This window comes from Accipiter gentilis, chromosome 6 (assembly GCF_929443795.1).
Source record: "Accipiter gentilis chromosome 6, bAccGen1.1, whole genome shotgun sequence".
NCBI classification, from domain to species: Eukaryota; Metazoa; Chordata; class Aves; order Accipitriformes; family Accipitridae; genus Astur; species Astur gentilis.
Genome location: NC_064885.1, coordinates 24995052 through 25283409, shown reverse-complemented (window position 1 = coordinate 25283409; position 288358 = coordinate 24995052). Strand labels below are relative to the sequence as shown.

The window sequence follows — 288358 nt, the reverse complement described above, 5'->3', positions numbered from 1 at the left end:
TAAACAATGTGTCTAAGCAAAATACACTTCTGCAGCAATAACATATTCTACCTATTAAACTGTATTTATCACCTACTTTTAGATCGTCCTAGTGATATTAGAGAAACTCCAGTGACATGAAGAGTAGGAATAAATATTTTTAACTTGGTCACATGTTCTCATTATTTCTATAGGACTGGGTTCTGCCACAAAGACATCATCTGTGCTTGAAGATTTGCTTATTTTTCTCTCTTTGTAATCCAGAGTGGAACATAGGACAAAGGTAAATACCCTCTTGAAATATACCACAGAACAAAGCCATTTCTTGTAATGAGGAGTCACAGATGTTGTCTTCTTTTTTGTCTCTCATCAGATAGTTCAGTGCCATCTTCCCCCCCCCCAGTGAATGCATAATAAATTCTTCATCTGTTGCACTTTTTAGGTAATTTAGACCAACTTCTTACTGACACTGTGTAGGAATAACCCAATGATGAATAAGAAAGATGTCAGATATTTATGTTGATGCACTAACCATATGAGAGGCTTCCTGCAGCTTTCATACGTTAGCTTCTTCTCAAGGTAGGGTCTGCAGTTACAGACCTGTATACCACAGGTACATTTGCCTAATCCTTTGTCTTGCTTGCAGGGCAGTGTGTTTTAGGCAACAGGGTCTGGTGGGAAGACTAGCATTCACAGCTGAAACCAAGACACATTTGCTGTGTCTGAAGACCCTGCACTAGAGAAGAACTAGGCTTCTGGTTGCATTATTCTCTGTGCAGCAGAGGAGAGCTTTGCATTTGTTTATGAGGTTTGTGAATTTGCACAATTAATATCAGTCAATAAATCTGCCATCCAGGATCTCTCAGGAAACCATCGGAGTTGCATTAACTGCATTCTTTGAAATCAGTGACCTTAGCAAAGACCTGATGAAACACTCCCACTGTTGGTGAACATCATTCACACAAGCAGGGAGAAAGCTGTGTGGTCAGGCCCTGGGCTGAACCCCATATGTGCTACAAACTTCAACACAACAGCCCTCAGGCTTTGCCTCTCTTTAGAAACCTCTGTGCCATTGCCTTTTAGTCCCCTTATGTAATTTACAGTGGGTAGCGTCTCTCTTTGTGCTGTCTTTGCAACACAGCTTTCTTTAGAGATGCAAAAGCCTGCTTTGCTGAAGACACAGACACAAACCCCTCATTTAGAGCTATATAAAAAGGCTGTGAAAATCTTCTTTTGGTGAAATTAATGAAGGTTTACCACTGACATCAATGAGTCCAAGTTCCCACCCCTTTTTCAAGCAAGACTGAAACACTGAGGTCAGGTGACTGGCAGACCTTCTGCAAGAATTACAACCACCAGGACAGAAACACGGTAGGCTGCCATGTGAAACTTTGGTGTAACAGGATCAATGAGTGTCAATGCAGTTTTATGAGTGTCTGTTTATTTATGCATGTCACCATTTTGAGGCAGAGCTTATGTGTCCTAGGAAGTGCTGCAAAGGTCCCACACCTCGTTGTGTGGATGTATGTGAATTTGCCATGCATAGTAAATACACTTAGAAGGATTTACTTTAGAAGTTGCCTTTCCAACCTCTTCTAATATTAGCTCTAAGCAAACATGCAAACAAAAGCCTTACAACCACACGTGGAGAAATAAGTTGTGAGTAGCATTTAGACCACCTGTCCAGAGAGCTACTTTGGGCTCGTGAGATGTGCCAGCAATGGAAAGGTCAGAATGAAGATGCTGGCAAATGAAAAAGCACGGTCATATCTTAGCACAGAGTACAACTGTGCTAATATGTTGACCCTTTGGCTCCCCTGTCAGTCTGAGTCCTGGGACTGCTGCTTGGGTTGAGATCGACAGACAGCAGCAGTAAAGGTCCCTTCTGCAAGCTGACTTGTGCATGAGGGCCTGATGAGCCATTTGTGCTGCTGCGAGGTGATTGGGGGTGTCTGATGAAGTGGAAGGAGCAAGGTGTGTCCAGCTTTTGGAATGGAAAACATGGGGGCTGAAACAGCTGGAGGAGGACACCTGCTCCAACAGCTCTGGTGGTATTGCAAAGCCAGCAGCACTCGGATGCCCTTGGGGAGTGCACAGACCCCACACAGAGCCAGGAGTCTGCACAAGCAAGACAACCAAGTACATGGCCTGGAGAGCCCACGTTCAGGGAGAGAAGGAGAGAAGTCACAGAATACTGTGAGTTCTGAGAAAGTTCTAATCTAATCTCATTTCTCATTTTAATCTGGTGAGGAGTGGCACGTGCTAGCATACACCGGGACGAATGAAAAGACTAACACTTTCCTAATTAACTTCTAGGGAAAGGCTCTTCCTGAAGAGTCCTGAACTACTTTAAGTGGCAGGATGATATAATCATCCATGGCATGATGACTTTGCAGTAAAAATTGATGAATAAATCAGAGAGAGATCACACTTGGCAGATGCATCAGCAAATATCAGAAGTCCTTCCCTATAACCAGACCTTCCCCAATGTTGAAACAAAATAAATGGCCAGAAATTTCTGACTAAATATATTTCCATGGATTAGTCTGCATTGTCAAAGCATTAAAAATTCTGAAGAAGAACAGATTCAAAAAGCTTTAAATGTGAGTATCCCTGTGGTGCAGATCACTTCCAACCAGAGAGAGAAAAGGAAAAAACAGTGACTTAAAAAATGTGGGTCGTGTCCCCCCCAATTTAAAATAGTCAAATGCATCAGTTCTGTTTTGTGATATTTTCCAAAGACCATATTTTATGTGTTCCAGGGTGGAACAAAAAGAATTTTGAGACTTTTTAAGTTATCATAGAATGGAACTGTTGTTCTCTGGCCAATTATATTATGCAGGCTTGAAGTTACATGAAATGCCCTCAGAAATGAGATGTAAAGAAAAAGAGGTGCGTAGGGATCTGAGAAACGTTAATGTATGTTTAATTCAGGAAAACAATGGTCTGCTGTCAACTCTCTGATTCCAAGGACAGTAGTATCTGAAGGACAACACATAAGATCTTTGGAATGGAATAACCTTAGACAAGCAAGAACCCAACCATAGATCATCTAATAATATCATAGCAGAGAGATAGGGGCTTTTTTTTTTTTTTTTTTTTTTAAAGTTGCCTTTATCTCTCTCCAAATAGCTGTGCAGATGCATAGCCCAACCTAGCAACTTTGCAAACATTACCACTTGTGAATAGTTGATAAATTCTACAAAAGCCAATGCCTCTTCTAGCTCTGCAATAAATAGAGACCTGGAATTTATCAGATTGATAGTTACAGTTTGGCTGTCTAATGCTGAAAGCTAGAGACTTTTTTAAACGGAAAAAATTGTAAGATGGTCCCTTTTAAACATTTTCGTATTTCTGAAAAGAACTTCCACACTGTTTCTGCAGCTCATGAAATCATTATTTCTGGAGGAGTTATCATCACCTAGTTCACCAGCTGGCCAGCCCTTCAGTATTGGCTTGTCTTTAAAAGAAGGCATCAAAATCAGTGAAGAAAGTGACAATGACTGTTAGTAGAATTTCCCAATTTAAACACAAGGAATGAATCAGAATACAGAGTTCGACAAAATAGAGTCGTGGTCAGGATAGATGACAGGCTGGATGCCTTTCTTTTAGTGTTTATCCTGAAGCTGCTATATTGGCTAGTGACGCTGAAAGCCCTTTGGAAGCCAGGATGCATCTTGCTAATGTCTGTAAAGTCCTTGTCACATTTTCAGCTCTGTGTTACTATTAAAGCCAAGTTGCAGATTCCAGTGCTGTACAGAAAATTAAAAGCTTATTAAAAGGAACAGCACTGTGAAGCTCAAACACAGTGCCTATCTGCTTCAGCCCATTTAGGCAGCATGTCCTTGTGCCTTGTTTGTACAGCATAGAGAATCCCTGATTTGCAGCTGAACAGTCATTGCAATTGCCCACACTGCAAATGAAAGCATTTCACTGCATATTCTTTGAACCAAACAAGCAGAAAGGCCCTATAAATGTGTTACACTCTACTGAGAGATAGACAAAGATGTGCAGTATGAATTTATTTTTGTTAACAGTCAGACAAATAATGCTAGTTATTTTAACTCGCCCTTGGAGCTACTGCTCTGAAGGAATGTGCTAAATGCTATGCATTTCTCATGTGTCTATTTGAATATGAAGATTCAACAGCGTGAGGCTACATCTGTTCTAAAAAAACGGATCAGTGGTTGGCATCTTGGTGTGTGTCATGCTACAATTCATCAGATTCCTTGCAATGTAGCTAAGATCTACATTTTTAATATTAGCTAGCAGTGCCTCCATTTTTGGGTTGTTAGTCTAAATTGCCTTACAGATGCTGGATGTTCTGGGAGTGAGTACTCTGTGCTGCTTTGAAAAGCCTTAAATGAAAAATCCAATATTATTTTGGGAGGCACTCCAGAATTATCAATTGCCTAAATACATGAATATTTCAAGTGCTTGAAAACCTCATACAACAATTTTCTGAGATGTTGTAGAGCTTACTTCCCATTATATCTCTTTCAGTACTGATTAAATATTACTTGTTTCTCCTTCCAGAGTTCATGAGAGGCTCTACGAGATTTTAACATATCTTGAATTTGGAGTTGCTTAGTCAAGTCAGAAGCCCTGTTGCTTAGTTTGAATATATAGCAAGTTCAGATTTTTTTCAAAGGCAAAAAAACCAGCACACTATTTTTTCTGTAGGTTCAAATTTTGGAAGTCATTCCAATAGTTTTAGATAATGAGGCTGGAATAGCCTGAACAAGTGCAATAAGCAGTGTTTAGTACCACACAGAATTAAATTAGAGAGTGCACAGAAATGGCTTCATTTGAATTTGAAAACCTCAGCTAATAAATAAACAAACTCCCTAAGACCTCCAATTTAACACAAAAACCAGAGAAGCAGGTGCTGGTAATTGTGTCAAGCAGTACTCTTCATAACTGTCTTCACTTTTGCAACAACCAACCAGTGCAACATCTGAGACTTGCACTGTTCCACTACATTCATTTCACCCAGCATTAGCTACCTAAGAATGGCCTAAGATGCTTGTCTGTGCTGCCTTACTACTCACTGCGAAGAGACTGATATATCCAGAGATGTCTAAGAGACGGTGCAATGAATAGTCCTTTGAAGGTGCTACAGTTATTTGAGATAAATCTCTCCCTAGATTTGCTAAAAACCAGAACATAATTCTACTTTTAAACACAAGCAGCCACTTGGGAAGACAGGCATTTCTATTACTGTCTTATTGGGTCAGTCCTGCACGTGGACGTTTACATCTGATAGAACCTGTGTTGCTTGAGTTCACCCCCAAATGCACAATTCCCATGAGTTTTAGAAAGCATTTGTGTTCAACAGTTTTTAAAACAGAAGTTTCAAAGCTGCATTGCAGGGAACTTGTGGAAACAAAATTTCAAACTGGCACATGTGAGGATCTGCTTCATAAATGCTTGAATATGTAAAAAGTACTGTGTGACTTCTCTGATGGATAACAACTGAGCAGCACAGCTTGACTTTCAAATATTCATAATCAATTCATTAAATAAGGAATGAATGGAAGAAAATTATGATCACAGATATTCCACAAACAGAAGGGAAAGCTAAATGACAATTCTGATGTGTCCTCTGAATATTTTCATGAGAAAACTATATTAATATTTAATGCATGTATTACCTTTTTCAGTCAGCTCTAATTTAAGTGAATTTCGTTCTGTGTGAAATGTCTGCTAATAGAATACTAATGCTACTAATAGTTCCTTGCCATACTTGGGAGGCAGGAGTTAATGTTACTAACATCTGTGTCTAAAGATGTTATTCTTAACACTGAATTAGAGAATGTTGTAACCATGTAAATTTATACACTAGCACAATAGAAATGGAAGTAGTGTGTCAGAGTGAGCTATTTAATCTATCTACATAAATACGTAATCTCACAGATGGCAAACAACCCCAGATTTGAGAAACAGACTGTGAGCAATACTGATACTAGAGAAAAGCATGTCCCTAAAATGGCAAAAGCTGGGGTGTCTAACAGCAAAGTCAATACACCATGTTTCTAATTAGCCTGAGTTGCCAAAGACCTGACTTGAACTGCTAGCTAGTTTTCCCAGGTCTGTGACCCACTCTGTGATGGAAGGCGCTCTTCCCTCCCTCTGTGCACACCAGGGGCTACTGAGCAATCCCTGCCAAGGGTCTGCAGCCTGGTGAGCAGTGAACCTTCCACAACGTCGGCAGTTCCTGAAGACACCCAGCCCTTCTCCTTTCAGGGCTGGCACTCTTGAGCCTTTCTGACTTGCAGGCCTTCCAGGACTGATAGTAGAATTGGCCCTCAAGGAGCTTCATTGCCTTCAGCTGTATGTTTCAAGACCAGATACTTGCCACCTTGAACTGTTGTAGCTCAATCCTGTTCAACACTACCTAATACTTAGGGAACACCCTAGTAGCTACACCTTTGGAAAATGAAAACCAAACTGCATGCAGGATTTGATGTAATCCCTTGATGTGAGGAGGCATTTTATTCTATTTCATACCACTTCTTTGCAGCTTACTATTTTCCTTCCAAGAGGAATAAGGAAATATAAAACATTTACAGAGTTAACCAAAAAGTTCATGAAGAAATGAAAGGCACAGCCACACATTCATGTGCTAATATATACGATTAAAAGAACTAAAAGAATTAAAAGAATTAAAAGAAAGCTTAATGAGTGCACTGAAGAAAGGTTATTTTAAGTGCCTGATGCTAATGATTTCTCAGTGAGCTTTCTGATACCTATGGAAATGACTGACTTTAAAAAACAATGCTTCTATGCAAGTTTGTTTAAAGAAGTTTAAAAACAAACTTCTATACAATGCTATAAGCGATGGTCCTAGGACAATAAGTCTGTGAAGATTTATCTAACTGGAGGAAGAAACACCATCCAAAAGGAAAAAAGAAAGATCTTGAGATGTTTGAGCATAAAGAAACATACAACCAGGCTTGCTGCACCAGTGTACTCAAGACTTCATTGAACTGAAAGTGTCACTTTTTAGCCAAGTCCTTGCTAACTTGCTTTGCTAAGTCTGGTTTACCAAACAGGATAAACTGAACCAATTTAATGTAGATCAAAAAAAAAGAAAAAAAGAATGGGATCTACTTTCTATTGGGGTTGAGATGAACCACCTCAATTAATTCCTTACCCATGGCACCTCTGTCTGATGCCAGCCAAGCCTTAGAGGGAGACAGGCCAATGCTTTTGCAGACAACAAAACCTCTTCTTAAGACATTTATTCTCACACTAGAAAAAATGCTGCTAGTTTTTGTTTCGTTGTACATTTAAAATAAACCTTCTCTGCTTCCTGGGGCAACTCCTGCTTCCAAAGCTGTCTCCCTGGGAGTGAGATCAGGTGTTACTGCTGTGCGAGGCAAAGGAGGAGAGGCAGGCACCCTAGGAGCCAGGCAGGGCTCTGGCACAGGGATCAGCAACGCCTGTCACAGGTGCCATGTGGCAAGGCTGGGAGCTGGGCATCCCCAGATGGGCACCCCGAGCTGGTGTGGGTGGGCAGCTCCCTCCTTGTGGCACAGTGAGTGCCCACGAACCCACTGAGGAGCAGCATCTCCTAGCTCCCACTGGCTTTCTACTGGTAGGTTCAGTCTCTGAACTGGGAAGGGAAATCACAGTCTGGCCAACCAGCACTGAAAAGTTGCCAGAATCTGCTCTACAGCACAGAAAGCGGGTTTTATGCTTTCTGTAATCTACCATTCTCCCATCCTTGTGCATTTCAGGGGATATATGGATGCAGGATGGTGCTAAATCCAGACTCCTTCCTATGGGACAATGTACTGGGAAAGCAATAACACCATCTCAGAGGCAAGCAAAAATGTTGCCTACTACCTGAATACTGGAGCATTTGGGCATTTTCTTACTTTTTACCTCACTCTAATGCTATTCAGGCATGGGAGTATAATAAGTCAATGCAGTGAGAGTTAATCCTGGTATCTGAGTATCTGACGGGCTGACAGTGCCAAGTCTTCTTTTTAGTTGCTGTGTGCAACTGATCTTAAACCTGAAGAACTACCAAGTTACGAACTGAGCCGCTTTTGTTTACATCAGGCTAGATTTACAGAAGGCACATGTACAAATCCTAGAAAATTTTAGGAGATCCTCGAGATGTTCTCTCTCTTCCTCAGTCTAAATGCCAGCAAGTTCCTCTAGAATTGAGAGGTGTTTTCGTAATGTTGCCCTGTTTAAGTACACCCACTTTACCTAGATTAAGTCATATCCAGATACAAATAACGTACTGAGAAAGTATGTTGCTAAACAGGTATTCTGTTGTACCATGCTTCCTTATGGAACCATAATCTTTCCGCAAATCATATTGCTTGTGAGGGATTAATGGTAGTGGCTGCAGTGAGATCTGAGGGCTTCTTGTATTCATAGCTGTAGAAAATGGTTTGGTGGATGACACGGAGCACTTCATTCATAGTGCTAGGACATTGCCCGTAAGAGCTGAACCTTTTTCTCCCCTCTTTCTGGAGCACATGAAGTGCTCTGCTGAAAGGAGGAAAACAAATTAGGTCATTGACCTTTCCCATGACCTTGACACAAATTCCAGCTTGCATTGACCAGTAGAGCACCTACCTGAATGGGACCTGTCCTGTCCTCTTTCTCACCGTGCCTCACCCATTTCAAGGCGGCAGAAACAGAATAGAAAATCAAAGTTCAGATAAAAAGAAGGATTTTTTTAATAATAAAACCTTCTTGGGGCCTCCCTGCCTTCATAATTTAAGGAAACTAAGTTATTTCATTCTAATTCTGATATTTAGCAATGTTGACAGCTCTAGTACATTGTAGATCCTTCAGATCATATTGTTAAGCCAACTCGCTTTTACAAATTAAGCTGAAAAAAGACAGATGCCGTAACCTGTGAGGCTGATAGTTAATGACAATTGTGCTTGCATTTAAACACAAAATATATTTAATTCCTTCTTGTGCTGCATTCTCTAGTCAGGGAGCAACCAAACATTTTCACAGTAAGAACTGTATCTTAACAGTTTGTTTTATGGGCCATCTCTTGTGTCATGCGAGACCAACACAGATCACTTCTCCCTGGTGGTTAACTACTGGTAGTACAGCAACTACAGTTTATACCAACTTCCTTACAATCAAAAAAGTATTTAGCTGTATGTTTTCTAAAGTATATAGCTATGTGTGTAAGCAAGTGTTCAATTATAGTCAGAGCCTTGTAATCATTTAGACTGGGGCCTGCAAGATCCAGTGCACAGGCAGCTACGCAGGCAGCAGGATTTGCTTTCTGCGGCTCTTTACAAACCGTGTGTAAGATTTCTGCAACTGGGAAATGTCCAGCACACTCCCTGACTAGCTCTAGTTCTAGGCTATGAGTAAATAAATGTGTAGATGGGTTTTCCCAGGAGTAGGTATTACACCAGTGCTAATGAGAGGGTAAAACCCATTTCGCTCCACTCCTCCCCTAATGAATCCATGCTTTTGTAGGTTTGCCCAGACTTCATACCAGTGATTGCTCCTTCACCAGGAAGGAAGGCTGAAAGGAACTGGGAGTGTGGTGTAGGGTCATTAACTGATGAGAAGAAAAATTTTGTAGCTACTTGTAATGCAGTTTAATCAACAGAAGTAAAGAGGGGGGTCCAGACCTATGTGTATAGCCACATCTTTCAACACACTTTAGGCTACTAGTTGGTTTTGGATCACAATTTGAACGTGTGTGATGACCAAGAAAAAAAGTGATTTCCAAAGCATTCATCACAAGCCTAATTTGGTCTCCTGTAAGTCAATAATGAATTCTTGGATTTCTGTCAACTGAAGCAAAGTTAAACAGTTTTGAAAAACTCACCCAAAAGTCTTATCCAGCCATTCAATTCCCATTAAGGATCTGCCTGTATAAATTCGCAAGCAATGCAGACACACAGTTCCAACATGCAATTGCTCTCTCTGCACAAACAGGACAGAGTGGTTTACATGCAGTTAGCAAAATGGACACTTCCCTGATCCTCTCACAAACAGGCATTTGATTTCTTTGCATGAGGAATTCAAGCGTATTCTCAGCTCATATATAAGCCATTACCCACATATTTTTGCAGAGGGGAAGAGGACTAGAATAAAACATTTTTTGTTGTTAGGTGACTTTTCTTGTTTATGCAGACATCTTTCTTCTTCAGCTTGAAGACGAAAGAAGGCTCTAGTTCACAGAAAATCTTTGTGCTATAAGATTATCTTGAAAGTTACTCAGTATTTTGTTGCTCTAAATAATTATGCCAGCTGCAAACCATAAAGATTAAATATATGATCCTAGCCTGAGCAGAAGGCTAATCTCCCACAAAGGGAGATGAGCCAAAGACTACATCAACTGAAACAGAGATTTCAGTATTGCTACTCAATTTTATAAGGAAGGTGTTCATATGCAATCCTGTGTCATGGGAATTTTAGATGAACTGCACGATTTATCTAATTTTTTTTTAAGTAACAGGAAAGGAAAACTTGATTAGGAGGATGTTGGAAATCAGACAAGCAACTTTTTACAGAAGGGTTGATGACTTTTTCAAATTACTTCAATAGAAATCATCACAGCTATTAATATTCAATAGCTAAGTAAGAGCTCGTTAGAAATAAGTAGAGAAAACAGAAGGCAGCAATTGTGTAAAGTAGACATTATTTATCTGTCTGTAAGGTGTCCCTGGGGACCTGTGTACTTCTCCCTGGTGACCAACATTCAATTTCTCATCTGTGAATTTACCCTAACATTTTCACACCAGAGGGGAATTGCATTTCTTGCTCAGTGTTTGAGCAACTGGTTCCTCCTCAGCCCCAAGCTGGGGCTGCTTGTCAGGAAAGTTCTGAGCTGGCTGTGTCTCAGTGGCTCTCCAGACACACCAGGAGGAGAGCTCTGGTTTTCAGCTCCCAACCCATTTTTCAATATGCAGCAGAAGTTTGCTGCCATTCAACTAAAGCACTTTCCTCTGCCTTCTTCCTCTGCCACCACTGTACCATGCATGCTTTGTAAGCATTTTCAATCATCATAGCTATAAAAAAGTGAAACTTTATAGTAACAAAATACTTATTTGTCTCCTTAAGTGCTTGTCTGTAATTCAGTTTAATGATGCTGCACTTTCTTGTGGTCTCGCATTGCCTAGAGGGTACTTTGTATTGATTAAGTCATTGTGTAGGTCTCAGTAACAAACAACCACATAAAAAGTAGACTGGAAGAGGAAAAACCTTCCTCAGGTGGAAAAACACATTTATCAGAGTAATGAAACTTTTGATTCAGAGAATCATTTAGAAGAAATACAGAAAGGAAGAAATGTAGAGCTTAAATAGAAGCCTTCATGGAGAGGATAGGGAAAGACCCACACTGTTGTTCTCTGTCCTTTCCTAAACTGACCAGTCCCATCATAGAATATGAAATATTGCTCTACATGCACTGTGTCAAGGCTCAGTGAGTATGTATAACATACACAACACTTACCTAAAATCCGAAATAATGTTTTTATCCCAGTTGTAGTTATTAACAAATATTAGCTCAATTCATTTAATTTCAGTGAAAATAAGTTATAGGTAATTACCGAATGTTATGTGATAAATGGCAAAAAGTGATCCAATCAAACTATTATGCTTATATATTTAATCAGTGATCTAAGAAATAGAACGTATCATTTGTATTGCTATGACTGAAAGTAAAATATTCAGAGAGACCTTTGAATACTTTAAACGGGCAAGAGTTAAGAAATTTCTTCCATTCCAGCTCCAATATAAAGAAAACTCTTTCAATCCTCTAGAATTTTTTTTCCCAGACAACAAGTTTTCTAATGTGCTTAGGGCACTCATGTAAGAAGTAGGTAATGAAAAATATATGTAGGGGCTCTCAGCAAAATATGTGGACACCATCACCAAAGAGCCGATCAGATTCGCTCCTCCCCACAGGGACCAAACCCCATGCCTCACTGCTGGGCTGCCCAGAGTGAGCGTGGAAGCGCAGGCATCTCTGATGGGATGCAGAACACCAGGCAGGGAGCTGCCTTGCACAACCAGAAGGAAGCAATATAGACAAAAAGCCTGGGGAAAAGTCTTATCTTAGTGCCTTTCAAGTACAGGTTTACAGGCTGGTGCTCTCCGCTAAGAAGCAGTGGCAATTTCAGCTTTCCCTTCTTTGACGGTGATTTCTTGAAGCAAGCTGTGAGTGACAAAAATACTCCTTAGGTCACGTTGGTGTCCTCTTCTAGTATCACTGTAACCCTGTAACTTTCCAGCTTTTGCAACTTAGTATAAAAGGTAAGCCAACAGATGATACTGTGAGTTCCTCTCACCCAGGAGGGAAGATTACGACTGGCTTTTACTTCACAACATTAGCTTCTAGGTATCTTTACTTTTTGCCCTTCAAAAGCAGAAATTGTGCTGGAAGACACTACACACTATGTAGAAATTCAGGATCTGTGGAAATGCTCTGCTAAGAACTTCATCATGCATGATGGCACCGTGTGGGTCTTAAACCTAAGCTTTGGGGTCTCTTGATTGGAACCCCAATATAAAGCAACTCCCAAACTAAGTGCTGGCTCTCAAGTGAGAAGTAAAGCCTCCCTTTTTAATTCAGTCTCTTTTTAATTTGGCAGTGTCTGCACTCACTAGTGAGTAGCCTCAAAACAGTCATAATGGAGAGGCTTCCTAAGTATTTCTCACTGGAAATAACATTTTGTGCTGATTTATAGTTCTGACGCTATTAACCACCGGATTGGCACAAACTGAAAAATGGTATTTAGAATTGCTTTTGGACGATGTCTAAGTTGCCAATTTCTTACACACTAATGAGATGGATGTGCTTTTTGCGCAGCACAGAGCTACAGACAAGCAAAACTAATTTTTATCGCCACGCCATTTTCTTACTGACATTCATGTGCAACACTTATCATATGGTAATATTCGTGAAGGACCACAGAACAAGCAAAATAAGACCTACAATTTGAATGATGTTGGAAATAATTCTATAGATGTTTTCCCCAGAACAGCAATCTAGCACTAATTGCTTCAGCCATACAAGAGGAGATATAGTCTGATTTAAGGCCTGGAATTCTCTTTTTCAGAAGATGAACAGGTCTGGAAATATATTTGTGTTCCTAACTGTAAGCATGTGAATAATCCCATTAGAGAGATTTTGTGACTGGTTTTATGCTTGAAGTTATAATCACAGTAAGTGTTTAGAGGATCTGTGCCTAAGGCAGGTGTCAATATTGAAAGAAAAAAGCTGGTTAATATGTATCAGCTTTTTTTTTTTTTTTCTTTTTCCTAAGAATGATACTATTTGCTATCTTATCTTTTGCTGGAAATTGCAGGAACTGAAAATTCAATTTTGTTTTTAATAAATAATTCATTGCTCTTCTGATATTTTACACTTTTTCTGTGAAATCACTAGAACAGAATTTTTCCCCATGCATTTTGTGTCTTTTTTCACAGAGGTCTGGTGAAGAGCAATAAGTGCTGTAAAAAAATTTTTACTGGCCACTGCATTTAAAAATTTAATTTCAGTAGCAGACTTTGCTTCTTTGTTATCCATTTACAGACATCTAAGTCATACTTAAATATATCTATACCAAACACTTTAAATGAATCAATTAAATGGAGTCCTGAAATAAAAGCTACCTTTGTAAGAGTTCCAGAATTTTTTAATGCATTGCTTCCATTCAAGTTACTAGCAATAAATACAATATTTATATAAAAAATATTACATAGAACATTAATACTACAGCACTAGTAAAAGTGCTTGAAATAATTTATGGCAGATAAACAGCACTTCAGGCATTTTCTTTGGCAATCTTTAATAAACCATGAACTCCAGGATCACTACAAGTCCTCACAGCTGATATACAATACTACGTAGTGTTGTAGCTCATCTGCAAGAGAATAAGAAGCTTTCCCCATTCCATGTCTCTTGGGCTGAATATTTTTACCACAGATGAGAGAGGAACAGTTTAAGTAAACAACTTTCAACTTATAGCTATTCAGCAGTGCGATCCAGGGCTTGTGGGTATGAATCATTGATACTGACCCACAGGGGTGCTATCTGGTGTAGATTTAGTGTGGGACCAACAACCAGCAGCTTGCCTGTGACCATACATTCAATGTGTTTTCCAGATTTTACAAATATAAGCTCTACAATTTGAGGCTAAGAATCATAACCAAGATTAACACTCCACTCCAAAAGAGGTAGCATGAGTGCATAAATTCAAGAAAGAACCAAAAATAATCTCATGTAATCTACATGGATAGCTGAGACACTAGACACACAGCTTCGCTGGTGACATCTTCTGTTTGTACTTAAAGTTCGGATACTGTGCAGTATAAGAAACGCCAGTGTCTTCACAGTGTTTGACTCCTATGCAGGATTCACAGACTAAGTAATTACATTTTGCTAGGTGCACAGTGTGGTGGTGGTGGTGGCTGCTGAAAACAGCATGTGATACTAAAAATATATCAGTCTCAGAGAGGAGCTGCAGGATGTTTCCTAAAACGCAGTGCAAAAAGTATCTACATGTAATGTTTTTTGGAAGATTTTCTTCATTCAAATCTTTCAAAAGAGATAATCACAGTGTAGCTGGTGTAAAGGGAGGGTAATAACTTTGGTAACTTTGTAGTTTCAACAACCCTAGGAAAAGAAGCAACAGTCCTATTGTAAACAAATGCCAAGAGAAGCTGCAAATTTGCATCTTTATCATGCAATTCCACAACCTTCCTGGGTTCTAGTCCTAAGCAATCAAGCTTTCATCGCAAACAACCATTTCTCTCACCTCCACATAAAGTAAGTCCAGCCTCTAGAACAAAATGATAAAGGAACAATGAGAATAACGTGAGCAAATGTCTCAGAGTGATTATGTTAGAAGGTATGGTCTATCTACATTACAAACCCTTACTTTGTCATGAGTAAAATGCTACTGAGATCTGTTAAATACTCAGACCCGTCCCTTATGTTCACAGGCACGGATGAAAACTAGAAGTCAAGCTACTCAGAGAAATTAGTCTCTTTAGCCCTCACAAAAGGATTTTGAAAGCTTACATCAACTGCTGTATTGCCATCTGGGAATGACACAGCCCTGGATCCTCAGCCTATATCCTACAGTCTCTGTACTCATTTTTAAAGGAGGTTCTCCTGAACTGGCTGTAACTTGTGCAGGGGTGGGGGTGTAGTAGGTTACAGTAGCACCATGATCACAGCCCGTTAATGATGTTTCCACTATAAGATGGCTTCTTACTTTTAATCAATGGGAATAGCTGTGCTTTTTTCCTGCCAAGAGTAAGTCACATGGGGTCTTCTGTCACCGAGGAGCTTTGGGTATTGGGGATGGTATCCCTGACCTTAGGCTGCTGCTCTGAGGCATCTTTTGGAGGTGTCTCCTTTTCTCTACTGTGTGCATAGAAGGCCTCAAAGGATGATCAATGCTTCATTCGAGGTGTTGCAAATCTACCCGCACCAGTCACGCTGGATGGTTCCAGCTTGCCTTTGACTGAAGGGAAAGCTGTCAAGAAAAGAAGGCCTAAAGGAGACAACAGCTGATGGCACAGGACTGGGAGATGCCATCCCTCCATCACCTGGGAGCAACACTACTTAACTTTTACCAAGGCCCATTCATTAGTTTTATTGACATCGACTAATTTTCATAGAGATGTGCTCAGCCCCGGGCAGTGTGCCTGCCCCAGTACAACCATCCCAGCCCATTTCAGGATGCTGTTTCCATGCTGTGAACCATGACAGCTTGCTGTCACCGGTCCCCAAGGGAATGGGAAAAAGGGCAGCTCTTCTACAGGAGCACAGGAAGTTCCTCCTGGCCTTTGTGGGATCCAGGCAAGATTTGCACCTAGAACAAGCATAGCAGAGAATGCCATTTGAGGATGCTTCCCTTAGAGACTAAAACTGCTCAGAAATGGAAGTTCTTAAGAATAAAGTGTGTCCTGGCACTTAATTTTGTAATCACCTGTCTTTTATATATTTTCATGTCTTGGTAGAGTTGGATGAATATGGCCAAAAAGCTGGACTTATGGTGGATATTAACAAGAAATCCTGCTGAAGAGACTCATCAGAGGCTGTAAGGCTGGGAAACAATATTCAAACATCTCTAGGGAGAGGTAGCTTCTGCTTATCTCCAATTTCTTTGAGTTTTTCTAATTTGTGAAACAGATGACCACACCAACAACTTACTCTTTCATAAGTAAGAAGTGCCCTAGTTTTACTTTAAGGCATCTGTCTCCAGAATTTCTGGGGTGAATAAGTCCAAGAAAGAATTGCATCTGGTTGTCTCTTACAGATTTTGCTAGGTAATTCTTTTCTTTCTTGGTACATACTGTGCTTGCATCTGGTAAGCATTTCTAGAGCCAATATAGTAGAGGGCAGACATGTGGGAAGGAAGATGAGCGTGATACAGATGTGATTTTAAAAAACATGTGGAAAATGTCACAACTCTAATCATCCTCTGGTCCAAAGGGAATCCAATCCATATGTGAAAAATTAGCATCTGCTTAAACGATCTTCACCACATAGCTCCAGGAGAGTTAGCAAAGGAACCTGTGAATCTTGCCATGCCTTCTGTGATAGAGACAGGTCATGTTTTGCCTACTCAGAACACCAAATTGGGTTCTTCACACAATGCGTAATACAAGATACTTAAAGTTTACAAGGATTCTGGTATAAAAACAGTCCATTGGGGGCTGTAAAATGCATTGGTGATGCTTGTGGCTCAGAATGTTTCTGATCTGCTTGTTTCTGAAGGCTGGAAGAGTGCATCACTGAAATATGCCTGCCCTGCTCTGTCTCAGTGAGGTTATTGACTGCTGTCAGAAATAGAAAATGGGCTAGAGAAACTTTTGGTCTGGTTCAGTACAGTTGTTCTGATGTCCTTATTAAAAAAAAAAGTTGGTCTAAGTGTGATTTTTAGAGCCACCAACAATCAAAACCCTGACTGAAGTCAATGGCAACTGTGGATGTTCAAATCTTCCAAAAAATCAGACTTTAAGTATTTTAATTTATTGATACTATCAACCAATTTTGAAATTACCAGCCAGTCTGAATATTGCCATTGTAAATGGCACAGTGTTCTCCTGGCACAGCTCTCCATTCCAGGAAAACCTTAGGAACATCCTGTAATTTGTGTTCATAGGAACGCAGAGAAAATGCAGTCTTAAGCAGCACTGCCAGCTCTTGTGATTTTATCATAAACCTGACAATATTTCATGTTTTCTTTAAGGTCTAAAATCCTGGACTTATGATGAGAATCTCAGATTACACATTTGAAAAGGTAAGCTTCTGGTTCTCATAGTTGCAGAGAAAGCTTGACAATCTGAATTGTAGACTCCATAATTAGAAGACAACAACATCAACAATCTTTATGTTAATAAGAAAAAGGAAAAAAAGACAGTAAGCCAATCTCATACTTTTTGGGAACCTGACTCAGAATTTGAATGCTTTGATTTGGCATTAATACTTAACTTCAGCTTTGCAAAACAGCCTTCATTTTAATGTCTAAGTCTTCATATTTTCCATATGAAATTGGCAGGCTTACAAATTTTTTTAGGGGCTGTAGTTTTATGACTGGTTAATACAAGTTTGTGAAGACCATAAACACAAGTCCTTTCTAACTATCATGAACAATTCCTTTTTCTCACACTATTTCTAGATCATGACCCACTTGTTGAATTTCCATGACTAAAGTGAAGGAGGCAAATATTTATATTTAGAGCACATTCATATTTAAAGCATGTTGAAGTTGATGGGTGTTTATCAGCACTGCTGGACTTTGGTATCAGCACTGTGCTGAGACCAAAGGTTGGGTTCAGAGCAACCTGCACCTTCAGCTTCTTTGACTCCCACCCAAGAGCAAACATTTAGTTTCTTCCAGATTTAAACATGAACTGTGGTTGATTCTTGCTGCTGGCAGAAATGAGAAAAACAGATTTAGAAAGGAAAGCACAGAGGTTTAAACTTTGCTGGGTAATAGCCATCTCCAGTCTTATTGCAGCTTCCCTGACTTTTGCTTTCAGCTCTCACTACATGGCTCACTTCTCAGCTGCCTGTGGACAAATGGCAATGCCCTCTCAGCGCACCCACTTTCCTGACAGGTCTCTGCCCTGGCTGGGAGGGCAGGGAGAGCTGGGCGTTGAATGCATGTCACAAGCCCCTGTCCCAGACCAGGCTTGCCTAGTCCTCTGCGTTGGATTCACTCGCAGCCCTCCCCAAGTCTGCCTTCCTTGGCAGGATTGGCAAGTGTAAAGGGCTAAGTACTACGGTATCTGTCAGATACCCACAACGTGAGTTCAGAGTGCAATTGTTAGGGCTGCAGCTAATAGATAGTTTGTTGGATCCTTTTGTGATCCTCTGCAAAGGGTTTCTCCTGCCTCCCCATCTGCAGAAGCTTGCTTTCCCCAGAGCTCCCCAAATATGCCCTGCTTTCCAGAGGCTTTCTGCAATGTTTGATATTCATATTGCTGGGAGAGAAAGAGAGAAAGTCTCTGTACTACTCTCTGCTCTCTTGAGAGAGGCAATAAGTATAACCAAGCACTTTTTTTTCCTGGCATTTGCTTAAGGCTACAGCAGAAGGGATGACATGAACACAGTCCTCTGAGGGCAGGAGTGGAGAGTGGAGCCTGGTGACCCTCAGGTACTTCATTTACCTGAAGAATTTCCCTGGTAAAGACTCTGCTTGTTACTACCTCTGTCTGCTGAAAGCAGATGACTTAGCAAGGTTGTATCACAAAGTGAGTTGGTCTTAAAGAGAGGTCAACCGGCTACACCCATGCCCTTTGCAACTAACAGAAAGCCTCCAAAGGAGAACGAAAACAGAGGACTGAAAATAAGCCTGAGGGTTGCTTTGTGTTTCATAGCTTGCTCTGTGACCAGAAAGAGTTACCGATGCTTGGTGCTTCTCTGGGAAGCTCAGTAACAAGAGGCAGTTCCTGATCATTGAGAGCTGCCACCCCCCTCCAGCTCTGAGTCAGGACAAGCCCCCCTGGGAGCCGGCCAGGCAGAGCTGGGACCTTGCTGCCCTTCCCCATGTGCCTGTGGGAGCACCACCACGGCCACCACTCAAGAGCCTGGATATTCTTCACCCCAAATACAGATTCATTAAATAAACACCATGCAAAATTATTCTGTCACCAACATGCAATTTTCTTCTGCCTTCCACCTCCATACAGAAAGATTTCAATAGATACTGATGACATTTTATGTCAGATTAAAAAAAGAGAAAAAAATGACAGAATAATATTGAAAGTCATCTCCAGCATGACTGAATTATAGACTATTTAGCCTTTGATAACTGCTTATTGGTACATAAAGAGTGGCTTTCATCTAAAACATAGCCCAGTGTTATCCCCAGCAGAAAATTAGTATCTCCTTTAATATTTGCTTTTTTTTTTTCACAGACCAAATGAATACTCTGTACTAAACTGTCCTGTTTTAGGGAGACTGTAAGGCAGGAGAGTACAGTCCACACAAATATTTTTGGTGTTTTGTCACCAAAAATTTGAGGGGGTGGAAGAGAAGGAAAAGGGTGGAGGGACCTCCTGATCCCTGAACACTCCTAGATATCAGTAGTTCCTGACAAAGCCTAAATGGAACTTAGTAGAGAAGAACACAAATAAGCCTTTGTAAATAGATTATTTTAAATGAAATTCATATTTTTTAGAGAAAATCTAGTAACTTCAGTGTCGTGTGTTCTGAAGTGCATAACACATAGTAACCAAAAGGTTGTATCTTTACTTGTACCTAAAGTAGCTGTAGCTAGAACTGAAATGAAGTGGGTCTGAAAAGAAAGATGAGAAATACCATTATAAACACCATGTGGTACTTGCATGTGTTCAAGAACCTTTGATTTATCAGTCCCAGCTGTTAATAGTAAAGTAGGAATTTGCTCTGTCCTTCATCAATCTAAAGTTAATAAGGCCGCACTATCACTTCGTGTCTGCCCATTCTTGAATCTACATGGGGTTTACTCATCTTTGGGGCGAGGGGAGACATTGCACAGCCTAATGTGCAACTCTGCCAAAACCCTGCGATGAGCCCATTGCTATGAACCAGTTAATAAGGTAATCCTAGAAGCCCAAGTTTGTTTCCGTAGCTACATAACATTACACAAACATTTTGGTTGCAATTTTGTGGCAATGGTTTCACAGTTATTTGATTAAAATGCAGTGCTGTGCTGCTTGGAGCCTGGGAGTGTCTGATATCAGCGAAAGCTCTTTAGAAGTGCTACAATTTAAAATTACAGCTTACCCTGTTTGAAGGGATATTTTTAGTCTATTTATTCAGAGTATAAATATAGTTCTATACATCACTGGTTTAATGTCTCTCTCTTGAGCTGGTCAGAAAGAGACTTTACCCAGCACCAGACAAAGGTCAACAAATGGGCATCTTTTCTTTCTTTTTTTTCCCCCTTCCTTCCTTTTTTTGTAAAGCAGCATTAAGTGCTTCAGAAAGCAAAGTATCTTGTCAGCAAAGGCTGCACGTCTAACCCCTTTACTGCAGTGACCTACTTATAGGAAATACTCCTATTGAAAAGGGCTTTTTCCAAGACCTAGCATTTCAAACAAAAACGTATCTAAAATTAGGTGGAAAGTGTTTAAGGGATCCCTGAGCAAAGATAATTGTAAGAATAAAAGGTGAGAGAAGGGAAATGGTGATGAATCACCATGCAGCCAGGAGGAGTGATGTAGTGCATATTTCTATGAATGGCCATTCTCTAGGTTTATTATCAACAGCTTCATAAGTTATTTATTTCTGATTATTTGTTTGGGTGTCAGGGGGATGTTTGTGCCTGCAAACCCCTGGAAACCAAAGGTTTATGTACATACAAAAGGCACAGTAGCGACAGTGCAGGCAGCCACATCTCTGCTCAGCTGTTGCCCTTGACCTAAAGGGACCCTCCCTTCCACACAAAAACCCAAGAGCACATATTTAGTTTCCGTGTTAATGTAGCTCTGCGCTTTTCTTGAGCTGGGTTTACTAGTTGTGTGAACTGTGATGAATTCTTCAAGGAGCAGTAGGGTTGGGTTGATTTCAGGTTTGATGTGTGCTGGGGAAAGAGGTAGAATTTCTTCTAATAATGGCCTCTCCTAAACACGTCAGTCGTCCAGTTGTAGCCTACCTCAGTCTTACTGTAACTTACAGACCTGAGCAAGTAGAAAACACCACAAAGATTAAATGGGCTCCGCAGTTCACATCTCAGTGGAGTCCCTACCAAAAGGAAAACAAAAACAAAAACAAACACAGCAGAGCCACTTCTGGGTGGTGTTTCTTAGCATCTCATTTGGGAGGCACAAAAATCTAGCATCTTTCATATTGTGGACTGTGGGTGGAAACGTGTGCATGGGGGGAAATGTGTGTAATGTCCCTTTGTTGAGGCAGAGTTGACAGTTAAGTTTTTTGAAGTGAATGCCAAAGGGTAGAGAGGAGCTTGGCAGTCCGGAATATGAGGAAAGAAGGTGAGATTTCTGCATATGCAGAAAAAGACTTGTGACCAGGAGGTCAACACAGGCACACAGACATACATTGTGGGACCGCCCTGAGAAATTCATGTTGTTTCTAAGGACACACATTTATCAAAACTCATAACAGCTATTCAGGCACAGCCTCTTTTTAACATGATTTAAAGACTTAATTTTGGAGATGATCTTTTTATTACTAGCTTACAACAAAGAAGTAATTTGTCTCAGATAGAGCCAGGTTTCAGTAAGCAATATTGTTCTGTTGGGGTTTTTTTCTTCACTTTTGACTGTATATTAACAAATTCTCCTCAAAAATCATGCAGAAAGGCATGAGAGACTTTGCAAAACATTGCAGTCCTGTTTGCAGTTCGCTATAAGTCTGGGCATGTGTCATGATCTTTGTATGTCCCTGTTCTTTGCTCAAAGTGTCTGGTGAATCTCTCTGTCTCATCTATGCAATCTGAGGCTACATTCTTAACATTTAATGTATCACTCAGATGCTGGTGTGACTAAATAGTAGAATTTTTTTAAAAATAAAATCAAATTAGTTTAATCCTTATTTCATTACCTGACCCTTCTTTTTTTCCTTTATTTACTCTCTCCATTTCAGAAAATGGAGATCTCTACTTTCTCGGGACTATTAAAATGCAAGGAACAATCTGGAGAAATATTCTTCTCCCCACGCTGCAGCATAGAGGCTGTCAATTGCCGGCTCTGCACTCGCCTGGTGTGTGGAATACATATCGACGTCAAGGGGAGTTCCTCCTGCAGAACAAAGGTGGAATGCGCAAGCAGGAATGGTGCGGGGCACCGCTGGAAAAAAAAAAAAAAAAAAGGGGGCTGCTCCTGTTCAGCAGATGAAGGATAAATACAGCCTCCATTGCAGTCGAAGGAATGGTGTGACGTAAATAGTTTTCCTGTCGATTTTTATCTCACCCTAAAGAAACCATTGAAAAAAAACCCCAAATGCATAGCATATAAAATAAAAATATTGGGAAGCTGTTTCACACTCTAGTGAGGTACACAGGAACCTCAAGAACAGGACACGCATTTCTGTGTTGCTTGTATGATTTTGTGTCCCTTGAGCACTCTAAATCAAATTCACAGTATCTGCAGGCTGTGATGGGACTCCCCTAAACACTGCAGTTCTCACGACACAAAACCTGTGAGCTTCAGTGCACAGACAGCCCTTTCTGAATTCCGCTCATGGAAGCTGGGTGGGTTTTACTGTGTTCTCAGCCACCAGCTGTCCTTTTTCATTTCTTTGTCAATTATTATGGACATAATGAGAAATATATACTTCAACCTGGACTTGTGCAAATCTGTATGAACCATATTGCTTTGTAAGAGAAGTAGAACTTGTTAGCTCTTTCCCCAAGTGCTTTTGTATTTTTTAATTGCTAGGTTAAACACAGATTATTTATGATTATTTCTATATAATTTGAAGTCTTATGACTACATACAGTAGTCTGCATCCTACTCCCCCAAGAAAAATGCCATTTCTTATTTACAGGGCAGAAATACAATAGACAGATGACAATGTGATCACTGCCTAACATATCACCTACCCCACAACAAGGATTGCACCTGGAAAGTTTTTATTATAGCCAGGCAGACAGTCCTCCCTAAGATATTTTAGGATGTGACTCATAATAATGACTAATAGAAAGTTACTTTACTCATAAATCTGCTCTGTCCCTAATCCATCTGTTGTTCTTGTTCTTACAAAAGGCAAAACAATTTGGCAGAATGTTTTTACACAGATATACTACATTTACATGATTGACTCTCAATTGCTGCTGTAAAAGCAAGCCATTGTAGCATGAGAATACACTGTAGGATTTCCTTTTTGGATAACATTTTTGCAATGCCAGTTCCAGGTGAGCCATCTAGAGGCAAAAGCAAGATTTTCTTAAGAATACTCCACACTAGTAGTGTAATGAATTCCTCTCAAATAAATAACCTAAAAAACTTGTAGCATCATATGTACCAAGAGCTGAGAGATTGCCATCTGGTTAAATTCATAAACCTCTTACATGCTTTAATTTCCTGTATGCTCATGCTATGAGTTTAAGAGTTTCCTCTGCTTTTAAAAATTATTTCTGCAAGTGGTTTGGATTGCTTTATGCTAATGTAGTATCAAGAAAAGCCTATATTGATTACAATAAATAATATACTAATTAAAGGAGAGAGTGTAGAGTTAAAAAACTTGGAATCTCTTCCTGCTCTTGACTGTGTGACACTGGGAAATTCTCTTAACCAGAGTCAGTTTTACCACCCATAGAGCATGGCTCATAATTTTACCAGCACTTTATGATCTCTGGATGAAATACTAAAACACTACAATAAAGATACACACACAGTAAATACAACAAATGACCACATTTTGCCTTTACTTCCCTCTTGCTTAATCCTATTAAAATCAGAACTACACGGTGCATAAATCAGAGATGAGCAAGCAGCCTTCTTTGCACTTAGCAGTAGCAGCATCAGAACACAGCTTATAAAGGAGGATAAAAGTCACCAATCTAAAAACACAGCTGGGGGGATCTTAGAATAGGGGTGCAGCTGGTGCACCCTGTAGGAGAGTTTAGAGTGGGTAGTCATCAAAGGCTTATTTACTATTAAAATTGCTAAATTCCTTTGAAAACATTTCTATTAACACAAAATTTCCCTGTGCCATCTGACTGAACCTTACCAAAATACAAGTTTTTTCTTCTCAACATGCTGGCTGAAGTAATGCAGCCAAAAGCCTGACCTCTACTGCAGGCCCAGTGCTTGCAGCTGATTACAGGGTGCAATGTCAGCAGGACTGCCTAGGCTGTGAAGTGGGAGGTGTAGCTTCAGCCCCAGGGACTCAGAGTCCCAAATCCAGCTGAGACTACCCTGATTTAGAAATTGCTGGTGTCCAGTCCAGCCACAGCTACACCAACTACTAAAAGTAGACACAGATGCTCTGCCTTCATACCAATTACAGCAATTGCAATGGGAAACAGAAGTGAAAAACCTCACATAGCGTTATTGTTCCAAGCCCACACGTGGGCATCTCTGCTACACTCACAGTCACCCTTGGGAGCTGGAAGAGCCCTTCCTGGACTACCAACAATGCCTGAATGACCATTTAAAAAAAAATCTGCAAGAAGCATGGGCTGTAATCTATCCACCATTTAACTTTTCCCAGTAGTATAAAACATGAAACCTACATCAGGGTATGTCAGGCTGGACACAGTGCTGGTGTGCGATGCTGGTTCACCAAAGGTGGAGGTTGTCCACGTGGAGGTCATCGTGGTTGGGAGCTTTGGGAAAGCAAGGAAGGATGGGGATAAGGAATAAGCTGGTGACCTTCTCTCCCTTCCCCAAGTTCACAGGGCATGTTGGGATAGCCACTCTGGGAAAACACTGCGTTCTTGTCAAAAAAACAAATTAAATGGATGAGGGCAAGGACCCAACAAGAGTGATGGTTCCCACTGGGATCTGGAATGAATCAGAAAATATCTTCTGGCTTGGAAACACAGGCATGGAAGGGGGTGATGAGGATGCACGGACAAAGGTGAAAGATGGGGGGCTGCCTGTACATCAGCCCATGAGTGGGTCACTACCCTGTGCTGTACAGTAACAGCTAACAAAGTCAGGATATGAGAGCACATGGACTTCTGCCTGATCCTCTCCTGTAAGAACTGGTGTTTTACTGGGGCTCCAAGGGACAGGGCTGACCGAGTTCACAAACTCACTATCTTGGCTACTCGGGTGTGATTTGGACAAGGAGATCTGACCCCATGTCTGTTCCTTTCCATACCTCCTGCTTTGGTGAGCCATGGGCAGCCGTCCGCCTGGCTCACAGCATGCTCCAGATGCACGCTGCTATCTTCCGTGGAAGGGGCCAGTTGGACTCTGATCCCCACTTGCTTCAGACAGCTGTGGTCTCCTGTGGCTTCCCTCTCTGACCCAACATCATAAATGCTTGATAATATATTTGAATCATTCTTCTTTCACCCTTCTCTTTTGGGAATTGCAGAGGATTTTTGTTAACCATTTAAATAGTGCCAATAATTGCCCTCATGTAGTTGGAGATACCTGGTATCAGCCTAGTAGTAATAAAAACATTCCCTGATTTTTTACAGACACAAGAAGGATAAGCCTCTTGTATACATCACAGACACTTATTCAGACAGAATAAATAAATTCCATCCTACAGCTGTTTCCTAGGTAACTGAACCAGGACCACAGAAACAGACTCTGTGCAGCTTAAAGAGTCGAAACAACAAAACTGAAAAATTTCTTTCCATCTCCAAACTTTTGATTTTGTGGGGCTACAAATACGATAGAAACTTTTCAAGAATGAAATATGCAAGTGGAAAATATGCACCTATTGTCATGTAGCCAAAACATGTGATCCAAAGAATCCTGTGATATATCACTTCTATAAGCCACTCAGAACAACCTTGGCTATGCTTGGATTTCTGTCAGTGCCCGAACCCCTGAAAAGCTGCAGAGCGCAGTCACCAAAAATTGTGTAAGCATTTCTCATATGTGAAATCCAGCCACCTTAGGCAAATAGGCTTAATGTGTGTAAGCTGAGAGGAAATCAGCCCTGTACAAGGGACTGATGAAATTTCTGGTCTCTTCAAGCAACGCAAGGGCTCCCTATCATTAACAAGCTGGAAGGTCCCAGCAGATGGTACCACCTTGCATCCCCAACGTGCAAACAAAATTTTTCCTTAGTGAAACTGTCTGCAACAACAATGCAGGAAAATGCAGTCAGAGCCTTTGAAGGCCTCCTCTGCCTTATTTTGTCCGTGACATAAACTGCCATATTTGCTTGTCTATTCTTTTCAATCGTATTCTTCTTATCAGTGGATGTGACTATCCATGCTTTCAGCAACCTTCAGGGTCTGTTTTTGTGGGACATAACACCTTTTTACATATTTGCATCTCCGTTGGATTAACTACACTTGCTGATTTTAGTGCAAAGGGCTTTGCTGTCACACTGGTGAGTTAGAGTTAAAAAAAAAACAACAAACCCCTGCACTCTTTGGCAGCGAAATAGGCGGGTGCAACTTTGCACCTGCAACAACAACAAAGGGAGAGCAGTTGTGAAAAATCTATATAGCTAGACAAAGGTAAAATTATTTGGCTTCCCACAGGGCAAAGGTCTGAATTACTTTCTGTTAGGACCTTGATTTCAGCTAGGAAAATTAGAGAAAATAAAATAGTTTATGCTGGGTATACCCTCATTTAGTCTATGGAAAGAGTAATACGCAAGTAATCAGCTACTAAGTGATGTTTGTTTGTGACATTGTAATAATTGCTTCCAAATATATATTGTGCTGGTTGAAATAAATTTATTTGATTTGTTGTACAGAGCTAAGGAACAGTATTTCTGCCTTATGAAGTAGCACCTTTTGTGGATTAGAATCACTATAAACATGTTACTTTAATGACAGAAGCCTGATAAATAAATACTGAACTGTTTTGTTAGTTGTAGGGCAATGGAAGCACAAATATATTTGATCATCATTAGAACAGAGGTAATCTAGTTTTCATCTCCTAAGAGAGTATCAAACACTCTGAAGAATCAACAAACTTAGTAATTTTAGTAAAAAACAATAAAAAGAATGCATTCTTCCGTTGTGCTAATACATCTAGCTTTTTTTTTTTTTTTTAAAGACACAAAATGTGCATACCAGTGTAGGGAAGGAAAGTTTTTAAGTAGTGACACCAAAGCAAACTCATATTCCTGTATAAAAGGGTCAGAGGATCATAAATACCAGTGGGGAAAAGAGAGGTCTTCTGTTTTCATGATGAATTACATGCAATTTTTAGAAAAGGAATTAGAATATGTGCCTATCCACCCAGAAACTCAAGTCCACAGACTGGGTTTCAGGAAACGTAGTGCCAGCTTTTCATTGAATTACATTTGTGTGGTCCTAGTGAAGGTAATGGGGTTATATGAGGTGAAAGTCCATGCAAAAATGGGCTCAGCCAGACTCTGTAGAGGTATGTAGAAACCATAGGACCTGAGTCTGATCTCTTTGGCAGCGATTTGAATTTAAATGATATTAAAGTCTTGATTTCAGTGGATGAACTGTGAATGTATGCCTATGTAAATGTAGCTAGAGTCAGATCACCCACAGCTATATCCAGCCCTGCAGCTGTAAAACAAAGTCAAATTCTGATAATACAGGTTCAGTGTTTCTGGTCCGTTTCACTTCCATATGCAAATGCTCAGTCTGCAGAGAAACAAGCTCCCATCTTGTCTGCTTCCTGTTTCAACTCAACAACTCTTCAAAATTGCTTATTCTGCCCTCTTGACATTCTTCAGCTAATGGGACATGCAATAATAACTTTTCATGTACAGCTTCCAGTAAATCAAGGAAAACAAGTCTTCATCTGAACTTCATCCAGAACATCCATAGATAACTGGAAAAAAGCTTAGTTCTCCCATTAGTTGGCTGGTCAGAAGCAACAATTAAAACCAAACAGCAGGCACCCTTTGTCACTGAAATTCAGAGATCTCATTTCAAAGCCACAAACGTTTGTCAAGCAAGAAAGTATTTAGTTGCTGTAGTCACTTGCCTGAATGTACCTATTTTAAAATTTGATCATCTACATAAAAGTAAGAATAGGATCACATCATTTCATTGGCTGCAAGTCATAACCTTTCTTTAAAACTGTGCACTACCTTAAGGTCCCATGAATACAGCAGGCAGTAAAATTCTGATGTTATTCATATATCACCTAGCTAGGAACAACAGACAGTGTCCTGGGGTGAAGCTCTTTAGTAAGCATGGCAGGTCCAGGATTTTGCAGCCCAGCCAGTTCAACTTTCCCCTGGGTAACAGGGAAGTGCTTGAGGGCCAGGCTGGGCACCCAAATCACAGAAGTACACTGCTTTCTCTTTCGACATAGCTGGCGAGCACCAGGACATAACTCACGGACACCTGTGGCTCTGGCATTTCAGATGCAAGGGTGCCTAAGTTTCTCTGACTTGTTAAAATGCTAGGGATGTCTCTGTCCTGAAGACAATGTCCTTTATCACAGAGAACATCTAACATGAACAGAAAGCTGCAGTCTGCCAGGAGAGTGCACCTGATCTGCAGGTTGAGTGTCTCACATGGAAAGCTGCCTCCCACTGCAGTTTTTCTGTTCGCTTCTTCGTGCTGGATAGTCTTATTCCTTACAAACACAATTCAAAAGCAACCTGCAGAATTTCTAAACTGATGAATCACTACCACTAGATGGTCTGAATGTGAAAATACAGAAGGGAATTTAAAAACAGGCAAGAAAGTCCTGAGGCATCAGACTGAATGCCATGCTGATGATGGACTCCAGAAAAAGAATCTATTAATACTGCCTAATGAGCTTGCTCATCCAATTTATTGTAACATACAGGTAAACATACCACAGCTAAGCTTTAGAACAGAGATAAGGCTGCAGTCATGAGTAACCTATGCACACCCACTTAATTCTGTAATACAAGCTGTGTACAGCTTAGGGTATAAAATGAAACATATCCATGACTTGGCTTATATTTTCCATTCAAACTTATTTCTCCCACACCTGTAATTAATATTATACTAAAGCACAACCAACAGCCTCCAACTTCTACCAGACTGCTTCTAGCTCAGGATTCATACTGGGAGTTCCCCTTGTTTGAAATAATGTCCCAAACCAAAGAAGTTCACTGCTGTCCCAAAGAGCTGATGGAAAGATCATAAGGCAGCTTGAACAAAACTCTCCCTTTAACAAATAGACCCCTGGCAGAACAAGATTTTTCCCATATTGTAGATACTACTGTGTTCAGTACGTCAGGACGTATTACCATATTAGCCTCAGCGTAGAGTCTAAAGAACAGCATATAAGCTATTCTCATCCATCCTTTCTCTCCATCAGCTCTGTGAACCTGGCAGGATTTCTGTTCTCTTACTTTTTGTTGCCTGTTAATTTGTTTTAGTCATTCTCTTTTGGCTGTCCTCTAGCCTAGCAGCCTTTATTTTAAATGAGTCTGAGAATGAATTGAAAATATAAATCAGAAGGAAGGAGCTTAACTTTGTTAAGTTCACGAGCTGCACCATTTATGTACATACTTAGAGAGTACAAAATGTATACCATTTGAAAAGAAGCAAGCCCCAAGTAATTAACCTCAAATGCTGTATTTATCAGTGGTGGTTTTTTTTCGTCCAGATTCTTAAGAAATCACTTCAAAGACTGTTTTGTTATTATGGGAACCACTTAATATGAAACACCTCAGGTTAGAAATGTTAATAGCAGATGAGCTTATGTGACCACAGAAGGTCTTCTAGTGATGGATCAATGGAAGTAGAGTAACTGGCAGGCAGCCATCAGCTTAGATTTTTTTTTTGTTTATTTTAGACTATTTCTTGCAGAATCTGGCAGTTTTAAATTTAATTTTCATATAAAATTAAATCGAAAAATAGTGGTATGTTTTCCTTGGGTTTACTCAGTGCAGTATTTCCTGACTGAAGCAACAGTTGGTCTTGGTCACAAATACAGAAAGGCTCATAATTTCCCACTGCACAGCTGAAAAAATGTTCCCTCATTTCTCACTCCAGTATACACTTTAACTTTGTAGGAATGACAGGCAGTTTGTACACACCACTTAGTTTAGGTGTCTGTGGTTCTCCTCTGCTCTCTTCCTCGTTTTCCTTGACCCACTTCAAATCTCACTTTTAAGAAAACAAAGTTAAATTTAGTTTAAATGACCAGTGGTATTACCCAAATTGCCCTTACTTTGTTGAAAGGTCAGTGAACCATTCTGCTGGACTAGGCTTTCAAGTCTCTAAACAAAACTAGTGGAATTTAGATGCTACGAGCCCAATGCCAACATTTTGCATATCTGTAAGTGTGAGAGCCTGTTCTCCAGCTCCATTTCCACAGAGGGTGCATTAGACATCAAGCCTTTTTGGCTGGGATAGCTCAACGCACTGAGCTAGATCAATGCTTCAGGGACCACTTCAGAGCAGGTACTCTGCTTGACTTGCTGGTGTGTAGGCTTTCAAAGATAAGTGAACTAGATGAAATGAAAAATTATAAATAAATGTTGGAGTCTGCTAGAAATAGTTAGCTGATAACATGGAAGATTATACAGGCAGGGCATGGTTGTTACATTCATGTAAAAGTATAAACTGTGCTATCCTCATTTTAACTTTAAAGTGCAAAAATAAGAGACAAAAGGCACTCAGTGTTTGCCTCACAATGATAAATCACAAGTTTGTAAGACGTGTTATTTTTCCTAGGCCAAATTCTTTATTTTTCATTATATTCACAAGTATCGGGAGGTTCTCAGTGAGGACAGCAAATGTCCTGTACATGCTGTGAGGTTACCAAAACCTAATGATCCCCCTTACTCTTTGAAGATGGACTAGAGGAGAATGTATTGTCTCCATCTTGGCAAAACAAGGAGTCTTCAGCTACAACACCAAAACCATCTACTTCCCTACTTCTCTGTGCCCTGGGCTAAGAAATGCCTTTTCTCCTTGCATTATATAATAATTAATAGCAATCATTTAATTGATTTATTGTAATGACAAGCAACCCTGACATCAAACCCATCAAGGAACTGCACAAGCGATTAAAAATACAATCCTGCAGAAGGTGTCATGAAACTGATAACGTAAAATTAAATAAGTTATTGAAGTTCCACTTAGAAGTCTTATGAACCTTTATAGTGCTGAAATATATGAAGTCCTTTCTCCCAAATGTAGATAGCTAGTGCTGAAAAACATTGAAAAATAAGGTATACAGTGAGAAACAAGGGACACAGGTCTTCACCCCATAGGTCTGAACAACCCTTTGCAAAATGGATTATGCAAAATGTCTCACATGCTAACAATAAGAAATTCTTTGCTCTCAGGGATGACGTATTCCTGGGATTGAGGCCACGTGCCCATACTTTGATTTTTCCGGAACAAGACAATTGTATTGTAATTGCTGATTCTGCAATAAAAATGCTAGCAATGTTGTTAACTGACTTCCCCTCCCAATTTCTGTTGGTAATACAGTAATTTTTCCACCTCCAGGATTATATTACCTGCCAACACAACCACAAATGGCCTGGAAAAGAAGGGAATTTTATTGCACTGCTTTAGGCCATGTCTACATTGGGTTGTTGAACCACTTTAACTGTGGTTAGCTTGTGTTAAAGTGGCTGGTGCGCACATCAGACTGGTTTTCAAAGTGATTTAGTACCTCAGGCTACACTAAGCATCCCTCCTTAGAGCAGACATTAATCCATTTTGCAGGGAGCCTGTTCCCTGTGGAGTTCATGTGGCCCTAGCTGGTCTGCTGCCACAAGTCCTTTACTTAATAACGCACTCTGTGCTAAGCTGCCTTGATATTTCTATGTCTCCAGTGCATTGAGGTTGCCTTGGCTAGATGTACTTTCTGTTTAATTATCAGTAGCCCTACAGACATCAACATACCATGTTTATATATGTGCTCTAGGACACATGTATCTCTCTGGGTTTCTTCATGGATCCATGCATAGTTCTTAGACTTGACCGCACTTGCCAAAGACACATACTCAGCCTCACCACAGTAAGATATCCCACAATGTAGATGCTTTCAGGGAATTACTAGAGCAGAAAGGCAAAAGGCTGACCAAAGCTTGACTCAAGGCTGAGTCAAAGCAAAGGACTCTGGCAAAAGTGCCGTAATACAAAAGGCCACAATGGAAACACAAGCGGAGCTCCTAGACATGAGATGATGACTGTATTTTTGTACCCAAGACACAGACGAAGCCAAAACTAACATGGTGCATATTGTCTGCAGCAGCACTGTGATAAGTACCCACAATGGAACTGGCAGGCTCTGGGAAACCACTGACAGCAGCCAGTACCCCATGCATACATGAGGTCTGACCTGGAGGTGAATTACAGGGTGGTTGAGACTCAACAGATGTGGTGGAGACACAGAGAGCCCCAGAAGGACAACCACACTGAAACACGAACTCAACAGCCAGCTAAAAACCGCTGCTGGGACTTGCCAACAAATACCATGTAGTATATTGTTACACAAGCGCTCATGGGGATTTCAAAGGGTTGGGTTTTTTGTTACAAGCTACATTGCAGGAGATAGCCTCCTTCCACCTGCCTTTTAAGCCTGCTCAGACAGACACCACCTTTGTCCTTTTGTACATGATATTCACAGCTTTCCTCCCACTGTCTCTCCCCTACTCCAAAGACTGGGTCCTTCCTCCTCCCAAATCCTATCCCCACATTAAAAACATTGATGCTTTTAATTTCTGAATTAGGGCACATTTTTGTATTTGTATTTAGGGCTTCATCCTCCCCACGCAACTCAATACAATGTCTCCAGGAGGAGTGTGGCTGGGTGGAAGCAAAAGAAATAGGCAGGACTCAGTGCTTGCATCACAGCACCCTCACTCTGAGTTACTGGTGGTGAAGCCCATGCTCTGCACAGCATCTGGAGGGGTAAGCAGCCACTGAGAGATGCTGCTGGATTGGAAGCAGCAAAGTATCCTACCATGGAGGATATTGGTTTGGGACAGGAGGAGGAAAAAAGGAGAACAAAGCCAGAATCCTCCCTGCCCTCCTCCATGCAGCAGGTTGAGGGGACACGGAGCACCCCAAATCCTGTCCCAAGCCCAACCACCTCACCACAGCCTCTGGCCACCAGGTGAGGAATGCAGTCCCCAAGAGATGCTGTCCTCAACTACCATAAAGCTCTTCAGAAGTGGAAGAGTTTTTCAAGCTCTAAGGATTTGCTTCGTCTTTGGCACAGTACGTGTTCACTGTGTTAATACTTCACCTATGTGTCATTCATTCTCTCTTACTCTCCATTTGGAACAAACTGGTCAAGCATAACAAGGGAGTTTTTGCACTCATAACTGGAGTAAAACATTGTCAAAGTTTCTGCAGATGCTAAGTTTGCTGACAGTCAACAGCTACATCCAGAAGGAAGTGGTTCTACTTTCATTAAATTCAACTATAGGACTTCTTCTGCAAGTCCCTATTTAAAGCCAGTGAGTGTGAGGGGTGTTCATTGCTGCCACGCAGTGACCCTGCAAGCTTGCCACAGTGAAGTCTTTGGGAAGTCACTTTTACTGAAGTCAATGGAGGACCATGACCCCTCATTTGTGTTTCTATGGCAGAGAAACAGATCAAAGCTAGAGTTTCAGACAGGGAAATGGCCTGCAAAGCCAGGTAAGCTGTCAATAGTCTTTGATTAAAACTCTTGAATTCAGACTGCCTCAACATTCAAATTTCAGATAGAGAGAGCTGTTGAGTCTCACTCCAATTCTGTTTCAAGAGAGAAGACTCTTTTCCTTTCCAAATACAACAAAAGACAGTGCATTTTGTTTGTTCCAACCTTTTGTACAAATAAAGGAGGGCTATAATTCCTGGGCAAATGAAAATAATATATCACAATGTTGCCTTTGTATTTCTTTTATGCTGGAAGTTCTTTCCTTTACTCTTGAATTGGCCATGAACAAAGGGAGTGAAGAGAGCTGCTAATATAATCTTCAGATGTCTGTATGCAAAAGTATGAATCATTAGCGGTTACTGATTTATTTGCCAGACAGAAAGCATCTAGTGCCAGCTAGGTACCCAAAGTAGCCTGCCTGGCCTTCACGCTGCTGTTCAGAAAGCTGCAGGTCTGCCTGAGGTCCTCCATTGCATCTCCTGTCCAACGCCCATTCTCGATACCCAAATGTCTCAAACTGCACTGGGTGTTTCTTCCTTTGTTCAAGGTACCTAAAATCAATCCCACTGCTGCTTCCACTATTTTTAATTTCTAAGCCACAGTATATGTCAGTATTCAACACAGTTTCATATTTAGCATTACACAATTGAAAAACTTGTCCTGAATAGAGCCACCAGGTACATCTAAACACAGGTCCCTCTTACTCCTAGAGACTTCCTCTTCTGCTATACACCGTGGTCCATGCTGTGAGGTAGCAGTGAACAATTCAGGGTCTGCCTGCCTATCTCTAATACTGTCTTTGTGGACCTAAGCAAGCTTTGAGGTAGCAAGTGTCATGGTATTAAAAGTCTTACACCTCCATCAATACCAAAGCACAGAACCACTACAACAAAGTATAAAGTTCTGCAACCAAATCTGGATCCCACTGAAACCAAATGCTAAGACTCCCACCAGACTTCAGTGGGCCTGGGGCTTGCTCTATATGGATCATTAGGAATGCAGGTTTTTAGTTTGGTTTTCTAGGGGAATGGGATTTATGCAATCATGCTGTGTGTATAATAAGCATGTCAGTCTACACCAGCAACTTTGTACCCACCGGACAATTTAAAAAGAGAGCCCAAAGACATTGAGTTTCTAAAACTCAATGAAAATGAGATGGGTGACAGAGACCCTATCAGTGCCCAGTGCATGCTATGTGGCAAACTGAGCTCACTCCTTATTAAACATCAGATAATGCATGGGGGAGACAGATATAGGACACCAGATTTCTTCAGTCCTGCAACCCATGGAGCTGCTTGATTGTGTTGCTTTTTTTGCCATTCTATGCTTAAGATTAAAATCACTCAGGGTTTCAGGGGTTTTGTGGTTTGTTTGTTGTTTTTTTTAAATAGAAGACAGAGCATGCCAATGGCTGCACAAGAGTGCAGAGGAGTTGCCTCAACAAATGCGAGCAGTGATCAAACACCAGTCCTCCTGTGACACTATCAGGCTCTCAAAAATCCTACCTGCAGAAATAACTGGAAAGTGATTTGAAAGAACACCTTGACTGGTAAGGTGTTGCAAAAGCTGAATGTTCCTCCCATTTTCTCATCTCTGATTCTTGGGCAGTCACTGATGCACTAAATTAAATTATTCTCACGTTTGCGTCTCCATGACTTTCCTTGGTAAATTGAGAAGAATTTCATTCCTAAATATTATTTTTTGGATTTTTTTTAATATAAACACAGTAGCCAGTTTCAGCTGTGATCCAGTGATAGACAAAGACATATTCCTAGAGGAAGATTTGCAATTTATAGCCATGTGTCCTGGTTTCAGCTGGGATAGTTAATTGGCTTCCTAGTAGCTGGTATGTTTTTGAGTTAGGTATGAGAAGAATGTTGATAACACTGATGTTTTCAGTTGTTGCTAAGTAATGCTTAGTCTAAAGTCAAGGATTTTTCAGCTTCTGATGCCCAGCCAGCAAGAAAGCTGGAGGGACGCAAGAAGTTGGGAGGGGACACAACCAGGACAGCGGACCCAAACTGGGGGGAGTGGGGGTGGGGCAGATCGCTGCTCAGGGACTAACTGGGCATCGATCGGCAGGTAGCAAACAATTGCACTGTGCATCACTTGTATATTCTAATCCTTTTAATACTATTGTCATTTTATTAGTGTTATCATTATTAGTTTCCTCTTTTCTGTTCTATTAAAACCATTCTTATCTCAAGCCACGAGTTTTACTTTTCCTGATTTTCTCCCCCATCCCACTGGGTCGGGCGGAAGGGAGTGAGTGGCTGCGTGGTGCTTAGTTGCTGGCTAGGGTTAAACCATGACACCATGATTTTACATCTTCTGTAGCTTCTTTATTGGGCTAACACTAAGGTAAGTATGGGGCTTGTCTTGGTCTCCTTGGGCCAAATTCACTGTGGCTAGAAATCTCACATAATTTATGAATTCAGAGCCCAGGAAAATTTCAGCCCGTTAGGTTTTAGGTAGACTAGAACAGTATAAGACCCCCATGAAGTAGGACTACTCTAGAGCAGAAATGTCTGTCACTTTTATTTTATTTTATTTTCTGCCATGCATCCCTCACACTTGAAGAGCCAATAATCTGTGTTCAGGCAAATAGCCTCTTTTGGGCTATACTTATAATTTTATTAGAAAAAAAAATTATAAAAGTGTCCATTTAAATTCATAGATACTAACAGGTCACTAAAAAGCCTATTTTACACAGGCAAATTACACCGCACACATTTTTTCTGAATAAAGCAAATGATATTATACAGAAAAATTAATAACTCTGAATTGTACCCCTGATAATAGTACTATCACAGTAATTTCTTTCTGTGTCAAAAGTGTTGGCTATTTTTTTTTAGAACATACTATAGTTACAGGACACCTGCATTCTCATAACCATCCTTTCTTACTGTGCACCATCCAATAAATATGAGAAATATTCCTGAATGAGAGATAGCTCAGTGACAATTAAAGAATGATAATCTTTAGTAATACTAACCTATTTTATGGAATTTTTTTGTATTTGCTATGACACACAGTTTCTTGAAGACACTACCTAGTGTCGACAACTTCCACTGACTTTAGATGAACTTCTGCATAAATTAACATATAAGCACATGCACGTTGTGTGTGCACACATGTACCCACACCACCTTGAAGTCTTTACTGCATTGCAGTCTGTGGACTTTTTTGCATTATCTCCAGTCGCATCAAGATTTCATGTCTTCTTTTTGTTTCAGGTTTTTTTGTTGGTTTTTTTTTTGTTGGTTGGTTTTTGGTTTTTTTCCTTTTTTTTTTTTTTTTTTTTTTTTTTTTTTTTTTAAGGATTCACTTTTAAACCTAAAGGCATTTTCTCCATAGTGATTTCTTGTAGGTTCCAGTGCTCTACTTCTGACAAACATAATGCAGTTGCCAGTTTCAACAAGAGCAATATACTTAATAACTATGAAGGTGTCTTTTCTGTATTATAAAAGGCTAACTGTTATTGTGAAACAATCAGTTTTCTTAGTGGATTATATACAGTAATCTGGTATTTGGAAATAATATTGCTTTATAAAGTATAACAGCTATTTCCTGACAGATGCCAGGAAAAGCAAGAGGAAAAGTATTTAAAAAAAAAGATTTATAAACAGAGTTTATCATAAAAAGATTTAAAATTAGTTTACCTTCCCCTGGGGATAACAATTGTGATTACAGCAATTATACAGTAACTGCAAACCATGTTATTTTAATAATGTTGTTGTCCGCCTTCAAGTGAGACGTTTCTGACACCATGACATGATCAACCAGGCTTGTTAGGGAAAATTCTATATAACAAATCAGAATTTTACTAACAGAGCATCAATGCTTCTCAGTCTTCCAGAGACAATTTATACCAGTTGCAACTACCAGTCCTCAAACACTTTCCAAATTCACTGTGGGGAATAGTAACCTTGAAACAGAAAAGATCTGGGTGATTTGGCAGCTGCAGCAAGACACAACGTGATGAAGATTCCCCAACAGTGAAGTTAAAATATTTTAATGGAACTACAATAGTTGATCAAGGAGACATGCAGTACTCATGGGTAAAGAGAGAGTATATTCACGGTCCTTATATCTGTCATAACACACTAATGAGGACCCACGAGTACACTATAGCCAATTTACTTTAGTTTAAGTGAATTCCAGAACCTTAAATTATTAGAGACAACAAAGTTTCTTACATTACAACTTCTTGTTTGCCTTATACCCTGATGGTTCTTCACTCCCACTTGTTTTATGAATTATGCAACTACTTGTTTTGGGCTGTACCTAGGGCCTGGTGTCATACAGAGCAGAAATGATAGAGAAACTTTCTTAGGAAAGCATGAGAAAAGTTGCAGCTGTCTTGCATAATGCCTTAGCACAATGATTTCTGAGAGAATGACCCAAGCATAGTAAGGCAGCATGGTCGATGCTTCCAAGGCCTTATACTCTGTGAAAGCATCTGACAGTTGAGGGCTCCAACACCAGCTTATAAAAATACAAAATGCATCTTGCTGTTTTTTTTCTATTGGAAAATAAGGTAATTTTTCTACAGGGAGGTTATTATAGGAACCATTACATAAATGACATAATCATGTATATGCCACATGTGAGACTGGAAGATTAAACTTTCAAAGAGCCAGGAGCCTTCGATGTCTAACTTTTATTGAGTTCCCTAAGCCTCTCTGAAAAAGGCTGTAATGTTATCTCTAAAGACTTCAGCAGGGTCAGGATTGCACACCAGCTATTACCCTAAAATAAACATGCGGTCTCAACCACAGGCAAGAGGAGTTGCAGTGATTTCTGTGAAGTTGTGTCACGCCTTATGTAAGAGGCTGGCCTAGATAGTCAGAGTGGACCCTTGTGGCCTTATGAAACAATCAAACTTCACATGCCAAAAATATTATCATCTGAAGAAAACAAAACTTCTGCAAAATCAAATCTTTTGGATTTATGTACATACCTAAATGCTCCGCCAAATCCAGCTTTTTTGTGTTATTATTTTAAAATCGCATCTTTGTTGGCTGAAGCGCTTAGTAATTGTGGCTGTTTGCTTTATTATGGAAGTATGGCAGCTAGCAATCAGGCATGTCACTTGAAGAATTAATTGTGACAATTATAAGAAGCATCCAAATAGTGGGGCATCCCAGGGCTGCAGATTGGGAGGAGGGTCTCTCCTATCAATGGCTCGCTGTCATTATTTTTTTTTTTTGCCTGATTTGATCTCACTACAAGCCAGGTCCTGTCCCAGGGGAGCGTGACAAGCTGACAGGATCTGTGGCACAAAAGGGAGCTGGATTCTGCTTGTGGAGGATTCTTGTATAGGAAAAAGAGACTTATAATAGAAATTGACTCAAGATTAGCTTTTAGCTGTTCACATTCATTGGCCAACAACGATTTTTTCCACCCCTTAATCAGCCAGCCATGAAGCAGGTTATTTTGCAGGAAGGAGGCGACAGTACATTTCTGAAACTGCTCTAGCTGCCTCCCCATTTCCCACCCTCAGATGCCAGGTATCTAATGGGTCTTCAGCTCTGCCATGCTTCTTGTATTAGCCATAGGTTTTGTCTGCTGTAAACACAGCTCCTTGCTTAGAACAAATGGAACTCTGTCTTTGGTAGGATCGAGAGCTATGGTCTCACACACATAAATGCTATGATGAATGCTAATATGTTAAAAATTCAAGGGCAAAGTTTGCCACAGAATTGTATTGCACAAAGTTAACTACTTATGAACACAGAATTCTTTAAGCTCCCCCCAACAGATTCACATACAATTTTTGCATTCTATGCCCAGGGACAATTTGGCAACGTACAAATCATGGTTGCAAGATGACTTTTTTATTTTATTCTCTTAAGTCAATTTTTTATTAGTTTTCAGACCTTTGCCATTATTGCATGGTGAAAACATTTTACATAGGAATACATGGCGATACTCTACGGCTTTGAACTTGCATTACTCCAATTAAAAAAAAAAAACAAACAAAAAAAAACAAACAAAAACCCAAAACCCCCCAAAAACCAAAACCCCCACCAAAAAAAAACCAAAAACCCCAAACCAAAAACTCTTGCTTTGGGCTTCACTCATGGTAGGTTTGGACTCTATCTTCACTGAAGAACACAAAACCAAGTTCTGCTTTTCCTGTTGAAACACATGGGAATTGTACTTGCACAGCTAAAACACTGTTTAACTGGGGGCTTGATGACTGACTTGTGCAAGTGGGGACAAGATCTTCTGCATCACTCCAGACTATGTTTTGTTTCAAAGTTTTCTTGGCACACAGTGGTGTAGGTAAAGTGAGTGTGAATTCAAGGTAGAATATCAGTTAATTTACTTATGAAATTATACTTCCCGTCATAATATTTGGGGGGGGGGGGGAGGGGAGGGTGTCCCAGAAAAGTTAGGATTTTTTTAGTATAAAATTAGCCTTCAATCATGCAACTATTTGTAAGTAGAAAAGACCTAAGTATCATCCAGGTAGCACAGGATATTGTACGTAGGAGTGTGATTCAGACTGAAGTCAAATCTTTCACTTATCAGAAGGAGAGAAAACTAAACAATCCTAATACAGCCGCCATAAAGAACAGTAATATTGTGCCACAGTATAGTTTCTGCCCAAATACTCTAGGGTAGCTTGTCCACTCTTAGCCTTCTAGTGTTTCCTGTGGATGCTGCCCTGAGAGCTTGTAACATTCAAGAGCACACCTAGCATACAGTTTTCATATGCCAAGTGCTACTTTCAAAGCAATTGTTGCTGCTCTGAACTTGTAGCTGAAATCTACAAAGAGCCAGGGACTTCATTCTGAAGAGCAGGGGGATAATGTTATGTATGTATGAACAGTATGCAAGTATCTTACATCTGTGTGTACATACAAAATTTCTATTTGAATGACATTGCACATCTTCAGCATGGCCATTTAACTCTCAGTACATTTCCTAATTAATTGGTTCTATTAAATATTAGAAATTAGAGCTTTAGCTTAAGAAACAGAATAGAATAGATCTTTAAAAATCTATGTTGTAGGTACTTCATGCATGTCTTGATGACTTAGTTCATGAGCTGCAAGTTAAAATAATTGGACCTCAGCAAAAATCCCACTGAATCAAGTTGTACCTTCAGCTGCATGCAATTAATTCAAAAGAAGAGAGTGTGTTTGTAGATTCCAGGTGGTCCAAGCAGCCTCTTATGTTGACAGCAATAAGAAAACAGTATTTAGCCCAAATAATTATTACACAAAGTATGTATTAAGTGGTACAAATAAGCACTGATTTATAAGACTGAAGAAGACAATGCTCCAAAATATTTCTTTTTTTCAAAATAGAACAGATTTATAAAGTAATGACCTAGGTGACAGAGGTTAATTCTATTTACAGGCAGCATTTTCATCTTAGCATCTAAACTTAATTTGAACTTGCATAAGTTACAACCAACTGCTGACTGAGAATTGCACATATGCAAACATGGGCTGAACTGGAACAAATTTTTAAACATAGATTGTTTGATAGCCAAATGGCAGTAATATGGCCAAAACCAAAATAGGCTATGCAACTGAAAATATTGCTGCTGACTAGCTATAGGGTTTTTTCTGAAATAATGTTCTCATCAGTTATTTGTAAAAGATGCTTGCTTAAAAAAAAAAAGTTACTTTGTTTATAATGTAGTTATTTAACAATCTGCATAGTAAAGAGCACTTTGGTTTTCCCAGCATCCCAGGGAGGAATTTTCACTTAACATCTGCTTGAACTTTTACAGCTTATGTAAAACAAAATTTTAAAAAGTAAAATGCACAATTCTCTCAGTTGCAAAAGTATAAAGCAAGAGTAGTGAGGCTGACTACGCTACATGACAGTAGGTGTTTCCAAGTACATTAAAGGAAACATTATGCCTGATAAACTTTGATTTTACCTTTGAATTCATTATGGAACCACGTATGGCTCATAGGAGCTTAAGTGTTCAGGAGAGAGGCTGGAGGGGAACTGCCAGAACTGAAGTGCCTTATTTCTGTAAGGAACATGCTTTCCCCTGGGGCCTTAAAGAAGGGGGAATAGGGAAATTACCAACAGCTTCATGTTCTCTACACTCGCCACCATAGTGGAGATTACTTTAATCCTTTAGAGCTTGAGGATGGAAGGGGAAGAGAAGGGCTCTGTGTATCTTCTCTCCAGTTGAATGCTCAACTATGGACTTCAACTGAGACAAAGCTGGCTCAAACCTTTTTATTGAAAATAATTTAGTTCCCAAGTATCAACATATCAACCTTACAAGGCAGGTTTCAGCTAGTACTTTATATATTGGAACTATCATACTACCTTTTATTATTAACTATCAAAACTGATCACATTGTCTTCTGAAGAATTCTCTTTCCAGAAAGAGAGGCTCATTTTTTGTATGCCTTATATTTACAGATCCTCAAGCAGTTTGTCAACAAAACCCATCTGTTAGCTATACCTCTGTTTATTTGGCTAAGTGTGCTGTGTACATACCATGGCATTGTTTCTGCTTCTGCTTTGGATTACTGAAAACTTCTGAAGTGAGCAGCATCACTAGTACCAGTCAACAAGAGCTGCTGCAAACAGTTTTCTATTATTTGCATAGCTGTACAGATAAAACAGTAAATCTAGTTATGGTTACTACGTTAAGTATCTTGCTGAGGGACCTGGTGCAATACCATAGACATCCACAGAGGTTGCAGCAAAACAGACTTTACAGGTAACTAAACTACAGACAGTGCCAGTCTTAACACCTTTAAAGCTAGACAATTGGGAAGTTAAAGTTAACAGAATGTAACCAGTGTTTTCCAGCTTTTCTGAAAGGTTGGATCCACCATGTCTATGTGTTTAAGCAAGTCAGGATCACTTCTCCAGAAGCAGCTGCATGCATGTCACAGCTCTGCTCTTTGTTAAACATTTTTCTTTCCCCCCTAAATCTAAAGTCACGTGCAGCCATTTTCATGACCAAATTCAAGTTGAACAAATTCCTCTCTTAAAGCAAAAAGTCTCCTAGCCCATAGACTTTCCTTCCAACAGGGCTACACTAGTAGGGAGAGGAAAAAAAAAAAAAAAAAAAAAAGCAAAGCAGGGGAAGGTATTTCGCCCTTCATTTCTCAACTATGTATGTTTTTAATTACAGAATCAGATTTAATAAAACAAGAAAGAATTAAAGTCTATTAAAAAAAAAAACTTCCTTACTTTCCTTTTCTTTTTTTCTCCTAAGACAGATTTCTTTCCACATTTTCCACATCCTTAGGTGATTTTTCCACAGAAACCCAATAACCAAATTTCCACTCTATACCATGGACTCTAACTAGGCATTCAGTGCCACAGCCTTTTGATTTTTACAGTGCACAGTTCTTAACCTGAGAGGTGAGAATTTAACTGGGTGCTGGTGACATCCCGAAGGCACCAAGAGCTAGGTTCTTTCACAAGCAACATTTCATGTTGCTCTGCATAAAAGTTTCCTTACAAGGAGGCCAGCATGTGCCCAGGGCACTGTTGTGGCTCAGTTCTTTGGAGAGGCTTGCTGCTGCGTTGCTCCGTGCTGCAACAGAGGGGACTGCATGCCATCAGCCTTCAACCTCCTGCCAAGTGCTAGTGGCTGAGAAAGCAGCGAGCAGCAAAGAAGGGAGGCTGTCTTAGGACCACACGTGTCAGGAGTTACCATCTGCAACCAGTCCTGCAGCACTCCCATGCCACCTGACAGCAAGAGCCATTGCCTAATCTGGATTTGCAAATGCAACTATTTTCCTCCTGAGTTTAATCAGATTGAGTTACATCTGTATTAGGGAGGCATCCTCCCCTGCCAAAAGCCATGGCTCAAAGCAAGTTTCTCCCACTGCAAAATCTAGGATTAAAAACAGATGCTGCTGAGTTCCTACCTTCACAAGTCATATTAAGATGATTAGTCGTTAATTTTTTTTTTTACTACCAAATGAGATAAGATAGTTACAAGAAAACACTAACATGGATAAAACTTTTATTACTTGCCAAGTTTAACTTGTTAAGTTGTATGTAAAAAACATGGAAAATTGATATTTATTAATACAATGCAAGTATATACGCTGATAGACAAATTAAAAAAACATACCTTTATAAAGGTGACGAGTTTCTAATTTCAGTTTGCATGAAGGTAACAAATGTAAATGGAGCTCCATCTGATGAAAATTCACTTACTTCCTAAAAGGAACAAATCCAATTCCAGGTGCTCACAGGAGAAGTGTTATTCTGCTACTGGACATTTAACAGAGTAATAAAATGCAGTGATCATTTTGCTGGTCCTTTTTACAGTGCTTCAGAGTGACATCTGAGTTTGTAAGACTTCCACATTTGAAAATTGTGTCAAGAAAGAAATAAAGCAGAGATATTTCTTACCAAACCAGAGGAAGGGTAACTTAAAGGGTGAGTGTGAGCATCTTTGAATGTGAAAATGCTAAAAAAAATAATCCAAGGACAAGATAAATCATGTTCCTGGGGTTTAAAAAAAAAATTATGCATGTGACCTATGCTTTCAGTTCTTTAAGCAAGAATCTATAAAATACATGTGCTCTCTGAAAGCATGAAAAATTCATATTCAGGTGACTTATAGAAATAACCATTCCCACACAAATAAAGTCATCACTAGACTCCATGTGTCCATCCTTCCAGTTTGTTCCTACTCTGAACATCAAGGCCTGCTGATGCACTGCTTGCCTCTATTGTCTGCACAGTATATTGGTTCTCAGACAGCCAATGTCCTCCTGCATGTATTTGAGGGGGTTCTTTAATGTATTGCAAAGCTCACCAGCGAATGAAAAGGGATAACAGAAGTAAGGTAAGAAGGCTGGAAATCCCAAAAACTCTTAGTTTCTCTCCATCACATTCTATCTTGCAAAAGAAGCTTAAGTGCCGATTCCTTTATGCTGAATTACTGAGGCAAGATTTAATACTTAACTAGTGTTGACGGTACAGCATCAACACCCTGTTGTTCCTCACCTGCCACTTAAATCCACACTACAGCCAGAAGCAGTAGTGAAACACCACTTTTCAGGAAGGCTTCAGGCATGACCCAGAAATATCCATCCAGAACAGGAAATCTAATCTTTGGCATGTGTCCAAGTGGTCGAAACAATAATAGAGAATAAAATTAGTTAACACACTAATGTAATGGGCAAGAGCTGAGAATGTTTTTTACAAAAAGATATCACACTGCCCAAATGTACAAGTTACCTGAAGATGGTATTGAGCAAGTGACATATCAAATCATCATCTCACAGTACTTTTGAAACTGCAAGAAGCATTAAGGGCTCTAAAGGAAACTAGGAAACTGAACGGCCAGAGGAGTTACGCAAAATCCTCTCGGGGAAAAAAAATTAAAAATTGTTCAACAGTGAGAAAAGATACTCTAAAAAATAATTGAGCAGGTATCAAAATGACTGAAAAATTGCAGAGGGATTTTGTGATAACAAACAAGTAATTAAGTCACAAGTGAAATTCAAAGTAAATTGCATGTGCAAGGAAAATTACCCTAAATATATTAGAATTCATCATTGCTTAATTATCTATAACATGAAAATTACATTGGATTCTATGTAGACAGTTGTGTGGAAAACGTACCTTGATGCTCAGCAGCACTCAAGAAGGCAAAAGGATGTGAAAGCACAATTAGAAGTGTAATGAGCGTAAACAGAAAATGCTATTGCATTGCTATGCTAATCTATGGTGCAGCCACTCCTTGATATTTTGTGTAGTTATGGTCACCTCACCTCAGAAGAGGGAAAAAGACTAGAAAAAAGTGATGAGGCTAATATAAGAAATCCATAACAGCTTCCATGTGAAGAGAGATTAAAAAACTTAGGACTCTGGTGAAACAGCTAGAAGAGAATTCCATGGATGTAATGGAACTTTCAAATAATAAGGGATAGATAATAAGGGATGGATAAAGTTAACAACTGACTACCAGGAGCTAGCCACGAAAACAGTAAGTGGTAAGCTCAGAAATAAAACCAAAGGAAGCACCTTTTCCATGCAATGCAGCTGAAGTTGCAAAACACCCCTATCAGAAGCACTGAATGTCAAGAGAAAAACAAATGAGCATTACCTTCTACATCATTTATGTAAGTTCATAGGAAAAAGACCCTCAAAGGGCTATTGAAAACATTGGTGCAAATGAAGTCTTATTCTTAAGAAGACTACATATTGCCAAAAACTAGTAGTCTACAGCAAGGTTCATTATACGTTTGCCCTATTTTTATATTCCTTGCCTCAGCATGTGCAGCTGGCTGGCTGCTGCCAAAGGCAAGATATTAGTTCAGAGGGACCATTAACCTAAACCAGTAGGGCTGTTCTGGATTCAGCCAGGTCAAAAGGACATATGAAGTAGGTGCTATAAGTTTTGAACATTCACACTTTAAAATTATTCAAATGGCAATAAACCAGATTCATGGAATATTTCTCTTGTTTTTAACCTTTCGTAATTTGAATTTCCTTCTCATTCAGGCAAATCCCTTAACCTCTTCAATTACACCCTCACATTATGCAAAAGTTTCAAGAGTCTGTGTCCCATAATGAAAAGATTATCATAGTGTTTAAAAACCAACCAAACACCACCACAAATACATCACTACCGCATATTAATTTCTCCCTTCTTCCTTGATCCAGTCATTTTAATGGTTATGCACCTTTCCACCATGAAATTTTCCAACTGTTGCATATCAAAAAGAAAAACCAGCACCATCTCAGCTTCAAATAATAATTTTAGAAAATACATAACTTAATAGCTTTGAGAAGATTATAAGAAAATAGTATGCAAAAGAGGCTTTGTGAGTACTATTGAGTTTCTCCCAAGAGGGTGTGGGACCCAGGTTCTTTGGGGGGAAGCACAGAAATCTCAGAAGTTCTGTTAAGTGATTCCCTGTGGAAAGAGGAATCCAAGTTCAGGCCTTTGACTTGGAGTGTTCCTAAGGCACAAGCATGTTCTTTTCCCCTAAAGGATACATGCAACATTTGTCCCCTTTGCTTACCAACACCAAGGAGTTCAATGAAAGCCACACGTCCTTCATGATACAGAAACAAGTCTCCTGGTTAAGCAGCAAGGTAGTGGAATGCCTCAGAAAGAAATACTAGTGCTCCATTTTCCCAAGGAATTGACTGTGAAGATAGTGAAGGGCTAAACGCCACTAAGACAAGGAATGGCTTTAACAGGTATCAGGCACTAGTCTTGTAGCGGACAAATTACAAATACAGGACCTGTTCTATACATAAAGACAACAGAGTGTTTTATTCCTGAGTAGTCAATGACTGTCAGCGGAAGGCAGGAGTCTGATACATGATTAGATGTTATCTAGACTTTCTTGGGACATGCATAAGCCATGTGGACACCAGCACAAGTTATCTGTGAGGGTGTATCTCTAGCACTCAGTGTGCCAAACCAGGAAAATAAAGTAGGAAAAAGCGGCATATCCTTTCACTTACAAAGTTGTTGCTAGGCTTTAGGACAGATTTATTGTGATATGTCCAAGTTGACTGGATGCAAGTGCAGGAGACCGACAGAATAACCTCACTTTGCAAATTGCTCAGAATAGAACATCCCTGTATACTGAATAAGTTGGTCTAATAAGAGATGCTACTGCTCTGCACAAACCTTGCTTTGTACAGAATCAATGATAGTCAAATCTTTGTATTTCCTTGGGGCTATTTTGCCTTCTTGGTTAAAAGCACAGAAAGAACAATCAAAGCATAGATCTACTCTGATTTTCAGAAGGTTTTGAACACAAGGAGGCCAATCAAGAGTAACAATCTTCCATTTTGTCCTAAAGCACTGACTACTAAATTCTCTATGAAAGTGACCAAAAATAAATTATTTATGTAGCCTCATTGGCTGACAAAAATGGGGCATCTTTGCACTAATCCTTTTCACTCCTGGGTTCTTCCCTTTTTAGTATTGTCAGGATAATTGACCTCTCCTAAAACCATTGTTCAAACCATTTTATATACCACTGTCAGCTGACTTATCTTCCTTTTCATCCTATAACATCTATAACAATTTGTAACAATACTACTGTATTTTATTGCTGTTAAGCAATGAATGCGTGCTTTTATAATAAGTAGTCTGTGCAAGCCGTTTACATATCTGATTTTTGGTTTCCATTTCCAATTTCTTCTTGACTTCTTCCTCTCCTGTAAGCCTATTCTCACAGTGCACTTTAGATCCTGGAAGCTTGCTATTTGAATCAGCTATACTGATATAGCTGAATGGCAATAATGACATCACCCTCCCCCTGAAAGTGTTTAAAGGTATATTATTTTTCCACTGTGCTCAAATTTCCTTTAAAAACAGACTCAAGGAATGAATGCAAGAACTCAGGGGTTTTTTGTTCAAGTGCCTTGTCTTCAACTTCATTCTCAATTTGTTTTACAGATGTGTTTGCCAGATGTTCTTTTGTTATTTTCATACCTTTCTATACCCTATTTTCTAGTTCAATACTTACTATTTGGCCCAGATTCTGCTCCCTAATGTTCGTGATCAGAAGTCAAAAACACATCCAAGGATTGGAACTGGCTCTAGCTATTCACCTGCAGCCTGTCATATCTTTTGTTTTTTTGGACTACATCTGTTTCATTTTCCTTAAATGATTTAAGCCATTTTAGAGGCAGATTTTAACAGACACGTGTACATACCTAGCAGCACCTTTACTGAATTTAACATTACTCAGATTCAATGTTTTTAAACTTAGTGTGAAGCAGGTTATTTGATACAATATTCTTGGTAGCTGAACAGAATCCAGTTCTCACACATCAGTGCAATTTTTAAAATCCCTTCAATTAGGAAGCCAAATTACATGAGTTATGTAAGCTTTCTAGCAATTTTAATCTATAATACAATACCAGTTTGCCAAGCGTAGGAACATTTAGGTGGTGTTATTAGATTCCCCTCCTCTTATAGCTTGGTAATATATTTCCAGGAACTTCTATCATCTCACTCTACATAAACACATGGAAATCTTTTAGACAAGTATACACAATCAGCCTGTCTGTGTATAACATAAGCTACAGCTGTTAGTTTGTGGAATTGAATATTTTGAGTCTAAGAACAAAGTATTTTTACTTTAACATGGGAGACAACATTTACACTCTGACTTCAATTCTTACTATGGTTTTGCCCTTTATTTTAGAAACTCACAGCAACTCATTCAGAAATGGGTAGCCTTTGAAATTGTGTTTAGCATACTGGACTATTTGACTTACTAAACTAAAAGTTAGGGGAGAAGGAAGCCCTAAAGAAACACTCTTAGATGAGATGATTTATTTGTGCAATTAAAAATTTGCAGTAGGCAGTAGCAAAACCTACCATGTTGTAAATGGCTTTTACTGACTCACATTAAAGTATTGCTTAGGCTTTGCTTCACACCTCCTAGTTGTAAGCTAGCACCTGCTGCTTTAGAGGAAGGTTAAACTCTCCTCTTGGTTCCAGAAAGTTTAGGCCCTTGCATAAAGTTGTACACAGGAAGTGGCTGTAAGGACTGCTTTGTCCTTACAGTAAGGACTTACAGTAAGTCAGTCACAGTAAGTGAATACTGCTGTCAAAACCATCCATCACTGTGTCTAAAGATTCATATCATTAGCTGTAAAATTCTAGATACTTTCTAACATGAATGCTATTGCAAGTGTACTCAGTTATACCAACAGATGTTTTAACAGAGTCAGGATGCTGAAAGAAAACATACCAGCTTGCTTAACATCAATATCCAGCAAAATACTTGGACCTTTTAGAAATACTTAGAAGATAACATGGCAATTGACACATCCACATTGTACATTACCCTGTAACAGAAGGGAACTGGGTTGATTTGACATGATTTGTTTTAGATAACAGGTGCTATGGACAGAAGAGAAGCAGTAGATGACTGTCATGGTTTAACCCCAGCCAGCAACTAGGCACCACGCAGCCGTTCACTCACTCCCCCCATCCAGTGGGATGGGGGAGAAAATCGGGAAAAGAAGTAAAACTCGTGGGTTGAGATAAGAACGGTTTAATAGAACAGAAAAGAAGAAACTAATAATGATAATGATAACACTAATAAAATGACAACAGTAGTAATAAAAGGATTGGAATGTACAAATGATGCGCAGGGCAATTGCTCACCACCCGCCAACCCACACCCAGCCAGTCCCCGAGCGGCGATTCCCCGCACCCACTTCCCAGTTCCTAAACTAGATGGGACGTCTCATAGTATGGAATACACCGTTGGCCAGTTTGGGTCAGGTGCCCTGGCTGTGTCCTGTGCCAACTTCTTGTGCCCCTCCAGCTTTCTCGCTGGCTGGGCATGAGAAGCTGAAAAATCCTTGACTTGAGACTAAACACTACTGAGCAACAACTGAAAACATCAGTGTTATCAACATTCTTCGCATACTGAGCTCAAAACATAGCACTGTACCAGCTACTAGGAAGACAGTTAACTCTATCCCAGCTGAAACCAGGACAATGTCATACCCTGAATTTAGTAAGGATTTTGAAGGTGGTTGGAAAATCATATCCAGAGAGCAGCTGTCAGTTGCTCACTCTCAGGAAAGAACGGGATATCAAAGCAGAGATCTGCAAGAGTCCATACTAGTTCTGGTACTACTCACTGTATTGGAAGTTGGATGGTCAAAATTAATTTGAATTCTAAACAAAAAAAACCTCCAAAAGTAAAACCATAGATACAAGCCAATAGGTGAACAGACTGATTATTCTTCTTAAGCAAAAAAAAATGTTAACAACATAGGATTGTAAGTAGCTGATCTATAGAAAAGAACCAGGGAGTTATAGCAGATTGCAAGCACAAATTACACAAAATAATCCCTTTGCTCTATTGATCGTGCAGGTGCCACAGGGGCAGGACTAGCTCCACTGTGGCCACCAGACTATAAGAATTATCTAGGCCAATTAGAAGGAGTAGGGGAAAGCAATGAGAAATAATCAAGGCCTAGAAAATACAGCATATGAGGAAAGAATGAGTGAACTTGAATTGTTACTTTAAAAAAAAAAAAAAAAAAAAAAAGAGCTGAAGGACAAACATGGTGAACTGTGACAAGAAAAGAAATCTTTCCTTTCCCATAGTAGAGAGATTTAGGGGCTAAAAGGCTTCAGCTGATGGAAATGACACCAAAAAACCACAAGGAAAATCTGTCCAAAGGCAGAGTTCAGAAGTGCAGGACTGGGCAGCCAGCAGGGACTGAAGTGGCCCTTCACTGAAAGGTTTTACAGCAAAGAAACACAGCCGGAAACAGAGGAACCCACCTTGGGAAAGGAGGGTGGATCTTGCAGATCTTTAAACACATGTCCTATGGAGAAGGTGAGTTTTTAATACTACTTCTCTTGTGTTCCTGCTGCTGTTCTGAAAATTAGATCTCAGGTAGGTACTTATTGATACTTCCTCACCAAATCTTTTGAAGACTTTCATTCCTCTACTGCTTGAACACCAACTCCTTATGCTTTCTACTTCACCTTACAGAATACAGTGTGCAGTTTCTCATTACTGGCCTGAAAACAACAGCATGTTTAGCTACAAAGTATCGATCTGCAAGATTACAAACAGTGAGGAACCATGAGAGAGATTCCTCCCTCCCCATGCTGATTTCTGGTTGGTCTAATTATACAAAACATTTCAGCTGTTGCCTTGTGAGCTACTTCAGAAGGAAAGAACATAAGAACTTTCCATAGCAATTGTTCTTCAATTCATAGTGTATATTCATGCAAGCCTCAAATTCATCTAATGAATAATTAGGAGACTAAGAGACTGCCAGGAGGTGTTCTGGTAGATCTTATCTGTATACAAAAATTACTATTAAGTAGAGGGATATCAGAGCTGGAAGACATGATTTATGGGACATATCCACAGATATGCACACACAATGTCCTGTCTGGACAAAGAAAGAAACCAACACTCCCCAGCTGTTACAAAATTTAGTTTTAAAAACAATGATCATGCAAAGAATAATAAAACCCCTATTTTCTTTTAAGTGTCACAAGTAGAATTTGCAGATAATTCCTACATCATACCTATGTCCTATTTTCAAACAGGACTTTAGCATTTAGGAGACAAAAAAACAAGGAACCCAAATCATCCAAGCAAGACTTCAGTATTTTGAAGTGTTAAGATGCACGTGCCTAGATGAAACAGCTTTTGAAAGTGCCTAATCAGATTACACAGCTAAATGAGTTTAAAAAAGAAACAAAATTCTCACTTGTGTATTTCTTTAAATGTGCTTTTTTTTCATTTATATTTAAAGAAAAAGATCATGTTCCTTGGTCTTATCATCCCTTTCTGAAAGTGCTAACCGGCAGTCTGGTGGAGTCCTTTAAAGACAGGCCTTCTTTGCCCTTACCACCTCTCTGAAAGCTGTATAAACAATTATCTTCTGCCCCAGTAACAGCCATACAGTGTTCTGATTGCACAATGCAGCCAAATTACTCAGGCTGTATAGGAATGCCACAAGTTTCACTCCTGATGAAAAAAAAGTTTGAGGTGAAATAAAAGTAGATGTGGGTAATACTTTTGTTCTTCCTACTGCCCAGTTATGCAACACCATGTAAAACATTTGCTAAATAGGAAACGTTTTTAATCATTACTTTTAGCTTAATTTACATTGAAGCTTTCAAATGAGAAGATTTATTCCTCTCAACATTAAACCAAAGAGAAATTGTACACACGGGCATGGATGCTAAGTGGGAACATTCCTTCTCAGTCATCAAGCAAAGCATTGAACTATTTTAAAAAGGTAGTAAATAACTTAAAGTAACAATGACATCTTTTGGACGTCTGCTCTGTTTAAATTGGCAGCCCAAATCTTTATCTTATTCTCAAATTTCTACATAACCACAGTAATGCTAAATTAACCTTTTGCATCTAAAGGCTTGCTGCCTGATCTTTCTGCAGAGATAAAACTGATATGCTGCCCTTGGCTTCAGTGGCTGTAAGTCTGTTTCTACAGATTGTTTCTTAAACTAGATTTTATTACATTTCATTTCAGTCCTTATTTTGTTAGGAGCTTTATCTTTCAAGCTGCTAAACTAACCCATGCATTTGGTTTGTTTCTTTAAAGTGGGCACTGAGCCCCATTATGGCAGAAGTTTGACAGTGACAAGAGGTAATATGATTACCTGCTTGACAACCATTTTGGAAGAGAAAATGTAATTGTTCCTCCCCACATCATCTCCATAAAACAGGTAAAGGAAGCGATCATGAACATAAGTAAGTGTGGTACCAAGGATCACATACTCACTGATCAAGTAATTTTTTCTTTAATTATGTCTTTCACCTTCGCTCACTTTAACATTGCAAATCTGCCCTGTCTTGCTGCACTAGATGTTGTGGAAACTCATTACAAAGGACCATTTGTCCTCCAAATGCGTAATGCAACAATAAGCATTATTAAATATGCTTGTGATATAATCTCTTCTGAGAATGTTTATGTACTATGCAAAGATTATTTCCATGTATAAGAATGAGTTTAATAAAAAGTTATTAGAAAAAGAGAAGCTGAATAATTGCTTTTTCTAGAAATAGCTCATTTATGCCAAATGTCATTCTATTTACCTCAAATTCCACAATGATGCTTTATTTGCCTCAATCTGGTTTGCATTTCTGAACACTTGTCACTATCTGCAGGTAACTATTTTAGCTACAAGAAAAGACATCAAATCCCCATTAGCCAGCTTTTGAAATACAATTTCAATCCTTTAACTTGTTACAATTCTTGCAATGCTTAACCAGGATTTTAAAAGAAAATAGGAAAGAGACCGTACATTATTTAAAAAGTTTTCATTGCAAACTTCAAGAGTGCCCTGAGAGAACATAAAACCACCTGTAAGTTCTTCTTATTGACTTGAGACTTACAGATCATTTCCTTCCTACAGCAAAAGGGCTCATCCAGAGTAAAACTACTTTTCTGACTGTTCCCGTAGACAAATTTAGCATGCCAAAACCACACATTAGAGTGCTGCCACAAGCCGTGACTAGGATCCTACTGTAGGGTTTAGAGATGAGGGTTAATTAGGAAACCTGTCTTTTGCAGCACTGGTCTCCATTCTCAAATGCCACGTTCCATCATGAAATAAATGAGCATGCCACAGTCCAGTCCAAGAATACACTGTGTTTTTCAATAAAAAGCCCTGGCCAGTGTTCTAACATTGCAGCAGGAATTGGTCTCTGTTCCCAAGCTTTTCAAGAACATTTGAACACCATGTAGCAATGCAGTTATTGCGTTTAAATTAGTTACAGAAAATTTCACAGTGGTTCTTAAAGGAAGTGAAAGAAAATTGTGCTAGGAATGCACTTAGAATTAGCCTTAAATAGATATAAATTGGTCTCAGCTTTGATTGAGATTAGCTCCAGATTACAGACCAGCCTGAGAACTAGGATTTATTTAGGACTGAATAATTTTACCCTTGTTTATAAAACCAAGCCAAGTAACAGTGGGAACCATGTTAGAAGCTACTCACACCTGCAACAGTCAGGACAAGAACAGCTCAAATGCACCCTTGAGTACCCACAGGCATGATGCAGTTGTCAAGCACTATCATACCTCATCGCACCTGTGGTGTTACTGCTGCTGCCCATCTGGATTTCTCCAGGTTTCTCTCTCCTGTCGAGAAACATTATCTGAGCACAATGCAAGCATTGGCAGGGACTCATGCAGGCTGTGCAGATGTCCAGCAGCCAAGGCACTCCTAGACCCAAAAAGCAGGCCCTACCCACCTCTGAACCTTGTTTGTCCCCAGCCATGCCCTGAGGTATCAAGGACTGTACGTGCTATACACATGGTGCAGCAGAAAGGCTCACAGCACGTACTTGGGGATGGCAACTGCTGCTGTCTCTGCTTTCGCAACACTGGGTTCCATCTTGCAGGCACCACAAAGAAAAGGGAGCAAACCCTGCCAGGGTCCACAGAGCTTGTATCACCCTGCTGAGGGGGGACAGCTGGGGCCACACTAGCTTTCTTGGTGAGTTTGTTTAAATCCACCCTTAGAGAAACATACTAAACTAAGACTGTTCTGTAGCCTGTATGACCATCCTACATGTAGATACCAAATACAGAGTTAAGGTAGTCACAGATTAAACCAGAACATACTACTCCTGCTGGATAGACTATAATGATTTTAGAGAAATAAATACCTATTTTAAGTGTAATTTGACTATCAGGATATGTTGGATATGCTAGGATTTATTAGGTTTTTTAGTGGTATCTAATAAGTTTTGAAATATGCTCTCGGATTTTGCTACAGAGACAGTTCAACCTGACAGATCCCAAGATAATGATCTTTTAAGGGCATTATGTACTTAGCTGACACAAATAACATTTTAATTACAGTTAATAAGAGTCAGATTTTGTTTTCAATTCCATGATGTCAAACCTGGCGTGCTCCTTTAAGGAGTCTGTACAGAAAGCACAATAGGTTTTTTTCTGTAACTCATCTAAACTTTTTTTGTTCATGTCAGTTTGACCTTGGAAGAGAACACAATGTCCTCCGAGATCCTTTTTTAAAAAGTCACACTGAAGGCCAACAATTCTTTCACTAAAGAGACCTCTTTATCTTTAGCTGGTGAAATCTGTTGCTCTATTGTGCATTAAGAGGCAGTATTCCTTGTACTCCTTGTTTACAATAGATTACAGATACAGCTGAGCCCTGATTTCAGAAGCATCACCACTAGTACTGGAATTTTTTGTACTAGTGATAGAAGTCTGATGACATAGGCTGTTAAACATATGGCAAGGGGATGCAAATCTGTACAAGCTTATATAAGGTCTGATCTTTAAGTTCTTTAGATAGGATAAGAAACAAGGCTCCTGGAAGTTCCTAGACAATGCAAATAGCCCAACTGATTTCAGTAAGGATATTTATGCATTACCCATTTTTAAAGTATCTTCAAATTGGGGCTATTACACCAACAATCAGTTGTAACCGATGTCAATTAATTCATTACATTTGCCTGCATATAACATCTGGTGTTTTTACAGATACAGTAAGCTGTCCGTCAGATTCCATCATCCTGCAATAGTTTCACAGATAGCTGTAAATATGCCAGCAGCCTCACTAGGATTTCACTATGTAGTTCAGTGGAATTAAACAAACAAGACTGACAACAGAGATATTTTCCTACCATTACTGTTCTGAGGAATTGGGATTGACTACAGGAGGGGTTTAGAAAATCCACAAGACTAAGTTTTTCCTACATGCAGTGCTGGTCAAGTGCTCATGGACACCATTTTGTTTGCCTGATCCATAAAACATATATACAAAATTCAGCAAGCTCAATAGGGATAGTCATCTAAGACAGATTTATACTTCCACGTAATCATGCTGGCAGCTACTTAGTCAAAGATAGTAAGGCCAAAAGGGACCTTTATGATAGTATAGTCTGACCTCTTGCATAACACAGGCCAATGAACCTCCCCCAATAATTTATGCTTCAAGACCATAATTTGTGTTTGAGTTATGGCATCTCTTTCAGAAAGATCTTCAGTCATACCTTAAGTACTGTAAGTGGAGGTGAAACCATTACATGTCTAGTTAAGTTGTTCCAGTGATGAATAACCTTTACTGATAAGAGACTGCCTTATCTATAGTCTGAATTTACATAGCTTCACATTTTGCTATTGGATTTCTCTATACCTTTTCCAGCTGAATATAAGAGCTATCTATTATTTTTCCCTACAGACACTTGACTATCATAAGTCACATCGTAACCTTCACTTGGAAAAGTTAATAGACCAAGCAGACATCTTTCAATATACAGTATGTACTTGTACTCTAATTAATTTTGTAGTTCTCTGCACTTGTTCTTATATTTAAGAAACCTTTCTGAAATTTCATACCAAAAGGGGCCACATCAATTCTACACCTCCAGGAAGACTGTTTCTTTCTTACTACATAGATGCTTATGCTTAGTGAACAAACCATCACAACCCTGTGTCCTCATGAAACTAGGACAAATTACTTAAATAGAATAGCTTTATAACATTAGAGTAATTAAAAACATGTAAGCAATTAAAGATGCATATGGACATCTTGGTATGTAATTCCCACTGACAGGATGAAAAATACCTGGTCCTGGATTTAAAAACATTCAGCATTAATAGTTGCTGCGTAACCTACTGCCTTCATCTATGGTGAAGCCTGATTTTTTTTTCAGTATCATTATAATTTTCTTTGTTTCTTTCACAACTCAGTACAGAAAAAGTTTGTTGCATTTTTACTTTATCAGGATTAAGTGATATTGCCCCCAAGCCTAATACTGGACACAACTGAAGTCAGGATTCAGTTTGTTATCAAACACAAGAGCTTCTTGTAACTACCTTTTACTTAACAGAAGTGAGTCCAACTTCAAGTATTTTTAGAATGTCTGATTTTATCTAAGCTTCATATTTGGGCGTTTCATTTTTAGCTTTAGACTGCATTTCAGTTCCCAGAACCCTAAAGAAATCCCCCTAACAACCAAACCACAAACTTTTGACATTTTCTATCCACACTTACAAAGTCAGTATTCAGAAGAAATTGTTTGCCAGTAAGGTCTGTATTGTTTATATTTATTTATTTTCCAACAAGTAATTAGGTCTACTTGATGCTGTTTAGAAGTGGTGGACGGTTAAATAAGCCCCAAAACTTCTGAAAGTTTGTGCATGGGAACAAGCACTCCAAACAGCACCCACTAACCCATTCCTTAGCTTGAGCCAGGATCTCTTCTGTTTCTATGTCAAGATGTCTCCCAGGAAACTGAAGCAAGCAGTCACTTCTCTCAAATAGACACAGATTTGTGTAGCCTACTTTCCACTTTTTCTTCTCCCTGGCTCTATTGTGGAGCTCACTGCTTTCTCTTGAACCGATTATGCATCATGTGTGCATATACATGCATTTATTTATGTACACATATATGTCTGTGTGTATCTATTCCAGCCGAACTGGCTTTAAAAAAAAAAAAGGGGGTGGGGGGGGTGTGAATATTGAACATATAGAAAGCCTTCCTTTGGCCTTCCTTTCTCTGCCTAGGCCAAGCCCATTACTGTGCCCAACTACAGTGTGTGAGGCTCAGTGACTACTTCTGAAAAATTAGTTGTACCTATACCTCATGGACACAGGAGGCTTTCATCTCATACAAGCACAGAGAAAAGTTGAACTAAAAATTTATAAAACATTTATGCTGTCTGATTAACAGCAACTGTTTGATACTGAGCTGCTCCTTACTTTTTGTAACAGAGACTTCAGGATGCAAGATGACTGTATTGCATTTGGGGAAAAAAAAAAAAAATCCAAACACCCAGCACTAGAGAATCACTTAGGACAATCCAAAGTTATTTGACAGAGATGTGACATACTTTTTCTGCATGCTTTGGCTATCCAAACTCCTAATATGCATTGAGTCATGTTGTTTTATTGCCTACTTTACAGTCTTAACATAGTATCACATTTCAGATTCATGGCCACCCAAGATGGTTGCTTCTTTTATTGATAAGGTGAACAGTAAAGCAAACGGTGTTAGGGGATGTCTGTTCTGACTGAAGCAATACTAGATCAAGATCCAGGGCAACCAAGTTCAAGGCTCTCATTAAAAATCTGAGTGACTTAATTACTAGCATTAACAATTAGAAGCTAGGCACACTGTGAAGATGATACATTTGATGAAACCCATGCCTCAGGCACCAGACTTGGCAAGGCATTTCTTCGTATTTAATGCATTGCACAACTATCACAGATTTTGGCTTTCCGCTAAAGAATATCCCTATGTACAGGGGACTGGGAAATATATAGGGCAAAGACTTGCTCCAGCAAGTGCCTCTGCCTTTCTGAAATACAGTTTCAGCAGTGCTTCTGGCAGTCCATTAGACATCTAAGTGAACCTGTAAAAGATCAGTACAAAAGACCTAGTCTTCCTCCATTGTTCTGGCCCTCTCTGCTCCAGGTGAAGAAACATAAGCATAAAGTTACTGCGGAGCAGTATAGCACTAGGAACTGTGTTTACCAGCCAATGCTTTAGGTGTTGGAGATCTCATTTGTATTATCTTTCTGCTATATGGTTCATTTCTCTGCTGTAGTTTTGAACTTGGCTTAACATTCACATTTCCTATTCTATTATTCATTCATGCACCAAAAAAAAAGTATGTGGTCACATCAAGCCCAACATTTGGCAGTCTCCACACATGTTTTAAAATAAAAGGGCCAAACACATCAGTACAATCTTGTCCTGGTGACTGGAAGTGGCCTGCACTCATTAGAAAGAGCAAATCTGTTATTTGAGTACTTCCTTCAAAATGACCTAATATTAGAGTTCTCAATCCTACCTATTGGTTCTATTAATCTCTTTTGAGTCAATTATTTTGTGCTGATAATGCCTGTACATTTGTCACTTCTGCGGTTTCAGGCTTCCTTTGCTGTGGGGATCTCAATGAACTTGTGTCTTCTCTGGAATTACTGAGGAGTTTTGAAATGGAAGTTCAGTCATCACTTCTTCAGATTTGTGTGGAAGTTTTACCAGGTGACAGTAAAACATAAGAGCGCGACTCTTGAGTTTCCATGTGTTACATCCTACGGAATTCAGCTATTTTTACTACCAGTGGCTGGTTCTTATGCCTATACACATCGAGCACTAGAAACTACTTTCAGCTCTTATGGAAGACTTACAGTCAGATATCTGAGATATTTTACAAAGCAGGGCAAAGTGTCATTCTTACCATTTAGTTTCATTCATATGGGAAATTAAAAAGCAGAGGCAGCAGAGTGAGTCACTGGCAGAGACAGGAAGTAGGTTCATTTTTCCTGCCTGTTAGACTGATATGCAGCCCAGAAACATAAGCAGACTGAACCATGTCTTTATCTAGAGGTCTTTCAGTGCAAGTTGCACTGATACTTACAGCATGAAAACTACTAGACACTCTGATTTTGCAATGAGGACTTCTGTAAAGTTTGATTACTTTAATCCAAAGCTTAAAAACAAGACCCATAAAAATTACACCAAGTGGTGAAAAAAACCACCCAACCCTTAAATTACATAACATTTTATTTTTTTTTTTTTAGAAAAATTGCAAAAATTTATAGAAACTTATAAGAAAATCAAGTCCTCCTATAAAGCTAGAATGAACAAAACAAAGCAATGTAAAGCTTGACATAAAAAAAAAAATCTTTCAAATTTCTGTAAAATTTCTTTTTAACAAGAGAGTTTGCCTCTTAGTAATGTGTACTATGAGAAGCTACTTGGAAGCAACTAGATAGTCCCAGTCCTAGGCTGAACTGGATAAAATTATTAAGTTACTTTTAGGATTTACTAATGCTGTAAATAACTAAGGTTTTAGCTCACAAAGTAATACTTCCTCCAGATGCAATGTGGAAACCACCAAATTTCTGACTCATTACTATGAGTTATAAATCACAGATTAAGTCTTGATGAAAGGAGCCATGGAAAAACCCACACAGCTGAGAGATCACTGATGGTATAAACAGCTGTAACGTTAGTCATTCACTTCAACTACATCAAATGAATAAGAACACCAGTTTTCTGAATTACCGCGTCATACTCACATGGTTAGGTAATGAAGGTTCAGTTAGAGGCCTTACTTTTCAGAGCTTATTTCTGTTAATGACACATAAGCTTAAGGTTTTAGAGATGCTCTTATTTTTGAAGGACTTGCAGAACACTCCACAGAATAAGTTTGTTTTTCACCACTACTCCCCCTCCCCCCCTTCTTTCAAGCACAGGAATTTCCTGCATTGTCTCTTAAATTTGTGATATGTATTGTTAAAAGGACACACCTTAGCTGAAAACATACAGCTTCAGAGTCCTTTGCATTCTGAATTTAGTATGGAAGGCCCTAAATAAACAAGAAGCAACCAGAAAAGTGCAAGAAAAATAAAAATAGGCTGGGTCCTTCCAAGAAGTGCAGGCAATAGTAATAAAAACTGTTTCCCTAGGAGACTTCAATATATCACTGATATTCTGAGAAAAAGACATCAAGAAGATGATTGCAAATGGCCCCCAATGAACACCAAATCCAAAGTACATTGAGATACAATACTGCTTTTTGGATAGGAATCTCAAGTGCCTAAAGTGAGCCACTTCAAATAATCTCTAACTTACCTTCACTCTCAGTTTTGCAGGTACTGTGGCATCTCTCCCTCATTCTGGTAAAAGTGACTTGGTTCTCAGTCCACATCTGCTGTCCTCCCTAAAAGAGGAAGGAAGACTTTCTTCGCAATGCAGTAGGAGATTTTTAACGTATCACATTAGGGAGAAGCACCTCTGTAATATCACCCTTCTAAGTTAAACCGCAACCCTTTCCCAGGCTTCTTTCATAGACCTCCTCACCTCCAAGGCACCTGTATTGACTACACTCTTACACCAAGCCAAAAGCAACTTCATACATTCCCATAGCTTCTTCTGTGCACGACTGGGCAAAAGCAACGCTCCCAGAACAGCTGAGCCTCATTGCCCTTAACAGGACTAGCTCCAAGTTTCCAAGGGAGACGCAGGTGCTGAGATTGGCACTTTTATCACACCTGGGTGCAGTTAATTTATTGACAAGCTGTGGCTGCACTTAAATAAATGTTGCACATGATGTAAATTTTTTCACCCCATCACAGACAATGCTGACTTTGACACGGATACATTCAGTTATACTTGAGAGAATCTGTTTTATCTAGCAGAATGTTTTACAGGTGCACAACTAATTCAACAGGATTGCATGACTCTTGATAATTAGTGAGAGGCCTTTTAAGAAGCACAAACAAGAACCCCGGAAACTAATACCTTCCAGGCAACTTCCTTCTCGTCTCCTAAGGGTTATATACCAGAGTGAGGAGCAGCTGACCAGGCTGACCATGAGCAGAAACACCTGGCAACTGCCACTACAAGGTTGCTGCAAAGCCAAATTAGAGGCATTAGCAATATAAGTTAATTTCATTATATTTTGTTGTTCAGAAAAAAAATCATATGGAAAAAAAATAGAGTAAGAATAGGCAATAAAATTGATACTGTCTGCACTTGTCAAGTGGTTTTGATATTCATATATTTATACGCAGAAGTTAAGTAGTCACAGCAATATGCATATTGTTTCTAGTAGGCGTTGATTAAACTGTTAGGAGCTTTAAAAGAAGGATGCTCAAGTCATTACTCCTGTAACACTCTTCATCATTGTTCAGCTACAGTATAATTGAGCAAGGAATTGACTAAGGGACCTAAAGGACCTGCTGTAGAACAATGTCCAGTGTCTAGGAAGGGGGGTGGGGGAATGCATAAAAAGTATGCAGGCAGCTAAGGATTGTGTTAGCAAACCTCTCTAGGTTCATATTGCCTAATGACATCTTTGAATTTCATTTTCTGTTGCCCTGCAGGGTCATTGTCATAGGCAGAGCATACAGTGAGAAATAGATCCTGGACTTACTCAGGTGAATAGAAATACACACTCACATCCATTTCAGTATGGGCAACCTCTGACTTGTTCCACCTCAGGTTTGTGATGAAGTAGTCCAGACTAGTTTAGCTTCTGCCACCTGCTGAAGGCTCAACATTATCTGATAGTGGAGTCAGCATTTGTAGGAAGAGGTAACAGCCTTGACCAGAAGAACAGAAAAAAAGCTTGGAAAAGACCAAAGTAGCTTGCAGGCACTCAGCCCATCAGCCCATGGCACGCTGTGCAGAACACAATTTCAGACATGAAGACAGGCTGAGTGCCTGAAAGCCTGTTTTTTTTCCAAGACTATCAATCTAATAAAAACTATTAACTCTGCCCTCAGATCTTGCCTCCCTTATAATCTTAGACTATCATGGCTTCAGAAATGACTTTTTAAACAACTGGGAGCCACTGCTGGCAGGAATGGGTGAGTTCCAGCAATGCTGCTCACTGCCAGGCCATCCCTCTCATTTCCCAGCCAGAAATAAAAAGATGTGTGCCCTGTAAAAGTACTTTGAAGGGAAGGTGACCATCATGTTCACCACAATTAGAGAGAAGACTTGTAAAAAGTATGCTCTGGGATTACAAAAGAAAAACCTTGCTACTTTTTATGTCTCTAGTTCAAAGATGCCAGTTATGCCTCTATGTTGGGGTAAGGCTGATTTAGATACAGATTGTTACAAATAAATTGCCAACTTCAGGCCAAAGTAGCAATAAAATACAGCTTTTAAAGAGGCAGGTAGAGATGAGAGAAATGAATCAACCATTCCCATTCACCCTGACCTTTTACAGTATGTGAAAACGCAGTCAATTAAAGAAAACAAAAGCTAAAAAAAACAACACCCCACCCCACCCCCCCCCCGCCCAAACCACTTTTTTTACTATACACCACAGCTGATTTACTAAAATTATAGTTGAGACCAGTGGAAAATTGCTAGGGTGATAAAACAGCTTGTATCATAACCACCACTTTCATTCTGCTATGTGGTTTAAAAACTCATCTGAGTTACTCTCTAGCATTTTTCTTCTCTGAAAAAAATGTTGCTACATGATCCTTAGTGGTTAAAACTATGGCTGAGTCATTCTACTTTGCCACAGTTGACTTTTCCTTCAGAAAGCTTGCTCCCACCACACTGTTTGGAGAGTGATTGGACATGCTTTGGCCTCTGCAGAGCCATCCCATGGAAGAAGACCATGTCTATCCCCACAGCTTGAAACCATACAGGAAGTTCTTTGGAAACTAGGGACTAGCCAAGAAAATGCATGTGAGAAGAAAGAGTGTCTAAACACAGTAAAAGCAAATGCAGCAATGTATATTTCAGCAGTTATTAGCCTCTCTCACATCTTGATCAGAGGCTATTCTGGACAGTAGGTTGCTTCCTACACACCTCAGCTTCCCAATTCTAGGCTCTCATTAAGAAATTATTACCTGTCTACAGCAGATTATCCATTTGACTGACTGACTATTCATATAGGAAGAAAGAATGGATACAAGAGATCAAAGACTGGGAGGAATGAGAGATTAAGACAAGGTCGAGGGAGAGTGTGAAATGGGTTGGAGAAAGGTGGAGAAGGAGAAAGTCTGCCAAATAAACTCACTATAACAAGATCATATTTCATTGTCTTCTGCTCACCAATACTGCACAGATATTGCATGCTGGCTTGCAAATCCAGTAGACCCTGTTACTCCCCCTGCTTCTGTCATCACATACTATAAACATGCCAGCTTTGAACACCAGGGATGTGGCAAGTATGGCCCTGTAGACTTGCCAGGTTTTCATTGCATGTACCACCCATGAATTAAGAGCCTGATTTTCTTTCATGAATAGCAATTTCTCTCTTCCCAGCAATAAAATCTTTAGCAGTCACTGAATGCATTCTGTCCCAAAACTCAGCATCCCCCTCGTTTACTATTTGGCACCAATTGGTTTATCATGGGAGAAGATGTTATACAGTTGGTGAGATTAGTCAGGCAAAAGAAAACAGGCACATCAAACCAAATATTTATTTTAAAGAAAGAACCCTATGATAAAAGCAGTTCTTTGGCTCTCACCTCTCTGGAGTAATAATAACGGATCTTATCAAAAGTGGAAGTTCAGTTATGATACAGTCTTAAATGATCAGAGACAAAAAATCCAGCAGACTGTGCTCTAAGCTCATAAAAACACCACATAAATTTAACATATTTACTGCAGCCCCCAAGGGTGCATAGTAAAAAGGTGTATTTTGTACTGTGTAAGGCCTATTCCAAGCCTATTTTATTTTACTTCATAGTCTTGTTTTCACGGGTTTTAGGTGACTTCCTTCTGATCTGTGCTCAGCAAAAGAGGGAGTTATGTACAGCCTGTGTAAATGAACAAGCTGGGTTTATTTATTTAGTAGCTTATTCTCACTGCATAGTGAAATCTTACTGTGAATATAGGTAGATTTTTTGTGGTTAAGTAAAGCTGCTCTAAGCAGGTGGATGTAGGTGCTTTCCAAGGGACTCCTGGCAGCTAACACGCATGTAGCCACAAGAAAGGAAAGAAGCCCATGACGCCCTGCTGGAACAGCAATGTAGCAGTATTAATGGCCAGAGTTTAAAGGCAATTTAAACACAGCATCTTTCCCTGGACCAACATGGTGAAGTGACTTAAAGAAATTTCTTCACTCCATGACTGCCCCTTGAGCTATACAAGAGACAGAAAACATAACTACGAAGATCTGGCCCAGAATACCCATAATGCCTTAAACAGCTGTCATCTCTGAACACACAAAGCTCAAGCCTTATCACAACATAACTCTACAGATCCTTTGATAGCATAAGAAACAGAAGATGAAGTAAAATTAATCATATGTAAACTGTTACCAACCATTTATCACAGGCATCTTCATTTCCAAGTGCAGGCAGAAACCGTGGTTATGTTGGACATTTTGTGGCTAACTTTGGAAAATGCTGGAGTTATAATGGCAGGTACCATATACAACTGACAATTCTGAAAGATCATTCCTGAATATTTTTCTAACAGCACCTATTTTTTTATCCTGAAGTGCACGGGTGATTGCAACAATACTTGACGATTTTTTAGGTCCATGACGTAAGTGCCGATCAACAGCTGAGAGGTAAGCTGCCAGGGGATGCCTTTACTGCCAGAAAACCAACCTTGCCAAGGAAGGGCTACTTTGTCATGCTCAAGTTTTTCCCCAGGATTTTGAAAATTTTCAAACTATTCAAGATGAAACATGAAAATGCCAGATTATTAAAAAAAGACAAAAACAAAACCAAAAACCTCTTACTTTCTAGTTTGGATGTGTGTTTTATGCTGTCAGATATAAGGTCATAAGGTATAACAGCAGTACTAAATGCAGTCTGTTATTACAATCTAAAGATGTATTGTCATGACATAACAAAGGGAGCACATTTAAAGTTACACACAAAACAATGCTATCATTTCCTGATTTTTGAGCATGTAACAATGTAGTGAAGTTCTCTTAATGCAGCATTTTTAGTTAGAGTATTTTTAATCCTAGTATTCTGTGAATGTAAAATCATTCAAAACCTAAAATTGCCAATACTTTATATTCTATAAATTCAGAAATATTTAGGCTTACATAGGGAAAAAAATGACACTAGGTCCTTGCCTTTTTCTCTTCCCTCCAGTACCCCTCAAAACAATTTATTAACAGCAATATAAGAATAGTAGTTTATAATAGAAAAAAACCAAGCTTGATAAAAGATGAGTATAGCACAAGAACAAACATTCACTTAGTCCCTGAGGAACTGAATAGTTTCATCTATAATAAAGGTTTGTCATGGAAAAACCTAACTATATTTTCTTTGTTGTGGTTCATATTGAGTTTCATTCCTGTGAGCCAGGCGGTACATAAAGAGACAAAAATCAGATTTTTCAGATAAGTCACAAAGCAATAGAAATTAAGGCTATGGAATATTGATTACCTCAAACCCAGGAAAAAGACTACTAAGAAATAAACATAAAGAACTAAAGTGTTGATTATTTTCCTGATGTGATGCCAGGATAATGTTGGTATGCAACTAACCTCTAGAGCTCAGGAATCCATCTGTACTCCGGGATCAATCAGTTCTAATACAATGAAAAGCAAACTGTGGAAGGCATCCAAGGCAGATCTCAGTTGCTACAGTTTGCTTTGACTATATTTCAGTAGTGTATCCATTGTCTTTACCCAGCTTCTACAAAAATTTGACTGCGAGATCAAATCTGTCCTAATATTTAATCTACGTGAAATGAGTTCATCCAAAAGCTGAAGCAAACGGGTACAATGCCACTGTTTCCCAGAAATGGAGATATTGGCTTCATAGCTCCACTTTTGTAGAGCATGTTTAGCAAAACTACTAAGAGGAAGGGTAAACAAAGGCAGTTCTTCACCATCTTCACACAAACACATACTTATCACAATTATATATATGTACAACTTTACATCTGAGTCTGGGATCAGTTAAGAGCACTACAGTCTCTGAAGAAAGGAATTTTACTGGTGGTGGTGGTAGTTGTGCCCTAGCCATCCATAAATAGCAATGCAAAGTGTAGCATGGAAGTGAACACACTGGTTTTAGCCTGCCTGGAAAAGGTTCTGGATCAGGGAACCTTTCCCCACCCTCCTAAGGCAGTTTTTCAGTCATTCTTGGATTGTGGGTGTCAAGGCACTTGTTCTGTTTCATCAACTAAGTCAAATTCCGTTGGTCAGTCTACCTATTGCAGAAGACTGTGAAATTAAAATAAGAAAATGTCCCCTAGTTTTTGTTAACCACAACAAATTAGTTATCTAAAAGAAATTAACTTGACACATATCTCACTTTCATCACTTCCATTTGTATTTTTGATATTCCTGGTTATATCCCATTTTAATGGCTATTAGACTTACAATGGTCTGGAAGACTTTGAGGAAGCAAATTCTCCTATCAGCCATCAAGCACCTTGCATGATCAGGCCTGAGCAAAACCAAAAACGGAATGTAAAATTTAGTTTTACACTCTACAAACCTAGTCCCAATAGCAACATGACTTGCCTTTTCCTTCACTGGTCAGTACTAAACTTCAGTATTAAATAATGGCATGGTGCCAAATTCTGCATATGACCACTAAAAATATAATCTTGTTATTGGTATAGGATCTAGAAAAGCAGAGCTCTAAGTCAAATTAAGCTAAACCCCTTTCACTTAGGCCAGATCTAGAATAGGCACTTAACTCCCATTTGTTTCAATTTCCCTCAGAGAATTGGGCAAGTATGAGTTATGTCTTTAAATACCCTTGTGAACCTGGGACTTAATTTACCAAGTGCTTAACGGAGGTTAAGGGTAATTTATTTATAAATATTCTCCTGTGTTTCCATTCCAGAAACTGGCATTAAGTTAACTAGTGGAAATTGCGTTGGCAAAACACGGTCTCGTCAACTAGCAACAGTTAGGTGCTTGCAAAAAGAGTTGTTGAGCACATTTGGACTAGCTGTGGTTTGATTTTAATATTGAGGCTTCTGGAAGTTATTTTTTTAATCAAGAAGTAAATGGACTCCAAAATTGACTGTTTGATTATAAGTTCAATAACCTACAGAAGACTGGAATACGTAGCAACTGGACAGAAAACAATAAATCCCTTCAATTGCTAATAATGGCTCCTTTACTATAAATCACCCAATACACATGTTTGCCACTGACAAACAAGCTGAGATCTCCTGAAATGCTACAATTAAATCTTTGGAGTGAGGCTTATTCCCTCTGGCCGTTCTCGTCTTTGAGCTTCTGCTCCCTGATACAAGAGGCTCCTTAGTCATATCTAACTGTGCACACAGCCAGCATACTTCCTACTTCCTCATTAAAAAAAGAAAATCAAAACACAACAGCGATTGCCAAAACAAGATATGTGCACAAATGAGAGCAAATCTGCCAAAACCTGTTGTAATCCATGTTTATTTACAAACGTTCTTAACACATCAACAGCCTTCATCCATGAAACCTGGGACAGTCTGGAATGACATAACCACAAAAACAAGCAAAGACCATGCTCTAGTGGTCTGATATGTATTGTTCCACTAAGGTTGGAGGAGAAAAAAAAGGTGCAATCACACCTTTTCAGTCATAGATTAGGAGCTGCAGAGGTGGTGGGACCTTGATGGGACTGTACACATGAGCAAGAACTTGCTTTTGGAAACAAAGGTGATATAGGCTGTCTTCTGATATTGTCACAGCCTGCTCAATGCAGGAGATTATTTCTTGCTAATTGTCAAGGTATCCTGTGCCTCTCTAAGGTGTTTTGCTGCCTGTGATCAAGGCCAACTCTGATATGGGATAGTTGTAAGCCATCTCAGATAGGTGGGAAAAGATCTGTGTGAGACAGCTGAGAGATGCTTCACTCGGGGCCTTTCCCTCTTTGCTCAAGCAGCTGCTTTTAATCTCAAACTGCTTTTAATCTCAAGCCCTCTGCCTTGTCCCCACCTGGGCTGCTTTGCATCTGTGCCTGGCCATGTGCCTCTCTGATCTGGGCCTCAACTTGCTGACTTGACTTACTGGGCCTGGTAGTAGCAAAAAAGCTGTTAAAATGTTTTGAATCCTTTTTTTTTTTTTTTTTTTTTTTTTTTTTTTTAAGCTAATATTGCTCAGCCAGTACCAGTAGGTGCAACAAGTCACACTGCAGTACATTGGGGCAGTTTAGATTCATGCTTGCTCTACTTTCCTCTGAAATAAGTTTTATGACACCCACACTCACAGTATAAGTCACTGTATATAATTTTTCTCTTTTTTTAAGCACTATGTACCTCATTAAAAGACAAATAATTAAACTCAAAGACTACCTATCCATTTTGAGAAGGCAGACAAAACTGATTACTACCTTTAAAATCATTATGTGGCTATGTATTTTTCTTAAAAAGATTCTTCATTGAGTAATAATATCTATCTTGTAACCTTAAAATTTTTTGTTGCTGATATGTAACACGTTTGGTATAAAAGCATTGTTATAACTACAGCTTTATGTGGCTTCTGTAAAACTCAATAACCTTAAGGAAAGGGATTAACAGATTAATTTTTGCATTGATTTTTTTTTTAATGCTGTTAAACTTTTTTCTTTTTTCTGAGGATACACATAGTTCATCCAGCTTGCCTTAGTTTATGTTCACGCATGTCCTGGCATTCGCTCTGTTGCATAGAAAAAAGAATATACATATTTGTGCTGCTTAAAGCCTACAGAGAGAACACATTCATTTTGACTGATTCTTGAATTGGTCAGAGTAATGTAATACTTTATTGCCTGTTTGTATAGTAGATGCTAAGAATCCATTATAAGATACAGAAAGAGTTATTATGCAATAGTGAATGAAGTTTCCTCACCTTTTCCCTAAGTAACTAGCAGCTTTTAAAAAGAAGCAGAAAATTCTATGAGCCATGCCTTAGTTTGCAATTAATTTTTTTAGTTATATTTCTTATGATTTTAAACTTGAGCATCTCTAAGACTCAGTTTCTAGTCATTCAGAGGATAATTTCCATTAGATCCAGTGCTGTATGAAAATTTTAAAACACAGTAGCATAGGTAAAATTAAATAATTTGGTGACTGAACTTCTGTTTAAAACAGATTCATTCATTATTCCTTTCAATTGGAGATGAAAGTACTCTGCATTATAGGAATCAAATACACTCTTGGAATTTCTGCTGTCAGGAATTCAGCTACTACCCCTCCCTTTTTAATCCCCCGGTACGTGGGAAAGAAAGAGAGAGGGGAGATGAAATAACAATTCTTAAATTAAGATAAAAAGGAAAAAATACCCATATGCTGAGGGAAGTATGGGGGAAAAAAAAGGGGGGGGGGGGGGGGGGGGACACGACACACTTCTAGTCGTGGATATTTCTTACTGCAGGGACTTAAAAACCCCTAACTGAATGAGAGAAGAACATCAAGGGAGGTTAATGTTCAGGAGGAAAAGGTAGTGGTACTGTATGACATATTTTGTCTTTCCTGAAATACTGCCTTCAACAGATATTTTCAGAGAAGATGTTGATTGGTCATAGACTTAATTCAAGGTGAAGTTTTCTAGTTTCTGCAGGAACACTTGGAAATCTTTCCCAATAAATATATAACCATGATTTATAGAAATTTGCTTCAGGCAGATTTTACTGTTTTCAGAGAAAATAGATGCAAAATGCGCTGTAAAATAACTGCTTGGCAGGAAACCCCAATCCAACTTCCATTCAACAAAAAAATCAAAATGAAATCAAGAAGGTCATTTTCTCATAAGCCCCTACAAAGTAAATAAATAAGAGCTAGCTTTTGAGAACATTAATCATGACAGCTAATCCTTGCCTCTACAAAGAGGCTCACCAGCTTCAGCATGGCTTCTTACGTGCTTGCAGGGTGAAGACCTCAGTGGTTTCGTCCACAACCTAGAAATAAGAGATGGGGAGAAGAACAGTATCTAGTCACATCTTAGTCTCCATGAAATCAGAGAAGTCTGTGTTCCTATTGTATTTTCTGTTTTGAAGCATCAGCCCAAATACTGCTAGTGAGACAGAGGTTCAGAAGTGTTTTATCAGCACACACTTCCCATTACTCAAGCACAGGCTGTCCAGTAACCAGGCATGGACAAAGTGGTAACCAACAGGATAGCAGAACTGTGTTGTCACATGTTTGTCTGCATTGTGAAACATTTCAGGAAGAATGACAAATTATATATTTTGGCAGGTTTAAATGAAAGTTTTCCAGGTGCTGAATGAAAAAGTAGAATGTCATCTTGTTACATCTTTGTGACTAATGGAATTGGACAAAACATTCTTCTAAATATTGTGATTTGACAGCAAGTGTAAAGGAAGTGGAAGAGTTTTGATTTCAAACAATAGAAAGAATTGGCTGGACGAGCCCAGAAGGTTGTGGTGAATGGAGTTAAATCTGCTTGGCAGCGGGTCGCAAGTGGTGTTCCCCAGGGCTCGGTTTTGGGGCCAGTTCTATTTAATATCTTTATTAATAATTTGGATAAGGGGATCGAGTGCACCATCAGTAAGTTAGCAGATGACACAAAGCTGGGAGGCAGGGTTGATCTGCTTGAGGGTAGGAAGGCTCTACAGAGGGATCTGGACAGGCTGGATCGATGGGCTGAGGCCAATTGTATGAAGTTCAATGAGGCCAAGTGCTGGGTCCTTCACTTGGGTCACAACAACCCCATGCAGCGCTACAGGCTTGGGGAAGAGTGGCTGGAAAGCTGCCTGGCAGAGAATGACCTGGGGGTGCTGGTTGACAGCCGGCTGAATATGAGCCAGCAGTGTGCCCAGGTGGCCAAGAAGGCCAACGGCATCCTGGCCTGTATCAGAAATAGTGTAGCCAGCAGGAGCAGGGAGGTGGTTGTTCTGTACTCAGCACTGATGAGGCAGCACTTCGAGTACTGCGTTCAGTTTTGGGCCCCTCACTACAGGAAAGACATGGAGGTGCTGGAGCGCGTCCAGAGAAGGGCAACCAAGTTGGTGAGGGGCCTGGAGCACAAGTCTTATGAGGAGCAGCTGAGGGAATTGGGGTTGTTTAGTCTGGAGAAGAGGAGGCTGAGGGGAGACCTTATCGCTCTCTACAACTACCTGAAAGGGGATTGTGGTGAAGTGGGTGCTGGTCTCTTCTACCAAGAAACTAGTGATAGGATGAGAGCAAATGGTCTCAAGTTGCGGCAAGGGAGATTTAGGTTAGATATTAGGACAAATTTCTTGCTGAAAGGGTTGTCGGGCATTGGAACAGGCTGCCCAGGGAAGTGGTGGAGTCACCATCCTGGGAGGTATTCAAAAAGCATGTAGACAAGGCACTTCAGGACATGGTTTAGTGGGCATGGTTGACAGTTGGACTCAATGATCTTGAAGGTCTTTTCCAACCAAAATGATTCTATGATTCTATGAATTCAAGCAAGTCCAAGCTTAAATGCCTTGCTGTTAATATTTGAAATTACTGAACCTAAAGTAATTTTAAATTTAGCAGATGGAACTCTTTCTTTAATGGCAAACCCTAACATGATTAATCTTGGATTTATATACTATTTAACTCCAAAGTGTTCAAAAAGCTGAAGCCAAATATTGTAACAATAGCTAATCTCAAAACAAATGACAACATCACAACACAATTCAACCCAAAAGATGGAAGCTGAAAGTTAAACAACTTCTTGGAGAAGAAGAGTCAGATAAAGTGCCATTATTCTAAAAAAAAAAAAATAAAAAAATTAATATTTAAATGGACACAAACCCCAATTTTGCTTAAGGAGACTGGCTAGAAAAGACAGACATTCTCCTGTAATAGAATAACCAGGTTCTATGCAGTTCATGAAGTGTCAGGCAGTGTAACTGAGAGGCAAGATACAAAAGCTCTTTCAGGACTGTGATCTACGCTCAAAGATAAGTGTTGAAATGAGAATTATTATTTCTTTGGAGCCCTTGAAGTCATTTTAGTGCATTGTGGGCTACAGAAAACTGCAACTCTCTCTCACTAGGAGTATCTAATAGCAGAAGAAAGGATTGCCAACTACACTATTTTTTTTTTTTTTTTTTTTTCCTCTTACACAGCCTGGTTGGAAATAGATGTGGTTATTTTTTTCTGATGGAAAAAGTAACTATTACAAAATACTAAAAAATTCTGCTGAAACAGAAATATTACTAAGGAAATAATTATTTTACAGGCAACGATGAAAAATTTTCATTTAAAATTGCAGGCAGACTTATAGCAAATGTGTACCTGCTGAGCAGAAGTGCAGGCAGGCTTAGGCAAATGACTATGTGCCACAATTCTTTCTGAATTTCTCAAGAAAATTCTGTTCTACTCTTATTTCAGGCCCAAGAACATGTTAGTCATTTGGAAAGTATTGGGTAAACATCAATTCAAAGGAATCAACACCATTAATTCCAGAATAGGGAGCAAGTCAACAAGAGCAAAAAACACAAAGGCCCTTAAACCACAATATATTAGATAAAGAAAAAAAATACACATTTCATAGAATCATATTCATATTACTGCCTTGCTATTCAGGGAGAGGAGGATATTATTATTAAGGCAGCGCATGCTGTTGTTATAATTACGCTTGGCATAAACATTCAGGCTGCGCAATTTCATTTTTTCACTGTGCCAGAAGGAATACTGGTGTCACTGCCTAGTTCTTTTGTTCTGTCATATCCTGAAAGTATCTTTAGATATCATGATGGTTAAAAATACTGTTATCAGGAGAAAATAGGATTGAATACAACAGATTCCTTGTCCCACACCCCCAAGAAGGAAATTTCTATGGCAAGAAATGTAGGGGGCGATACATAATGAGAAAGGTGACAGAAGGAAAAGGAAGATAAACCAGAGGAAAAGACAAGCAGAGGATAACAGATGGAAAAAACTCCCAGGGATTGGCTAACAAAAGGAATTTCACTAGGCAGCTCTCAAAATTTAACACTACTCTTTGTGAAGCTCCAGTGGAGATTACAGCCCTCATAGGCAGCCTCCTTCATCCTGAAACATCTTCAATTCTGTGCCCAGAGCCATTGAAATGTCAGTGTTTCATCTGCACTAGGCACAATGCTCCCTCATCACATAGCGCTCGCCGTGTGTTGCTTATATTGGACAAACATCCAGTGAATGTCTCAAGTAGAACAGCTGGGAAAGTCACAGCCGTTCCTTCAAAAGGTGATAGAGTTTGAAAGCTTTCTTCCCTTCTTAGAAGGGGCAAAAACTTAGAAATGTGGTTTTTTGCTCTATGAAAAGGGAATTCTAGGAAAAAAAGAACTATTTTGGAAGAACCATAATGAATTTCCTCTTCCTGCTGTCTGCTGGAAAGGATCTTGGTAATGTCAAAGGAATAAAATTGACATGAACAGCTTAGGCTGACAGAGAGAAGCCAAACTCCCAGATATATATTGCCCCCCTTGGCTGGCTGCTGAAGGGACAGTGAGGCTGCAGGGTACTCACCATCTTCATCTCCCAGTAAGATATTCAGAGGAAAAAAGCTTCTCAGTTTCATTTTCTCTCTTCAGGCAAAGTTATTCTGAGGCAAAAATATTTTATTTCCTGTAAAATCATCATTTTCCCACGGGGAAAAAAAAGTTATTTCACCAAAAAGGGCACTTCAGAGAATTTGCGTGATGGAAGAGACCCATGTGATTTTATCATCCGATAAAATTGATTTCATAGTAAATTTTTTTAAAATATCTGTTAGGAACAGATTATTAGCACTTGAGAATTCACTCCACTGCCTTTCTACTTAGATCTTCATACTTTACATTTTTAGTAAAAATTAACTGCTTCCAAAGGAATAACTCTTAAAAATAAGCTTCCTTTCTGACTGTTGGAGTTACTGTTCTTTCTCATCTCTGTTGCTCTGTCCAGTATTCCAGTTGCTCATCTGGAGCCGTTGGGATCTTCAAGAAGTCCTCAGCCTCATATGGTGAAATGCTCTGTGTCTTAAAATACAGAGATGTCCATTTTGTTTCCTGGGAAAGGTTCAAGTCATCAGCTGGGAGATTCAGTTACTGAGCATACAGTCAGTAAAATCTCACATCTCAGACATGACATAAATACTGGGAAGGACAAAGTAACTAAAGATTAGATGGGACCTCCACTCTTCAGAGGTCCACATGGTAAAACAAGCAGCGTAACCACATAACCCCCTTGTGCCTGCTCTGCATCACGTGGTGAATTAAGTTCAAGATCCTTTTAACTTTAATAACTCTGTATTCTTGCTCCACCTTACCAAATGGATCCTCCATACTCCATGTACCAAACCAAACACATTGTTCTCACACAGGGCATCTCTTCCCAAAGCCCAGCTGGAACCTCATGGGCCCATACTCTTTGTTGAGACTCCCTGGTACCTAGTGCAGTGATTTGCCCAGCACATTCAAGAACTATAAGGTCATAACCATTAACACCTAAACCAAACTTTGTATCAGTTTCAGTTTGGGCCATTATTATTCCTTCAGTCTCTCTTAGATCTGTCTTCTATTTCAGTATATTTTTTAAGATCTGTATTGATAATGTTCCATAAAATCCATGGCAAACAAACAAATCAGCCTCACATCTCTAGACAAATGTGCTTTTAAAGATTTGGTCAGAAAAATATTTGTGATTGGTTGCAAGTACTGCATTATGGGTCATCTTTTTCTAGGTGAAGAACACAGAAATGCAAAATGTCTTTATTTCCCTTATTCCACAGTATAAATGCTATGTAATAGGCAGTCCATTGTCCACGGCATCATTTGAAAACTCGCCTATCCTGACTTTACCAAGTAGTCAATGCAGAATAAATGCCCACAGTTCTATGTGAGTTTAATTTGGCTAAGTAATGAAAAAAACCCAAAACACGTCAAACACCAGAAAAAGTCCACCCTGCACCCGGTTTGCTATGTGCTTTGCTTGGAAACTATGGTTATCTCGTCTCAAACACCTCTGAAAAGAATACCATAAATGAATAGTCTCAAGCTAAGACATCACCTGGTTAATAACATACTTTATGGATCTGTGATCTTTTGAGAGCATTTTACACACTATTCCTTGCAGAAAATTTTTGCCATTCCTGTAGGAATCAATGAGAACTACTAAAATCTGTTCTGTGAAAGGAAAAAGATGAACAAAGGAAGCACAATCCTGCCTTGTAAGAATTCTGGCAGAGACATGTGATGAGTTAAAGTCCTGACAGCTAGAAACTCTCAGATCTATAATCATCCTCAGGGTACTTAATAGGCTTAACTAATAGTGCCTTTAAATACCAGCTTCATACAAACCATTAGTTGAGTCATAGATCTTTGTATAAATGAGTACCTGGGAAATTTGAGCAACTCTTGCATGACACATTTTGAAAGCCGAAATGTGCTTTATGGAGGAAACTTCATTCCCTGATGTAAGACACATTGCAGACCCATATCAGGTACTGCAGATAGTACCAATTCAGCCTCTTGGAAGTCAAAAAGCATTGCTCACACAGCATGTTCAGGAATAATACTAAATAGTCACACAATAAACAGGGTGACTGTGAATGTAGATCATCAAAATGTGATGCTAAGTGACTGTTGCTAGCTCTGGGACAATTTATGACCCACTTAACCTGTCTGAGAACAGGAGGCCTGCAAAGTCTCCAAGGTGCTGGTTTCTACACAGCTCAGACCTGCATTCTTTTTGTAATAGCACAGTAGATGACATGTATTTGCTTACGCTTATGCAGGGAGCTCACCTCTATTCTTGCTCACATAGCACTTGGGGTAAACATGCAGCATTTAACCTTGTTCTCAAATACAGAGTTTTCCAGACTTAAGAACCGACTGATGAGTAAAGTGTAAATAAAAACAGGCAAGTGTATTTTGCTTCATTATAGACTTTACCACCTTTCAAACTTCAGTTGCACTTCTGTTATTTCAGAGGTTTTTTCTTGCCTTGAAACACCATTTTTTTATGGTATTAATTTTTGGAGATACTGCATGTATCTTTCATTTTAATTATAGTTTCAAGGTACTTGTTAACCTACAATTAGCACAGTGTGAAGCTGAAGGAGAGCACTGGTTGGGCCCAGAATAACCTTGTAATTTTCCCCTTATTCTCAGCCTTCTAAACTCTAAGGCTCCAGATTGTTTGATTGCCATTTGGATTTTTAGCCCATGGTGAACTTGACACAGTTGCTAAGATACTTATCAGTCTGCACCATGTTGATACAATATTATTTAAACACTTTAAAGGGCAGCCTAACAGCTCTCTGTAAACACACAACTCTGCCATGAACTGTTCTCAGCAGAAACAAGCAGCCTGACACCAAAATTAAATCCAGGGCATTTCAAAGATTACTGTGGAAGGCTTTACAAGCATCCACCTACCACCAGTGAAGCACCTCACAGTTGTGTTGCCACCCTGATCTAGCCTCACTGTACACATGCGTCCTCTCAACTGATGCCTGCAGCAGACCCCCAGCCTGCAGCTTTGTACTGAGCAAGACTCCTCTCCTGCTATTGCTGTCACAAGTATGCAGGGAATTTGATTTTATATTAGTAGCCCAGGGACAACAGTTGTTGCCAGGCCTGCTTCGGTAACCTGCTCAAAGTTGATCAGACCAGGAGCACTGCTGATGAGATAAGGTCTTGCTGCACTGAATGCTGTCAAAATAAAAAAACTGAAAGTTCACCCCTTTACAAAAAAGGGCCAAAGATTCACACAGTCAGCAGGAAAATATAAGGAGATAATACAGGCCAAGCTCAGGAGGCTTTTCATGTAATTGACGTTTGTCTTCCATGATGCTTTGTTAGTTTGGACAACAGCTGTATGGGAAAAGGTTTGAAGACTTGCTATGAGGATGCTGAACAGTCTTCAATGAAATACAAAGAAACTCTTTCACAGAGAAAAGACTTCATGACAATATTTTTCTCAGTGGTCTTTGCTGCTGAGCCTTAGTCCACAGGCTGGTGAGCCATACATCACCTGATGTGATGACCACTACTTCTAATGCAGTTTCTCTCCTATGTGTGGACATGATGGAAGTGTCTGATGGTGCTTTGCAAGCAATTGATAAACCAGAGCAGCTGACTTACCACAGGACAACCTTACAGCAACATTTTGAATTTAATAGCTGATACAAAACCCCAACAACTCCCATGACCATTTCCAACTTTCTGAAGCTGGTGAGGAATATCTTAAGGGCAAAAGATCCATAGCTAGGACCCAAGATCCAGGGATTGTTTCATGCATGTTAGGTGCTAACAGCATTGCCCTAGTGCAATCATCTCCTGCATCAAACCAAACATCGGCAATAACGGACCAAGTTTTCAAAGCCAGAAAAAATTATCCTAAAACTATATATTGCTTTCAGAGTAAAAATATTTGTCTCCACAACATACCTTCATGAGTCCAGGATATTGTAATCTCAAGAGCCATTTCACAAGGGCCAACCATCAATATAGGTGATGCAGGTGCTCAAAACACCTGAAAAATCCTTCCCCATTTACTCAGTTAATGCCTGCGGGGTTTGTTTTTTTTACTAATTATGCCAAGTTTCTTTGTGTCAGCCTTAAATTATGACAGTATCTTTGGCTGTTTTCCTGGTGTTATTTAACTCTATTAATTATGATATTGGTAAATTCTCCCCCCCCCCCCCCCCCCCCCGCCTTTTAGTTTTACTTCCTCCACTAGAGTACATTCAGTCTATTTTTCAATATTTCACATCTTTTGGATCAGGCTACAGATTTTTAAGTGCCTTATCTTCTCTCTTCTATGGTTGTTCAAATTGCTGCATTAACTTTTAATCTACCTGATTTTGTCTTTTTCTATATATCCCTGTTCATCCCTTGAAATATTAAGTTCCCAATGATGAGATGAGCAAAAGTAGGGCAGGCTGGGGTGCAGCCACCCTCAGATCACCAGGCAAGACCATAGCAGCAGCACAGGTGCAAGGCCCGTCCAAGGCCAGGCCAGGCAGCGCATCAAGCCTCAGGGCTAGGATCCAGATCAGCAGAGCAGGACTGTGGCAGAGCTAAAGACCACTGCTACCATATTACTCAGGAAAAGACCAATGGCCCTAGGCTGAGTTTAAATGAGGCTTCTGGGCCCATAGGCAGATTGGGGGGGGGGGAGGGGGGGGGGGGGGGGGGGCGGGGGGCGGGAATGGAGGCTCCAGGTGAGGCTGATCAGGGCCATTAAGGAAATTTTTCCATAGAGCTCTCACACCACACACATATATACGAACATGGATGTTGCAATAGGCCAGGAATATTAGCAAAGGGCCATTGCCAGCTGGGATGCAATGACAGCTATTTAGGAAAGGACAGCAATGTGGTCTGCAGGTGTATGGCTTTTAAATTAATATGCTTACTTGGGTGATTCCTTTCCATGCACTTGTGAGAATCCTCTCCAGAATGAAACCAACAAAATACTCCCAATATCTATGACATATAAGGAGAGACCTTCTTTTTTCCATGAAATATTTTCAACCTTCCTAACACATGGAAATAATTATGTTTGGATTTCTTTTGGGTGTGGTGTCTAATCTGCAGAGATCTCAGTTACTATATGGGCAAAGACTTTAATCAAACTCTTCTCATAACCATCACAGCAAGATGTCTGGATTAGTCATGTTTCTGTATTAATCATCTGCCTTCTAGAGACCATTAGATCAGAGTCAGAAACACATCCTGAGCTGAAAGGTGGAAATAATACAGTGAAAGGAGTTAACTGAAATCAGCTGACAAAGATGGCCTCTCTTGTGCATGTAAAAAGACTTTCTATCTCACAGAACAGGCCGTGACACATAGTATTTGTTTCTGCATAGGTTTTTAGAGTCACATCATTTTGTGTGCTTGCAGAGACAACCACTTTTCATGATTCTGAGGGCTTATTTTAGGGTTTTCTTAATATTCCTGTTGTCCATTGACACTATGCCTACAGCCAGCTCTTCTGAAAGACCACACTGTGGTCACTGACCTAGTGTTTATGTGTCAGTATGTCACGCTCTGCAGCTCTGAATTCCTATCAGATTTTTTTGCTTTGCAGAATATTCAATAATTTTGATACATGTTTCCAAAAGGAACAAGGTTTCTAGTCTTTCATAGTCCCAAGTCCTAAACTTCAGGAACAGCACCAAGATGTTGGTTTTTACTTAACGGCAAGAATTTTCAGATCAACTGTACTTCATATTCTTTGCCTTTATCTTCCTGGTATGTCCTAACATTTATAATATGCAAAGAAGTTTTCTTGGCCACATGGTGTTTTGTTCTATGGTTAAAATTGTCCCTCTTCCCCAGATGAAAATGGAAAGCAATCCTATGAATATTTTCCTTAAAGCCAGGGCTGAGTGATACAGTAATATCAGACCACAAAAGGCATAAAGAGTGAGCCTGAGAATTTGTCATTCTACTGCTAATCCCACCAGCCTGGAGCAGATGTGAACCTCCTTTCTTGCACATCCACAAGTGGTTACTCTACAAGCCTGACAGTCACCTCAGAGCACACAGCAAGTGCTCTGGGCCATCAGAAGTGCAAGAGATGGTACCGATTCCCTATCCACTGTACACACGTAGCCGTCTGTTTCTTCAAAACTGACGTGGGCATCTCTCTCCTTGTAAACGGAATGTATTTCCAAAAGATCATTTGCTTCAGTAAGTATGGCAGGAATAATCATCTGACATTAATTAGCTATGCAGGTGTTCTCTATCTTCACTATGTAAGTTACAAAGTTAGGAAGACATGGAATACTTTGGTTTTTACAAAGCTCTAAAATGACAGAGATATCATCATTTTTTTGATGGTCACAAAGCATTTTTTTACAATAGCAGGCTGTGGTGATTGCAAGGCTTCTTGTTTCAGACATAGATGACCATGGAAAAGCCAGAAGAGATGATGGAGAGCAAGAAAGAGGCACATGGTCCCAACAGAGATAAAACCTGGGAGTATGAGGGCTTTTTTGCAGGAGAAGGGAGAACAGAAATTATTCTTTAATCCTACTCTGATCCCATGAAACTGTGGAAACTCAGTAAACGAGAGGCTTGGGGAGACCCAAGATATTCCTGTTAGCACATTCTAGGATCCGTGTCACACTATTTCATATTTGTGAGTAAATATTTTCACCATTTTTAAAAGAAAATAAACCAAAGCACTGTTTTAAGATAGAATCATAGAATTGACTGTTTTAAGATCCTGCTGCTTGGATAAAAATTACACTAAACATATTTTTTCATTGTAAATTCAGCACTGGTAACTGTCCCCACATGTTCTTAGGCCACAATGACACTCTCTAGTTAGGAGTTATGAGGAGGGCTATAATGTAAGAAAAATCAATAGTGTTATTTTAAAATGTTCAGCCATGAAAGAGCAATCAACGGTTGAAAAAGACCAGAAACAATCAATTTCAATGAGCACTTAATATTAGGTAACAAGGCAGCACAGAGATAGATAAAGATTAAACTGATAGGAAAGAATATTAAAAGCATTAATTACATACACTAGAGCTCAATGCCCCTCAGAAGAGTTTTTAAAAGAAGGTTCTATCTTAAAGTTTCGCATTCCATTGCAGACTTACATCAATCAAATAACACATGACAAATGTGACACAGAAAACTATCTTCTTTTAAAACAATTATAATTTGTTAAACTAAAGTATGTACTACTGGCTGGATTCTGCAAGAGCACGTAATGACATTTCTTTCCCCCTCTGAAGGTAATGTACCCTCCAGAGGAAAGTTATTCACATGCCTAAGTAAATAAGTGCCTAAATACACGGCAAAGTAAATGACGTCTTCAAATTCGGATTCCAAGCTGGAGCTGTCATAACATAGTATGAGACCTTCTTAATGTGAAAGACCTGAACGCCAAAAAGGCAAATGACCCCATTTTCTTGTTCTTGTTCAGAAGCACTTGGAATCAGGCATCCATTTTGTTTTTGAGATATACATACATGAATATATATCTGATATGTCTGTTCCTTGTCATGGCAAACTAATTTATTCCTTATTTCAAAGGTTTACAGGAGAGCATCAGAATAGAAACATATCACAAGACTTAAACCCAAAACTCCACCGCCCCCCCCCATGCCCCCAAAAACCACCCCCCCCCCCCCCCCCCCCAAAAAAAAAACCCCAACAAAAACCAGAGGAAACTGGCTAATAGCAGGAATCTGGAAAGCATCTATAAGGTGAACATTGTAGAAAATAGGACTAGATTTAAAAAGGTGGAGAAGAGGTAAGGGAGTACTCGAGGCTAAGATGTCCAAAGTTTTTAAATGTTCTCTGAAATACAGTGGGACAGGTTGACACTGGGACCTCATTAAGGCTTTGATTTACCTTTGACAGTATCAGACAGCCAATAACAGTTTACCCAAAGATAAATCAAAGGTGTATAAAATATTATCAGTTCAGGGTAAATCTAAAAGGGTATTTCTCTATGCTAGCACAGCAGTAAATGTACTATTAATTATTCTTCTCAGTTGTATTATCTAGTACTCTTCAGTGGAGATATAGTTTGAAGGACAGAGGACACTTTGTCACAAGGAAAAATCCCAAGTCAGCATTTTGTCTGATTTCCTATTAGCTTGTCATAGAAACAGTATAAAACTTTCCTAAGACATGCCTTGAACTAGCAGAATATGTACATTAAGTACTATATATCACAATACCAAGACACTAAACAATCCTTCCCTCCCCTAAACCCACTAACCTCACTTGACAGAGCATTCATTTTTCTTGTGAACATACAAATAAAAACCTGAGCAAAAAGCGCTATATATTCATTCTTTCTCAGAGAAGGACAGAAAGGTGATTTATATGTGGTAGAAGTCTGTTAACATAAGCAATAGTATCTCTGTGGAAATGAAATAGGCAGTAAGAAAGCCTTCTTACGGAAGTACAGAAAGCCTGAGCTCAAATTTGCTTTTATATGTTCCTGAAGGGGAGATTATGCTTAGATTATGCTCCCTTGGATTGAAACTTGTCAACATTTGAAATTTCTTTTTGGTACCAAGTCTCAAAATATCACGTGTGTTTGAATTCCCAAACCAGACGGAAAGTAAAGGAATCTGAAACTTTTTGAAAAAAAAATTCTGAAGTGTTACTTAGTTCATTTCAAAAAATGTTATTATGAAGGGTTTTCAGCATTTCTCAGACATACATTTGGAGTATTAATTCTGACAGTGTGCTGGAGATTTATACTTCTCTCTCTGTCTACAAAAATAGACATAAGTGGTGAAACAGAGGGGAGCTTCCTAGGATAAATGAAATGCCAGCAAAAGTACAAGGAAAAATACATGCTAACTGGTCAAATTCATAGTCCCTAGCATTAAATCCTTGGCACAACTGTTGGCAAGATCATTCCAGCATTGACTGTCATAACTACGTGCAGTACCTGTTTCTGAAGGGCTTACAGTGATATCCTGGTCATACATGAAGACACACACACTCACAAGAGTGCATACAGTGGCAGGGCAGCCCCTCACCTGGTGCTCAGTTGAGATGCCTGGCTGGGCTTTCCCTCAAAGGACACCACCTTTCCACTCCTCAGTCATGCTGCAAACCCAAGAGTGCTACAAGATGCTCTACATGGTGTATTCAGGGGCTTAGATACGCTTAAATTATCCTTCTAGGTGTTGATTTTCAATCCTTTGATCTTGCATACAGTACTGCAGGTTTTCCCCTGCTGACTGCTGCTACCCAAGTAGTAGAAGTCTATTTTTTTGTCGAGGCTGATGGCATTGCTTGCAACCTTGAGTACCCTGAACAGGTTGAATCTCAGTTAGTTTGGAAATTTCCTCTCTTATTCTGTGGTACCACCAGATTAGATACCTTTTAGGAAGTTATGTCAGATGTTCCGTCACCATGGTCAGAGATAGAGGTGGCCAAAGCAGAGCAGGGAAGTCTTACTGATGGTGAGTGTGGAAATTGTAATTGAAACAATTCAGAGAATGAATCAACACTCCCACATTTTGTGTGGTTATAACACAACGTATACTCGGAGGACCAAATGTTGTCCTCTGGTGCGTTCACATGCACTCATTCTTCTGAGTCAGTCTATAGTATTTTTTCCTGCTTGACTTGCTTAAACTGTTTGGAAAACTCACATGAGAGGACTTGTGTCTATACTGTTCTGAAACCTCTTGATCTTCATGTCAGTCTAGAACAGCATCTGTTCCTGCCTACCCCAGAAACCAGCATCCAGGGGGTGATGGCACATACCTGGGCAGACACACCCTTGCAGCCTGCCATGAATTAGTCATGACAGAGATTTGCATGGAGAGGTGATCATGGCTCCACTCTCCAGTCCCATTGTTCCCAATGATACAGTTGTACCAGCACACTCCAGATTGCCACAGCCACCTGCAGTGGACATTGGGGTGCCACCATCCCTCCTGGAGCTCACTGCTGTACTACTCAACAAGCCAGGCAGTGCCCGGCCAGTCAAACACATAGCACAGGGAATAACTCATCCTGTCAGCTTATTCCACATACAACTTGTGTCACCACCTCTCACACGCAAGGTAAGTGCCAGGAAAAGAAAGTGCTGGTTTCAGACTTCTTGGACGGGCCACATACTTCAGCAGAAATTGTGACAAAATTCTCAAACACCAGTGGACCTAAAAGCCAAGTAGAAAGTGAATGGCTCCACCTGCTCGGCCAGGTACATCTCAGCCTCTTTAAACTGGAAAATAAACACACTAGAGATTCAGTTGTTTTGTTTATGAGAACAGTAATAAAAACCTGAAGAACCTGGGAAAGAAAAAAGCTCTTTTGTGGGAGCTGGATTCCACAGGGGTTATTTTGAATTTCCCCAGCCAGCTGGAGCCGGGGGAAGGCTGATTTTCCACTGCCCTGCACCTTGTAGAATCATTTACACTCCTCAAGTCTATGTGAAAACGTTACAGACACTAACAGCATCATTTAACACCCACTTTGCAGAGGTGTTAATGTCTAAACAAAGTATAAGGTCATAGAGAGTAGGCCAAGAGACATTCAATTAAGAGCGATTGCTGAGGAAGTGCAGGCTCCTCTCCTCCAGGGCACTGACAGCCAGGGCACTTCCCACTGCTTCCCCAAACAGGAGCCTTTATGAGGGGGCATGCTGCAATGGTTACTAAGAAACTGTTGAGCGGAGGTTACCTTTTGGTGGGTGTCACGTGTGCTGGAGAGCTACATCCCCATGACGTCCCCTCATCCCAAGTGGTGCATCTGAGATGACCCGCAGTGCTCTGCCTGCTGCCACCCCAGCCAGCCATGGGCTTTGACCCCATGGGGCACCGCCATGCTGCTGTGCTCCTCTGAAATGAGAGCACGGGAGAGAGGTTACGGCAGGCGTGACTGACCCAACACGAAGCCTGTCAGCCCAGAGCCTGCCAGGTGCACCTAGGCAATAGGCAGCACTGGAGCAGCCCAAGGAGCTCAGCCTGTGCCAAGCACTGGACGGGCCAAGCTGTGAGCTGGTGAAGTGCTGGTCTTGCCAGCTGGAGACCAGAGATCTGGCTGCTGCCTCACCTCAGCGAGCTCCCGCAGTTTCTGCCCACCTCTGCCATGCCAGGGCGCTCTCTGAAGGAACGGGACAGCCTCTCGGATGCTGAATCCTGAGGCAGGCTTCTCCGTGGCGGCTGGGCAGCGCAGCCATGGCGGATACAGCTCCCTCAGGGGAGAGCTGGTTATTGAGGGGCAGAGGGCGTCAGCTGCAAAAGTGGCAGGAAAGCCCAGGAGCCAGCAGGGGCCAGTGTGACCGAGCTGCTGCTGTGCCTCATTTGGAAAATGGACCCCACCTGGAAGATGCAGAAATGACCCAGCTCACTGAAGGGGCACTGCAGCGTGGCCTTGCTGCCTCAGGGGCTCTCTTGTACCAGAGACTAACGTTTAATGTTTGTGGCCAAATTCCCAGTCATTTCTCTTTCCCAATCAAACTGCCATTCTCTCTCACCCCTGGGATGTGAAACCCAACCCTTGGCATGCAAGGTGGCACAGGGACCTGGTCTTCCTGACAGGGCCATCAGCCCTGGGTCTGTGAGTTGCTCCCACTGCTCAGATTGCATCTCCTGGTATAAAGGCCTAGTCAAGTTTTATTGCTGGTTTTTGATGAAGTGAGGCTGCTGAATTAGAGGCCCAGTTGTGCCAGAAGCAGATGCGGTGCTGCTGGCCTCTAGAGATGAAAAGCTATCCAGCTCCCTCAGGCATCAGACCCCAGGAGCCTGTCCTCTCCCCAAAACTTGACCAATGATACTGAGGTTTTGGCTGTCTCTGGAGTCCCTCTCCCCCTGTCTGTCTGCTCCCAGCTGAGACAGGGGCATTGCCCACTTTTCCACATGTGCTCAGGAGGGCTGGCTTGGCCCTTGGGTGTGACAGGAGTTTTCTGCTCCTCGCATCAGCCTGTTCCCTTCTCACAAGCTGGTTTCTTCCTCAGCGGCACAGTCAGACGTTCTTCTGGACAATTTGCCCTCCACACCCTGCTCCCGGTGCCGCAGCGCCCGCGTTCCCCCGCTCCTCAGTGGCTGCTGTGAGGCCCCAGCAGCTTCGCCACCCCCATTCCCTCTGTCTGTTTCACTGCCCCCAGCCCAGGGGCCAAGGCAGGTTGCAGGGAGGGGGCAGGTCCTTGCTGGTACCTTGCCAGAGTAGGGTGAAGCTCCTGGTCTCCTCTGCCAGCTTCCTTGGGGGTTGGGAGGGTAGGCAGAGCTCCTCCTGAGCTGTTGCTGTCGGCTGCTCGTGGTGTAGGAGATACGCAAGACAGAGGTGAAAGCTGAGGGAGAAGGTTTATGGGAAAATTTGCCCTCAGTTTTAATATGCATAACTTAATTTCCTCCTGGCCCCTGCTGATGTCCTGCCAGCTGCAGTTGGAGAACCTCTACCCTAGCACCACTCTTTCTACTTCTCCACCCAAAGCTGGTTTTGGGGCAAGGATGTTTGGGCCCAGGAGAAACGTGGGTGTCATCCCGGCTTTGCTGCCCACCAACTGCAGCCATGGTCCAGTCTGCAGCTTCTCGGTACGTCTGTGTTTTATTAACTCTTTTTGGCCACTTCTGAATCCCTCCATGAAACTTGTTGTGTATACACCAAGAACAGCAGTAATAAATGCCATCCTCTAAAATAAAATCGAAGGTGGTTCCCGCTCTTCTTGTATGCTTTTGTAAGGGTTAGAGAGTGTAGAGCCAGCTGAGAAAAGGGTAGGGAGAGCACAACATTAACAGGAACAAAAGACAGCAGGGGAACTCTCATTGTACCTACAAATATATTTCCCAAAGAACGTAATGAAAGAAAGGATTGAGACAGAAAGAGAGAAGGGGACAAAAGAAGATGAAAATATGCGACAGGTGGGGAGGACACTAAAACCTCCACCCACACCAGTGCCAAAAATCTCATTTAAAAGGTGACAGGTGTGTCATTTTTTTTAAAGGCAAAACTGCACCACGAAAGACATGTTGGCAGGTTTAGAAAATAAATGCTAAACGTATTCAGTCTTGCCTTTGAGCAATGTTTCTTTTCAGTTGTCTTTCGTTTTTGTAAATTTTATCTAGTTTCCTGCACTTCCCTTGCCAGCTCTGTCAGCGCTGGCTGTAGATCTGAGAGGTGCTGGCCCATCTCTCCTCTAACGGCTGCTCAACTTCTCTGCTTTGCTCAGGGCAGGTTTACTTGTTCCCAAGCAAGACAGGCCCCTGTGTGCTTTAATTGCTTCGCAGCCACTCTGGCACCAGCTAAGATCACTCTGAGTGACTGTGGCGGAGAAACAACACTAACTCCAGCCAGTGTTATTGTGACGGTTTTTAAAATGCAAAAGGAGCAGAGACCCAAGATAGAGCACTGCAGGCACCTTTCCACTTCTAAATAAACTTAGAGCAAATACAAATGTAAAACTTAACCATTGCTTTTTATAGTCTTGTCTCCTTTTAATTTAAACCTCTTCTGTTTAAGAAACAATGGCACATAGAAAGTGTTTCTGCAGTGGCAAAGAAAGCTAATACATGTATTTCAAATAGTTAAAAATCTGAATTTGCCCCAAATTTATGCTTCCTGCTGCATTTGGCAATCCTCCCTTTTCATTCCTTCTCTGGTTCAGGTGCTGTTGTCTCCAGCAGTGGTCGGGCATGGCATGGGGAGTGAGGTGGATGTTGGAAGTCATCCTGGAAAGTCCTTAGAAATAAGTTAGGACACAGGACTTCATGAACTGTCCCACTGCAGAGTACAGACAACAATCTGTCTCTTAAACCAACAGAATCTCTTTTCCTCTTTTAGGTCTGGAGAAAATCCTGTAAAACCTTGTTCTGTTCCTTTCTAGTCATCCCTGTAAGATTTCCCTATGAAACATGGAGCCTGGGACAAAAGGCTGATTTGCTTTGGAGGACGAGTCACTCTAAACATCCATGCCAGGGGCTGGGGAGAGGAAGAGGACCATGAAGAGGTAACAAAGCTCTTCAGCCATTATAACAGGCCTGGCAATGGGGTTGCCGCTGAGGGGAGAGATGCTGTGCCTCAGGGAAAGCACGTGGCTCCTGGGGCAGGGAAGCACTTGGAAAGTATGTTTTGGATCATCTGCAACCTGACTCAGAACCAGCTCCTGCAGAAGACAACCAAAAGGTTCCCACTGGTTCACTTCTGCATACAGATCTATACAAACACAGATAGTACCTTTTCTGCATATTAAAGGCAGCTTTTTCGATGAAGGGGGGAAAATTTGGCCTCAGTGCTATAGCAAGAATGTTACTGTTTCTTACTGGATTCTTTATTAACGACTTGCTTACTTGCTCTTGGAAACCTTTTTAAATTACAAAATGTCATCTTAAAAAATTACGGGGAAGGTACTCTCAGTCACAGAATCCAAGCTACAAAACCAACCAGAAAACACAAAGTATTGACAAATTAAGCACTGGAAGATCAGTATCATTTGCAAGGTTGTACAGGTCCTTTTCTCTACCTGCTCCCCCCCCCCCCCCCCGATTTTTTTTTAGAGCTTTATGGAGAGCGTGATGGGTCCCTCTCCCATTTGTGGATATGCCACAAACAGAGATCTCTGAAGAGGCGTCTTTGAAGTGAGCATCTTCCATCCCAAACTGTGAAAGGTACTTACAGAAAAATTTCTGTATGCTCTTCAGAGAAATCTTATCCTAAGGATTTAGTTGAGGATGGCACTCATGGCATTAGATGCAACCAGGCATGACTTGCAAATATTAACCTATTAAAGCAATTCATTCATTTCCTCCAACAAATGATGCGATTAAAAATGTGCCTAGGGAATGTTATAAATACACATCTATGACTTGACTTTTCTTCCCAGGAATCTCTAGCTAATCCCTAGTGAATAACCCAGCTCTAAGCTGAAACCATCAAATGAAAATGAACAGCCAAGTATTTTAAACTATTGCTTTTTATTATAATTACACCGGAGCACAAATAAATAAGCACTAAATTATTGTAAAATATTGTCAATGCACTAAAGAAAGCAGAATTGATCTTCAAACAACGTCTTATTACTTCAGAAGTATCAAAGTACATTTAATTACATCTTACCTAAAAAAATCAAGTACAAAAATCAAAAGAAAATTAATATGTATTTATACTGTGTATATAGAAACGGCTAATAATATATGATTACAGTTAGCCTCTAGCTACTCCTTACTCCTACACAATCTCAGGCACATACCTGACAATTTCTAATGAAATATGAAAAAAAGCAACATGACATTCAATTTCAAGATATTGGTAAATGTATTACATTGGAATGAACACAGAATGATTTAATTTTATTTAAAAACCCTGTCATTTAAAAACATAGTGCCATTGTCCACTTAAAAATAAACAACCCAAACCAAAAAACCCCATACCATTTTATACCATTTGCTTTAATTTGTCAAAAGGAGCAATAAAGTAGACATACATTGGCTAGTATACGTAAACACATTTTTAGTGCAAGAATAACAAGACCTGTGACTTTACTGTGCTTTCTTGAAATCACAGTGCACTTTACACAAATTGCTACACTATAATGTTTAACTTCAGGAGTTTAAAGCAAAAGAAGTGCATACCAAACAATTTCATATATACAGTCCTCATAAGTGTGTGTATATATGTGATCTGTATGTATATACAGATTGCATATTTGTACAGACTATAGCTTTAATGACCGTGTGTAACTAAGCACTGTCATTCACCCTGTGACACAGAAACTGCTGAGACAATAGGTGATGCAGAAAATGTTTAACAGCATTTTGATGGCATGCTCTCGGCAGTACGATGCACTTTTTACTTGAGCGATGGGGTGGGCCAGCAGTCACGGGACAGGATGGCGGCATATGTCTTGCTCTGGCTCTGTCCATGACCTTTGGAAACTACTCCACCTGAGCCTCACTTCCCTCCTCTGTAAAATGATTCTCGCAAGCGTGAGGTTTAGTTCACATTTCTAAAGTGCTTTGAAGGTAAGTGCTAAGTTATATTTTACTTTTTCATGTACTGTCACACGTTAAAACTAGAAGCCATTGTTTCCATGGGATACAATGGAGGTCTGGAAGCACGTGGGCAGTTTTTTAGGAAGGACAACATAAAGAGTGTTGAGCAATAAAAGCAAAACAAGGAGTGGTTTTATGGTTGGCTAAGCATAAAAGCAAGTCTGCTTAGGACAAGAATGGTTCAATTCCCTGATCATTATTCCTATTACATATCAATATGAAAAGGACACAATATGAACAAACACTATTAAACATGTAACTGTTTACATTAACGTTTGCCTTCCCTCAAAGGGCCTGGCACTGCAGCGCCCATGCGTACCCACCATGGGTCTGGACTGCAAAATCGACGCTTCGGTAGCAGGCTTTTTAAAGTAATTGCTCCAGGAAGAGATCAGTGCAGAGGAGTATCAAGACTGACTGAATGCCGGCTTTCGTTTTGTCACCAGAGACTTGGTGCAGCTGGGGGGAAAGGGCTGAGCAAAGTTATTTCACACATGGTTATGAAAAACTCTTCTCTTGCCACATAACAAGGAAGACAAAGCATAAACACTTTCTGAATAATGAACCTGTTATCTCAACAGATTTCTCATGACCAACAAGTCGTCTTCTTTCCAGCAGATTCTGGAACTTTGCGAGATCTCTGGAGTTTTTCTTCTGCCATTTTCTTTCTTTAAAAAAAAAGAGAATAAGCAGAATATACAGTTGGTGTCTTTTGGATGTAACATGTATTCAAAGCTTCCTTCACAGCCTCTGGGTTTTTTCATGTCTTCTGTCATTTGGGCTGTGAGGGGCTCTTTAAATATGTATTTCAATTGCGTACCCATTCTAGCCACTGTATATTCATAACACACACCAATATTTAATGTATGTGGGTATATACGTATGCACACATCTATGAGTATATATAGATACATGCATATATACATATATATGTGTGTACACATATGCATATATACATACACAATAATGCTAATATACATACACACATATAAACACACACTTCATCTTTTACAGAAATCTCAGTTTGGACATCAAAATATACATTAGTTAATTAGTTATAAAATATTTAAAAACTTTTTTCCAGAGGCTGAAAAGAAACTGCTACTGATAAAGCATTACTCAAACTCAAACTTTAGCAATATAGATTACAAAAACCTTCTAAAATTTTTTATTTTTGGTTTTTTTTGATCAGCAATTACAGCTGTGGCAACGCTGCCAATATAATTTCAAAGAAAAGCCAATATAACAAGAAGTTTCAAACAACAAACCTTTTCTTCTCGGCAAATATAATATTAAAATGATTGTTTTAAAGAGGGACTTTTGTGCTACCAAACGTCAGACGCATAGATAGAAATTTAAATATACAAAATATATGCCATAGATCTTTTTTCTCCTACTCCACAGCAGGACAAGTTTCCCTTGTTCTCAACAGATCCTTTTGGAAGATATTTCACCGCATGGATTTCACCCTTATAATCAGTATAAGCCATCTCTTTCTCCCGTTAAAACCAGGAGGTCATAATTCTTTGGTCATGACATAATATTCTGTTAAAATGGGCGTAATATAATACAGGATTGCAAGCCAATTACAGAAGCAGCCAGGAAGAAGAAATGGCGTACCCGGGAGAACGTGTTATGTGGGCCTCTGCTTCAAAACCGCATGAAATCAAGAGGGATTTCCCTACTGGCTTTCAAGGGGTCTGAATTCCAGCCTTTATAAATAACACAAGGAAATCTGACACAGTGTAAAGTAAGGATGTGTTGCTGGATTTAAAAATAATAAACATGTAAACAGATTTTGTCGCTTTCATTTTCTGGACCAAAGAAAATTGTGGACAGGAACCGTGGCGGCAGTGCCACTGCCTTAACCTGCTAAGCGACTGGGTCTCTCCGTCATGGGCTGCACAATGCCTAGTCACAGTGAACCATGGTCTCTGCTAGTCAACTGAATATAGTGAAGGAAGAGTTTCTGCTTCACGCTTTTCTGCAGAAAATTTAGTTTCTTGGCCAAATAATTTTAGTAACTGATTCATATAAAACCAAGAGCAATTTCTCTGATTAACTTTATGGGAAAACTGATGCAGAACAATTCGTATTTTAAATGCAACTTGGGCATCTTCATTAAACACTTTTATTTGCATTGCTTGCAGTTTTGCTGTTTCCCACCAAAACTCTCTCCTTTGTCCAGCCCTCCCCCCTCAAAGCTAAGGACGTCTAACGAGTACGACTCTATGTAACTTCTGCAGCCCTAGCACCAAGTTGATTCGTACATTGTCCTGTTCAACAAAACGTACAACCACATGCTTTTGTACAGAGGCCAAATCTAGGCAGGTAAGAGAAACAAAAAGGTAGTGGCGGGGGGGAAACATTAGAATACCACATAGAAAATAGGTAATAAAACAGTATAACAGTAACATTATATAGTAAAATTCTTCATAAATTTTTGACTTTATATATATATATTTAAACAGTGTATTAGTTTGGGTGTTTTCAATATATTGGCGAAATATTTACATTTTGATATCTTCTGGATCCAAAAAAATCCTGGATAAATATGTACGCCTTAATCCAGTCGGAAACTTAAATCTCTCTCTTGATTGACAGGTGAGCACTGTATCGCTGTGGTTTTTTCCTAGGAAGTTCACCACCTGCAGGTAAGTCTTAGGTTAGAGCCTTTGCCTTATTAAAAAAGCAGGCTACCTGTGCTCGGTGCCACACAGTGGAGAGGGCATCCTCCACACGCCTGTCAAATTGCAGTGTCCCAGAAAACAGTTTGTTGTTTGGAATAAGGAGGAGGGCTGTATTTCTTGGTCCCAGTATTCTTTTTCCAACTCGGCAAAATAGGCATGCTGTCCTGTTTGCAGAGTCCTTTTTCTGATTTCTGTCGAGCTTTTATTTCTTTGCAGAGGCAACGTTTTTTCTCAATCATATCCAGCATTGTATGGTCCCCTTGCAACCACTGCATACACGTCACCTATTGGGGGAGGAAAGAAAGAAAAGAAGGAAACAGAAAAGAAGAAAAAAAGCATACAAATAACTATTTGGTCACAGATCGAGTATGTTGTTTCTTTGCAAGGTTAACATTACACTTATTTGAAACACTCTAATTTTTTTGATGAACAAAAGATCTCTATGCCAACAACAGAAGCAAAGTCAGCCTTTACTTCTAACTACTACTTTAAGAAAAAAAAGGGTAATAAAAGGTCCCCTTTTTAACTTCTGCTGAGCACTGAAAGCTAATAAAGATAAATGTTTTCGGCAAACTAGCACTGGTTGGATTTTAAATGAGGGAATAGATATCAAAAAGACACATGGGTCTTAACAATGTCCCTAAGTTGTGGAAATAAAAAATTCTGTACACTGAAACCCATGTTGTATATTGCTTTCCAAATCCAATCTGTCACATTAAAAGCATGGTGTTAACACTTCTGAGTATCAAGCTAAGTATAACTCTGTGTTTAATTTTTTAAAAATGATTTCATGAACTCCATGAGAATTATATGGATTAACCTACCCTATTCTGTGATGATATTTTGTTAACTGAAAAGCACCAAGAGTTTAGAAACCTCATGTTTTCGTGCATTTAGAATGTTTGAAAACACGATCCTGATCCAAAAGAGGAGGTTAGCATATGTTCGGTTGTAACTACATGTCACAGCCTCTCTGAAGCCTGAGAATGTGGCTTCATTTGAGTGCAGTGGGGTGCTTGCATGATTGAAAATGTATGTGTCGTCAAAGGATTTTGATTGGAACTGAAATCACTAATACTAAACTATTCTGAAAGGGCTCATTGTATTTAGATGACACACTGTATACCTGCAAATCAGAAAACTTCCTCTCAACACTTACTTTGCAAATTTGAAGTGATGTCTTGAAGTCTCCCAACATTTGTTTTCCACATTAGTCATAAATTAAGGATTTGTGTGTAAGTAAACGCACGCCATACATTCGCAGGGGCTGTCCAAGTACATCTCTGATCTTGTCATGAAAATGCACATGTACAGTAATACTTTGGCAGCATTTCATGATTCAGGAAGGAAATGTATGTTTATTATTAAGAGTATTTGAGTACATTTAATAATGCATATGCTTTTCGTTCACAAATCTTAGAATGCCAAGTGCGAGCATACACCAGGTTCCTAGAACTGGGGACTGGTCTTCTTAGAAGCCAGTATAGAAACTTCCATTGATCTTGGTAGTTTTTGTCATCAGCTTGAAGCATATTTAGCATTTATTGATAAACAGATAGAGAAAATATTCAAATTCATAGCAGGAAACAAAGCAAAAAGAATAAACTTGAGCAAGCCTACCAAAAAAAGTAATAACAAATGATGTACTCAAACAGAAAAATAAACAGAATACAGAAATGTGGGTATTTTTTCAAATATCTTTGTAAAAAAAAGTTTTTAAGGGGTGACACAGGATAAAAGAATTTCAGATGGAATTACCTTTCTTTATACTGAAACAAACCCACGCTTAGTTTATACATGAGATAATACTTTGAGCAGAACAAATTTAAACCACAATATGAATTTTGTTCTTGCATATTCTTTGAATTTAGAATTACACAGGTAATGTATCTGCAGCATGTCCTCCTGAACGGCTGAGCTAGAGGTCTTCTGGAAGCCCACTGTACCTGCTCTTCCTAGTCAAATACTTCTTCGTTTCAGGAGTGATCTAACATTTAGTGTGGTGCAGGCAGGTACGAGGCATGTCATCTGCCACAGCTGTAAAACCTTCTCTCTTTGGGTGCCCAGGCTTGGCCCAAAACTCACCGACTGAACCAGAGATACTCCTCCCTACCCCCTTTCTCGACTCCACAGGTCTTTGGAAGAGGCTCTACCTCAGGCAGATTTCCTGCCACTCTGCTCATCAGTGACGGGTTAGTACTTACGCAGCAGTGTCTTCATTTTGCCTGGGTCCTTCTATGTGGGGCAGGACAGGGACACAGTCTGCACACAATTCATTACACAAAATATTCTCAACACAGCTGCACATCAGCTTCCGGGCCGGATTTGATGACAACGGTACTTGAGTGCAGGTTTCCTCTTCTAGGCATCAGGGAATACCTTCTCTTTCATAACCCATCATGTAAATAAACAGAGCACGTGCCAATACCAAATCCTTATGGTACGTGGTGTGCTCCAGTCACCATGCATTGCAAGCATCATCCGCAGCACGTACGACAGTAACCGTGATGGTGTTACATCCATGTCACCCCCACTCTCACCACTGTACTACACACAGGGCCAACACAGTGTCTTCTGGTAGGTAATCTCCTTCACGGGATTCAAGGGGACTGAAGCAGGATTTTGACATGCTAAGCTCTAAAATACCAGTTGCAACTTCCCAAAGATAGAAATGGTGTTGCAGAATGTATCAGTTACACACACACACTCTGCCACACCCTGCAGAACAGCCCCTAAAATAAACCCGAGTGTAGGCAGCTCCAAAATCCTTATTTATAGTGGCCACCATATTGTGTTGCAGTTAGTGAATCATTTATTATGAAGAATTTGAGTTTTTCCACTTTCCCAGACACAGATTTTCAAGACTACCTGTGATTTTTTTAACGTTATTTTTGTTTGATGGCTAAGTCCTTCACACCAGCAACTTCTTCGATGTACCGTCCACGTGGTACATTCCTCTCCTGTCACTGCATTCAGGTAATGCTACATGCAGCATGACAGTACAGAACTGGTATATGCAAAGTCACTTGCTAAAATAGACTAAGTGAACACATATGATGTTGAAAGGCTTGTGGAAAAAAGCTTAACAGTGACAACAAATGTTAAAGGGTTTTATTTGATAGTTTTGCCCAGTTTGAGTGTTAATGTGCAAGAAAACAAAAATGTACTGAGCAAGGGTGCATGCCTCTTGAAGTTGCAAGACAGACCTAAGAGGAAATCACCAGTTTGTAGATCAATGAACTACAGATATGACAATAACCATGTTGCTAATACAAAATCCCAAAGAGCATTAACTAAATTTTCAGTGTGTCCTAGACAAATTACAGGTGCTAAGGCTCACAAGCCAGCACTCAACCCAGCTGTTTAATCACAGCAGTAACCCTCGATGACTTCAGTAAGGCTACTGAGGTGTTTAAAGCTAATGTGTTTAACACTGCAGACTTAGGCCTAATCCTTCCTGTGATTGAACTGATGACGCTCACGCTTAGTTCCAGTACTAATTTTTTTCATATCCTCCCTCCTTTCTAGCTTCAGCCTGCTCCTCTGGTCATGCATCATGCTGTTAATATCCCTGCTATATCATAACAAGGGATTTGTTCAGTGTGAGAAGCACAAAAAAATAATGAAGTCACAACTTAATTTATGGAAAAATGTAGAGCATTCATAACATACAGCTATACAGCTCTCCCCTTCCTGAAAGATCACATAGCATGTGAGGAATGGTACATACTGCAGCATGTCAGTGCTTGGCTGCAGATGTGGATGTAAGCAGACAGGCACAAAATGCATCAGCACTGGAGGTAACAGCCAACGAGACACAGCACAGAAGCAAAGCTGATTTTGACTGGAGTCTTGGCTCAAAGCCTACTCCTAATGAAAAGTGAAGAAAGAACCAGCAGCTAATGTTAGGATTGCAAGGAGGGATCTCCTGGAGAGTCCAGGATGTGTATTAGGTACATTGTCACATAATCTCTTTTGAATTATGAAATTTGCTGATTGTAAATAAATTTTTATTTTGATGGAATTTTTACTAATTAGATTATCTGGGGGTCTAAGACACAAATTTTTTTTTTTTAAATCAGACAGAGCAAGAGAGTGAAGGAAAACACCAGCCAAAGGCCCAGAAGTTTGGACATTCACCTAGGAGATGTTGGAGGTAGGCTCAAATCCTTGCTCCTAAGCAGGCAGTAAAAGCTGCATGATAACCTGGTGTGTAGGAACCATACAGGAATGTCAAGTGGTTGGACAAATTCTCTCACCTGAACATGACTGAGTGCAAGGGTAAATGAAGATGCCTCATGAGTTCCTGGTAAACACACTAACCCTTTGATTATTCTCTAGGTTTTTTTCAAAAATCTTCTTTAAAGCAAATGCTTGTTCCAAATTTAAACATCAATAACAAAAAGTAAGAAACTTCTTCCACTATACAGAACTGAATTATTCTACGCAGTTTTAATCACCAGCTTTCTTGAAGGCCTTAGGAGAAACCAGTCTATGTTGCCACCTTACTTTTACTATCTGCCCTTATTTTTCTGACATTTTTATTCCCAAAATATTGGAAGTGAATTTTATTAAATCCTGCTACATAGTCTCAGGTTTTATGCTGGCAGTGCCATGGAACAAGAAATAGTATTATAAACCCATCTTTCAACTAAGAAAAAACAACTTTACACATCCTCAAAACAGTACAAAGTGTTTTGTCTAAGAAAATCTTTCTAAGTAAAAAAAGATCACTTCTGGTGGGTGTTTTAACGCATTCTGAACATCTGAGAAACAAACTAGAAAAACTACTTCCCTTCTCTGCAAAGTGCAACCATTGTATTTTTGTGTGTAGGTGCCTCCATTAGCAGTGGCCCTGTCTTCATTTCTTCTTACCTCATAGGACTGAAATTTTGAATTATTCCGGAAAGATAAGTAGCTGTCCTGATGGTTTATAAATATATGTATTGCTTAAATTAGAGTGCTCTGAGCTAGATCACAGAACTGTCTTGGAGCAGAGGTTTGATGGGCAGAACAACTACAGTTCAGTTGCTCTGAAAGGACAGAACCTGGAGCCAGAGGTCAGTACATGCTGTAGCTCTCTGCCACATCTGAATTTACTGAGAAAAGCTCATAATCCCAGGGAAAACTCAAAACAGGCTTTGGGGAACAGACAATGATTCACGCTGCCAGGAACTCCCTGGTGTCACAGCAGACTATTTCTGTTTTCGGTTGCCCTGGCACGGGCTCTGCCCCAGCCCTGGGCACCCGCACTGCTGCCCACAGAACGATGCCAGCGCAGCTCCAGCCCGCGCTGTGTGTGGCAGCCTGCACCAGCAGATTCACAGAAGTGCTCCAAATATGGGTGTTTAAAGCAAGAAAAAGAATTGTAAATGAACATAGTTCTTTCCCTCTTCTTAACGAAGCAGGATAGTTTGGTTCGGCAAAGAGAGTAATAGCTACAGATGGAAAAAGATAGAAGAAAATATCCTCCAGTAATACAATTAAGCAGCTACTGACGGATACAACTTTGCACACCTCCTAGCTGTGGTCATCAGGTGTAAGCAAACATCTTGTATCTTTTCTGTCGGTGACTATTCACAATATGAGATAAAACTTTCTGGCCCTTCAGGAGCTGGACTTTCTCCATAAGGAGCACCAGGTGAAGTGCACAAGCAGGTCTGTGTAAGTTACTGAACACATGTATGCTACTGAAAAATATATGGCAATACCTGTAAGTTCTATACAAACCAAACAATCCCACGTAGCATAGCCTTTCCAAACAAAAATACTTGAGGGGTGTAAAAAGAAAAATCTGGGAGCAAGACTGAAAATACAGAGTGAAAAATCCTCAGCACCAGGCCTGGGACTCTCTTAGGTGTGATAAACTTTACTTGCTCGTGTGTGAGGTAAACAGCTACATAAATACATAGATAATGCTGTCTCTTGGTAAAGACGTATGCACTACGTAAGTCCCACTCATATCCTTTTGTCTCAAACCGAGCCCCATGTAACTTTCATTGCCAGCCCTGGGCACTGGGCAGGCAGGCACCCTGTGTTCCTGCCTGCACCGGGATGAGAGAAGAGCAAGTGCTGGAAGTGATTCTGCTTCTTCAAAGTCAGGCCACAGGGGTGAAGCATAGGTAGGATAAAGTCATGCTAATTCCCAGTGCCAAGAGGCATTTCAGGAAACCTATCATTGAAAGGTGCACTATAATTTTTCACACGAGTGCCTGTGAAAATATGTGCCGCTAAAAATTCCATGGGGGAGAAGAAATATTTGAAATATTGTAGGCAGCTCTATAACTAGTCACAAAGTTAGAAAATGCTGCCAATTTTCATTCATTTTTGAGGAAGCTTTTCTGACGTTTGAATTGATCACCTGGTATTTCATTATCTGGACACTTCTGTGAGTGGTTTTGGGGTTTTTTGGGGGGTTTGGGTTTTTTTTTTGTGTGCTGTATGAACTTTTAATGACCTAAAAAAAAACATTTCCACTTTAGTTTACACAAGGGCTTTAGAAAACACCATATCCCATTCAGCTGTTTCTCCTCATGACGTCTTGGCTGGTAAGCTCTTGGTTTGCCTATTTTTAATGCTGCTAGTTTGTCTGAGGTGAAATCGGAAGCTCTGGGCAATAAAAGACCCCCACAACGATGCTTCTATAATTTTTTCCTAGTACTATGGGCTCCCGCTTACTGTGCTGAAATTGCAGAGATCGTGGGGCTGAGGAAGATGCTGTTCCCTTCTGGCCCTTGTGAGCATCCACCTCTCCTGCTGAATGGCAGAGGGGCTGACTCTTCATTTACAGGAAGGATGGATGGGTAAAACCACATCACATGTATGTGATCATGGAAGTCATGTACAAATACCCTTTTTTTTGTGACAACTACATTTCACAGATAAAATGAAAGTCCAACAGCTGATGCGAGGCTATAACAAAATGATTTGAAGCCAATGCAAAATACAATGAAATAAAAAAGATCAGCAATGTTTGGAGATTATTAGAAATGTCTCCTGGATCTGTAAACAAAGCGGTCTCTCTAACAGCGCAATCTGTGTGCAGTGCTGCGCATCATTCCCCAGAGCCAAGCATGCTGATTTATTTTGGCAGGCTACAGTAAGTGAAGAAGAAAGGCTTTCTGAAAGCCACTTACCATCCTCTGGGAGGAAAAGGTACTCCCTCCCGCTTGCCTGTTCTCAGACAGGAGTTTCCAAACTCTCTTTCCCACTGAAACTCTTGACAGCACTTTCTCTGGTGCAGATGGGTCGCAGCCATCTGGCCGGGGAACGTATTTCCACTTGGGAGGGTGTGAAATCCCACTCCTAGAAGGCAGTCGTGTCCCACGGGTGCAAGTGGTGGAGGGCTATGTTAAGTAGCAACAGTTACTTCCCAATCTGCTATCTGATACTCTTAGCTTGATGTGGAGGTTCTCTTAGCACATATTTGCAAAAGGGGAGTTGTCCAAGGCAGGAGTTCAGCCAGAATCAGGTTTCAGAAAATCTGAGCAGCAAGATCCTGACCCATTTGGCGCCAACAGGAATGTACCGTCTAACTTCACAGGTCCAAGAATTTGACTACAGTTTGTTCAAACAAATAGTAAAAAAAACCCTCAAATGATTTAAAAAGCCTTCGGAAGAGCACTTAGAAAATTAAGATGGACAAGATTTCTTTTGCTAACCGTTAGCTATAACCATTGCACTGCAGTTGAATGTTGTTACTTCCAATGGCTGCAAAAGTCAGTAAGGGAGGGTAGAACTACAGGCTAAATCTGCAGTCATTTCCTTCTCTCCAACAGAGGTACTATGGATTAATATTGACATGAAAACCAGTGTAATGTGGCCCAGTATAGTCAGCCGTTCATATAACTGTACTGCTAACCCGTTCTCCTGTAACTGTTAAATTCAAACCAACAACTGATTATTAATACAAAGGTGATTAAAAGTAACAGTATGTTCAGGAACACGCAGGATGTGCAAGGTGAGCTGTGAAAGCAGACACTCTCCATGCAATTTGTAGTGCATGGCAACGCTCCCCAGGGACACTGGACAACATAACTGCAAATTCTTCTCCAGAAGTGTCTGAAGTGTTTTCTAGAAGGTGTCCTATGATGCCAGCAACCACATTAGAATGATCCCGTGCATTCACGTACTCGCACCACAAGCAGAAGCGCACGCAAGGTGCTAAACGCTACGCAAACTACCCTTTCCGGCCTCTCACAAATTCTTCTTTTTAAGGGACACAAATAACATCTCTATTTTCCCTCTAAGCACTTGGGAAAGAATTCCCCCAGCACACTAGTCTTCATTTTGACAAAATAGTTGGGTGGGAAGGAGCACTTTGTAATCTTACCCTGTATGTTTAACATTAAAAGAATCCACTGACACCTGCTATTTCAACTTATGAAACTGTATATGCATCACATTTTAGGGCTATTGTAACATTTGAATTGCTGTGTTTAATGTTTTGATTTACATTATTCTTAATTTCTAAACTTCTGGAAATATGTTTTCTTATAAATGATACTACTACAGAAAAAAATGAAAATGAGAGTCCCTGTAAAAACTGTTCTACCAGTTAATGTAATTATACGATGCAGTATTGTAAGAAAACCCTGGACACCTTTTTTCAAACACAGCACTTGCTAAAAGACTTATTACACTGTCTTGTGCTCTATGGTCTGACTAATCCACCACTTAAAAACAACTGACAAGAATCTTTGGAACTCCAGGAATTCCTGAGGATTCAAGATTATGAGCAATTAATACTTATCCTAAAATTAAATTAGCAAATGGTTAGTAAACCTTCAGCACCTCTGATTCCAGACCTTCAGTTTCATGATTCATTGCTTCCAATTACTAAATGTCACAGTTACTTTATACGGAACCAGCCCTGCACATACTTCTATGCCTTGAGTTTTCTGGTAACCCTTGGATTATTGCTGAGTCTATCAATAAAGTAAACTTTAAATGATAAATTCACCGTCCTGCTTTCCATTTTTATACTGACAATCAGTCTAGCTATAGATCTTCCTGACCTTGCATTATTACCTTATTGGGAAACATGTATTCTTCTCATCTAAGCTTTTTTATTTTTAACACAAAACAACTGTCTGAAATATACTGCTTGACCTACTGTTAGTTAACACATCCTGTAAATGCTAGTACGTTTAAAATAAGAGCCTGTAAAGTAAGTCATATTAGAGATTATTTTGTGTAAAGTTGTCTCATGCATCTCATTTATGCAGTGGATCATCACAAAGTGCATTCCTATTGAGATCATTCATGAAAAATCAAAGCTTAATCTATGCCTTCGCTAAGCAATATATGCAGAACTCAAGCAACCCACCATGATACATCCTGTCGTTCACTGTAAAATAGAAAGGAGAATTCAATATCATATTAGGTCAATCGCAGGAGGGACAAAGGACAGAATACTTGGCTAGCATTCAGTTACACAGGGTTCTCCTGCTAACTGCATTTTGCAGTACAGCACCTGCAGGGTAACACTCTAATGTCCTAGATTTCCTTGAGAGGTTACTAACCCTGTTGCCCCACCTCTTCCTCTTGCTGGAGGTTGCTGCTCCATTGCACATGTGCCTGAACTGCTCATGAACCAGCCTTAAAACAGCAGGACAGTTTGAAGCACTGACCTCAATGACCACTACAGCTGGCCCTGCCTATGACTGCGTAACCGTGTCCACAGTACAACACATCTGTAATTAGTGTTTCTTACTCTAAATCATGGTAGTTTTGAAAAACTGCCAGATTCTAAATCTCATACTGAGCGGAACAGCCTCTCCCCCTTTGTGTTAAGAGGTGGCATGAAGCAGTGAGAGCTGCTGGTGGGCAAGATCCTTTCCTCCTCCAGATCCAAGCCCTGCAAAAGCTCTCATGTACGAGGGAGCTGAAGGCAGGCAGCAGGGTGCGTCCTCTAGGTATTGCTTCTGGTCACCCACCAGAGGCCAAGAAGGACCCAGAAACTGAGTATGGGAGAAGGAAAATGAGTGGAAACAAGACCAAGACTTTGGAAGAACTAAGGAGTACAAGAAAGTGGACATCGAATCCAAGCCTGAAGTTACAAAAATGTGACAAGTAGGGACACCACAAATTCCATTAGTTTCTCCATTTTATTGGGCCTCATTTTTTCCAAGCTACAAACACATACATAAGCTTCAGCACTCTTCCTACTGAAGTCAGTACTAGAACTCAAGATTTAGCTAACTTTTATTGCTGTGACAGCTGAAGAATCTCACACCAGTTTGCCAGCAAAGCCCCTAACTCTATATATTTCTCTAGCAGTTTCAAGAAAATGGTCACAAGAATAATTTAAAAATAAAACAAATCTAAAACTATCAAAATAATATATGGAGGGAGAATGCCTAGCACTGAAAGGACTGGTGCCTTCAATTCCTTTTGTTTTGTATTAGGTGATCTAAATACACAAATATCTCAGTTACAGACTGTGAAGTTGCTTTACAGATGAGAAATTTTGAAATATGCTCTTACATTTCTCCTTTTTTGATGGTGAAATTGAGTCAATGATCATTTTCTTAAATTAAATGCCATTTCTCAAGTATCGTACCGATTGTATGGGGGAAAAAATCTTAGGAAAGCAAGACTGAAAGCAACACTGAACATACAGAGATGATCATGTTCTTGTAGGTGGTCACATCTTCCTTCCTTACAGATGCATAAAAACATGATTAAAAGACAAAGATCTCCATATATGATTAATTTCTAACTCCAATTTGAAATGCAGTTAACGAACAGTTACTAGACTTATAAACTGTACTGAGAGTTTCTAAAGAATTGAAACATGTAAGAGCTTGCCTTAGTATGAAATACCACATCTGCTCTACATCACAGCAACATCATGCAATTTCATTTATATCAGGAAATGCTAAACAATATCGTACCCAAATCTAATATAGACATGATTTCCTGACACGTAGAGTAGCTGAGATACAGGCAAGAAACTAAGACTGGCATCCGCATGCTTTAGAAAATGGGATTCATTGGATGCAGCAGTTCCCTCTACCTTATTTCTGGTTTTCTGTTTAAAAGGCAATTTCCAAAGGATGGTACTGGCTGATACAGCGTGTGACACTGATTCAGCATCAACTCATTGAGAAGACTGCAACACACTAAACCACAAGCACCAGTCTGCTGAACCAGGGCTTTGCTTACAGGCTCCCACACATGGAGTGACCAAGCAAACTCGACTTAGCCTACAACAGCAGCATGGGTGAAATTCAAGTTCAGATCTCCAAAGCAGGGAGGAAATTTAAATATCCATCTTAAAATGAATGGCGAATGACAATGCATGGCAAACAAAACATTCAGCTTCATGTTAACCTATACACACTTACCACCTGTAACATAAGCAAACAAACTGTTGACCAGCAAAAAAGTGCTCTTTTTCTGATTATGTTTGTCTTATAAAGTTTGGTGCAGAAATCAAGCAAGAGCCATGATCTGACCAATATTAATTTTAAAAATGCATATTGATATTGTTTTTTCTCATTTTTATTCTTTTCTATTGTGAATTATACGATTGTGATTATAAGCCCCAGATAGTAAATGTGCTTTTCCAGACTGTAAAAAAAAGAGATGGGCCAACCGAACCCAAGAGTCCACTAATTGCCACTGACTTGCAAAGGCTTAAGATCAGGCTGCTGGCCCATAAACACCGAGCTCCATTAGTGGAACCTGTCCTTTCCCCATCCTATTTTTTGTTGACGAAAAGCATTCCTTGGGCATTCCAGTTATAGCTTATGAGTGAAATGGGAATTTGCTGTTGACGTGAATGAGGTCAGAATTTAACCCTGTAACTTTAAATTAAAAAATGAAAAGGATTTTCTATTATGCGATTTTAGTCAGGGTGAAGGCTCTTGCTAGCAGTGGCTCTGTCATCATACAAGTTTCTCAGTATTTCCTGCATACAGATCTGCGTTCTGAGATTTTTCTGAGTAGCTGCTGCCACTCTGCTGCGGTAACTTACTATGCACTGAGACTGGTCCGGCTGGACAAGTTAGTACAACGATAAAGTTAACTGTAAAGGAAGCAAATTTATCACTCCTAGGTCTCATAGAGGAACGTGTATGATTGCCATTGAAGCTCCAATTCAGTGAGTAACTTAAACACATGCTCAACTGGAAAATATGTGTCAGTCATCCCCTTGATTTACAGGGATATTTTGCTATTTAAGATAAGCCAGTGCTTTGCTGCCTCAAGGCCAGCTAACTGAGCCTACATACAGTTGTGTGGTTATGAAGAATAATTTTACAAAGGGCTAATAAATGATTGTTAGCTGTTTCGGCAATTATATAATAGATACATGAATATATTAACATATAATTGGCTATTATATGTTACTGTGGACCGCAAAGCATAACAGGTCTAGCAAATGGTGTCTGTAATGTTCCCAGAAGATTGACTCATAAAGTATGATACTTTCACTCATTCCCAAGGCTCACCTGCGCTGGGGAAACTTTTCCTTCCAGCCTAAGGCCCTTCCATATCCAGTATTTATACATGCAAGACCTTATAGACATGGGTCACCCCCTAGATTTATTGCAAGTCCCTCATGTGACTAGAGTTGGGATTTGCAGCATGACAGTCCAGCTGGTTAAGGGCATTTCTAAACCTAGGAGCACTTGACAAGCATAAGATGCAGATAACCAAAACTACGCAGTGTGGGCTGTTACCAAACATTTTTCAGCCACAGAAAACTGTCATGAGAGACACAAACATCTTTGCAATTTTGGATCTGTTAAAATAATTTTTCTGAAGAACTGGAAAACTTAAAATTAGTAAAAATAATAATCTTTTAAAGTTCTCATTTAAAATACATGACATTTTTTATTTTCATTGTTTAACAAGACAAAATGAGAATAAAAGTAGGTTATCAAAAAGTGGGTGCTGGCATTCATACTTTTTTATAATTGGCATACACATAATGTATATGAATAGCCACACATTTCTAGTGAGGGACTATGAACAAACACACATACATATACAGAGATATATAAACATACTATACATACATACATGAGTGAATATACATATTTATGTGCATACAGTATACAGACAAGATACTATACAGGTACAGTAAGTGCAATATACTGTATAAGGCTATACAAACACCGAAAGATTCTGGTGAAATGGTAACAACCATGAGAACAAAGCTTGGATGGTTTGTGACTTAACGCAGATGGTGGGGAAAACCTTGCTGTTCCATGTTGTGTTTTATGCATCAGGCACACACAGTTCGAACAGAAACATGGTACAATACATTCAGTTCATATACAAAAAAAGTAAGACAAGTGGGAGTGCATGGAGGTAACTGAAATGCGTATGAGCAGACAAGTAAGGTTATTCTACCTAGAATACAGAATGTTTGGTTCATTTACAGAGAATGCCTATATATAAACCCATGCTTTCATGAATTCATGCCATTTTTGTTTCTACTTTTTCCTTTAAGAATATTATAAAATTCTTGCCCTGAGTTAAACATAAATACACACAGAGAAGGGAAAAAAAAAGAAAAAAAGGAAATTGCATGCTTCTGGTTTGGTTTTTTTTATATATTTTTTTTTTTTTTTAAACCAAGGCACAATGTCTTCAATAGTGGTTGCAAGACCATTTGAAATAAACTTAGCAATTGCTATTGTTCTGGTACTGGATCCTTCTTAATGTGACTAAACTAATTGTTTGCACACAAAAGTCTCAGAACAAGCTTTGAAGTGAATTTACAAGTTCTAGAAGAGAAACGCCTTAAAGAGAGATTCCCTAAGAGGAAGGAATACTACCAAATTAAATTCTTCTATAGGCAACTTACTAATGTTTGGACCGAAACTTCACATAAATTGCATTATATATTTGTTTAGTATTACTGAAAGTTGTTACCTATTTTTAGTAGAACCATGTATAACACTGTAAGAGCAGCTAAACATGAGATGAAGAACTTCCAAATAATTTCTAGTTTCTTGTTGTAGGCAGGACAGGACAGTGATCTCACTGATTCAGTGTTTTATAAGCTGCAAGAGTTACAGCTTAGGAACACTTGTTCAATGACACCATAAGACTTTCAAGCCCTGTATCTCCCCATCTCATTGACCTGCATAAGTCTTTTATTGGAAATCTTAGTTATTAATTTCTATGTATGTCATATTAAATTCTAGCTACCCATGTACAAGTCTGACTCTCAAAAGAAAAGTCGGGATGCAAAGGCCACACTTGGCTGCTGTCCTCATATCCAAGCCCTCGGGCTCCAGAGGCACACAGTTCTCATCAACTTCCAGGGGCTCAGGAGGGTACCTCACCCTCCAGGGAACAACCACCTACATTGTGCTGCATTGGCTGCAGCATCTGCCCCCATAAATTTCTCTGTTGAGCTAAGACTACTTTTCAAAGCACTGAAACACACCGTCCCAACTCTATCAAAACCAGGCACAACATAGCAACCCCCTGAAACCACCCACCACACAGATGAGATCTTCTCATGCCTGTCCTAAGCCTTTTAAAGAATTGTAACTCCCAATCTGAGAAATAACTAGGTAAAGACAGTAAAAAAGTGTTGAGTGGGAAGTGAAAATGCTCATAAATGCTGTATTTCATTCTTTGTCAGAACATTGTTGCGTTTGAAAAGTTTCAACAATTTCTGTGAGGGAACTAGCCTCTTTCTGTACTCTGCTGGCAAGCTTACAAAGCCCGTGCAAGAACAAGAGATCAGAGTAAGGGAATGCAATATTCTTCCTCCCACTGTCTTCCATCACAGCTGAAACAGTGGCAGCCAAGCTGGCACTTGAGGGTGAGGAAAGGTATGAAGACAGACTCTAGGTCTAGTCCTCAGAGACTGGTCACTGTTCCCACCTCTAACACCCTCTTTCTGTGGCATTACTTTTCCTACAGCTGACCTGCTTTCACCTGTCACTGCTTCTCCCCAGCAGGTCTTTTTTTGTGCCTAAACCCCATGCTATTGAGCAGTACGGTGGAGGAGAGCCACCAAAGCCATGCTTGGGCCTTGGGACCTACTGCGACAGCAGTATATGCTCAGTCTACCTCTGCCTAGCTTCCCCCGTGCCATGAATCGGAGGCCACTTTTGGTGGTGCGAGGGCCACCAAGCATGCGCTTTCCTCTCATGCTCTTAAATCAGAGTCCTGGCAAAGTAGGACCCAGCAATGCAGTGGCTTGCTCCTGCTGCATGACCAGCCCAGCTGAATGCTGAAGAAAAGATCTTGGGACAGCAACAGCAGGGCTGTCTGCCAACAGAAGATGGCTTTGACACATTAGCTTCTCATGCCAATCAGTCAGGCGTGCCTTGGAGGTGAGGGATAATGGACGTGGCAATTCCATCGACTTCAAGGTTTGTGTTTTTGTTTCCTTCTCTCCTTTTTAACAAGTTTTCTCTGTTTGCAGTTTGTATATTTAGAAACAATTTGCACTGCTCTGGACCCATGCACTGATTACGTAAGACCAGATTCAAGCTGAGACTCAACACAATGCAATGTGGAGCCTTCCCTAAAGCATTAACATTCTTCTTGTTGCTCTCCTCCAAAATGTTGACAGCATATTTAGCTGGACTGACAACAGCAGGATTTTGCCTTCCTATGTGCAAGATACTTCTCCTTGCAGAAAAAAAAAAAAGAACTGTGTAAAGTAATCCAACCGCTCCCTCTCGTGGGCATGGGCCTCTGCTGCACTTTAGAAAGGCACAAAAGCGTACTCGGAAACCCAAACTCTCACAGATTTTTAGCGGTGCAAACTCACCAGAAAGCTGTGTGACACACTGCAGGACCCAGCTCACGCCCTGGCACTTCTTTCTAGGTGGTGGCAGTCAGTGTGATGACTCATCCCTGACTCCTGTGACCATTCAGCCCGAACAAGAAGGCGAAATCCTATGGCTCTGGATGATTCAGATTTTCAAATACACTCAGGCCACACGCTGGCCAAATCCAGACATCATCTCGAGGTAAAAGTTGGCCCATGTCCCAACAATGAAGTGCTTGTGCCAGGCGCTTCTCTCTGTAACCCACCGTGGGTTCTTCCATGCCTGTCCATCCTCCCAGGCAGGACCCAGAGGAGTTTTCTCCTCCTCGCTATTTGCAAAACCAGCATCCACAAAATTCAGTCTACATTCATTTTTGCCTACACAGACACTAAAGACTTCTCCACTGGAGGAGCAGGACTTATCCATGAGAGGACTATTTGAGAAAGAGACATCATTTGTAAAATGTTCCTAGTAAAATTTACCTGGTTTTCTGGTTTCAGACATTCAAATGCATTTCCTTGTATTAGTGGCACATAAAACTAATTGAAATCACTGTCAAAGATACAGCAGATTGCACCCCAAGTAGTTTTTGCACTTTATAATTCCACATAAACCGAAGCTTAAGCAATTTCTGACAGTCACATACCAATCTACTCCCATCTGCAACTGCTTACTTTCTCGTCTATTACACTGAACTTACTAATCTTTGGGGTAAGGACAGTCTTTGTTCTACACACATTGTCTACCAACATGGGCACCTTTTTTAGGACTATGAGTCTTAGACACCACCGCAAACGTTACTGTGGTAGATCCTACTGGCCAACATTAATCAGGTTTTGGATCCAATGACTATCCCAAGCCTTATTAAAGGTGATGGTTAAACATAAGGAGTAATTAAGTCCCTTTAAGGGAATAGCTTCACAGGCAAAAATAGAAGCTACCATCCAAAGCAATAAATAGTGTATACAAAGTCCAGACCAAAACCCCATGGGACTCTGATTACAGAGCGAGAGGCATGGGACTGTTCCCACACTGTGGACATACATTTTGAATGAAGAAAAAGATCAAGTATCAAAAAGAAACAATCATAATCTTGGCTCCAGGAGCACAGCGACAGAGATCTCGGAGGCATTGCACTGGCTGAAGGGAACACTTGGCATTTACACACAGGGAGAAGAAGAAAACAATTGCCACCATCCCATGAATTGTTTCATATGTTTTGCTATTCTACAGCCAAAGTACACAATAGACTTTCAAAACTTTTGAAAATTAGAGGAAAAAAGAGAGACAGAGAAAGTAATACCAGAGTGGCAATTAGCACAGTAGTTAGATATTCTTTTTGAATAGGAATTCAGGACTGCAACTCCCCTGAGATCTTTAACCAGCAGCCCAGGGGAATCTTTTTTCACTTTGGCCCAGAGAGCAAGTATGACAGAAGTTGGTTCTTCCATTGCAAATCCTTCTGTATTACTAGAACCACAAAAGCAGAATCACTAGAGTTTGATGCTAGTTTCAGATTGTGATTTGTCAAGGAGTGCATCTAGGAAAGTTTTACAGTACTGAGCGATGACATGGGTTTATGCTATGTAGCAGATACAAATTCTCTTACAAGCACGTTTGTTACCATTTTCCTAGTATTCAAACTGGATGGGATGAAAGAGTACTTCAGTCTACAGAGTTCTCCATCTGCCTGCAATGACTGCATTTCTTTCATATAATGGAAGTTAAAATAAGACTGCTGTGATCAGATACGGAACAGTGGATCTTGATTTATAGGTGCTCATTTTTCAGCAGCAGAATTCATTAAAGGCAGCAGTCAGGAACCCAGCCCTGTTACGATGCCTGACAACTGCAGGGTGTTTACTGACTGCTTTGAACTCTTGTACGCTATTGCTGGGGAAAATGGCAACTTTAAGCTGAGAATAACAGAAGAGCACAGATGCTTTGTTTATGCTCACAGAGTAGCATACAGCCCATCATATGCTTTCAGATGCACATTTGCCAACTAAAGCATGATAATGTCAATTCATTGGGGAAGTACTTTGTCTAGGCACCTTGAAAAATAATTATAGCCATAATAGTAAGAATTTACCCTTCTTGCATTCATTAATTACAGGGTGAACACAATGCTTACAAGGCATACAAGGATATAATATGCTTTGTATACACAACTAAGGCTAGAGACATTAAGAGCTGGGCTTGTGATACTTAGTTGGCCCAGTGCAGAGTATTCATGAACTTAGGCATGAGACACTACTGAAGAGTACTCAGTACTAGTCAAAATTCAACTCTAAAGTATTTCTCTAAAGTTTTGCAAATTTCTTACAATGAGCTTATACCGCATTTCAACTACAGGGTATTGCTCTACGAATGCATGTGGAGAGCAGCTAAATATATATGTCAGCTTTTTCTTTTGTCATATTTCCCTTCCATCATTCTTTTCTTTTAACGTGGAGCTAGAGCACGAAATTAAATAATGGTTGCCCTGAAGATAAGGTTTCACATCAGTTTTAACGCTAGATTTTTTTTTTTTTCATGGTAAAATGCGCATATTTTAATTTCGTTTCAGTTGGCACCTAAATATTGAGTCTTAAACAAAACGTTATCTAAGCTGTTGCGTGGAAGAATTGGGGATTTAACAGGTGAGGCTGGTGCAAGCCTCCTCCCTCCCTCCCTAATGGCAGCTGATGTGGTGCAAGGCTGTGCATGGTGCTGGGACGGCAGCCAGCGAGAGTGCAGCCACCCTTCTGCAGGCACGCAAGTGCCCGCAAGGAACATGGCTTACAACGACTTCTGCACAAGGTTCCTGCAATTATTCGGTGCAACACTGACGATTCCAGCCAGCAGGGAAAGAAAAACCCCCAACACATCGAAGTCACACTTCTTAAAGTAAATAACTTATCTCCTAGAAAATTCGGGTGAAGTTGCTGTAAGATCTGAACAGGCTTCACCTCTCCCTACGCTGCGCAGGGCTTCGCCACTGGCAGCGCCAAGCAGGAGCCCCGCAGGCCGGGCAGAAGGGCAGCGCCCTCGCTGCCGGGGAAACCCTCCCGGCCCAGCCCGCTCCTCTCCGCTCCCCTCCGCTCCGCTCCGCCCCGCTCCCCCGCAGCCCCAGCCGCGCCGGCCGGCACGGACACTCTCCGGCGGGCGCAGCGCGGGAGGCGGCCGCCAGGCGGCGCCGTGGGCTCGCCGAGCGAGGCCGGGCTGCGGGCGCGGCCTCCTGCGCGGCGCGGCGCGGCGGGCGGGCCGCGTGGGCCTGGGCCCGGCCTCCCTCTGGAGAGAGCGCTGTGACCCGCCTGCCCGCAGCCACGAAGTGGCACAAACCGCGGGCAGCCCCCGTTTTTCACGCAGAACCGAGGCAGCTCCCCCCGCCTCGGCCCACTCCCGCCGGCCTGCGGGGCGGCTGCTGGGCCGCCGAAACGGCAGCGCTGCCCCAGGCGGGCACCCTGCTTCGTGTTCCCGGCTCCGGGGAAAAAAAAAAGCTTTTCCTAATCCCTTTGGATTTTCCAAACTGTTCATTTTGAACAGTTGTTAAAGTGCATTTTCGTCCAGGACTTCTCCGGCACAGACCCAAACAACAAAGAAGGTATTTTCTCATGTTCTTGCGGAACGTAAAAAAGTGCACGTTATACCTCTCTCAGGCCTACTGGGAGTAAATTCGACGACGAACCCCCTTCCGGCTGCATTTTTAATGTGGAAAGATCTGCTTTCTACCTCCCCAGCTATGTTAATACATTAGAAAACTATGCTGGAAACCCCCTGGTCTCTCGCTTGCAGGACTCCGCAAAGCTTCTGTTTCCCTCTCCTTAAGACAGCTCCCTTAGGGAGGTCCAACACCACAACCAAGAGCCAACCCACCCACCCCAACACCACTTCAGGTCACTGCTTTCCCCCGGGGCACTGCTAGCGAGTCGGACTACGAAGCCGAAGCCCGGCGGGAGGGAAGATGCCAAAAGCACGCCGTTTCAAAGGTTAACTGTAGGTAGGACCCAGCAGTATCATCCATATAGCTTCTTCCTAACGCTCAGCACCTGTGGCTTAAGTCTGAAAAGGTATCAATGTCTATTACCTAGCAGTGGAAATTTTAATGACTGTTATCTGTTCATGGGTAAACGTCCAGGAGCCTCTAATGCACACAGAGCAGGAATGATCCCAGCTAGCTTTCCACAACCAACAGAGGTGCTTAAATTAGGAGGATAAATTACCAGGTTATCCAAGGTGACAGACATGCAGCTCTGCATGGTCACTGAGGGTTTAGCTAAGTGAATCCCTTCTGCAGGCACCTCTCTTCATATACCCCATGTGGAACCCATATTATACCCCTGATTTAGACATCTCAGGGGTAGGACAGATCTCAGCTGAAGAGTACACTCGGTCCTTCTACAAGTCTGTTTTATTATTTAGCTACCTAAATACGAATTTAAGGAGTCAACCTGTATGTAAAATTCTTGCCTATCAAAGATACATACTCAAATAAACTATTGATGGATTCACTTCAATTGGTGCAAGACAATAATTACATGGCCAAGTCCATTCTGTTCTTTGGGAGGCCTTTCCCCTTTCCTATATTATATTCAGATAAATCATAAAATAAGTTAAAGCTCTCCTCAGGAGAGCTTTTGTAAGGTAATGGTTAGTTTGTCCGTCATGTGGGCCTTCTGTGTCGTGTTCACTGATGTGGTAGTATGGGGGAAGAAAAATGCCATGTCAGCTTGCTGGGGGCTCAGCCAGATACCAGGCAAGTAATGAAATGAGCTGCATTTTTTTGTTAAAAATAAGCCACAAAAAGTTTCTGTGTTGATTCTGATATATTTTCTAGCTTTTTCTTCATTTCTTCAATGCAAGTTGAAACTCCTTAATTCAGAGCTGTCCATGTATCTTCATTCCCTCCTCTGAGTTATTCCTTCTAATCTCAGCATGGCTTCTGGATTTTTACTTTGATCATCACTGTAAAGTTTAAATCTTCTCTCCTTGGTTAAATTGGAGCTAGATATCACTGCCTGGTCCTCCCCACAAGAAGACACCAGACCTTAAGAGGCATGCAAACCTTCAGAATTAAGATAGCGCACCTCGAGGAGGCAACAGTAAAGGACAGTGCTGTCGGCCTGCTGGAAAGCAAGTAACTAACAGGCAGCATGAAGAGAGGCTGCACATTTGCAGATGAGGTACACAGTTTTGTGGAAATCTGTCTGAAGACAGGCTCTTCTTTGCAGAAAAGCTGAAATACCACATTGTAACTATCAGGAGTTTTGTTTTCAAAGGGTGTACTTTCCTTCAGATTGTGGATCTTCCTTATAAACATGCACTGCTGTGCTGCTATGCAGCTTAATACACGTGATTTCCAATAGCTGTCTACATCTTAATGAAAACAAACTTCACCTTGCAAAAATCATTTGCAGCAAAAAATCTAGAGATGGTTATATTGGCTCCTTTTTCTTAAAATGGAAACCAGTGGTTTTCTGGTGTGCTGACGACTGTTTTGGAGAAGCCTGGCAGTGACCTAGAGATGATTTTACGTCCATTAAAAATATGGTTGTGAGATGCTCTGCTCTCCAGGAGAGGGACGTCCACAGTGCATGTTGCTTGAAATGTTTTCTTCTTTTGTGACAGACATGCTCACTGCACATGTATCCTGTATGCAACAGGGATTTTTGAGTCCATCAATAGAGTGTAATCCTTTGTTACCCTGAGGTGAAGACGTGGAGAATGATAGGATGCAGGGTTACATCACTATATCACAGTATTACCTGTGACTCCAAATCCTGCTTGCTTTACTCAAGTGAACAATTTTGTTCACTGTGGGGGTCCCCTGATACGACTGAGCATTTACCACTGCAGGGTGAAACATCTGACCATGCCTGCTACAGAAGTCTCAGGCACCAGCACAGAGGCTCTAGCAATATGGGTGATGAGTTATTTATTGGGGCATCCTTGGACCATGTTTATTCTACTTTATAAACCTCACATGGTGGTTAACTTCTGCTGTTCTCTGTCCACTTGGATGGCTACAGCAACTGGTACTTGTTTTCATTTCCATATAAAGGCCACTATTTCAGACTTTCACTATTTCTAATTTTATTAACACATTTCTTATCTCTAAGCTATAACTTACTGAACATTTTCCATTCTTTGAAAGCTCTCTGCTAACATAGGAGAACCTTTACAAGGCATTGCATTTTGTGATATCTAGAACACTTCTCTGGTACTTACACTCCTCTCTTTCAGGATATTTATATTAAGGTATGTATTTAGGAAATATAGCTATATGCCACTTCTGTAGCTCAAATATATTCCATGCTTCTGCCATATTACAGTTCCAAGCTCTCCACTTGACTTCCTCTGCTACTTCTTTAATTTCTTAAACTTTGTCCTTATGCAATCAATAACTTCAGTTCCAAGATAAACTTATGTTTATCTTTCAGTTTAAATTGAGTCAATTCACAACTTCATTCAAGGTTAATTCCTGCAACCAGCTCTTTCAAAATGTCCTCACCGTTTACCAGAACTAAGTACAGAAAGGCATGCTCACTACCTGGTTCAGCGTGTTGGTAACTGCTGGCTGACTCTACACTACAGAATTTTAAAGTAAAATTTATCAGAGACCAGCCACATAATTCAGCTCTACTTATAAGCAATTTCTTTTTACTTATAAATGATCACTATAATGCTTACCACCAATACACCATAAATATATTCGTGAATATTAACTGGTTAATCCTCACAATTCCTACACCAATAAACAAACAAGAAAATAAGGCATGGGGAGTTAAATGTCAATAGTTACACAATTAGCCAATATTTGATTGGGATTATAATTTACGTTTCCTTAGATCAGACCTATTGTTAATTACTAAGCATCGTCAGCACTTACTTGAATGATTCTGTATTAAAAACAATGTGCCTTAAGAGCTCAGCTGCAAACCTGATTTTTTCCCCCCAAGTTAATCATTTTGAAAAACATCAGTTTGGGATCTGTGAAGATTTGAGAAAAGTGATTAACAGTAATCTGCCCTTTCCCAGATCTTGTATCCCTGTATGAATGTTAGCTGTGCCCATCTCATCAATGAAGAGGTGGATAACAGGATGCATCCTCTTAATCTTCTGGAAAGTCTAGCTGCTGATTATGATGTGGTTAAGGAAACCAGTATCAACACAATCAATAGCCACAGCACACAAAACCCAATACCCTGTACACCACAATCTGTCAGATTCAGAATGGGCTAACAACCTAGCCATTTCCAAACACATTTCACCTGTCAGAGATTATTTGCACATTAAGATAGAATAGGTGTATAAAGAACACAATCAAAGTAATGTTTGTCTCTACCATGGAGATAAGACGACTTTTGTCATTCTGCTGGAATCAGGGTCAAATCCACACCTTTTAAAAAATTATGCCATCATAATAAATGACAACTTAATAGATGGACAGTTAGAGATTGACAGCTTGAAGGGGAGACTTATGGGGAGAGAAAGCTTTTACCAGTTTTTCTTCTTTTTCATGAAGCCATGTCCATACTATACATTATTCAATTAACAGGATCACCCTCTACAGTCACTTGAAAATTCCTCTTATCATCTTTGTTCCTTTCTTCTGTATGAAGTGAGGTGGATCTTTCCTCCACAGTTTCAGTGAACCCTGGCTGTAACTTCTAAGAGGCTCATTATCTCTTCTATCATATCAGCTTCTGCTTTCAAGGCTTATTGTTTAGTTCTTAATATAAACTGAGAGACTAAAATCCCTTCAAAACACCCAAGGTGCCTTTGCCACTGAGTAACCAGCAAAGCATCATGTCTGCTGTGAGACCCATTTAATCAAAAATCATATACTACATGAACACTGGGACACTCAAAACCTTTGGAAGTACAATTACCCTAATTTCTTTCTTAGATGAAGGAACACTTGATGTGATATTTAAATGGGCTGTCATTTTGAATCTCCATTATGGATTTGATTTTCTTATATAAAATATGCTTTAGAAATGCGCAAGGTTCTGTTAGGCATTGTGTCCAGCAGGGCTCAGAAATAATACAATAGCATCAGCTTTGCAGGTTAAAGAATTTTAAACTGCATGGACTAGGCTACCCAAATGTAACCTTCCTAACAAGTAGTTGGCTGTCTGGATTGAGTAAATCAACCTTACTCTTCTTAGTCACCACTTTTGTCAAGACTTTCTAGAAGCAGCTCACGAAGCTACAAACAACTTAAATACATGATTATTGGAAAGCAGTCCTCAGGGAGTTTTCCACTCAAATCTCATTGAAATTCCATAGGATTATGGGGACTAATTCCCTGAAAGCCAATCAAAGATTCACCATCTAAATAAGGGTGTTTGTGTGTGTGCATACATATATGTATGTGCACATATATACATACATGTTTATGTCTCTTTGTGCATATATACACCCAGACACATACACAGTGATGTGTAGGCTCATACACATACACACAAGTGATACAACACTGGAGTGCTTTGAGCTTGACAGAAGGCATTCACATTATGTTTAAGTGAAACCTCTTCTTTCAATTGCTACTCTCAGAGTTAGTTCTGTCAAACTAATAATACAGGTCTGCGCAGCAAAATGATGCGATATCAGTATTAGCATATAAAATAAAGGTAAGTATAGGTTTCCCGTGTCTTTATTTCTTTTCCATTTTCTCACTATTGGAGAAATTTGCCAAACCCAAACACTTTCATTTCTTTCTCAAGGGTCTATGTGGCATTTTTCGTTTTGGTGAGGACAAAAAAAAGTATCTCTGTTTAAGATACATGGAGACTTCACCTCTTTGATTTGGTTTTTGATTCCTAACAATATACAATAAATAATAACTACAGTGGACTATTTAATAGTCCTGTTAGCATTACATGGCCTATAGTTGAAGAGAGTCTAGCTGCTTTAACTAAACAAAATAACTTGCTGTAAGAGCAGTTTTCAGGACAGCAATAAATCACAGCATAATACAATCATGCGTTAAGCTCAAAACAAATGTGAGACTGGCACAAATATTAAAGTACAACTGGGCAGAAGTCAGGTATGTACAAGTCATTGACAAACATTGGTGCAAGTGCTTTAGACAAGAGATTTAAAAGAAATTTACATAAAAACATAGATTAAATTTATCAAAGTTTGATAAATTTTAAAGACAGTAAAAAAGTACAGAAAACATGAAAAAAATAAAAAACCCAGCCAATTCATACAGTACAGTTTTACTACATTTATATTACAGAATGAAGACAGAAGAGGGTACAAGGAATTAAGAGCAAAGAAAATTCTACTGGCTGTGGTCAGTGGAATTTCATTGCCAATGAGAGATGTGCACACACAGATGCACGCACACGCACAGAAAATAAAGGCAAAAAACAAAAAAATAATTTACTGTAACAAATGACAGACAGAGGTGAGAAACATTTGGCATGTTGCAGCACATGAAGTCATTCACGATTGGCTAACGATGGTACCTGGCTTGGCTGAAGATCACTGGCTTGCCTGAGCGGAGTAACGGATGGAGGAGGCACACCTGATGTTGACGCAGACCGACCTAATCTGCAACTTGCTTTAGGCTCTGCAGAGGAATAGAGAAGAAAATAACAGCAGTGAACAGGACGTGGGTTACTGCTGCAGTAAACTGTAACATAGTGGACCACGGATTCCTTTGAAATGGAGACTCTGGGCTTGGTTTCCACTTGAAGTCTTGGACATTTGGCTGAATCATGAAAAGAAGTTGAGATCAGAAGAAGGGGGATTAAGACAGAACCCACCCCATGTCCTGGCCTCTTTCCTCTCCTCTAGCATCGCTGAAGCTGAAGTGTAGAGCATAAAACAGCAGACAGACAGGAAGCATATAAAGGAAACCACCTTGATGCCCCCCACCCCCCAGCCCCTTTTTCTACTCCTCATAAAATACAGCAGTGATTAAAGGAGTTACAGCTGTGTCTGGTTTCATCTCCATCACAGAGCTGAGGGAGATAGTAGCCCAAAGACGGATTGTGCTGAGGGAAAGCCTGAAATGCCAAAAAATGAAGGAGGGAATGTATGAAAGTGGTGAGGATACTGTCACGCTTGGGAACTTGGAATGACGCCAAAAATACTTGGAAATCTGATGTTAATAGCAATGAATTGAGAGACAGAAAGTAGGAAGAAAGGAGACAAATCACAACATCAAGAGTAGCAAAGTCTGAAGTCAGTTCACCAGAATCAAGGCCATTACAGAAGTAGAGGTTGCCTTGAAAGAAAGCTCTATTCCAGAGAAGAACTGCACAGAAATTAGTTACTTCATTTTCCTTCTGCTGTTGTACATGGAGGCATTTCTCAGAAGGCTCGGCATTGATTTCCAGTGCAGGTTACTACTGTTAACATGCCGACAGGAAGGTGACCGTGCAGCTCAGGAGTCCTGGATGAAGGTTTTTGTGTCTCAGCCATGTTGACACCAGTCAACACCCCATATCTAGTGTAGCAGAAACTGTCTTTTCCTGAGATTCTGCCCAAGAAAAATATTTGTCCCTGTATTTCCTGTTTATGACTGAGGAAACATCTCTCAACCCATGTCTTTTAGCTCAGATGAATGTGTTCATTCTCCTCATGTTTTATAAGCCTTCCTCCCAACCCTCCACCTATCTTTTCTATTTAGTGGGCAAACACTGAGACCAAGGACATTTGCACTCAGCAGACACACTTTGTACAATAATAGACTCTCAATTTTAGCATTGATAGTACTGCTTTACCATGAATAACAAGTAATTACAATAATATCATGCCTCCTTACAATGGGTTTAAAGATTTCCTTCAATTTGATCTCACATTTTCAAGAAGAGGGGAAGGACCTATGCCTCATGCAATCCTGGTTTAGCAAGTTTGCCTTTGGAGCACAAGTTTTCTCACATATCTTTCACCTGTGTCACTCTGAAGTGTATTTTCTCATGCCTTATTTACACTGCTGCTTTGTCTGTGTTTGTTTTATACTAATACCTCTATTTCCTACGTGCATCTCTAGTATCATCACTAGCCACTGGTTGGGCCATTGTTTGAAAGGAATAATATGTCCATCACTAGCATGTCCTTAAGGTCACTTGGCACATCTTGGAAACTTGAAGACAGTTGGCACATTACGCCACCTACCAGCAACATGCTGAAATGTGTTCTTTCAATCTCATGCTTTTTCATTGTCACTTTAAATGCTTATTTTCCTCGGATGTTTCAGAATTCAATAGGGTATGGAGAAGAGCTATCCACTTAAGCTGGAGCACTCAGGCCAATGAAAGCATCTGTATGGGTGAATATTCATCAGCTAAATATTAATAGGTTGGTTAACATCCAGCTGGCTGAGCAGCAAAAATATTTATGCTGTTTGACGAATGCATTATTCAATTCACTCATTCCTAGTCAGTCTGTAAACATACCACGAGTCAACATGGCAATAAGCATGCAGAAAGGAGCAGACTGATCTCCCCCATAACATTGCATTTTGTACATAATCTGTTGTTTTGCTTTTTTTGGACTTGGGTAGTGATTCTGAAGGTTTGATTAGATTTGGTTTTGTTCTGATTTCACACTGTCTGGGTGCCAGATTTCTGACTGTTTCTTTCAGTAATATAGATATAATAATGGATCTCATGTCTGTTCCCTCCTGGAATTTTGCTGGGGTTTCAGAGAGGACAAGAATTGGGGTTTTTTTGGTTGTTTTTCCCCTACTGCTAAATAGAGACTGTTTTTGCTGTGACACGCAGAATCAGACACCCAGTATGTAAAAAACTCCAAGGCACTGTCTGCCATTGCTTCTGAATATTTTTCTTTGCTTTGGGAAAGCAGAGGGAAGTGTCATAATTTCCAATTTGGATATAAGTGCAGCAAGAGATTACCATTTCCTTGCCAAAGAGAATTCTTTCATCTGGCATCAAAGAAATAAAACCTATCACACACAGATGAAGTATTAGTTCCTTTATCTCCCTGTAATATATGTTACAATATTAACGGAAACTATTGCAACTTCCATGGTGATCCTCACCAAAAGAGGTTTCAGAGATCGCTCCGTCAAGCTTTTTTTAAAGTTCAGGAAGTTGGGTTATGCACTGGAAGGGAAATGTTTGGATTTTTAATAGCCATTCCATTGGTCTTAGTGGGAATATTTTTAGACCAAAGAAATACTCTATTCTACTGTAATTAGTGCTCTAAGTAACATCTTCTCACTGCACACTACTGTGGGGGAAAAAATATCCATAAATGGTCTGTTGCATAAGTGATGCCCAACTCACTGCTCTCTATTCTGCAGCATGTTATTTTTCAGCTGTGGACAGCTTATTCACTGTACTGAGGCTAACTGGATTTTGATCACTTCAAAATAATAATGATCACTTCAAATAATAACTTCTGCTTTGGGCTATCTAAAAAGTAGTAAGAAGTCTTCTTGCATAATTATGTCCACCGTCCAGTCACTTTCAGTATCTTTACCTCTTGGTTTTCATGTTTTAAAGGCCTGCATATTGATACCAATTCTGGTTCTGGAATGAAAATCGGGTTTCCAATTTACTGCTGAGAGTCTTGAAGGAAGAACAATTTCTGCCAGCAAATCTCAGGGACACTTTCTATTGTTTAATTCATGTTTATCTCATGTGGACAGTATTGAGACAGCTCAGTATTAACATCTGAAATGAGTGAGTAGTCTTGAGACTTCTTGAGAAGTCCCCTTTGTGACAGTAATTCATGGTGTGGAGCAGAGTTTTATCAGCCAGCCTGATAAGCACATAGGGAAGGCCCTGTAGATATCTGTCCGCCAAGGAGGACCCATTTGCTCAGGGTCCATGATAACGCAAGCTAAAATACATCTAGCTCCATACTGATGAAGTTAGTGTGGCACCCCATCTCTGCGCTGTGCTTCACTTCACTGTGCGGGTGGATCCTCTGGTTCTAAATCAAACCTGCCAGAAAGAGGGTTCCAGAGACTTCACTCCAAACCCAAGACCCTCTCTGCATCCACAGCTAGGGGCCTTCTGACACTGCCGTAAGCCACTCAAGTGCTGACAAGGGCTAGGAGCCTACTGCCAAGCTGGGGAATTCATAGGCATATGTCTAAGTGCTTTACTGGACTGGAGCCAGGGTATGCAGTGCACTTGAGTAGCCGTTAGAGATGCCTGTTGCAATCAATGGGCAGCATGAGGTTTGAATTCAGCAGATTGTTCAGGGTAGCTAGAGAGCTGCACAACATACTTAGTTATGTTATGCACAAAAGTGTTCCTAAGATTCAGTTGCTATATTTAACTGATGAAGCTTTCTTTGGTGGTATTATTTTGCACAGCTTCAAATGGCACATCACTCACACTGTGCCGTATTACGAAAAACGCACCACTTACTAAAGTGCCTGAACTACCTCCAGGAGCCAGGCGCAGATGCAGTGTAATGCTAGTAGGGGATGGCAGATCAGCTGTGTCTCAGTCCCCTGTTATGTCACCCACAGCAGCCACAACACTCCCAACAATGCTAGTGGTTGGTACCACAGCCACCTCAGCACGAAGTAAACCTACACATGTAGTCAGCTGCAATGGGACCGGCATTACTGGACTCTCAGGTTTAAGCTGAGTCCTGACAATGCCAGTAGGATTACCTATGGACGTGAGCAAGCAGACAGCCCTAAAGGACAGCATTAAGGATGAGAATTTTAGGATAGACTATCCAACACAGAAGTACAGGCTTTCTAATCACAAATAGGATTGCCTTAAAATTGTGTACTTAATTGTGTATTTAAGCACTCACATAAATGACCTGTTTTCCAAAAGTGCAAGTGCTGTCACTCATAACTAAAGATGTAGAGGCTTGGCTGGCTGCATGTGGGGGAGGGGGTGTTGCTGGATTTTCCTCACTAAAGCACAGTCCTGAAATGCGACAAGATTTTATGGAAATATTTTTGATCAGTTTTATACCAATGTGCTATGGTTTTCTATATTCTCCAGAAATACAACAGCTCTGCATGATTTTTATTTTTGGATCTTAACGGGAAGAATTCTCTTATTCATCCAAGGAAGGCTTCATTCTGCCTATCCTAATCTTAATTCAAAAAAATACTCTGGCTGTCACTTACATTGGAGAAGCTTCTTATCCTGTCACAGTCTCTTCTTTGCACATGAAGAAAGAAATATTGCTTATTTGCTACAGCTGCCATGAAGCACGTTTTGAATTAAACAAGGTGATGTGACAGGCAGAGAATAATCACATGCAAAAAAAAAAAAAAAAAAGAAGAAAAAGAAAACATGCATGGAAAAAGATTCACACCTATTATCATCATACTGACCTGGCCACGCTGGTCTCCTAAAGAGATGAGTAAGCTGAAACATAACTTGAAATTATGAAACCTTGAGGTGGAATAAACTATATAGCATTCTGTCACTTTAAAAAAAAAAAAGAAGTATTTAGGACTTCACCTGCAAAAGCCACTTACTGCTGAAATAGCACAGCAGCATGTCAAATTGAACTGTTTTAACAAAGGGAGCACTGAACCTGTAGAGCTCAGTGTTATGAGATATCCATAGGTTAAAAGCTTAGCAGGTCTCAAAACCAAGTCAGGTAATAAGAAAAACCATGTCTGTATTAGATGGGGTATGTTTTAAATTAAGATTTATTCTGAACTGTCATGTCTCAGGTCTATGTCGATGACTGAGGCAATGAGGTAAGGAATAATCATGTCCTACTGGCAGTGTTTTTTCCTTAAAATTTCTTGCTATTTTTCTCTGAAGCTTCTGGCATGGGCTACTGTCAGTCTTGGGGCTCTGGGTAAAAAGAACAATTGTGCATTGTTCCAAATAGCTGTAACGCCACTGCTGCAGACAACAGCGTGCACTTCTACAGTTAGGCTCTGTGACTGTGTGACCCTACACCCTGGACATGACACACCTGTCTCATGATGCACTGGCTTGATGCCCTTGGTGTATAGCTCCCAGTACTACTCATTTTACTTTAGGTGACAGGTGCTGCTAGGGGAGAACTTGTGTGCAGAAAACATGGATGACCAGTGTAGGCAAGGTCTGGAAGCGTCGCATCCTGGGCTGGATGTCCTTGGGCAGGCTGCCCAGTAACATATACCTGCAGCATTAAGTTGCCTTCACTTGGAGAATCCTTGAGGATTTAGTGGCACAGTGATACTCTGATACTGCCTGTGAGGAGGAAGTTTAGGGGTTGATGGGAGTACTCAGTCGTTTTTGAGTGAAGCAGCCGTAGCTAGTGAGAATGGTACTTTGCTGCTACTCCCTTCTTTTACCAATAAATGTGTCTTGTACCTTGGGCTTTGCAGGCTTTTGCTCCATTCCCAAAGAGCTTGAACTTAACTATTCATTACTTCTGCAAATCCACAAAGCTAGGCAGTAATTCTACTGAAGGGTGGGCATTTACTCCCTTCCTGATTATCTACAATGTTTTCAGCTAGAATACTAATGGACTGGCTGACTGACAAGTTGATGGTGATTCAAAACCGGGACACAAGAGTATGAGATTTAAAAGGCAGTGCACTGCCTGTCTCTAGCAGCAGGTGGCAATGCAAAATGCTTCATGGTTGCAGTTAGCAAAAAAAGCAGCAACATTCCAGAAAATACTCTTCGAAGCTCCTGGAGTGAAGTTATCACAGCCTTCTGTTTCACTGATCTCGTTTGGCTGTTCACTACAATTGCACTCACTTTCCTAAATGCCAGCATGTCCCCGAACCACTTACACTGCTTTCCATAAGAAACAATAGGATGCCAAGAAACAGAAAGTGGCCTTGACAAATTATGTGACAGATGAGAGAACAATCAGGCATTAGAGACAGTGATATCCATGTGCACCTGACAGACCAGGCTCATTTGAACAAAATGACCAGAAAGCTCAAGATTCTGCTTGGAGATGGTTCATTCCCCCTCTGATCTTACTAGCAGGTGCAGAGAGAGAGAACCCACAAAAAATCAGTACTCTCACTCAGATATTCACTCATACCACTCCAGTGCCTAGTTATTCTGTGCCTCAGCAGAGCTGCCTATGGAGCACACATGAGAAGTCATTTTACATCCTTTCTGTTTTACAGCAGATCAAATCAACCCCATTTTCTTCAAGTTATTCCAACACTGCCCTAATAAATCCCTGTACCAGTGTGAACTAGGAGGTAGGCAGCAAACTGGTGTTTCAAGGACATGTCTGCACAATAAAAGTCACCTTTTTTCTCTTATCTATGATGTTGGAAAGAGAGCAACAGCAACAACGATGGTACTGGGGACTGCCCTGATTTTATTTGGTCCTGTGGTAAATCTAAGTTCTAAATTCCTAGCACAGAACTACTTTATCTCCTTGACTCCAGAAAGCATTTGTGTCCATACAGATGTATTAAATCTCTCTTCTTGCATTCTGTTACAGTTCTAATTTAATTGCAAAGAGTGAAGTGTTACAGTTCATATACAAGTTCATTGAGAAGAACTGTGTACAGCATTTTGAATGTGATGCCCCACCGATTAAAGGTAAAACATGTTGCTCAGGCAACAGCTAGACACACAAGGGAAAAAATATTCATGCCAGATGAGAGGCAATATTCATCAAATGAAATGTCACAAAAACTGCAGGGAAAGAAAAATCATCAGCAGCTCTCAGATTTTAATCATAAAAAAGGAGTCAAATTTCAGCCAATAAAATATTTCCATAATTTTTCTTTGACAGTCCTAGCTATTTAAGACAAAGTCACGGTTAACGAAATCAAGGCATGATTCAACAACTATTACAGTTTGCTGATGCCAAATGAAGATTGAGGCCAACATGTTTTGTCTGCTTATGGAGATCAACCAACTCTCTGAAATAAAACTAATGCAGGAAGGTTGGACAGAAGTGCTATATTTTGCTAAGAACTTAGTCTTTAATTTTTGTTTCCCTTCCATTCTGGTCTGTACTGTCATCTTGCAGAACTGAAAAGATTGGTACACACCTTTAGTCTAATTATCAGATGTCCTGATACTTTGATGTGGTACCTTTGTACCCATCCTTCATTAGCACAGAAGATGCTCTAATACACTGGGAAGAGAATTTTTGAAAAAGCTATGAGCTCATCTGGAAAATTCCTACCTACCAGGATTCCTTGTGAGAACAGACAAGTAAGCAAAAGGCAGTAACACCCAAATAACCTGTGCTAGTCATGAGATTTGCAGAAAAGGCACTTTTGCTGCCCCAGGAAGGACTATTTTGGGGGTCTGTAGCAAGAAAAGCTGGACTACACAATTGCTGCAAATGATATGTCACATCAGCAAAGCCTATTCAAGTTATATACTGAGTTTCAGGTGCTATTTCCAGCAATGCAGGGAAAATGTGAGTCCCATTATCACACAGGGAAGCAAGGCCCTGAGTGAGGGGAGAGCATCTCTGCTAGCTCAGCACTGTAAAGACTCATCTCTGCCACTGACTGCCCAGCAGATCTCTTGTGCAGGAATAATTTCATGTTTGAGTAGCTCATTCATGGTCTTATGCTTACTGAACATTGACCATGAGGCTCCAGTACTATGTATGCCAACTGTTTTTAAAGTAGATATTTTTTACAATCCAACCAATAAGCAGTGGAGTTACTCTTTTAAGAGAACTGTCAAATCTAAAAAAGTAACAATGCTGTGCTTATACCAGAGCTATACATATCTGTTTATAGATGTCCATTCATGTATCAGTTCTGTTTGTCTTAGTCAATTTATAAACAAAGCTGCACTATTTTTCATGGTTTATGGCAATTCACTATTTTATATATATAAAATCTGATTAATAAAATGGACAGGTATGAATTTGAGACTTCTGAAATCCATAGTCACTCTTCTAGAAATTTATGTACAAGTATAAAGCAAAGACTGTCTGTGTCCGGTCACTGTGCTTATCAATAAGACAGCCTTGTTCCTGCACGGTGTGTTTTTGTTACTGTATGTGATATCTGAATTTATGAACTTCTCTCTGAGCTGCCATCCTGGGGGTGTTTTTGCCATAGTGTACCTTTTCAATGTCAAGTGGAATTCCTTACTTCTTTTAAAACAGATGAACGGCATGTTTACATGCTTGTATTACCTGCCACCATCCCAAATCCTGTTCCAGTACAGAGTACAAGCAGACAGCACAATGCTCATTAGTGCAGCAGTGAATAGGCAGGGCAGATTCTCGAAGATATTTGGAAGTCTAAAGAATCCATATGCTTACCTACATCTGTGTATCCTTCAGCTCACAAGGAGATTCATGAGATCTTCCCTGCTCTGCTACTTGACATACCTGAGCTGTTGTTTCCAGCCAACATGGTTGGACTGACAGAGGATCTCCCCAGCCTGCTGGACACCACAGGTGGGCCTGGCGTTCCATCCCATTCCTGAGCTTTCCCTGGCTCCCTGGAGGAAGCTGTCCCATGATGGACTCCCCTGTCTTTGTTTTCCAGCTTTGGTAGTGGTTCAGTGCTGTGACTTCTGATCTTCAGCTCATCCAGTGGTTCTACAAAATACGCAAGTGCACATTTCGTTACAGAGCATCTGCTAACTACCCACATCATATAACAACCTTTTGCTCAGTATTCCATATATACCAATCATAAATCTTTTAAGGGCAATTTATATCACAATTTTACCATCTAGGCCTGAACGCTATCGTTTATGTAGGTTTCAATATACTTTTTAACTATAAAAGAATATACAATGCAGCAGATGGATAAAATGTAACTTTTCTGTTACAACTTTTATATGCCAGGAGAATATTTTTGAAAATGGTTTCCTAACAAATTATGGTTTTATTAACAATTTATGGAAATACTTGAATTCTTTTCAGCTGTCATTTCATTGGGAACAAGTTCTTCTTTGGGCCCTTTCTAAGGAAGCTCTTTCCTAAGGCAATATTGTGCAAGCAACATATCTGTACTCCTCATAACCTCTAATAAAAAGCACACAATCCACAAAACTGTCCAGTGTTAATATTTTGGGTGTGCCTAGCACCATAACCTAGGGAATAAAATTTCACTTGGCTGGAAAATCCTTGGAGTCAGAAAATTACTTTCTGTTTTCAACACCATGAGTCAATATAAGGAGGAGAAATTCAAAAAAACAATTGAATGATTTTTCAAGTGAGTAGTGATGTCTGCTTTCTTCATGGCTAGTGATTTTCTGTTCTTTTCCTGAGACCCTCATTTCTTCTCTTGCAGGTTGAGCAATGCATGCAGAAACAATTCATTCCTGACCTTTTCCATCTGTGGCTGTAAAAAACTCATATGAAAAACTAGATACAGAAGAAACATTAGATTGCTTTTAGTTGTAACAGCTAATTACTGTGCCAGTCAGTTATTCAAAGCTTGCTGAACTGTTTGCCTCCTTTTAGGAAAAAAAAAAAAAAAAAAAAATCACTCTGAGTTTGGAATTTGACACCTCATATTTAAGCCCAAAGACATCCTTACATGATACTCAGTTCTAGTCATTCAGATTTATAAATCAAACTCCTGATGTACCTTAATTTCTGTAACTACAGTCTTGGAATTCACACTGGATAGAGATGGCAATCTTCCCTTGAGCCCTATCTCAAAATCTTTTTGTGGCTGCAAGGGACATTACAAGATTTGCAAGAGCCAAGCAAAGGGAGAACACCAGGAGCCATTCGCAGGCAGAAGATGACAACAGCTCCCCACGGGACCTATGCGGAACAAGAGTGGCCTGGCTGTGCGGGACTGCCAGAGATGCAACAACAAAATTTGTCTCAGCAGCCACTTCCTCTCCTAATTATCCCCAAGGCCAGGAACTGGGACTATCCAAATGGAATTGCCACTCAGATGATACGGTCCCAGAAAAAGAACCACATTCAAACCACTTTAACCTGTCTGTGGCTCAAAACCCCACACGCTTGCTACTGCCAACAGAGGAAGATGCAATTTTAGATACTTGCATGGTATGGTAGAGACCCCACCTATGCACAACAGTAACAAAATACCATATTGTTTTGAGTTCTCTGACATTCCAGTCTGAGGAGCAACAACACAGTCAGCCTGAAGTTTCCTCAATGAAATGTCATTTAGGAAATACACAAAAATATTTAACTGGATATGCAATGCAATATGTAATCATTAGTGTAATTCATAAATTACTATCAATTAATAGTAAAAATTAATGTTAACACATAACACACCATAACCTTCAAAAGTTTTTTTTAAATTACTCATAGTAGTAACACTCCATGAGAAAACGATAAAACTGCCCCAGTTTAGCAAGTCTCGTAAATAGGATTCAGTGACATTTTATGTGACAAAGACCTTCAAAAATCAAACCTCTTCCTTGAACTTTTAGGTCACTTACCTACTTTAATGTATGCAAAAAAGGCACTATAATGAAAATCCAAACTGTTTGTTTTTCCTAGTTGGTAACCCCAGCAGGGTACAAGGTTGAATAACAGTCTGTATCAATATAACACGACATCTGCCTTTCAGGGACCTTTGCTATGAAATGTCTATAACACAGCTCTGTCTGTGACTGCATAGAGAGACTTGCCAATCCAAGACCCATGCAAAGAGCTGCAGAGCCCAAATAATAACTAGATTTGAACTATTTCAGTTATCAACAAAAAAGCTCTTGTATTTTTTCTGAGCATTGATCTGTTAAAAATAACACTGTACTTTTTCACATAACAGATACATGCAATCCTATCTGAATTTTTTCTTTACACCAATAACATTCACTTCTTTAAGATACTACTTATCTGGGAAAAGGAAAGATATGAACAAAGTTTCAAAATTCTTTGGAAGCGCACACAATCCTCTTTCCCACCAATACACGATGCTGTCTAGATTGCAGCTCTTCCTTTCCAGCAAGACAGAGAGAGTGCCAAAAGAATAGAAAACACTTTTAAAAAGTCAGAATCTGGCCAGCAAGTGCCCCACAGCTTAATGCATCATTCAATATATTTAATTTACTATGTCATTCATCTGGAAATGCTGTGATTACCTTAGTGAAAACCTTCTCTGTGTGTGCCTCATTGACACTACTTGAACACCACCCCTTGAAATTTCACATGCTCATGCAGTCAGCCCTTAGTTGCAGTGGAAACACTCTGGTTGAGTGTGGAGCTAAGGATTTACCCACTTCAGTTTACTTAACAGAGAAGCATTTGTACTTGTTGCCTGATAAAAATGATTTGTGCGTTCTTAGTTTTATTATCAGCTGAATCAAAGCACAGCAGTTCTCTGCAACCAGCTGGAAACTATGGAAATATTCAGACTAAATAAAGATTTGGCTTATAGTCTACTTCTTTATAAGGTGTAGAAAATCAGTTTTCAGCTGGCTGTCTAGACTTCATAAATTTACATTCCACTACCCTTTCTTGGGGATTTTCAGTTCTCAGTTTATCTGAAAAGTAATATGTCCTAAAAATGAAAAGCAGATTGAATCAGATTATAATGTCATGCAACCCATCGCAGAGTCTAAGTCATTATTATTTGGTGATCACTATCAGTAACATTGATACACAGTCAGAAAAACAACATGTCAGTGTTTTATATAGTTTTCTGTAATATTAGTTTCCTGCTCACTTGTGAATACATAAAAAATGAAGAAAAAAAATGAATGCCCAACTTTTGCTCAGATATTTTGGTGAGGATTTTAGAATAATTTCAGCTTCCTTCATAAATGTCAATGAGAATCATTCAATTCAAAAAAATCACTGTGCTAGGTCTTGCTTGACTGAAAGAGTACCTCAGTTCTAATGTGCCCATGATAGCTCCAGAAATGCAGAATGCTCCCCTCCCAGGTCATGGTGCATTACTGGGACCTTTTCTTGACTGTCCCAGTCACTTGGATGTTTTATACTGTCAACTACTCCCTGCTGATGCAGCTCCATGGAGCAAGCTCAGTGGCACAAATTACTGTATCTCAGAAAAGCACGTTCATTGCTCCATGTTTTCGCTCCTGCAGTCAGTCACGCAGCATTGGCAGAAATCATAGCTGCTGGCTATGGTTACCTATGAGGTGGTGACCTTATCATCAACTGAAAATCAAACCAGTATATTTTAAACAGGGTAACCCTTTATAAAAGCTACAGCAGGATTTAAATGGCCACTTTATCCACATTGATCCCATGCTGAAAACATGAACTCTAAGCAGTCATATATATATTCTGCTGAAAAGTAACAGTAGCTGCTGCACAGCTGGGGTTTTTTTATTTTTTTATTTGAGAAGTGCAGAAACACAGATGGGATCTAAGTTGCCTCATGCTGTTAAAAACGTTAATTTGGAGTTACGAGATACTGAAGCTCAGTGTTATGCTGGGAGCTCACTCAATCACATGATGGCCACAGGCAGATCTTTTCACAGTCAAGTGCTGTATTCTGAAAGCTGAAATTATTATGGAAAGCATCTTTATTGTTCAATAATTCGTAAGGTAAAATAGTACATAAAAATGTAAATTTCAAGAAATAATTCACTGCTTTAAATATTTATGGATACAGTTGGTTGAACTGTCATAAAGGCGTTCAAATGTTTCAAGCACTTCCAGGTGTCATTGTATTTCAATATTCAAAGATATGCATTTTTCTTATTTATTCACCTGAACCTCAGGCTTATCCATTTCAAGAATAAGATGGTGGCTAAAATCTCTTAGAGAGAACGTATTTTACAAATAATTGACATGTACAAACTGCACACTAGGCAAGGCTGACACGTGAGCTGTGGTACTGAAAAACTCATAAATGCTAAAGAAAGTGAGAAACAAACTGAGTTAGTCAGCTGTAACTTGGACCAAAGCAAACTGAAAAATACAGCTATGGAAAACATCTTACCTGAAAAGCTATCACTCAAATGAATATATAGTCTGTGGCTGATCTGCCACCCTGCTCTTAAGCACAAATTAATTTCAGGTCCTGGTGGCTTCTTAGTGTAATGCTAAGTGATAAACAGCAGAACCTTTATTACAGCTTGGGGTTTTGGGGGGAAGAAAGAAAAGCAATTGTCTTAAGGAACTTAAAATGAGGGTTGCTCTCTGCCATCTCTCTCAGGTGTGAGTTGAAATGTATAAACTAATCATGCACGCATTATTCATTTACTCTTTTTTCTTTTATTCTGTGTATTTGTTATAAACCTAAATAAATAATACATCACTCTAGGCAGAACTCGCATACTGTGGGAAGCAAACGGTACTTTTCACAGGGTCTAAGATTCAGCATATGCATGCAGATGTAAAGTAAGTCATTTGGATGGGGTTTAGATGTGAATGAGAACTCCCGATCGCTTCCAGCCCCGACATGTTGGACCTCACCTCGCATGGCCGCAAGGCGGCCATAGACCTGGCCAAGGGAGCAGGAGCGCAGAGCATCCCCAAGGGCACACCTGGCCATCAGGAGGGGTGGAGACGCTGGATTAGACTGCAGCCAGCACATGTGTGTGATGATCAGAGCTACCAGAGACATGTCCCAGGCTTCGGTTTCTACCCTCATACCTGGGGCAGAGCTGCTGAACTGGCAGCAGCCCTGCTCAGTGAGCCATGTCTAACCCAGGGTCCTGACCAGGGGAAAGGCCAGGCACAGCTCCACCAGTGGCCCACGTAACACTGCCAGCATGACAGCAGCATGTGCCCATCCGCTACACGCTGACCACTTCCACAGACGTCGGATGGAGAGCAATACTAAGCCTCTGAGGGAATCTCACAGTTTCTGCACACCAGGGATTTTTATTTACCTATATTACACATTTAAAAATTAGAGCTGCCTTTTAGTGGCTTTCTTGATGTGTGGTGGTTTGTCTGATCTGCACAGCTGTAAATTTATCCCAACCTCTCCCAAAGCAAACTAATAGGCTATTAATACCACATGCAGGAAACATGGATAATGCTCAGTGCTTAAGCCATTTTTCTGAAAAAATAGCAGTATATTATACTGTCAGTGAAAGCCATTTCCTCATCTTTATTAACTATGGTGGTTTGTCTATTCTGACTTCATCTGCTTGCTAATTAAGCAGAAGTTTGCTTTGCATATCAATTTTTAATACTCCTTTTTTACAGTTAAGTGAGAGTTGCAGCAGCCAGCATGTTCAATTAAAAGCAGCTCTGACCTAGTTCCATGCAAAATCAATAGAAAGCCTGAAAGACTCTCACAAACCATCTAACATTTAAGGAGACATGGTTGAAATACTTCTCAGTGCTCACTAAGCACATGTTTCTGTGAGCAGTGCAGGGTTTGTTTTGTTTTGTTTTGTTTTATACGGTGAAATCCAGTGGAGATCACATCTGCCTGCTACAGACCTGCAAAGATAAGCCCTGCCTGCTACAGACAGCAAAGGGAGGGGAAAGAGGGATTGCTTAAAAAATGCATGTGGTTGATTTTCTGTGGCTATCCCAAAGCTGCTAAGTGGGCAATCCTGGCTAGGAAAACAAGATAGGAAAAGAAAAAAGCCCGCACTGCAATTAGCTGAAGACTAACAAAAGAAGGGATAGATTTATACCAAAAGATCGTCTAAAGCTTTAGAATAAAAATATTTGATGAAAGTTATGAGAATTACAAACTGGCTGAAAAAAAATAAAATAGGATAGGATTCCTTCATTTTCAGTAAACTTCAGCTGGCATTATCAGTCACTTAAAAGATGAAGTTTTAAAAAATCTGCATGGTAAGACATACATTTAACATTGTTTGATGTCCTAGAGTAAGAAGAAAAATCCTCTTGTATGTTGATGATTGATTGAAATACAGAAAACCTGTTTTTACTCTTACACAAGGAGAGCCATTTGATCCAAGATGATTCTATTTTGGTATATATTACAGTAGTGATGACAAAATAATACGTCCTGTTTCAAAGAGGGCCATCCTTATTTCTTAATGATTTCTTCCAATACTGCACTTGATCTTTCAAGTGTGCCTATCCTGCTGCAGATCACCTTACAGCCTGATCCTTTGACTGAAAAAGCCACATCTTGAAGATATGCATTGTACAGATGTATTAACAAAGCAAATAAAAAGCAATGTCCTGGGACTCTTACCATTATATGAAACAGCATTCTTGGAAAGGATGTTCTTTTGGCACTTTATTAACAGGTTTGCTATTTACCTCAGATCAGTCACAATTTCGTAATTAAGCAGAACACTTTATTCTCTGATATTCACTGCATATTATTTTATTTTCTTTTCAGAGCTGGCAATGTTGGGAATTGGTGACTTGCACTTAGGAGAACCTCAACAGAAGCCTCTGTGTTCCCCAGTGCCTTCCTGGGCTAAAACCTGAGTGCAGCAAGTCAAAGGGGATTCTGCCATTGACTTCAACAGAGCAAGGGGTTTCCCTCCAGCACTTTGGGCCTAGCCAGCTACGCTGATTCATATGGATGTATAGCATAATTGAGACTGATGAGCTGCAAACATTTCTCTTACATAGTTTGTGCACACAGATCTCCTGCTGATAATCCAGGCAGACCTTTCAGTCAAACAACTAAATGTGTGCACATAAATTTCATAGCTGTAGATGGGTATGTGCATGGTCTATGTCCATTTGCAGCAAATAGGATTTAAGTAGGAGAAGGAGGAAGATTACTCGTTTGAAAAGTCTGAATGTGGCTGTCTTGTGAAACTTTCTTCTCTCCCCTGCCTTCCTCTGTTGGTATTACTGACACTAGCCTTAGACTACTTAGTGACACACATAGGCAACACAAGCATATAGTGCCATCCCCACCCTAAACTCAACACTGATCAAAGAAAACATTCTTAGATGAAAGACTCAATTAAGCTGTGGAAATCAGTGACTGTAAAATGTTGCCCAACTATTACTAGCGTTCGATTTGAAGATGGTGCCTGCTCTTAATTGCTTTCCTTCCCAACCCTGTTCATTTCACTGCATGTTTATTCTGTTATTCAGGTTCTTAAATATACAGCCTTTACGTTTGGATGAGGAAACGATGGTTTAATGGGCACTGCACATGTCCTAGCACAGTATGGCAAGAAATCAGAAGGCAAGGTTGAGCCAAAAAAAGCTAAAATATACAGACACTTTTAAAAAAATGTTTTTATAGAAAGTTCATGACTGTCAGTTTCAAAGCTTCACTTCAAAAATATCAATCTTTCATAGAAGTGCTGACTATATTAAACTTGTCAACATTTTTTGGTCAAGTTTTCTGCTGAAAAACAGCCTTTGAACTATATCAGCAGTTTGAATGCAGGGTTCTTCCATTGTTTGACCACTTTCATTTCTTCTGAAGTGTATGACTTCATCCAGATTCAGTAGTAGATAAGAATCTGTTGTTAGTCAGAAAAATGCAGAGATAGTAATGGATACTGGTTGTGAAAACTGCGGACAGAAACCCTCACTCTTGTATTTTCAAATTAAAAAATGTCAATTAGAAAGTTGGAGTGAAAATAAATTCTTTCCTGGCTATTTTGTCTGCATTTTAACTACTTCTATGAAAAACATTTACATTAATGCCTTTCTCTTTATTGAATACATTAATGCCTTTCTCTTTATTGACTACATTAATGAATGAGAAAATTTGCCTTTCATTGTTAGAACAAGTCTCCCATTTGTACCTCTCCTTCTACCACAATACGTTACCAGTAAAAGGGAATCCTGATGTTGCCTTAACATTGGCCCTGCCTGAATTTAGCTCTCAGTTTTACAAAGCCAGGCACAAGCATACAGGCTTTTCTATGCAGCCTCTGTGCCAAGCCTAGCTGGGTCAGGGTCCCAGGCACTCTTTGCTCTGCAAGTTAACGCTCAAGGTTTCTCCCGATTACAGAATGAAACCCATATGTCATTCTGTCTTTCTATGCCTTTTAATAGAATCAATCATTTTAAGCCCTCCTTGCTTTCTAATTAGAGGTTTCATTGTGTGAACTAGTTCTACTCTTGCTAGCTCAGCAACTATTAAGCCATAACAGCACGGACTTCAGATCCTGAGGAAATAAGTAGAATTGCAGATGGCCTTATACAGCTCCGGCCCATGCCTGTGCTTGTAAGATGTTACTATTGTTGCTTTCAGAAGTGCACAGAACAGCTAGTGTGGCTGGCACAAGTGTCTCTGTATGTGTTACAGCGCATATAAATTAAATATAAATTATGCAAACATTGCCTGAGCAGTAAAGTAGCTACAGATTTCCTGGAAGAAGGTACTTTTGGAGTTATGAATTTAAGTCACCCACAAAAGTCTCCAGCAAAATTAAACACACAGCTTCTCTTTTTCAGATGAGTAGTTACAAGAGCAATAGTTCTCCTTATCCATTCTTAAATGCCAGATAAAATGCTAATTGCATGTTACTGTTTTAACAAAAAAATAATTATTAGGGATGGATAATTCTGTTCAAAGGAGTAAAAGTAACTGGAACCTTCATAACAAACCAAAGGTAAATGAACCTAATTTTTTAATATGCATCATTATCCTGACAATTATTTCCTCGATGTTCCTGTACTTCTCACCTTATCTATACCTAGCATGTTTGTACATCCCTACAGTTCCATGGTTCAATATTTGAATCAATGTTACGTGTATAACCCAAATAAAGCTATTTCTAACTCAGAGGGTTGTGGTGAATGGGGTGAAATCCAGTTGGCGGCGGGTCACAAGTGGTGTTCCCCAGGGCTGATGTTGGACCCAGTTCTGTTTAATACCTTTATCAATGATTTATATGAGGGGATTGAGTGCACCCTCAGCAAGTTGCAGACGACACCAAATTGGGAGGCAGGGTCGATCTGCTCGAGGGTAGGGAGGCTCTACAGAGAGATCTGGACAGGCTGGATCGATGGGCCAAGGCCAACTGTATGAAGTTCAACAAGGCCAAGTGCTGGGTCCTGCACTTTGGTCACAGCAACCCCATGCAGCGCTACAGGCTTGGGGAAGAGTGGCTGGAAAGCTGCTCAGCAGAGAAAAACCTGGGGGTGCTGGTTGACAGCCAGCTGAATATGAGCCAGCAGTGTGCCCAGGTGGCCAAGAAGGCCAACGGCATCCTGGCCTGTATCAGAAATAGTGTGGCCAGCAGCAGCAGGGAGGTGATTCTTCCCCTGTACTCGGCACTGGTGAGGTTGCGCCTTGAGCACTGTGTTCAGTTTTGGGCCCCTCACTACAGGAAAGACATGGAAGTGCTGGAGCGTGTCCAGAGAAGGGCAACAAAGCTGGTGAGGGGCCTGGAGCACAAGTCTTATGAGGAGCGGCTGAGGGAGCTGGGGCTGTTTAGTCTGGAGAAGAGGAGGCTGAGGGGAGACCTTATCGCTCTCTACAACTACCTCAAGGGGAGTTGTAGTGAGGTGGGTGCTGGTCTCTTCTGTCGGGTGGCTGGAGATAGGACAAGAGAAAATGTCCTCAAGCTGAGGCAAGGGAGATTTAGGTTGGATATTAGGAAAAAAAATTTTACTGAGAGGGTTGTCAAACATTGGTATGGGCTGCCTAGGGAAGTGGTTGAGTCACCATCCCTGGAGGTATTCAAAAAGCGAAGTGGACGGGATACTTCAGGACATGGTTTAGTGGGCATGGTTGATGGTTGGACTCAATGATCTTGAAGGTCTTTTCCAACCTAAATATTCTATGATTCTATGATTTCTCTTGTTACTGATAGACCCCTGGAAGGTCCAGAGAAAACTTAAGGAGAAGCATATCCACCTTTTCTCAGTTAAGAGTCTAAAACATTTTATGAGAATATTATGGGTAGATTAGATAATACACTGAGATAAATGTGTAGCATATCATGCAGTCATCCACTAATTTTCTCAGTCTTTGTATTACTCCCTGCTACATTCTGGATACCTAAGTGCATTGGTTTGCAGAGTGGTTTTGCAAGGAACAGCAGCCTAAGACAAGGAGAGGACCCCTCTTGCCATAATTTATAATGGGATCCCCTGAAGGATATCTTATCTCATACTTCAAGGACCTTTGGATTGGGCCTCTAAAGACGGGGTTTAAGAATTGAACTCGGTCTGACAGGAATCAAATCAGACAGGCCAGAAAAAGTATGGTTTTTAAAAATGGATAGATAAACCATTTAGCCCAAGAAATTGTCAGGCTTTGTTACACAGATCGATAAGGTAAAGGCATTTTATGAAAAATCAAGAGGAGAAATAGTAGTCAGAGGTATGGGATGATTTTAGAACTGAGGGAAGAAACGTTGTTCTCTCTTTTATTCCCCCCAAAGTTCCCACCATCTTGTCTTAAAATTGCATAGCTTCTACAGCTAGAGCTGTGCCACTGTAAATACACATAATGCATTTAATTAAAGTCCATCTCTTGTAAAGATGCAATGACAGCAGCTCAAGAGATCATGAAACCAGGTTTCAGATCATAAGCTGGCATGCAAAAGACTTTCATTTAACAATGATCTCGAGCAGCTCCTCTGGCTATGTGACTCTGGCTATGTAGATATTCCAGTTTCTGGAAAAAAAGCAGATTTTTGTTTGCAAAACTGTTTTTTTTGCTCACAATAAATTTTGGGGGAACTGTTACGTTCTGCTTTCTTTGAAATTTGCACAGTATTTCACCTTCCTAATGCTCACAGTCCTTGGCTTGGTGGTGGTGGTATGCTCTGGGGGACTTCAGTTATTTTTCCTAAACGACACTGTGAACTCCTTCCTTATGAGTTGGTTTAGGCAAACAGACTTAAGTGCTATCTCTCCATACCTACCTATGGAACATGTCAAATCTGGTTCAACATGCTTTATGAACATCATGCTTCTTAAAAACAAACACAATAAATGTAGGCCTTCCTACTAACAGTCTCTAGTTTTAGTTTTAGGATTTAACAAACAAAAATGTATCTGAATCCTAATGCAAAGAAAATCTGATTCTTAAATTAGAAAAAATGCAATTTGGGGTCCAGTGCTTGGTTATAAAGACAAGTTCTGAAAGATCTAGCAGCTGCCTTGAAAAAGGAGCCCTGTACTGCCAACACCAAAAGCAGGAGCACCAGCTGGTCCCGCCCTGAAAGTCATTGCTTCGTCCAGCCAGCCAAGCCGACCCACCAGAAGATGCACTACAGTCCCCAGCCACTGGTTTGATCTACACTCTCATGAACTTGCTTTCTCCCTTTCATAAAGTTAACATGCACAGGCATCTTTTTCACATCTGAACTGCAATTTCTGCTTAAAACTGCTCACTCTCCAATTGCTGCAACACGATACGATTTTAGTAAGATACTCTACAGAAGTCTATGTCCTTACAGCTATAAACCAAAGCTGACACCAGACGTTTCCTCCAGCAAGAGGCTCCATACTATTTTCAAATAAATTATCTCCAACTGACACCAGGTTGGAGGTAATCAGACAATCCCCTAACAGCTCTATTAGGGTATAAAGTTCAAACATGACTATGTTCAATACAACCATTCACTGTTCTAGCAAAGAGAAGTAAAGCATGGCTCCCTATCAAATCCAGAAGCCCTAGGTAGGAGGACAGTGATGAGAGCACGGGGCTGGGACAGCCACCCAGGCTGGGTGCCACAGCTGCCGCCCTCTCAAACCTCTGGCACTGCCAGCCTGGCCGGCTTCATTCAATGCGGCTGCGCCAACTTCCTGAGTAGAGGCTATGTAAATAAAACTGCACCATTCCTTTAAATCAAAGTAGTTCGATTCCTATCCTTTTTTTTTTTTCCTTAGCTCTTTCACAAAAGGAGGACCCCGTAACACCCTAAAAAACACAGTAAGGAATTTTGAGAAATTGTATTTAGCAGTTTCATTGAAGGTAAAATATGCTTATGGAAAACATCACCAGATGAAGCATTTCTTACCATTATTACTAAGCACCCATACATTGGTCATAAATTGTGTGGTCCTGTTTGAAACAAAAAGACAATAAACTCTCTGATTCACTGTCCTGCTGTATGACTACACCATTTTGAATACAAGCTGTTCTAGTCACAAAGGACACATTTATTTTCTTGAAGCCAGAGACACAGATGGTGTAAACTGGAGTAGCTCTCCTGATTTCAAATAAGCAGCAGTGATTTATAAGTGCTGAGGATTTGGCCTAAAGGTCAAGATAATCCTCTGGCTTAAAAAGCTCTGTTAAGTGGTGGTGGTGGTGGTGGGAGGGGTGGGGGGGTGGTGGTGGGGAAATCAATGGCACTTAAAACTCAGAACCTATTATCATTATCCACGGCCTTAAGTGCAGCATGTGTTACTTTGCTTATTCACGACACAGTGCAGCAGGTGCCAGTAAGTGAATTTAAGGCATTTTTTCCCCTTCATTTTTAACAACTCACATCTTTCTGTACATTAAACCTAAAGAGAAAATGTCTTTTTCAGTCCTTTACATGAAACCGCCTTTACTTGAAATCTAACAAAAAGAGAATAGCTTTATCTCTATTAATTTTTCTTTTTTAGCCCACTACAAGTTAATTTCTTCTTCATAAAAAGGAAATGTCGATTAAATTGCTAACCAGAAAGTCTATCATGCAGTCAAGTAATATAAACAGAAGGAATAAATAAATCCGTATACATCAATCAGAAACAGCAGCTGTTTCCAGAAAAACCTGAGCAATTATTTATGAAATTATGTCTCCTTGAATGCTTCTGTATACTGTCACAATCCCAGGAGGACCTGATTTTCTGATGAGCCTAAATTGCTGAATTAGAAGAGGAGACAATGTCATGGTACCAATTAGCAAAACCATCGCATTATCATCTCAAAACGCGTGTTTTCTATTTTAATAACCGCATGTAACAAAGACATTCCTTCATCTTAAAAATGGAGGGGGCATCCCACCCATTAATGACCTGAACAACTAAATGCCCTTAAAATAGACATACTCCCTTTTGAGTGAAAGCAGCAAGACAACAAATGACGTAGCATGCATTTCAATCAAGGAATGGGTACCCACTGATTTATCCATTCAAAGTAAGTTCTCAAACCTGGTATTATTCTTGGCGCCAAGAAAGAACTGAATTCGTGGTATGCAACGCAAAACGGGGCAGCAATGGCATAGCTACAGCAGGGGATTAGCACCCAGGGACGTGCAAGTTGCCACTGAGCTGCTGTGCATCCTTTCACACATTTCTTCTTTGTACCTTTGCTTCTCAGCTCCCTCTTTCCCACTTAAGAGTAAACCTAAGTGAAACTGGTTTCCTGCCTTTCACGTGCTTAGCTGAATGACCTTACTGTCACATTATGATTTGTCTTTCCAATTATTTCCTGTGATTGTTAATTGGAGAACACATATCAGCTTCAACAAGTAAGAGCCTCCAGCTGGCCAGGCTAGCTGGTCTGGATCAAAATATTTAGTCTAGTGCTCACCTCTTTTTGCTAGGGGATCTAAGGATTACTGGTGAGGGACAACAGGTATGGCTGAAGCAGCACTCAAGACCATTCAACTGCAAAATGAATCTTGTTTTTTCCCAAAGCTTGGTTTCTGAAGGATGCTGACCACATCGGGTCATCCCCGTGTTCACACTTCAGTCATTTTCAGTTCTGTCTCACATCGCACACTCACCCCAACAGGCACGTCCCTTAGTGAAGGGCAGAGTTTGAGAGACCTAACTGACACCAGCAGACCAGACAGCTCATGACCTTTGTGCGTGTGGGTGTCCACAGCTCTTGCCCTGAATGTGCACTCACAAGCGAGCACTTGAAGAAAGTACTTCTGATGCTGCAAGTCCTTAGCTTGCTTATATCTCAGTGGATAGTAATTGTCGGGCAAGGACAGAGCCCTCTTCAGGCTTTAACTAAATGCAGTTAACTGTGGTAAGACCGCATCCTTCCAGTGGTGAATGAGTGTCATTCTCTCCAAAGCTGGTGTTCTTTTACCCTCTATTCTTTTTCCTCTGGCACTTCCCCCTGCTCCCTCCACTAAGCCTTTTCTTTCAGATCTATTTTCAGGACTGTCAAATGAGACATGACTGCTGTGATCACCTCATCTAATTTCATACATACCATGGGTCATCAGACTAGAAAAGCTAACTTCTAGTGAAACAGCTGCTTCACCTGTGGCGGAGAAGCCAATACACCTCTGGCTCAAAAGTTCGGGAGTAACTTCAGTTATGCAGTATTATTTCCGTACAGCTGTAGTTATCTCATTAGACTGAACATAGCATTCATACTGCATGCAATCAATTGCTACAATGCAGAAAAGGGCTGGAGAATTAGGCTGACATCCCTTTATAGAAAACTACCAAAAATATATTAACCTAGATGTTAGAAATGAAGTAGGCTTCCAAATTTCAGTCTCTGATACTGATTCTCAGCTATGCAGTTGTTGAGCAATGGTATGTAGTGGAGCAGCTATAATACTTTTCGTGGCCAGCCTAGTCCTGCAGGTAAGCTCTTCTTCAGAATACCAGAGGCTGAGGATGTATCCAAATGAGAGGGTATGCACAGTTCAATGGTATACCAAGTTCACCCTCCTTAGGCAAGCATTTTTGATCCTAACTCCATTAGAAATACATACGCTGAAATCCTACCCTGTCTATAGCTCTCATCCTGCGTTCAATGCGGAGGTGGGGGTTAAACAACAAGACCCATGTGGGGTGAATTTTCACTTGACTCATTTCCCAAATTCTCTTTTCCAATGTACTGTTCTATCTAACAGGGAACCCAAAGCTGCTTTCTAGCTCCCTGGAAGGCACCAACATAAAAAAAACCAAAACCAAAACCAAACCAAAACCAAAACCGGTAAAAATTTCCATTCTAACCACGATTTCTTTGTGGGAGGGTCTCAGCTGTCTGAAATCAGCATGAGTTCCTTTTTAACAAGTTGAGCCACTTCTGCTCTTCTGCACCCATCCCCTTCCCTATTTGATAGCTTATAATACAATGACTTAGATTCCTAATGCGGTGGACACCAGCCAGGAGCAGGAAATGTTAATAATTACCCCAATTTTCAATCACTTTAACTGAATTTTCAAAGTAGCATGTTCACAAATTTCCTCCCTATATGTGACTAGAAGGTGAAGAGTGAAACTCTCTGTAGGCAAAAGCCAAACCAGCTACTAAGCCCTGCAGAGCAGCTACAGAAAAGAGCAATGAGCTGCTGTGCATTGCGTGTCCTGATCTCACACCTCATGCACAGAGTCGGGGCATACAGCAGACGCAACTGTTATCTTGTGCAGTTCATTAGGATGAATATTTGCAATACTTTCTCAAAACAGGTGCGAAGTTCCCAGGAGATTATAAGGAAACTGAAGCCTTAACAAATGGAAACAACCAATACACAAACAGAAAGGACTGGTCCTGGCAAGGGTTTACAGGACAATTTCTCTGAGAAAAAATGCCTTGAAGTGAGTACAGTTCAGATGCACACTAGCAGCTTCTCTGGTTTGCTTTTTAGGATGTGGGTATGCCTATAGGCACATGACTTCAGTTCTATATTTTCACAGAGTATAGTATGTTTCTATGGTGCAGAAAGACAGAGGCAGCAAAGATAGCTCCAGAAAATCTGAAGACCATTCCCTTCCTCTCTCCCTCCATAATTCTCTCTTTACCGAAGGACACAGTAACACAGACACTCAATGCATGTGCTAAAAGCAAAGGGAATGTGTCATTCAACACAGCTAGATTGAGTGGTCATACTTAAACACCTTCCAACTGGATTAGAAAAGGACACACTGCAGCAGCCCAAGGACACTAGGCAGTGTTGGTACCCTTTAAATAGTTTCCCCCTAACCTCTGAGGACTGATGTTATACTTCACAGGGGTCTGCCAACTGTTAGGGCACACTACCATGTTATCCCCCACAAAAGCAGAAAGGGTTAAAGAACAGTCAATGACAATTAATAATACCTATCTTTTCCACTCTTTCACATTTTTCATGCTCTACATCTTTCTTCAGTTTTCCATAGGGGTTCTCTCCATCTTTCTGCCTTTCTTTGTGATTATCTTCCACCATTTTTTTCATTTCTGATTTGGCTTTTCTTTATTCTTTTCTCCCCACCTTCATAATTGTGCTGTAATGCATATTTAAGATGCTAACAGCACACAAGAGGATTTTTAGAAGAACACAGCACAATAAGTGAGCTGCTTATAAAATCCAGATACGCACATCACAGCTGCAGCCGGTGGATGCTGAGTGCATTCAGCAACATGTCTGCGGCTTCAACCGAAGCTCACATCCTCAGGAACATGGCCCTGAGGTTACAGTCTCCTTAGTATCACTGATTTATCCTACTAATGCAATTCCAGTGAACTCTACAAAAATAAAATGGAGGGGGATAAAAAAAGGAAAAATGGCAGAAGAGTAAAGAAAATAAAACAGAAAGGCTACAAGGGCAGCTTTGCTTGTATATTAAAGGTGTTGACTGAAAGTAAGGTTTGTGCAGTCCTTCTCAAAAAGAAACCCACTCAAAAATGCCAGATTTCCACAAAGTCAGTTGCAGTAATAACAATAAAGATGAGAGAGAATTTTCTCTATAACTGCTGCAATATTTTCCAAATACACTCAGCTGAATATAAAATCTAGTATTGTGCTTTTTTTTTGCCTAGCATATGGCAGTGAGAGCTTCAGACAAGTCACAGAGGGCTGAGTCTGGGAGGATTCAATGAGAAAGTTGCTTGAGATGCGCTCAGAATAATTTTATATTTTAGAAGCAAATATTCTTAGCTTCCTAGCATGATTTTGTAAGAGTAGTATAACTTCTTTTTTGTGTGTGTTTATTATCCTCTAGATTCTGGAAATCTTTCTGCATGCTGACAGCAAATTACACTGAAGGGACAACTATAAAACCATGGCAGTCCCAGTTAGTCCTATGCCATGCATTTGTTCTCCCATAGGTTTAACAGCAACAAAAAAATATCTAGAACTGTATGAGTGCCTTAGGCTTCCAGTGTGATTTTCAGGAGCAAGATTTCTTTAAGAGATCATATGTTTAGTCCAGTCCACACTATCTATCACTATGTATAATGACATCATGTAAATGTGACAGTCTGGTCAGATTCTACGTTCAAATCCCACAATTTAGATTCTTTATGGTGGATCATTTTAATTTGGAATTGCAAGACACAAAAATGCTAGACCTGTATGTGTTCCTCTGTAATATCTGAGCACAAACCTGGTTCTTGCCCAGTGTAGTAATCCTACAGGATTAAGTCATACTGTAAATACCAGACAAATTACAATCGGATTAGATGGGCAGTCTGTTCATTTACTCAACACAGCTGCACTCCAGAGTCTTTTCACCACTGGTATCTATTTATAACATGAATATTTTGTCCTTAAAGTAGATGAACACAGTTTCTATTTTGTATCTCTCTTGTCTCGCATTTGTGACTAATAAGGAGCACATTCCTACTACCTAAGGAGCAAGCAGAATGCTCCTTGAGAGGCCAAGAAGTAAGCTATTCTTGGTACAGATCTGCAGGGCAAGATTTAATTTTATCAGTGAAAAGTCCCTTCAAAGGTCTGCATTCAATTTCAGTCAAGTGGAATATAGAGAATAGCTTTCTGCAGGTAGGTATGAGGCAGCAGCACAGATTTGTTGAAATTTCCCAGGACTTGCCACATTTGCTGCAGGAACTTCTATAGGTTCCAAACCTGGTACTTCTGTCTACATCAGTGAGCATAAAACCGTCCAATTTATGAAGCTCACCAGGTAGATCTGGTGCAGCATGGGGTTTGCAGAGGATTTCTGCTCACTTATGAATAAGAAGCATGCTTAATAATGTTCAATATTGTCTGCACTTTGCCAAAATCTCCCTACCACTTCACCGCAATTATTTATAAATGCCACATCATATCCCTCATAATTGTTCCCAATTACAAGAATCACCTTGCTTTTTAGGTACAAATTTGCTTCCATCCAACACACAAATACGGCATTATTGTATTTTTATTACTGTAATCACTTAGGAGAACCCTACTGAATTATGGAGCTAAGACTTTCACAAAACAGTATTTATGATTGCAGGCCACAAAAATATTAAAGCCAAATTAAGCAAACTGCTGCATCAACTTGTATTCTCAGTATCCTGCTAACTTCATTCTCACCTCCACCTTCTGATTTCAGAATCATTATTCCTGCTTTGCAAAGAGATAAATAAGAATAAAACTGCTGAGGTTGGGGCAGTGGAGTCCATGAATCAGGAGGAATGTTTTGTATGCCAACCTAAACCATTGCCACCAAGCTTCTCCATACTTACATGTTTGCATGTACTCACTCAGCTGCAGAGCTGCGAGGCAGGCAACCTCTGCGCGTGAAAACCCAGAGGGGTGTTCTTGTGAGCCCCCTGAGCGTGACCCAAAGTGATGTGACACACTGTGATGAGTAATGTAACAGAGCAGCACAAACACAACCAGAAAGGCAGCACAGAATTCATTTCTATTCTGTAGTGATATGGTAGCCTGGAAACCAGAACACCTTCCTTTATCAGGTATAAACCAGTGTAGCTTACCACATCGTATTAACATGTTACAGCTGCCAAACAGGTATAACATAGCACTTACACAAAGAGAAGATCAGCTGTTCTCCACAGAGAGCTCTTCCATTCCGGAGGTGTCAAGAATTCAAAGTCATAAACTGATTTTACTGAAGCTGTAGAGAAAGCGTACTGAGCCTGCTTTGCACTCTGACAAAAGGTGTTGTGGCTACCATCCGCTACAAGATGTTGTCTTTGGCACCACTGAACGGAACGTTTTTGATACAGAAATACTGGTGCCAGGTTCTGTTTTCACTCACACCTGTGGCTCCTGCCGATTTCATTAGGGGTTTCCATATTTCATTAGCTCAGAAATAGGTGTACATTGTGTAAACCTGAATGCATGTGGGACAACGATCTTATGATACAGCATATGAAAAGTCAATATTGGCTTAAGGTTTTCCTGCACAACTTCCTCCCATGCTTTTCTCTGTATGGGGGTAATGCGTTATAGGTCATGTTGCTTTTCAGGTCGATCCACAGTATGGCCTCCCAACCAGTCACACTAGCACAGCTGAAAGAGATACTCTGTGGCACAGTATGGAAGGAGGCAGTGGGAAGGAGAGGAATGGTTTAAGCTGCTACCTCTTGTTTCCATCATACACACCGTCATCACAGGCCAAGTTAAGAGTGATCAATGGATCTTTGGCAAAAAGAACTACTGTTTGGTTATCTTGCTACAAGCTGCTTGGTCAATTACTGTGTCTTAGCATCCACCAAGAATGGAAGGATGTGACATAGTGGGAAGATCCCAACACACATGTTGGGAACTGTGGAAAAGTTAATAAAAGCTGACTCCTTCTGCAAGACCAAGCCATGAATTGTACTTCTGTAGTGTAGTATGCATACTTAAAAATACAATATGAAGACTAAAGCAATTTTAACAACAATCACTTTTCTTCCTGTTACAATAAACTTATATAAGGAATTCAGACTTCTGAGGTATTTGATTTTTGCAAGCATTTGATTTAGTAAAATATAGTGAAAGATATAATTATACAAGGAAGAACAAGGAAAAATTACATCAAGAACTTACTTTCTGCAGGTTCCTTAGATCTTCTGCCACTGGAGGACTTCCTCAGGAGACTTCGTCCTGAGGTAAAGAGGCTGGTTAGTTCCTCCAGAGGACTGGTGGGTGTCCGAGAACGGGAACCACTCTGAGATGATGACCCGTAGGTGCTGACTGAGGCATTTACCATCTTTCCTCCTTCTTGCAACGTGTTTCTGGCTGTAGAATGAGGCACTGATGGAGAGCTTCTTGAGAGACTTCCTGAATGTACAGAGTCATAAGGTGGAGGTCTTTTGAGGCTTAAGGGGGTAAGAGACCTACCCATACTGACAGGAGAAGGTGAGGCAGAGTGACTTTTAGGATAACCATGTGGAGACTGTGTTCTGTATAAGGTAGATGGATGAGGAGGTGAGGAAGTGTGCCCAGGGGTGCTAGTTCCGTGAGATACTGTCTGGTCTTTCTCCAGTTTTTGATGGCCTGATGTGTGAGGTGGCAGTGAAGATGGAGAAGCTCCAGCTTGTTTGATGTAAGACACATTTTCTAAAACAGGAAGCTTTGTGACCTCTAGTGGAGTTAGAGGAGACTCGTCAGAATTCGGGGAACACTGCACTGGTGCTGGTGGGAACACCAGCAGTGGAGGTCTGTGAGAAAGCAGATTTGGAAATGGTGGGGGTATATCACAAAGCAAGCCCTTGGGAGTAGATGGCACTGAAGACTTGGTGAAATCTAGGTCAGGCACTGTGGGAGTAGCACACTGAGAAGAACAAGTGTGATGGTCATATTCACATTGACATTTTGATTCTTGGCCTACATCATCAAATATAGGGTATTTCATCTCCTCATAGACTGCTTCGCTTTGGTCATCCTCGTCTTTTTTGAAGTCTCTGAGAATATTGCCAACCATCTCAATATAAACAGGCTCTTCTTCCTCTGCGTCTGGGGCGGGACTGCTGACCTGCGATAAAGAGGCATCCCTAGTGAGTGTTGTCTTCATAGGGCCATGCTTTTTGATATACGTTTCATCAAAAGATGTGCTTAGCTGAGTGTTTGGATTTCGTTTCGGCTTAGGAGGTGGAATCTTCTTTGTGTATTCATCACTGTGAGGTCTTGGTTTGGCTGACACTGAAAACAGAACAAAATATGAATTCATCAGAAGTATGTAACACACTGTGTCAACCATAGGATCTCTGTTACAGTGTCATAATTCTGGAATGGATTTCCTGGGACCAGCCCATTTCTGGTTTTCTCTGGTATTACATCAGTAGAACACTATAAAAATAACAACCTATTCAAAACACTCCTAATCTTCCCCCAGAATGCTCTGACACTCCAGTATTAAGTAGCTGGTGAGCACTTCCCTTCCTCCAAGACATCTGTTCTCTCCCAAACTCTTTGGACAGGGGACTTTCCATTTTTAAATATTATGCTTTTCAAATATCACTGTGGGATTTTAAAGACCCAAAGAGTTGCCAAAGACATAAAACTAAGTATCCAAATGAACTCCTTATGGCTGCAAGAGAACAGTTAAGATCCTGGACATTCATACTGGAATGACAGTGATGTCTTGATTCATCACTGTGTGCAGAGTTACCTTTTTATTTATAGTAACTTCTTGCATAAAGCACAACAATTCTCTCAGCATTGATTAAGAAAGAAAACACTCACATACAAATACTGTAAAATTTGCTGTTGGCATAATCCTAATTGTTTATCTGGACTCTCTCCTATGAATTAACATGACTTCAGTGAAGTCAATGGAGAACAAAGTATCTCACAGATTCAGATCCTTCCCAAACAATAGACTATTTTGTCTTTGAAGTTATAAATCAAAACATTATGATAAAATTCATTTGAAATGAGAGGCTAAGGGTTTCTTAGTTATTATTCTTTATGAATTAAACAATAAAGAAACTCATGGAAATTGCATTTTGTTCACTGTGCATAAATAGTTAATAAAACATCTCCTTAAATGTTGGAGCTAATAAAACACCTCATTATATGTTTGCATGAAGCCAGGTTTTATCCTAAGCAGACTCAACAAACTTATTCAGAAACAAAATTTACCACATATGCTAAACCTAATTTATATTCCTATAGGGTAAATAGTTCTTGCATTGAAAGCCTTGACACCTCATTAGTGAGTTTCCCAATTTAGAAGAAAACCTGAACTACAGGCCAGTGTAGAATGGCAGCTTTCCTGTCACCAAACTTTGCTGCTCCTTGCAATTCACCGCTAAAGATCTGCCACTCTAAACTCAGTGCTCAGAAATTTCCAGACATCTTCTGCTGACCCATCAGAAAACAGCCAGCAAATTTCTAATGTTAAACCAAGCAGGCAGTGCTCATGGAGTTAAAAACCGTCTTTCAGAAACAGCCTCAAATGTATTACTAAAGCCAGCAGCGAGGCACTGCTCTGCCAGCTGAAAGACAGTATTTTGACAGTCTGTGAGGACACTAGCTCAGGGCTGGAAGATGCCTGCATTACAGCATCTTACTAACGTGATTTGGTCAGTATCAGAGGTGGATTCAAACATAGTGTTATCACTTTGTCACATTTCTGCTTTGGTCTGCTAAATAACTTCTCTTCAATTCTTACAAGGCATACCAATAAAGGCAGATGTTAAACAAGATTCCAGTTTTGTTTAGGAATAAGGAGCTGTGAAAATATGCATGTGCAGCATATATGAAGTAACTACGCCACTCTTTGTCAACAGCATTTGTTTAAGCTTAATGTATAACTAAGGTACAACAAAGCAAAAAGGAAAAGAAATCTTGCCAGAATTTAAACAAAACAAAACAAAACAAACTCAAAAAATGATATTATGCTTTCATGATGGTTCCAATTAATGTGTTCTACTTTGCAGCAGGCTAGGGACATGCAAAAGCTACCACAGATAAGAGTATTTCGTAGCTTGATAGTTTTTCACTATGTGGATATATCCTAATGCACTTTAAATTTGCCTTTTTAATTAACCCAAATTAATTTTCGTGAATGTATTAGCATAGACTTTAGGGAATGAGATGTAGGCTACCAGAATCATTTGGGCTTTGCAGAAATTATTACTCCTGATGTATTTGACAATACTAGCAGATTTTTCTTGCCATGCTTCCAACTAAATCACTATTTCCTTTCTGTTTAGGCTGTTATTTGTATATACATTCTACTGACATAAACTTGATCTCAGTCCTCTTTCCACAGCTTTGTTAATCTGATGTACAACAAACCTGGCAAAAGCAATCTTCTTCAGATTGGTATCATTAAAATGAAGAGACAGTCAATGAGACTGGCACAAACTGCCTGATAATTTCTGAACATGTTGCCCAGGACCTGAACTCTACTTTAGACTGGCTAAAGGATTACAGACTTTGCTGCATTTGTGAACTGTGTATTTTGTATACAGAGGCTTCTCACAGTCTTCAGTTCACTGTGCATCATGATACCATCCTTAATGGATACCTGAGATACAAACGTTTCCCACTCCTCTGCCTTCTTCAGACCCCTGTTCCCTGTGCTGTCTTCTACATCTCCTGTGCCATGGGTGTCACACTGAGAATGTGCTCTGTCTCATAGCCATATCCCCACTGTTCCATCTGTTTATCTGGAGAAATGTTAATGATGGACAAAGTAATCAAAAGATGCTCTTGTGCTGCAGGTCATTCAAGGCTAGTGTTAACTGATATTTTTACCTAAAAATAGCTAAAAGTGGTTAAGAGTACCGTGTTTTCAAACAAATTGCTAGAAATAGCCTATTTTGCCTCTTTCCTCCTTCCATTTTCACAGTTTTTATCCAACTGATGAGGTTCTGCCACGTGGTCTAAACCTGTCCTTAGGTGTTAGGGTTTGCATATACAACATTCACACGTTATTCCAGTACAGACAAGGAAATGAGAAATGTCATGGAAAAAATGATTGACATTCTGCCATCTAGTCTTGTAAAGTATTTCTGCATGGCTTGAAATTAAGTACCGCAGTAACACACACAGCATTCTCATCTGCCTTTGCATGATAAGTAGCATTAGCTTAAAATATCTTGGTGACATTATCAACAAAAAGGTCAAATGACCCAGTCTTGCTGTATGATACACAGGGTAAAACATGACAAGCTGAAGGATTTATGTTCCATTTTCTATTAATAGCATTTTTTCCTACACCACAGTTTAGTTTATTAAAGTATCTACTTCCAGGAGGTGGTATGTTACTGAGATCTTTTTCCCTCCTTGACAAACCAGACTTTTCAAACTAAAATTTAAAACTAATTGCTTTAAATATTTCATAAGCCTTATAAAGATATAGAGGTACCTCCTATATGCTACTCGGAACAGGAACATTTGGTGCTATAAGACTTCCTAGAGAAAATACACAGGTAAATGGATAGGGTAAATAGCAAAGGAATCTTTTTATTGTGCCTGGGAACAGAGGAACTGCTCAACACCTACCGGGAACTCCCCTCAGCCTGCATCCAGGAGGCAAACTGAATTAGCTTTTAGAAGGCTATGGTTCAAGATGCTTATGTTTATTTAACAAAGGTTTCTACTCTGAAACACAGCTCCATAGCAAGGGCTGAACTCTACAGCACACCCAATAATGGAATATGGATCATGAACTACCGCTCCAGCCCGGAATAACAGAGAAAAAAACCCAGGAATCCCGCAACCAGAGCTGTGCAAAGCTAATGAAAGAAGCAGAGAGTATTTGTACAGTTCCTCTGTTACCAACATTTGGCAGGGATAAATGTGCATGAATGCAGAAGTCCTGGCAAGATCCCATAGCCAATGAAAGGAGATTATTTGGCAATCTCCAGAGAGGAACGGGCAAGATTGCTTTAAGTACTTGACATTTATCAGGCGGAAAAAGCATTCAGTGCCTGCTGGGAACATAAACTCCTATGAAAAGTAAACTATGCTGACATATTGGTGGTACACATACTGCCGTGTTGTCTGCTCTAAACATGGAGTAATTAAGTGCTTTTCAACATGGATTACTATGTCCTTGGTGCAACTGTCGCCAGCAACTTGCCTTGAGACTCTGCCACTTTTACGTCAGAGCACGTGGGGCCAGATCCAAAGCTAAATGAAAGAAATGAAAGTGAGGACTATTTCTCTCCCTGCCAGGTACAAGTTCCCTTAAACAGCCACGCCAAAGTGCACCACAAAGCTCCTGTGAGTTCTTCTATTACAGACACACACAAACGCAATAGACTGCCAGGTCTGCAAGGAGTTCAAGCAGACCAGAGGCAATCAGATAGCTCAGCAACTGCTACGTGGTCCTCTGCTCCAGCTGCGGGAGCTTGGGGTGCTGTGCTAGCAGCTCCTTTTTTTGCACCAGAACTGCCCAAACTACCACAGTTGATAAACTGGAGGCACGATGATCCTTGCAAACAAAACTGAACTTCATGGAGTTGCTGCTTGGGCAGGAATCCTCTGTGTTTAATAGCATCCCACTACCAAGCAACTTTCTAGCTCTAACTGCAAGTGAAACATACATGCAGGCTGTAATAACTTAAGTTCTCATCTAAAAGCAAGAAGCACAGTACTTAAAATAGCCTTTCGGAAGCCCTACTGAATAAGCAGAATATGACATTTTTGAAATGAGATATTTGTAGTGCAAAGGTTATGCATAGCTTTCAGACATGCCCAGATAATCTGCCTTTCATAGTTAATTTTGGAAATACAGAATGCTTCTGGTCATCTTATCCCTCTGAAGTATTTTTCTACTCTTCAAGGAGAGACTGAAATATGAAAATGTGTTATCAGATTGTTTTTTTTATTTGCTCACTGTATAAGGGATGAGTAAAAACATCTAAGAACTAAAATGAATTTTGTCATTTTCTATTGTCCTTTTGGTGTTTACCAGCTTCTGCATTTCAGAGACCAAGACAATTTATTGTGCTGTTCACTGTAACAAACAGAATAAAAATACATTTAACAGGAAAATTCCTCCCTTTCAATTTCTACAAGAGGCTATAGCATTCAATTTCTTTCTAAATGAAGGAATGATTTGGGGCCTAAGAATTTTTAAAATTCTTAAAAATGCACTTTAAATGCAGAAGCAATTAATCTTGCTGTATTTTGAGGGGTACCTCTATCAAAAAGAGCCTCCAGGAGTGAAAGGAAATAGAATTTCTTTAATTAAACCCTGGATATGCTGGATACTGAATCAAAGATGCACAGATTCTGATTTACATCACATAATTCAACAGAGAAAAACCAGCTCTAGGGTAACACAGAACCTATATATATATGTGTGTGTAAGTTCAAGACTATGAGTAACCCCACTGGCTTTAATGAAATGAACTGCTTGTTCAAAGTTGCAGATGATCTTAAGTGCATTTGTGCACCAGTGCTTATGTTGGGTTGGATTTCATTATCTCTGTAGATGAAGTTTGAATATTCTTAGTGAAACTGAATTTAAAAAGGCACAGTCCTCTGAACTGTGCAAAAGATCAGCACTCAGGAGACCTGAGTTTAATTCATCTTTTTGTCACAGGCCACAGAGCCTCACCTGCCATTTTACCCCTTAATGACACTTTTCAGCATCTATCTTTTACCAGTTTAGGCTCTAAGGTATTTTACACAAGGTTTTTATTTTAATTCATTTGTTTATCTCAATCCTTGCAGAGTGGTTCCCATCATTGGAAAGCAACAGTAGAAAACAAAAGCAAATTTAAATGTATCTGTTGGAGACATGCAGTGTTGAACATGCATTTTTAATTCTTGAAGGAATTTTTGAAGAGAAATGTTCCTACACTGTGAACAGCCATAAAATATACGCACAAAGATGTATCTTAGCAAATGACTATAGGAACATCATCACTAGGTTGAAGTAACATCAGAGAACGTATCTCTGTCACAAAAAAAAACCCTGGCTTTCAAAATAGCATTGTCCTCATGGACACAAGTCCTTTCTGCGTAGGTTACCGTTTCTAAAAGATGCTAGTAGGAAAAAACAAAGAGGCAAAGAACATGGAAGGAATAAAAGAACCATCTGATTCATTCAAACAGCTTTTCAAGCAATAGGTGGTTTCAGTACAATTACTTCATGCAGTACATATTTCTTCCTCCTCCTGAATCTATTAGCTCTTACTGGAAATTATTTGGGCATTTAAAGAGGACAAAACTATACTGAAAATGAAAGGACTTAAAGACAGTGTCATAAAATAATACTGATGTGCTACTCAGATGTCTTAAGGCTATGATTAGGGAGACTTCAAAAATATTCAGGTCCCTTTATTTTGGCTACAACGTCTTTCAGCTTTTAAAATGATTGATTTCTGTTCTAATTCAAAGTGGTGGAAACCTAGTGGCTTCAGTAGTGATATTCCAGAATTAAACACCAGTATAACAGAGAGCAGAATTGGGCCCTGCAGTTAAATTCAGTTCTGCGTTAATCCAACTATATGACTACTGCAACTGATAGGCACCATGGTTGAAGATGTGCTGCTGCCAGATTCAGCTTAGGGCTGTCTATCTGGGCCACAAAACCGAATTCTCAGCCCCAACACCATGGCTACTTACAGGCTGTATGTGCCAAGGTAGCCATACCTGCCTGGGATTCACAAAAGCCAGCCTACTGCATTAACTGCCCCACCACCAGAGCCTCCTCCCAGCACGGCAGGGGCTGTAGGTCCTTTGCTCTGCATTATCAAGATGAGGGCAGACCCAGAGATGCCAGGACGTTTCGACAAACTCCAGAGTGTGAGTGTGCTGGAGAGAGTCCCTCCCCAAACTGCCACACTCCAGAGCAGTGACTTCCAGGTTCTCTCCTCCATAGCCCTCCACTTCTCTGTGCATCCTCTTGACACACTGAGCTCTGCTTATTACCTGTTCCCACAGTGAAAAGGTCCCCAAAAGCTTTTAGAAAATTACAAAGTGACTAAGTTTCCTTCTGAATGCCCAGCCTCGTGCTTTCATATATATTGAACTTCACATCCCAGTTCCTTTAAAGAATGAGTAACTGATGTCCCCGATTTTTCCAGATAACATTGAATAGGCAAAGAAAAAAAGAAAAGAGAGTGTTTGAGAAATAATTACAAATTATTTGCAATCAAGCCTTTCTGTGCTATTCACTGAAGCTAAAAGTTATTATCAATTGGCACAGCCCTAGAAAGGCAGAAAAAGCACGATTTTGGATAAGTAAGAAAAGAAAAGTCAATTTGAATCATACTCCTTTTACAGGAAAACTGATGAACTGAGTGCAAATGGAGGCAAACAAAAAAATCTCACAGTAACTTCTTTTAGGTTGCAATGATATCTGAGTATCCATTTAGAAAAATAACCTTGAACTAACATGCCCAGACACAAGGGGCCAGGATCTATGGCATTGCATGGGTGTAATTTACAGCAGTTCCAGTGGAAGCAGGCTCTGAGAAAGGAGAGGTGGGAGGATTACTGGGGAAGTGGGAATCTGAATAAAGGACACTCACACTGCCCACACATGCAACCAACGAAGCACTGGTTTGCTCCGTTTCAGGTAGCCTGCAGTCTGCATATGCGAAACAGATTTTGCAGCCAGTGCAACAGTAGCAATAAAAAATTTTGTAACTGTCTATAATCTGAAGGAATTCTAGATATAGAAAGGCATGGGAATTTATCCATTGCGAGCATATTTAGATGAATTACATGAAGAGTGTGTGCAAACAGAACTACTGAAACATGCTTGCAGAGAAATTAATTTACAAAGTGTATGTGCTTGCTTGTTGGTGGCTCTAGTGCTTTAGTGTGGGAACCTATACAGAGTCGGAGCACTGAAAAGTTAAACATGGTCACAACAGAGTACAGAAAATAGCAACATGAGTAAAGCCTTTCAGTTTTAAAGCAACATTTATGGTATCTTGACTGTTATCTTGGAGATGAAACCTGAACAGCTTTCACTGTTTTACTGTAACTTAACTGTTAGTGCTCCATTATTACAGCTACCCACAAACTGACTGCATTTCACACTGTGAACAATGGGCGACATCAGCCCCCGCCACCCCCCACCCAAAATCTTTGTTGCAGTGCAGCTATTAGAGCCCAGTTCTCATATAGCTGTCATCCTGCACTAGCTGCCGCCTCTCCCTCTCTGTAGCCACCCATCTTGTGTTCCCCGAGTACCACGCAGAAGATGGTGAGCCTCTGCATTTTGTCTGAGTTTCTACAGGCTGTGCTGCATGATGACTGCAAGTGCAGCAGCAGTTCTGTTGACCTGGAGAAAAAGATCTCTCTTCTGCTCGGAAAGGAATGCTTCTATGTGTGAAGAGCTAAGTCCCATCGACATGTGCCTTGTATGCCTACGTCATATGAGCTTGGTACGTAGTGGTCACCACTATGATACCAATAAGACTTTGAGGACTGAACTGCTAATTCATATGTTGCCTGCTGCCCAAAGAACACTGAAGGCCTCTGTGGTATCATTTGGCAATGCTCATGTAAATAAAGGCATAGCCCAGTCTGAATGCAATTCCTGGCTTCACAGGAACAACACTGCTATTGATTACTAGCTATGGTAGCTGAGGGAGATGATGTGGGCAATCATTTGCTGGACTTTCATGACCTTCTTGGACAAGGTATGGTACAGAGGCTTTCGGACCCAGTACTTCATAAAAGACACTGAATGAAACTGATCTCTGCAAGAGTTCCTGGCTCTGGGTGATTTCTAAATCCAGTACCCGCACCCAAATAGTGGACTCTGAAATGATTTACAGGAAAAATGGGAAAGGTGGTGTTGTGGTTAACCCCAGCCAGCAACTATTAACTCTATCCCAGCTGAAACCAGGACAGAAGGAAATCAAGCTAGAGAAAGTGCAAATGCTTAATGAAACAGTAAGTTTAACTCACCTACTTCATTTATCTAGAAAAATAGTCTGTATTTGCTCACTTGATCTAATTGTTGCTTTGGTTCACAAACATCCTGTCCAGAACACTAGCAGTGACAGTATGCAAAGACTTGAATAATTTTTCTGGAGATATGAGACTCTTCAGTTTTCAGATCCACAGTAACGCCTATCTTCTACTTACAGATACAGTAAGTAGGTCAAATCCATTATTTGCTTACATAAGTAGCAATCTGTTTGCTGAGCTTCTAAAATAATTGCAGCCCATTAAAACAAGCTGGCAAACCTACGGAGGTGATACTGTGCATAATACTGACCTCTTGGGGACTTGTGCTGGTTTTGTCTGGGATAGAGTTACTTTTCTTCACAGTAGCTAGTATGGGGCTGTGCTTTGGATTTGTGCTGAAAACAGTGTTGATAACACAGGGGTGTTTTCGTTTATCGATGAGCAGTGCTTACACAGAGCCGAGGCCTTTTCTGCTTCTCCCCCCACCCCACCAGCAAGTAGGCTGGGGGTGCACAAGAAGTCGGGAGGGGACGCAGCTGGGACGGCTGAACCCAACTGACCAAAGGGATAGTCCAGACCATATGACGTCGTGCTCAGCATGTAAAGCTGGGGGAAGAAGGAGGAAGGAGGGGACATTCAGAGTTAACGGTGTTTTGTCTTTCAAAGTAACAGTTATGTGTGGTGGAGCCTTGCTTTCCTGGAGATGGCTGAACACCTGCCTGCCGATGGGAAGTGGTGAATGAGTTCCTGGTTTTGCCTTGCTTGTGCGCACGGTTTATGATTTACCTATTAAACCATCTTTATCTCAGCCCACAAGCATTCTCACTTTTACTCTTCTGATTCTCTCCCCCATCCCACCAGGGAGAGGAACGAGTGAGCTGCTGTGTGGTGCTTAGTTGCTGGCTGGGGTTAAACCACACCAGGACTCCAACATGAAACGTATTGTATCTAACTGTTCCACAGGCATGGCAGCCCCAAAAATGCTGCTGTGCCTCCTCTGTGTCTCCCACCAGCGACAAGGAACCAGCAGATTTCATTAACCTCCTATCCCCCAGAAATTTTGTGGGCTTTGTATAATTCTTTTCCTTCAGGGCCATCGTATAAAAAGCCTCTTGCTGCTGCTGAATGACACATCCCGCAGGCCCTTCTGCCATGGAGCTCGCATTTCAGAACAAAGCACAGGGTTGATCACAGGGGTCAAATGAGTCACCACAGCAGGAACATGGAGAAAACAAATGAGCCCCAATGAACAAGAGTTCATCTAAACGGGCACTCTTGCCTCTACCAAAAGGACACAAGGTGACCCTGCAGAAGCAGTTCCTGCAGGTTTTCACTGAGCATCTTTTGGGTGAATATGATGATAGCTGAAGTGGACAGAGCACTGTCAGAGCAGGTCACAGGCAGGCAGCAGTGCCTGGACATGTAACAGCTCCGTGGTCAGAGGCTGAGTGTTACTGAAATACTCGAGTGTAACTGGCTTTAGGAAAAGAGCCTATATGGCTATTCATTTTACTTCCATCTCCATAGGGGTGAGTCCTCTCTCTTCCTCAACTCTAAATAAAGTGTTGACAAAATTACAGACAAGCCACATGTTATGAGCTGCCTCCCACTCAGAGCTTCTCTGTATGCCTGGCATCTATCATTTCATCTTGCATTTATTTGCAGAGTGGTCTAGTGAAACTAGTAGAGCCTATAATAGCGTTGATCTATAAGGGTCATGCAGCTGGGCCTAATCACCATAAATGCACTCGGTATGGCTGCAGCGTACAGTACCATTTTGACAGCATTGTACGCAGTTCCAGACAAGCTTTGGGAGAGCCCCCTCCTGTTTCAAATGCCAGGCTTAACCTCATTGTGCCACCTGAGAAGTGAGAAGGAGGATAAAAAGACAAAGATGGAGCACAGAAAAGAACAGAGGAATTGCTGCCAAAAGCTGTTCCTACCTCACCTACAACTGCAGAACCTGTTCAGTTCAACTCACAGGCAGAACTAGTGGGAACAAGAAAGAGACTTGATTAACAACTAGCACCCTGCAAAAAAAAAGAGAAAAAAGACTAAGAAGCAGAAGACAGAAGATGGAAAAATGAGGAAAAGTGAAGCTATCTAACTAATATGTTTGGAAAGCTGAGGTAAATGAAAGGCAATTAAAGCAAGAACACTATCACAGGCTAAAAGATCTTAGCCAGTATCTAAGGGAAGCAATAGGCATTAACTACCAAAGTATGATGAGAGAGAGAAAAAGATCACCATTTGCTCCCAAAAGCTCTTTACATGAATGAACTGTATTATTATTTCCCCTTGTCTCTCCCACACTGTGTTTGCAGTGAGCACACACACAACACTCTCCTCCTCTTCTCTTCCCCTTTTTCTCCTTCCCTTCCATTTTTCCCTTCTCCTTCCCATTTACTTAGAATTTGGACCTATCCAACCTTACAGCACAGCCCCTAAGCCAGGCCTAATGGTTCAATAAGTGCAGAACGCAACAGCACAGGTATAGGGACAAGCCAATGCTGTTTTTGCCACTGAAAAGCCAGTGACTGCTGAAACTGTTATCCTAGTCAGCTTTCTCAGATAACATCTCTTATCCTTTCCTTTGCCAAGCAACTTTTCATTGCAAGAAATGTTCCTTTTTATCCTATCTTGCAGCTGTTGAACCTCTCCATGAAGACTGAACTAGCATCTACTCCCATTGTCACTAGGACATAGGGATGCACCCACACTTCGAGCAGTTGCACCACCAAAGGAAACCAGAAGCTATTGCTATAACCCAATATTCACAGCCTGCTTTGTTTTGCTGTTGCTCAGAAACAAAGCTCTTTGCAGGAATTAATCCAGACCACTGAGGCACAGCCTGTGGTACAGGACAGCACAGAACAGCCTAAGCTCTGAGGGGAGTTGTTACCTACCGTCTCCTGGGCCCGTCTGTGCTGTAAACTGATGGCATTCAGCATTTCACAGAGCTGGACCATAATTGCAGCCCAGATTTTGCCATCCTTATTCACACACTGCAGCATCAGTGATACTAACAGGAGGTTGGGAAAGGGAACTTGAGCAGTTCCTATGCTGAGCAGCTGGCTGAAGTTCTTGTTTCTGCAGTGAATGCCCTGACTTCACAAGTGAAACCCTGCCAGATGCGTGAAATTTCACATTAAGCAAGGACAGTCTTTTTCACATATTCCTTTCTCCGCTCAAAAGCTTCTTTCTACAGTGCTGTTCACAAAAGAACTCACACACACCCCATTAGCCCAAGTTTTGACTGCGAGCAGAAATACTCTGATCATAAGTTGATTGCAAAATACCTCAAAAACCAAAGCCATTGTCACTATCACTATTTTACACTGAGAGCCAAGGGAAATGCTCAAGGTCATCCGAGCCAGTGGCAAAGATGTGAAGAGTCCGGTTCCTCCACTTACACCACTGGGAGATGGTTAGTATTATTTACAGAAGTCTCCACTTGGCATAGCACTTACTCACATGCAAGCATGTACTTGCAGGAGTGGGATTTTACGGCAATTAGTCACTGCAGATATTTATCAACAACAGCTGTAAAAATTATCTCATTTTTAACACAAAATGACAAGTAATTCAGAACCACAGAATACCTTGCGCTTCCATATCACCAAGTTTTTGAATACATGCTAGTGGTATAGCTTCAAGTTTGTGCTTGGTGCATATTTGTACGTTTGCTTTTTTTTGGTTGTGTGTTTGCTTTGGTTTTTTTTCTTTTAATCAAAAGGTTACTTACCATCTTAGTCACCAAAATCCAAGTATTGAGAGACTTCCATTGTCATAAGCAAAAGCCTAACCCCATTAAAACTAACCCAATTAAGGAGACTTGTGGCATCATCACACTGATCCTAAGGCAAGGTTTATAGACAAGCCATCCTTTGGTATTCTACCAAGAGGAAACAGGATTCAGCTCCCTTTGCAATCATGCATGGAGGGGAAAATGCCAGGAATCTTCTTCATCCCACAAAGCACTGTTAGGGCCAACAATCCAAAGGTTATACTGCTCCCAACACAGATTTGAGTTTTTCCAGGTATATTCATGCTCAGAGAGTCCTGTACTTGTAGCACTGGTTTTGCTTTACTACTAAGCACAAGAAGAGCTAGAATTACTCAGTCATTAAATGCAAGCTAGTTGTGAATTTGAAGGCAGAGTATTATTCATGATTACCTCAGAGAAATTATGGAAGCCATGGCAAATATTATACTACTGCACTGGAAATGGATATTAAGCTATGCCCCTTGATGATGTCACGTGCATCATGCTCCAGCTTTTTACCTCCCACATCTAAGCCTCCCCCCACCCTGAACCAGCAGCCAGCTGCAAATCACAGTGGACTTTGGGAGATATGCTTCTTGTTTGACATGACATCAGTTCAAAGTTGTGGCCACTAAATTTAGCACAAAAATTTGTGTGTGCTTGTTTTTTCCCCTCATGCATCTATGAAAAGCCCAGGCTGGTACACTGTGACCTCCAGGCAAGTTGATGGCATTGCAATAAGGAAGCTGTGCTCTGTTGAGCTGTCACTGCTGTGCACGTAATCCCAACACAGCACTGTCTGCACACATACAAAATGAAAAGCATGAAGTGCCAAACACAGTTGTAGCACGTCAGGCATATGTTGCTTGATGTCATCCAGCATGAACCCAAGTGGAAGAGATGAAAACAGCAAATCAGTGCACCAACCAAGACTACTATATTCAGTCATTAGAAAGAAATTACCAATGAAACAGGGGATAGCCATGACAGGATCTCACCTGGAGCCAGATTTAAATCTCTTGGGATGCAATTCTGCTAAGCACTGTGTGTTCCCAGCAAAGCCAAGGTGAGTGTAGGGTGCTTGGCCCCCCCAGTATCAACCTCTTGGCAGGAAATGCTTTGAGACCTCAGTCATGCTTCACTCCATAAAGATCTGTCTTATTTGGTGGCTTAAGTGAGAACAGAACTAGGGAACCAGTTAAAAATAAAGTAAGATGAAGAGGTGGAAATCCAATGTATTTGCTGTGGAATAAAAAGTGCAGCTGTTTTGTGTTTTTCCCTTAAATTACAAATGAATTTTACCAGACATCTCTATTAGCACAGACCAGCTCTGAGAGTAAACAGGGACTTTAGGATTTCAGTCTGATCCCTCAAGCCCTTACTCATTTGTCCGCAACATCTTTAACAGACAATGCCAAAGACAGTATGGAAAACAGAAGTGTAGTACGAGTATTTCAAAATTGTTATTTTTGTAGTTTCATGGGCATTTCATTTTATTTAACAAATTCTGAAGAGCTGTCAAAATGAGGCAAGAGAATTACCTGGATTTCTCCTCCCCTGCTCTCCTGGCCCTGATTTCAGAGCCATTCAGTGATGCAAAATAATGCACGAATCTAGTGTTTCATAGTATTTCAGCTCACAGGTGAAAATGCTGAGAAGGCCCAGTATTATGGTTCCCTGAGGTATAAACAAAATAAAAAATGAAATACAGTCACAAATATGATGACTCGCAGTTTTTTCTAGCAGTATTCCAGGCTTGACATACAGTAACCTGATGATAATGAATGAATTTATTGACACCACAACCTTCCAGTTACATAGGGAGCTGTCTATCGAGGTTGCAAATTAACCATGGAGTGGACAAGAGCACCCACATGATAGCTTTCTTCAGAGACTCTCTCTTCATTGTGGTCTTTCTAGTAAAGATTATTGATTCATATACCTCAAGAGCACAGCTGAAGTACTTCCAGGGCTGGGTTGGCTGTAAAAGCAGCTTAGTGACTTTCATATGATGTGAAACCTGTGCTAATACTCTCTTCTAGATCCCAGCTGACTGCATGAATAAGTGACTCACATTTCCTTGCCTCATTGGTGTATCCAGGAGTGACCCTATACAGTCAGTGGACCTCAGGGTGGCAGCAGCCTGGAGAAAGTTTCCTACTCGGCGTCTCTGCATTATACCCATCTCTGCTTTGAGGTCCTAGATGGTTTGCTAATTGCAGGGCAGAATGGTATGAATTCACAAGCACAGTTTGGGCCTGGGGTTGCAACCAGCCTTATAAACTCTCCTGAGCCCTGGAGCACACAGTGCAGAAAAGCCCACATGCTCAGCAGGAATCACAAGTGTTTAGCAGGGCTTACTAGCCTCAGCTTAGGGCAGGCAGCCTCCTGGACTGGCTATATTTGCAGTCAAACTGGTAAATCAGCACAACACTCCTTGAACTCGCATTATTAAGGCATTTCCATTATCAAGAACATCACAGCTTCCATCACCCTTGAGAGCAGAGAGATATCTGGACTGTAGGAGAGCTGCACATTTAATTTTTGTGCTTTTTTCTGCAGGTGTAGTGTCTTTCAGCAAATGAGCAACATCCTAATGTGAAAAGAGAGATGAAGACTATATAAAGCAACTTTGTTAAATTAAAAAGGAAAAAAAAAGACGCTAAGTACACAGGATAGACTAGCACAATATAGCTAAAGTACCAACTGCCAAGTGTTCGGCACAATGCAATTCCCAAGTGGGTAACTAGATCTTCATGTCTTTTACCACTGCATGGTCTATTTTCTGTTCAATGCTTGCAACTCCCATTAACGTTAATGAGTATGCATATGTGCCTTGAGGGCAAGAACATACTCCCTCTGTGGCTTCAAAACTTGTTTATAAATCCTTTCAAAAATCACATTGTGTTCATTGTTCTGCGCAGAAAGCTATTATAACAGCTATAAGAACTGCTGCTTTCATTCTTCCCTTTCCTCTTGCCCTCCCTCATTTGAGGGATGAGAAAACAGACCTGAAAAGATGAAGGGCTGGAGGAGATGGTATGCACAGGAAAGTAACCCAGCTCTGAGAGCTGCAATCTGAAAACTGACTTGCTGCAGGGAGGGGCAAACTGAAATCTCAGCAAAACCAAAGAAAACCAAACCCCCAAACACTGAAAAACTACCACTACCACCACCACCCCCAAAAGCAAAGCCTTTGAAAATCTGTTAGAGATTAGACTGAAATCTTTGCCACGTCCTTCCCGCTAGAGTGCAAGTCAGCGGGAACAAGCTGCTTTGGCAACTGAAGGGGCCAAACACAGCTGCCTTTGCATGAGCAGAGGCACTGCTGGGCACAGTCCCACAGCAAAGGCAGGCCAGTGCTGCCCTCCTGCCTTCTAACCACTGCAGCAGCGAGGAGGCTCTCGAGATGCAGGCCTGAACAAAAGGAAAGTGCTGGGTTTCTAGTAGGGACTGCATTGCTCTAGTGCTGCTGAAGGCACCGTATCCATCCCAGTGCCACCTGGACCCGCAGGGCAGTACTCTGGAGTCACGTACGGTAGTTAAAAGCCAACTCCACCTCACTCTGCTGACAACAGGGCAAGTGTCTTAGGATGCTGGCTCCAACTTTTCCTCCATCATTGCCAACTTTCTTCTCCCAATGTGCACAGTTTCAAGTTAAGCCCCCTCAACCCTCACAGTCTGCAAGAGGTACATAACAGTGTACAAAAAATAATGGGTAATGCAGCAGTGAGATCGAGAATCAGATTAAGGTATGTGGAGGAAAACAGATGCTGCTTTACACATACCTGAATACCAGCTTGCATTATACCTATATAGTTAACATGAACACTAGCTGCAGCTTTTCATGGGTCAAAATGCTGTGGCTTGAAATACAGAGCAGGCTGTAGGAAAGAAGAAAATGAGCTAAAAAACCATACGGTGCACAACATGTAAGTACTTGGGCCTCGCAGGCACCATGACACATGGGTGCTCCAGCCGAGCACCTGGCTGAGGAGCCCATACCTTGGGAGGATGCCTTGGAGGCTGGACCTCAGGAGGCAGCACGGCCCATCCTCCCGCAGCCATGCAGCCAGCCCTGCCCCTGTTCTCAGACCCACACCCCGCCATTGCAGCCACAATGCAGCCCACAGCGATGCCTGGCCCTCACTAAGAGGAAGCACACTGCAAGAGCCATCCGTACAAGTCTTGTTCTCGCTACGCAGGGCTGACAGGCTTTGCCACAGGATGCTTCTGCCCAGACCTGCCCACCCCACTCCCCTGCCACAGCTCCTGCCCGGCAGCAGGGTGGTGCAGCAGCACCCGTGTCTCAAAGACGTGCCCCTAAAATATCTCATTCAGCTACCTCAGCACTGGGTTGTCACATCTGGCAGGAGGCCAAGCAGACAACCCAGAAGCAGTAGCATCTTAAACTGCCCGTAGCTATACCCACCAGAACTCATCTGTCAGGCCCCTTAGACTTGTTAGGTCTGAACAGGGCTCATTAGGGATATTTCTTCCTTTAGTAGGCACGGATGAAAAGATGTGGGAATAAGATCTGGCTATAAGGAAGGACATGACATGGTTACTGCAGAGGACACTATTTCAAAGATCAGGTTAAATACATTATTCACTAAGGTAGGAAATAAAAGGAAACCAGCGCCACACAAAACAGAAAAAGCACTAAATCCCTTTATTCCAAGTTCTGTTTAATGAGAGTAGCAAAAGTTCAAGTATACAATGCAGAGTCGCCAGTCTAGCTGACAGAAAACTAGATTTATGAGACCAGCTAGACTGCAACCCCAGTTACAGTTACTGTAATTGCTTTTCTCCAGATGAAAATTTTCCTTAGTTTGCCCACCTCTAGAGATTGCTGAGTAACAGACAGAGGCTTCCATTGCCTGGGCTTAGAAAGCAGCAAGAAGGATATCTTCTTCCACACGTGATGCTCAAAAGGAAAACACTAAACAAATTGAGTGTGTTCAAGAGGTGGGAATCCCTGCAAGCATTTTCATGTATTAGACCTAAATTTCCCATGGGCTCTGGAAGAGCAAAATTGCAACCATGAACAGCATTTTGAAAATGTTACTGTGAGTTTTAATTTGCATTTGTGTGCGCATGTTTGCATGTGCATGCAAGCACACACAGCTTGCATTTTCATTACACGTGTGTATATTATGTATACATAAATTACATTACATTATATATAATTTATATGCATATATTTATATAATGGAGCCATCATCCATATTACTAAACAGAATTTTAACAACAAGTTAACTTTCAAAATGCAATGCACTAACACCTTTTCATTTATATTTGTGCTGCGGTGGATCCATAAGCTTTTCTGGTGGACATGCAGTGATCATATCAAAAAACACTGCTTGAGGCTGGTTACATTCACCAATTATACTGTTTTATTAATTCCTTTTTCTGTAAGATTGGGCACATCAATTAATTAAACTCCTGCATCTTCTCAATAAAGAGCCTTTCAGGATCAAGATTAGATATGTCTTCCACACTGAAATGTTATTTAAAATTACCCTTTTCAGTTCACTTCTCACTTCCAACATGTGATGTATGGGGCATAGCTACATTTGTTTGCTGTTCCTACCAGAGTTTGAAAACTCTGCAGAAAAGACAACCCGTGTTTTTAAAAACAACTTTCTAGAAATCTGTCATGGAGGAGAAATGCATTGGGGGGAAGGCGTGCAGTGGGCGCATATGAAAGGTAGCCAAAGAGTAAAGAAGGAATACTGAAGCATAAGCAGGGACACAGAAGTGTGGAAACACAGCAACAAAATTAAAGTCAAGTTAAGGAGAATGAGGCCTTCAAGCTGGAGAGTGCTCTTTCAGGCAGAGTCAAGGTAGACTGGGATAAAACACACAAACCAAAGTGTTATCACGCTGCTGCATGGTGAGACAGGGTTAATATGTGTTGTCGCAACTTAAAAGAAGATTCTCACGATCCCACAAATTTGCAAGCAAGAGCACTTATAGGAAAAGTGTACAGAGCTGGTGTGGCTGTTACTGATGCTATTTGTACTTCAGGAGGAAAAGGTCTTTCAAGCTTATGACCAAATTTCTTCTGCCACTTCTGCAGTAAAATCAGACTCATATTCAAAATGTAATCTAATGTTATGGTAGTTATTATGATGGGATGGATTCAATATTTTGACTTTACGATGATCAGAAGAAAAGTTACCATCAGTGACTGCTTTTGTTTGTATAAACTGGATCATTATCAAAAAAACAAAATGTAAACATGTTTAATAAAAATGAGTGGTGAGGCTGTCCCTGGTTGCCTAGGAAATGTAGCAAATTCCTTTTCAAAGGACCAACAGGGTCAGACAATAAACATTATAGTCTGAATTACTTTGCATTGCCATAAGAAAAAAAAAAAGAACTGGGAACAATTTTGTGACAACTCCTTTGTAGAGATTCCACAATAACTGATGGAGAAAAATAGGGGTTTTCATCATTGTTTTCCATAGTTCCTGGAAAAAGCTGTAGCCATTCAGCCTGCAAATACCACAAGCACATGCAAATGTGCGAGACGCATATACAAATATTTGGGTTCAGTACAGACAACAGTGACTGAAAGGTAAACCTGCATGTTCTTGGACTTGAGTTTTCAAAGACCAACCTAGAAGAACATGAATATTGTACCCTATGGACTATCTCACCTGAAATTGGAAAGATACAGGTTTACAATTTCTTAAATTCAAAAACTGCTACTAGAATGAGAACTACTAGATATGGAAAAGCTTAACCACTTGCACATAAAAACCAGACTGGCAGAATCAGAGCTTCACAGGCTTCTTTGAGCTAGACACAATATCAGGTACTAAATTTGCTGGGAATTAATTGTAAAGCAACAGTAACAATTTCATATTCTGTGACAAAGTTGGTTTAATATTTGTATCAAATCAATACTGCAGATAATGAACTTTGACTTTCATCCATTTCTGCTCGTCGTTAGATGTCCTCATCAATGTACAATCACAGTTTTTATATAAGCACTCCTATGCTAGCCAGATGATGACTGTGAAAATTCTTTCATCAAAACAAACATGTTATCTTGGAGTGCACAGGTGATAACAAAGACCCTGCTGGTAACAGCAAAGCATTTTAGAAATCCAGCCTGTTCATCCAAACACCATATTGTACCACTCTTGAGTATATCTCAGACTTTAAAATTTGACTGCTTGCTTCAAAAAAACCCTACAATCTGATCTTACTTCCTATGCATCAAACTCTTTGGTGAAACCCCTGTAAGTGTGGTACATATAAAACCAGACACATACAAACAGGGCAGATATTCTGAACACACAAAACCAATGGTATGGTTAAAGGGTTCTGTCAATTTAAAATCTCCAGGAACTTCTTCATGATAGTCTAAAAGTGCCCATTGCTGCACTACACATAGACCAGCAGACTGAATATAATACAGGTCATATATTAAGTATCACAGAGATTCTCAATATTACATAAAAGGCATTTAGTCACACTAAAAGGTAACATTTAGATATTATCTTTTATGCTAGTGATGGAGTATTACTCATTCATTAGTTCTTTCCAAAGATCTTGCTATGAATATTCAGCTTTTTATTATAAAAATGAATCCAAGGCACTCTGCAATACTTAGCACTGTGGTGTAGTAGTACCATTGCCATACAGATTATCCAAAGTGAACACTGCTACAATACCATGTGTACCACTTGTAACCATCATGTGATCAGATAGATCAAGCTCAACCTGCGCAGAGTGGGAGGAGGTAAAGTGGTGCTTGGCCTTGGAAACAGAAATGTCAAACAATTTCAGACTTTGAAATCTGTCAGAATGGGCATGACTACATATTATGTCCTTGGTGTCAAGTATCAGATGGCAGGAGGAGATGAGGGAAAGGATGCAGAATTTTCAGAACCTTCCATAATAATAATGCTGGAGATCTAGTTTCATGAGGACACAGACTGCTTAAGGAGTCTCCCATAACTTCTGTGACATTGGCAAAATACTTGGATGTATCTTGATTATCACTATCATTATTATTATTGCTACTTTAAGGCTGTCAAAGTCTCTTGCTTCTCAGTAAATGAGGAAAAGGGCCAGGGAATAGATGTAAACCAGACCTAATTCTTAATCATCCTGGAGATAATGCCAAGGTCAGCTACACCAATAAGCACAATATCCTGTGCGACTCAATGCACACTTGCAGGAATATTCATTAAACAAGTTGGAAAATGTCAGAGCCTATCTTACTGCACTGCCTGCACAACAAACTTCATTTAGCCTTAGTAATTCTGATTGTGCAGACTCAGGAAGAAAGAGTGCTAACATATATTAAAGAATTATAAAAATATTTTGAAATATGGTATTTTTTAAAAGAACTTTTGAGTAACTTAAGAGCTCCTGCTTTTCACATCAGAGCATATCAGATCGAGAATTTTGTGCTGTGCATTCTCTTTTTGTATTAAATGAAAGACTTGAAAGACCTTCTGATATGAGATTTTAAATCTGTGGCACAAATCTGAATCATTTCTATGTAGGCTTTAGTCAGTAAAATTGTGGTAAGCTGCTTTTATTAAGGGCAGCTACTTAATGCTTGGATTTGTCATGTTAGTTGGTTCAGTAGAGTTGATGTAATGGTCACTGTAGAGGACAAGCTATGGAAGTAATGGTAAATGTCACATGCAAAATAACTACCAACAACAGCATAAATAAATCTACAGTTTTGTTCAGTTTTTTGTGTTCAACCTTGCAATTGCAGGCGTATGTGCCACCCGTTGAATTACACAGTCCTTTGCACCTTTGTGATCACTGACGAGTTTTTAAAATCAGATTTGCTTAAAAGGGGTTGTAGCATGAATGTAACTAACGTATTACTGGCCACAACAACAAGCAAAAAGGATATGCACTAAGACCACAACATACTGTACGGGATGTCAAAACTTATATGTAATATAGCAGTGGGAAAGACCAGCACTGATCAAAACCATTTGTCCCTAAGGGTTACTTCTTACAGTTCACACTGTGAAGCAGAGTCATCCTGATCTCTCCTAGCGGGGAATACAGCTGGTCCTATTGCTGGACAAAATGCATTTCCAGCATGGAAGAAAGAAAGGAGAAGATCCCTATAGCGTTAGCTCATCTTTAGTAGTTCAGAGTAAGGAAGCAATATTCTTATTCAACACATTTGTTTCTTTTCTTCTGAATGCTGCATTGGCTGAAACGTAACTGGGAGGAATGGGAAGAGAAAATGTAGACTCATCTGCAAACAGAAGCTTTGGGTAATACATTATATCATCTCAGGTACAATTTTTACCATTAGATGATATCTCCTCGCTGTAGATTTTCAGTGCCACACAGTATTCTTTTTAATAATTTCTGCCCTTCACTTCTTTGTTGAGGAGGACCCTTCCAAAGCTGTGGTTTGCACAGCACTAGTGATATGTGAGTGGTCCTTGGCTGGCATGCAGGTAACATTGTCCTACATGTCATCTGGTAGCAATCCTTTTTTCCCTTCATTTTGAATAAATTCAACTCATTCCCCAGGCAATAACCAGGCCATATAAGTGGTACGGTTCTGTGAGAAATGTCAAAGGTCGGCAATTACACACTGGTCCAAAATTTAGAGAACAGTGATCTAGGATATCTGTGCTGACACTTTTACACAGATGGGGAAACATATAGGTAATTCTTAAATGCAAGATTATCAACTGGATAATCTTAACACTGGGTCACGAAAAACCTTTTCTCAAAAGAATTATAGTGTTTACCTTCAGTCCTGTCCGGTAGTTTCCCACTTTTACTTGTTGTTCCACTGTTGACTGTTTCAGATGAGGTGCTCAGTTTGGTGTTGGGGTCTCTCTTAGGTTTTGGAGGTGGCTGCTTACGAGAGCTGCTACTTTCATCATCAGTTCCTCCAACAGAATGAAGAGACTGGGATCTCACGGTAAAGCCACTGGAGCAAGGATGTGGCAGTCTGTCCTGAGGAGCAGGCATTGTCATAAATCCCATGCGGAAATGCTTCCCCACATAGCTTCCTTCATTTCCTCTCACTACCTCTCCACCTATGCTGTAAGAGAAAACACGCATATAAGTAAATGATTCACCTTTGCCTGAACTGTACCTGGAACCGCAGTCTCAGTTCTGCTTGTGATGAGCAGATTGTACTTTTGAATTTAGAAACAAGCAATGCTCTTATCTTTTCTTAAAACAAGATAACTACTAAAATAGTCTATTTTTCAACATAAGTGGCCAAAAACTGAAACACAGATATACCGCTATGCACTTACTTAAAATTTTACAAGAAGAAATTGAGAAAAGCTTTTGTTCAGGTTTCATAGCATTGTGACTAGAAATTTTCTATAGAACAAATTTCAAACATCAGAAGTCAGAACCAAGTTTTCAGGAAGACAAGAGACTATGAGTAGGGCAAAGAATACTGCTTTAGAAATGCAACATTGTGTATTGATCCGCACTCCCCCGCACTCATCTTTGACTACAGACACTCATGTACCTCGGGAAACAAGGCTTTTGCAGTCCAATCAATCATTTCCCTTCAGATTAAAGGATCGTAAGAGAAAGAAATGCTCTAAAAATTACTTGGATATAGGAAACTGAACATTATCGTCTCATCAAATCCATGTGAAGCTGCAACATGAGCAGCATCAGACTAGTAAGATACAGAAGCAGGAGATGAGAAGGCAATGGGCTGTGGGACACCAGGAAGAAAATAACCTCCAACCATTCAGAAACACAGCTATAGAAGAAGGAAAGCTCAGCTGAAACAAGTGCTGTCATAACAAGTACTACATTGTACTGTGGATGGCAGGACGGAGAACCTGGTATTATTCCTGCTACTCATGCATGCTTATCAGATCTGAAAAACAGCTCTTGCTGATGCTTATACTGTAAACCTAGAGCACATTTCAATTAAGGCAATTCAGTGGACTATGCAAGGAAACTCAGCAACACACACAGGTCAACATGGGCCTGTTTTCAAGGAGTTTTGAAATGGTACCACTGTGGGCACATAGAAATGTCAGTATGAGAACTGTTAAGTCCCGGAAAGCCCTAATTTCCTCCTGTTTCTCCTTCACACGGCATGAAGCTCTAAGCAGGGTCAGTCTGCTCCTCTAAGTTTCCTATGCAATGTTGCCTTGGGCTGGTGCAGTTTATTTGGTGCTGGAACACACTTCCTTCTTTAAAAGACAAGAACATTTTGCAATGGTTCATGTGAAGAGTAAGGTCACTTCAGTCCCTGATACTGTCCCCATCTTCATTGCAGGTAATACACAAGCTGTATCTAATTGTCCTAAAAGCATCAGATTGGCACGATGCAATGCAAAATTTTATGCATGATAAAGCAGAACCTTTGTGTGCTTACTACCATCCTTGCATTTTTATTTAATTTCAACTAGTGGAGAGGTCCACTTCCCAAATTGGTAACAACTGAACAGGTGTAACTGAACATGTGCCACTCTCCAGGGGCACTGACACCTACCTGCACATGTACACACACACATGCACACATGCATGCCATGCATATGCACACACTGATCCATGTTCTTAACCAAGTTATTACCAAGTCCTAACTGGCATCAATTCCAGAGGGATTTGCAGCCAGAAGGATCAAAAGGTAGAATTCATTAATTTGAAGATTAATAAAAAACCTGTAGCTAATTGAAATGATTAACTATGCCTCTACTAATCTTTCATAAATTGTTCTGAAAATAATATAATCCTCTGATGCTGGACTATGAGAAGGGTCTGTCACATTATTTAACGAAGATTACTATCCAAACATGCTGAAGAATGCAGCTAGGGAGTCTGCTTCCTTCCTTAAGTCCATTGGATAAATCACGTTTAGCAAACAAAATTTCCGTTCACCATGTCTCTGACATTAAAATTCTTATCAGGTTACACTATTTAATTAGTGCATTTACTTCACTGCTGTGTGGAGGTGTTTAAACCACACACTATAGAACAGATTCTGTTCTGGATAGACTTACACAAATTCCACTGAGGTGATAGGATTCACCCTTTTCCTAAGAATGCACAGAACTGTGTTTATATAAAGCATGGGGTTTTTTGCCAAATTGCTGCATCCTGTATTACAGAAATAAAAACTTTCAAAATATAAGTCCAGCGTCTAAATGCACCATCTCATTAAACAATTAAATCACATCCTTTCTTTCTCCCTCCCTTCCTGTAACTTTAATTCTTTACTGAATTCCTTTCAACATCACAGATGAAAACCTGTCTTACCTGCTTCCTACACTTACTCCAGAATAAACAGCCCATAGCCAGGTCAGAGAGATGTTGAAGGTACAGATGGGAACAGACCTTGCTGTTCCGCTTCATGGCCGAAGTAGATCTGGTCCTGCTTTTCTACATCCTCTGCTCAGCTAATAGACAAAAACAGCAGGACACCATTTTCCTTTTTTCAGCCATGTTTAAAAGAGAGTCCATTTCTCTTTGAACGTAGGATCCAACCTTCAGCTGATGGTTAGGCACTGTAAATCCCAAGCTGAAGAAGACTAGCCTCTAATTCTTGGTCATGGACCCTGGTCATTGACGAGGATCACAAAAGGCTTAGGTTTGTTACTTATCCCAGTAGCGATTCCTGAGTGTTGGGCAGTGGGTGTTTCCTAGCATAGCTTGACTAGCAAGTGGCAAGTGTAACAATAGGTGGAGTGCCAAGTTCACATCTCATTAATACAGACTGAAATCCACCGTGGTGCAAAGAGAAAGAAGTCACTCCAGAGCATAAGCACAAAAGCAGGACAGCAGATTTCAAATGTGGCATCCCCTACTCTCAGGCAGCAGCATGCTGAAACTCCATTTGGACGTGTGCAACACAGCTTCGCAATGCACAGTGCTGCTGATGTTACATCATGAAACGAGACAGAATTAAAGGATTTATTTATATACTCCTCCTGCTTGCAGCCACAGGAGTTGGCTGGGACTGGTATATGTTCCACTACAGCACAACAGGCCAAGAAAGATTTATACAAACCTTGCTGCATAAATGACTACAGAGATAGCGAGGGAAAATAACTGTGTAGATCTCACTCCATTGTTTCTGACAGGAAAGAGCCTCTGTGCTCCTCATTGTACTGATAATGAGCTCTATCTCATTTCAAACTGTATTATGTAAGTTGCTGCAAGTATTACACAGTTTATTAATATATATGGAAATACAGATTTGGATTATTCCTCTGGGAAGTTTCAGTTTGAACTTGGCCAGGTTCAACTGCTTCTCTGACAGAGAATTATGTACAGCATTCAACTAACTGTTAAAAATGCAAGACATTTGTCTACAAAGAAAGACATGAATTATACAATAACAAAATTAATCATACAATCATTCATGTTACACACAGCAAAGCTGACTTTGTGCTGAAAATGCACTTTGGCATCTGCTTACGTGTAGTGACTGATGCTGCAGAGGATAGAAAAAAAAGGGCAGCGCAGTGAGGTTGGCTCCAGACACCCTTAAGAAGACTGTTCTGAAGCAACTCTCCTTTCAAAAACATCTTACGGGGCTTCTCTAAATCCTGCCTAACAAGTCTGATATAGACCATCGAGTGCTGCGATTACACGCTCCCTCCTTGGGTGCACTGGAAGATAAGCGAGCTACCCATCCCTCTTCCTCTTCCACACAGTACTGGAATTGAATCGTTACAACAAATACCCAAATGGCTGGACCTGCATTAAATCAGTAATAGTGGATTTCAGCTTTCATTTCTAAAATATGAACAAGAGCTCCAACTGATGGACCTGATGAGTCTTGTTATACCTCCGGTACAGGTTTTATCTGTCAGCTGAGATTTCTGAGGTCAGAACTGGGCTAGCATAAAGCCATACTGACCTTGCTGTTCCTACCTGCAGCATCAGCCTGCCTGCATGTAAGCTGTAATCATCACAGTCCTGGACACATTACAGCTCAGCTTATTGTGCTCTGCCTGCTCTATTCTATCAAGTAGATACTGGAGCATTGACGAAACTACAGCATGGAATAACTGAAATGTTTATGTGTTTGAAGAACTACTGAGGGGAAAGTCTTTTGTATTATTCATTTTGTTACATATCCCAAGATGGCAAGTTAAAGAGGAAGGCTAAATATTAAAAATGAACACAGAAAATACTCTAAATGGACAGAGCACAGGCAAGATCATTTCTACCTTGCTTTGCTGTGAGTCATAATGTTTCTGTTGACTAGGAATATATTCTCAAGTTTTTAAGTTAGAAAACTAAGAAAAAGAACTTCTCATCACATTGCTGAAAAATACATGACAAAGAAAAAGTATCCAGAGACTGCCTGCCTCAATCGGTGTGGTCTTTTTAATTTGCATTGTTCCTACTTAGCATTGCAAATAACAGTTTTAATTTGCTGTGAAGTTTCATTACTTGGTCCAGGCAGAAACTGAATTAGTTCCTGGAAAACAAATTAATAGTTGTGTGAAAACTTTTGTTTCACTTGGTGTTACTGCTTTAACCATAAACAATGTGTAATATTCAATCCCTCAGTGCAGTTATAAAGAGTAGGAGAATTCTTGGGAATATCCAAGTCCCATAAAGTCAGAATACCTTACAGCTACATTTTCTTCCCAGTCATCTATCTACCCTTGTCCTTGGTATTCATCCAGAAATTTTCTTATCAGTTCAGACTTACATTGGATTAGTTTCACGCCTCAGGCACCAAGAACCACTTGGTAGTTCTCCTCATCTTTGTGCAGTTTCTATTTTTTGTTCCTGGGCTCCTTTACATGAGATTTTCTGACTTTTTATCCACAAGTTCAAAAGGCGAACTACACCTGATTGTGAGACTTGACCTCCTAAGCAGGAGGAAGGGGAATGTACTCTGCTGCTGACATGGCATCTTTGAAAGTATTTTGCTATTTCTTTGCTGTGATACATGCCAGTCTGGGACCACAGCAGGTCACTGTCCTTCTCTGAGTGTTGAAATTCCAGACAACCAGGAGAAGCCACTTCAATAGCAGCTGCTCACTCCTCTTGTGCTTGTGGAAGACTCAGTCACAGATACTGGTTTGGAAGCTGGCAGAGACTGAGCTGGGAGTCTCTGCAGTCTCCTCTGCAGAAGTGGGGAGACTTACGAATTACAGGGCAAACAATGCACATGGATGACCAGGCCTCTCCACTCTGGGGACCTGCAAACCCACGCAGTGCTAACCCCCCCCCCCTCCCCCCCCCGACATGCAGGAAAGCCGTCAGGGAAGCCATCTGAGGCAGAGACTGAAGAAAAGAGAAGTAACAAAAAAATTAACTGTGATTACATAGGAAGATTTTTATAAGTCCATCATAAAAATGACTAATCATCAGCAAAAATACAAAAGGAATAAAAATACTTAACTCAAGGATTGTGTATGAGCTGGCTTGATTGAGCAAACAGTAGTTCATCCCTTGATGCATCTACCATTTTTGGGTTAAGAGAATAGCTACTGTTACTTTAACCACTTCCTTACTCTTACAGCAAGGAATACCCAGCTCCTCTGCTCATATCAAATGTTCTGAGTATAAAGGGCTGAAATGGCTTTGAAATGTCTATTCCCCATCAGAATAAATTATACACACAAATACTAAGGATGACACATTTTACTTTGTATCTGAGAAGCACTTTCAAGATTAGCATAAATTATATTTGTAAATTAGAGGTTGGATGCCAAAAAAACAGAAGATATACTATTTTTATCCCCCTAAACATGATTTCAGAAGACCATGAAATGTAATACTGAAGAAAGAAGGGCAGGATCACATTCACGGACTCAGGAACTACACTGTAAGTATAGCTTTACACAAATCTGCACCATTTTTATTATAGAAATTAAACAAACAAATTATGCACTTTTCTATTATTTTTTTTTAAATCACACTTCAGAGTTCCCCCTCCTTATTCCCAAGGAATATACACACATGATTTTTTTCTACATTACTTTCCTGAAAGACTCCAAATGACTCATGACGATCTTACATCAAGATCCAGAGGATACTACTACCATCCTTTTAGGTACAGGCTAAAGTGTAAATGATCATGACAAAGGTCAAATTTAGAGTAATTTTGTGCACCTGGAGGGCTATCTAATGTGAGCAGCTGACATGTCTGCACAGCACATCAAACATCTTACCTCTGCCATATGCCTCTGCTTTTGAGGTAGGAGATCAGGCGCTGCTTAAGAAGTCAGGCCTCTCAGGACACAGAATACAGTAGTGCTATAAAATAAAATTATTCTTTTATCACACTTGTCAAACCCACAGGCCCAGGATTTGATCCTGCAAACATGCAATGAGTTGACACTCCCTCTTTGTGTACCGACACTATCACACTGAAATAACTAGGAAGCCTTGCAGAAATTGCTTGTTGCTTGTGAATCTGTTCTAAGCAATACCACTTGCAGAGGTGTGCCCACATAGTCTGACACTAGATTATTCCTAGGAAACAATTTTTTCAAGCCAACCTATAAATGTAACAGACCCCTAACAGCACACTGCTGCTGTTGAGAGTCTGGCTCCTGCCATCCACAACAGGACTGAATTTTGCATGCAGAAGATTCTCCATATCGGACTGAACCACCATATGTTGTGGCTGCGCTGCAAGATTAACTGAGTCCCTGGTAAGCAACCAAAAGACAGCTGTAATTCTTATGCAGTGCACAATGGATGATAAAAGCAAAACTAACCAAGACTGTCCACAGCAGGTTTTCCATAAGATGCCAGATAACCTAATATCGAATGATGATCTGCTATGCTCCACAGTGAACTATTTTTATAATGTAAAAAGTTGAAAATGCTAGCAATAGTTGGGGTTTTCTGGGAAAAAAAAAATCAAAACCAAAACCAAACCGGAAACACTTTATAAGAAACACTGATAAAAACTATGTATGCTATTTTTACAACAAATCTAACATAAGCTAGACAGCTTAGAAAGGAGTAACTGAGGAGTAAGGACCTTTCTGATCCACAGAGAGCTTAACAAAACTGTATTTCATGAGTCTGAACAGAAGTGGAGGTACTACTTATATCCACTGACATTACTTCTGTCTTAAGTAGGCTGCCTCTTAAACTGGGAACTACCAAAGAGTACTTTGGGCTGAACATCCACAATGGCCTGATGTTGCTTTCCTCAGAGGACCAACACTTGCTATTGTATCTGGGGCACAGGGTCTCCAGTGCTCCAGCCCCACGTAGGACTGGTGACTAACTGATGTATATGGAAAGGTCTGTAAGTTCTGAATACAGAGGACACTCAACAGGCAGGAGTGAAAAGCGCTGTGCTTTTATATGGCTACAGAAATTTTTAATTTTGCATGGGAGATGCACAGCTAAAAGCCAGTAAGTGAAAGCTCATGTGTTCAGAGTCACCTAGAATTAGGCATCAAACATATGCAATGTTTAAACTGAGTGCAAAGGCATGTTCACATTAATGGAGTGGGGTTTTGCATCCTGTCAAAAGCGGGTGGAGCTAGAGCGAGGCTGTGTTTTTGTCACATTCAGTGGAAAACCACATGGCACAGACTCCACTCTGCCTGCACAACTGTGGCTAAGTAAATATCTCAATGAGATATGGGAATAAATTAACATATAAAGTAATTTTTGTGGACTTTTGTAATAAAATGTTTCTTTGGTTTTGAGTCGAAGAGTTGTAATGAAAGGAAAAGCTGTAAAAAATAAAAAAAAGCATTTTTGTGGATCAGATGCTGGGAAAAGTTTAAACCTGGACAAATGAATTAAACGTGCCGGGACTCTAAGAATGGTGATTTGTAAACCAACTGCACTGTGCCTGTTGAGATATTACACTGTGTCTAACCTTTCCAGATTCAGGCTTATTTCAAACAGTGATTGTACAGATGCTCTTCTGAGTCCCTTGAGCAAACATGACTCTACTTTCCCTTTAAAATCCAAGCTCAAATACAAGGAAATTAAGGTTTTATTTAAAAGCTTCTTATGGCCTCTGGCCCCCAAGAGAAAGGAGTTCAATCCTGACCTGGCAGTGAACAGGAAGAAGAAAATTTCATTTTGGAGGAAAACCCCCCACAAATTTCACTTAAGTGTGATCCATAGCAAAACATATAGATGTTTTTTGCTCAACTAGTGACCTGAAACTCCAGTTATTCACAGAATTCTTCTGATAATATTGTCATTCATAACTCTCAGTTCAAAATATATTCCCTGGGCTGGCTTGTCTCTCTGTTTTCTTTTATAAATCCCATGTGAGTAGGTAAGAAAGCGAGAGGCACTGCCTGCAATAGAGAGCCTGGGAGGAGGTCTCAGTTGCACAGTCACAGTAGGGATGTGACAGGGATGCAGGCTGCAATGAATGGACAGTTTTATGCAAATGCTTGTCTTTTGGCAGCTCTCCACTCCAGATCTGTTATATTCATATAAGGCAATTTTGCCTCCAGACATCTCAGCACATGGCAAAACTCAGGGATTTGCATTCTCTTCAACAGGCATATATGCAAATATTCCAGGTACAGTTTTAGGTACTGCTTTCATAGATATTCAGGGTCAGTTTGTAGTTACTAAAAAAGCATCTGCATATTAGCAATTTAAATGGAACTAAATCCATTTTAATCTACAAATTGTATTTTACATTTCTATTTAAGTGGAATGCACAGTGTAAGTTTCTACAAAGCAGTGCAAGGCTTATAATGTTTCTGTGTGTTGCACTGGTCTTCCCACAGGAAACAAGAAAACATAACTTACTGCAGTTTACCCCACCCTAACTACATAAGTGCTCTCCTGGATAGGTCACCTTACTGACACAGGTGCTGGAACCCCTAGAAATCTTCACCAGAAAATCCTTTTTTGCACTGGAACAGCCCTGCTGGAGTCCATTGCCTTAACTTCATAGCTAGCATTAATAACCTGTGCTATTAAGTATACATATTACCATCTCTCTGTTCCTTCTGATTTCTGGAGGGAAGGTTTCAGCTCATTTATCGATCACTACTTTGTGATTTAACTAGACAGCATGAATATCTGTCTGTTCCTTGCAAAATTAAACAAAGACTCCAAACCCTAAGTGAAACATTTTTCACAGGTGTGATAAACCCAGAAAAGAGGAAAGGGAATCAGTCTACACAGACGTGTACACTCATCCCTGTCTCTCCTTCTTCCCTAAATAGTCTCAATCTGGTAAATAAAACTACATGAAATCCTGTACATCAGTATCGACAGCTCTCAGCATTAAAGCCTGGAGAGACTTGTTCACTACAATACAAAGTCGCTTTGAAAATCTCTCTGCTTATATCACTTTTTTATCCAAAGCAAAGTGACTACTATTGCCACAACAGAATATTAATATGCTTCACACCTAAATTTAGAAAAAATATTATAAAACAACTCTTTGCCCCGCCTTGATGGATGTCAGATTCTTAGCCAGCGTTGTCAGAAACTGGTTATTTGCTCAGAGAAATAAGTAAAAAAGTACATTATATTTTCAGAAACAGAGTTGATTAAATATTGCATGTCAGAGTGTGTGAAAAGCAAGCATAATGGGCATATAAGTGGTTAAGACTTAGTGATTTCAGTCAGGACACTGAAAGAGGCTAGCCAGCAAAAGCATAGCTTGTCCCACGTATAAATGTACCCAGAGTGTCCCTGAACCAATTCCACACTTACGTCTTCCAATACATTCATTGCATGTCCATGCATTCTCTTTAGAAATCAAGGTGAATTATCCAAATGCAAAGTAGAGAAAGTCTTTCCTCCTCTGTATCCACACACATAGCTCATGGGCCAGATCCTGTAACTCTAGCAGACTACTGAAAGGTCTCTACATACAGGGGAATTTAACACCAGAGACAACTGGCTACAATAAAAGCTGCCAAAAAAAAAACAAAAAAAAAACCCAAAAAAACCCAAAAAAAACCCAAAAAAAAAACCTGCCAAAATTTCCAAAAATCAGCACACACCAATTTTCATCACTCTCAGAATTACTTTTGCAAATGGGGATGTTCAGCTAATTGTTATTTTTTGGTCACTGCTGTCTTGTGGGTTTATTTTTTTCTTGCAGGGGTAGCTTTTTGCCAAATAGTTGAGTAAAAACTACATCCAACAAGCTCTGACACTGAAGGAAGGTAGTACTTAAATGCTCCTTTAGTGACATAAATGCTCCTTTAGTTACACTGCTGAAAGGATCATCACTACAGCCTATGAAGCTGCAGTGAAATGAAATTTTGCTGAAGCAACAGTAAGGATGTTTTCCAAGCTGTGAAAATCTGTGTCAGGATTTTTTAGGGAGTTAAAACATTAAAACACAGAGCAAACACCGTTGTAACCTTCATTCAATGGTATAATGGTAAATTAAGTGGGGAACGTACTGGTTTAGTTCCCTGCATGAGAGGCAATTAGCTTAGTGCTGTTCATACTAAAAGTGTGTAAACTCCCTTTATTCCTCAGGTAACTCTTTGGAGCTGTCATTCATTGAGTGGCATGTTCCAAGTATCTGAGCTTGCAAGAAATAATGCTTTCTCTGCATTGAGGTGGTGAGCTGTGGCAACCGGGCTTACACAAAGTCTGGACCTCATTTTACAAAAGGATGACAAACCAAAAATAATGTGTTGCTGCTTTTCTTTGCACTAGGAATTAATATTAAAATCTGCAAAGCTGCTGGTAATAAATTTTAGTGTATATACGTTTCTAGGTCACTTAAGCCCCTTTGAAAAGTCTTCTATCTAGAAACCATAACCCTGACATAATATGAACAGTTTTTCTATCTCCCAATGCTACATTGCAGGCAGCAGTCTACTTTAAAATAACTTAAGCCAACAAGGGGCTTAGAGACACCTTGTATGTATGCACCAAGCACTGCAGCCCAAATCAGCTAGTCTGCAGACTAGGCAGCACAAAGGGATATCTGTGTGTCTCTAGTAAGAGCAATTCAACTCCGTTCAACTCTGTGCTTTTTATTAAACAAACAAACAAACAAACAAAAAAAAAGCAAAAAAACAAACAACAAGAAAGTACTGTTGTTCTCTGCTCCAGAACACATGATGCCCCTTTCCCTGCCCTGCTGCTCAGTGCCCACACAGGACACAGGAGCCTACTGCTGTGTGCTTACTGCACTGGCTACCCCAGGATTTCAAGTTTTGTAACGCTAAGCCAAAAAAAAGTTCCTTCAAGATGGTCTCACAATAAAAACCTTAAACCAGAGCAGCCTTGACTCAAACATTTTGGGCCATTATGTATAGTACTGGATCAGGCAGGCTTTCAAGTCCTACTGAGAGCTCATGGCAACATATCTTTTAATAGGCACTGCCACGCACTTACTAAATGTAGTAAAGGGCTACTGAGTTTTAGGAAGGATGAACCACACTGGTCTTCACACACACTTCTGTGAATTTTCCAGGGAAATTGTTTTCTAGGCTACCTAGAACGGCATGCAGAAACTTTAACATTTCTGGTGATGACCAGCTCATTATTATGGTCTCTAAAATCAATTTGTATTTTATTTTTTACTCAGTTGAGAAGTGAATGACAAGTGTTAAACAAAGCCTATCAGCACGTAGTTATTTAGCCAGCAGACACATTGCTTTACAACAAAAGCGGTTGATTAGAGGTAAGAAAAGGTAGAAGCAGCACAATTACATTATTGCAGCTCTAAAAAATGCCTTCTAGAATCCATGTGGAGGTAAAGGGTAAAACCAGCATATTTCCCATTGGGGGTTCTGAGTTATATGGTTACCTGTGGTCATGTTTTCAAGTTTTGCTTCATATCCATGAGTAACAACACACTCTTAAAATGAGGGCCAAGGTTCTTTTTTAATCCTGCTGTTGGATTCTGGAAGGGTAAACTAAGTACCATCTAAGAACTGCAAGACACTAGAGAAAAAACGTGGGAAATCAAAACTATGGAGTTCTGTAGATGTTTGTGAGTGATCCAAGCTGAAGTTTTTAATCCACCCTCAGATATTAAAAGGGAGTTCATACTTCACAGGTGTATCCAATAAAATCTTAAGGATGGCTGTGATTCAAGACCCAGATCAACTTCAAGAGGGCTCATGAAAGAATAGTGTCAAGGAAAGAAAATATTTCCTAGGGAGAGACTCCCTACTGTGCAAGTGACAAAACTGGGTTGTCTAATAGAGGCTAGCATCTGTAATTCTTGAAATGCAGATAAAAATAAATGAAAATTATAATCTTTCATAACACATATGAGTTATTTATGCATATGCTTATTAATCTGTGTTTACTGCCCTTCAAGCTGAATAGAGGAACAATTAGATCCCTTTTTAGCAGTAGTAGTATGGGACATGTAGATATATAACTTTGATTTACAGAGTATGACAGGCAATCAATGTGCATCAGAGAAAGCCCACATCAGCAAAGAAACCTGGTAAAGCCACATTTGAATTTTCTTTTTTAGGACTGAACAGATGAGCATTTCCTTCATGTTCTGAACACAATGGGATTGGGAAATCACCTGAATTTCAGGCTAGGAGAAAATGGATTGCTTCAAATTATAGGAAAATGAACAGCACTAATTTTATTCCTCACTTTCATCAGAATCAAGTAGTGCATACCAGAAAAAGGAAAGCCAGTCATATCCTTAAGTCTGTTATTAGACCTTTCCACTTGCACACACCACAAGTAGTATAGGGATGACAGCTAGAAATCATCTATCTTCCTACATTTTTCACTCTCATGACAAAAACATTAAATTTGCCTGATGAAATGAAAAGAAAAAGGAAGGTCTATGGATTTTTTTTTTTTTTAAATGATTAAACAAAACAGCAATACAGCCAGGAAATTAAAGACTGAATGCAATGACAGCAGTTAAAGATGTCATTTAAAAGACATTGATATTAGTTCCACAAAACATTTACATCAGTTGTCAGAATGTGAACCGACTACCTATTTCAGCTGGAAAGTGTCTGATTGCAAAGTCATGAAGCTATCAAAGAGGCAGGCTTGTAGGAAGCAAACATCTAAGCTGATCAAATCAGTAGCATCTTGCTTTTGAGACCAGAGGGTCAAATTCAACATAATGTCTCAAGTTTGAAAAAAAACCACAAAACTGAGAAACCTGACCAGGACTACATTCCTCAGTCCCCTCTATCCCATCGTCACAGTCACATGGCATCCTTTGTCAAAGCCAGGCCTGGACCCTTCCTGCTGATACTTTATATGCTTTGTCAGGACTAAAGGGTTAGAGCTGGGTATCAACAAACAGTTCTGTTTTCTATGGAAATAAACAGATGTCAACTTTTGGTACAAGTCAAGTCACTCAGTGTGACTATTGTGCATATGAATGGCTGGACAAACGACTAAGGATGTCCCTGGAGAACAGCAGTCTGTGCCCTGCTGCTTCTTGTGGCTCTCCTCAGTCAGTTGGTCACCTCAGGGCTGTTCCTCTGTCCTGCCTTTTAACTGCAAAGTACAAGGTAATTGAGAGATGAAACAGGGACTAAATCACCCACAAAACAAAGTTCTTCAGATTCAAGCTGCCCAAAATCTCATTTAGAGACAGTTATACACATGCATATACCTCCCACGCATACAATTTACACATCCTATGCAGAAAGCTTCAGTCTCAGTGAGAGCTGTTTTCCCGTGAAATGCTCCAATACTTAATTTAATAATTCCATTAGTATTCTTTGGGAATAACGGACATTGTTGTTCCTTCTTGTTTTGATGCATTTTCCATTCTTTTTGCTAGCTTCCATTCCTAATGTGTTTTATTATTATTCTAGTCCTTGCCAAGTCTGTTTGCTACCTGCTCATTAGAACTTCTGTGGCAGAAAATGTTCCTGCAAGAAACTAATTCTAATACCATTCAATTTATTTTTGGGCTGAGTGAGCCTATAAACTCAGATTATTATTAAGTTGAGCTTGCAGTGATGTGTTTGATAGACTCTGAATCCTGCTGTATTAAGGCAAAGGAAAATTCATCTGTATAGTTTTTACTTTATACCTGGAAGGCTGAAGAAAAAATAAGTAATTCTAGACCCTCAAAGCAGCTTGCTTCCACTGTTGTTTAAAGTGACTGGCAGGTCGATGGGCAAAACAACTTAGAGAGTTTCTTTGTTAGACATGTGAGAGGGATACATAGCAACTAGCAACACAAACTTGTTCTGATAACTCTTTCACAACGGAAACCCACTTTGGAATTCTCCAAAGCAACTTTGAAATTTTCAAGGGCAGACATACACGTGTTTTTAGTTAATATTGCTAATAAACCACTAAGTAGTTCAGTGAGTTGAACCTACAGAAAGCTCTAGCAACACAGAGTTTTTATATGCAATTTGAGGGCTCAGTTCCCTACAGAATGATTGTAGAGTTCTTATTCCACTGCAGTTATGACTATAAAATATTAGCAATGTTAAGTAAATTACAAGAGCTTACATGAGAAAGGCCTTCCATCAGTTAATAGCTGGGTCTCCAAGCTATCCAAACCAGGTCTTACTACTTGTCTTGACTTTTTAAAAAAAATCATATTAGGGTTAATAACTAACACTTGAACAGAAAACAGAACAGAAACAACAAAAATGAGAGGGGAGAGAGGGGGGAGAGGGGAAACAAACAAACAAACCCCCCAAAACTCTGAGAGTTTAAATAATTGTAGCTAAAAAGTTTACAGCATGCACATTTTTTCCCAATTTATTATTAAAAACAGCAGCAAAAATTGACTGTGATTTTGCAAGGGCAGGAGAAAATGAAGCAATGTCTCATCTATGACTTCCAACTAAGTTTTCAGCACTCTGGGGCTTTTAATATAAACGGCAATTTTATTGCTAGCATTAGAGATGTAGTCATCCTGATCTCCAAAAATGCCTACCACTTTCTGGGCAGTTCTGTGAAATATGTGTACATTATTAACCACAGAACAGGTCATCTCAGACACAAAGCAATTACATGACTGTTGCAGAGCTGTGCATTCTCTTTGGGTACCAAACTTTAAAGCCACAGGCCAACAGAGGCTCAGGACTGACAGGAGCAGACTAAGCCACTAGCCAGCTACATCTACTGGAAAAAGGTGGCCTCAGCACCCTCTTTCCCCTTTCCCTGCATCTATTTATCTATATCACCTCCTGTGGCAGGAACAGTGGGTGTGCATCCAGCAGGCAAGTACCCTCACAGCCAGCCTTGACCCCAGGAGGCTCCTGGCTCCCCAAGAGTCATTAACAGCTCAGAAGCATCTTGTCAGACCAGCAAGCCTGTCCAGAGGGAGACTGGCTCTACCCCAGTAATGTCTTAATGAGATCATCTGCATTATAACAAAAGACACCAAATAAAACTGGGTATTAAACTGCTACTAAGTATTAGCTTATCACTAGGTATCCAACCAATTTCACAGAAGACTAGCAGCATCTCGTTAGGTATAGGAATATAAACTGTCATCTGTTCAGTCCATTTATAAAACGTGGGAAGGCAGCAGGAAACCTAAAGATTGACGAGGACTTCCCGGAGAGAAACATCCACTGCTCTCTTACTCATTTCTCTCAGCCTTTGATTTTAGTCTCATCTTTTCACAGTCCTTTCTTCTCCTTTCTGTATGCCTCCTGTACTGCAGGACAACAAATCATCCAGTGCGCTCCACATTACATGCTGAGGGAACTTCTGCGTAAATGTACAGCACCACCACAGCTTTAGCCAGCTGTATGCTTGTTCTGATGTTTTACATCAGTTGATCTTAATCTAGTGACAAGAGGAAAGGAAAGTATGAGGAACACTGGGAAAGTGGGGGCCACCCTTGAGTCTACACAGAGAGATGCAGTTTGTTTTGACAAAGAAGAGCTAGGTCTACAGATGGAGCTGCATGGCAGGAGGATGGCAAGAACTTCAGAAGACCCACTGAGAAATTGGGGTCCAGTCTGTACAGCTGTCTTATGTAGTCTCGTAGATTTAGAATACCTGAGCATCTACTAATAATTTACTTATCTCTGTGGGGTAACTGCTACTGCCCCATTTGAAAGGTTGGCAGATGATGCAGAACATACAGCTGAACAAAAACCTGAATCCACGTGCCATAATTCCCAGGCTGCAATCTCAAACCCAGAACCGCCCTTCCCCTCTGTCATGCTTCTGCTCTTCTTCATGCAGTTAGAATTTCACCTCTGAAATACACACAAATACTGGTCTGAATGCAGTGCAGCATGACAGAACACAGCCCCAGAGCCTTCAGAGAGGGGCGCATCACAAGCCATCACAGATCACTTTAGTTCAGGAAGAAGTTGTGAACGCTACAAAGACCCCCCCCCAACTCACTCTCTCTTGACACAATTGACAATGGCAGTCTCTCAGGAGAAAGCCAAGCCTTTGGGTGGAGAGCACAGAAGGGGTTTGCAGTGAGGCCTCAGACCTGGAAAGCAAGGGCAGAATGTGCTTTTGGCTTACCTACAGCTGTCATCTCATTCTTTCCCATGTTGTTTTCCAAAATTCCCCAGCACACTGGCAAGAGAAGCAAACGTCTGATGATATGTAAAATACAAGATATACACAAAAAGGATAAAATAAAATACCTCATGTTGTCAATACAATACAGCCCTTGGCCAGCAACCTGTGAATGGATTTGACTATTTGGGCAATCTGCTCATAACAAAAGACATGACAGAAATGCAAGAGTGTATCCAGTAAATGAAGTGCCAAGGCTGAGGAGACCAGTAACAACTGGAGAAAAACCGAGGCAAGTTATTTTGCCTCTCAGAAGGCAGATAAGCAGGAAGAAGATGAGAAAGAAAGGGGGAAGTCCTGCCCTGAGCATGCTAAGATGTTTCATGGATGGATGCATATTTGCTGCACTGCAGATACACTTACACATAATAAACCTGAATTCATTAATACTATTTACGCTCAGCTTGTAACTGGTCCAAAAAAGCAATTATGATACATCATGTTGACGGAGAGTATAAAGCCATGAGAACTTGGATCACTCGCACGATATACTGTGTCAATACACAGTTAACAACATTCCTAGTACAGTACATTGAAATGGGGACAGTTCAATGCTTTCTAATAAAACAATGCAAAGTCTATGTTTTGCTGTGACACCCATCATGCAATGAGATCACTTTAACTGAAAATATGCTACAGTGAAAGCCATGAATATAATTTCAGTTGCCCGTTAAATTTAGCATAGTTTATCTGGTAAACTCAGAGGGAGGTCTTGGGACTGTACTTTGGTTGTAGTATTTTCCCAGCAGCCTAACATGTTACAGGTGTCATTCATGGAGGCTGTAAAACATAGACATGAGCTGGTAGCAACAGCACCTTTAGCCTCATGATGGTAGGTGAAGAGAAGACATACAAGGAGAGACTCTGGAGTGCCCATCCTCAGCCTATTTGCAGTCCACTTGAATCTCTTTGAGAAAGGAATAAACAATAGTAATTCCTTGGTTGGAAATGAAGAGCAAAGCTGTCAAAAGTCAGACCTCAAGATGTGACAGTCACATTCAGGCCTCTCCTCTCTCACAAATAACAGTCTTAAGAGGTTAACCGTATGGTCTTTTGAAAAGCAACACGTTCCCTGCAGAAGACATTATCCATAGAAATGCTACTGGATACGGCTTCCAGCTCTTACAACACACTGGCCTTGGAATCAAAGTCTGGTGAAGTGGAGATACTCAAAGGTTTTAAAACTACCAATAGCTAATTATAAAATCATAGAATCATTTAGGTTGGAAAGGACCTTTAAGATCATTGAGTCCAACCATCAACCATGCCCACTAAACCATGTCCTGAAGTCCCTTGTCTACATGCTTTTTGAATACCTCCAGAGATGGTGACTCAACCACTTCCCCGGGCAGGCTGTTCCAATGCCTGACAACCCTTTCAAGTAAAGAAATTTTTCCTAATATCCAACCTAAACCTCCCCTGGTGCAACTTGAGGCCATTTCCTCTCGTCCTATCTCCAGCCTCCTGACAGAAGAGACTAGCACCCACCTCACTACAACATCCTTTCAGGATATTAAAAAATATGTAGCCTACAACCCAGTCCAAATACACTGCAGGGAAATTGAAATACAAGCTGACAACAGACAGGTTTTGGGGGAAGTAGCTGTCCCGTTTGGCTCTGGGAATACATTACTACAACAACATGACCTACACAAGTCATGGGCGGCCCCTCATTCCATTTACTCTTCTCTTTGGATAACCCTGTATATAACCACATGGTGCCACTGGTAAAACATCAGCTGCCAAGACAAATGGTAAAAGACATAGCATTAAATCAGCCATTTCCAGGGCCCAGATCCAAAGACACTAATCCTTTCATCAGGATTCAAACTGGCAATATTCCATACAGGAGGACATTTTTTCTCCCTCTGGACTGGATATAAAACCCATCTGTTGAAGAGAACAAACTCTCTTATACTCTCAACTCCACTACTGAGTAAAGGCATAAAACCATGTTTGTATTCTGTGTGTCTCCAGAATCACTGAAGTGACCACAGTACAATGACAATCCAATGCCACTATTTGCATAAATGTTGTAATGCTCAGGTCCAACTCAGATATAAGATTTTGCATTGTATTTCATAAAGCCTGTTGATGGTACAGGAGCATGCAACACATTTGATCTACACCAGACTCAAATATATTTACCTACTGTGTTTTGATACAGGCCCACCTTTGCACATAACTCGATGAGAGTCTAGAGTTCACAAACAAACCCAAAGCCTGGATTTAGGTCTGCTGACATGGCTCTCATTGCTGGCACAGCAATGGTATACTTCAAAATTTCCCTCTGTTTGGAGTAGGGAAATTATGCCAGTGTTTTAGATACCATATCATGTAACTGCTTACTTATTTGTCATGACCTTCATTCCCTCACAAAACTCCCATCTACAGCAAGCAGCTTTCCAAAACAAAAATTGCCATTCTAACATAGAAAGATGATCTGATGATTTAAGTTGAATGACATGTAAAATGAGTTGGAAATTCTTCAGAAGATTCAGTCTATGATCATTTCCTTGCATTCCAGTTTTGCCATTTTGTTTATTCTTGAGGCTGAGCCTGGGAACTTATATCCATGCTTAGATCAAATTGTATGTTGTTACTTTGGGCAACCATACACTGTAAATGTCATTGTATGTATAAATCAATAAAGATGTCTTATGTATTTCTCTGTTTGATTTCTGTGCTCTAGGATGTTTACAAGATGGCCAAAGTCAAATAAATCATTATTTTCTGTGGTAGGAATAAAAAGTCTGATCATCAACTTGGATGTTCTATTTCACCCTAAAAACACAGAATAGGAGTGTGATACTACCACTGAGAATAAACAAGAAGTGGGAGTATTTCAATGATCCAAACAAAAATCCCAGTTCTAGTTTACTTAAATATAGAAGGCCTAGGGAAATATTAGATGAAATGTTAAACTTAACATCTACATTCTCTCCAAGGTAATTTATTTAATTACCATAAAGAAATGCCTCCAATTCTGTGTTGGTCATTTTATGTAATAAATTAAGAACCTCATCCCATAGATTCCTATATGTATAAGTAGAGTATTTTCAAGACCAAGTCTTTTCTACTAGTATGTGTTTATGCATCTTATAATGTGTGAAATATGGTTCAGGCAATTCAGTCTGAAAACCAAATAATTTTTGCTATACATACTTGCCATGTTGAGATGGAAAGTTTTTGCATAACAAACGTGTTTTAAACAGTTTTCTATAGCTTAAAAATAAAACTAAGGCTTCATAAGTGTGTTTTAACAACTTCTAAGGAGAAAACTACTTTCTGGAAGCATGATATAAAGTATTACTTTGCAGAAACCATCAGGCAACTGTCTATTTCCCAACACATTATATATTTTGTGCACAATACATAAAAAGAAGTACCTTATATTAACATCATGCATTGGTAGAACTCATGGTCCTAGGATATGGTGTAAAAAGCATCAATATCCAGAACCCTTAACTTTCTATTCATCAATTTCAGCTCAGACAAGAGTCATGGAAATATGTTAGAAGAATGTTCTTTACTCTTTTTTTCAAAGTCAAGTAATCCCTGTCTTTTCACTTCTTCCTCATGTTGCTGTCTAGATGGAGTTACCTTGTCAACAAAGTGTCATAATATTTCTTCAAAGTACTTAAAAATACTTTCTAGATGTGTTCTTTTTGGATAGATTAAAACACAGTAAGCTATTCTACTCCCTTGGAAAAAAATATAAGTAGCTTACACCTGACTAAATATTGATTTAACAGCTAGAACAAAATAACTCTTTTGGGTAACCCTAATAAAGGATTTAAGATACTTAATAAACATGTATGATCTACTGGGGTAGATGATGGTGTAGATGAAAACATGACTGTGAAGAAACCATTTCAGTCTCTCAAGCAACACTTTGCATATTTTATAACTTTACAGGGAAAACTTTCAAAAGTTCAGTAGTTTATTACATATTTATTATTGATCTATACCTAGGGACCCAATTTAAGCTAACATCATGTGAGAAGGAATTAAGATTGCCATCCTTTCCCAAGCCGGTACTGTGTTTGTCCTGGATCTGAGCACCATGAATGTGAGCACCTTGCACCAATGATGTATTTTACCTCCAAGTTCAACGGCACTAAGATTTTACTCTCTGAATTAAGACTGAATTTTGGCTTCCACTGTGGGCTTCTCTTGCTGCTCTTGTTTAGGATAGAGCTACCAATGCAATATTTGCTCATCGGTGGAAAGAAACTGGGGAATAGTCATGTTCCTGGTAATGTTGGCCGGACAAGTATAAGCAGGGTATGCCTTCAGATCAGCCCTGCCTGCAAGTGCAGGCTACCAGTAAGCTGCAAGCCAGATCTAGGCCACTGGGTTTTAAAGGCTTTCTAGTGCTACTGCATGGACAGCACTTTAACTATCTCTATTTCAAGGTCAACCTGAAGAGCTGTTGGCCCAGGGATGGGAAGAAGCTGGGAGATCCTGGCTTGAAGGATCTCTTATTACTGCTGGCCTGAGCTGGTCAGGAAAAAGACTCCATTAGTAGAGTATGATCCAAGTACAAGATTATTTATTCTGCCTCTATACTATATTGCTGAGCAGGCTTCCTAGCACAAATTTAAAAACAGCTCAGTGGAAGAAACAAATCCTCTTTCATAATTATTAATTGCCTCACAATTCTCACGATGGGTATTAACCATCATGAGGCCTTCCCATTGAAGGACTGATGCCAAATCAGTGCAAGGCTGGGCTCTTACTGCTCTCCATCTAGCTGGAACTTTGTCCCTCATCCCATTCCCTCAAGGCAAGTGGCTTCTGTCTTGGGATGAAACCCAAACTCATCTGGCACTATGAAGTGACAATCCTCCTCATGTCTGATCCCACAGCAGACAGATAGAGCAGTAGTCCAACCATCTTGTAAAGCCCAGCATATCAGTATGAGGCCTAACTGCACCTGCAGTTATTAGGGAGGGCATACACCTCATTTAGCCATCTTCAACAGGAAGGTAAGGAGGATAGCTGGGAGCAATAACTCACTCAAGCCTGCAAACACAACCCAAAGCCCTCATCTTGCTTTTGGACAAATGAGAGCCCTTCCTTCCAGTCTGCACAATATGAGACCCAGGAGAACTAGCCAGTGAGCAATGTCAATGAGACAAGCCAGACAGAATGGATCTCCAGGGAATGGCAAAACTAGTTGCTCTGTATGAGCAACTATGTTTTGCAAGTTAAAATGCTCTGAAGGAGTTGGGAGCTTATCAGGGAATAGAGTCCAGTGCAGCCCGGGAAAGGCAGGGAGACTGATGAAGCAAAAGGGGCTGCAGAGCTTCTACAGTAGTGCATGAGACTGTCTCTGTGAAGGCAAGGGCTGATAGCATCCTTATACTTTTTACTCACTAGACTAGAAAGGGAATTTTGTTTTATAACTAGGGGAAATTACTGTGGATTTATGAACAGCCAGCAACTTTATTGGATGCAGCAATACATTCTTTGAGCCTTGTCTTCTGCCCAGTCTGAAGTCCTCATGCAACCCAGCCACTTTGTGGGAAAGTCCCAGAGGTAGGGAGATGACCCACTTTAGGAGATGGCTCATCTCATGAAATAGGAGTTTCCTGTTAGAAGATCAGGACTTTCCTAGTTCCTTCCCCTCTAAACCAATCTCCAGGGGAATGATGTGCCCAATTACTGACATTTCAAACACTAGAACAATTCCCCTGTCCTTCACAAAGTATCTCTGACTGACCAGCGTACAACCTCAGGTAATTAGGTAGATTCCTAGATGGCGAATACCCAAGATTAGTCTTTAATCTCAAGGGAAAGAATAGTGACAGAGCTTTTAAAAGATTTTAAGGTAATTCACAGAGACATTACATCCCTCATTACAGTCATCTTAAATGCAGTGGAATTGATGAGTTGGAGTTTCTGGAATGAAATGAGATCCAACCTAAAGCACGCTGAACAGCTTTTTCCTAGGCATCTCCCCTGTTACCTACTCAACCTCCTGAGACAGGTGACAAATGCAATCCCTCCATTTATTGGATCATATTTAATCAAACACAAACATATATGTCACTATACATCTATGCACTGCTTAGATGGCCTCTCCAGCTGTGCTAATGGGGCTGCAGCAAGACAGAACCAGGCTCAAGTCCCCATAAAGCTGAACTCAGGACAGCAAAGGAGACTGGCACAGGGAAATAGTTTCATTTGGGTATTTGTTCAGGACCTATATGCAAAAGAAATGATCCATTTCTTCAGAACACCTCTCTAATTTTTTGCTAAACAGCAAAGCAGTTTCTATTCTTACCTGACCTAAGAGAACCTGGGGTGAACAAATCCTTGAGTAAATGTCTGAAGTAATTCAGCCTGACCTGGCATCGTTTCAGACCTGGCTCAATTTAGGGCTAAACATTAGACAATACTCCCAGACAGCAAGATTCAAAGTGGGATTGTCATACCAGAAACCTAATATGCTGCACAGCTAAATCAGCCCAGTTAAAGTCACTATTATTTCTTTTCTACTCCAATATTCCTTAAAGGTCCCACGTGGGGATCCAACACTCATCCTACAGACCCAGGAAACCAGCTACTGATAACCCCTGCATTCTGAACTAAAAATCCTCAAAGTAAATTCTTTATAAACTATTTAAAAGCTCAAGAATTATCTACATAATTATCCAAACAGTTATAAGAAATTTATAAATATATTAATAAAATCATAAGCCCCCTTAAGCAATTTATAAAGGAGAAAAATAACATGTCAATTATTTGCTGTAAAAAAGTGTTTTCTACTTTAGCTTCTACTTACGTAGCTGCAAAAATAAACAGTTTGCAACCATGTTGTTTTGGCATAACTGCATTTGAATTTAAGCCTTAAGAAAAAGCAGTTATGATTTTTGAAGTTCACTTTCATTTCACAAAAACAAATAATATATACTTCTTTTTGTCTTTATGCTTATAAAGTACAGGGCACAGACCTTAGAGAGAATAGCCTACTGCATATAAAGTCTGGACTAGAGGAATAACAAAAGTGCCTCTGGAGGTCCTGGTCAGATCACCAGGAGTCAGTGAGAGATAACTCAGGATTCAAAAACTCCTGCTTATCAAGGATGAGATCCTGCAAGTTCACTAAACATGACCTATTTCAAAGTTCAATGAGGTTCAGATACAAATCTAAACTTTGTCTCAGTTGCGAAGACATGGATTAAAATACTAAATCCAAACCAATTTCACATCTGGTTAAATCTAGGTTTTGGGCCCAACCATCAAAAGGTTATTCTAGAAAACTCTTGTGACAGAAGTACAAAGCTGAGGCAATATTATAGAATTGAGTGTTTTGATGAACATGGCGATTGGGCAAATGGGTGGGGAACAGCTGAGGAATTACATCGAGAAGTAGCTGAGCTTCTCTTAAGAAAAAGACAGACAGATAATTGATTTCAAAGGGAAAGAAACAGAAAGGTAAAATGAACTATGTGGGTAAGCCTCAGAGGACCTGAGTAACTTTTAACACATATGACTCCATATCGCTCATTGTGCAGATCAACTCTAATACTTTAGCCATATAAACTGAACAATGCCAGCTAATATAAAAATGAGTCAGTTAATTATCTACACATATTCCTATGTAAAATAGATGAGTATGTAATTATTTTTCAGAGTATGGTCAGATCTATACTTCTTGAATTGCATAGCTGCTAAAATGTCTATGCTTTAGATATGCAGTAGGAAACATGGACTGATTTTGCTTAATCAATTTAAAGTTTGAACTGCTTTCTTATTTAGCTAACAGCATATAATAACCATAAGAACAAGCCATAAAGTTATCATCTCATTTGCATGAATACGATACTACACTCAATGAAGGCATTCCAGATTTACACAGTCATTGGGAGGAAGATCAAGTCCACAGTGTATAAACATTAAAAAGACCCTAATTAGGATCAAGTATTTTTGACAATTTTATTTCCAGTGCTAATTAGCACTGATGTTTTAGTACTAGGACCTGACTGCACTGTATTCCGCAATAAAGAATGATTCATATCTACAGTCAAATAAATAATTCAGTGAAGAAAGATGCATAGAAGTGCTTTTGTTTATAGTGCTGTCAAAATGAAATACTTGGGGAAAAAAAAAAGTTAAACATCATACACATTTAACAGGTTGAGACTAGACTAAGTGCTATTTACAGGGAATCAGCAAGCCACCCTGCAGACTCAGGATAATTAGTCACCAAGAGCAGGTTTCTTTCAATCTGACATGTAAGGGTCAATTTCTGGTGCATCTACAAACTCCCATGTCTGGAACAGGAGGAATGGTTCTTCAAGTACAACTGGGAGACTGCAGCTACAACAGTATCATTAAGTGATATCTTGGGTGGCTTCCTTTCTCTAGAACTTAAAGGGACTATGGAAGCTGGGTGGCTGCTGGCAGTAAGGGGCAGAGCCCTGCCCTACATCCATGTAGAGGAGCATGGTTATGTGCTTGCACAACCCAGCACCTGAAACCAGAGTCGAGTTCCAGGACTGCACTCGACCCTGGGGCTTCTGCCACACTCCTGTGCAGGTCAAATTGCTGCCAGAATATCACATACCTTCTGTATGAATGCAAAGGTACACCAAAATCTGCAAGTACAAAACCAAGAAAATGGGATCACTGCACTTGGGAATGTGTACTGCCATGTATAAAATCTTCTGTACACATGCAAAACTATAAAGGTTGCACGTACAAGCCTCAATATTTAATGCAGAATCTGTAGATGAAGCGTCCTGGAAATACACTAACCACTGAGAGAGGCTTCACATCCAAAACCCAGAAATATATTGACAGTAGTAAGCAGAGGAACCTGAAGCACTCTTGTGCACAAAACAATGACTTTATCCAAGGTGATTTTAAGAAAGAAATGTCTCTAGGCATGGCTGCTATCAGAAATGGCACAGAGAATAAGAACAAAACATCAGATCTAAGATTACTGCGGAGAGGACACTCCTGAAGTCACAGACCATTCAAAATTTGGAAGACCCCTATTCATTTCTCTGCTTCACTACACACTGCCCAAGCAGCCTGCCTCAATCATTCATATCATCATATAAAAGTACTTTATAAAAGTATTCACCCTTCGGAGGCTCTTGTCCTTCCACAGCAGGTGCACAGCCAGTTCAAACATGTAGTTCTGGTAATTCAAGCCATGGGACTAAAATGGGATGAATTAGGGTTTTGCCCCATTTAACAACCACACTGTTGAGATTAGGTACACTGTGGATCAGAAGGTATCACAGGCAACACATAGGTACTTAAAACATTCTGAGAAGTGGTGCATTACAGCTATCATTTGTTTAGTACATTAATAAAATCAGTTTAATATGTAACTAGCAGCAACTGCAAAATGGAACCGTATTTTTTACTCCAAATTTCTATCACTATATATAAAACATCTCACTGAGTATATATAATTTTAATGCCGTATTTTGCTCCTCTGTAAGTGGCAAAGCCTTGACTTCAGCCTGAGTAACAATCCTATACACAAATACCTTGTAGATGATGTTTCTCTTTCTTTGTCTCCGCCCTGCTTTGGGCCAGATTCTCAGCTGTTATAGGCTAGCAAAATTTCACAGGACTAAAGGAGTGACACTGACTTATGGCAACTAAGAATCTCTGCTTTATTAAGTATGAGGAGGAGGGAGAAGAGAAATTTATTAGTGCAGTTACTTTAAAAGGCCAATTACAATTTTATTAGAGGAAAAACTTAGGCAGTTTCAGTTATTTACAATTTAACAACCATGCTATGAATTGAATTTATACTTTTTTTTTCTCCCCCCCCAAATAATTAACACTATAAACAATAAAATGAATTGAGTGTTGATCAAGACAGTTTGGAGTAGACTGGTGGCATTTTCCATTTGGTGAAGCCTTTATTATTACCACTTTAATGACCTGAGTTTAAACATTCTGCTTCCTTTACCATATGTCACTTTTATTCTGCCTTTCTGGATACGTGTGTGGGAAGGAGCACGACTGATGTATATTGGAAAAGTTAACTCAGTCAATTAATTAAAGCCTTTATTTTTACATAGCTAATATTCATGAAGTGGGAAATAAAAAATTAATTCTAAACCAATAATAAAGAATCAACAGCATTAATTAGACCTTTAATAATGAGTGACAGTAATAACCCCAGAGAATAAACTCCATTATAACTCTGGTAAATAAAAGCTGATGCAACAGACTTGTGGTTTTGGTTCACTAGCAGAGATTCACATACCTCCCCTGGTACCCCACCTGAGGACAGTGAACTCCTTGCTGAAGTCTCAGGCAAGGTACTGGATTTGCCTGCAGTGACTGTTTCTTTTGCATGGAAGCATTCAGCTCCTTCCTTACTCCCAGGGAGCTGACGTGAGTAGCTAGACTATGATTTCACACCAGTTCAACACATCAGTAACCTTTCAGTAGTATAATTCAATCTCTGAAACTATGCCTTGACTTACACTGATAGCTAGGCAAGGTGAAAAATCAGGCCAAAAGAACAGTTCCAGAAGCAAGGTAGCTATTGTCTGGAGACAGAAACACATGTACCTCCCACATATCCATTCTCCACTGAGAGAATCATTTCAGTCCATTCATCCAGAACAAGCAAACTCACAAACAGAAAAAAATGAAGCATTCTCCTTTGTGCTTGGATCCACAGCATAATGAGCTAAGATCCATACTCTCTGCCATGGGCATATTAGGGAGCAGCTCCTACTGCCTCAAGGAAAAAAGAAAAGGGGGGATAAGACAACTCCATCAGGCCCACACCTACCTGCTGCACCAGCAGGACAGGCAGGACTTGGGCACAGCAGGACTGGAGCCAAGGAATGAATTGGTTCTTCTCTATGCAGTCAGCTACAACTACTTCTCCTCCCTTCCTCCCTTATTTCTGTAGCTGTTACCCTAAGCTGCCAGCCTAGCCTTGTGCTTTTGATAACTACATCATGGATTGGGAGGGAAGCAAAGGCACCTCTGTCCTGTGGCTACAGTTCCTCCTTCAAGCACAGCCTTCCCCCAGGCTTCTTCTGGCCTGCAGCAGCCTTTTCCCCTGGCAATGCTGCCACAAAGCAGTCTAATCCCTGAAGGGAAGAGAAGTTTGCAATCCCCAGTTCTGAAGAGAAGGCGTATGTATTTGAAGCAGGCTCCAAATATAGCAGAGCTGCGTCCTTTTTCACAAGAACCAGTCAGTCATTAAACTGACTGGCCCTGACTGCCAGATTCTGCTTGTGTGCATTTTTGCTTGCGTGCATTTTACAAAGCAGTCATGGCAGCTCCTCGTTTGCTTCTCTGTGCAAACGTTAGCAATTACAGCTCACAGACTTGAAATGTAGGTACGTGGGCTTAATTAGAGCTGAAAAGATTTAAAGACAAATATTTTCCTTAGAGAAAACTCATCTGAAACCATACTTCATACACTTGCTTGGACAGGTTCTTTGTGCTAAAAAGAGTTATCCACATCACACTGTGCTGGAAATCTTTAAGGAGAGCAAAGGAATCAAGAGCTCAGAGCAAGCTTTAATTCCACATGCACCACTGATGTCTATATTCCTGTGATCCCTTGACACATTTCTTTAACCAGCCAGATGGGATTGCAGCCAGGCCAGTAACATTTAGTTCCAGACTAGAGGAAAAGCTATTTGCACATTCAGCCCTCTATCGTAGATCAGCAACACTAATAGTTATCATTATGTTATATATAACAATGAATTATAGCTCAAACATAAACTAGTTTTTAGAAGATGCTTTCATTAAACCATACTGCAGTGAGTCTGAAACAAAGTAAAATGCTGTCACCTCTCTCATTTCAGTTGACTTTTACAGTTTTATACAGTCAGTCTACTGTCATTTACAGTAATAGGAGAGAGATTTTTAAACACCTTTGATCAGGCTTTTTTTTGTGGAAATGACTTAAAATAAAGAGTGTCTGGTGCCATGTCATTCTGTTCCCTCTCAGCACTAACACTGACTGATTCCAGAGAAGCGAGTTCCTTGGCTGGTGGCACAAATCCTGTAGCTTCATCAAAATCGGTGGCACAATGTGAGTTTGCATGCTTGAAAATGTGGCTCTGGTAAGGATTTACCTACCATACCACAGTGTGGTCCTGGATAGCAATTTGCTTCCTCCAGCTAAATTAAAAATCCAAAGTTAAATTTGTTTAAAACACTAAAACAGAAAATCTATTTTCTTGCTGAACAGACCCCATGTGGAAACTTTAGAAGTATGAATCTTCGTAAGCAGATTAACTTTGGCATCTCCCACCATGAAACAGGAATATTTAAATCTAAAAATAGCATGCTAAAGCTGTTTTAAGTTGGATAATTCAGCCTGAGGTGGCTCTCATTTCATCTAGCTCTACCTAATTTGCTACAGCTAAAACCTATTTGAGACATGCTGAGCAAAAGGGACAAGCAAAGTGTCCCCTTGTCCATAGCTTAAAAATCCACATTAAATCTTGCAAGTCATTGCACAGATCCTATCCTATATTTAAAAGGTCACATTTGACCAAGCTATCATTAATCACACATCCGCACAATTTAATCAATTGGTACAGAGATTATATTAGTAATTTCCTATAGCAGCATGCAAACCTTTCTGCCTTAGTTCAGCTTCTTTCCAACAACGCTGAGCCAGTTTACAGCAGGAAGGTGAAAAGCTAATGCTCATCTGTTAGATGTGACAAACAGGAGATGCCTCTTCTTTTTGGTTTTCATACTTAACGATCAAGGAGAAGGTACATTGGTATGGGGAGGTTGTTGTTTAATTATACAATAGCTATGGAGAGATAACAATCTCTTTGAAGTGGTTTAACTTCTGTGCCACTTTCTTAAGTGAAAAAGAAAGAAAGATACTCATCACTTTGAAGGCTGCCAGCTTAGATCTGGGGAGGAGACAAGGGGGAAGAATGTCACATTGAGGAAGATATATATTCAAATTGATTAATAAATGTAAACACATCATTAGATTAAATAGCAGGTTAGTTTCCTGACAGCTAGGTTGTCAGAAGCAGAGGAAAGAAAGAAAGAAAGATCACAAAAACCCAAACAAACAGCAGCTAAAATGCTAGAGTTATTTGGAGCTTAATGCTGTTTCTGTTTGAGCGGGTGAGAATCATTCCATCAACCGGATGCAGCAGGAGCTAGCCCTGGGTTGTTTCTTCAATTCTTTGTGTTGGTGTCAATTAACTGATTCCTATTTTATTCAGTTTATACATAATTAGAATCTAATTTTTAGCCACATAGTGATTCCTTCTTCCCTCTACAGGATTAGGACCCGATGTTCTTTCATGAGGGATTTCTTGTTTTAAGGAGGATATTCTGGCCTGGGGTAAGTAGGTATACCCTCTTGCTAACTACAGAAAGATTATCTTTTTCAGCTATGGAAATATTCAGGAGTAGTTGGGGAGGTGGAAAATTCCCTAAGTGTCTTGAGCTGATCAAATCTGGCAAAACAAAGAAGGATACATTTTAGATGGATAACGTCTTGGAACAGGGAAGGCAGAGTATACTGACAGCATTTTTTCCTTCCACTGAAATCCTTTAGAAATGTGTATTCTCAATAGGCAAGCTATAAACTTTAAAACAAATCTTCAGAAAAGAAGGAAAATCTAGAGCAAGAACGCGAAGAAGAAACAAAATTAATTCCACTGCCTCTGTTATTTACTGAGTGATTGAAAATCTCCAGCTGTGAATTTCTCCATTCAAAAGCTCATATATTTTGTTAGACATAAGGACGGCTGAATGTAGTAAAAAATATGGACTGATAACCTAAGCAATGAAAGTGTTTTCAGTTCAATTACGTAGCTGATTAGTACCCAGTAAAGCAGAGGGAGAAAGGAAAGATCATTTAAGCACAACATGTGAGAGGACAAGAAAAGGTATCACTTTTTATGAGGACTCCAGATCTGAACAAGTAACCTTCAGCTACTGCTTACAGAATTTTAGCCCTTTCCATGATACCTATATTTATTTAATGATATATACAAGATAAATGCCTATACATGTTTTTGAATTAAATGTTGCTTAATTAAAGAAAGCTTTTTTTATTAAACAGTATATCATTTCTCTGTGCCATATGAGACACATGGTTTGATTATCATAGCAATAACTTACATTTATCTCTGTGTACTTGCAAATACTCCCTAGAGACCAATGAAAGGGCATATGGCAAAATGGCATCTCTTCAACTATAATCATTATTAGTGGTACATATTAAAGTATTGAAGGTGAACTGAGGGCTTGTAAAAGATGAGCCCTTTAATATAGATGCTTGCTTTTTTGCTTCAAACAAAATCAGTACTACAAAAGATGCTACATTATTCGTCATTTTACAGTGAGGGTGCAGGTTAGGAAGCACTAGTTTTGGCAGCAAAACTGGCTTAAGAAGTTCTACCCGCTCTTTTCTTCTTTCACACAACCCCTTTATTTGAAGGCACAACAGAAATTTCTTCTCAGTAAACATACTGCTGCAAGTGTGCTGTGTTCCTACCTTGGAAAGCTTACTTCTAGACATGAGAAAATATTTCTCATCACTATCAAATCCAAATAACAAGTGGTTGCATCTTATTTGGAAAACACAGCTTTGTTTTTGTGGCTCAGAGACTGGCAAAGTTTATGAGCACCTAATAGGCAGTGAAATTTTTAATCCAGAATTAGATATTCAGTAAAATTTTCCCAAATTACTGAGAACTGTCTGGATTCAGGGAATTATGACTGAAGGCCAAACACCAATGTTCAGTGCCTAAATTCACATATGCGATGTGTTTCTCATTCAGAAACTGGGCTAACATCCAATGCTAGCAATAGGGATGCTCATTTCTTTTCTTATTCCCAGTGAATAACCAGTGGGTGTAAATAAGGGAATTATTTCCAAACAGACCTGCAAAAATTGCTGTCTGATGCAATGATGATAACAGGTCACCAAGTAGGTATTGTCATCACACAATTACACCTTTACCTGGTAGCAGAAAGTCTCCAACTTTCATCTTAGTAGGTCAGGATGCCTAGAGGCATCCAGACCTCCTGAACGAGTTATCCAGACTCTCCTCTTGACATTACAAATACTACATAGAAACCAAGACAATGGCTGGGGAATGCAACTTGAACAACGTCACACATGTCATGGGACTTCTGGGTTGTATCCTTTCTCTCTGATTTCATTCTAGCATCCAAATACAATCTCAAATAGCCAGTGCCTTAGATTTTCTCATGAGCTGTACTTAACACCCAGGCCTTCAGGAATGCCATCCTAGTGTGAAGCATGAGGCTGTTTTTAATCTTCCTTAGAGCTCCTGGATGGTACAGTTGTACAATTATCAGACAACCTTAATATTTATTGCTTTCCAAACAGGAATAATTGGGATGTGTGGGACTTTTTCTCATCAAGAAGATGTATATTAGTAGCTCCAGGACTCTACCATGTATTACCTATATGTGTATACACAAAAGATGGGGTTTGCTTGTCACTCCAGATGTCTGGTGCACAAGACATCTGATGCCCACAATAACAAAAACCCTGGGACAAAACGTGCAGATATAACTAGCAGTTTTATACCATATTCTACTTCCCTTCACAATAAAACAGCTCAGTATCACTTTGAAACAGACCAGGGTTAACAGACTGTTAACAAACTACTGATAAAAAGGTCTGCTGCCTTGAAATTTACATCTCAACAGCTGCTTAAGGAATACCTTGTCAACTCCTTTTCATAACTCATGTGTTCTCTGTAATGAAGAGAAAACTGAAAACTTGTTTCCCATTGCTTTCCTACAGGCAAATGGAATTAAATCGCATCTGAACTTCAGTCTCTCTCAGAATCCTCAATTAAGGAATGGTACCTCCACTTCAGAGGTTTTCCACTATTAAAAACCAGCATGGCAAGACATAAAGGAAGGAAAACAGTTTGAGACTCCTAAAAAGGTCAATGGCCTCTGAGCCAGCAGCTATCAGCTTAAGTTAATGAAGAAAAAAAAAAGAAAAAAAAAGAGAATTACTCAGGAGGTACACAGGAGGTACACAGGATATGCCACTACCATAGAGGCTGAGTGAAAGGACCTGTAGTCAGGACATACTAGTGCTATTGTCTCCAGCATCCCTCACATACCACCATAGCCCCATCGTATGTACAGCACAACCACAATCAGATGCAGTGCCTTCTGTAAGTAGTTTGTAGTCGGAATAGAGGTAGCAGACAGAAGGGAGAAGTAAAGGAAAACAGGTTCAATAACTTTAAGTTGTATTTCATAACAGTGGCAGAGAAAGAAGAAAAATCCTTCTCTGCAAAGCCCTACTTTGGTAACTTTTTGCCCACTAGGATGCTGCTTATGGCAGAGAAGATAAAACGAGTCTCTCCGACCTTCTTCCTCTGGCAAACAGGATAACAGGAAACTCCCCACACTTTAACCTCTTGTCTTACTTAAAAGGAGCTGAGGATTTCTTTACATCAGCTCAAACCCTCTTATTGGAGACTTTCGAAACACATGTATAATTTCCAGAAGATCTTTTTTATTATTATTGATCTTCCTGATACCATCTCCTACTCCTCACCCTTTCTCTCTTACCCAATACCCTACTCCCCTGGAAACCAGGTGAATCACAGTTTTCATGAAGAGGAAAGCACATGCAAAAATTCTGTTGAAGGAAGGAAGGAAAAAAAAAAAAAAAAAGTAAGGAGACAGGGCCAGTTAGGCATAAAAACATTTCCTGAGAAAAATCCATGCAGAACTAGACAACACTAGGAGTCTGGACTTACAATTCTTAAGCAGAATAGGCAGAACAGACCCAATTGAACCACATCTTTGTGGCCTTCTGTTTGAAGATGTAAGCAGCAACAGACCCACCAATGCTTTTGTGTTAAAAGCAGCAATGGCAAAGCATAACATAAGTATTCTTTGTCTCATACACAAAAGGTATTCCGTTTGCTTTGGTAACTATTCAATGTTATCTACTACCCTCTGACTTAGAAGTTGCATACAGTAAGAAAATAAACCCAAACACCATGATCATACGCCAAACACAAAACAACTCACGGGTACTCTATAGGCTGAAATTTGTTTGCACAAATTATTCAGTGAGCACTTATGAATAATGAATGCATTGTGGAAGTCACGATCAGCTTATGAATGATTTATGAACTGAAATATGGGCTGAATTTGTCAGATAACCTTATTTTCCACAAATCACCCAACCATCTCTTACATTAAATGGTACCAACTGGTTTTCAAGTAGCCCTACCTCCAAAATATAATCTCTGCTTTCTGTGGCATGAGAAGAGCTTTTAAAACCATATTACGGAAGGTCTCCAGAAATTTTGTCTGTCAAAGCTTTGCTCGAAAAACAAGTAATTATCCAGAACCAATACTAATGCCATCCTATATTTTAATTACCAAAGGCTGTAACATGACAGTTTGGCACCTACCCTATCAATCCAAAGTCTGCAAAAAAGAATATGGGTGGAAATTACCTATCACATAATACTTTATAGACTAGGAATAGGCCTGCCAATCACAGTGCCTTTAAAAGGAGTCATTATTTTTGAGTGAGTTGTCTGGGAGAGAAAGAATAACTAAAACAACCACAGCAAGTGAAAGAACATGACCAGACAATTAAAATATTTAATTTTCAAGTATTTCAAAATGTTTGGGAAATTAACTCAAACTTGACAGTTGATAACATAGGCTCATTTATTGAACAGTTTGCTCTATAGCCAGTTTAACCAAGGAATCTGAAATTAATTTATCAGTATATACAAAAGACTTCCACATGGTAGGTAGCACTCGTACACAGAAACTGTCCTACTGGATTGGACCCAAAGTCTAGCTATCCTGTTCTCTTTGATGGCACCCAAGGTTTACAGAAAGCTGTAAAAAACCTGCAGTAAGAAGCAAGATCTCCATCATGCTCATAAACATCAGAAGAGCAAGCTGCTCCTCTTGGACCAATTCCCCCTTGGCGCCAGAGGCACACGGAAGGTGCTATCACTGCATCCCTCCAGATCTCAGGCACTGCTTATCTTTGGCCCTTTTGCAGCAGTTACGAGGCAAAATGAGACTCCTCTTAGTGCCTTCTTTCATAAAGCATCCACACAGAGCCAGGAAAAACTTGGCTGGGGGTGAATCAAGGAACACCCTTTCAAAAACCATTGCGATTTTACGAGTAATCCCTCTAATGTACAGACAGCAGCGGGTTTAACACACCATTACTGTCAAATGGCATGCAGGGCCTAGTGCCTTAATTTAATGCTCTTGATTTGCTGAGTGAACACCAGGGTGTAGAGAGCCTGCTAGCCATTGCACGCAATGTCAGCAGCCACTTCGGTTGTTCCTTCACAGCCTGTCACACCTTCAAAGAAAGGAGAAATGAAACAGCTGGCATATGCATCAGCTTAAGAAGGAACAACTTCTCAGGTGGGATTTCATCTCTCTTGGGGTGGAACAACTCCACATGGTGGAAAGCCACTAATGATCATGCAGTGCTGAGATGAGAAAGGCAACTTGATTGTTCTGTATTTGTTGCTTGCTTATGCAATTGTAAGGAAGGATTGCTGCAGTATTGCTGAAAGACCTGGAGTGCTCATGACCTTTTGTTTTGTTTACTGCAATCTGACGGTTTCAGCAGCGTGATGGTTCATAGCAAGCAGCAAGTACTGAACTATTTATTTGGAATACAAATGAATAACAAATAGGAGCTGAATCAGGACCCTTACATCGTCATTCTTACTGTAATAGCTCCAAAATGCAACAGCCTACTCGGAAATAAACCACACAGAGATGCAAAATAGCATTTCCCCAATGATTTATTGCAAATAACATTCAGGAATGAGTTCATCCCAAATGTCACTCCAGTACATAAGGAAAGCTGCATTAGATCTGATGTTAGCCCTCACTGCTTCAGGACAAATTGCAGGTTTGGGAAAAGTGGGAGAAGGTATTTATTAAAGTTTTTTGGAAACAGTTGGAATTGATTTCTGGCTTCTTGTCTAGACAAATACAATGAAATCAAAGTGGAAGCAAATTTAACATATTCTCCAGAGATGCTTCATTCTCTTTTTGTTTACAAGTACCATCCCAAATCAACAGGTATTCTGACATGATTATTGTAATGGGACATATTACTAGCACGGTCAGGAAATGATTCACTTGAGGCAATTAAGAGAACAGACATATAAGCCTTCATTATAATTACAAAATTGTGAGGGGTTTTGACCACCCGGGGGTTTTTTCCAGTGTGGGTATAGTATGACCTGACCACAGACCCATCACACATTCACATTAAAAAGCTATGAAGAGCATATCAAAAGCATCAGTCTGCAAGAAAAAGGATTAATACTAAACTGTCTTAACTGTTTCCTTCATGAGTAGGCATAAAGGACCTAAATGAATAGCAGCACAGCTATTACAAGAAGTGGAAACTCCATCTTATGAAAAATGGTCACAGATCGTGTCTCGCTGAGAAGGCCTCTCCTTCTGTTGCTTTGAGCCACTTCATAAACACACAAAAACCCAAACCAAAAAAAAAAAACCAAAAACCAAACAAACAAAACCAAACAAACAAAAAAAGAGGGAAATGCCAGAGACTGAGAACTCTACTCCAGAAACCTACTTACTTTAGGTTGGAAACTGAATTTTTAATCATCTATGTAATGAGGTTCTAAAACTCCAGTGGGAGAAAACTGGCTACTTTTAAGGTTAAGCTCAATTCACTCCTCAGTGCTTCATCAGCCTACAAGAGACATTTGTTGGAAAGAATACACAACTGGATTTCATCTTCCCTTTCTGTGTTCAAACGAGTGGGCTCAGGGTGGGGTCTGAGTGCATGCCATAAAAGCCTGAGCCACCACAGGCTCAAAAATGCTCAGATTAGGATATGTTTCACTGTTTCCCATACACACACAGAGAGAAAGATGGAAAGGACTTGGAAAAGTGATTTGTATCACTTTCAGCAGAAAGTATTGCAAAGAGACAAATGAGGACATAGCAGTGAAAGCAAAGCAACTACAAAGCTTTAGGTGAGGCAATTGGAGAGTATGAATCATCTAAGGAACTTTGCCACTACTTGTCAAACAAATTATTCATGAAATTACTTCTTCTGGTATTTGGTTCTAATAAATATCCCAAGCTTTAAAAAAACCACAGTGGTAAAACAGCAAGATTAGATAGATTAGATATCTTTATATCCTGTAGTCTCATAACCACAATGAAGAAACTGAAAAATCTTGCAAACTGAAGATTCCACTGAGGAGGCAAAGAATCAATTTTGATAAAACTAAAAAAAGATTAATGTTTTTACTTCATGGGGAAGGAGAGAAAACCAGCAGGCAGTATATTTTATATTTGTTTCTCAAGCTGTCATTTCATGCTCACCCTTCTGAACAAGTTCCACTCACCTTAGCTGTCTGTCCTAAGGCTACCACAGCCTTTTAAACCAAAAGCTCTGGCAAGTCTGCACCATACTGAGACTTGCATCCCCGTGCAAATTTTAACACTAAGTTACTTACAGCCATACAGTAAACGTTCATGCAATCCTGCTCATCTAGGCACCCTCTGTTACCACTTTAACACCTGGGTCACATAGGTAGAGGCATTTACATTGGGATACAGTGCAAAATTAAACCTGAAAACGGCTAAATCTGAGCACCATCTGCTCATGAACGCAGCTGTGGTTTGCAAAGCCAAGAGGTGCCCAACTTCACAAACCAAAAGGTGACTGTTGTATACTGTAAAGCCTTGCATTCACCAGAACTGCAACTCTCAACACACACGTAAAACTATCAACACAACAATCAGTTCACAGGGACACTAAAGATGGAATATTTGCCATGTTTTGACTTTTACAGGTGGAGTCTAAACTTTGCAGTCCAGGCTGCAGGTCTCTTGAAGTATCGGGATTGCCCCAAAACAGCCTGTCTAGGAAATGGCTACCATTAGCAAACAAGCACCTCAGTTTTCTTCATGTGTACCTTTGCTTTCCTACTTTGATCTACATGATGAAAAAATGGGGAAAATAAACAGTCAAGTATGCAAATAATAACAGTAATATTAACAGTCTTAGACTTAAGTGAGAAAAAAAGGCAAAGCATAGAAAATTAAATGTTTTAATTGAGACAAAGTTCAATTTGCCTTTCCAATGAAATTAAAAGGCCTTCTTCAATGCACAGACTAGTGCTGCAATTTGCTAGAGGAAGACTATATTGCAGAATACACCTAAATTAATCTTTATGCATTACTTTTCTGTTGTCATTTTATAGAAAAGTTATCTTCTCTTCTTTGCTGAAAGCTGATAGAAGGTTTCCATATACTACTGAGGACATGGGAGACAGGACTTCCAGTTCCCAAACCAAGAAATGGAAAGGGTCAGTTGTGGGACTGCAAATCACTAACAGCACATAATTATATCTGACCACTCTGTTCCTTTTGTTTTGGCAGAAAACAGCTGAGAATTTCAGTTCCTCTACTGGCTCTCTTTGTTCTGTTTCTGCTTCATTGACGCTGGTCGTGGAGAGTTTCTTCCACAAGGCTGACAATAAGTACTATGAAACAAGTGGCACCTTGAATAACTGATGGTTCATAAAATACATTGAAAGAAACATGGATCAACCACTGTTGGCCTTCACACGATCTCAGTCTATTAGGTGTATTCAGGCCCCCTTTTACTGCCTCTAGAATTTTTATTGGATTAATCTACGAAATATTGCTCAATTGCCCCTTACGTACTTCACTGAAAGCCTACACAGTATCATTTTCTTGCTGTCACCAGCGTAGGAACTACAGCTAACCCACCGGATAGAACAAACATCAAAGCGATCTGGCAGATTAACAGCTGTGCTGCCTTGCAGGGAGAACAGATACAGGTGATCACCCTAAGCAAGCAGAATGAATCTTTTCAGTATTTTTTTTTTTTTTCACCTCATATGTATCACTCACACATTTATACCAAGCTTATCTAGAATCTTCTGACAGGATACTTTATGTGAGAAAATTATGAAGGATTTTGCTGCAAGCAAGACTTTCTGCATCCTGTGACAGTTTTGGTAGTGTTTTATGTTGAAAAACAACTTAAAAGCAAGTATATCCACTAAATCAGCATTCAGCAGTGACATCTGGTTTTTAATATGTAGATGTTTCAACATGAAGTGACCTTTAATTTCACTATTTTAAAATTACTTATAGAAAAAGAAAAATGTGGACCTTTCCTTTTAAATTCATTTCACAGAGGAAAAACAACCCTCGAAACCAAACAACTCTGGTTTTGGTTTTAGTTAGAAAGAAAAATTTGGAAGACGTAGAATTTCCCACAGAACAGAATTTTGAAAGTCTACATAACGCCTTTTCAAATGATCACAGTTCTTTTGTAGGAGGAAAACATGACTGTGGAGTTAAGAAAAAAAACTTCTCATGGCAGACTTAATTACTAACTAAATCTGTAGAGTGAGAGAGCATGGAGAGACAATAGATGCTGGGTTATTATTTGCTACATTTGGTGATATTAGACCAGGAGAATTCTAAACACTTGAAAAATTTTTACTTCTGTGTGATTTATCCTATGTGTTTCTTTGCCTTGCTTTGATCTGATTGTCTGCAAACCACCCCTTTTCTCACCATTCTTGAGCTCTGCTCAGTAAGAAGGGAAAGTTGTGGGGATCTCTACCTGCACCTTTCAAAGCATGATGCTCCTAACTATCAGCATGCTCTCGCTGTGCTGTTCAGATTAGAAATGGAAAAAAGTAACGTTATGCAATATTTCTGCCATAGTTGACAAGAATACACATGGGTCTAATCCACTTTTCAGGCCTGATAAATAAGCAGAAATTTCTAGGGGAGATAATTTTTCAGACAAAAAAGAAACCAAGAGAGGAAGAGAAAAATTAGCCCAGCCTTGACAACCTTGTACCTGCACTGCAACATACAGGCATACATCAGTTACCAGTAACCTGATCTTTCCTCCTCTATCAACAGGAGAAAAGCAAATGGTTTCCAGATTCTAACTTGGACAAAAGGCTGGTCTACCCACCTGTAATGATGCAGCCATGCTGCTGGTGAGTTTGGGCAAGCTTTAAGGCCTGTGATGAAGCACGGTGGGTATGTTAATAGGAATGCTTCCTGTCATCGTCTTCAGAAGGGGCCATGATAAAGAAGCAGAGCTCAATCCAAGAATCTGCTACTTTGTTCAGCACATATTTTCTTGAGATGTTGGCTTTAAAATGGAATTGCTTTCGCCTGCAATTTCCTGCTCCAGTATTTCGCTCTGCTTATGACTTATAAAGTCATTGGACTAATTCAGACACCATAATAAGTGTTTCAAGCAGTATTTGTTTGAAGAACTAAAATAACTGTGTCCTTGTTGTATCACAGTACTGGAAAACAAAATCACCTTCCCTAAGATCTCTGATTACATTTCAGAAATACGACTGTTACTGTAAAAATCAAGGCCATGAATCCATCACTTTGAAACCTACACCAGCCAGCAAGACCAAATGGATCTGATGGAAAGAAACTGGCACTTGCATTTTTGCTCATTACCTGGAACTCCACTAGGTGAGCACAAGAGGTATTTACCTGCCCTCAGGTGGATTCCCTAATGTTCTCATCTTCAGCTTTCCATCAGGCATCAAAGCATAAAAGAGCAGAATTTGAACAAGTCATAACCTTCTGTGAATACAGTCCTTTATACAACAAGGAGATTTAAGTTTCTTTTCCTTTTACATGGTCGCTGAATTCTCAAATGTATTCAAAGTCTGATATGCTGAGAGCCATCATGTTAAACTAAGTAAAGATGACTGTGCACAACCTGTGTACGAACACTACAGTAAGTAGTCAGAGCTATGTTCCAACCTTCCCCCCACTCCCCACCACCCTGACTCCTGTAGCAGGTATTTTTATTTAGTTAAATAAAGTAGAACCTAGTAGCCTCCACCAGACACCTGGACTTATTCGCAATACTTGTTCTAAACACAGTTAATAAGCATCCAAAGAAAGCTCCTGAAGTTACGTTCTTAATTTGTACACATCCCCTTTCTTGGGGGTTGCAGGCCCATGCCAGGTGACAGCAGCTCTCTTCTGGAGCTACAAGTAGTTGCACGCAGATGCAAAAGGTTGGCTATAGCACTGAGAAAAACAGCTCTATCTTCTGCCCTGGGTTTGTGCTCAGATGGGACTTGCAGCTGCCACAGAGGAGCTGAGCTGTAGAGTTTGCTACCCAGGCCACCTCCCCATAATGCTGTCTCCCAGCCTCCTGCAGTCCCCTGGCCTCCCTCCTTTCTGGCTCAGAGAGCAGGAGGCACTGCAACACTATTTATATACAAACTGGCTACTGCATAAGCAGTAAATCCAGCAGCTGGTGGTTACTCTGCCCAGTAAAACTTAACGTACTCAGAAGAATGACTGTCAGATACAACGAGCATGAAGGCTTGAGCTCAGGAAAGCACCTCTGCAGATCATGCATAATTTGACCACAAGCCATAGACACACTCGGCGCAGGTTAGTGCAATTTGATGAAAACAAACAGATACAATTAAGTACCAAAGAAGTACAACAAATGTGTCAAGTATATTAAAAGGCCGTCAGGTATACTGACAGCTTTTTCCACCAAAAGCAAAAGCATTTTATTCTGTCTTTATGCAAAATATCATGGTACAAATGAACATATGGAAGGACAAAACATTTTTTTTACATTATAGAAAAAAAGTAACGGCAACATATTGTATTGTCTTTGTGTGGCAAGGTTTTGGTAGGGGGGGTGTTACAGGGGTGGCTTCTGTGAGAAGCTGCTGGAAGCTTCCCCTGTGTCTGACAGAGCCAATACCAGCCAGCTCCGAGATGGACCTGATGCCGACTAAGGCCGAGCCAATCAGCGATAGTGGTAACACCTCTGGGATAACATTTTAAGAAGGAAAAAATTTGCTGGGACAGACAGAAACTGCCACTGGAGCGAGGAGTGAGAACATGTGAGAGAAACAGCCCTGCAGACCCCAGGTCAGTGAAGGAGGAGGGGGAGGAGATGCTCCAGGCGCTGGAGCAGAGATTCCCCTGCAGCCCGTGGGGAAGACCCTGGTGAGGCAGGCTGTCCCCCTGCAGCCCAGGGAGGTCCATGGTGGAGCAGATCTCCACCTGCAGACCGGGGAGGACCCCATGCCAGAGCAGGGGGATGCCCAAAGGAGACTGTGACCCCATGGGAAGCCCACGCTGGAGCAGGATCCTGGCAGGACCTGCCGATCTGTGGAGAGAGGAGCCCATGCTGGAGCAGGTTTTCTGGCAGGACTTGTGACCCCGTGGGGGACCCACGCTGGAGCAGTGTGCTCCTGAAGGACTGCACACCGTGGAAAGGACCCATGCTGGAGCAGTTCGTGAAGAACTGCAGCCCGTGGGAAGGACCCACGCTGGAGAACTTCATGGAGGACTGTCTCCCATGGGAGGGACCCCACGCTGGAGCAGGGGAAGAGTGTGATAAGCCCTCCCCCTGAGGAGGGTTGAAGCGGCAGAAAATAACATGTGATGAACTGACCGTAAACCCCATTCCCCATCCCCCTGCGCCACTGGGGGGGTTGGTAGAGAATCCGGGAGTGAAGTTGTGCCCGGGAAGAAGGGAGGGCTGGAGGAAAGGTGTTCTGAGATTTGGTTTTATTCCTCATTACCCTACTCTGGTTGATTGGTAATAAATTGAGTTAATTTTCTCCAAGCTGAGTCTGTTTCACCTGTGACAGTAATTGGTGAACGATCTCTCCTGTCTTCATGTCGACCCACGAGCCCTTTGTTATATTTTCTCTCCCCTGTCCAGCTAAGGATGGTGGAGTGATAGAGCGGCTTTGGTGGGCACCTGGCCTCCAGCCAGGGTCAACCCCACACGTATATTATTTATTTGAACTAACACCAAAGAAGTACTATATGTCATTTAAACATGGAATTGACCTTGCAGTAGGAGGTTTAGCATGACTGTGTACAGGACTAGGGGACACGCTAGAAGAAAACACTGCTTAAATTATGCATTTATCTCATGAACTGGACTACTGTAGTTAACACATGTATCTGTAAACTAACTGTTAACATGCATGGAACAATTATTTACATTTTTAAAATTAAATAAAAATATAAACAGCCATATATTACTTAAAAAAAAATTTAAGGTCTCTTTTGCAAATAAGTATCAACTAAAATGGCTGGTCCTCATAATAAAATTATAAAAGGTAGGATTATCACCAGTATCTCAAACCAGAAAACATGCAAGGGAAAGACCCTTCTGCATCTGTCATTTCACGAAATTCAGTATCAAAGACATTTAGTTCCTTTTTTAGATTTTACTTATACTATCTCCATATTGCAACATGAGTGTGGAGAATTGGTGATTACAGACAGCAAAATTGGAAATTGTATAGGAAAAGCTGTATGCCAAAGAAACAGCAAAGTACACATAGCATCACCTTATTCAGAGTGTCAACAACATCACTAGAGGGTTTATCCCAGTCTTTTACAAAGCACTTTATAATACAAGGTCTACAATAAATATGCCATTCTGATGACCTTACCATTAAAGAAAAAGATGGAAAACAAGCTTTTTCCTCCCCTTATTTGCATGAAAGGGGCAAAAAAGGTTGAAAAGAACCAACCTCCCTTTCTGCTTTTTGCCACTGCATTTCATTTGCTCTTAAAGAACACCCCAAGTGATTCTGAAAAACGAAAAAGAGAAAAAAGTTAGAAAAAAGCTGCTGTAGAAAGAGGGGGAAAAGTTTTGGATTTGATTCTTTTTCATCTTGACAGTTGTGTGTCTAGAAGCTGACATGTCTAAAGGAATATCATTTAGACAACACTGTTTTTTTCCTGACTACATGTTTAGTGTTGAGTAGAAAGAAAAAAAACATCATACAAAAAAAAAAAAAAAAAAGAAAAGAAAAGAAAAGAAAAGAAACAAAAAAGAAAAAGAAAAGAAAGTTGCAGCAAATTCCTTTATGGAATGGCATGTCCTTACTCTTAGGGCTTTCTACATACAGACACATTACGTAGGTGGTGGTGTTGCAGTCAAAATAGATCACCCAGAGACAAAGCTTCGCTCTCCTAGACTTCACTGGCAGAGACTCAGCTCCTTTTCTTAAGACAGCATGCCATTTTGTCTATGTTACACACGAAAGGCAACAACAGATCAGTGGGACCCCAGAGAGAACAGAACAACCACCAGAAACCCTTGCTGAGTTCCTGTGACCTAGGAGACAGCTTTCCAGAGCAGTCAGCAGGTGTCAGGAGGACAACTGGGACTTAATCCTTCGGCTACCCAATGCTGACTTCCATTGTTGGATTGCACCAGTGCAAGTCAGAAGAATGATCATCTGTGAAACAGGTCAATGTGCCTGCAGCTCTGTTGTTTCTGATGCACTCTTCAAATCAGAACTTAACCAAGACACCTTTTGCAGCCACAAGGATCAGAGAATGAGCTAAAGTGACATTGAGGGTCTGATAGCATCTCCCCAAAACTCTGGCATGCTTCCCTGAAGAGATGGCCAGGAGGTGAGACGTTACCTGCATCTACAAAAAAAGTGCTTGGCAGGTAAAGTTGTTCTTTACAATTTTTTACAAGTTGTTTTTTACAATTTTTCTGGGGAAGTGACCTGCAGTTTGGCTATGCTGAAGCTCAGTGAAAACATCTATTTTTGTCTGTCCTGATGAACTTCAGTGAACAGAAGGATTCACAGCCCTCGCTGGGGCAAGGTGCAGAGGCCGAAGACCACACTCCAGCACAACCCTCTGCCCCAAGCTTCCCAGAGCAATGTCCCACAAAACAGTAACGCACCTGTATGGACATATTTTAGCACTACAATATCAGAGCTACTGACTGAATACCAGTTCAGATTTGAGCTTACAATTAGGCTGGTCAGAAGTGCTTATTTCTTCAGTATTGTGCTGTGTTCTTCAATTTTACAGCTAGTGTTTCACATTAGCTAAAAATGAATCTTTATTTCCATTGAAGAAAAAGCAGTGGAAGATGTTACCATTCTGAAAACAGACGGAGAAACCTCTGCTTCTCTCTTTTTACTGCCTGTACTTAATTTACCAGATGTGTGCCCTTAAAATCAAGAGAATGAATAGCTTAGGATGGCATAAATCTTATACTGTCTACATAATAGCCACAGTGACACAGAGAAATGTAAACTTCATTGTGGCACAAACTTAGTTTGCACCCAAAATAAATTGCAGTACTTGTCTCAAAGTGCAAGCACAATACAAAACATTTTAGAAAAAGAAACATAAAATGAGCCAATGACTCATGCTGGTAAACCTTAAATTAACATCAGCATACATCAGTAATGGAATCATAATACAGGAACACTGAACACTGCTACTATTAAAGTAAGAACGTATCATTTTCAAGAAACCATAGCTCTAAGTCTTTTACTAGAAAAATTGTATGTTTCTATAGATTTCATTTTTTCACCGTTTTGGTATTATCAGTTAAAATACATGCAATATGTGTAGATTTTGGGACTGAGAGGGAAATTAAAATAACTGACATTATAAATTCAGAAAAAACACAGGTCAAACTTAAAGCTCTCATGTCATTTTCAAATGCCCTTCTTAAAACTGCATTTGACAGCAAAATGCATTCCGCTTGTTTTGCGCATAGCTTAGAATTCAGGGCAGTCCATAGCTCTCACCCGTCTAAGTGTTTGGGAATGGTAAACAAATTAGCAGATAATTACATTCTGTCTCTTAGCAACCTTAACTGTCTTGCAATGAAGTTACTGGGATTTTTTTTTTTTCTGATGTATTCTGATAATAACATTATTTCCACAAATTTTAGACCCAGTCTGACAAAACCCTTTTGTTCAGAACCTCCTGGATCAGCCCATCATTAAATGACAGCAAAGATCAGCTAGCAAAAGCTACCGTCTTGTTTATAATCTCTTGGGAAGACAGTTCACAATAAACACATACTGAGGGCAAACAAATTACTAAGTAGGAAAAGGCTAGTCAAAATATTTTGTCATGAGCCTAAATAGCCTTTTCCACTGACATAACTGCAAACAAACAAAATATAGAAACCTGTGGTTTAAATACAAACCTTTAGATAGCAAAACTCCCCATTATTTAACTGAAGAAATTAAATTTGACCCCATTATTTAACTGAAGAAATTAAATTTGAAATTCTGGAATAGAAGAGACATTTAAGCCAGTTTTTTCTTAAAAGATTTAATTTTTGTAATCTCTTTTGAAAATGCAATCCCACTTGTAGGCATGAAGGAATTCTTAAAAGCCAGTTCTCTGACTGCACATGAAAAGGGAAATATTGCTGCCACTACTCCATGTCTGCAGATCCAGCACATGCAGCAGCAGCAGACTGCTAGGAGCGATTGTCAAAATCTTCACGACATTTCAGTGCAGTGGGCAGGGCCTTTGTTCAGTGCCTTCCCAGGAAAGAAATGATCTCTAAGTTCTCTTTACCTCTTAATAATATCAGAGCAGGTATTAATAACAAAATAAAGATGCTGAAAAATCAGTACTGTCATAAAATACAATTAGAACAGTAACCTAAAATACCTTTATCCTGCCCAAGAGTTTTTATTACATGCCATCTTAAAATGTCTCCTTACTCAAAGGCTGATTTTGCATTAGAATCCTTGCACATGCGCTGCAGAGATGCATTGATACACACTTCAGAAGAGAGCATCTTTCTTATCTGTGTCCCTAATAACAAACATAATACTGTTTCTCTGTTTAATGGTCAATTTATGTACAAGTACCTCTCTAAATTAATTCCCAAAGCAGGTTATTGTTCCATTACCATGGATTATCTCCAAAATGGTAACTGAACAATAAACTCATTTGAAACAGAACACAAGGAACCAGCAGCCTCTCACTGAATAGCGTTAATGATAAGTATTTGCACCTTGACTGATGACCTGAGAAATCAAGATGAAAATCTGACAGGCTGGAACCGGACATTGAAAATAGATTTTCCCTAAGTTCAAAAGCAACACCATAAGTGACAAAAATGATTAATTTCAGCACATGAATCTGAGAGTTGGTCTCTCTACAACTCTTGGTAAATTGTATCTGCACAGCAGACACAGGAGACTAAATAACTTAAGTTTGGGGGGGTAATTAATAATTAAGACTAATACAGACTTTTCACAATGTTTTGTTGCTGTGCACAGTGTTGTGCTCCATTTTAGTCAGGTACCTGGCAACATATCTGGGTTCAAATGAAGTGCTTGCCACAAAAACCTCAGGTTCCAACTAGATGAGGAAAAAAACCCATGCCACTTCAGTCAGGCACCCGATTCAGGAAAGGCAAACAGAATGGGAAAGGGATTCCTTTCCACTACATGCTGTTTTGGTGAAGAATCCGTTTTCCAGAAGCTCCTCTTTGAGTGTACTAGCATGCTCCTCTTCAAGAACAGTGCCAGTGGGCAGCAGATATGACACCAGCAGCAGCATACACTGTGCCTGCCCTTTAGCAGTGGACTCGGGGCAAGACTGCATTTCTGCTGTTCTCCTTTCCTTTGGGGACATTAAGGTGCACACAGAAATACTTGTTCAATTCCAGCCCCATCTCTTAACTTTTTGTTCCTCGCCACCCACCACTCATTCTGTTGAGGTTGCAGCCCCTCAGATTTGCTAATCAAGCGCCACGCATAACTTCTCTCAAACAAGCAAAATTAGGGAAAACTTGTATCAGGCTATGTTTTGCTGGGTGAGGAGTTAGAGATCATTGTTATCATCATCATCAGGTCTAAGAGGAAGTGTGTTAAGCAGCAAGGAGCAAAGATGTTTTCAGGCAAATGTTTTGGGAATGCTTTTTCAACACTGGAATAGACGAGGGTTTGTTTCGCTCTGTCCTCATTTTCCCTCCTGAAATCTAGTAAAAGCTCACAGGAGATGAGAGGAGAAAACGTGTCCAGAAAAGTAGTATATTGTTTGCTCAACTGCACCAATGAGCCCCTTAAGTTCTAATTAAGAAAAATTAAATTCAAAAAACACCACTATTTTATCATCGCACCTAGATTTTTTTTTTTTTTCCAAATGAAAGACAGACAGAAGAAAAGACCTAGAAAGCAGAGTCTTGCCAACCTTCATCTATTTTTTAAAAACTCAATACAGCATCTAAGAGGAGAGGAAGGAACTCAGGCAAGATGATGCTGATGAAAACACTGTGATGCCCAAATACAGTTTCCCTTTAAAAAGCTGCCAGGGCTAGAGCAGTCACATGGCAAAATGGTGTGTGTCTGGGTCTATGCGTGCCTGTTTAATAAGCCATGAAGCTCTTTGGCTGAACTAGCGTGTGTGTCATGTGATACAGGGGTTGCCATGGCAAGTACATATGCAGTTCTTGATCTGCTTCATCACAGATGTAGCAGAATTCAGATTAACAATGCAGGAATATGATTTCCTAGGAAAAAAGAAGCTGCACTTTGCTTAGCCTAACAGTTCAGATGTAAAGCCGAAACAATTTAAATTATCTCTTAAATGGTATTTGTGATATGCTGGTTAAAAACTTTTAATCTCAAAATAATAGCCACGTAACACAAACGCTATCAGTTCAGTCTTTGAAAGCAGCTGTATATTTGGCTATGTTGCAGTACATGAATTTCAGTATACTTTTTTATTTAAATACACAGAAGATTTTAGTTCTGCTTCACCCCTCAAAACCAAGATATAACCAGTAGAGAGAGGAGTGGGGGACAACTGTTCCAATGAAATAACAAAAAACATGTCAAACCAACTCTAAAATTCAGTCTTTGCTTTTTTTAATGTGGTAACCACAGACTGACAGTCAATGCAAGAGATTCCTGTAAAAGATGTTCCCGACACTGAGGTAGAAAACATATCATCAGAGTTTTAACATCTGGTACCAAAATTAAGCAGTTTGCAGGCTGATGAAGACCTGCATCATACGGGCTGCCATTCATAACTTGGTGACAGAATACGGCTAAAGCTACTTGCAACCCAAAGAGGAGGTTTATAGAGATAATTCTGTTCCTGTAGGGGCAGCCATAGGACTGTTTTACCTGACTGAGGTCAGTTCCAGCGAGGCACACCAGTCCTGCACTTTTAGGAACCTCACTATGGAGCCAGGATCTAACACGAAATGCCCAAAGACCTTTGGCATACCTTGACCTTCAGCATTTAATACCCATTTGTATGATTTTCATGTGTGCTCTAAAAGAAAAGATATCCAAGTCCTGAAATAATTTCTGACACTACAGAACAAACAACCTTCAAGCAAAAAATTACAAGGAGCCTAACAGTAAAGAGTGAGTGCCCGAGCCTCTGAGCAATTACGTAAAAGCAGGCAGGCCTCAATGTAATTGGAATTTTTAATAAAACTTAGCCCTTTCTCTCCGTACTTTTTGTAGAAGTGCTTGAAAAGGGATAACCTGTATTGAAAAGACAATTGATTCTCTCAGTGTTTCCTCCCAGCAAGAAAACCAAATAAAAATTAAATTTTATTTAAAGCCAAATGGATTCCTCCCACCCCTCCACCGACTTCCAAACTCTTCCCATCACTTAGATGGGGCTGGTCTCAAAATCTACAGCACCATTCATGGCTGTAATTACTACCAACTCAGGGCATCTGGAAGTGCAGAGCTCTCCCAGCACTTAAAGAACAAGATGTTGCTTTTGTTCTTTCCCTTTATTAGAACATACTGAGTTGGGGTTTCATGGGTTAATTTCAGATCCTCCTCTTTTTTAACCTTATACTTCTTACTCCACTTACATTCTTCATGTCCCTATTCACACCTCCCTTCCACTGTGTATCATATGTTTTTCTCCAATAGCAATAAAAGGGAAAATCTCCATTGCAAATCACTTGCTGATCTAAAGGAATCAGAATACTAAAACACAAAGCAATGCTCCAGGACTTCCTCTGCATTAGAGTGGGCTGCATTTAGTGTTGATTGTTATTATTTTTAATTGGATGTCCATTAAATTGAAGACCTGCGTCACTACTGATCCAATGAAGATGTTTCCCCCGTAACAAAACTACATAACAGATTATATGGATTTTTATGGAAACAACCTTGAATGTCTCTGCTTATGGCAGATGAATATCAAAATCTAACCACTAAAATATTGGACGCAGTTTCAAGATACAAATAACTGATTTTGTTGTGCTACTCGGTTTTGTTTATGACAAAATTGCTTGCATCTCTCTCAAATTAATCTCATTACCAAAAATTAGAAAAATTAGATCACTAGTCAGAGCTCCTACTAATGTGATTTTGGTGTTTGGAGACTAATTTTTTAATTAGCCTCTCTTTGTTTACTTATTCAGACTTGCACATTGTGGAGGGCTGCAGGATTGTCTAATATCAGAGTTACAAAGCTGAGCATAAGATAAATAACTTCTCACATTCCCCAGTATCTCTTTTTCAGCCCTGAGCTTTCTGCAGACAGCAGGAATTTGTTTCTCCATAGCTGCATGCAGAGAAGCAAAACAAACTTTACGTTTAAGTATAGAAGATTATTCTCTAGATGGGCTACGTTTTTAAACAATCTCTTCTGCAATACTAAAGGACTCAGCAGTTTCCTTTTGTCTTTAAAGATTCAATTAAAAGTATGTTTCAGAAATTAAATTACAGCATGAAATTAGCTAGGGGTATGAAATACTGCATTTGCCCTAGCATTCAGGGAAAGGCTGTGCAAAGCAATTCACTTAATGGCTCCTAACATGTGATCTCAACTTAATAACTGAAGTGCCCTCAGCTAGCAGAGGATCTACTGGTGAGATACGCCCTATATAATCCACCAAAAGGAGAAATGGATTGAAGTCAGGTAAATCTTATTAAGTTATGGTAAACCCTACAGTTACTCTCATTTTTGATCTTTTAAAATGTTACAATTTTATCAAGTAACACGCTTGTTGGCAGGAATATTTCTGTGGGTTTTTAGCTGGCTGTGGCTGCCTCAATCTTGACACGTTCCAGAAGCATCTGCCAGAGCCTATTGGAAGCGTGTGTTTCTCTCTAGCTTTCAGACAGTACTGCTGGATGTAATTCATCACAACCACTGGGGATACACTTCAGTTTCTCCTCTGCTGTACTAATACAGGGAAGGAAATGAGCAGCCCCCTAACTCTTCAGCTGTCCCTTTAGTCACCTGTTGGGTACAATTTCAGCTCATGCTGTGAGCCGTCTTTGTGCTGCATGCACACACTGGGTTGGTGTTTCAGAGGAATCTAATTTCCATTTGGGGGTCCTTGGGTACTGTGCAATAAAATATAAAATGAAAACCAATTCCACTTATGACTGCCTTCTGTGGGACCAAAGCAGCTCACTTTGCTCGTTTGCAAGCTCCTGGCAGCTCGCACGGGGAGCTGCAGCGTTCCCCGCCCCCCCCAGCAGCGCATCCACACTGCCAACTCCCAGCTGAGCACGGGTCTCCCGAGAGCTGGCAGTGCCCACCCCATGCCAGCTGTGCCACAGCCTCTCAGCACGGGAGACAGCTGCCGGCTCTGTATTGCTGATGAAGGCCCTGTGCTGAGAACACACTCCACACAGTGGATTGGGGTTTTTTTTTTGGTTAGTTGTTTTGGAGGCGGGGGGGGGGGGGGGGAGGTGTTGGTTTTTTTGTTTTTAATATTTTTAAACTGACTTCACTTAGGATTACAAGTCAAATTAGAGTGGAAAGCCAGAAGGAAAAATAAAAGGAGTCTCAAATTAACTCTAAAACCTACAGCTAGTAATGTCTCTGCAATCCATTTCTTCTCTAATCTCTCCTTACTCCCATTTTAATCCAATCGCATAAAAATCTAATCAGTGCACATGCACATTCCTGTTTTCATATGAGTTTTAGCCACTGATCTAAGTGTAACTTGGCAACAAGATGCCCATCACCAGATGCTTCTGTTGCAGAGGTGGTCTGTACTGACGTTCTCTGCTTCCAGGGGCATACCCAAGAGCAGACTCTGTTCTTTAGGCTAAGAAAATAAACATCTCAAATTATCAAGCACCATACTATGTTTATGCTTTCCCGTGGAGGAAAATAAATAAATAAATAAATAAAAGCACACCTAACCTGTCAGAAGGGTGCTGAGAAGGAGAACATGCAAAGGGAACAAATGCCTGCCAGCTGGGTGGGTAATCTTTATTATTATTAAAACCAGCCAAATACAACTGTGATTTATGGCCCTGGAAAGTGCAATGCACTGAGCTGTTTCGCTCAAAGAACATGTTTGTTTTTCTTCAACTTTATGAACAGGTATTTTTAAATGATGGATTTTCCTGAAGGCACAGAAAGATTCACTTATATTATTCTGATGCTAGCACAGACCCTCAGTTCTGCTGGGTTTATCAGACTGGTGGTGTGTGTTCCCAGTGTTTACTATAGACAGTTTTGGCAGAATGTCCGAAGTGCATGTGGCTGAACAGACTAGGAGTCTGTCTAGCTGCAGTTTTGCTACTTATGGGTCATGAGACTACTTACTGCATGTCTTCTGTACAAGTATCTGCCCTTCAGGTTGTAACATGAATTCTTAATTCAGGTCACAGGCAATTACAACATTTGTCAGGTGTCAGTGAACTTTAGCATGGAGTACTTTTTGGTTACCGGAAGCCTTGAACCAGAAGAGATCAATGCTTCAATTTTGCCAGCAGTCCTGGGCTAGACTTTATTAATGTTACATGGCATATTAATTGCATTGTTTTACTGAATGTATTTCTCTGTTAATAAAGTCCATCTAGACTCTATTTGGGCATGCTTGAAAACATGCTTGAAAACAGTTATCCTTTTTTTTTAATCCAGTAACACAGTTACTGGATTCATAGTAACAGTTTTTATTTATTTCTGCCCTACTCTGTGCAATTTCATAATACACTTGAAGACATTTTCCAAACAAATGCAAACTTTTGACTAGAAATAGCAGCACCACCAGAACCCTACAGGGATGTGCAAAGATCTACTTCCCCACAGGTCTACATGCATCTCTGTCTTGCCAAGAGGGGCTTTTTGCCAAGAGGGGCTTTTGGGTTAGAGACAATGCTGGATAATTTTAACCACCAGAAAAAAAAGTGGAATGGGAATGAATGACTAAAAAATGGACATTAAGATCCATACACCCCCCAGCATCTTTCGGTAATGGCATGCCAAGGACTCTCCCAATGGTACAACAGACCTCCTCCAGAATGACTCAGTCTGCCAAGGAGGCACCAGCCTGTAGGTTGTATGCGAACACATGCCCAAATGGAATTGGAGCAAGGCCAGTTCACTCATTTACACAGGTGGTCAGACAGCCTGCAAATACCAATAGCATGGAACCATTTAGACTGCATTTTAACAAAAAAAAGGGGTCTGTAACCCCTTTAGAAGTCCTCTGGACCCTCTATGACCCACATTTCTAATTATGCTTTTAAATATAGCAAATGAATCCTAAGCAAAAATGCACCCACTTACATAGTGAGCCAGTATACATCTGAGCAGTTTGTGGAATGATGAAGGTGAACAGATCATATAACTTCCCTAAAAAAGAGTAAAAGTTGTAGGCAGGAACCTTAAAATCATGGAAGATTTATTGAAAATAACTTCAAGATTTAGATACCAAACTGATAATGATTTCTGCTTTATTTGCTTGGTACTTGGGATTACCAAGCAGGCTATCAGCCTCTATGGTAATTTTAAATGACATTTGTTGCATGACTGTCCTAAAATAAAACTTCTCAGAATAACAGCAACAGCAGTATGATATAGTTTGCATTGTGTCTGTTGTTTATGTTGTGTGGCAATAATACAGGCGGCCATATGGATATGAGCATTTGGAAGGGAGGATTTGTTGGCTAGATCATCACATCTGTTTACTTATAAATGCAACAAAAATACATTTGGAGGTCACTGACTACACAACCATTTTACTTACTCTTGATGAAAAAAAAAAAAAGCTATCAATGCTACTTTTTCTACATCAACACAACTTCAAAAGAGACCCTATGATATTTTCATGCAAAAGAGATTTTCAAATTATACTAGAATTAGTCTCTATCACACCTCTTCAGCCACTTCCACTATAAAGGTGATATCACAGCAATAATTTAATCTAGGATGAAATGAGTATGCAACATGTCCAGGAGGAAGATAAAGAAAACAACCAGTGTCACAGTTAAGCTTGCTCATAACACATACCCTTTGATTAAAGGAACACATGCCACTGACCTCATATCCAAAAAATCACATTCATTGAGTGAACTCAGATTTGAATTAAAAAAAAAACAAACCCTGAAAAAACCCACCCCACCCCCCCACTGACACACCAAACCAATAACAATAGGTTCACAAGCTTGTAATTTATAACACCTCAATAATGTGCTTGCAGGTATTTCAACCAAGCCCTTCGCTGTGATTCAAAATATTTCTTGCACTTCCTTCACCTTTTTCTTGAGCTCTGGCTGTAAGCATATTGTAATCTAGCAAACATAAGTATTCCTGCAAATTTAGAAATGTGTAGTTCACTATGCAAAATTTCAACTATAGTCAAATGTTGAGAAAAAGAAGAAACAGTACTTTAAGCGTTTTTTACCTAAAGTATTTTCCTGATTTCAAGATATTATAAACAGTAAATTCAAAATGAAATTATTTTACTTAGGTTATTTTTGATTCTGGTAAAAATCTTTTGGTAGAAACACCTCCACATGTCCATATACTCTAAGATTACACAGATTTTCTCAGATGAACAGAGCTTCTGGCAGTGAATAATCCCATGCATAGAAATATTTTTATATTTGCTTGCTGTCACCTACACTTGGTAACACTTAACTTTTAGTTGAAGGACACATACCTTATGTCTTGTTCACAAAGGAACCTAAGGACAGGAACTACAGAAAACTACAGACAGATAATACCTGAATTCAATTACTTCCACAACCTTAAAAAAAAAAAAAAAAGCAAGATAAAAAATATGATCTTACTTTTGCCGATGGGTTAGTCTTCAATATTTGATTTGCCAAAGGAAGGAGAGGTTAGGATGACAGCTGTTCATTACAATTCCTTCTTTATTACAAGAGCTTAACTCTGCCACTGGCTCACTGGCCCATTTCTGCTAGCTTTAGCACAGAACAGTGCTCCTAAAAGCTCCTCCTCTTCACAGCATCTGTCTGGATACTTCCCTCAACAAGCAGAAACAAAGCTTTCCACAGAGCCACTTAGGTGCTGGGAATGAGCTACGAGTAGGGGAAGCCATTAGAAGTAGAAATAAATATTTTGATGGCTAAGTCCAGGATTGGGCAAGTAGAAATTCATACCCATCAACACCATCAGCTTTACACTGGAGCAGTCATATCTTCATAGTGTTACAAATCAAAATGACGACTTCCATAACAGAAAGAGTAGCTTGAATGACACCTAAAAACTAGAAGGCAGAATTTTCAAACCAAACATCTCCTATCAAAGCTTACAACCTCAGCCACTCCCTATGATTAATGCAACGTCTCAGCCTTCAGAGGAGGAGGAGTGTTCACTATTTGTTTCTTACCAAGATTTTGTATTTATACAATTAAAAAAGCACCAGTGAAGTATCCACACAAAACTATATATAATACATATAAAATATCTAAATATACATATTTCAGTTATGGATGAGTCAGAAAGCAACTGCCTATTCTAACAGGTGCCCTATGTAAACTCAAAATACTCACCTTTACCCTGGCACCCACCACCGCCGAGGCAAATCTACTTTCTGTTCCCAGAAATGCTGCCTGTGGCAGATATTGTATCATAGCAAATGTACATCTCGCAGTACTGCAACTTTATTGCCAGTGAAAACGATACTGCTTCATAACTTTATTTGTAATTTATAAGCACTGCGGGCAATATGCCAGTATGTTCTTTTAGTCTGGACACAGCCACCTGAACAGACAATGATCAAGTAGTGAGACCAGATGAATAGAAGTTGGGGGGGAGGGGGGAAGGTCTAAAACTTAGGCCCAAAATATATATATACTAACATATTTATTGTGGCTTACTCTCAGCTACTGATCAGTACATTAACCTTATTTTCACTGCATGATTGCTAAGTACCGTACTAAAAATAGGTCAGAAATTCAGATCAGATCAGCTGACTCAGCCCAGCAAGCGCAGACAAAGACTAGTTGCTTTTTTTTCTTCAATCCAATACGATGTGCTTTATCCCCTGCAATGTACAATAGATCCACACATTTTTCCCCACAATTAACCTATCAGAACCACACACAATGAGATAGCAATCACACCAAAGGTCCATCAGTGCTACTGAAGAAATGCAACACAATGTATCCTTAGGAAGACAAAACATACAATCAAACAGCTTTTTTTTTTTTTAGGTCATTTTTCTGATCTTGTTTCCAAACTGCTCAGACTAATGCATTTAAATGAACTTAAGTCATTCAGCATGGTTATAAGATGATTTAGGTAAATAACAGCTGCTTCCAAATAGTGTTGTGTGTGAATACCACCACTTTATTAGATAATAAATTACTCATTATTATGTTGTTAATATACATGATTAGCCTTCTTCTAAAAGAGACCATCCGAACACTAAAATTTAATAGCTTCTCAAAAATTCAATAATTGGACTATTAGGTAATTTTCAGTAGGTGCCAAAGACTTATAAGTGCTTTATTTTGATTCCCACAAGCAAAAGGGGAGTGTTTGCTGGAACCCCTTCTCCTGCTCAAAATCTACCTGCAGTTAATCACAGGGGTGACTCCCTTGTTGCTAAGGAGATGGTTTTCAGCTGTTGGTAGTCTCCAGACTGGTAGCACTGTTATCACTGCACGTGTGCACCACTTGCTATCTAGGCCACACTATCAGGAATTAGGGGTAATATAAATACCCACCAAGATAAGGTAAAGACATAAGGAAAATAGTACAGAACAAAGAAGAAATCAATAATCCTACTTTACTTTTCCTGACTTCTGTGTTTCAGTAGACAACATGGCCTTGGATCAATCTCTAGAGGTTACTACAGGGAGCAGACTCAATTGCAATCAGCCTAAGTGACTTCAGACATCATGGTTCCTTTAGGCAAATCAGATGTTCTGCCATTGCTTTTAGCTTTCCTAATCAAGGGTTGATCACAAATATCTCATTTTCCCTCTCCAAGTTTACAGAGGAAATAAGACAGAGAAAAAGCCTCGAAGACAGCATTTTCCAAGTTTTCCTAAGGTGTTTCTCCTACTTTGTTTCCTCAGACAGATATTGTTTACCCCCGCAATGCTACTGAGATAAGCCAAGTGGGGAAGGAGCAGAGGGGGCTAACAGCAAACATGGTTTCGCACAGAACACTATATTCAAGAAATGTTAATACCTCCAATCCACATACATATACGTGCTGTTCCTCTGATAAACCCACTACATTGCTGTTAAACTTCCTTGTGTCTTCTGAGTCAGAGGAGAGCTCAGTTCTCAGTGATCTCAGTTCAGCATGAGCAAGAATTCATGTTTTGGCCCAGACCTATATCACCTGCACTTAGCCAGAGCTCTTCATCAAATCACTTTGCCAAGATCAATAAATAAAACCACACAAACCAACCACAAGGTAGGAAATACTGTTACTGCCATTCAAATTAGGTAGAGAAGCTTGGCTAGAGGACTATAAAGAACCAGGTAGGTCCACAACTTACTCTCTCATGCCCCAGGAAACTTATTCATAACAAAACCTGTTCTGGCACTTAGTGAACTTCATGGTCACTCATACAAAAGTGCATGTAAACAGGTTAGCCAGAGCATAGCTTACTTAGCTGTCAGCTCTGAAGACCATATTCTAAATACATCTGTATACACTGACAGTTTAACATAGCTTATCATCAAATGAAGAAATTACCACAAGGACTGTGGAATTTATTTTTCTAGCCAATTCTAAGTCAATGAAATAGTGATGTTTCAATACATTCAAAATATTTGCATCTTTGAGTTTTTTTATTTTATTTTCCTCAGTGGGGAAGAGCCAGTAATGTAAGATGAGAAAGTACTCTTCATCTCACTACTTTAAAACAGCAATTTATTGACTAGCACTTTTGCATGCACTCACTTCACAGTTGAGACTGATTCAAAGCCTTCCTCTGCTTAACGTAACTAAAACTTAACTTCCCTCTCCATCATATTAAGAAATATTTTGAGGTGGGTCTCCCTACCCTTTCCTCTTGGAAATTTTGCAGTTTATGTAGCTATTCAGTAATCAAAAGACAGGGATGAACACTAAACAAAGATGGCAAGAATGAAACCAAATGTGTATCTAGCACAAATCAAAACAAACAAAAATAACCCTCCTGTATTAATCTCCTGCAGGGAACAGCATTTTTTCTCATGTAGCTGTGCACAGTATAGCTCCTGCTACAAGCAGCCTATGCCTTTGACTCCCCAATAGTTTGAATCTGCCTAAAGATCACCCAAAAGTTGAGCTGACAAGATAACAGTCCAGAGGGTACCAAAATACACATTGCATGGGTTCTCATTGTGCACCTTCATTTCACATTATTCTTATCCCCACCCCCCCCCAACCAAATTAGTGACAATCCAAAAAGTTTTACTTCCTGGAATGTACAGCAGCTATAATTTTGCTTTACGTTGCTGCTTCTCCCTCCTCTGTCAAACTGTATGTGCTGTTCTTTTCCTTTTAACATTCCATCAAAATTACCAGACTACCGAGGCGTTGCTGGAACGTTCACAGCACAGCATGTCTGTTACACGCGGATGTACAGTACCCAAGACATAGCATAAAATTTAATCACTTAAACTGAAATACAGAATATTCTTGCTGGGAGAAAAAATTCAAAGGACCTCCTATCAGTTTGTGCTCAAGCCATCTATTTGCGTATAAAAGTTTAGCATTTGGATGGATGATTCACCTGTATTACAGAATTTGTCCCTCTCCTAAAGAAAATGCAATTTTTTTAATATGCAAATGTGTATATAATAAATATTCATATATATCCCATTCAACCTTCGTTTCCTGTCCAGGAGGCTGCAGAGATTTCATCGCTATCCATTGGCACAAGATGCCAGGTCATGTGAGTGCTCCTTTCATTAACCATCAATTAAAAATCAATGGAATTGTTCAAGAGCAGCCATTATAGGGTTCTACCCATCAGGGGCTTGATCCATTTTTCTTTAAATGATTGCAATATTTTTACTGACTTGAGAGCATGCAGAATGGTGGGGAAATCATAAATAACACATTTTTTTTGGTACAATCTTAGAGCGCAATTAGAGAGCTTTGAAAATTTACCCGATTTAAAACATCAGCTCAAGGGGAATCTATTTTGACCTGTGAGGCTGTCCCTGTCTTGCAAGAGCTCATGCACGATTATATCTTTCCACAAAGCACACACTGTCCATCTAAAAGCACTGAGTGGACAAAGACCTGTTTTCCACTAGATCTACAACTCCTATTCCAAACATCTGAACTTTTTGTTATGAATCACACCTGCTGAAGAAGCCACACATGCTTAAACTGAATACATTTGGATGGGAATACTGTCTTCCATTAAGGGAGGCAGAACCATTCAATATCATGTCTACACAATGTAAAACACGTGCCATTAGCAGCCTGACATGGGCCAATGGTCTGTACGGATTTTACCAGCAAGCTGCTTAGAAATCAACTGGTCTACACATATTTACCATACCTGAGATGGAGCCCCTCACTGTTCACTCACACTGCCAGACCAGTCATCTTTTTATCAAAATATTTACCGTTTTATTGCTTCTTCTTGTTTTCGGCGTTTTTCACTCTTTTCTTTCAAGTAAGCCAGGTTTGTTTCATTCCTCATGCGATCATTCTCTCGAGCAATGTCTGATGCATTCTGTATAACCAAGCCATCATAGGCCTTCATCCCCATATCTTCAATATACTGGAGAAAAGCGCCCAAAGTGACCTCCTCCTGATTAGAACTCATCATCTTGCAGGAGATAATGAACAAAGGAAAGCAACGTTTCCTGCAGGTTGAAAAACACATAATACCTTAATCAGTAGGAAAATAGCTTATGGTTTATGACAGCGAGATTGTGTCAATTGTAATTAACATCTCTGTAAGGGACAATTTTTTAGACTTTCTCCTGTCTAAAGAATAATAAACAAAGCAATTCAGAACACAGAACAACATTACTCCAAACAAGAGGAGATAAAAACCCAAGAGTCTCTTCTTCCAAGTGATGCAGATCCATCCAGTTATACATTGTTCAAATCCCAAAAAGGTTTTCTCCCACCCGTTCCCTTTTCCTAATACCCTTCAGTTGCAATGACACTGACGTCCCTGAATCTCAGTTTGAATTGGACTGAAAAGGCTTCCATCCCAGGACAACAGGTCCTTTTTGCTGTTTAGATAAAGCTGCACTAGAACAGATCACCAGATAAAATTCCTATTCTGCAGGATTTTGCGAAGTTCAGGTGAAAAATACTGCTACGTTTTTTGAAACAAAAAAGTTCAAAATTTTCTTCAGGTTCAAAATCTGTAAAGAAATATTGTGAAATAGTTTCCTATGTTTCTTAGTAACCTAGATATGAGCCCATAAGCCCTGGTCATCTGTTGCCCAACAGCTTGTTATCTTGAAGCTCCAAGAACAGACACGAAATCCCAGCTAAACTGGGACCTTCAGAACTCTAAAGCCCTTGAATTCTCCAAGTTTCCATATTTCTTCCACAGGTATGACAGACATTTGGGTTTACAGCACCTCCAGCTAAGCAGCATAGAGAACAGACACACTTAGATCCCTAGGTCACTCCTGGCGCTATGGCAGGCAGCCTAAAACCTCTCAGAAAGGTCCCAAAGGTTTTTGACTCAGCAGCAGACACCCTGGGCATCGCAAGAACTCTGATGTATAGATACATCAGTAAATACCACAAGTGACTAAAGGCAAAGTATAATTTCAAGAAACATACTGGGTATTTAAATTTTATACGACTAGATTACCTACTTCTTAAACAAGTAAAATAGAAAAACAGAGTTGTGCCATCTTCTTATTTTAAATACCAATTACTTTAAGGTCCTGAGACTTTACCATCTTAAATGGCATTATCCTGACACAGCCCTGCGAGGGGGGCCCTCATCTTACAAATGAAGAGTCGATGCAGAGAGTGACTGAGTGACATGCTGGCAGTGTTGGCAGCTGAACTCAGCTCTCCAAGGCATGTGTGCTTCTTCACTACCAGAGCGTCTCTCCCTTCCCTGAAGAAGGATGGTATGACTTCTCGGAATCAGCCTGAGAACCATGCCAGCACTGCAACTAGAAGTAATCTTACTGAATAGGCAACAAGTATCCTGTCTGCACACAGATTTTGGGGGGCAGAGTCCCCATGCAATCAGCAACAAAAATCTTTCCTCCATTTCCTAATATACTTCCATAGTTCTAACCTTTATTACACTGCTGGACAAGCAAAATTCTGATCAGGGTAGGCACTGATTCTAGGAAAAAAACCACAAACCAACCAACCAACCAAACAAAACCCCCCAAAAACCCAAAACCCTAAAAGCTCTTACAGATTCTAGCAATCCACTCTGGGCATTCAGGCACAGCCCTGAACACAAGAACAAAATGCTTTTACATCCATAGAGTAAGCAATGTGCAAAAGATTAAAAAAAAAAAGTATTTTTCCACCCTTTAATTTTTTTTCCCCGTTTTTTGATCACTTGAAGCAGCAATGACAACAAGCAGCTGGTTTCAGGCAGTTAATACTTTAAAAGCACACCAATAATTTTTTTCCCCTTGTTCTCTGTGTCTCTATATCAAAATTATTTCTGTACAATGGTAACCTGACTTAAAATCATGAAGATTCAGAGGATGCAAAGGGTCTGCTCCTACCACCCTCTTCCACCTCCCAAGACAACCTTTTCTATCAACTAAGCCTGAATATGAGGGTAAGGCTGACTTTCAGGGTCACTAAATTGATCTTAAAGCCTTTTCAGGCATGGGTATAGGTATCTCCTACTAATCCCTGCAGGGTAAAACCAGTGAAGGAGATTTCAGTGCAGCCCGATGTGCATGCATGCAATTTCCCACAGCTTTCACATTGGAAATAGCTAGAACCCACTGGGTTTGAATATGCATTGAGCCATTCTATATATTCACCGTAAGTGGCACTGTATCTGCAAAGGAGTGCATTGGGAAGCTGACAATGAACTAAACAGACTCTATTAATGTTACTGATGCTTCAGCAGACGTCACTTTAGACCAATTCCTAACGTTTCCGATAAAGAAAAGTAAGCCCAGATACCATAGCCCCTTCCTGGGAGTCTCTGTCTACAGCGTGAAGCCTTACCTGATTAAAAACAATGCTAACAGCATAGATGGCTCTAACTCCATTAACTCTGAACTTCTTAAATGGTATCTGGTTTTTGATGGTTAAAGTCTGGGCCATTTCCCAATAGATGGCTATTTCACTGTATTTTTCATTTTGGACTTCTAGTAAAGCCTAGTTTCTGCATATGTTGAATCAAATTCAGATAACCCTGTACAACAGAGAAATCCCACCCTAGTGAGCTTAATGGCAGTTTTGCCATTGATTTCTCCAGTGACCAGATTTTACTCCTGAAATATAATATGAGATTTTATACTGAAAATAACTTCAGCAGCCTTTCAACAAATGCAGTTCTGATCCATTTTTCCCCGAGACATATAGAACTTGATCTGTTTCACACTCTCTTTTATGACAACAATACTGCTTCCCCCCCACCATCCCTTGTTTCCCTTTCTTTTTGGAGGTCAAAAATGAGCTGACACTTAAGGATATACTGAATCTCCTTTTATTATGATATTTATTTTTCATATGAGGACATAAAGTCATTCCAATTGCAAAAAGACTGAAATAAAAGCCTTTATTCTGCCGCACGCACTGACCAGATACAGTTTATCACTGATGTTTTCTATTACTAAACTCACACAGAGTGACAAAAATTTACACAATATTTAATAAATGGATCAAGATATGTTCTTTGTCCTAACAAAGTTCCAATCCTGCAACAATACTGAGCAACTGTAGCTACTGAACTCCTCCTGTGCCTGTTGATGCTTCCATGCTTGTGACACCAAATTCAGTTTGAGGTATTCCTGGAGGGGGTTGGGAAACACCCAGATATTTCAAAACTTTGAATCAGCTCTTATGGCACTAACTCTGAAAAGCATCTATACAAGTAGCAAGCATTTTTTGGATCAAAACCCATGTATCTCCTACATGAATGTTATTTTACAGCCTCATTGCATTTACTAATATTGTACAGTTGTGCATGCTATGCTTAAACGGAATAAAAATGCAAACAGCTGGGGCAAAAAGCTTAACTAATTACTGTAAACATTTTTACAGCATTAGTATTCCTTGTATAGCATACTAGGACCAATTTTATTTAATGCCACGTCAGAGATACTATGTTACCTTAATGTATTAATATAAAATATTAATTAAATATTAATTAAAATATAACTGCAGTAGGCTGCAACCAATACATGTGGACCATTGAGACATGCGTTGTCACCCTCCTTGGAAAATGTGTGGACAGCACTGATCAACTTTTGATCAAAGTTCTACTGACTAGTAAACTCAGGCAGTGAGAAATTCCTAACCATCTGTCAGGGCAGATACAAGTACAGGCAAATGTTCTGTTTGATTACATTTATATTTGATTAAAAATATGCAAATGCAAGTTGTTAAATAAGTCATGTAAGCTGTAGGTGAGGCACCATCATTTTGGTACCCCTAACATACACACTGTGGTCAGGTATTTTGTTAGCTGGTAACAAGGACCATACAGAGTCACCTGTGTATTTGCAATCAAATTGTTTTCAGTCCATTTTGTTTTCTGAAACCAAGCAGCCCTGTGTCCTGGTTTTGACTGGGACAGAGTTAATTTTCTTTCTAGTGGCTGGTATAGTCTTATGTTTTTGATTTAGTATGAGAATAAAGGTGATAACACACTGATGTTTTCAGTTGTTGCTAAGTAGTGTTTATACCAAGTCAAGGATTTTTCAGCTTCTCATGCCCAGCCAGCAAGAAGGCTGGAGGGGCACAAGAATTTGGGAGGGGACACAGCCAGGGTAGCTGACCCAAAGTGGCCAACGGGATATTCCATACCGTGTGACATCATGCCCAGTATATAAACTGGGGGTAGTTGGCATGGTGCGGCAGGGGATAGATCACTGCTAGGGAACTAACTGGGCATTGGTCAGCAAGTGGTGAGCGATTGCATTGTGCATCACTTGTTTTGTATATTCCAATTCTTTTGTTATTATTTTTACTGTTATTATCATTATTATTTTCATCCTTTCTGTTCTATTAAGCTGTTCTTATCTCAACCCACTAGTTTTACTTGGGGTTTTTTCCCCATTCTCTCCTCCATCCCACTGGGTGGGGACAGCAGTGGGTGAGCGGCTATGTGGTGCTTAGTTGCTGACTGGGGTTAAACTACAACACCCTGGAAAACTAACTGGGAGTTGCTCTGTTTGGGAAATTCTTTTAACACTCCTTTCTCTTCCTCTCATCATTGTGAAGGAACAGAAGGAGACAGCAGGGAGGAGGAAAAGCCATGGATTTCAGCTATTGAAGCCAACATACTGAGAAGTCAACAGAAATTGATTGGAGGAGCTCTGTTGTGAGCATTCACTGAACATGAAGATTTTTGGAAATTCACCTGAGTGCAAGGACACAAGGAATTCTCCAACATGTTCACTTTATCTCTTAAAGGTCAAACTAACACTATGTGAAACCTCACTGAGGAAAAAAACAAACCAAACCAATCATGCACACTGGTACCTTCCCCTCCAGGTATCCCCAAATCAGAAGGACATTGGCAAAGGAGCACAGGGCAGCTCACGCTGTCATGGCCCATGCAATCAGCTGTCAGCATGGGAGGAGTAAAGCAAGCAAGATTTTTTTTTTTTTTTTTTTTTTTTTTTCCTTCCCTGCAAGTGCATCTGGTTTACTGGCAAGGGCAAGCAGTCCCCTTACCGGTTTGCCTAGAAACATTTACATAACTGAATTCAAGACCTTTGTATTGACTCAGACACAATTTCTATGGGAGAATAATGGATTGTGCTTTATGAGACTGTTCCACACCTTACTTCTAACTTAACTATTTGCTCTGAAGCTGAACATACAACATTCTTGGTCGAACACAACCCACCTCCTTTTCATATGATCAGTGTGCAAAAATACTGAATTCATAATATGAGAGTAATCAACCCAATATCACAGTCTCAAAGCAGTGCTATATGTTAGTATTCAGACATGCAGTTCTCCCTCTTATTCACATGAGGATCCCCAAAATATCAGTTGTTTTTCAGCACGCTTGACAGCCATAAGCTGCAGCTGTGCTGCATTGAAAATTGGCAATGCTGACATTAAATTGAAGGAGCTTTTTGAAGTAATGACAAAGGCACTGATTGCCTTCTTCCAAACCAGAGGAGGTTTTGTTTGTTTTTTGTTGGGGGGGGGGGGGGGGGGGGCTGGGCTGGGCTGGGGGGGTGGTTTTTGGTTGGGTGGTTTTTTGGGTTTTTTTTCATTTTAATGTAGGAGAACAGAGCCTGGAAACACAAGAGTGGGGTTGCCCAAAGTCCTGAGTCCAACCCTAATTTATAAAGGTCTACACATCTCTCCAGTCCTGCCTGTCTCCCTTCCACATACTGTCTCCTCTCTTTGACAACACACCTGCTTTCACATTACCTGTCAATTCCCTCCACTAAATTCAGTACATCAGAAAGATTCTGCACAAATCAAGGATGCTAATCAGCCATTCAACCCTTGAGTTTGAACCGTTGCACTCTAGTTGCTTGCAAGGCAGTAAGAGCAAAGTAGACAGACCAGCCATATCCAATTTTTACCAACTGCTGACCACAGCATACTAATAAGGATCTAATGGTATTAGGTGTACAAAGAATACTTTCACTGCAACCAAAAAAAAATCAGTGATGGAAAAATATACTAGAGACTACTTTGCAGAACTCTGTCTCTTATCATAAATGTACCTTATATCAAGTGAGCTTTGAAATACCCAAACAGTTGAATGTGATGAGACAAATTGCTAAGACGTGCTTTTTAGAGTTGCATTCCCTGCTCATTCTTAACAATGAGCTGGCATTTCTGTTTTCACAGACAGCGACACATTAAATACTAATGTCAAAGAGGAAAGACCTTCTGAAATAGGTTGCAAGTGTCCTACTATATATCATTTGACAACTTTTTATGCAGGTATTTAAAGAAAAATAACAACTACACTCATTTGGAAGTACAAAATATACTTTGTATTTTGACTGGGATTACAGATTATATACCTTACCCTCATTATGCTGCACAGCATGACTTCTAGCACCTGGGTGAAATCACTGAAGCTAAGTAGAGCTAAGCCCTTCACTTAAAGAGGTTAAAAGTGGCTCCTTCAGTAGAATGAGAATGCTACTGCATGGGTTTAAAGAAATAGTCCATTTCTACAGACATTGTGCCCTTCATAGGGGAAAGTTATGCTTCCTGTAGTTTTAAGAACAGAAAAAAATAGCCTCAGCCTTGAATTTTGGCTCCCTTGCTACTGCCTTTTGAAAAGGGAAAAGGTCTTTGCTAACAATGACTCCTCTATGACTCCAGAATGTAAAGAGCTGTTGTTTACTTTGCAATACAGCAACACTTTTATCACTTTTATCCCCTGAGGAAAATAATGCTTCCTCCTAACCACAGGGATGTTGGACAATTACAAATCTAGATTCAGAATGACCAGCACTTAAGTGCAATCATGACATTTTATCATCCCAATATTATGCAGAAGACTTATGAACAACAATAAGAAATAAACCCACAAAACACACACAGACATATAGACACACATTCTGCATGCAAACAGGAGTACATTTGAACTCAGAAGAAAGAATGAGCTTCTTGCTGATGGATGTATTTTTTTTCTTCCTCCTTAAGAAAATGAAATGGTGATTTCACTACCACCAGCATCACATTAAGATGCTGTAAAATTTTAATGGTGCAGCGGGTCTGATGCGTAACTAACATAGATGTTAGAAATTATTTCATCAGAAAATAGCAAAGAATGTTTTTAATTATTTCACAGTGCTTTTTACAAACAAACAAAAAAAAATCCAGCTGCAAAATGTCTCTATGACAAGCACAATCAACATGTGAAGTACACAAAATCAGTCAAATAGACTTCAGCTTTTAGTTTAGCAATGGCTTGATTAATACCTCCTAAAAATACATGCAACTTCATCCTTATGCATTCTGACTACTCATTATTACAATTTGTAATATATTTTTATTCTAATTAGCACCATATTTTATTAGCATGCTCATATAATGTATTAAAATATGTACGTACCAAAATTTAAGTCCACGGGGACTGCTAAGTGCAATAATCAAAGGTGACTTTTGCCTGTAAAAGCCCTTTCCTGTGGTTATCTCAGTGCAGTCGGAAGGGATATTTCAGCACCATAAGAAACAGATTTGCAGTTAGGCTCAGTTTTTTCTTCAGTTAAAGTGCATTAAATCTTGTTGGCAAAATTGCCCAGATTGTAGAATTCAACATCACTACAAGTCAGTGTGTTATGTTAAAGATCTTCTTAACACACGATTAAAATGGCATGGAAAGTTTGGCTTTTAAAAAATGCAGTGGCAAGAGAAGACAGGTGCTTGCTTCTTTAAATCCACATTCAGAGAAGAGAGGGTACAGATAATGGGAGGGTATAAACAACACCCTGCTTTGAGGTCCAGCAGAGAAGAAACTGGATGATTTTTACCCACTTTACAACATAGAAGATTACGGCACCATCATATGCACTAACACAGAGATTTCTAAGGTGCCTCATTTGAATATGTTCTGTGGAGACAAAAAGAACGGAATATAAGGAATAGAAAACATCCTATCCAAATGGCTTCTTGCAGCAGGAAAAACGCTCGCTCTCTCATTGCCACTTAAATACAGAAGGTCTGAGGCAGTCTAGCTTGTGGCATCGTCTCTCTCTCTCTCCCCCGTGACTACAGGCAGGCTTGCTCTCTCCAGCTGCCTTAGTCTGTTGATGCTACTGTTGATTAATCAGGGATTCTCAAACAAAGAGCAAGCCTACCTTCGGGTGCCAGCAGGACTGTGGGGCTCCTCTCCTGCTGCAATCCGGCTGCCCTGACCCCCCGCGCAGCCAGCATCCTAGCACCTCGGACAGCTCCCCCGCGCTAGGCCCATTGGCGGGGGCGAGAGGACGGGAGCGGAGAGACGCCGGGAGCCGGAGAGCGGCAGCTGCTTCGGTCCTCAGCGCCAGGGCTCGGGCGCTCGGCAGAGCCTCCGAGCTAGGCAGCAGTCTCTCTCTTATCGCCACTGCACTGAAGTCTGATTAGCAAATAATCCAGTGGGGGGGGGGGGGGGGGGAGAAAAATCTGCATGAACAGCACTGTACAATCACATTTAGTCTATAGGTAGGAAAGAACGCGAAACAACGCCCTTCCCCCCTCCTTCTCCTTTCCCAAAAAAGAAACTGTTCTTCCACGGAGAATGTGTAAGTTAACCTTTAGCCCATGTTATGGCTCAAGGAAATGAGCAGCCACTTAAAAGGAACATCTAAGCCTCAGTTTGATACCTCGTATTGATGTATCTCTTGCACTCACCCTCACTGAAAAGCAGTGCAAGGCACACAATTACTGCTGACGCAGATTAGACCGCTGCTTGGGGAAAGAGGGGAGGAGCTTCTTAACCTCATCAAAACAACCTCCCACCACCTGCTCCCATTGCACGAGAACAAAACTATGCTACTCGGACAGAATGAGCGTGGCATTTACCGTGTTTTACTTATATTGATATGAGATGCACACTCTGGAAAGAAGCATTCCGTCTGAAAAACATTCAGGGTGGAACTACACGGTTTTATGCTCATCCAGAATTTGTGAATGTAATTGTTTGGAAGAAAAGATTTCCTTTTTTCTGAACTGGATCTATCTGCATTATAGCTCCTCCTTGCAGAATATGTGCAGTTTTGCTTTCTCTCCCCCAAACCTGCAGCCCAGACACAAAGCAAAACATTCACTCCCTGCGCAAAAGCCAGTAAAAGGGGAGATGTCTGAATGTGCACAGAATGCATTACTCCATTGTTAAATGCCATTTCATTCTTCCTCTCTTAAGTTACAGGCACATTTTTCTCTCGCATAAATCTTGATTCTTATGTTACAATAACAGTTGAATTTATTTTTAAAACTAATAACAGAAATTATCGTCATGGAATAAAGTCCTTTCAAAGTAATGCATGCTCACATGAAAAGCAGTGCTAGTACACAAATAAGAGCACAGGAGAACTTCCTGCAGATTTACTACCCCACAACTGGAATATCAATATTACCTCACATTCAAGAGCACTCAAGATAACCACCTAGACACATTGCAAAACATGGTGACCTCCTTCGTGCAGCAGTAGCCAATACTAACATCGGAACCATAGCCTGAAAGAAGCCTGCTCCTAAAACTCTCTCTCGTATTCACTAGTAACTCACTGCTCACTGTAACAGCACACATCCCCGCACACCTCTTGCAACACTGTGAAACAAGACAGTGACGTTTCCACACAACATCTCCAGGAGACCATTTCAAAAGGATGCTTTAAGAAGGGTTACAAAGACAGGAGAACAGGGTTTGAAGATCTGGAGGGTTTTTCTTTTTGTCAGGGAAGAGGATTTAGAAAGGAAGTACCTACAGTGTATAGAAGAACTGGAGGCAGTCCTGGAAGGAAAGAGTTCTTTCCCTAGCCCAGAGGCTAGCCCACAGCTCTGCTTCTAATTTTTTTTCTTCCTTGAAGGATACTCTAAGAAGAGCTGTCACTGTGCAGTAATTGGGGAATTCTTTGATTTTCATCAACTGGACATTCCTGTCACATAATAGCCTCTTACTGCCAATACTCCTCCAGAATTTCAGACCTTCCCTATCTCTGCCCCAAGTCGTGCACTAAAAACAGAGAAATTGCCCAGTCAGATTTCTTTCCATGCTACTTTAACAAAGATATCACTATAAAGTCATTACAACTTCATAAGCAATCTGAAGAACTACAAATTTTAATCCACAAGCATGAAACACTTGGTTGTGTCTTCACCACATGTTTCATCGCAGTAACTGGGTAACCCAGATACAATCATCTTCCAGACTACAGATGTTATTGCACTTTTTGGCAGTCTCCACATCTTATCATTCTTGCACCAAGGTCCCTGGGGACCATATCTCCATCAGCTATGGAAGGAAATGTCCTCTCATGACCTCTGCAAGGCTGGCAGTTCCATTCCTGTTTAAAGCACAGAAAACTCTCCCATCTGCCTCCACAGCCAGATAGCATCAACCCAGGAAAAAGCACCTACAGAATCAATCACGGGACCTTCTATGTGGATGGCAGAAGAGCTGGATCAAAACTCAGGTAACCTCTTTTGTGCCTTCCCTCTCCCCAAAGTTTCTTACAGAACAGTGCTACAATCATCTTTAAACATGTTTAATAACAACCTCAATGAAGCTGTGACTCACTTTCACTCCTTAGTTATAGAAGAGGCCTAATTGGTACAAATATATGCACCTCCACAAAGTATTACCCGTGTTCTCAAGTTGCAGAGATCTACACCTGGCTTCCTGGTTTCCCAACAGCTAGTGGTGGAGAACTGCTCCTTACAGTAGCTGCCAATCTCTTCTCCCCATCTCCTTTGCTCCACAACCTTCCTGGAGGTCACAACCACCCAGAATTCTGGCAGATGTAGATTATTTGTGCTTGCTTTGAATTTCTTTTTTTAAAAAAGAAGTGCAAGGCTTCATTACATAGCACACGGATTAACACATTTTATTTGTTTATTTTTGTGTGTGTACACCTGCACACAGATGTATAAACGAAGACATGGGGACATGTCACTTGTGGCTGCATTTGCACACTGAGAAAAGGGAAGACAGACATCTGCTGTGGAAATTCACACTGGCAACTACTCAGTCTTACAATAGTTGTGGGATACAGTATGGCCAGGCAGGAGCTGTGGTAAGTAGGCTGGAAGCACATACTATATAACAGGGAGAAGGAAGACCTCTGCAGGAGGCTTCTTTGCCAAGTGGATGACAAGCCCATTCAGGCTCAGACACAAGTGGATTTGCAAGGCCTGAAGTCTGCTGGCAGTAGAGGGACAAAGGGCTTTCAAGAGAAAGAGAATATTCATTTAAGATGCTAACTGGCCACTTAGTGACTGAGAAAGACTGTCTGCCTGTCCCTGAAGTAAGGGAAGCTTGAGGACAAATGGATTAGAGTTCAGTGCTATTGACTCATCTCTGCTTGGTTGGTAAACAGAGGAAGAAGGCTCTCCAAGGAAAGGAAACCCCATTGTTTCCATGTCTGAACCTGGTAACACCTGACTTGATGCAGGGACCTTTATTGTAATTATTTACATTTATGAGGGTCAAAAAGAACAGGTTTCTTCACTTTGAATGCACCACCCCCCAGGTCATCTGAAGCTTCTCCTGAGAAGGCAGTCCCATGACAGATTTTTATATCTGACCTTCAGGCCATAAATGAAGAGTTCCATGAATGGACACTACATAAGAGCTAAAAAAAAACCCAAACCAAAAAAACAACACCCAAACCCACACAGTCCTCCCCCACCCACCCCACCCCCCAAAAAAATTAAAACATTAAAACCAGAAATGGAGGACTTAAACCTAGGAATTCCTGACACCTAACCAAGTGGAGTTAGTATGAACCTCCATCCCTGTACCCAAACTCTGCATCCTGGTGAATGGGAAGAGAGAGGCTACTGAACAAGACCTGTCCATGCAGCAACCAAATGAGACAGGGTTCCTATCGGTCAGATTGTGCCAAGACCAAAGGCTTACCAAGCCAGACTCATCACAGGGGGAGCTAAGAGTTGACAGTTTACCCACACTTACAAATACAAGGCCATCAAGATGCTGACTCTGGCTGATTAACATGTCCCTTGGCTAAGCTAAGCTTGGTTTGCTTCTTTCTCCTTTACCCTGCCTTTTTAGCTTCAGTCACCTTTTCCTGTCTCCTGTGTGCTTAATCCTGATTCTTAGTTTCTACTGCTGCCAGTCTGCAATTGCTCTAGCCACTTCATGTCCCTTGCAGTATGGATTCCTTGCCTGATCTCTGGCCACATCTCTTACTAGGCCTTGCTACTATCCTTGACCTTTCCAGCACTTGCATTTCACTTTTCTTGACTCCAACACCTGGTATCCAGTTCTAACCAGTCCCAACTGTTACAACCAAGTTAAGTGTCTTAATTTCATGATAAAACAACACTTTCCTCACAGAGACTATCAATCATTCTCATATGTGAGTAAGGCAAGTGAAATTTTCAATGACAATCTTACCTATGCTGCATCCTAAGTCTTGGTTTAGCAATCACCACTATGTGCCTTTAGCACTGAATGTGCATGCATGAAAAAACCTGCTTAGATTAACCCGAGTTAATAAATATTTTAAAACAGCAGTGGGTTAATTTGAGGAAAATGCATAGAAAACAACCTACATCCAAAAAGTTCTTATTATAACCCTGACCTTAAACAACTTTCTCAGATGTGGTTTGTTTATGCTCTTAGTATCCACCTATGATCGTGCAAAGCAAAGTGAAAATCTAACAATCTATTTGCAATTAATTTTCAACATGATATGCTGAAATACTAAATTGATCCTTTGAGGCCACTCTTCCCAAATTATTTCATTCCATGCCTCAGATAAGCTTGAACATTTGTGTCTTTCCCCCTCAAGCATTCTCAAAACTCTGGAAGTTCTGCAGCTGCTCCTTCTCCCAGCTGCGTTTGGCTCCTCTTGCCCCTCTCTTCCTCCTCACACATACCATGCTGCCATGACAAGTAAAACCACACACAGTAAGAGTAAAGGAAGCTCTCATTGCTCCTTCTCCATCTTGGCATTTGTTTCAGCTATTTCACATCCCTCTGTAGCACCCTTTCACTTCCCTGGAGCACAGTGACTCTACCCCTCCCAGCAACTGAATACCCACAACTGTCTCACACATTTCTCTTTCCAAAGTACTGATTCTTCTTCTAAAGGTACAACAGTAGAAGGGTCCCCACTCATGTAAAAAGCCAATTAAAGTTAAATGCTTAACTGCCATCTGTGCCTTTAAGAAAAACCTCTCAGTTTTCCCCAGTGATCATGTTTTTTTTTTCACATGGGACCAATTTTGCTGTTATTGCTTAGGCAAAATTCCCACTGAAGTCCACAGGGAACTTTGCCTTAATACAAAAAGTGGAGCAAAACCCTGCGCTTATTTGCATAGACCACAAATCACAAAGATCACGTCCTGATGCAAGTGATTTATCCAACATGACAGCTGGTGCAACTGGGCTATTTTTAACCATGATTTGTTGTAAAATATTTCATGATATTTACCATTCAAAAAAAGACTCAATTGATTCTTTTTTCTTAAACTGGATTAGATTGAAAGATTCTGGCTGCTTTCCAAACCCATTAATTACTAAATGGTACATTTTCAACAGAAACGTTAAGCTATAAGTAGTTCTTCGGGAGCCAGTTAGCTCCTAGCTAAAATCAATTAAAACTGGTAAAGATACATTTCTATGGTCAGGTCCCAAATACAGACATCTGTATTTATAGCATAGTGGATGCTGGCAAAATCCTCCAAAAGCAAAACTGTGCTTTTACTGTTTAGCTTATACAGGGGGTAGTAGGTGGTTTTATTATTCTGGGATAAACCCAGCTGTGTCAGTATGGTTGCATTCACACTATGCTCTATTTCTGCTATAGTAGCCTCAATTTTCTAGCCCCAAAGAAGCACTTTTTATCCTATGGAGTATAAAGGCAAGGCAGTTTAAGCTTGCTTGTCACTCCCCCACCCTGCTGCTCATTCCCATTTGTGTGGCCTTGCAGGGAATTGGGTCATGGAAATGATCCAGAACAGAAATAATTTTGGGTGGGAATGAGGGGGAATCCAAAAAAACAAAGAGCAGGGTGTTCTTTTCAACCAAGTCACTTCCTTGCACTACACAATGCAGAGGGTACTTCACAGCGTGAGAATGGTACCCCTGCCAACATGGTCGGTGACTTTTAAAATGAAAAGTCCTTATGTTACAGACACTACTAGTGTGCTTAAGTTTCTATCTGAATGACTCCAGTGCCCAAGCAGCACACATGCCAAAGCTGTTGCACTGAGACTTGGCCTACTGAAGCCTACAGGAGCAAAGAAAATCCTGCAGGCAGTTGGGGAGCTGACAGGCAGTCCTTCCTGCCCTAGAAACTCCACAAACACTCTGACAAGCACATACAACCACTCAGTTACTTTAAAGCAGGCAGAGAAGGGTATGCACACAGTATACAAATGTGACCATGTATGTTAGTTGCAAAGTGCTTTACCAGAGCACTTGACAATCCCCAGGCATTTCAAATTTGCAGCTAAAAACCCAGAATCAAGAACACAGCTCTGCTTTCCTCCCACCCCCAGCTACCCCTCTGGCCTTATGCTGGCACAAGTGCTGCTTGGCCGTGTGGGGAAGCAGATTGGGAAACCAATCAAGCTGAGAACTAGCCTGGGATTTTGGCACCACATGGATGTTACTATTTGTGAGAGGACCACCCTGCCTATGTAATCAGTGGGCAGCAAAGACCCAGCACAGCCCAGCAGATGGAAGGCAGGCCAGTTGGGTCTCATTCAGGAGCAGCCAACTTCTCGCTTTCATCTGAGCTACTTGGAGACTCAGCTGTGAACATGGAGCTCCAGTGAGCCCCATGGCATTTCTGAACTCGGGGGTGAGGGGGGGGGGGAAGTGCTTGGAAGCCCACAGAGCACAAAATCTGTACAAGCGACCCATGATGAAGCCTAGAGCAAGAGGTCAGGGAATGGGAATTGAGAAACTTTCTTGAAACTTGAAGTCTCCTATCTGCATTCATTAATATAATCTGCAATTTTTTTTCCAGGACTACAGGTAAGTCAGTCCCATCTAGTCAGGACATGGGCAAAGATGGGGAAAGTCAGGGTTGCTCACTTTCACAAAAAAAGCATCTGGACCACTAAATAAAGGTACGGTAAATACTGAAAGACTGGAAAGACTCAGGGAAGAAACTACAGTTTGTACTTCAGGACTGACAAATTGGCAAATTCCTCTAATGTAGTTGTGCTACGTACATTAAGATGGTATTTAAGAGTAAATTGTTGCTGTTGGCTACATTCTTTAAGGCATTAACTTTATAAAGAAACTAAAAGATGCTATTGTCTCATTAACTCTAGAGTTGAAGAAACAATGACCTTTGGTGGAAGACGAAGGCTTCACATGGGGTATTTTAAGAGGCAAGGGAAACTAGTTATCTCGTGCTGTTCATATCATCCAAACCAGTGAGTCACACTCAGCCAGTAACTATGTAAGGCGTTGGATAGGCTCTAAGCTTCCTTATGGTCTATAGGCAGCCAGCGATAGGAGATCATCAGCCCCTGGAGCCCAATCCAAGCATGGAGAGCTGCGGGCAGATGATGGAGACTGGCTGTTGCACAGCCAGAAGTCACTGCCAGCAGCTTGCCTTGGTGGCATGTGACCAGGCTCCCCCAGACCTCATCAGCTGCTCCTGGCTTAAACCCTGCGCAATGATTCAAGGTTAAAAAGCATGAGGGGAAGACCTTATTGACAGAATAGGCTGGTGACAAGGCAAGAGGTAACGTGGTAGCCTCAGCTGGCATCAGCTGAGCAGTTCCTCTGGTCATGGACCAACTAAGGTCCTATGAGGGCAACAAGGAGCAGAAGCCCAATTTGTTCCCATCAATTTAGGGAGATAAGCCTCATTTTAGGTGTCTGGGTGCCTAGACATAGGCTGTCTAAGCACTTCCCCCACCACCTCAGATTAAGCAAAAGGAAAAAGCAGTAGCTTCTCTCAGATTCAGAAAATCCTTATCTCTACAGAGAAAAGAGTTGAAGTTTGCAACAACATGTAAGTTACGGTAAACGCTATTTTTCCCATGCTCAGATATAAAGCAATTAAAAATTAAAAAAAAAATATCAAATTCTTCTAATTGCTATGGTAACAATAAGTTCCTGCAGGCACTCCCTAAATAAACTCTTAAGCAAATCAGTTTTCTCCACAGCTATAGCTGGCTAATCATCATGTCAGTTAACATATTTCTGGTTTTCCCACCTGCTTATTTTCTTGGAGAAAATATTGTGATCCTTTATATTCTCTCAGTATAATAGCCAATCCTATCAATGGATGAGCTTAAATTGCCACCACTCAGGAAGAAAGGAATGCAAATGAGGAATACCAATTAACCCCTTTACAATTAAAAATACCTCTATCTATTATAGCACCCATTAGTGATACTTTAGTTAATGGTCTGTCAACATTTCCATTAGACCTTTTCCCCCTGCTCCCACACAGAACTAAATCCTAGCTAATCACCTTGAATATACCTCTATGGATTTACACAATACATATACACAGCTCAAATGAGGCAAAATATAGATTTCTCTGTTATCTTGAGCCATTACATTCTCCTAATTACCTGTTTTCTAATGTGTCATTCTAAATACTCTGTACTCCAAATACACTGAATAATTTTGCAGGATTTTTTTTTCAGTGTTACAAATACTTCATGTGCAAAAACCCCAAATAATCACAAAGACCTGTCCTAAATATACACTACAAAAATTGTAGAGTGAAGCTCAGTTCACAGCAGATTCCTTTTGCCCAATATACTTCACATTAAACCATATTTTTATACTAGATGTGAGACAGTGGGTTACATTTGGTGCCATATACTGTAATACGTAGAAATGACAGGGTGAATTAAGGACAAAGCTTCAGCCTTAATAGCTTAAGATCCCCCAGCATCCTTATGGTCAAACCACATTCTCCACACTACTGTAATGTAAATTTTTTTGTCTGTCAAATTCATTGCAAATGTATCACATTCATATATATTGTATTCTTTAGTCCTTTCAACTCTCAAAATACACTTAAGCATTTTCTAGTATGTTCATCATCAACCATCCTCAGTTAAAGTGCTGGCATACTAGGGAGAATAAGAACTCTGTAACCAATACCCAGATCAAAAAGGGAGAAACATGAATCCTGAACTATAGTTTAACCTTTATTTTCACCACAAGATTTCTCAGTAAATTTATGAAGGTATTGTTTGGTATCTATATGCATCTTGGCACCATTTTGAGCACTGAGCTTGCACACAGCAATTCAGCTATGCCAGGTTTTCCTGGCTTGTTTATAATCCTCAAATAGAGGATCCATAGCTCCGATGAAAACTAATTAAATACATCTGGTACACAGACTACCCTTCAAAAACAAAACCCACACTCGGCTCACCAGAGTTAAGTGTTTAATACAGCTTGACTGGCTTTTGTTTGGAATTACTGTTTGCAAACTCTAATTAGACCAACTGAAAATTACTCACATTTTATATATTACAGCTGATAAAATTCTGGTTGGTAAACTATGTTTTTCGTACTCGGTCTATAGGCATACAAACCAATGCCACCATATACATAAGTGCTAGAAATGCTGCCTCCTGGCAGCCCTGCAAAGGTGTCCTTAGTTTAGAAACTGGTTGAATTTACAGTTCCTTGAATTCATGAGGCTACTCCAGCTCATGAAGTCAGAAACAGACAGAATAGTTTGTAAGATCAGGCCTTTTGTACATTTGTAAAACCAATTTTGCTCAATCTATATTTAAGAATTCCATTATTTGTGACATATCTTCAACATTAAAGTGTTTTTCTTTATCATCTAAACTGCACCAAGTACTGCTAAACTAATCCCATCCAGAAAATAATAAGCAACAGAGCAATGGAAGTTACAGTTCATATCTTCCAATGTAAAACTCCTGTAAAACTGAATATCCTCAGTTTCCTGGAAAATGGGCCTGGCACCACTAAAGGCCAGCCACAGAATTATACCTCTGTACACAGAATTACAACCTTGTCTGCCTTGAGTTTACACGTTAAAGGCCAGTTACTCTTATTTTCTGTAAACACTTCTAAGCAAAAACCTACCAAACAACTAAGACATACGCTAGGGAAGGAGGGGGCATGGATGGGAAAAATAAAAAATAATTAAAATAAAGACATTAATCTTGGCTCCCTCATGCACAGATCCACCAATAAACTCTGAATGGGATTGAGCCTCTTTTTTCCCTGCTATTAACAGCATTTTATTTATTGTGAGTGTGGGATGAATAAACCGCAGGTGACATTAAGAATAAAAATTTGGTGCAACTCCTGTTACCTGTCCAGGTATGAAGAAACTGCAGTACAACCTTATTTGTGAGAACAAGTCAAAGGACAAGTGAATGTTAAGGGTGCACCAAACAGAATCAGATCAATGACAGATTCAATATGGGAAACTTGTTAAGTGGGAAATGGCCCTGCCTTGCTCTTTCTTTCTAAGCTTAAAAAAAGTGTAAGAGAGAAGACATTTCCAGAAGGAATATGCTAAACAGGCAGGAAGTGAAATGCAGAGTTTATACTATTGCACACTTCATTCAGTTTTCCCACCTTTCTTGATATGCAACCTGTGAAAGGAAAGAAGAGATTAAGGTTCTGCCCTGGAATGGGAGGGGAAAGGGCTGGGAAAGCACAATTTGAAGTGTTTGTTGACTCGAGACAGAAGAGATGACCCCATAGCAAAATAGATCCTGTCATCTAAGGACATCAATGAGACATTTCAAAGACTAAATATTAACCTTCAATAATTAATCCTTTCTGTAATCCCTGGGAAAGAGGATCAAAAGCAACCATGTGAAGTAAACTTGTGGTTTGCCTGAATTTATTTCTGTTTTTTAAGATCCAAAATAGAATCTTTTTTGAACACAAGACAGTCCCCCTGATTAAAAAAATTACAAATCAACACATTTCCCCAAAGTGTTTTGGCTTCCATGAATCAACATTTTCCAACTGAAAAAGCATTTAATTAAAATCACAATCAGATCCAACTTAAGTGAGGTACAGGAAGCCAGGAAAATCTCTTAGGCAAGGTAAAGCCATGTCTGAGGGACATCTTTCACTTAAAATAAAGATGGTGACTGTGCAGCAGTGGGTAGAAATTACAGGCATTTCTGAACTTTTTATTCTCAGGTGCCATTAACCATTTTGGAGCACTAAGATATCAAAAACAATGATTAAGTAAGCAGCACAGCCCAAAATTTAGACAGTGATATTTAGCCCTTCTATTATCTAGATGAAACATTCGAAATCTTTTCAAAACAGATGGCATTGTATGCGGCTACCTACAGATCTACATAGATCAATTCTGATTCAACACTCAGACCATTCTTTTCTTAAAGGAAATTTCATCCTAACTTACGCATTTTGCAGGAATGTAATGACAGTGCTTTTTCCTCCATTATCACGAGAATCTTATATTAGTAGTATTTCAAGGCTTTCTAGTGACCAAAGAGAAATTTAAACAAATGGATGTTTTGCCAGAATTCTCCTCTAAAGAAAAAAAAAAAAAAAAAAAAAAAAAGGACGGGGGCAAGATTTTGCTTCTATTCTAACCCAAGAACAGCAGCAACAGCACAGCTCTTAAAAACATTCCATTACATAGGTCTCCTACATTCCAATTACTCAAACTATAACATGCAGTCAAAATAGAAAAGCCTTCCTGAGCATGGAAAATTTAAAAGTCATTGCCCGACTCTAAGTAATGCAAACAAGGTGGCGCTGAATTTGTTATTTTCCTTTGGCTTTATTTATAAAGGTGAAAAATGTTTACAGCACAATTCTTCTCTTTCACAACCTCCTTGAACAATGCCGTTCCTCCCTACCCACTATATATATTCTCAGATTATTCACCATTTGCGTCTCCCTTTAGGGGAAGTGATCTCCTTTAGAGTTATTAGAAAAATGGGTGACTTGGACAAATAGAACTTGGTCCAGGGTGTATTGAATTTGAGGTACTGTCACTAAGACATGTTTGCTGAGAACTGGATTAAGCAGTTTGATCTAGGTGTGTGAGAGGAGCAGAATTGCAAGCAGCTTTCTGTTACATCTTCATAGCATAGTACTGCAAGCAGTTACAGTCGTGGGTCAGCGGAAAATGATCTATGTCAACTAACAACACTACCTATGTTATCCATCCAAATGGGTAGATCTCTCCAGCAAATCAACAGTACATGCTCTTCTCGGATGATGAAGTTGCTGCCACAAACCCATTTCCCAAGGTGCTACTACAAGGAGTTACGGCTATTTCCCTCTGGAGTGGGCTTCTAGATGTATAAAGTTTTTTTCTACTTGAATAGAATAGTTACATTGTAGGTCTCCAACATACCACAGATGGAGCCTGCTTTCCCTAGTGAGTATCAAGAATGAATGTGAAGAGCTGGTATTGTTTGAAGGCTCCATAGCATACAAGTTGATACACAAAAAAGAAATACGTGATGAAAAACAACTGCTGATTCATTTTATTACTTAAGTTTCTTTTCAACTTTGAATACCTTCATTAGTGCTCACTACAAGTTCTTTGGCAGGCTGCTGTTGTGAATACTGCTGAAGAGTTGCTCAGAGATGTTCTGACAAAGCATTCTTAAAATCAGATAATAACAGCTTGTTAAGCTGAAGAGCTTTTGAGGCAATATGAAACTGCAGTAGAAACCTGACAGGTTAGTGGCAAGCAACAAGGAAACTCAGATCCTTGAAAAACCAGCTTAGGGTCCATGACAAATTAGCAGGCATACTACCACACAATTTAAGTGACTCTTTTAAGGCTCCCATCTCTTCTACTACAAAGATCACCAGAAACCTTCTGGGCTGCAATATGGCCATACACAGTAAACACATCACTTGGATCAAACTATGTGCTGATTATCTCCGCAATCCCACATTATACTGTAAAGCATAGACACAATGCTAGTCCCATGCCATGCTTAACTGGTAGCAAGAGGATGACATCGAGTTGCAGCACTCTGCACGATTGCCCAGTGTTGTGCTACATCCTTCAAGTTCCTTGAGGAACTTTTCAAGTGATTATATTTTCCTCTGCATAAGACTACCCTGTTGCTTTTGGTCCTTCACATTATACCTTTAGATTGTTTTTTCTCCAGAAAGTTTTGCTGAATATCTCTGCACTACCCCAATTGTCTCTGTAGTGTTGAGAAGTCAGATCTAACGCCTCCACATTTCTCTCACTGCTTCTCTGTCTGCACTGACTTATGCACAGTGGTGAGAATTATCAGCAAATTTACCAAAAGCAAAGGAGAGACATTTGTACAAAACTCGTGTAAACAAGAGAAACAGGTCCACTGAGTTTTATAGCTCCAACATGTTTTTCTCACTTAGAAAAATAATACAAGAGCTAAGAAAGCTGCGTGGGAAGTCTCTAGATCCCTGTGATCTCATGCTCATAGTTCACTGAGTTTTGCTTTTGTATTTACCACAAATGTACATTATCCATGAACACAGAATCGTCCCAGGCCAATATCTAGGAAGAAATAAAAAGGAAGCCGCTTATGATGTTGTCAGCTATACTCATGCACTGCTCAAAATGGGCATATCCAAGAAAAATACATGAGTCTCCTCCTCTCCTTCCTTTATCCCCACACTTCCCTAAGTTGAAGTGCACTAGCAATTTCAGAGAGATACTTTTTAATCTTTAGCAAAAGAGGCCTTGAAGTTCCTCATTTCCATAATTTAAACAAATCTGAGGACTGTTCTTTGGTGGGATTTTTTTTTTTTTCTTAATCATTCCTGTGACTCATAAATAGGATATGAAATAGTAAAAGGTGATGTGAACTCTTCGCCAGAATAGGCACTCCAGAATGAAAGTGGCATTACTGCTTCTCATCTTCTGCTTCTCATTATTCATGTTTCATGCCTCTTCATTGCCAAGATAGTTTAACATTTCTGATGCTTCATATTTTACTGTGGTTTAATTGCAAATAGCTTCAAGGGAGGAGAAAAAAGGCAATAAAAACAGACATGGGCTAAGGGAATTTTGTTTAAATAGTAAATGGTGTCGCTGTACAAATTAAAACAAATTAACTGGGAGGGTGACACAAAGGACTGAAAACAGACAAGACTATTTCCTGACCTCTAACTTTTGTCAGTGTGACAAAGGTTAACGTAACCAGTGCAAATTTTGCATCCAGCTCCCAATTTTTATGGTAACAAAGATTTCATTCCACATAATGAGGGATGCGTGCTTTGGAATAGACTGACTTTCACATTAAATAAGATAGTCACCGAATACATTTCCACTTGCTAAAGTGGAAGGGTTTTACAAATATAAATGAGAATAAGAGGATTGCCCAGCAATGGTCTCAACAAATGGAGGAATAGAGCAAAAATCCCTGCATCTAGATTTAACCTGAGCAGTGGGAATTAACTGAAAGTTACATGATGTATTCATGCAGAAATACTAACAGCTAACTCAAGAAAGCCCCTTTTCTCCTACCACTGGCCAGTATGATGTACTGAAGTACCACTACTAGCCACTTAAAAAGCAATACATTGAGATGATATACAGACATTGCTGTTTGATTTGGAGTTGCTACCATACTCTGCCCCATAAGCACAGTAAGCACTCTAATGTGACTGGCTCAAATCAGCTTGTATAAACAACAATAGTGTTGATACACAAGAAGTGCACAGAAATCCCTTCCCTGCTATGGATTTCCCACTAAGCTTGCTTCCCTCTCAACAATAATGTATGATTTGAACATCCATTATAACATCTTAAACTGCCTTGTAGGCATACAGGCATATGAAAATCATCTCACAGGCATTCTAATAGGGATGTGGCACATGTCCCTCTGTACTCCAGCACAAAGCAAAGTGTTTTCAATCATGTGCAACATCAGGGGAGACCCATCTTAAGAGTTTTGTTTCAGATTAGCCTGACCACCTTGCCCAGCCCTCATGGAGACCCACTCATTGCCTTAACTGCATATTCCATGAGGAGCAGATGTGTGTAAATTGGAATACAGCTCTCCATGTGAACTCCACTGCTGATCTTGCAGATAACCTCTTGAGGCTCTCCTTCACCTGTACAATAAACCAAAACCTAAGGAACAGCAAGACATTCCTAATAACCACCAACTTCTTGGAGATTCCTCACTCGTGCTGTGAAACAAATTGCTGAGGCTTGGAAGAAAGGCTACCAGTAGGAAAGTGAGAGGGTCTCTTTGCTGGACCCAGGTTTTGGTCAGGTTTTTTGTGACAGGCTAGGTAGGAAGAACAACTTTTCCAGCAGATCCCTCAGGGAAACTCTTACATCAAAAGGGATAGAGTAAAGGATGAGGCTGGTAGCACAGACACTGTGCTGCACCTTATGCAGAGTACAAGGACTCATAACAAAGGGTAGTATGATCACTACTAACTTTAGGACTACAATGATTCCAATAGAAATTAATCTACTCTGAGTTTGTCTCGGATCAGACAGCTGCTTTTACTGGATTCAAGAAAGGCCCTTCAGAACTGTAACTTGCTGTCCCAGAAATAAGACCCTGGCTGTAGGACAAAATTATCCCAAATCGCTGCCTTCACCCAAAGGGCTTCAGTTTCCTTGGACAAACAGTTGTTTTTTATTATTTGGAGTAGTGTTGCTCAGAGGGCACCTAATCTAATTATCCTTGGAATTTCATGTATGTATAGTAGTTTCCCTAACCTGTGGTAACATCTCTAATGACAGCTTTTAAGTTATCTTCTGTTGTCCCAGCAACAGAATCCAGTCTTTTTCATTTTATTTTTATATATTCAGGAATTGTACATGGCTTCTGCAGCCGGAGGTTTAAGTAACCAAAATAGATCAAAATGTCTAGTGGCTGAATTAAGTCACAGTTATTAGATACTACCAATATTTGAACACTCTCAAAATATTTTGTGTCTATTCATCTATAATTCTGCTATTCATTAATATTTCAAACTTGACTTAGGTTTTCTTTAGGTCAGATGTCTGACCTTGTGCTAGGTGTTTGTCGGTCAGGTGTCAGATACAAACTTAGACTCTGAACTTCCCATTCATCTAGTGGACAAGTGGCATTTGTGACTGCAGAACACTTCTGGAAGTCTCTGCTGATTACTGCTGCTGGGTGAGACAACTGGCAGCAGGTTAAGAACCAAGAGATAGAGAAAACTCTGTGCTGATTCAAAAGTAATTTCAAAATTGAGCAATTTTTAATAACCCTTTATCTATCTATCTGAGGCATAATTCTAAAGCTGTTAGATGGGCCTCTTTCTTAATATTTTCTGAGAGTTGTGACTCATCCCTGTATTGAAGAACAAGAATCAGATCTTGCATGTCTTCACACAGATTTAGCAATTTTACAATAAACCTTAATCCATTTTTCACTCTTCCGATCTTCCTTCAGAACCAAAACAGCATCTGGCATCGCTGTGATATATAACTGCCCTAAAAATATATTATTGTAGGCAGCAACTCTGACAGTGAAGACCTGATGGAAAGCCACCAGTCCAGCCCCCGCCACATCTCATTTCTGATCATGCCTTCTTTGCTCTCTACATCAACAGGAGCAAGGTATATAGAGCTGCACCCACTCACAGCCTTCCTTAGATAAACAGTGACTTGCCAAAATGGTATTTACACTGACTCACATGCCACAAAAGTTCCTAGCACTCTTTAGCAGACAGGCCAAAAGATGAAGGTGATAGGAAAGCCTGAAAGAGACTGCGCAGAGGGACACACAACAGTAATCCATGCCAGTTTTAATTTACAACATATAGTTTTCTTTCCACATTTTGAATCTCAAGTGCCAACTTTGGTACTTTAAACTCACTTTATTAGTCTCAAGACAGGAAGGAGTGACAAGTTTCTGACAGTAGCAAAGTGACTCTGCAAACAAGACCAGGCTAGGACTACACAAAAAACAGAGCTCGCAATTTCATCTCCAGAGACAGTGATAGGAAAAAAGTAAACAGGTCTCATTGGAACAAACTGCAACCTCTTCAGCTTTCTTGCCCAACTCAGAAACATACACCATGCATGTTTCCATCAGGGGCTTTTTGAACGAAGACAGTACAAAGGAAATGGCAGGTTCTGTTTAGGCACCATTCACAACACTGGTTATCTGATGGACACATTTTCCAAAATTGCATTTTTCCTGGCAGTAATTGATGCTACCCTAGTCTTCCATCACTGCCTTCAACTGTGTCCCCTGACTATTAAAACAAGAAAGTACAGGAAATATTAAAAGAAAATTTTTCCACCAAAACAGGAGGTTGGCAATGCAGTAACAATACAATGTTGTCCTTCTGTATATCACATGAAGAATGCTATATACCTGCAGTGAATTTTGTAGATTGCTCCAGGAGGTGGCTGGGCTTCTACAGAACAGAGTTTTCACAAGTCTTCACTATGCTTTTCAGTTGTTGGTGGTGTCTGCTTACCTACACACATGCTTTCCTGAACTGTTGCTCATTTTGCACAACATGGTTCCAGGCAACAAGGACACCATTGCTACAGATGAAGTTGAAAGATTTTCAGTATAAGCAAAACTACTTGCAACGGCAGTGTTATCAGGAAATGCTGCAACACGTTCAAGAAGTTGCTAATGATATCCTTGTCCACATTCAGAGCTTTAAAAAAACCCTGCCAGACTGAGGTACCAACACAGAAACAAACTCATTTCTTCTCCTGTCCAGAATAACTTCCACTACTTCAGGCTACGATATCTGGCCAAAACCTGACCTTGTATCTTTAATTTGGGGCTAGAACCAATAAGCACAAAAACTTCCTTAACCACATTTTTGCTCAACCTTGATCTACTAAAACATATACAAAACAAGTTCAAAGTTACCAATGCAAAAGCAATAGAGAAGAGAATCTGGCTCATAAACAAAGGACTACAGCTAAGTGTATTTAAGGCACATATGTATGGCTGAATATTTTATTTTCATTTCAGATGCCAATATTCAGCCATCTGGCTTTCCTTGAGGCATTTCTTTTGTGTCTTTTTTTTTTTTTTTTAATAGACACTCTTCAATAGCAAGGCATTAAAAATATAAAAGAAAAGAAAACCAAGTTCTTTAGCGTGAACCACTGCAGGCTACCAACCACCACTCCATTGTTAAACCTACATGAAACATAACATCAAGAAAGTTCCTATTTTCTAAACCAGTTCTTTATTATCTAAAATATTCATTCCCTCTTTAACCTACTAAATGTTAGTCTTAATGGCCATATGGCTGGACATTTATAATTAACAGCTTTTATCTAAATAAATACAGTGCTTTGAATTTTTAGTAGGTTTGTCCATTAAGAACCCTCAAAGAAAGGTGAAAAAAAGCTCTTTCTAAAATAAGAGCAGAGGGATATGAACTTCATGAGGTGCCTTCAGACAGGAAACAGTAGGTTGCATGTGGTATTGACCATTCACACTGAAAAAGCACTACATACTTGCATGAAAACTTCAGCATAAAGCAGAAAAAGTGCTGGATGAATGAAAAGGAGTTCCAGGTGATGAACAAACCGCAGACCTACTGCTTGTATAGTACAGGGCATCTGCTAGCTTGAATTAGACTTGGAGACATCTGCACCCAAACATTAGTCTACAGCACAGCACCAAGAGACCTCAGTTTTTATGTGACTTTAAAATCTAACCACGCAGATTAAATGTGCTTTCTATTGTTGATATAAGTATGAAAGGCAGGGAACTGCAGTCATTCCTCCAACCTGCTCACACTGGCACAGTGTTGTGACCATTTCTGGTGGGGCGCTGCACATTAGCACTGCCTCATCATGGCAGGGGATCTCAGTTTTCTCATCCATACTGCCACAATGTTTTGTGCTGTACTAACAACCAAATTCTTGTTAGATTTCCACATCTACTCATTATTTCCTTTTCTTGTTTATATAAATTACCATGGCTTGTTATTTGTCAGGATTCATATCTGTGAATTTAATGGAACTGTACTTCTCAAAATCACCCACACTGTCAACAGCTCTAATTTGTTTATGTCAAATCAGTCTTTTTTTTTTTTTCTTTTCTTCCCCCCCCCCCCCCCATTTACCCTTCTGTTTCATACCATTTATATTAGCTTGTCAGCTGGGATTTTATTTATTTATTTGCTTTGGAAGGTTTGCTTCTGTGAAACCCTGATGGCAGAAGAACTGCACAACTCAAGGGACAAGTAATCATATATAAATGTTTTCAACACCAATCTGTTACTTCCAGTTTGGTCCTGGTCAAGAGCAACCGAAGTTCTGGCCAGTTTTTGCATTTACTAGAAAAACAGGTATGAGGTGGGTTTGGGTTTGGTTGGTTGGTTGGGTTTTGTTGGGGTTTTTTTTGGGGGGGGGAGGGGGCATTACTCTGCAGATGGCTATTTCTTAGTATTTTACTAGCCACCACCCTAGAAAATGCTTAAGAAACACTAAGCTTGTAAGTGGAAATGTAGGCACCTAGAGAGTTTACAAACTCTTCCAAACACCAGCATTGTAAGAATGTAGAAGGCTTGCTAGGCACCCAATCTCCCATAGCAATCTAAGCACTGGGACTGTACCTTTTCTCTCAAAAAAGGTATCAGGTGAGAGGACAAAGAAAATAGAAATATTGTTTCAGTAATTATTTCCATATAGAACTTTGCAAAGAGGCTACTAGTAAGATATCAATGCATGTATGAAATTTAGTATGTACTGAGAAGAAATGAAAACTATTGCTCTTACACATGCATAGTGTTTGCTTTCCAGTGTCATCCAAAGCCTGATAACTGTATGCAGTGCCTGCACTGTGCTTGGTGCTGCAGAAACCCAAAGCAAAGATACAGTCACAGCTTACACTGATCATTTAGGAAGGACTGAAATAAGCTGCAGCACAGCAAAGCAAAACTCACTCAATGAAAAACTAGATGAATACTTAAAAGGATGTATTTTCATCCAGGTTTAACACAAGTTTCAGCAGACATTTAAGGCTCTAATGATTTAGAAGGGATTGAGAGGCAAAGGAAAAAGCTCCAGTGTTTTAGTTAAGTGGATCCCTGATCCTTAAAGACTGAATTATTGATCCAGAAGGTGGTTCTGGTGGTTGTGCAGTGCTCAGTATTTCCAAGGAAAAAATACATCCAACTCAAACCACACTTTTGAAGGGGCTTGGTCCATAACACCTCCTCCTACTCCATGGAGAAACAGAGGCTGCATCACCCCTCTCAGGCACTTCCCATTCTCTCACCCTGGCCTTCCCCAGCTCTGTCCTCACCCGGTACAAAAGTGTGCTAACAGCCCTATGCAACAAAGGAGGTGAGCATATGTGCTCTGCAGGCATACACAAAAACCAGATCTTTCTGTTCTCCACCCATTTTTGTGCTGTATCAATTTAATCAAGCAGCAAGCTACTTTTGTTAGTGCTCTTAGGTGGCAGCCTGGCACACCAGCTCATTTGCTGGCCAACCTGCTTTTTAGACCTTTGACAATAGCTCAGCATTTTGAATGCTGAACACATCATATATTGCTATTATGGTGCTTCTAATTTCCATTTTGGTCTGGGTACTGATTTTTTTCCAGTCGTGGCAAGACTTACATGCTGGCAAAGCCTTAACAAAATGATTAATGGGAAGTATTTCTAGACATTATGGCAGAGTTCTGTATAGAAAGAGAACAAAAGTTTTATATTTCAGTTATGCTGAAATCAACAAACTCTTATTTCTGTTAAAACGCTTCCTAGAATTTGTGTATTTTTACTTTCTGTAACTTTTCTCCTAAAAAATAAAATCTTGGACTTCACAGCAACAATATTAGTGCAACTACTGTGTCATCAGTACCAAAATAAGTTGCTATTTTAGGAGTTTATAGATCTTCCCAGCTTTAAAAAAATAAAAATGCCTTGGGCTAAACTTAGCTCTCAAGATTTTAGCATTATGTAGAGGAGGAAGGGACTTTGAAATCCTGGTGCATCTGAAGTCGGTGTGTATACTTTCCAGATTTTAACAGGACAGGATTTATTCTGTTCATATTTGCTGAGTTCTGGAAAAAAAAAACCCATAATAATAACAAATATGTAGGATCAAAGCTTCTTGCTCATTCAAACAACATGCCTTCAGCTGCACATAAGCATAACATGCACTAATTTTACAAACAATTTGAAACTAATTTAAGCTCTGAATGAGAAATATTCTGAGTACCTCAACAAGAGAGTTGCAATCATCATTATTCTCCTTGCAGCATACTGAGATGGGACTGATCCCATCTGCTCAGTCAATGAAGCCAGAAATCAAAGTTGATATAATGCAAAATCTGGACTGTTTTTTTCTGCTTGTGTCAAAGAGATCTAATCTTTGGGACAAAACCCAGGGTGGTTTTTAATCTTGAAGTCTACTTAAACAAAGTTATAGCTAAGCTTTGAAAACCCGCACAAACAATTCAGTTAGACTTTGAGATCATCACTTTAAAAGATCCGCGTTACATGATTCACAGAAAATAAGCCTAGAAGAGCCGTCATCCATTTCCCTGCTCCAGGTCAAGAGAGGGGTACATAATCCAACCCACACAGGTGCATTTAACTTATCATTAAAGGCTTCCAACGATGGAGACCAGACCATCCCCTTGTGAAACCTGCTCCAGCCTGAAAATTCAGCTAACTCCTTACTCTGCTCTCAGTGGGAGACAGAATAACAGATCATCTTTCCGTTTATAACAAACTTTCACATACTGTAAATTAATCACCTCAACTTCTCCTAATAGCTTGTGTTATCTAAAAGAGAACAACAATAAAACTGAGAGCTAGAGGTTTTGTCCACATCCTTCTCAAAACACACCTCCCAAAAGAGAACTTCCAGGACTGTAATAATGTCTTGCATATGACAATCCTATTCATTCACCCAAGAGCAATTTGTTTGCCTTTTTTTAAGCAGCAGCACAGTACTGAAGATTTACGTTCAGTTTGTGGTCTGCTAACGAGTATTTTTGGCAGTACTGCTGCCTACCCAATTTTTCCTCATTCTCTATTTGATCATTAATCTGTCTATCTTCTTATATGCAGCATCACCTGGGTGAGCTTGGGTGAATCTGGCAGATGTGTCATCATTGCTCACTGGTTCCCTTTTAATGTTGTGTGGGAAATTACCATTCTTGCAAATAGGTCTTTTATACAAATAGCCCACTTTATATCAGGAGCCAATGGTCCAGACAAGCAAGTAAACAGCAATAATATCTGTTGCCACAATAGCTTTACTACTAATTCATATTAGCCTTAGTAATTACTTTTCCTTCATTATTACTGTTTGATCAATATTGAGCTGCAATTAGCCTCGGTTCTTCACCAACAGAACCCTAAGCAGACGGTGAGGACACATGAAGTGATAAGGCTAGAGCTGGCATTTCTAAGAGTTATAAACCATATTCTGGAATATTCACCAAAAGGAAATATTGTATTTCTTTTCTATCACTTCTATTCTTCAGAGGAGAGTGACTCTGGGTATACACAGTTCAAATTGAGACAAAAGCCATTTGGAGTCAATTAATTATATTTGTGTATATAATCAGACTAGTTAAGTCAACAAACTGGCATCCAGGCAAAAGCCCCTAACATAAAAAAGGCTTTGATTTTTCCATTGGGTGAGAACCAGAAGCATTATACAAGATTTACAAGAGAACAAACTTGGCTCATTCACGCTGCCTAATCACTTGATACTGCTGCAGTGGAGGCCTGAAGACCATGAACTGCAAGGGGGTGAAGGTATCATAGCAGGGAGATGCAAACTCAAACCTTGCACTGAAAACCTTCCCCTTTCAACCTGGTTATGAGGTCTTTCAAGATAGAAAATCAAAAGTCACTGGAAATTATGTTAACCACAGCACTTCTGTGGCTTCTGCCAATTACAGACCTTGGCCAGCTTTAACCAAGAAAAGGCACAGGACCCCACCTGACCGAAGCCATAAAGCAGTGCAGTTCCCTCCCTCCCCAGACACAGAAAAATAAACCACTGTTCTGGAGTCACATTTAGATCTCAAGTAAATAAATGCTGACTGCTGACACAGGTGTTGTCATCTGCAAGCTTCATGGAGTCCTTTAAAAAAAAGACACCAGGAGGGATCTCAAGCATATTCAAATCAGGGAATGTGATATAGACCTATACAAACAGAATAGGAAAGGATGCATTTTACACTTCACTGTAGCTACTGAGTAATACATCCCCACAGCATCATTACAGATTTTGAGAAGACCCAGTCTATTACATTTCTGATTATATTGTTAGCTTACATGGAGTCAAATAGGACCATAAAACAGGATGATCTGGCTCCTCATTGCAGAGATGACACAGTAGAGGTCCAAATATTTGCTTTGCTGCCTGTAATATGGCACTTCAATGAGCAATTGAAGGTATGTAGCACAGTTGGCAGAGAACATTTGTGTCAAATAGCCCATGCTGGTTACATATCCCTGTATCTGTAGCAAAGGCTGCTTCTGAACTTCAGGTGCGTGGCGGGTGGGGAGAAGGATTGTTTGTTTTACAAGAACACATTCACCCACAGCACCTCTATTCACTTATATCCTCACGAACACCATGAGAATAGCAGCCTGGTTATCTCACTGCTCTGTGAACTTTTGTATCTAGATCTACGCTCATGCTTTAGATTCAAACATCCCCCACAATTATCCCAGGACCTTTGCCAGTTTTGGCGGTAGGAGAATTGAGAAAGGGGGTATTTCAGGTAGTCTAGCAATCAAAAATATCAGGGTAGAACAGCATTTGAGTATTTATCTTTTAAAATAAAAAGAAGTTGCAAGCAGTAACTAGTTGTATGCTTTGTAGTACTGTTTCTAGTGGCTTCGCTTAACAGACAAAGCACTCACCTGAAACATGGAAGACTTAAATCTTGGTCCCAGCCAGGATTATTGCTTTCACTTACTAAATGTACACAACATATTCCACTAGGCAATGGCTTGTCCATCAGTGCACAATGTGGGCTAATACACAGCCCCTTGAAAACATTATATTTGATAACAATCATAAGGATTGGTTTAAATAGCCTCAGATAGGAGTATCTGCTTCCATCAGGTTAGCTAGTTATGCTAATACCATGTGGCAGCAGATAAGAAGCAGATGAATTTGTGGAAGTTTCTACAGAAATTTTGAGGATATAATGGCAATCTTATTTTGACTCTTGAGATTAACACACTTCCCCCCCCCCCCCCCCCGCAACTGCTGAAAAGCATGGATGTATAAATACATTAAAGCCAACAATTTCTAGCCCCCCCCCTTTTTTTTTTAAACTTGCTTAATTAAGGCATTTATATTTCTGCAAATTACTGCAAAGTTATTGACCTAGAGGTTGTTCTGAACCTTACAGATGAAAGATTTTACATGAACTTCTCAGCAGCTTTTTTCCAAAGTTGATTTCACTTAAAACTCTTTTCAAAATGCTTCTTTTGATCATTATCGCTAAATTAAACTTCTTTAGTTGGCCAGAACAGGAAAATATTTGACTATCTCACTATGAATCTCTTCCTTAAAGCTGATTAGCTTCTATTTCATAACAGCTCTAAGCATTCCGTTATCAGCAGTGACTCCCAAATAATCACGTTGGATACTTAAAGCAAATTTTACTTTAAAGCAAACAATTGCAAATGCAGCATGCTTCAGATTTCCTAATGTCATTTTAAGTATTATTGCCTATTAGGAACAACAATAGCACAGCTGAATCGGTTAATAGAAATGAGCACAAGTCACAGTTTTAATTGCAGCCTTAGAGCCATATTCATTAGAGATGAGCATATCCCCTTCACATTGCAAGTAGGATGCCTGCATACATGATTTCAAAAGTGAAACACATCTGCACAGAATATGACCCCTGTCTTCCCATACCTATCTGATGTCTCTGGTGAGTACAAGAATGCTTCTCTCCTAAACTTACCAGCTGTGTAATATAAAACAGTGCACACCTAACAAAAAAAAACCAAACAAAACAAAAAAAAAAAAAGGAAAATTACACTTCAAGATTTCTTTAAACAAGGCTTTAGAACAAGATGTAATTTAAAGTAACGCACACAGATAACATGAAAATGTACTAACTTGCTATTCTTGCTATATCTGTCCCATTGTAAGAAACCATGCATTTCCAGTGCCAGATTTAAGAAAACTACATTTGCCAAGCCAAAACGTCCTCAAACTCTCAATACTACCCTTTGGAAACACAAAAAGACATTACATGATATTTCCTGTCCTGGTAGAGGTCAACTATTGCACAGGGGTCTTTTACATCTCTGGAGGAAAAACAGTGCTTGTAGAGCTCATAACACCACCCTGTTTATGTCAGTTCACACAGCCTTCAAGGATACACTAGTTTGTATGTTTCCTCAGGAGTCCCAAAACCAGAGTTCTGGAACTACAGCTAGCAACAGAGAGGCTAACTGAGCAGCAAAAATCCAGGGAAGACTGTATAAGCTTGAAAGGGATCCAGTAAAGGATCAGAGTGAATGAAGTGGGAAACAAGTATTTGGCTCTTCTGAAACTAAGTATGTCAGTCTATGACATCCGTCTAAAAAAAGGAAAAAGTTCAAAATGCAGATCTGGAATGCAGTACTTCTTACTGTGAGTTGCTAGCTGTCTGTAAGCAATTTCTAACCTTCCAGTCATTGGACTTTTGGGAGGATAACTCACAGCGGATGCAGGAAAAATAACAGACTGGCGAGCTCTTCAAATGAGAAAAGATGAAATTCTGAGGATGCCAACTCACAAGCAGAGTGAAAGACTGAAAGCAGTACAGGGCAGAGATTCATTGCACCCCTCCAGGCTTTAAAAAGCCAGGAAAAAACTTCAGTGACCAAAGGGATTCCTGAGTTTCACTTCACCGTTTATCTGCCAGTTGGAAAAGCATAAGCGTGTTACTCTATAAAGGTCAAGTATTTCACATACTCGGAGAGCTACAGGAGTCCAACAGAAAACATTTACATTGCATGTGTTAATAATGTTATATTCCTGTATTCCTGAAACACGTTTAAGAGGAAGTATTATATAAACAAAAAAAAGCAATTAATCAACACAAGGGTTTTTAATAAATATATATCTCTCTGCAGTATATTCTGCACTTGAACTCTGAAGAAGGGTTGCTCTTGAATTATTTATTTTTCATTTTCTACTGATAAGACATGGCTAGATAGCTTGTAAGGGTCAGTGTAGCCAAATCCATATATTACCAATTACAGTACACTGCATGAGCATGTCATCCACATAAAGTATACTTTAAGGTTAATACAGTATGGTTAGTCATTTATTAATCAGAAGATATGTTGAATAATTTCATTCCTTCAGAATGAACGCTAGTTTTCTCATTTGAAACTCAGTACAAACATGAAAGGAAAATACAAACTGCAGATAAAATACGCAACATATGCTGAAAATAAATTTGGCTGCACTACCAAAACATTTCAATAACTTGCAATTTACTGGAGAGAGCAACTGCCAATTTCACCTAGTGAAATTAATTCTCTTACTGTTACTACTTCAGCTGACAGCTGTATAGGTTTCACAGGTCCTGCCTTTGGCTCCAACCTCATCAACCTTTAAAGGGTGGTCTCTGAGGAAACAAAGGTCTTTTCAATTCTTAACTCCAGCTCTACATCTTCATTTATCCATGATGCTTCTCAACCCGAGTTGCTGAACAAGGGAATTATGCCAACAGTAAGAACACCACACACAAAATGGCAGAAATAGACTACAGCCCAACAGCCAAAGCTTTGCTCCTAAGTCCTTTGCCTTCCTATCACTGTATTGCAGCTCCTCAAAGGAAAAAAAAAGAAAGAAAGAAAAAAAAAAAAAAGTTGAACTCTGCCTACCAAGAGTCTCCTTGAAAATCTGACTTGAATTTTAGGGTCTCTTCTTAGCCCATTCAAACTCACCGCCCTCATCTTTAAATCTCCAGTTTCAGGGCACACATTTCTTCTGTTTATGATTTATACAGCCAGTTCACACTTTGCATCCAAGACCTCATACACCTGACCGTATGCTTCCCTGTTTCTTGTCCCTATTGCTCCTGAGCGAGAAAACCCACCTTAAACTACTCTGGAGAATTCTCCTGCAGTGGTATGGACTATACCCTGAAAGCACTAATCCATAGGTCCTCTTTAATAAAATTTAATATTCAGGAAAGCCATGGAACAATACTGCCAACCAGTCTTTTTCTCCTGATATTTTTCCAGTAATAAAAAGTGTCCATCTTATCCATATTTCATCCTTTCTTTGCAGCACAATTATCATTGATTGAAGAGCAACAAGAATTGAGAAGGTTCCTGGTGCTCAGCTCCAGAAAGTATATCATAGACACCAAGCTTACACAGCAAAAGTTTGGAAACAGCCTCCTCTGGGAAGTCAGATTTCCTCTTTTTCACTGCAAAATTTCAGTCTGTCTCGCTTGCTCCCACATCAAACCTACTCACCTCCTGCTACAGATTTAAAGAAACAGTATGGGTGTGCTCACAAAGATGACACAGCTGAACCACAGAAACCACCTCTGATATCTCACCCTCCCCAGCATTTTACCTTCTTTTCACAACTGTTTTTGATAGTAGCTGAGACTACTGAGAATTTGGGCTTCACATGAAACATCAGACACTAAGTCTATGACACAGCATGAAAAGCAATAACAGAAATTTCCAAATAGTGAAGTCAGAGAAAAGGCAGGAAAAAGGATTTCACACAGTTAGGATCTGCTCTCCAAGATGCTCCCTCATCAGCTTCCAGAGGGAGCTCTGCATCCGGAGAGGTGGGAGGACTGGGCCCCCTGCTGCTCCCCGAATAGTTCATTTTGGCATTTCCTTCCTGCTCCCATTTAAATGTAATACACGAATGCATGCTCACCAGCATGTCACCCTCCAGATGGTACACTTCTGCTCTATCTTTTTGTATTGGAAGGACAATTTCCTCACTAAACTGTGTGACCTACAGCAAAATGATTTGGTGCCTTGTTCCAGTCCGGATTTCTGGTCTGTTTTCATCAAGGTTTACCTGGTATTTTAGCCAGCAACTACTACTCCTGTTTTTTACAAAATGCAGTAACACATAGCAGCACAGTCTTTGAGAAATACTGGAAAGAAGAAGGGCAGGCCACCACAGGGAGAAAAAACGGACAGAAGAATGGTGTTTACAACGAGTAATTCACAGACCTAAGTCAAGAGACACACAGCATGATGTTCAGAACTACTGAAAAAACAGCACAGTGTAGAAAACTGACAACATTTCACTAAGCATCTCCATGAAGGCCTCAGGTTAGTATGATAAACAAACTGTTTCTAATCCTGTATTTAAGTGCTTAGCTGAATTAGAGCATAGGAATAGCTATCTCAGATCCTTCCCAGGCAAGTCATCATCAGGGAGGTGGATGTGGAGCAAAAGTTTGGACTTGTAAGAGGCTCAGGAGACATGTTCCTTTACAGACACCTTTATGTAAGGAAATTATTTCCAACACAGGACATGTAGGTGCTATGATCTTCCTTTATGTTTTCTCAAGGAAGGTCAAATCCTAATTCTAGTTCAAACTCACCTTAAAGCTTGAATATCTGGCTTTGTCCCACAAGATGAAGCAAATTCCCTTTGTAATCAATAGAAAGACATTTTCCTGCCCATCAGAATCTGGGAGAAGGAAGGAAAAAAACCTAGACATAACCCACTTCCTGCTTAAAAGATAATTTTTTTATTTATATTTTTTTAAAACATTAGTTATCACGTCCTTCCTACCAAAAACAGAGATGTGTGTATCAAGGACACACGAAGAACAAGCTGAAAGGACAATAATATCACCGATTTCCCACTGCTTCTCAAGACACTGGAAGAAGAGCAATAAGCAGTGAGGTTGCCCAGAACCCCCAGGCACTCTGCAGTCTTACAAGGAAAACTGACAAACTGCAAAATCGACAGTTAAAGTCATGGGAGACACTCTTTTACAAAAGCTGCTAACACCTTATGCCAGGGTCCCCTACTGTAAGCCACTGCCACCAGCCAAGAAGAGGCCATTCCTAAAGTAAAGCTCCAGCTCTGGGTGGCACCCCTCAGCTTTCAACTTCTGCCCCCGCTCCAGGCCTGCTGCTTGCTATTCATGGGACATATTGAAAGGCAGAGGGACTACCAATGTGCTACAGGGAAAAAAAGTAAAATACAGAACACCACACACACAAAAAAAGGTGATAATGTTGGCAGCACAAAGACAGTATGTTCATCCGGGAATGCTCATCAAGGACAAAATGTTTTCTAATGAAAGAGGGTGGAGTCTCTTCCAACAAAGAGAAATTGCTAATGTCTAAACCGAGTCTTTTGATCATAAAAGCTACCGAAGACCACAGTCCAGAAAAGCAGGTTAGTGTTTGGACCAGTAGAAGTGCTTCCTGTAAGGCAGCAACTGCGCTTCCACACACGAAGCTGTCCCAGCACCAGGGCTATTCTGCTGCTCTGGGTGCAGGGACTTTTAAATTGCAAGCCTCTCGCACTTCCCTCCCCTAAACTTTTCTAAACGTAAGGTGTATCAAATAGAACAGAGTAAACTGGGGGGCACATAGCCATGCCACCACACAGCACGCCACCTCCAGCAAACGCTGGCTGGAGAACACCAACCACCCGGCCGCATCCCCTCAGAGGTGCACCCACTGCAGCGCCTGCCCCACGCGCGGCTTTCCCTCCAGCCATACTGACCAGCCCCGCGCCACCAGCTACCCTCCTCTCACTGCATACTCGACAGATTTTAAGCCGGACGAGCCTTTCCGGCTATCCCCAGGCCCTACCAATACCCCAGCCCGGTGCCCCGACCTACCTCAGCGCCATAGGTAGCCCGCCAGCCACCATCTTTTCAGCCACCAGGCCTCAACGTCCCAGGGCAGCTGGGCCGCCGGCAGGAGCCGGAGCCGGAGCCGGCCCCGGCCCCCCCTGCGTGGGTGCGGCTGTGCCGAGCAGGGGCGAGGTGATAAGTGCCACTTCGGCGGCGGCCGACGGGCGGGCACGCCGCCGTTGCCTCGGCGGGCCATTGACGGCTGTTGGCTGCATGGGCACGCAGGGCAGGAAGGGCGGCGGGGGCGGCCACGGTGCTTACCCAGGAGAGGGGCTCCCGCCGCCCCCTGAGCACCCTCCTGGGCAGATCCTGCCTGAGGAGAAGCCGGGTAAGGAGCCATTGCCTTCTGCGGGGACATGCGTTACACGTGCGCCGAGCCCTGCCTCAGCCTGGGCGGTCTCATTCCTGCCTGCAGCCCTTGGCCAGGGAGAGGTTTTAGCTAGGTGTGTCTTGCGGGGCATGGCTGACAGGGAAGGCGACTGTCCTCTGTGGCCCGGTAAGTGCTCCCACCTGTCTGTTCGCAAGTGGCTCCACATCCAGTGGGAGCTATCACTGAGGAGCAGGAAATGTGTGTGTGGGAATCAGGGAGACAAGGTTTGCAGAGAGGTTGTGTTTCTTATTAAACCAAATGACCTGAAAGAAATGGAGAAGCTTTTAGGTGCGTACACTGTTCCTCCCAATTCAGTGGGCCTGCCACTATGTCATGTGTGAGGAACAGAGTGGAAGCGGGAGACCGGGAAGCAGAGGTATTTACCAGTGCAGAGCAGGCCCTGGGAAACAAGGAAAGCGATTGGTAAAAGACACCTGGCAGCAGGAGCTTTTGTTTGGTGGCGTGCAGTTAGCTGGGTTCGCAGGCAGCTGAGTCGTCACGTCTCTTTCCCTCTGAAAAACACCACAGGATAGCTGAGGCCGGTTTGTGAGGAGTCCATGCATTAGTCTATGCCCATTAGCCCTGGCTTCGCGTGCACACCTGGTAATGGCCACACGCAGGAGGCATTAATGCCAGCTAGGTATTGGCTGGTAATTTCTGATTTTGTGGGAGGTAGCTGAGACTGTTTGCTCTGGGTACCCAGACCCAAGGCCTGGCTGATGTGCACCTCTTCTGCTATACCCGAGTGGACTGTGCAGTGAGCACTGCGTGCTGCTGGAGGGGGACTTCCCTTGCCGCGGCTTGCCCACATGGTGACCCAGCGTCACCCTCTGCAGTATATGGGATCACAGCTTGAGGTTGTATGGCTGCAGGCTGTAATACCAGTAGGCTGCTGCTTTTACAGTGACTCCAAGCCTTCCTCTGGCTTAAAGAAGGGGGAAACGAACAGGTGGTGAATGTCCCAAGAGTGAACACAGGAACAATTCACTTGCCATAGCCTCTCACTTGCTACTGAAAATGGAGTTGCTTAATGAGTGTTATATTTCTCTAAGGGTTTTTTCTGCTTCATTTCTTGGGACCATTGAAGGATATTCATTGACAAAAGAATACAGGCTGTGTGATTGTTTTCATGGTTCCCTCCCCGATGTTACAGTAACCGTTCTTTTATGTATTTTTATACTATTTTTTGGTGGCATAATGGATGATTCTGACATCCTTTTTTTGAGAACCCTCCTTGCCTCTGGCTTCTCCATAGAGGTTAAGGGGGAGAAGATTAGCCTTGTTTTCTGCTTCAGATGTAATACTGCTTTCCTGTAAGCAGCTGTGGGCTGGACTGCGGAGTCAGTATTTTCATGGGTTTAAAAATGCAGAAGCTGCAATAAATGCAATTGAAAGGTTTGGTAATCATGAATGAAGGGGAACAAGTTTGTTACTATGTCCTGCTTCCTCAGGGAAATTGAAAATGTGGAGCACTAGTTTAAGTAAAAATGGGGGGGGGGGGGAGTGGCTCTGTAGGACATAATTTTTTTAAGAGGCTGGAACAAAAACAATTAAGTATAAATGACAAATACAGCATAACGGGAACCCCAAGAATAGTATGTTTTCCATGTGTTAATAAAAAAAAATATTGTGGACAATAGGAATTATTGCTGATCCAAAGGGGTTTCGACAGCCTGAGATGCAATGATCAGGACTTTCACTATAGGGTTAAACTGGGCAAGTCCAATTCCTTTGCATTAAGAAACTGCGAGTTTCTTCGCATGGAGTTATGAAGAGTGCAGACTTACTATTCCTCTGATGACAGTAGCAGTAGGCTTGTCAAAGTATTTGACACATAGTAAGTTACCTGAAGATTCTGGATATTCATGTAGTCAGTAACCTTCTTTTACAAGTATACAAACACAAAGCACTTAGGGGGAATGTTTCTAGTTGTTATTTATTTATACAGGAAGGCCTCTTAGAGGAGGCATGACCAAAGAGAATCCCCTCATGCTCAGAGACAGAATTTATTCATGACAGAATAAATTATTGTATTAGACTTGGAATTCATTCTTAAGCTGTAACTTTACCTTTGCAAAAAGACGAAAAGATCACAGGTATCACAATGTGCAAAATATCTTCCTCTGATTCCTATTCAGTGCTCTTGCTGTAAGGTAGATTCTCAGAGACTTTTTTTTTGTGATTAGGTCTTGGGGATGAGGAATTTGTCTCTGAGAGAGATGTAGAACTGCAGTAGAACATTTTCATTGGGCATTTTGACTCATGCCTGTCTGTGCTGCTTAAAAATTGACTGATCAGTTTTTATGACATATGGGGCATATTGCTGCCTGTTTTGTGACCACATTCTTTATAATTATTTATTTCAAAAGTGAATTTAGTGCTTATGAAAGGTGGCAGATTTATAGTTGTAAACAGAGTGGGATTTTCAAGCCCCTTTGGGGGAAATCGAGCACCCAAATATTCATGAAGCAGGTCTGAAGATCTTAGTCTTACAGAAGACTGAGGATAACAATCATGGTTTTTTTAGAGTGCTTTTGATTTTTTCAATATCCATTTCTTTTTCTTTGAAAGAAAAACCAGAGACAGTTAAACATTGTTTTGAACGGTTTAGTTCCAAAAAAATCTGTTTAGCCAACACCTTTTTTGACTTGGAGGTGCATAGAAGATAAAGCTCTGTGTGATTCATAATGAGTCAGGCCAAAAAGGGACTTAAGGCCCTACATCTAGTCTCCAAAAGGCTGTCATATGTGAAAATTTTCCTCTTTCACAACAGCCTTCTGAACAGCATGGCTTGAAAAGAGCAGTATGTTCTGACCTGCTCTAGTCTGCAGCAACTTCACCATAATGTCCCCCGCTATGCTTTCCTTACAACTGACAACAATAATTTTCATTCCTGTTCAGTCTTTGGCCTTTTTGTTGTGGCTAGCTGTAGGAGCACTGCTTGTGCATAGTGCATCTTTGTTTTACTACAGGTCTGGTCAAATACTCTCAGGAAGTTGTTTTATACCTCTAGCTCTGTTTCCTGCTCTGCCAAAGGGAGAAAATGCTATTGCATTGTAAAACACTGTGCAGTCGGCTTATAAGAAGCCAATATTATTAAATGCCTTTTGATTTCTGAAAAATCATCATTGTGAAACCAACAACTCTGTATATTGCCGGTCACCAGTTTCTTATATTGGTAAACATTGTTAATTAGAGTTCCTGCAGCTTTTCACAATATATAATTTTTTTTACAATATAATAACACTATATGCTTATATATAGTACTTAATATATAATAATATATAAGCATATATAGAGACATTTCGTTTCTTAAAAGAAATTGAGACACTCTATTCCTCTTTATCATGCAGGCTGTAATAGTAGCTGCAGCTGTTTGCTGTTATGACCTGATACTGTATTGGAAAAGAGCGCTAACAAATGCTCCTTTGGTGATTGTGTGCATAAGAAATTATTGGGGGTTTTTCCAGCTTCATTCATATCTATTTTTATTAACTTTAAGTGTGATGCAAGTCATCAGCAAATAGATGTGTAGTCTTAGGAGTACCTTATTTATGGTACATACTTATGAAATGACATTGCTAAAAAGAAACATAAAATAAAATTTATGTTTAAACCACCTGAACTTATGTACCAAGAATTGAAGTCCAATTTTAAAGTGATTCCTTTTCTTCTCTGTATTTCATGCCTGTGTTCTGGGTTTTGAGGTTGGGGGTTTTTGTAATTCTTTTTCATGAATGCAAAGAGTCACAGATTGAGAAGTGTTAAAGGTAGGGAAGATCTCCTGGAATATCTAGTAAGATAATTACTTTCTCAGTATGTGTTTCCAAGAGTTTTTCTTAGTCTAGTTTAAGAATGAAGTGACTGTGTTTCAGCTGCTTCGCCAGAAACTACATTTATATTGCTTTCAAAATTTTACTTGATATTTCAAATACATATTTGTTCTCATTCCATTAGCACTGTTTAGATTAAAACAATTTTTTTTCTCCATGGTTGTGTTTATTCTTTTGTGAATAATTAATTTATGCAGTCTTGTTTTGTTGCTTTTCAGCCTTCACTTGGTCAAGCTGTATCTATTTAGTGCACTTAATCTTTCTACATTGCAGCTGAGGTATGATATTATATGCAGGGAAATATACATGTCTTTCAGCTGCCTATTGGCATTCTAGCACAGCATAAACCTGCTGAGTTCTTTGAGAGACTGAGCCTTTAAGTTTAGCAGAGCTGAGCTGCATTATGCCTGTAGTGACCATTTTGTAGCTGTTTAATACGTTTATTTGGTGTTAGTCCCTGATGTGTGTCTCTTCATGTTCCACTCAAAGAGAAATTAACCCTTCGCTCATTTCTGTTGTGAGTTTTAGGAAACATTTCTCTGTCTCACTGTTCTGTTGGGGAAGCAGTGGCTATGATGATATGATATTGTCAGTCTTGTTGGATCTGGGTCATGTGGAGCAGGACCCATGTGCCTGCCTAGTGGTAGTGGGTTTTCCCACTGTAGCCCAGAATCATGGCTGTCTTTGCTTGTGTGAATACTGCTGCATACTCTTGATTAGCTCACAGTCTGTGTTCACCCTCGGCTCTCATTCAGTTTTATTATCGATAATTACCCTAAATCCTTGTCCCACTTATATACTAAAAAGCAGCTTTTCAAGTGGAATAGTAGTTGTTTGTCCCAGTAAGTCCAAACATATTATTTTTCTGCCTGCTTGACATTTACCTTTGTGCCCCCCTGTAAACTCTGCCTTCCCTTTACTCCACAGAGCAGTGATTTGCAGCTCTTCTCTATTCCTTAAGTGCAACTTCTAGTTATTTTTTCAAAGTGTCTCAGTGGCTGAAAAAAAGAACAGTGAGTAATTCACAGATCTGTATTATTCCCAGCAGATATTCTCTGAACAGTGGATATACGATAAAGTAGTAACTGTTGCAACTTGTAGACTGGAATGGGCAATTTAGATAGGCATAAGGCAGAAATAAACAGGGGAGGAGGAAGTGCCCCACTAACCACTTTTTGCTATAACATGCCTGTTTGCATGACCAGTGTTCAGCAAGGATTGTGTCTCTTCCATAGTGAATACCAACTATTTTTAAAAAATTCTTATCTTCTATATTTTTTGGCTTTGGGGTTTGGTGTCTATTTTGTTTCTGTGCAATAAGCTCTTTTCTTGAGGAAGATATTAATAATTTACCTGTCAAACAAACAGTTAAGCTTGCAAAAAGACTTGGGCATAATGGCTCCACTGCAGCTTATTAAAACACAGTCCTCTCTGAGTATCATCTTCTGTTCTTCTCAGGATTTTAGAATCTTTTGAAGCTAGTGATTTTGGAAAAGCTGCCCAGGTTACAGAGCTAAAGGAACTGTATATTTCATAGAATTTTTTAGTTCAGTTATTTCCACTGCTCTGGTCTTTCCAGTAACTGGAGCATAAAGAATCATACTCTACCTTAATGCGTCAGAGGGAATGCTTTTAATTTACCTTTAGTTTGTCAAAAGGCAGCAATGAAAAATTGAAAGCCAGGACTTTTTCTGAGGAATAAATACTCAAAAAATATTGTGAACAATTCATTTTGGTTTTAGCTATTCAAAATATTCTTAAATGCAGGCAGAACCCCCTTCATCCAGAAACTTATTTCTGGTTAAGAAATGTGTACTCCCTTTTGTTCATATATTTTTTAAGATTCTTAACCAGCTTGTACTCAAAAATCCTCATGATCACAAAGTCTGTTTCCATAAAACTGTGAATGCAATGTCACAGCTACTCATCTTGTAGTAACAGCAAAATGTGATCAATAGAATTTTTTCCTCCATCTAATGATGAGTAACATGTACTTGTGAGTAATTAAAGTTGCACTTTCTTCCCTTCAGACAGCAAAAACCAAAAGAGCAATGATCATTGAATCATTAAGTGATTTTTAGAGATATTTAAATTTCAGGACACAGATATATTCTAATTAAAAGATCTTAGGACTTTCAAATCATTTTGATCTTTGTCCTGTGGTTGTAGTATATGTGTATATAATTACTGCTGTCAGAGACATGCAGTTTCCTAGAAGCCATAGCAAAAAGAGACAAGAAATCCTTCCCCAGTTTCAGTACCATCACAGCAATTCCCAGCATGGCAAATATTCATGTTGTGAGGATTTGGGATGTACTCTTCCTTGGATTTCACTGTATGCTGCTGAGTTTAGGCTTTAGAGCATCTTTCAGATAATACATTCCTGGTGAATGGAGGCTCCTGTCAAGCTGAAATTAGTCCTCTGGAAGGCTTCAAATTTTGCAGAACCAGCTGGAATGCAAAGCTGCTTTTGGAGCTCAGTTTTGCATAGTCTTGTACATTCAAACATCCTTGGAATTATAGAATTCACCACCAAACCTACAGGTTGGGAAATGTCATTGACTTGATGGCTAGCTGATCTCCAGAAAGGAGTTAGTTGTATATAACCCCTTGCAGACTGGTTGGGCAGCAGAAAACTACCTGTATCCCAAATAATTGTCTACGTGGGGCATTAAGATGAGTTATATATGTTTCAAAAAAGTTTTGCCTTTGAAATCCCATTATGGCAATTAAGAAGGCTAGGTTTTAGTCGGTAAACAGAGCAATGCTGTTGCGGTGTTCTTAAAGCATGGCTGTGTGTGCTTGTCAAGCATTCATGATCCATCCTGATAAAGAGGGAATTTGGGGACAATGATTAATGATCTGCTGGGATAAAATTGGAAGGAAAGATTAAGTGTTTATAAAACAATTTAGTACTGACAAAGGAAAGGTTCTGACTGTTTTCTAAGGGTATTTGAAACTTGAGCATGGCATGAAGGGAAATTAATTGTTTAAAATACCAAGACATTTTATTGTGTGTTTGAAAAGGGAATCAGACTTTTGTGAACCCTTATGGAGAGACAAAAGTAATTTCCCTTAACTTCTGTTATGGTCAGCAGAAATGCTGTAGCCCTTTATGGAAAGTTTTTTCCTTCCCCATTTTTTCATCTAAAATAAGCCTTTTTGCTGTTCGATCCTTGTGCATGTAGAATGTAACACTTCTACCTTTGCAGTTCTGCCTCCTGAGGCTGAAGCAGAGACAGACTGGAATTAGCAGCAATGTACTACGACAATAATCTTTATCACACTACCTTTTTTTTTCCTTTTGTAGGTGAGAGGAAGGGTGATATATCATGGGCTTTGGTATATTGTAAAAAACAGAATCTGTGCAGAGAGCCTAATGCACAGATAAAGAGAGCAATTCCGCTGTGATTTGTTAAGTTCTGTGATGTCTTTTTGAATCAAACTCATACAGTGATTGAGCAACTGATATTTCAACAAAATGTTGAAATTTTATGAGAACAGCAGACCAAAACTGATCAGTCAAGAATAATCATTTTAAATTTAAGGACAGATTTTTTTGAAATTTTTCATCTCATTCAAGGTAAAATATTTATGATTGACAGAAATGGAACTCTCCCCTCCTTATCTGTACTATTGCTGTCCCAGTAGAAGGCTTATATGTCTTTTGGGCTTCTCTGTAAATTGGTGTTTGAGCAGTTAAAACTCATAAAGCAATAACTGGTAAAATCTCTGATTTGTCTGCTCCCATTTTTGGCTGTTTACAATTTTATAAAGCAGCTAGAGAGTTTCATGCAGCACTGCAAATAACTGCAGAGCTCCCTCCCTGGTTGGTCATGACATCCTCCCAAGGATGACGGAAAGCAGCAGAGGAGGGGTAGGACTCACTTGGTTTACCCTGAGAGGTGGAGCCAGTTTATTTGGTGAAAAGCAGGGAAGTAAAAAGAATGAACTCTCCCCTGCCAAACTTGAAACCGTATGAAAGAAAGAGTGGTAGCAACAGATAGAGGAAAGGTGGTTTCTTCTGTTTCTTAGTGTGAAGGTGTCCAGATAAAAACATACGTTTCCTGACTTCCCCACCATCTGTTCTAACCTTCATGTGTACTTCTTGTGTCTGTAGGGAATAAAAGTGCTAACTTCCAATCTAGGTACCTAGCAGCTTTGCATATGGTGTCAAACTGACACCTTTTAACTTGAAACCTGGTTAGAGGAAATGAGGAGTGTTGGTGACAAATGTTCCACTGTATATAAGGGAAATGCTTTTGTTTTCATGTCTGGGAAATTTTCCAGGCCTTCACCGTGAACTTTTGGCAGAGTAGACTATGAGTAATTACTTACTGATTTCCTCCAGTAAACTGCTGAGCTCATAAGAAAAATAATCCAGTTTTAAGGATTTGAAGAAGGTCCACTACACTGCATTGTAACAGTTGGGACATCAGGTTGTGTTGTGTAACAGTGATCCTGGAAGACCTGAGACCAGGGACTAAATTTTCTGGATTAGCAAAACTGGCACAAATGTGAAAGTTGTTTCAGGCCAGAAAGAGAGAGCATTTTGCATTGTCTTCAAGTTATGTTTAGTTTCAGTGACTGTTGATAAGGTCCAAAGAGCTGATTATTTCAATGATAGGAGGGGAAAATGGGTGAATTCTATGTTACTAGAACTAACTCAGGGAGTCAGAGTGAAGTGTTTAGATAATTTAAATGGTCCAAAGTCTAATCTAGTTCTGTTATCTCAAAAGTAGAACATAACACTCTTCCAGCTGGGTTGGTGCATTGAGACCTACAGAAGGACTTGAAGATTTGTTTTGGTAAAAGATAGGAAATCACTTTTTTAATGATAAAGGATTGATTGTTTTGTGTGCGACATCAGACATGATGGACAGCAAGTCCAACCTGACATAGTGGTCTTTGCCTCCACCCCTTTCAATGATCTGATTATTTGATCCCTTTAAAAATATGAGAAAGCCTAGATGCAGTTTATCAATAGGTAAAACAAGATTCTCTTTTCCATTACTCAGAGAAATTATGATCTTTTCCTTTATTTCCATAGCTGCATCACTGGAGTACTAAACCTATATGGTCAAAATCATTTTAATGTACTTTATAGAAATAAATCATTTTAAAATGAAATCATGACTGTATCTGTCTCCTATGACAACTGAGTCATTTGCAGCTGTGCAAAATGAGAATTGACACTAAAAGCCAGGGGTGATTTAAGGGAAATGACAAACTCGCACTTTTGCAATAGTAAAGTATCATGTATTTTAAGATGGGGGGGTACCTAGACAAGTGTGTAGCTGCACATTTCTAATTTATCATGAGGAACTTAGAGGCATCTGTATAAAGTCATATGTACCTGACAGAATAGTACCTGAGAGTATGGGGTTTTGTATCTTGAGTGTGAACACTAATTTTTGCACTCCATATGAATATTCATGTTTTGTATGAATATGAAATATCCATAATCCTTGTAGAAATTTGTGAACATACAAGAGCAGAGCAAACAAGTCTGACAATGGAGCCTGAGCCCAGGAGCGCTGGTCCTGTGCCTGCAGTGTTAGCCCACAATGGTGGGAAGGAAAGAGTCAACCTCTGAGGATTCAGACTGGTCAGTCTCCAAGTTATCAGCTGGTGGATTCTCTTCCTCAATGTGTTTGTCTTCCAGAAAACACCTTCTTGGTAATGCCAACACATGGGAAATAGAACATGTAACTTTGTTCTGTAAACAAGCAATGAATTAGTACTGCTTACCTCTGTATTTTTGTGGGTGTTTACTTTTTGGAGCTTGTCATTTGTTTATCGGGTGAATTCAGGTATTCCTTTGTGTTCCTCACACTTTGATCTTGTGTCATCAGATTGACTATATCATTTTCTCTGAAGTAGGCTCAAGCTTCAAGTGGGCGTCCAGCCTTTCTAGTAGCTTTTTTTTCCTCCTTTTCTTCCCTACCTTTGCAATCTTTGTGTATTAAAAGCAGCACAGTTGGTATTCCTCATCGGGTCGCTTGGATACGGTACATAGAAAATGCTGTTGCTTCTGAGCACCTCATCTATCTTTGCTTGTTGGAACTTGGCAGTGCTAAAGGATCCAATTCTTTTTTGCATAAGTGTAAGTCGAGGATAACTCCTCTGAAGACAGGGGTGTTACCTGCTACGAAAATCAAGACCAAGGTGCCCTGCTGCATTCACAGCTCCCCTCTCTCCTTTTGCAGGTCTTCCATGCACTGTCCAGCCAGCTTCTCTGTGACCTAGTACTGTCTCTAATCTCAGGGCCTGACTCTATCTCAGAGCAAGGTACTTTGTTGTTGTGAACACAATCCTGATTTTTTGTTTTGTTCTCAAGTTGTCATGCATTTGTGCACTGCTTATAGAGTAAGATCTGATGTCAAGAAACAAGGGACAATAATAGGGAATCAAAAGAGGCTTAGAAGATAGGTACCAGAGGAAGCTCTTCAACCTAATCACTACAGTTAAGAGACTTGGGGATGAAGTACCAAGGAACGCTGAGGAAAGCTCTGCTTTCTTAGGAGGCTGCTTTGTAGCTCATGAGAGATTGAAGTTATGAGTAAAATCCAGGCTTTGAGCCTGAAAACAGGGAAGCCAAGGGTAGATTCACCTTGTATTTCCCTGTAGTTTAGAGTGAGAATGCCTAACCTACAGCCTGTGAGCCAAAGTTGGCCACCAGCCCAGTTAATCTGGCTAGATTTTTGCTACCCTCTTTCCCATAGGTTTTTTAGACATGAACATGGCATAAATTAGATCAATTGTTGCAGGAGCTTGATTCCTGCTGTCTTTTTTCTTGAGACTTTCTGGCCCCTTCCTTATTGCTTGACTCCAAGAGCTCTTGGGTTGACTTGACCACTAATCCAAAATTCTTGCAGATTTTTCCAGGCTTGGGCCCTGGAAAAAGTGCATTTCTGGGGTATAACTTTACTTTTTCTTCCTTTATTTTTGATCTAAGTGATAGCATTTTGACAAATTATCTGTACTATTGCAATTGCTATTTGTTATGTAAAGATTATACCCATACGTGGCGTTTGTTTGAATTCTCATTTTATTTCCGGTTACAATGTTCATGCCAGCCTAATTAAATGCTATTTTCCTGCTGGAATGTTACATAGTCTCAGCCAAATAATTAGATTGGCTGATGATCTGTGACATTCAATTTCTTTGTCTTTGCATTTGTAGCTTGCTTCTGGGGAGCACAACTTCATTCCAGGTCTGTCAGCGGATGAAAACTTGAGTGTAGTCAGTGACAAATACTGCATGTGTGTGTGAGACAGTGGGCATGAGTTGAGAGGGTCTGGAGCTCCCAGTGGGGTGGGGCTTCGAAAAATGTTGAGCTGCTCTTGTGTGTTTGACTTTACCTTTGCGAAAACAGCTCGTGTTTCTTTCTTACCATGTTTCTTTTCTTGCCGCTTCAAAGTCAAGCACTAAATGTTTTATTAAATGAAATCTAATTACTCTGGCTGAATGCATATCCTTTATTTTATTGAAAAGAAGAAAAACTGTGAAAGAAAAGTAATTATGTGAGGAAAATATGCTGTGCCTCATGAGTGGTGCTGCTTCTTTCAAAGCCTGAGTGCTCTTTCTATTGTATTTCTTCACCCTAATTCGTCTTTCTGTCCGAGCTGGACTTGAGACACGACTGAAAGTAATGGGAAAAGTTTGTGCAGGTTCTGAGGCTTGGTTCTCAAGATACGTAATAACCAGCACAACTCAAAGCTTCCTGTAAACCAGAGGAGGAAGCCTAAAGAGCTCAAGTGCACTGAGCTTAAGCCATACCGTATGTATGGTGCAAAGCAGATGCTCTGGCCCATCTGCTGTGCTTTTCTAGTGGCATAATACATTTGGCACAGGCTACTTTGCACTATGTGAAATGTTCTCTCCTGTCCAGCCTGGGAGTGAACCAGCTGCAGTGTAAGGAGGAAATCATTGATCACTATGCTACGTGATGCTGAGTGTGTATGCCATGTTGGGCAGTGCCAACAGGAGGGAAAGTGGGTTAAACCCCTGCCTTCCCAGAAGATTTGCTGCAGGCCAAACACTGACGTTTCTTTCTACCTTCTACTTTCTCCATTAGCTGGCACCTGGGTTTTGCTATCCTATGGGCAAGGCCCAGACCTTTCACACCAGGTGCAAGCTCCAGAGGTACTAGGCAGGTTTTGTGCATGGTGGGACTTTGCTATTTCCTTTCTTGCTTGATTTGTAAAAGGATAGACTGGAGGAAAGCAGGCTTCTCCTAACTGATTGTGTGCCTACGTACATTCTGAGGAGTGGTTGTTGGCAAACAATTTTGGTGACAAGTTTTACTTTTTATTCCATCTTAATATACAATATTATCAAGTCATGTTTTTTACTGCTCAAATTCCTTTTCAAACTGAGAGAAAGGCTGCACCATTGGTTTCAGTGAGGTATTTTGCAACAGAAAGACATGTGGTTAGTAGGGTATCCTGTTTAGTAGGAGCTTCAGTCTGAGGGCAATTTGGGCATCAGTTTCAGTATACAAGTTTATTTTATTATATACTTTTATTTTTAAATGAAACTGTCTTGCATAAAAATTAATGTTTCTCATATACAGGCTTCCCCCTCTGTTGTTTTCAGTAGCATTAAAATGATGCAAGTTGATAACTTAGCTTGTGAAGAAATACTGTTCAGCAAGGGAACTATTATTCATGTTTGCTGCTGGCACCAAGGTCTCAGTACCTGTACCAGTGTCAGGATTTTCACCTGTCTTATAAAACATTCTCACCCTAACAGAGGTACCTGATACTGGACTGGAAGGCTCCAGTCTTAAAATCATTAAAACTGATGAATGTTTTCACTGGTTTTTAAGAAAATTCAGATTAGAACCTACCTTCATTGGCTGCAGGTGCAATACTTCAGCAGAGGGGAAGAAACCACTTTCCAATCCAGCAGTTTATGCCTTAGAATTGAGAATGGATCAAAGGAAATGTCTAGGCTTATGGCACATCATGAACAGCCCTATACAGCTACATAATTTACTAAGTCTTTTATATAACGTGGCGTAACTAGGGAAGTCAAGAATATGCAAGATAAAAAAATACTTTTCCGAAAAGCTTCACTTAGATTTTTTTTTATTTCTTGTTTGTTGTCATTACCAATAAACAATATGCAGCTATATTATTTTTATTATTAAGGAAATTCCTTTTAGAAAACTTGGCAATGCTGATTTGAATTTTTATTTTGCCTAACATTATTTGTAGACCCTGAATAACCTTTATCCAAACTTTTTCTTGGGTAGATAAGTGGTCACTTCAGATAAAGCAAAGAAATGTGTTAGAAAATCGAAAAGAAATGGATTACTCTGGGATTTTTTTTTTCTTAAAGCACCATTTTAAAAAGTTATATACTCAAAAGCTTTCCAAGAATCATTAAATATTTAAAGTTAGTTCATTAGGACTAAACAAAAAAAAAAATTTAAGAATTTAAGGCTTTAAATCCTTTCATCTGCTCTGATGTGAACTGGAATGTTTAATCACAGAAACCCTTGGATGCTGGCTGACGATGCACCTGTCAGCTTTCCTTACCAGTGTAGAAAGCACAGTAAGTAAGGCTAATCTTTCAAACTGACAGTCACTTTTGAAATCAGTTCTAGTATGTTGGAATGAATCTACAAAATGTAAAGAATACTGTTTTAACGGAATATGAAAAAAATAAGCTGGTTGGTATTAAGAGAACAATTTGATTAGGAAAATTTCTTAAGCACATCATCTGTGACATTCTTGCTATGTTCTAGGAAAAAAAATAAAATAGAAGAGGGAAGAGCCAGCTCCATAAGGAACTTAGTCTTGTAAAATCGTGGGCTTGAAAATGGCAAGAAGAGAAGTAATAACTTACCAGTATTTATTGTGCACAGGCTATGCAAATGGGAGTCAAACACTGAATGATGTTTCGATATGACACTCTAAAGGGTGCAAGGCTTTCTTGTAGTAAAGCTGAAATTCTTTTAAAGGCCTGCTGATCTGTAATCCTTACACATACATAGCTCCCACTGTCTTCAACAAGTCAAAGACACCTGGCAGTCCCAAGCTGTATGGCTGCAGTGGCTTAGAAATCCCCTTGCAATGTCCGACTATTCTTTCCACTTCTTTGCTTGCTTTGTGTTTCAGACTTGCAGCTTACCTTCTCAGTGGGACCTGCTTTATGCTGTACTGTGCTGTATTGCTCTAGTGTGGTGATTAACTTGCTTACTTCAGGATATCACAGTATATAGTTTTCCAATTATGAACTGACTGTTAAACAGTAAGTTAAATTGCTGCTCTGACCTTGCTGTGATAAGACATAGGGTAGCCCTGACACACCCTTGTGTGTCAGGATTTGTCTCCTCATAGTGAAAGCTTAGGTATCAAAGCAAGATAGTCTGTCAGAAGTGTGGAAACCAGGACCAACTATATAGAATCCCTTTACCTTTTTTCCTGAAAGAATCCTACTTTCTCCCCAACATGCTGGGGAGGGTGAAAAGCAATTTTAGCAGACAGGTTAAACAATTGCTACACTAGGTATGTTTTCGCTTTTTCTCCACCCTAGCAGAGACAGCTGAATGGACTGTGTGTGTATCTGCTTCCAAGCCTCCCCAGAAGTACATGTATGTATTTTCTTCATACTTCTCTATTATGGAGTCAGTAGTCTTCAACAGGGGTGACAAGCTGTTTGGGCCAACTAGCTAGCTTAGTAATTATCTATCTCAGCTAAAGAATACCCACTTGTGAATGCAAGACAGGACTTTCCTAAGGCTTGGGACTATTTTACAGCCCATCTATTTTCCCAAGGACCACATTGAAAGCACATGGAAAGCTTGGGGAGAAAGCTCTTTTACAGTAGCATTTCTCATCCTTTTACTGAGGATATTTAGCCAAATATGACTGCAAAGCAACACTATGCAAAGATTGCCTGTGGTTATGAAAGGGGAAATGTGTATGGAGTGATTACAGAATCGGAATGCACTGAAAGCATACATCTTTCAAACATCTTTATTTTTTTATTTTTGGGTATCATGCATAAACCAGAATAGAAGGTAGAATACTGCACAGGCAATGGATCTACAACTGCCATCACTATAGAGCAAACTCCTTCTCTCCCTCCCACTACTAACTTTTTCTTTAAGACAGAGGTTGCCAAGATCGTGTTATAAACTCATAAATAGTTTTGGCTCTAAGTGGTTTCCATTTTGGCAGCTTTTTGTGATAGAGAAAAAAAGTATAACCAGGAAAGTTTTGGCAAACTAATCCATTGCTAATGAAAAGACTGGGAAGAGAATTTTGATATAGTCTCCCACTAGTCTGGGGCAGAAATTAGACATGCAAGTCACTTAATGTGGTGGTCAGAATTCTTTGTCTTAATAATGACTAAATACAAACTATTTCTTCATGCATATTCCATGTTTAACCACCTTGTGATGGTCAGACTTAGTGCGTCTTCTCAACTGCATCTTTTACTCCAGTGTGTCCTTCCTGTAAAGTGTTGTTCCTGTGCCTATTAACTGTAACTGAAGAGTTCATGTTGGACTTCTATTGCCCTTGTTTCGATTAGGTTCTTGAATGTGCTTCATACAGACACCTCTGGTCCTGGAAATCTCTAAATTTGTCCTTAGCAAGCAGTGGTGGGCCAGAAATTTCCCTGGTGCTGTGTAACTTTTGCTACATCCTGAAAAACTGGGACATCACTCAGATCTTTTGCTTTTAATACATAGATTATTTTCAGTGGCTCTGGTTAGATCAAATGGAAATTCTTTTCATACTTTTGTGCTGGCTTTCTGAGTTTCTACATAAGCCATGATCGGTAGCATAATCTGTTATCAGCAACGAGAACTTTTAAAGACCAACTTTAAATTTATTTCCCCACAAATCATTCGTGTCACAAACTTAAGTACTGCACACAGGATACTGTTCTGGAGCCATATGGCTCAGATGTTAATCCACCTAAACAAAGGTTTGTGGTGTTTTGGGGTTTTTTCTTATTTTTAACTATGGAATCATTTAATATTGTTTAAAAATAGTGGTTAGATAACCTCCTATGGCACATATGCAAATGATCGCAGTCTGCTTTGGAAAAGGAATTAAATTCAGCAAATGAATGTTTCATCAGAAATATTTCTCTTCCATTTTTGGATAAGGTTGTATAGATACATAGCTATATGGTGTTTAAAATATGGTCAAATTATAATGACAGCTAAGAAACACAGGATCCTAGAGGTTTTTTGCTAGGTACTGAGCCACAGGTAGTGGGTGAGCCTTCAAGTGAAAGGAGGGAGGCAAGCACAGGAACTGCAGTAGGAAAACAGTATTTCAATTCAGAAAATTTTCATTTGGAAATTTTTCAAATTTTCAAATGTTTCAAATAGAGAAGACTACTGTCTGTGTAAGCTCCTGCAGCAGACCCACAGGCCAGTGGCTAGAAAGATATGTATTACCTATAGAGAAATTTATTTAATAATTCTGCCAGACAACCTGACTTCTATAGAGACTTCCAGGAATCCTTAGTACAATTACCTTTCATTTTCAGCAGATAACACTTTCACACTGGTTCTTGGAGCAGTCATTTCAGGCTGAGTCGTGCCAAACTTAACACACATAGTTGGCTTTCCTGAAACAGAAGTGTAGTCATGCGTGTTTCAACTTCGCTGCTCAGAGCACCTTGCTTGCTGTGTGTGGCACAGGATGGGGGAAGGGCAATAAATAACAGCTGACAATGGAGAAAACAGGCCTAAAAGTTCCTTTGACTACAGAAACTGCACGAGAAAGGCTGGCATGTGAAAATATTTCCCCATTACTGCTTGCTGAAGTAAACGAGAGCACTGACAGAAGCTGTATAGATTCGTGTTCTTTCCTCATTATCTGCTCCTATTTCTGACGAGAACAGCCCCAAACTGCATAGTAGGCAAAACCCCTGTTGTGTGCCAGGCACTTGGAGCTGCTAATGAATGCTGATATAGGAGAAGTGCTTCAATAATTTTTTCATGTAAATGGGATCGACAGTAGGTCAGAGACAAACATGAAAAGGAAGGCAGACATTTAAAGAGAATGATTTAGTGAGATAATTTGTATGATATTTTATGCCTTTCATACACTAAAAGAAACGATTCTGAAAAATATAAATGAGAGAGAAGACTGCAACAGTCTGTGTCTGGGAAGCTACAAGACTGTATAGGAAGCTGACATTTGAATCAATTAGATAACCATCACATGAGATAGCTAGCTTTTCAGCTGAGTTTCAGTGGGGAAGAGCACTGCTTTTCCCCACCCTTCCCTTCCCCTGCCCTCCAATCTAAAATATGAAAGAGGGCAAAATAAGGTTTGGGGCACGTCACTCTCCCTGAAGCCTGCCACAGTAAAATGATGCAAATTGCATACTATGAGCCCTGTCTTAAGTCAATGCCTAGTCAGATCCTCATCTGGTACAGATCATTTAACCCCATCAAGTCCATCATAACAGGACATTGACATGAGTGGGCAGCTTTGTCCTGTATTATGCCCCCAATGGGTAGAACAGATTTTTAACCTCTGATTTGTCATTCGGTAGATAGATGGTTTCTGAGATCACCTTCTGCACTGTAGCTATGTTCCCCAGTGTGCAGCAACTGCAAGTACTTGGTCTAAAGCAACCCAAAGGTGGATAACAGTACCAAAGGAAGGATGTAGTTGGGCAAATCAGTTTCATAATTAAAGATATTTATAAAGGCCTTCTGAAAAGGGGTGTGCTTAAAGCCAAGATTCTAATTTGCCTTCCTCTTTAATACTATTTATGCTGAAAATGGTGGCTGTTTTTATGAGAAATTGCTTCCCTAGCCTTGTGGAGAAGAAAATGTCATTGCAATACTGCTTTAACATTTTGTAAGGTTTCCTGTTTGTATGTGTAATCAAACCATTTTTTCTAAACAAAACCTGTGTGCTTTAAGCACTGTACAAAGTAGCTGAAGGTTAGTATTTAGTGCTTCAAAATACACAAGTCTCCTTGAAAATGGGAAGGTGACTAGTTCTGTGATTATGTGACTCGTATCTGTACCATAAGCAAAATTCAAAGTTACTCTGATTAGAATTTTTAAAGATTAGAATAATTGCCTTTAGCTGCCTTATGCTTAGTGTCTATGTTATGCATCAATATGCAGGTGAACTAAGTACATAGCTCCCTCATGCTTTGAAATTATTGCAGCCCTTAATGTGTAAGAGCCTGTTCCTGAGAGATATAGAATGCCTTCACTTTTGTTGACTGCAATGTGTGTTCAAAGAGCTTATTACTTCTCAAGGAACTACCTCTGAATCTCACTGGATCAGGACCCGAAAGTGTTCAGGATAAGCCACAGAAGAAAGCAGTTAGGACATGACCTGTCTGAGCCCTGCAGGTGCCAGTTTGTTACAGATTCTGTTAAATGGTGTGCCTGCTTCAATGGACAGAAAGTTGAAATAAAATCAATCTGTGAACATTAGATTTCAAATTCCAGTGCCCCCAAGGAATGCAGCATTTCCCCTAGGAGAAGGGTCTTTCCTCCCTTCTTCACAAACTTACTATCTCACTAGATGTTTCCTGATTTCAGTTCCTTTTTTACCCTTATCCTGCCTCAGTTTCTAAGGAGGCAGCCCTGAGGGAAAGATCAGTCCCTTGGGATCAAAGAGACTACACTCCAAACCCTTGTTCTGCCTGGTTCGCACTGACAATTTGACCCTGGGTAGCCAGAGTCCAAGATGAGGGCTGTGTACCCAAGGCTGTTTCAGCTCTCCTGTGGATGTCTTGTTGAATTTCCTGGTAGATACAAATGAGCATTCATGGACCATATATGGAGCTGAACTTCTGTAGTAGAGTTCTGACAGAAAAGACACAAAACATGCAAGAGTAGTTACTAGGATGAGTGGATAATTACTGGGATATGCAAAACAGGTCTAGTTTCCCCGTCAGACTCAGCCAGAGCAATGTGGGTTAATTAGAAACTGGGTGAAGCTCTAGTGGGAAGTACTGGCTGTCCTGGACTTAATATCCCATCAGGGCTAAGGACCTATTTCCCCTAAAAATTTTATTAAAATCAATACTTCCATGAAATGTTTTCATTTCAACTCATCAGCTTTTTCTCATGGGAAAAAATGCTTTGTCAGAATATTCATCATTAGTCCTGCCCATCAGGCTGAATTTGTAAGTTTTGTTCAGGGTTTGGAGCTTGATGAAGGTGATGGCTAGGTTGCCTAGGTTTTCATAAGGCCAGCAGATCTTTTTCTCATACGGATAGCTCTGATGCTGAAACTGTCAGGGCCCTATAATAAATTAATCGGGTTTTGTTGTTGTTTTTTTTTTCATTTGGTGCAACTCTTGCTTCCTTTCCACTTATCCAAGTAAAAAACTTAGGTCTTTTTATAGGTTCTATTGTGAGACCAGTTAAAGTGACATTCACAATGGAGAGTGAATCCCATTCTCTTCTCTTAACTGTATCAGTAAAAAACCCTTCATTATGCTGGTATAAATGTGTGCAGACTGCATTGACCACAAAGCTGAAGGCTATGTCTGAGCTCAGAGAGTCTGCCGAGTCTCAAAAGGATTGCAAGTTGGGCGAACACATCTGTTAAACTGTATTGGGACATTCCATATATACTTGCTGTTTGTATCATGTTCACTTTTGGCCACTGCTAAAGGCAGGACTTTGACCTAGATCAACTGATATGGGCAGTCTTACATTCCTACAGTCTGCAGGTGACCACATCAGTCAGTTCTTAGGAAGAAAGTCAAGGAAGTCAGCTGTGGGATGGACATTTCTTAAGATGTTGAAAACAGAAATTCATCATGTTTGTGGAGACCTAGTATTGCAGACTCTGCTTTGTAGCACGAGCAGAATTATCTAACCATGTATTTCTTAGTTCCTTGGTACGTATGCTGGAGAGGACCTAAAATTGGCCATCTTCATTGCAATATGTCACCTATCTTTTGAGCATCTTTAAAGAACCTGTAAAGCCAAAATGTCCCAGGTTATAAAAGGGCATGGCTTTGGTGATATCAAGAGATCTCTAGTGATTTATGTGAACTGCAGATCTGGTACTACCTTTGAAAAAAAAGAAAAAGAAAAAAAACTGGAAAAAATTTCCTCTGTGGCAGGTAGCAGCTTGTTCTGTCCTCTAATGAATTACACAGTGTGCAAGACTGAGATGAATTGCTAACACTTAGATATTGTTGAAATGACAATTGTTATAACTGATCAGGGTATGAGTACTAACAGTAGACTAATCTTTTCCTAATCTTGTAGTATAGATGAAGATCTAAAGCAGAAGAAAACCAAAACTGAGACCACAAACATCTTTATATATTTCCAGTTATCAAAAGTAACTTTTTTGAAGATTATTAAAGTTCTTGAACACAAATCTAAAACTGTTGTTCTTGAAATTGTTTTACAAAGATTTACGGGTTTTTTTGTTGGCTGTTTTTTTTAAAAAAGCTGAAGAAGCACGTGCAGAAATGAATAAGAAACTTCTCATAAATAACTGAGTTCTATCTGTTAATAATGAATGAGAGCTGAAACTAGGCTGTATCTGTGTTATGCAGATGGGATGGTTTAGCCATTTTTATTAAAAGTCAAAATGTGTGAATTACAAATACATGCAGAGACAATCTTGAAAAGGATATTAAAAATCCTTGTGAATGTTTCTGGCATGAGAAAACTTTAAAAAAAAAAATGCTTTCACCCTAAGCAATAATGATAGTTTAACTTAAAGTAACGGATATCTGAGTGAATGATCTGGTATTGCATTCGGAGAAAGTGAATAGGAGAATAAGAGATGAACAGGAGAGGGTGATTATTTACTATTTCTCACAATATTGAGGACAAAGAAATGAACAATGATATGATCAGGTATCAGATTTAACTAGTAAAAGAAAGTACTTCTTATGCACAACAGGTAATTAAATCTTGGAGCTCATCGCCGTAGTAGAGACAAGATATAATGAGTT

The 288358-nt window shown here is 40.1% G+C and overlaps 1 protein-coding gene across 7 annotated transcripts; it reads right to left on the bottom strand.

Moving 5' to 3' along the window:
• Window positions 1–88829: 88829 nt before the first annotated feature.
• Window positions 88830–237823, bottom strand: NYAP2 (neuronal tyrosine-phosphorylated phosphoinositide-3-kinase adaptor 2). 7 transcript variants are annotated; one of them, XM_049802830.1, is made up of 8 exons: window positions 236845–237823; window positions 229238–229480; window positions 169945–170243; window positions 146629–147723; window positions 126554–126766; window positions 117781–117884; window positions 92575–92848; window positions 88830–90542 (listed from the first exon to the last, which is right to left on the bottom strand). In XM_049802830.1, exons 2-7 carry the CDS (start codon window positions 229441–229443, stop codon window positions 92621–92623), a joined length of 2145 nt encoding a protein of 714 aa, XP_049658787.1. In that variant the 5' UTR covers window positions 229444–229480; window positions 236845–237823; the 3' UTR covers window positions 88830–90542; window positions 92575–92620. The 7 variants fall into 7 exon arrangements, with proteins under 7 accessions (XP_049658787.1, XP_049658788.1, XP_049658792.1 ...); XM_049802831.1 differs by having other exon boundaries at window positions 88830–92848; window positions 236845–237342; window positions 237590–237823; XM_049802835.1 differs by lacking the exons at window positions 229238–229480; window positions 236845–237823 and adding exons at window positions 176320–176404; window positions 222971–223036; window positions 224476–224558 and having other exon boundaries at window positions 88830–92848.
• Window positions 237824–288358: the final 50535 nt, after the last annotated feature.

What these genes read in the sequence shown, in the direction of transcription:
- NYAP2 (XM_049802829.1), bottom strand. Translation starts at nt 229,443, where the DNA reads ATGATGAGTTCTAATCAGGAGGAGGTCACTTTGGGCGCTTTTCTCCAG. An exon ending in CAAGAAGAAGCAATAAAACG is followed by an intron (nt 170,244 to 229,237) that starts GTAAATATTTTG and finishes TTTCTCTTACAG; the next exon opens with CATAGGTGGAGAGGTAGTGA. An exon ending in GTGATCTTCAGCCAAGCCAG is followed by an intron (nt 92,849 to 117,780) that starts GTACCATCGTTA and finishes CTCCCCCAATAG; the next exon opens with GTGACGTGTATGCAGTGGTT.